This window comes from Myotis yumanensis, unplaced genomic scaffold, assembly GCF_028538775.1.
Source record: "Myotis yumanensis isolate MYYU_CA2020_CCGP unplaced genomic scaffold, mMyoYum1.0.hap1 SCAF_11, whole genome shotgun sequence".
Classification (NCBI taxonomy): domain Eukaryota; kingdom Metazoa; phylum Chordata; class Mammalia; order Chiroptera; family Vespertilionidae; genus Myotis; species Myotis yumanensis.
In genome coordinates, this window is record NW_027223762.1 from 1,462,738 (window position 1) to 1,700,399 (window position 237,662).

Genomic DNA, 237,662 nt, shown 5'->3' on the forward strand with positions numbered 1-237,662 from the left:
AGAGACTTTCCACAGTCACGTCCCTTCCATTCAGGCCGTTGGCGTGTCTTTGAAATGTGTCCTGAATGACAAAGTGTCAGACATATGCCTGTCACCCAGTAACGTAACAACAGCCAAGGAGGCCTACAGACGGGGGGTGCAGGCCTCACTCCACGGTCCTGCTTCCAGAGACGCCCCGAGGGGATTTGCTCGAGGGTCCAGGCACCGAGCCGGTCCTCGGGGCAGCGGCCCGGGTGCCCAGCCTCGGGCTCAGGGTGGGGGGCAGTTCTCCTCGCCACCTGCCGTGGATGTAGCCTGGGGGCCCAGCTCAGGCCAGAGCCATCCCTGGAGTTAAAGGTGGCTCCCAGCCGAGCCCGGAGTGTGTGGCCAGAGCCCTGGGCGAGGCCGCAGCTGTGGGGATCAAGGGAGGGCTCTGCCAGGGGGGCAGAGGCTGGGCCTGTGAGAACCAGCCTGACTCACGCTCACACCCACAGGAAGCAGGGTGAGCGCCCATGATCGATGTGCTGTTCAAACAAGACGCGGCGCCAAGGGCACCGGCGCTTCCTTCCACGGCAAACATTCGCCCGCGCAGGCAAGCGACCCCGGAGCCGGCTTCCAATCAGACCTGCTGGCCACCTCGGGGGAGGGGGACAGGGGCTGACTTAGCCGTGCCCACAGCGGGGCGGGCGCTGGGGGGAGGACCCGGCTGGGCACTGTCGGCGCCATGGGCACCGTCCCCGCCATGAGCGACACCCTGAGCCCCTTCCCCCTGTTCCCAGGGGACCTCCCTCCTCGGAAACAGGCTCACGTTGGAGGTGGCCTCGCGGTGCGCCTGGTGTCGGGGAGGAGTGTGGGAGAGCCGTTCCTTTCTCCTCCGCCTGGAATTAGTCTCACTCTTCACATGAGTTCTCTCCAACGCGGGGGGCTCAGAGGAGGCGAGGGGCCCGCTCAGCCAGGCCTGCCCAGAGGGCCGGTTTCCCCGCCTTCGAAGGGGGGGCGTGTCTGGAAGCACAGAGCCCGGAGGCGAAGCGGCCAGCCTCGGTGCCAGCCGCATCCACTCTGAGGTCCAGAGACCTGGAGGCCGAGACCCCGATGGCGACTCCCCCGGCGCCGGGTCCACCATGTGCTCACACAGGCGCGTCCATGGCGACAGCCGAGCCTCCTCCGTCCCAGGTGGTCCCAGCCCGCCCGGCGCTGAGCCCCCTCCTTCCTAGCAGGTCCCCTGTGACCCACACAGGGTCCACCCCGGGCAGCAGGCGGGGTCCCTTCCTCTGGGCCCCCTGCCCTCCTCCCTGCTCCTCCTGCCTCCGACCTTCCTGGCCCCTGGACACCACCCCAGTCCCTGGGGGCGGTGACCATTCTCTCCGCCGCATCCCCGGAGGACAGGCGGGTCTCCGGGCACCAGCACCCGTGCCTTTCCCTGCCTTTCTCTGCCCCGGAGGGCGGGGTCTCTGCCCCGGAGGGCGGGGTCTCTGCCCCGGAGGGCGGGGTCTCTGCGGCGCAGACCCCGCCCAGCGGGACCTTGGAGCAGAAGGAGGTCGTGGGATCAGAGAAAACCCCACGAGGCCACACGTCTCACGGATGCGTCCTGAGTGGCCGTGGGACAGGCGTGTTGCGATGGCCTGAGCCCTGAAGAAGTGGGGACACTGGGGTTCTCGTCCCGGCTCCGCCACCAACTCAGCAGGCGGCTTCGCCTCCGTCTCCCCGTCTGCAGAGTGGGGTTTGGGTAGAATCACCTCCGATCGCCCCGAGTCCTGTGCAGAGCATTTGTGAGCGTCACAGGCCGTAGGACATACACAGGGCATTCAGGGACCTGCACACAGAAGCTTCTCCCGCAGCGAGGCCTCCTGAGACGCAGGACGGTGTGTGCGTGGTGCTGGGGTCTGGACCCCTCCGTGGCTGTGCGCTCGGGCGCTCCCTGCGCATCACACGCCAGGTGAGGGGGGGCGGGCAGTGAGTGTAAGGGAGACTGACTGCTCTCCGTGATTCACTTTCTGGCTGTTGCGGGAAACCGTGTATCTACCTGCAGAATGTCCCCACGAGCTGTCCGTGTCCGCGAGCGCATCAGAGTGATCACTTGTCGCCGGGGTCATGCAGCCGCGCCGTGTTAAGCTCCTTCTGTTCGAGGCAACAGATTGAGAACCTGTAGGCTGAGCTGCCAGCTCAGTTTTCCATCTGCTTCTGATGGGGTCCCTTCTTTCCTGGCGCCCTCTGGCCGCCTTTGTCCTCCTCTGAGGAGGTCCTGGCCTGGGCCCATGGACATTAACACGTTCAGTGCCATGGCAGTCACCGGTGACTGACACTATACTTTCCATCCCGACCGGTCAGTCCCTGATGCCGCCAGCACACCAGTGACATTGGATATCGCAGGCTAAACAGAAAGGAAGACAAAACAGGCTTGGGGCCTAACGTGTTAAGAGGCTCACTACCTGGGCTCCGGGACCCCCAGCCTCCTGGGCTCCGGGACCCCCAGCGGCCTGGGCTCTAGGACCCCCAGCCTCCTGGGCTCCGGGACCCCCAGCGGCCTGGGCTCCGGGACCCCCAGCCTCCTGGGCTCCGGGACCCCCAGCGGCCTGGGCTCCGGGACCCCCAGCGGCCTGGGCTCCGGGACCCCCAGCGGCCTGGGCTCCGGGACCCCCAGCGGCCTGGGCTCTAGGACCCCCAGCCTCCTGGGCTCCGGGACCCCCAGCCTCCTGGGCTCCGGGACCCTCAGCGGCCTGGGCTCCGGGACCCCCAGCGGCCTGGGCTCCGGGACCCCCAGCGGCCTGGGCTCTGGGACCCTCAGCGGCCTGGGCTCCGGGACCCCCAGCCTCCTGGGCTCCGGGACCCTCAGCGGCCTCGTCTCTGTAAACGCACGTTGTTGCGAAGATGAAGCTGTGCCACCTCGTGATCATTGGGCAGCAGACCTCATGCTGCTCAGCGTGCGGGAACCGAGCTGCCTCACCGTGTGGCTCCCAGGCATCAGCACCCGGGACCTCACCTCCCGGGGGAGCCCAGCCCCGGCTCAGGTCAGCCACGGGGCCTCCAGGAGCTCCGCTGCTCCCCAGGAGCGGCTCCTTTGGGTCCCCAGCGTCCAGGGCTGCCCATGCAGACGGTGTCAGGGACCGAGGGCTCCCGGGCCGCCCACCGCCTCACCGCCTCCTTCCACCTTTGCACACAGCCACTTCCCCGTCCATGAGGCACCTATGGGTCCCCCGGTACTTCCTCCTCCACTTTCATTTCCCGTAACTTGTCCCGAGCACATTCTCCGCGCCAGCAGCTCCCACTTCTGCTAACCTGCACCACTTCCTCCACTCCCACCCCCACCCCCACCCCACCCCCGGGCCAGGAGCCTGGCCCCGCACCTCCAGCCGCCCCCGCCGACTGGAGCCAGCAAGGGGTGGGCTCCCCATCAAGCTGGCTGCGTGCTGGAGGCCAAGGGCCTGGCCTGCCCCCTGGGACCTGCTATTCCCACCTCCAGGCAAAGGCGACGGAACTCCCATGGGCGTTCCGGGGAAGCAGAGTTGGGGACAAGCTCGGGCCCCAGAAGTGCCTAAGCAGGTGCACTTCCCAGGGAAGTTCCTGAATCAGCCTCCACAGGCAGCACCTCCCAGCTGCCTGCACTGGCAGGACCCAGAACCCAGAACCCAGAACCCAGAACCCAGCGTTAAAAGATGGTTCTCCTATGGTTTCACACGCCACTGGCCAAGCAGGTCTCCTTGAATGATTGACAGTCTCCATGGCAACTGCTAAAGCCCAGCTCACCTGAAAGGCCCCGCTGGCAGACAGTCTGACCACGACTGGCTTTCAGATCCTGAACAAAGGTGGTTTTGAAACGGCTCATCGCGCGGGAGGTGAAGACATTGTTCCTGAAACCAGGTGCCGAGATGACACATGCTTCCCCGTGGCGGTTGGGCTTCAGCAAGCGGGGCCTGGGCCTGGGGAGCACTAGGTAGTGGGGGGAGGGGGGGTGTGAAATGGAGGCACCTCAGCCAGGCCGCCTGCTCCCACTTCCTGGAGGAACAGGAGCCAGGGGAGTGGCCCCAGGCCCCCCAGGTGGCCGCTGGTTGGGACAGCCCCACAGGAGCAGCCCTGAGAGCACGGCCGCCTGTTGTCGGGGCTCAAAACGCTCTCCCTACACCCTGGTCCGTTTGGCCCAGTGGATAGAGCGTGGCCCGAGCACTGAAGGTCCCGGGTTCGATTCCGGTCAAAGCACGTACCGTGGTTGCAGGTTCCCTGGCCCTGGTAGGGTACATGCCAGAGGCAAGCAATTGGTGTTTCTGTCTCTCCCTCTCCCTCCCACTCTCTCTAATAATCAAAGGAAAAATATCCTCCGGTGAGGATTAGCAACAACAAAAAGCACGTGCCTAAAATTAGGGCAGCACGGCCAGCTTCCCGCTGCCCCCCACCCCACCCCCACCCCCACCCCGCTCACTGCGGGGCCCTCGCGGGAACCCCTGTCCATGTTCAAAGGGTTGTTTCAAGTGCATTTAAGCAGGAAAGGGATTGAGGGAAGGTCACAGCCACGAGGAGAGCCCGGGGGTGGACCAAGCGTTCCCACTGCACGGCCCTGCCAGATGCACGACAGTGACCAGAAGGAATCGAAGAGAGAAGGGACACGGTGCCCTTTGTCCCCCCAGGCGGGTCCTTTCTGTTCGCGCAGCGCCGGCCAGGCCCTCCCCGGGGCCCTGGAGAAACGGCTCTAGCGAGGGGGCTCACCCTCGCTCATTGCGGGGACTAGAAATACACGGCGAAGAACCCCCAACATCCCGAGTGAGTGGCTGTGACCCGGGACAGGCCCGCTCTCCTCACAGCCCGCGCTGGGAGACTGTTACCTGCACACACGGGGGCTCCTGGCTGTGGGAATGGGTAACTCTGGGTCCGTGCCCTTTAGAGGAAACAGGACAGACGGACACGAGGCAAACAATGACCTTCCCTGGGACCAGCGGACAGCAGGGGCCGGAGCTGGTGGGGGAAACCAACTCCTCCTTCTGGGGCTCAAGGGCGGGGAGGTTTGCAGGATGGAGAGGGGGGTAGGAGGGGGTTAAGAAAAGATGTCACTAGTGCCCTGGCCAGTTTGGTTCAGTGGATAGTGTCAGCCTGCAGACTGAAGGGTCCCGGGTTCGATTCTAGGCAAAGGAACATGCCTAGGTTGTGAGCTCGAACCTCAGTGTAGGGTGTGCAGGAGGCAGCCAAATGATGATTCTCTCATCATTGATGTTTCTTTTTTTTTTTTAATATATTTTATTGATTTTTTACAGAGAGGAAGGGAGAGAGATAGATAGCCAGAAACATCGATGAGAGAGAAACATCGATCAGCTGCCTCCTGCACACCCCCCACTGGGGATATGCCCGCAACCAAGGTACATGCCCCCGACCGGAATCGAACCTGGGACCCCTCAGTCCGCAGGCCGACGCTCTATCCACTGAGCCAAACCGGTTTCGGCCATCATTGATGTTTCTATCTCTCTCTCCCTCTCCCTTCCTCTCTGAAATCAATAAAAATTAAAAAATAATCTATATATATAAAAGGCTAATGTGCTAAGTGTCTGACCATCCGGTCACTATGACACGCACTGACCACCAGGGGGCAGACGCTCAACGCAGGAGCTGCCGGGCTGCAGTGACTTGGCAGCAGTGGTTCTTGGGTGATGCACCCCGAAACCAGAGAGGAGGGAGCCCGATTCCTCACTGACCACAGGATTCCACCTTCGGCCATTGGTTATGTTGTTGCTGGGTCACTGTCAGCCCCTAATCTGGTCACTGCACACTTGCGTTTGCACTCCACACCCTGTATGACAGCAACTTTGCAGAGTGCCCTCTCGCACTCCGGGACCCCTCGGGGGAAGTCCGAGAGCTGGTTTCGGCCCGATCCCCACAGGCCAGGCTGAGGGACCCCACCTGCCAGAGGGACCCCGGTCACTCCGCAGACACCGGGGAGGGACCATGGGAGGTTGGCTCCAGGACATGTCCAGCCCCTCTCGCCCAGTCCCGCCCTGCTGGCCGCCTTCTAATTAACTTCCTTTCAATGTGCACAAATCCGTGCACCGGGTCACCAGCAATAATAATAAAAAGAAAAGGTGACACTGGAAGCCCAGAAAGGGGAGCTCCGGCCACATCTGGAGGCACACGCTGACCTCCGTGGTGCCCTGTTAGCAAGCCCGCCACCTCCATGCAGCCCAAGGCAGAGGGTCATGGGAAGGAAGGAGACACTGATCCGAGAATCTTCAGGAAAGACCCTAGAAGCAGGACGGCGGGCAGCTACCGCGTGCTCAGCCAGACTTTCGGGCCTCGGCAGCCGATTCCCCTGGCGCCGTTGTTGTCCCTGATGAAGACCCACCGCTGTTGTACAAAGGAGCCCCCGCTCCTCAGAGACCGTGGAACACATTTCTGTGGGAACCCGTCACGGCGTGTTTACTGAACACCTCCCCGCGCATATCCTGTCGGCGGCTATAAATACTCCAAGAAGCTGCGACTCAGCAGGAGCCGAGGGAGGCTCCACCTTCTGGTTTTCCTGTCCTCGGTCGGTTGGTGCTCAGTGAGAAGTGCACCTTCTTCTTCCAGGACAGGCGCAGCCGCGCGAGCTGCCTCGGGTTTAGTTTCTGCGCAGAGAGCCACACTGACACGAGGAGGGCGGACCATGGCGCTCGGCCAGTGTTCTCTGTGGGAGCTGGGGTCGCACCGTCCCACACGGAATCACACACCCAAGTCCAACATGAGCCACACGTCGCTGAGGTTTCCCGCTGGGACAGAGGGGAGGGCACCTGCTGGCCGGTGGCACCAACGGGAGGTCAGCAGCCCAGCCCTGGCCTGGTGGCTCGTGGGCGGGAGCGTCGTCCCGTCCACCAAAAGGTGTGGTTTGGTCCTCCGTCGGGCCACACGTGGGAGGCAACCGATCTATGTTTCTCTCTCTCTCTCTCTCTCTCTCTCTCTGCCTCCCTTCCTCTCTCTAAAAAATAAAAAATCAATTTTAAAAAGTCTCCTTGGCCCTGACCAGTGCGGCTCAGTGGCTGAGCGTCGACCTGGGAACCAGGAGGTCACAGTTCAATCCCCGGTCAGGACACAGGCCCGGGTGTGGGCTCCATCCCCAGTGTGGGGCGTGCAGGAGGCAGCCGATCCATGATTCTCTCTCATCATTGATGTTTCTATCTCCCTCTCCCTCTCCCTTCCTCTCTGAAATCAATAAAAATATTTTTTTTTTTAAATAAAGGTGCAGAGTCACATTCACAGAGAACACGAGAGCACACAGACCGGAAGGTCCAGTGTGGCTTTGAGCAAAGAGGCTAAAATCCACTCGGCAAACAGCTCAGCTCCGAGGCCTGCTCTGCGGCAGCGTCTCCTGGGCAGCAGCGTCCCCCGGGCAGCGCCGGACGGCTCGGAGCAGCGGTATCGGTGGCGGCAATAAAAGCGCACGAACTCGCTCTCTGCGGACGGGGAGCCTCCGGCACCAGCTGAGTCAGGCTGGTCCGAGTGTTTACAACAATGTGCACTTGGCCCTGTGTTCCGCTCTGCTTGCCCGCAACACCCCCGGGTGCCCGTGCGGGACGGTCTGGAACGGCACCTATCCCCGGCCTGGGAGGGCGCACGCCCTGTCGCAGCCTGTGGCTGGCAGAGAGCCGGGCCGTGTGCCCGCCCTCCCAGCGGCTCACCTGACAGCTACAGCGTGGCTTTGGGAAAGGGGTCCGGTCAGGTGGACAGAGGACAGTCCCACGGAGGGACCCCACGGCAGAGGCGGGTGCGGGCCCCACGGCTCAGCTTTCTGGTGACGCTGCCCTCATCCTCGTCCTTTCCTCGGGTTGGCATGGTGATGGCGACGGTGACGGTGAGGGCGACGGCGATGGGTCAGGCTCCCCTCACGTGCATCATCCCACATGGAGGGGCGTCTCGCCGTGGGAGACTCTGGCCCAGCTGTGTTTCTGGGAAGAGAGTGGACACCAAGAATTCTAAGGGGTGACCAGCAGCCCCCCCACTTCTCCGTGAGGGGAGACCACAATCCTGTCCCCACGGAGACGCTGAGCGTCCTTCCCGTGGCCCCGGCTCTTCTCAGTACAGCGACCTCTGCCCCCGCCTGGCGTGGGTCCCAGGGTCACACAGCTCTCTTCCTCCATGAGCCCCTCCAGAGCTGTAAGGAGAGTTAGAATGACCTTGACCCAGTGATCAGATGGAAAGCACACCCACACATGCATAACAGGACACATGCACACACATGCGCACACACATGCATGCTGTGTACATGTATGTTTTCACACTGTACCTACAGTGTTACAGGCAATCGTGTGCCCTGACATCACAGCATCGACACCTCTGTAGCATTCGCTCCTCGTCTAGGTGATTTTCAATGTGTTCTTGTTGCTCCCAGGAGCCTCTGCACCACGGCCCGCTGTGGGGAGGGGGGAGGGCGCCCCCTTCTCAGCCACTCTCCTCCGTGTCAGTGCCCTTGGCCGCAGGCCGGCGCCTCCTCAGAGCGGCAGCGTGAGGCCGAGACCACAGGAATTGAGAACTAGGTCGCTGTGGGGGGAGGTCGCTGCGGTTCCATCTCACGGGGCGGCTGGAAAGCCCCCGGCCCCCAGCACCCGTCACCAGTCCCAGGAGGCCGTGGGTGGTCAGGGTCGCAAGTGCATCCACATGGGAAACGGGCACCGTGCAGGGCAGGGCGCGGAGGGAGTCCACAGATCCCTTCGTTCAGCCACGGTTACCTGAGCCCCTTCCAGACCCCGGGGCCGCTCAGGCGCTCATCATCTGCCGAGCACAGGGCCGGGGGCTCAGAGCACAGAGCTGGGCCCCTCCCCGCCCCCCAGCCGGGTGGAGGTGGGGCGGGCGGCGGGCAGGGAGTGCCCGGGCCGTGCACCGGGCCAGCGGAGGCTGCAGAATGAGGAGGCTCTGGGAGCTGAAGGATTTGATCCGCTGGTAGGCAGCCCAGCCCCGCATTTGGTAGGAAAGTTGAGCCTCAGGGAGGGGAGGCCGGCCCAGGCCGCAGGCACGGGCTCCAGAACCTGTGGGCTGGGCAGCACTGAGTCCCCGCCGGGCCCAGGAGGTGACAGGCTGCGCTGGGGCCCGCAGGTTCCAGGTGACATCGGGGCACGAGGCCAAGGCCCTGGGTGGGTGCAGGCCCCGCCACGAGGGAGCGACACGCGGAGGAGAAAGGGTCTCCACGCAGCGCAGGGGAGGAAAGCAGCTCTCGCTCACTCCCACCAAACGGGAGAGGATGCCCAGGGGTCCGCGAGTCCACACCCCCAGGCTGCTCCCAGGAGGCAGGGAGCCAAGGGCCGGGACAGAGGCCCACAAGGCTGGGCAGGGGCAGGACGTGGGAGGCGGCCTCCCGCTGAGCTGACCAGGAAGGCTTCCTGGGAGAGGAGAACAGTGATTCTTTCTTATTGGTATTGATTTCAGGGAGGAAGGGAAAGGGAGAGAGAGAGAGAAACTTCAATGATGAGAGAGAATCGTAGAGCGGCTGCCTCCTGCACGCCCCACACTGGGGATCGAGTCCACAACCCGGGCCTGTTCCCTGACCGGGAATCCAACTGTGACCTCCTGGTTCATAGGTCGACGCTCAACCACTGAGCCACGCCGGCCAGGTAGAGCAGTAATTCTTAGGAGCCAAGCCCCACACGAGGCAGAGCTAAGCCACGGAAGGGGATCGCCCCCTTGGAATAACGTAAGAGGATTCTAAACGAGACGAAAGCGGGCGCTCCGTGTGTGAGCTGTCGGGGGTGGAATGGAAATGCCCACAGAGGGAGGGATGTCCTGAAAACGTGCCTGTCAGCGGTCCTCATGAGGTCATTGTTTTCACTGAATCGTGAGCTATGGAGAAGTTCCGTTTTTATATTAAAAAACAAGAAAACAACGCAAGAGATGACACAGAAATAGGCCACGTGACGTGTGTTCCTTCCCATCGGTGTCACCGGCCAGAGAGCAGGCGGCCTCTTGTTACCCGCGGGCTCAGCACCTCTTTGTGTCACCTACACGGGCCCGGGTTTATTTTGCTGCGTCTCTGCCGCCCTTTTAACCATTTCAGGGAACTGCTCCCGCAAGTCCAAGCCGAGTTTAAAGACATGAGACTTGGCCGGCCGGCGTGGCTCCATGAATGAGCGTCGCCCTATGAACCAGAAGGTCAGGGTTCGATTCCCGGTCAGGGCACGTGCCTGGGGTGTGGACTTGGTCCCCAGAGTGGGGCGTGCAGGAGGCAGCCGATCCATGACTCTCTCATCATTGATGTTTCTCTCTTTCTTTCTCTCTCTCTCTCTCTCCCCCTCTCCCCTCCTCCTGAAATCAATAAAAATAAGTTTAAAGAAAGAAAGGAGCCCTGGGCTCGGGGATGGAGTGTCATTGCCCTGATTCCACTGTTCCAAATCCAAGGCGTCACCTGGAGGAGGGAGCTTCCTTAGCCAGAGGCGGCCGCCGAGCCCCTTGACTGCAGAGTCCCCCACGATTTCTCTCACCTGCAAACTGCGGCCTCTCAGTACCGCCTCGCGTCTTAAAAGGGGGGACGTTGTTAAAATGGCTAATAACGTCATTACCGAGCTAACGGCTGATCGGGTGTCTGGTCAATGACACCCTAATTCGTGGACCCCCCCTGTTCTGAGTTTTGAACTTTGACAGTCATTTGTTAGGGAGACACTTTCTCTCCGAAACTGCGTTGATGTTTGGGAGGCGTTGGGTTGTTGTTGTTAATCCCATTCTGTTTCTTTTTCTTTCTTCTTTGTGAGGAGGAGGGAGAGAAGCAGCGTTTAGAAACCCGTCCTTTGCTGCATGAATGTCTTCACTTCCCAGAGAGCGAGAAAACCATTGTTTCCTGTAATTGGACAGTTTGATTGGACGCAGGTGGCGCCGAGCCGAGGCAGCCGGAGCCACGAAGCCAATTTTGGCGTCAAGCGCGTTTCCTCCCGTCCCCGACTCCAGCAGCACAACATGTAAATGGGCGCCGCAGAAGCCAGCGATAAATTTAGCTCCCGTTCCCCTAACGAGCACCTGGTCTGCCCTGAAGGGCCTTAGCCCGGGACGGCGTGCGGCGCTGGCGAAGCCGCCCTGAGATGCCCCGCACTCACTCCGCAGTGCTCCTGCGGCCACGGCGCGGGGACTTGTGAGCAACCTGGAAACATGTGCCATCCCTTTAAAATACCAGGAGAATGCCCTGGCCGGTGTGGCCCAGTGGTTGGGTGTCGACCTAGGAATCAGGAGGTCACGGTTCGATTCCCAGTCAGGGCACAGGCCCCGGTTGTGGGCTCCATCCCCGGTGTGGGGCGTGCAGGAGGCAGCCGGTCCATGATTCTCTCTCACCATGGATGTTTCTCTCTCACTCTCCCTCTCCCTTCCTCTCTGAAGTCAATGAAAATGTATTTAAATATGAATATGATTTTCTTTTTCCAGGTGAGGTGGCCTTCGCGTTGCTCACGGTGATCACCTCGAGCTAATACTGGCTTTCTTTCAATATTTGTGAGTCACAGGCCAAGTCAACGTGGCCCCACGGACGAGTCAGGGGTCCTGAGAAGGGACCAAAGGGGAGGTGGGCACGGCCGGGAGCCCCTGCTCCACCGCCTGCCCCTGAGCCCTTCCCCCGCTCCTTTCCCGGGCACTGGCTCTGGCGCAGTCGCCTCCGCATGGCCGCTGATGAGACGGAGGCCCAGAGAGGCCATTGCTCGGACCAAGGCCACACTGTGAGTCAGGAGCAGAGGAGCACAGGCCCAGCCGCACCTCCCCCACCGCCCAGCGCAGTCCCTGTGGTCCCTCCCTGCTCTGTCCAGGACTCCCAGCCGCCCCGGGGAGAAGCTGGAGGGGGCGGGGCGGGGGGAGGTGGGCTCAGCCATGGTGGGTCACTCGTGCAGACCACGCTGGGCTTGGACCCATCCGTCTCCTAAAAGCACAAGAGGGGCCTCCGGCACTGCACCGCCCACGGCACTGCACACGGGTGGGCGGGGGAGGGCACAGGATCACTTTGTCCTCTGCCCTCTGAGGTCGGCAGCCTTAGCCCATTTCACAGATGAGCTAATGAACGCCCAAAGGCCCCACAGCACCGAGCTGTCTGCACCTGAGCACAGAAGAGCTGCTGTGTCTGTTCTGGGAGGGAGGGCGCGGCTGCTGGGGACCCTCACACCCGCGAAACAGCGCCCCAGGGAGGGCAGGAGGACTCCGTGGAGCAACCTGTCAGTTCTCCACATCCCTGTGGGACAACCCAGCAAGAGCCACAAGCGACGCAAGAGAGAGAGAGAGAGAGAGAGAGAGAGAGAGGCCCTCATCGGCCTGAAGGCAGATGGTTTCCTCTTACGCTGCCCTCTGCTCTCAGGGCCGCACAAGGCGCAGCCGCTATATACTCCGTGAGATGGTGTCTCACCCGCCTCCCGGCGTGGAGGGCGGAGGGCGGAGGACGGAGGGCGGAGGGCGGCGCCCTTACCTTGCACACGTCTCAGGGACCCTCGGCCCAAGGGAGCTCTGGTGGGAGAGCCAGGTTTCCCAAGCGCCTTGGGGACAGTACTCAGGCCACCCTGCCTGCTCCTCCCCCTCATTCCTCCTCCTCCCCCTCCTCCTCCCCCTTCTCCCCCTTCTCCTCTCCCCCTGCTCCCCACCAGGGCACTTCCGGCCCCAGGTGGGCAGTGGCGCCCAGCAGAGCGGCTCTCGGTGAATGTTATCAGAGGAAACACTTGAGGGCCCAGAAGCAAACAGGCCCCCCTGCACCTGCCGGCACCCACCTCCGCGCCCGGCGCGTCCAGGTGTCCTGGGAAGAAAGGGCCCTTTCAGGACCCGCCGGCGGCTCCCGGGTCAGGTCCCTCCAACAGGCACAGGAAGGGAGACGCCCGGGACGGGAGCTTCCTGGGGCTCAGAGTGGGGCCGGCCCGCGCCCTGCAGCTGTGCCCGGCTCGGGGGCCAGCAGCTGGCGTGGCCTCAGGGGTGGCCTCAGCTAGGCCCGGGTCACCAGGAACCATGGCTCCTCGCGGGCCCGTGAGGGTGAACTGGGGCAGAGCCCGAAGCCGCACGCGTGGCTGGGCACTCCGCTCGCAGGGCTGCGGGCTGGGCCATCCCGGGACTCACCTCACACGTACACCTGCGCCCCGTTCCCCTCACAGCCAAGACCCTGAGCAGTAACGACCGTCCGTTCTCCTCTGCAGATGGGAGCCCAGGCTCAGGAGGCGAGGCACCTGCCCCGTCACAGCGGGGGGTGACCTGGCCCGCAGGCCCGCCCGGTTCAGTGCCCTCAGCATCCCCCCCCCAAGGCCCCGAGGACAGGGTGCAGGGTGCATGTCTCCCGGGTCAGGGGTGGGAGACGGGACGTCACGTGCGCTGACTCATCTCCAGGAAGAGCGTGTTGGGAACATTCATGCTTTCTGTCCAGGCCCAGGGTGCAGGGGCGTGCCCAGGTCACACGGCCCGGCCCCTGCGGTCACCTCTCCGGTGAAGAAGGGGGTTCACCAGGGGGTGGAGCGGTGGGCCGCCTGCACAGAGGTAACACAGCACTGCCGGTGTCAACGTCAGAGACAGGCACACCTGCAAAGAGCTGCTGTGCGCTTATTGAGCCCAACTGTCGACAATGGCCAGGAACAGGATCTCAACAGATTGGGAGAATGCTCCGGGGAATGGTGGTTTCGTGTCTTGTTCTGTACATGACAGTCCAGTCCAGGAGGGGCCGCAGGTGGGTTACCGGAGCTCCATGGATGACGGATTAGGGGGGCGGGAGAAAGCAAAGGCGGGGGGTGGCTCTGGGACTGGATAAGCCAGTGGTTCTCAACCTTGGCTGCACATTAGAATCCCCTGGGAATCATTTTAAAATCCTGATTTCTGGGCCCCATCCTCCGGAAATTCTGTTTCTTTGTTACTAATGTTGTGGCCCCACCCCATAACAAAGAAACAGAATTTCCAGAGGATGGGGCCCAGAAATCAGGATTTTAAAAAGATTCCCAGGTGACTCTAATGTGCAGCCAAGGTTGAGAACCGCTGGATAAGAAGGGAAATGATAGACACATGTTTCTTTTGCAGAGGTGGGTGCAGGTAGTTAACAGCCACAATGAACAACAACGAGACAACAGGAACAGATGACAATACCACTGAGGGAGTTTGCGGTCTCCGCCCTGAGGGTCCAGAAAAAGGGAAGTGACCCTGACATCTCACCATCGATGCACAAAGGCAACAGGCTCGGTTCAGATCAAAGCTGATCTGTCAGGGAGATGCCGGCCGGGACCGGCCTACCCACCATGAACTGCGGCTTTCATGACAGTTTCCATTTCAGACCCTCCTGTGGCCCCTGAGGCCCCTGGGTCTGCAAGGCCCCCGCAGGCCTCCCCTGAGAAGCCGGGTGAGCACGTGGCCCCTCTGTCTGATCACTGCAGCCAAGGTGAGGTCCGCCTCCCCACGTGCACTCGGTACTGGGGGGGGGAGGGGGGAGTCAGTGGTTAAACACCTCCCAGCATCCCCCTGGAGCCCACGAGGGATGGGCAGGGTGGCATCTCGTCCCAGGGCGCCACTGCCTCCCTGTCTCCTGCTGGGACTGAACTTTCCGGGGACGTGCCCTTTCCTGTGGCCGACTGAGTGTCTGGTCACAGGCCCCGGCCCCGGCCCGGTGCTCCTCCCCAGCCCACTGCACCCGTGGCCTCCCCAGCCCGCCGCTCCCGTGGCCTCCCCAGCCCGCCGCTCCCGTGGTCTCCCCAGCCCGCCGCTCCCGTGGCCTCCCCAGCCCGCCGCTCCCGTGGCCTCCCCAGCCCGCTGCACCCGTGGTCTCCCCAGCCTGCCGCTCCCGTGGCCTCCCCAGCCCGCCGCTCCCGTGGCCTCCCCAGCCCGCCGCTCCCGTGGCCTCCCCAGCGCCGCCCGGCCCATGGCAGAGCCGCCGCCGGGAAGAGCCAGCCCTAAGCACCGGACACGCTCCGTCCATCCACTGGGCAGCCGTCCACTGTGCTCGGGCTCCCCACATGCTTTCCGCCTCCTACTTCGCTTTGATCTTTGAGAGCCCTCAGAGCGCGCAGCCAAGGGCCCTCGAGGCCGGAAGCACCGGAGCAAAGGGCTGCTCACAGGAGTGTTGACACGGCCCCCGCTCCCACCCAGCCCGGGAACTGGACGGCGCCGGGAGGAGCGGCCCGCACCCCCTCGCTCCCCCCCCCCTCCCCCGGCAGCCGAGGCTCGTCGAAGGCCACACGCACACTGTGGTCGGAGGCCAGGGGACACTGGGACGCTCTCGCTTCCGGATTTTTTTTTTTTTTTAAGAGACAATGTGCCCGGCTGGCGTGGCTCAGTGGTTCTTATGAATTTGAAAAAAGACAGACATGGTAGAAAAGCTTATGAATGAATGAATGAATACAAGGCGTCTGGCACTAGCCAGTCCCGGTCCTCATCTTTGCACTTGGAGGTGATGCCGCATCTGCAGCAGCTCTCTGGGGACCAGGAGGAAGTGAACGTCAAGATGAAAACCAACCCAGTCCTTGGAGGTGGCATGGGAAACGGGGAGCCTGGGAGCCTGGGAGCCGTGGTCAGCAGCAGCTGCTTCTCATGAGAAAAACAAGCCACTGTTTTCACCAGTGACAGCCTTTTATTACTTCAGGAGACCACCCTAATGACACCACGTAACACGCATGCTTTGCCTGTTCACTTTTATCCGAAACATGTACTCTCTTCTGGGCTCTGCTCTCCCACTCAGCAGGGTGCAGCTTTCCAAATTCAATGTACATTTTATTTACACACACACACACACACACATACATGCATGCACATATATACACGCGCATACGCACACCTATACACACATATATATGCACATATACGCACATATACACACATACGTGTGCACACATGCATATATACATATATACATGCATGCACATATATACACACACATACACGCACCTATACACACATACACATATACACATATATACACGTGTGCACATATACATACATATATACACACATACATATATACACACATATATACACATATACACACACGCACACACATACATATATACACTAGAGGCCCGATGCACGAAAACTGTGCCAGGGGCTTGGGCCTTGCAGCCGTGGCGGCTTGCCCCGGCCCTCACAGCCCCGGCTTCGTCCAGGTTTTCTGGCTGTCCGGTCTAATTAGCATATTATGCTTTTATTATTGTAGATTATTGATTTCAGAGAGGGAAGGAGAAGGAAGAGAGAAAGAAACATCAATGATGAGAGAGAATCATTGACAGGCTGCCTCCTGCACGTGCCCCACTGGGGACCCAGCCCACAACCCAGGCATGTGCCTGACTGGGAATTGAACCGTGACCTCCTGGTTCATACCACTGAGCCACACTGGCTGGGTTTCATTCAATGTATTTAACCTGAACAAACACAAACAGCTCGCCCACATCTCCCACCCCTACCCAGCCACCACCCTGTCCCTGTACCATGTGCTCAGTCCGTGAGTCTGTCTATCTGCCCGATGTCCATAGCAGGTTCCCATGTCAGGGAGCTCAGAGCCCTTGTTTCTCTCTGACGTACTTCACGTCGCCTAACGCCTGGAGGTCGGCCGTGTGGTCATAACAGTGAGATGTCCTCCGTGGTTGTGGCTGCGTGCTGTTCTGTTGCACACAGCTCCCTTCTGCTCTGTCCATTCTTCTATCGGTGGACGCTGGAGTTTTCACACGTGGCTACTGTGATGACACAGCAGCGCACAGGGTGCAGTTAGCCTTCTGAGTGTTCTTCTTCAGATAAACACCCGGGAGTGGACTTGCTGGCCGCATGGCTGACCGGTTTTGATCATTTGAGAACCTCCATTCTGCTCCCCGCCGTGGCTGCACCAGTTTACGCCCTTTCCTCCACGTCCTCGCCAGCACTTGGTGTGTCCAGCCTTCCTGCTGCCAGCCGCTCCCACAGGTGTGAGGTGACGCCTCGCTGTGGTCTTGGCCGCATGTCCCTGGGGAGCGGGCTGAGCACCTGTGCCGGTACCTGCGGGCCACCCACATGTCTCTCCAGGAAATGCCTCCTCGGGTCTCCTGCCCGCCTGGTAACCAGGGGGCTCGTCTGCTGCTGAGTGTGGGAGCTATTTCTGTCTCGTGGACGCTCGCCCTATGGCTGTGCGGCTCTCTCCCCTCAGTTGCCTTTTCATTCTGTTGAGGCCTCCTTTGCTGGGCAGAAGCCTCACAGTGTGAAGCAGTGCTGCCTGTTTATTTTTGTTTTGTTGCGTTTGCTTAGTGTCAGATTAATGCAGCGTCCTCAGTCCGCACGGCCCGTCACAAGCAGCTGCTTCCACAGTCCGAGCAGCGGCACCCTTTTGCGCGCAGGGACTCACCTGGACGCGACTCATGCGGTGCGCAGGCCTGTCCCCTGGGACTCATCTTTGCTGCCTCTCACCCCCTGGACGGGCCCTCCGAGCCCCCTGGGCCTGCCAGGCCACCTTCCCAGGCCCACCTGGCGTCCCTTTTCCTTCACTCGCTCCCTGCCCAGCCCTGAACCCGGGGCCTCCACGGCCGGCACCAGCCTGGGCTCCCACTAACCGGGGGCTGGGTCTGCACCTGTGACTTCCTCCAGCCTCCGGCCTCGGGGACCCAGACCCATGGCTCTACGCGGGCCCTCCCTCCAGCCCACCCCACCCCACCCGCCCCCACCCCGCTGGAGGAGACGCGCTGTGGTCACCTGGCCGGCTCCCCCGCCCGCCCTCCCGCCGCCCCTTCCTGCCCTGGTGAGCGGCCACTCGGCTCCCACAGGAAGCGCAGCGAGAGGCCACACCCGCTGCAGCCAGGCCTGGCCCCCGGTTTCGGCACCTGTAACCAACCTCGGAAATGCACACCAGGCACCAACCTCATACCCCCACCCCAAGCCCGCGCTGACAGAGCAACAAACACCTCTGCTGGGCAGAGAGGGACAGACGGACGACCAGGGACCTAGGAACCTGGGACAGGCGCGAGCATCTGTGGACCAGGGAAGGCAAAGGGTTAACAACCCACCGGGTGGAACTGCGGGGGCTCCCGCCTGTGCCCGCCAGGCATGCTGGGAGCTGAACCCCCGGGGGGAGGGGGTCTCCCTCTTACCTGGCACATGACCACCACGCCCGGGACAAGAGTGAAACTGTGAAAACCGTGGGAGAGAGAGGAAGCGTGTTCACGGAAGGACAAGGAACGAATGGTTATTATTAACAACAAAGATGCAAGGAAGAGCCCAGCACAGAACCAGCAGGACCAGGCATCTGGTCCCCGGAAACCCATGGGGATGTGGCTACGGGACACGGGAGCAGCTCCAAAGCGCTCCTGGGGCCAGAGCTGATCAGTGTGAGCAACAAAACAAGCAATGCAAGCCTGGCTGGTGTGGCTCAGTGGTTGGGCGTCGACCTGTGAACCAGGAGGTCACAGTTCGATTCCCAGTCAGGGCACATGCCCGGCTTGCGGGCTCCGTCCCCAGTGTGGGGCGTGCAGGAGGCAGCCGATCCATAATCCTCTCTCATCATTGATGTTTCTCTCTCCCCCCAAGATCAATAAATATATATATAAACAAAATACAGCAAAGCACATTTAAAGAAAAATAGAGGCAGAGACGCCTGGCTCTCGGTCGGGCACTCGGCAGCCTGCTGGGAGATGCTGGTGTGTGGAGCCCACCTCCGGTCAGCGAAGGCGAAGGCCTGGGCGGGGCCTGAGCAGCGAACACTCCTGAGTTCCCACAATGCTCCGGGGCGGTGGGGGCCGAGGCCACGAGCCAGGTGCCACCTGAGTGAATCCACGGGCTTCCGGGAGTCCGCGGCCGTGCGCACACATTCCCGCTCTGACAGCATGAGTGCCAGCTGCGGGCTGACCTCCCAGCCACGTCTCTAAAGCTTTCATTGTCGGCGGGTCCCTGCCCTCCGGCTCTGGGAGGCGGGTGTAGCCAGGTGCTGGGGGTTCACGTTTCCTCGGGGTGTGAACATGCAAAGCGGCCTGGCCAGCTGGGAACGCAGGTGTCCACTCCCTCCAGCGGGGGTCACTGTGGCCTCAGGGCCAAGCCGGCCCTCCTGCCACCGCCGGCCTCCCAGCCGACAGGACACTGGGGAGGACTTCGCTGCATCCCAGGCGGCCGGTCCCCCCAGCCGCTCTGAGGCCACAGCGGGCCCAGGATGACCTGGCCTCCGGGCCGGACGGAGGGGAGGCGTTTCCGAGGGGCGGGCTGGCCCCCCGCCAGCGGTCCCCGGTCCCATGGGACACACACCTGCGCAGGTGAGGGAAGAGGTGTGTGTGACAGCGTGTGAAAGGGAAACTGGCTGCACCATAAACAAGCAGCTGCTAACAGGTGTTTACAGGCGGACTCACTTCCCGGCTGCTCCCTCCCGACCCGCTGTCCGTCTCCGGTGGCGCCCGCGGGACTTCCCTGTTGGCAGAGGCGCGGGAATGGCCCGTCGGGGTGCACTGCACGAAGCGGGGTCACAAGCGGCTTCAGGTGGCTCGCCCCCGGGTTCCCGGCTGGAGTCACGTTCATGTCTGTCACCTGCTCAGACGGCCCGGCTACTCGCGCTTCCTGCTCGGCTAAGGCTGCGCGTGGCCACCGGGGGCTTCCCAGCGGCACTGACCTTCTGGGCGGCCATTCTCTCCCTCCAGCTCCTCTCCCCTGGGAAGGTCACCATTCCCATGTGAGGGCCACTGGTCCAAAGTCACAGAACTTGTAGGTGGACGCCGGGGCGGGCAGCAAACCTGGGCGGGTCCAGAGCTGCCGCTGGAAGGGGCTGCAGACGGGCCCAGGGGACCCGGACACTCAGGGCCCCGTGCTCCCTGTGGGAGAGACACGCCCTGCAAACGGGCGCACGCGGTTTGTTCTGCCTCCTGGAGGGTGGCCCTGCCCGGCGGGCACAGGGGGCCGCGTGTGAAATGACAGAAGAGAAACTCGCCCTCCCGGAGCTGCACCCCTAAAGCACCGCCGGGCACCCGCCGGGCATTCCCGCAGCGTGAAGTCTTCAGGGGAGAGGGGCCTGGGCACACGCCACCCTGGGCGGGGACCTGCGGGGAGGAGGGGACTGGGTTGCGGCCACTGCGTCCGGGTGGGTAGCTGACGGCCTGCGCACCTGAGAGGACACGTCCTCGTCCTCAGGGACCTGCTCTCGGATCAGCCAGGACCCCCCAGGGTGAGGGGGAGCCGGAGGGGCAGGGACAGAGTGAGAAGGGGGTGGGGGGACCCTCGTTTGTGGGGAGAACAGCCCTGGCCACACGAGGGACAGGCGTAAGGAGACCAGAGGCCAGCACCGGACCCCGAGCACAGGCCAAAGCGATGGTAGCCTCTCCCGTGCCCTGTCATCGGCCTCGGCCAAGTCGGTGACCGTGGCAGCTTGGGGGACGCGGGGGCTCTGTCCCCCTGGATAGGGCAGGACTGAGCGAGCAGCCAGCAGACACTGACCAGCGGGCAGGGGCCACTAACGGGGAGGCCTAACGGCTGGGGCGGCGGGGTGAGCAGGAGGGGGCCCCTCACTCCCAGAATTCTCGGGGAAGCCTGGGAGGGGCTGAGCTGCCCGCAGGCACACAGACATGCTCGGAGGGAGCCGCTGGGCACCCAGGACGAGGGCCTGCCCGTGGCGAGTGAAGAACTTCGAGCATTTGCCTTTCGCAGCCTTGGGTGGCGCTCTCTCTACAGACCGGGGGAGACAGTCACTGTGTTCAGTGGCGATCCCCCCTCCTCCCCCCGCCCCGTCCAGCTGGGAGAATTCGGTTTCCAGACGGCAGTGGAGAAGCCACTGGTCTAGCCTTGCCGCCCTCTTTGCCTCACTCACCGACCAGCCCACTGCACAGATGAAGAAGCTGAGGGTCAGAGAGACCCTGGGACAGTCACGGGCGCGCCTGCATCGTGAAGGCCGTGCAGGGTGGAAGGTCAGGGGTCTTCCATCTCCTGGACACGCTCTCTGGGCGGGCGGGAGAGCCTCAGTGAGCCGGGGGGGCTGCCCCTCCCCCCCAATCCCTTCGCTCCTCGGGGCCGGCTCCACCGCTGCTGGCAGAGGGGCCACGGGCACGGACACCCACGGAGCTCCCCGCCGGGGCTGAAAGGTTTTCCGTTCGGATGTGACAGGGTCTGTGACGCGCCCCTGGAAGATGGATGGTGCCTAATTAGACATTACTTTATGTCGTTCCAACAAGATGACCTCATGTAATCACAGACCTGCTGCAGGATTGGAAATAACTGGGACGCGGGAGGTTCTCTCCGCCCCCCACGTTGGAAGCTCCGGGCTTCACGCTGACGACCTCCGCCTCGGGCGCATTTCCGAGGGACAGACAGCCCAGCCCAGGGACACGCGGCCTGTCCAGACGCGTCTCAGCCAGCGAGCGGGTGTTCACGGCCCCGTGCCCCCCGGGCGCCTCCAGCAAGGAAATGACCCTCCAGGGAGCGCACCAGCCCTTGGACTCTATCTGCTCAGGGACACACCGATGAGCAAACACCCACACTCACACACGCACACGCTCACGCACGCTCACACACACTGACACACACATGCTCACACACACAGACACACACGCGCTCACACTCACGCACGCTCACACACAACTCACACATGCTCACACACACACTGACATACTCTCACGTGCTCACACACACTGACATACTCTCACGTGCACGCACACAGACACACACATGCTCACACATACTGACACACATACTCATACATGCTCACACACTCACACACACTCACACAATCATACATGCTCATGCACACACTCACACATGCTCACACACACGTTCACACATACATACTCACACACACGACACATGCCCTTACACACACACATACGCATACACACTGACACACACACATATACACGCTTACACTCACTCACACTCTCATGCACACACTGACTTACACACAGGACAGGAAACTCACACACTCCCAGGGACGAGTGTGACATGAGCTGGTGTCTGGTGTTAAACTTAGACCTGCCCTCACGCCTGGCCGTACCCTCTGGCCGATGCTCCGTCCCGGTGCCAGCGGGAGGCCTGGCACCCCAGGTCCCTGCGGGCGTTTGGAAACAGATAAGACCTGAAGGCCCAGGCGCCTTCCGGGTGAGGGTGTGTGACCAGCTCGGACTCCGATGCTGAGGGTGTCTCACCTGAGCTCCCTCCTGAGCAAACACCTCCCTGCCCTGCGACCCTGAGACGCTCCCTGGGACCTGGGGCCGCAGCCCAGGCGCTGGACGCAGCTCAAGGGCCCAGGTCCTGGCCGCGCCCATCGATCCCCGGTTCGGTTCCGGGTCCCTGGGCAGCGAACTGCGCCCCAGGCTTTTTCTTTTCGTATCGCCGGGTGCTGACTTCTCACTCCGAGACGCGGTGGCTTTGGCGCCCACGAGTGACCCGGCAGTGCAGGGAGGTGGCTGATACGCGGCTTTGCCAGGGGAGGACAGCACCTTCAGGCCCAGGGCTGTGGCTGTCAGCTGGAGGCCAGGGCGAATGAGACCCATGGGCGGAGACGCCAGGAGCCCACACGCAGCTCCGCAGCTCCAGTGACTTCCAGCGGCCGCCCGCACATCTGGGCTCCGAGGGCCGGGCCGGGTCAGAGCTGTGGGCCTTCCCCCGCCTCCGAGCCTCTCCCAAATCCACCCTCAGCTGCTCTCAGAACCCACACGCTTCCCACCCAAAACGGCCACCATGTCGCCCGCGCCCTGCAGGACAAGGCCAGAGCCTCCGCTCCCCATTGGGCCCCAATTCCCGCTCCTGCCGCACCTGCAGCCCCGCCCACACAAGTGCACAGGCACGCGCGTCGTGCTCATGTACAGACACGCACACACACAGGTGCACAGGCATGCGCGTCGTGCTCATGTACAGACACGCACACACACAGGTGCACAGGCACGCGCATCGTGCTCATGTACAGACACGCACACGCACAGGTGCACAGGCACGAGTGTCGTGCTCATGTACAGACACGCACACGCACAGGTGCACAGGCATGCGCGTCGTGCTCATGTACAGACACGCACACACACAGGTGCACAGGCATGCGCGTCGTGCTCATGTACAGACACGCACACACACAGGTGCACAGGCATGCGCGTCGTGCTCATGTACAGACACGCACACACACAGGTGCACAGGCATGCGCGTCGTGCTCATGTACAGACACGCACACACACAGGTGCACAGGCACGCGCGTCGTGCTCATGTACAGACACGCACACACACAGGTGCACAGGCATGCGCGTCGTGCTCATGTACAGACACGCACACACACAGGTGCACAGGCATGCGCGTCGTGCTCATGTACAGACACGCACACGCACAGGTGCACAGGCACGAGTGTCGTGCTCATGTACAGACACGCACAGGTGCACACCTGTGTGCGTGGACACAGACACAGAGCGGGGAGCGCATCCCCTCCAGCCGTTCTGTTTGCAGCCACTGCTCAGCCCCCAACGGCCCTTCCTGGGCTCCCGTGGCCCTGCCCTGACTGCAAAACCCGCCACCAGTCACCGCGCCTTCTTCAGGTCTCGGTTTGCTCGTCTGTAAAATGGGACGATGCAATCCTACCCGTCGCCCCGGGAGTTACGGGCTCCACGTGGGAGGCTGTGGCTGGCGTCCCTGACAGTCTGGCGGTGGAGAGCTTTGCAAAAAGATAAACTGAGGCTGTTCTCTCTGCCATTTCCTTTTTGGGGAAAAATATCGTTCATTTGATAAAATATGTTACTTAAGGTAATATGTGATGGTTTTGTGAGCTTTATTTTTAATGAATTGATCAACATTTTAAAGTAAGTGCATTAAAGTAACATTTTAAAAACGGGTCAGTTGTAACTTCTAACGCCGTGAGAGCAATAGTCACAACCCTCCACACAAGGCTCTCGGGGCCTCAGTGACCTGCAGGCGCACAGAGGTGCCCGGACCGAACCTGGGGACACGCGGGTCCAGTCACTCACCACGCACGGCAGCCGGCGGGCCCCAACGCGCGTCAGGAACGCAGACCCTCAGGCCCCACCGCAGGCCCCGGGCCCACGGCTCGATCTCACGGCCTCGCTGCGGCTGGACTGGAGCCGGGCTCTCCCGTGGAGAGGGCGCTCGCCAACATGGACGCTGTCCGCTCTGGCGCCCGGGCCTGCGGGGCCGACACCCAGCGGGACGTCCGGTGAGGACGTCTCCTCCCACCACGCAGGCGCAAGAAGTACCGCAAAGCATCATGGGTCACGCCCCAAAGCAAAGCATCATAGGTAATGCTCCAAAGCAAAGCATCATGGGTAATGCCACAAAGCAAAGCATCATAGGTAATGCTCCAAAGCAAAGCATCATGGGTAATGCCACAAAGCAAAGCATCATGGGTAATGCTCCAAAGCAAAGCATCATGGGTCCAACCCCAGGGCAGGTCTGGGGAGCACAGGGCCCACGTGGTGGAAGCTCTGGGGGACAGAGGGCCTCCCAGCGGCGGGGTCTGTGTCAGGCCTGATCCCATAAACCGCTCCAGGTGAGAACCAGGACCCGTACACGGGGCCTGCTGCGGCCTCGTCCTGGGTGGTGGTCTTGCCGCGCCAACCCCGGCCCCGCCCCCGCCCCGCCCCTGCCACACTCTGCAGCGCCCCTGACCAACCGCATCGCATTGCGGCAGCCCCTGGGCTCGCAGCCTGGACAGTCTGCACCCTCCGCACCCTCGCTCCCTGCCTCCAGCTCAGCGCGGGGCCGGGCTACCAGGAGGCTGGTGAGACCGCGGAGGGTCCGGAGAGGGGCGGGTGGACACAGGGTGTGAGAGCTGGGCTGGAGCACCGGGCCCTGGCTGTCGCGCCAGGAGGCCCGGCGGACACGGGGCAGGTCGGCGCAGGGGCCGGAGGGGCCGCTGAGGTTGCTATTAAACTGACCCCCGCACATGAGGCGCGAGCTCGGGGTCCCCAGCCGCTGGGGACAGGCCTGGCGGACCCTCCCTCCCCGCCCTGCCCTGGCTCCAGCCTCCCGACGGGAGAGACTTGGTGAGGCCGCTGGTCCCTGGCATCTGTCCTGGCGGCGGAGCTGAGCAGCCCACCTGCCGGGAGACGCGCTGGCTCCTGGGCACGGGGAGGACCCGCGGGGCTGGGAGATGAGGAACTTGCCCGGCTGCGGGCCGGCCCTGTGGACAGCGGAGCCGGGCACCGCCCTGCATCGGGGTGGACCCGCGCACCCTGACCCCCTGACCCCCCTGAACTCCGGCCCAGTCACCTGTCCCTGGACCCCCGGGGCAGGAGGCATCCGGTCCAGACCGGCTGGGACTGCACTGACCCCTGGCCAGGCCCCCGCAGAAGGCGCTGAGTCAGGGGTGCGCTCTGTGGGGGGGGGGGGGGGGCCCCAGGCCAGGGGCCCCACGTCAGGGGAGAATCGGGAAGTGGCCCAGCTGCCGGCCTGTGCGATTTCTTAAACTGCTTCCACTTCTCCCTCTTCCCTCCTGTGGCCGCCTGCCCGGGGTGCTGGCAGCAAACCCCGCCCGGAGAGGGCGGCCCGGACCAGCGGAGGCAGCAGCTGCAGGAGGCTCCGTCCTCCGCCCTCCGTCCTCCATGGAGCCAGGGCCTGCAGAGAGGCTTGGGGGCGGGAGGCCCAGGCCAGGGGCCCTGCACCCGGGAGAGGAGTAAAGGCACCCTCCTCGGGCCGGGCGGTGCTGCTGAACCTGCAGCCTGGGCTGCTCCAAGGGCTCCCGGGGGAGCTGCCGGTGGAGGGGAGGCGGCTCAGAGCCGGTGCCGGTGCTGCTGCGCCGGTTGCTCTCCCCCTGCCCCTGCCTGCCTCACCCACTGAGTCCTCCTCCCAGGGGGACGGAGATCAGGAACCTGGAGGGATGTCACCGGCTCCCCTGTGCCGGATCCCGGATCCCGCAGTCTCACTGGGCCCGCTGGTCTCGCTCTGCCTGGGGAAGGGGCTGGAGAAGTGGGGAGCGTGGGAGAGGAGCGGAGCGCACCCAGCACCCAGCGGCCTCAGAGCAGGTGCGCTGTGTGTCCACGGGGCGGTGGCATTCACGCAGTATTTCTGAATGGACACAGGTTTACAGACATTATCCCCTCTGATCCTCCCTGCAACCCCACGAGGTAGAAACTGCATGAACGCACAGGCGGGGAGCTGACATGTAAACTGTCCCGGTGCCTGGCCCGCCTCGCCCGGCGGGTGAGCGTCGACCTAGGAACCAGGAGGTCACAGTTCAGTTCCAGGGCAGGGCACCCGCTGGCACTGCGGGCTCCATCCCCAGCGTGAGGTGTGCAGGAGGCAGACGATCAGATTCTAATCATTGATGTTTCTCTCTCCCTTCCTCTATGAGATCGATAAAAGATGCAACTACACACACACACACACACACACACACCCCAGCTCTCTCCATGCTGTGCTTTTAGTCTCGAGTCTCCTGCTCAGAAGCTGGACTTACAGTTTTCAGCGAACACTGCAGCCGCCCCTGGCACATGCTCCCCCCTCGTTCGTTCTTGCTCCGCCAGCCATTCCTCATTTCTCTCTTCCGCTCCCCCAACCCCTCCCTCTAGTTCTTGTCTCTCCTTCTCCGCCCGGAGCCAGCTCTGCATGTGCAGCCCCCTCCCCGCTCTCCAAATGAATGTCTCAACATAAAAGTTATTAACTTCACTCATTTGGGGGAACGGGTTCGTGCCGAGGTTAATTGTCTCTCCCTGACACGTTTTCCGAGCCCACGGGGTGACCACGTTAATTTCCTCATTAGCTATTTTTGAAAGTGGAACAAGCTCGGGGACATCGGGGCAGCGGCCGGTGCAGGGGAGCCGCTTGGTCCAGACACCCAGGCTCCACCCGGGTCCCCTCCCAGGGGTGACAGAGGCTCCAAGGTCAGAGGTCAGGGGTCAGAGGGCAGAGGGACTTTGGAGGGGAGACCAGAGGCCTGAGTTCCAGGGCAAAGACTGGTCCCCTCGGTCCCAGGAGCTGCAGGGGGGCCACGCCAGGGGGAGGCGCCCACCCCTCCCCGTGAAGGAGCGCTGCCTCCTCCTGGGACCCCCAAGTCGCAGCTCTTCGGGCACAATAAGAGCGGCAGGTAGAAACAGACACCTCTAGAGCCCGGACTCCCGGGCCTGTCCCGCGGGGCCGGGAGCCAGACACGTCGGCCCGAGGGACCACAAGGCCAGGTCCTTCCTCGGGGCCCCAGCAGCCAGGCCCACGTGTGTCTGTGATGGACGTTGGCCTCCAGCCGACACCCCAACTCGCGTGGCCCCAGAGTCCCTCGGAAGTCAGACTGCGGCGCTACCTAACGAGAGGCCACCCGTGGGGAGGCTGGTGCGTACGCAGCTCGGGGACCCGGGCCGGCTCGCCCCATCTGTGGCCTCGGGGACCTGGGCTGTGAGGCAACGCTGCCCCCCCCACCTCTACCCCCTTCCTTACACCAACTCCCTGGCTCCCAGGAGCCTCCAGCCAGCAGGCCCCGGCCACCCAGCCCCTCCCCCCACGGTGACCCTCCTCCTTCCAGGGCACCCTTCCCATCACCTAGGCCCATGCCACCATCAGTGCTGACCGCCCAGACAGAGCACCAGGCCTCGGAGACCGGGCGAGCCCCCTCCCAACCAGCTGCTTCCAGACTGGCAGGCGAGCGCTTTGGGCCTGGCTCTAGCAGAGACAGAACAGCTGCCCGGGGCCCAGGCCGGTCACTTCGGGAGCCCCTTCCTCCGGCCCAGCCCCACCCCCGGGCGGGCGGCCTTGAAAACGGAACACGCTCAGGGGGTCTGGGCGGAGGCCCCCCTGCAGCTCCTGGACCTCAGAGGCCAGCCTTCCCTCCCCCAACCCAGACCTCGCGTTTCCCCCGGCTCCCCCTCCCTGAAGGCCCCCCGACCCCTGACCTCTGACCTGGGACGGGAACCCAGGCGGGCGGAGCCTGGCACCTGGATGCCAGGACAGCTGTCAACCCCACCCGGCCAGGCCCCCTCCTTTCTAGGGAACGGCAGCGTGGGGCTGGGTGCTGACCCGAACCCCGAACTTCCTGTTTCTATAAACGGAGCTACCACACGGGGCGGGGCCCCCAAACCAGTTCTGACCTGGCCCCAGAACGGCCTTTCCAGGGGACTCCAGGGGCAGGAGAAACCAGGCCCAGGGCCGCGAGCGTCCCACCGGCCGTCAGCCCTCAGCCCCGGGCGGGATGGATGCGCTCGGCCGCCTCCCCTTTCTCACGCCCGCCCCTCCTGAAGGCGCCACTGGGCTGGGGCGCGGGATGGGGTCCCCTCTGGCTCTTCCCTAAACTGCGGCTCCGGCTACCAGCCTCCCGGGGCGTGTGCTGAAATGACGGAGCGGGCCTCCGGGGCACCGGCCTTCCCGGAGCAATGCCTGGGCTCCAGCACAACCAGGAGGTGGTCCCAGGCCGCCAGGAGCCCGTCACCTCCTTCAAGTGGGTCTCAGCCCAGCTCCAGCCCGCACCTGGCTCCAGTCCTGTGGCAGCGTCCCTCCCTCCCCGCCCCCGACTTCCTTGTGGGGGTAGGAATAGGGCAGCCGGGGGGGATGAGCCCTGAGGACACCTCATACCCCCCCTCCCACGCTGAGCCTGAGGATGAGGGGCTTCGGGGAGAACCACGGAGCTGGGTTCTGAAGGGTGAAGAGGAGTTTGCTGACGGGAGCAGGAGGACGTGCAGTGAGGCAGCAGCGTTTGCAGAGACTCCGTGCCTGGGAAGGAGCCCCGCCCGCCTGGGGCGCTTGAAGCTGCTGTGTGCACTGACACCCACACATGGGAGGGGGCAGGTGGGCGGGAGGGGGGGCCAGGCCGGCTCTGCGGGGTGACTGAGGGCAGTTAAACAGAAGAGCCTCAGAGCCTGAATGTGGGCTGGGAGGCCGTGCAGAGGCCGGGCCGGGGCCGGGAGCCGTGGGGACACTGTGGTCACCTTGAACCAGGGGCGCTGCAGCTCAGGGGGTCGCTTTCTCTGAGAAACCGAGTGCAGACCTCGTCGGAAGGGCTCTCAGAGCCCCCGGCGCCTGGTCCCCGGGCCCCAGGCAGGCCGGTCCCAGCCGGTGACGTGGTTGGCCTGTGCGTTTCTGTGAAACCAGAAAAGGTAGGCCTTGCCCGTGTGAGAGGTGGGGAGACCGAGATAGAGAGAGGCCGCGTATCACAGCGAGGCAGCGACGCGCCAGGAATAGCTCCGCGAGCGGCCTGGACTCCCACACAGGCCACACGCCTTTGATGTGGGCGCCACAGCTGCACGCGTTTCCTGCGAATGCACCTGGGCTGCTGCGGTGCCTCCCGCTGTGGGCGTCTGGTGCGAGGCGCCCCCCCAAAACGCGCCACCCGCCCTCCGAAGCCAGCAGACAGAGCCGTGCACAAAGGAAAGGGCCTGTGCAAAAGCTGAGGCCAGAAAGGAGGCGTCACAGGGAGTTGATTTCAGAGGGGAAGGGAGAGGGGAGAGAGAAAAACATCAATGATGAGAGCATCACTGACCGGCTGCCTCCTGCACGCCCCCCACTGGGGACCGAGCCCACAACCCGGGCCTGTGCCCTGACCGGGAATCCAACCCTGACCTCCTGGTTCCTAGGTCGACGCTCAGCCCCTGAGCCACAGCGGCTGGGCAGTCGGTGTGTCTTATGCTCAGCAAAGCGCCTGTACTGGCCAAATCTCCAGGAGTCTTTAGGGGTGATGACAGCGTCCGCTCCTGTCACTCAACCAGCCAAAAGGCCGTGAAACGCTGGCAGTTACGATTGCTGCCTGTGCTGAGTTCCCGGGCTCGCTGAGCGCTCTGCAGTGCTTTGCATGAACAGCGGACGCTTGACCAACTCCGGGGTTAAGGGTGCCCACTCCCCACCACTGTGTAGCAGGGGGCCCCTCATCCGTGGGTTCCCAGCTGGGAATCCAAATACAGTTGCCCCGTGAACAGCAGGGGTTTGAACTACCAGGTCCACTTATATGTGGATTTTTTTAAAATTGGCATTGTTCAAGGTCAACTGTATCACTTCATGTCCGTCCAAAAGGTTGCGGGTTTGATTCCCAGTTGGAGCGTGTGCAGGAGGCAACCAATCGATGTCTCTCTCTCCCTCCCTCTCTCTCTCTCTCTCTCTCTCTCTCAAAATCAATGGAAACCACCATTGTAAAAAGAAATGTCATTAAACCCATTACACAGATGAGAAAACTGAGGCTTAGGGAGGGGCAGGGACTTGTCTGAGCCAACTGTGCTACTAGTACACACGGTCAGAGCTGGGATGAACCCCAAACCTACTGAGGCCATTGCCAACTTTCTCCCTCGCCCTCACCTGATTACCATGGAGGATGCAAGAGTTCAGGTTTCACCAGCTGCTCCAGGGAGCCCCCTGCGCATCCCTGTGTCTCCTTAGGGGTCTTCTCCCAATTAGGCGGCACCCTGGTTGCCCATTTGGCCTGCTTCCCGCAGACGGGGACCCTGAGGACCGCTGTGGGCTCCGGGTGCCGGGTGGCCCCTCACTATGTCTAGCACAGAGCACGGTACCCACGGAGGGGGCAGCCGATAGGCGCGGAATGAATCATCCCGTTCCTCCCGGGGTGTCGTCTTTATTCCTCACAGACCACGCCTAACAAGAAAAGCCACCAGCCCTGACCGGTTTGGCTCAGTGGATAGAGCGTCAGCCTGCGGACTGAAGGGTCCCAGGTTCGATTCTGGTCAAGGGCATGTACCGTGGTTGCGGGCACATCCCCAGTGGGAGGTGTGCAGGAGGCAGCTGATCAGTGTTTCTCTTTCATCAATGTTTCTAACTCTCTATCCCTCTCCCTTCCTCTCTGTAAAAACTCAATAAAACATACTTTAAAATAAATAAATAAATAGCTCTTTTAAAAAAAAAAAAAAAAGTCAGGAAACCTGCCACTGAAATCCAACGTGTCCTTCTCACCTTGGTGCTGAGGCCGGACCACCTGGAGCGTCAGGTGAGCGCCAGCTGCTGGGCCCCGGCCAGGCCTCACCCTCCCAGGGGCCCCCGCTCTCCAGGCAGGGCCCCGTCCCCACAAGTGACAAGCTAGACAAAGACACTCAAACCTGACCGGCGTGGCTCAGCAGTGGAGTGTAGGTAACCTATGAACCAGGAGGTCGGGGTTCGATTCCCGGTCAGGGCACATGCAGGAGGCAGCTGTTTTGTCTCTAGCAGTGGTTCTCTCTCATCACTGATGTTTCTCTCTCCCTCTCCCCCTTCCTCTCTGAAATCAGTAAAAATATATTTTAAAATAATAATAATAAATAAAGACACTCACCTAACCCACTGCCTACCAACATTCTGGGCAACTTTGAACCTGGGCACAGGTCCTGCCCGTGGGAGATGCCATCCGAGGCGGCAGGGGCTCGCGGGCTTTTCCGTGCGCCTTTGGAAATGCCCCAGAACAACATTTCCATGCGACTCCCAGACCCCGGCCCGGGTCCCGCCAGCTCACCGCGGCTGCCCCCTCAGAGAGCCCCGGCCCCCCAGGCGGCCGCGCCAGCCGGTGCCACTGACTCAGGCTCTGGTGCCCCCAGAAAACTCCCTCGCCCCCAGGACGCGCACCAGCCGGGAGCTTCCGGTTCCCGGTGAGTGTGCGGGGTGTTCGGTGTCACCCGGGCGGGAGGCGGGGCCCTCGCAGACCGAGTCAGCACCGGCAGCCCAGCCGGCGGTGAATCACGCACCGCGTGGCCTTCCCAGTCCGTCCTGGGAGCCGCTGGAAACCAGCAGCAGCTGCAGGAAGTGCGAGCGCGGTGACCACAGAGACGCCGCGGGGCCGGTGCAGCGCGGAGGCCCGGGGACAGGAAGTGGCGCTTGGGGCCCGCTCCCGGCCACCCCCCGAGGCACCCACCCCAGGAGGCGCGGGGACCAGCTGTGGGTCAGGTGCCAGGAGCGCCCCGAAGGCACCCGCCCACAGCCCTGGCGGCCAGAAGTGTCCCGAGGGAGAAGGGGCCCGGAAACCCCTGCTGGGAGGTCCGGCTGCGTCACGGTCCTGGGAGGCTGTGGTCCCAGTGATCTGGCCCGTGGTGGAGTGACAGCCGCCGGGGCCACACCGACAGGCGGTTCGCGTTGGCCCGTGCACTTCCTAACCCTGCTCCCTGCCGGGGACATGACCAGCCCGGGGGTGGCGAAGGCACACGGAGCCGGTGAGGCGTGAGGTACAGCCTGCGCGGCTCGGACCCCCTCACAGCCCGAGGCCGCAGCGATGGAGAGAACAATAGCCGGGCGGCGGCACCAAACCCTCCCCACACGTTGTCCCTGCACCGCAGACTCCCTGGCATGAGGTCGGATCGGCCCATGTCCCAGATGAGCAGACCGAGGCTCAGGGCTGCTTACCCTGCCCGGGGCACAGGACGCATGGGGCGGGGCCGACTCTAGGTCATACACCCTCTCTGTGCACCCCGAGTCATACACCCTCTGTGCACCCCGAGTTATATACCCTCTCTGTGCACCCCAAGTCATATACCCTCTCTGTGCACCCCGAGTTATACACCCTCTGTGCACCCCGAGTCATACTCCCTCTCTGTGCACCCCGAGTCATATACCCTCACTGTGCACCCCGAGTCATACACCCTCACTGTGCACCCCGAGTTATACACCCTCTCTGTGCACCCCGAGTCATACTCCCTCTCTGTGCACCCCGAGTCATACACCCTCACTGTGCACCCCGAGTTATACACCCTCACTGTGCACCCCGAGTTATACACCCTCTCTGTGCACCCCAAGTCATACTCCCTCTCTGTGCACCCCAAGTCATACTCCCTCTCTGTGCACCCCGAGTCATACACCCTCTGTGCACCCCGAGTTATATACCCTCACTGTGCACCCCAAGTCATATACCCTCACTGTGCACCCCGAGTCATACACCCTCTCTGTGCACCCCGAGTTATACACCCTCTCTGTGCACCCCGAGTCATATACCCTCTCTGTGCACCCCAAGTCATACTCCCTCTCTGTGCACCCCGAGTCATACACCCTCTGTGCACCCCAAATCATATACCCTCTCTGTGCACCCTGAGTTATACACCCTCTCTGTGCACCCCGAGTTATACACCCCTCTGTGCACCCCGAGTCATACACCCTCTCTGTGCACCCCGAGTCATACACCCGCTCCATTTTGCTGGGGAGGAAAGAGGGCGGTGAGCAAAGCCAAGAGCTGAGCGTGTGGTCGGTGTTTAGTAACATCCTCCGTGGCCAGGGCGGATGCCAGCTCGAGCAGCCCCATGAAAGGGGAACCCCCTCTTTGCACCCCAAAGCAGGCCCAGGGATCTTCCAGGGGCAGCCAGAGCAGGTGGCCTGCTGGCGCTCACTCCTCTGTGACACACAGCATCTGCGCTTGAACCTGGCGCAGCCCCGGGGAGGAATGGCTGAGGGGCCCCAGCGGGCCTTCCCCGGGCTCTGCGCTGAGGGGGTCCCCCTCCCGCCTCGGAGAAGCCGGCGGTGCCCCTGCCCCAGGGCTGTGCTGGCTGCTGGCGGGCCACCTCGGGGGCAGCAGGAGGGGTTCGGCGGCGGCTGATTCACCCGGTTCCTGGAACTCGGGCGAGAGGATGCGGCGGGCAGGCCCTGACTGTATCATCGGGGCCGGGCCGCAGCAGATGGTCCCGTTTGAAAAAACACTTCCACGTGGGCTGGAAATAGCACAGCGCTCGCCATCAGCTGCACGGAGCGTCACGTGGGGGGCGCCGCGGCTGCAGGTCGGGACGTGGGGCCCAGGCAGCGGCCGCAGCGGCCCGGCTGGCAGGCAGAAAAGGGAAGCCTCCGGCACCCACTGTGCGCCCGGCCTCGGGCCAGGCAGGTGGCACCGCTGGCCCAGGAAAGCCCCGTGGCAGCCCCGGGCGCATGTGACCCCGCGCAGGGGGGCCGGCGCCCCAGACACGGCAGAGACGGGGCACAGGCGCGCGGCCTGGAGGCCTGGAACCTTCCCCGTCGGTCCTGCCGTCACTCAGCTCTGCTGCCATCGTGGGCGCCGGGCCTCAGGCCGGGCTGGGAGTGGGGTGGGCACAGCAGCCCAGGGTGGGGGGGGGGGCACCCCACACAGGCCGCCGCCCCAGGCAGGCCCCTCCCGCAGGCAGGACACAGCCCTGGCGTCTACGTGTAAAGCAGCTCCGTGTGGGCAAGTAGAGGCCGGCCCTGAGCGGCTGGGTCTGAAGTCACCGCGGGGGAAGCTGCAGGGGACGGTGACCACTGAGGTCCCGCCGGCCGGGGCACCGCCAGGCTCCAGCCAGCAGCCCCAGCTCCCTCCTGCCCCCCAGAGCTCAGCTAGTGGAGCCCAGGCCACGTGGCCTGAGCGGGGAGGACCGAGGGGGGCACAGCAGGGGAGTCAGGACACCTCGGTCACTCGGCCGCGACGAAGGTTTGTCTGGAACAGAGGCTTCTGCCCAGGGACCCCGTGTCCTCCGGGATGACCAGCGAGCTGTGCTGCAACCGTCAACCACCGGCTCTGCCGAGAGCCCAAACGCTCCGATTTGTGCCAGGCTGCGGGCGAACACCCCGCTGCGGCCCCTGTGCCAGGCTGCGGGCGGGAACACCCCGCTGCGGCCCCCGTGCCAGGCTGCGGGCGGACACCCCGCTGCGGCCCCCGTGCCAGGCTGCAGGCGGACATCCCGCTGCGGCCCCTGTGCCAGGCTGCGGGCGGGAACACCCCGCTGCGGCCCCCGTGCCAGGCTGCGTGGAGGGAACACCCCGCTGCGGCCCCCATGCCGTGTGATGGGCACGCGGAGCTGGGAGGAGCCCGCACGGTCCGCTGTCAGGAGCTCCAGCGCCCAGCGCCTCCCTGGTGATACCAGCCCAGCCCTCCCAGGGGGGACTCGCCCGGGGTGAGGGGGGCCCGAGCCAGGACAAGGCCCAGCTGAAAGGCGGCGGCCCCGGGGGGGGGACTCGGTCTTCAGTGGGACTGGTCAGCGTGCCTGCTCCCTACCCCGCTCTGCTCACGGCTGCGCGGCCCGGGACGCTGACGCCCCCTTTGAGCCTCCTGGGGAGGGAGGTCACCCCCACCCCTCTGACAGTGACCATGTGATTGGAATCATCCCTGGGCACATGAGTTTGTGTTTTTAGGTCAAACACATGACTCTCCTCGCCAGCACTCACTCCTGGCCCGCGAGGAGCCTGTCGGAGCCTGGCCCACCCACACTCAGACCAACGTGCCTGCCAGGCCCGCACCCGAAGGAGCACGTATCTCTCCCTTCCCACTTCCTCAGGGCTTGTCCGGCCGCCGCTTCCTCTCCTGCCCACGTCCACCCACCGCCGCCTCGGTGTCCAGCAGCTCACCACGGGCGCTGCCCACCCAGCTCGGCAACCGCGTGGCCGCCGCCTCTGTGACAGCTTGTCTCCCGCTGCCCCGCCCTCTCGCCCCTTTCTCCCCGCTCAGCCTGGGCCCCCTCCCGCCCTGGGTGCGGGGCCCCCTCCCTCCCTGGGTGCGGGGCCCCCTCCCGCCCTGGGTGCGGGGCCCCCTCCCGCCCTGGGTGCGGGGCCCCCTCCCTCCCTGGGTGCGGGGCCCCCTCCCGCCCTGGGTGCGGGGCCCCCTCCCGCCCTGGGTGCGGGGCCCCCTCCCTCCCTGGGTGCGGGGCCCCCTCCCGCCCTGGGTGCGGGGCCCCCTCCCGCCCTGGGTGCGGGGCCCCCTCCCTCCCTGGGTGCGGGACCCCCCCCCGCCCTGGGTGCGGGGCCCCCTCCCGCCCTGGGTGCGGGGTCCCCGCCTGGTGCCCCGAGTCTTGGGGGGCCGGTCCCCCTTGCTGAACTCCTGGAGGCGAGCTTACTCCCTGCTGTGTCTCCAGCACCCAAATCTGTCCGTTTCTCCCCAATCTGACCTCCACCCCGACTCCTGCTCCGCCTCCCACAGCGACACAGAGGAAACGCGTCGGAGGCCCCCAGGCTCGAGTTGTCCACAACCACTCCTGACCCTCACAGACCTGCTGCTTGGGAGCCTGCAGCCCTCTCTGTGACTGAGGACCGCGTGAGCCCTGTGCTCCCTGGCACCTGGAGAACCCGTCCCCCGTGCCCTTCACCCCCTCACAGAGCAGGACACCCCCCCCAGCCCGGGACCCAGGGCTGACTGGTGCTCCCCACCTCAGCCTCCCCTGGTCCCCTCCAAGTCCTCCCCATCCCAGGCGGGGGGAGTCCCCTCCAGCAATACTCTGGGGACACAAACAGCCTCCCACACGGCTCCTTAGGCCCGCGTGGCCAGCCGCGGCCTCCCTCTCCCGATTCCATTCTCTCTCTCTCTCTCTCTGGAGCAATGTTCTCGAATCTGCACCCCTCGCCACCCACCCCTGCACAGGTCTGCACACACCCCTTCAGCTCAAGCTGTCCTCCTTCCCTACCCTCCCACGACACCCCCCCCCCCCGGAAGATCCTGCATCACCCCCTCCCTCCTCCAGCTTCCCCACCACTGTCCTGAGTTAACCCTGTTTGTGCCCGTTCACGGTCATGTGGTTAACTGGTCGGCTCTTAGCTCTCCCGCTGGGCTGGTCGGTGGAGCGGGGGACAGCGAGCAGAGCAATGCTTCGCCCCGGCAGGGGCCTCATCTGGGCCACGGGGCCCGCCCACCTGCTGGACGCCCAAGGCCCAGCCACGTGACAGCGTCCAGGCCTCCTGCGTGTCCACACACCCTGGGGTGGGGCTCCAGCCCCCCAAGCCTCCTGTCCAGGACAGAGCGCCACCAGCCAGGGAAGCACGCCTGCCAGGCGTGTCCACCGTGGGCCTAGGAGGCCCCACGCAGAGGAAGCGCGGAACACACGTAGGGGATCCGGGCAGCTCCCGCCCTTGGTTCTGCAGAAGCTTTTTCTGACCACGAGGGCAGGCGAGCGAGGCGCTCGCAGCTGGGGGCCTGCCTGTCGGACGAGCCAGTGTCCTCGGCCGAGCTCCCGGGCAGGACTCGGAGTGGGTGCGCCCTCCTCTCGCTGAGTCTGTGAGGCTCGGGGTTAGGGTTAAGGGCGGGCGAGAAGGCGGAGCTCCCTGATCCTGCGCCAGGGAGGCGCTGCTGGGCCTCTCTCTGCTGCCAGCATCTCTCCCGCCCCCGCCAGCCTCCCCCTCAGGCTGCCGGGGAGCAGGCTGCCCGGAGACACCGCCTCCAGCCTCCGAGCCAGGACCTCAGGCCACAGAGTGGGGCTCCCGCTTCCAGCTCCCGCCTCTGGCCCAGCTTCTCTCCCAGCGGTGAGCCCGTCCCCATCATCCAATGCCAGCACTCTCTCCAAGGTCATCTCTCTCTCACACACACACGGGTGCGCACGCACGCACACACATGCACACGTGCGTACACGCATGCACGCACACAGAGGGATACACGCACGCACACACATGTACACGCGTGCACATATGCACACACATGTGCGTACACACACGCACATGCATGCACGCACACCGACGCTGCATTTGAACGCTGTTCCCCAGGAAACTCGAGTAGTGAGAGGAGGAAGATCACTGGAGACAAGAAGCAAAGCAGCGTAATTCCAGAACGCGCTGCAATGCTCGCCGCTCAGGAAAATGGCCGCAGGGGGACCTGGAGGCCGCTTCCCGGCAGACAGTTGCCGCATGGATGCCGTCCTTGGAGAGGCGGCTGGGCGGGGGGGGGGGGGGGGGGGGCGGGGGGGGGGGGGCTCGGCCTCACTCCTCTGCTTCTCACAGGAACAGGCTCAGCGGGGTGCGCTCACTCTCAGGTGTACTCATCCACCCGGAACCAGCCCCAGAGGAGCTAGATCCACGGCCCCCCAACTTTTAGCCATGCCCCCCACCCCACCCCTATCTGCCCCTCTGGTTTCCCTCTCCATTAGGGACTGCAAGGCAAGTGCAATCCCAGGGGCTCCCCCTATACCCGCTGCTCCAGCAGGTGGGGTCTGTGGTCTCCTTGGGCCCCTGGAACAGAAGGCCCCCGAGTCTGGGTGGGCCCCGAGCTGTGCGGGGCCGGGGCCTGCAGGCCTGGGAACCCGGTGGGGGCACTCGGGGCAGCTCAGCGCTCGGGCGGCCGACCGCATTCACGTCACAAAGTCATTGGCAGCTCAGCACGCGGCCGAGTGCTCGGCGACACCGCGCCTACCCGAAGCCCAGCCTTCCCTTCCCAGTCGGCACCTTTCACTGCGATGGACGCGAGGCTCTGGCAGCGGAAGAGCGCCGGCAGCTGAGCCTAACCCTTCACAGCCCACGGCGCGGCCAGAGGCCTGAAAGGAAGGAGGCAGGGTGCAGCGAAGCCACAGCCCAGCGGCTGAGCGGGTGATCGGCACTGTGTTGTCCCGCCCCTATCATTCCTCACCCCACTTAATACGTACATGTCGATGTCAGAGAGGAAGGGGGAGGGAGAGAGGAACATTAATGATGAGAATCGTGGATCGGCTGCCTCCTGCACGCCCCCCACTAGGGACCGAGCCTGCAGCCCAGGCCTGTGCCCCGACGGGGATTGAACTGTGACTTCCTGGTTTATAGGTCGACGCTCACCCACTGAGCCACACCAGCCGGGCTTTCACCCAACTTGTAATTCCTGCTGTAGTTCTCTATTCTATATGCTTAGCAGCCACCTGGGACCCTTTCCTGATGGGGAGGGACACAGGGAAACACATGAAGCAGATGATGAGAGGAGAGGAGAGGGGAGGGAAGGGAAGGGGAGGGGAGGGGAGGGGAGGGGAGGGGAGGGGAGGAGAGGAGAGGAGAGGAGAGGAGAGGAGAGGGGAGGGGAGGGGAGGGGAAGAGAGGAGAGGAGAGGAGAGGAGAGGAGAGGAGAGGAGAGGAGAGGAGAGGAGAGGAGAGGAGACGATGAGCTGAACAATGAGCTGGCGGGCGGTCCCCTGACTAAGGGGGAAATCTGACCCCACGCTGACGTCCCTGGGCGTGTGCCCGTGTGTGTGCCCGTGCGTGTGCCCTTACACATGTGCCCATGGGCGTGTCCCCAGCGGGCCAGCTAAGAGGCCGTTTGGACAGGGCCTCCTGGGCTCCCCAGAACCACAGTCTTAGGGATCTTACAGGGTCTCGGCTCCCGTGGCCCCAGCCCCGAGAGAAGTGTTTCTGCTCCGACGAGGGCCTGCAGCGCCAGGGTTCCTGGTGCTGAGGACACGCCCATCCCAGGCCCTGAGGAACCCCTGGTGGGAGGAGCGAGGCTCTGCTCCTACCCGGTCCCTGGCTCCGGACAGGCGCGAGGACGGTACCTGCAGACCTTGGGCACCTGGGCGGGTCCACGCGGCGGTCCGGGCCCACCCAGGCATCCTGCGTGAAGGCTCCCACATCCCCACGCCGGCTCCCACGGCTCCCTCCCTCTGAGTAATGCCTGCCCCCCCTCAGGCCGGCGCCCTCCTTTCTGACTCTCACCTGACACCCCCTCCCCACCTGACTCCCACCCGGCACGAGGGGCCCACTGGCTCCATGGGCCTCCCCACCAGCCCACCAGCACCCCTCCCCCAGCCTCACGTTGGCCTCAGAGAGGGTCCCTGGCAAGTCAATGTTTATGAACAAACAGGTAAACATTTATGACTTTCCCCTGGGAACTCGCTCGCCCCAAACACACGGCTTGTGACAAAGCAAAGCCAACCTGCCCTCTGGCTTGGTCAGAAGTTGGAGGCTGCGTGCATTTCCACGTGTCTGTCCAGCCCCCTTCCCACCCCCCCTCCCTGCCTCTCTCCCTGGGCAAGTGTGACTGACGCTCTGTCTAGCCTCAGCTTCAGCGCCACCTCCTCCAGGAAGGCGTCTTTGATTTCCTCGCTCATTTCATAAGCATTGCCTGAGTGTGCATCCTGCCTCGGGCACATGACAGGTGAGAACAGGCAGAAGCGGCAGGTAAAGGCACCAGGATCCACACATCTCTCACATGCACGCCACACGCGTGTGCACACGTGCAGCACACCCTCGGACCGACGGCGAGTGGGGCTGCTGGTCACCCCCACACTGAGGAGGAAAACTTCCTCTGGGAAGGTGTGTGGAGTAAGCAAAGCATGGAGAAAAGCCAGGCCCACGCAGCGGGGTCTGGGCAGAGCTCAGGATGAAACCAGCACCCACTCAAACCACGAAGAATCCCGGCCGGCGGGGCTCAGTGGCTGAGCGTCGACCTAGGAACCAGGAGGTCACGGTTCGACTCCCGGTCAGGGTACAGGCCTGGGTTGTGGGCCCCATGCCCAGTGTGGGGCGTGCAGGAGGCAGCCGATCTGTGATCCTCTCTCACCATGGATGTTTCTCCCTCTCTCCCTCTCCCTCTCCCTTCCTCTCTGAAATCAATAAAAGTACATTTAAAAATAAATAAATGAAGGCCTACCCCAGGCTCTGACCCAGGCTGCAGGCTGTGGGAGAGTGGCTACCCCCCAGCTCACACCCCTGGGAGCCCTGCACGCGCAGCTCCCTCTGATGCCAGCTGCACGGCAGCCAACCCCAAAGACAGGCATCGCGAGGGCGGCGGCGCCTGCCCCGGTCACGGTCCCTGTAACTGGGAGAAGCAGCGCTCAGGGCGGCCTGAGGGCCGTGCACTGCGGCCGGGCCTCGGCCACCCTGGGGCAGAGCACCTGCCTCGGCACTGATGGCCCCGACGCCGGGGGACCGACAGCCCTGACCACAGCTGTGTGTCCAACGACCGGAGCGAACTCCCGCCTCCGCAGGGCCGCCCGCGGCCGGAGGCACAGACAGGCGCGTGCGGGCGGTCAGGCCCGGAGCTGAGGCCGCTGCAGCTGCGGGCGGGGAGGCGGGGAGGCAGCCAGGCGCCCGCCCGCCCGGCTGTGAGCGCCGATGCCCCACCGCCCAGGTGGCCGCAGAGGACGGACGAGGAAGTGCGGGCGGCAGGCCGGACCCGGCCAAGGCCAGCCCAGACCAGCTGCACAGAGGCGGCCAGAGGCCTGCACCCCGGGCGGACACAGAGGCAGGTGGGAGCACCGTCCAGAGGCGCAACCACAGGGCGCCGGGCAGAAAGCCTGCGCCCGAGCACCCGGGGGCGTCCCTGCAGGGCGTGAGCGCGCAGGGGGTCCGGGGGAGCGGCCCTCGGCAGGCCCGATCTGGGTCAGCCTCGCGGCTCCTCAGCACGAGCGGCCCCTGGTGTGACTTGTCTCTGGGGCTTCCTTCCCTCGTTCCTCGTTCCCTCGTTCCCTCGTTCCCTCGTGGGTAAAAGGGAAGGACAGGGACGCCCGTGAGGTCCCCTGAGCTGAACGGAGCTCCAAGCCTCCATCGCACTCCGCCTGCCTCCCCTCCTCGTAGGAGGAGCAGAGGGGAGGGAGGCTGGGTGGCAGGCCGGTCCTCAAGTGCCCTCTGCCCTCCAGCCCTGCGCTCCACCCTCCACCCTCCTCCAGCGGCCCAGGCGAGGGGCCGGGGGCAAGGGGCCGGGGTCAGGCCACCTGGAAGCGAGAAGTCCTGACGACACCGGCGCTTTTAGCACAAACACGAAGCCGACCCGAGGACGTCCAGACACCCAAGGGGGTTAATAATAGGACACTCCCTGTTGTGCTAAAAATATGGCAATAAAACTATTGGACAGTGTGGTTTTTTTTTCTTTTTCAGGAAAATGCATAAAAGCCAAGAATGTAGAGACACGGCACCCCCAGGCTTGCGCAGGAGTGTTTAGTTAACCCCGGGGTGCTGGCGAAGGTAAGCGACTTGCCCGGTCACGGTGACCCGCCCCGGTTAGGAGCGAGGACTCCTGAGAACTCAGGTCCGAAAGGACGTGTGGACATGGAGTGACCCCAGGGCACAGGGGCCTCACCCATCTGTCCAGCTTAGTCACCAAAGGCGGACCAGCCCCCACCTCCCCGAGGGCCCCCCCCCTCACCTCCCTCCCACCCCCCACTCCCCCCACCCCACCCCCCGCAGGACCCTGGGAATCGATGACTTTAGCCAAAAGGCCCAGGTTCCTCATCTGTAAGGAAGCGGCTCTTCCTCTGGTTGGGGAGGATTCGATCAGATAATGTGATGAGCTAGGAGCTCCGCAAATGCTGAGGGTGGCTCCTGTCCCCGGTCCCTCGGGGCTGGGGCTGTTCCAGGGGCAGATGAGCCGTCTGTGAGATGGTGGGGGCTGTGAGGGGCCGGGCACATAGGCTGGAGTCGCTTACGGCCTGTGGTCACCTCCCAGGAGCAAGTGGGGTCACCAGCCAGGCAGAACCCCCCCCCCCGTGCTGGCAGGGCAGCTGCTAGAATCCTTCCCCGCCACTAAAGGGCCTGCCTCCACCTACCTCCACGCCTGGACCCGCTCCTGCGCGGCCGACCTGACGTCCAGGTGGGCCCCTTCCCTGCCCCCTCCCTGCCCCGGGAGCTGTGTCTCTCCTGTCCCGGGCCACCCAGGGAAGCAGCCTGGGGCCTCCCCCAGGAGGCATTCGAATAGCTCACGTGGCAGCTCCAGTGCCCACATGTCCTTCAACCCAGTGACCAGTGACCGTGCCTGCAAGTCTGCCCCACAGCGGACAGGACTGGGAGCCTGGCTTTGATCAGTGAGTCAGTGCCCCCTCATTCCAGGGCAGGTGACCTGGCCCCCAGCGGAGGGGCGAACGGATTCAGGCCTGGACTTTCACCTCTCTCTCACTCAGGAAAGAGCGGTGTCTCTAAGCCTCTCCCCACATCGCCCCAGGTGAGAGGGTTAACCATCCTTAACGTTGGGAGTAACTGCAAACAGTGGAACAGCCCGCGCTGACTCCTTATCTCCCGGGTCATGCTCCCTCCGTGCGGAGGGCGGCAATATTTTTAGACCCTATTCACGATCCCCACCCCAGTGGCAAAGGAAATATTAATTGAAGGTTATGCTCGCAGCTTCGGAAAATGATTACTCAAGATAGCAATTATATTTCCCTCCTCCTCGGGCAATAAACGGCACCTCGCTGTGCAGCAGGCACGGGCCATGCCAGCCCTGTTGGTAGGGAGGCAGCACCAACGCGGAAGCGAGGGCCTGCCCAAGACACACAGACACACCAGCCCCGCAGAGAAAGTGGTGACTCAAAATAGCAGGACTCTACACCCAGGGCGGGGGCCGCTCTCAAGGTCAGGGACTGCCCCGCCGACAGGAAAGAGGGGCCGATCGCGAAGCACGCGGAGACAGGAGCAAGGAGACTCGGGGTCGCTGAGCAGCGGTGCAGGCCCACAGCCTGCGTGCACCCAGAGCCTGTGGCACCCGGAGCCCATAGGCCAGCTCCCCGGGACCCTTCTGAGGGCTCAACCACTCAGGACAGCCCTCTGATCCAAGAGCCAGCTTCCCAGGCAACTTTCAGGGAAGCCACCGTGTCCCTGGAGAAAAAAGAGGACAGTGTATCCTGAAAAACAACAGTCCTGGCTGCCATTTATTGAGCACCTACTGTATGCCACACAAACTCCGTGAGGCAGGGATTCCCGCCTCCAGGTGACAGACAAGAGCGCTGAAGCCCGGCCATCTTAAACAGCTCGCCCAGGTCACACAGCAAAGGGCAGAGCGGGACTCAGCTCAACGGGCCAACTCTCCCGCGCGGGCCGGCTGTGTCCCCAGAGGCCCCCTCTCGCGGCGCTGGCCCCTAGGAGGTGCTCAGTCAACGGTACTAACTCCACACAAGGAGAGGCGTGAACTCCTGGAATGACCGTCCACGCAAGGAGGGCAGCGCTCCACCACTTCGCAGCCTTAAAAAAAAATAGCTGTGACTTGGACTGGAACGCAGATAAGCATCACTAATGGGCACAGACAGGAGGGGGTGAGGGCATGTGCTGGGGGGCAGGGAGAGGTCGATGGGGGAAAAGGGAGACATGGAATTCTTTCAACAATAAAGAATTTTAAAAACATCACGGTGACTGTGAATGAGTCTGGGCCTGGAGGGGAGCAGGACAGGAGGACAGGTGGGGGAGGGCAAGCCTCGGGCCAGCAGGTCAGGGTGGCTGGCCCCGCCCCCAGCCGGGCGCGCACTGCACGGTCTCCCCGAGAACATCTGTGCACTGACCTTGGCGGAACACGGTGGGTCTGGGACAATGGAGGCTTATTTTGTGCTGCGACCATGTGAGAATCAGGCCCTTCTCACCAGGCCGCCCTGGAGGGGAGTGACGAGGCGCTGGCCTCGAGGTAACTCCGGGGCAAAGGAGAAGAGCCGGGCGAGGCCTGGCTGCAGGGCGAGGCTGCAGGTTGCGACAGAGCAGAGCAGAGATTTGGCCGCTGTGACCCTGGCGCCTCCAGACCATGTGGCCTGGAGCCAAGGCCCAGCAGGACCGGGATCTGCTGACCCCCACGGGGTGGGAGGAGCTGCTGAGGAGGGAAGAACTGTGCCCCGGTCACAGGCGGGAGGCCTTCCCCTCGGGGCAGGGCCGCGGTGGCTTCCCCAGAGCCCAGCGAGTGGAGAGCAGGGTCCCAGGGGCAGCCCCAGTGAGGACTGGAAATTCCCAGGTGCAAGGACTGTTCTGGAAACTGGAGAATCTGGGGGAGGCGGGGACTTCCTGATCTGAAAACCAGGAGAAGCAGGAGGGAGCCCTTGGGGACCTCACTGGCCCTTGGAGCAGAGGTGGAGGCAGGTGGGTGTGTTCCCTGCAGCAGCAGACAGAATACAGCCGTGCAGTGAGGGTCAGAGCCGGCTGGGAGGGGCTGGCCGCGGCCATAGTGGGCAGAGGGCGCACAGGCCTGAGTGTGCAGTGTGTGTGGCGAGCTCGGTGCTGACACGTCACAGACCCAGCCCTGCCCTGGAGATCAATGCCTCTGGTGGGGCCCCGGGCACCCCATCCCCCACACCTGCCCCTCACTGATGTGCCCACGGACAGAGCCCAATGCCTCTCCTGTCCTTTGTGGACCTCCTGCAGGGGGCGCCGGTTCACCAAGGGCTCCGGTGGCCTGCACCGGTGAGGGGTGGCGGTGGCCAGAGTCAGCGCCAAGAGACTCATTTGCAGCTGGCAAGGCCCCAGGCCCAGAGTTCCTGGGAAGCCCTGGGGCCCTCGCTGGCCTCCTTTGGGGCTCCCTGAGGGGTCCAGGGATCTCAGGACACACGGGAGAGAGCGGGAGATCCACAGAGCGCGCTGGAAGGCAGTGCTGCCGCGGGCTGAACCCGGCAGGCTTCCTGCTGGAGGCGCCTTCCTGGTGGCGATCGCACAGCCCTGAGACCTCTCTCGGTGCAGAGGTGGGTGGCGAGGTGGGTGCTGAGGAGGTGGCAGTGAAGAGGAAGCAGGAATGTCCCTGGGAAGAGGAAGTGGAAATGTTCCAAGAACTGGATCCCCTCCTCCTCTTCCAGCAAATTGAGACCATTTCCCAGGAACGCTGATGAAATCAAAGCTGCTTCCATAGCCGTGGGACCCAGGGAGGAGGCTCTGCCCCCGCCCCCCGACCCCAGATTCCAGCCGGACTCGGCGGGCGGCGGGCGACCAGGCCAGGAACCCGGAGAGGCCGGGGCAGAGCTGCCTCGGGCCCAGGGAGCAGCAACCAGGTTCCCCCAGGACCAAAGCCTGTGGGCAGGAGCCATGTGCCTGCTTCTCCCGCCCCTGAGCCCCGCCCAGCACCTGAGCCCCGCCCAACATCTGGGCCCCGCCCAACATCTGGGCCCCGCCCAGCACTTGAGGCCCCGCCCAACATCTGAGCCCCGCCCAGCACTTGAGGCCCCGCCCAACATCTGGGCCCCGCCCAACATCTGGGCCCCGCCCAGCACTTGAGGCCCCGCCCAACATCTGAGCCCCGCCCAGCACTTGAGGCCCCGCCCAACATATGGGCCCCGCCCAGCACTTGAGGCCCCGCCCAACATCTGGGCCCCGCCCAGCACCTGAGGCCCCGCCCAGCACCTGAGGCCCCGCCCAGCACCTGAGGCCCGCCCAACATCTGAGCCCCGCCCAGCACTTGAGGCCCCGCCCAACATCTGGGCCCCGCCCAACATCTGGGCCCCGCCCAGCACTTGAGGCCCCGCCCAACATCTGAGCCCCGCCCAGCACTTGAGGCCCCGCCCAACATATGGGCCCCGCCCAGCACTTGAGGCCCCGCCCAACATCTGGGCCCCGCCCAACATCTGGGCCCCGCCCAGCACCTGAGGCCCCGCCCAGCACCTGAGGCCCGCCCAACATCTGGGCCCCGCCCAGCACCTGAGGCCCCGCCCAGCACCTGAGGCCCGCCCAACATCTGGGCCCCGCCCAGCACCTGAGGCCCCGCCCAGCACATGAGCCCCGCCCAGCACCTGAGCCCCGCCCAGCACCTGAGGCCCGCCCAGCACCTGAGGCCCGCCCAGCACCTGAGCCCCCGCCCAGCACCTGAGGCCCGCCCAGCACCTGAGGCCCGCCCAGCACCTGAGCCACGCCCAACATCTGAGCCCCGCCCAGAACCTGAGGCCCCGCCCAGCACCCGAGACCCCGCCCAGAACCTGAGGCCCCGCCCAGCACCTGAGCCCCGCCCAACATCTGAGCCCCGCCCAGCACCTGAGCCCCCGCCCAGAACCTGAGCCACGCCCAGCACCTGAGCCGCCGCCCAGCACCTGAGCCGCCCCCGGCACCTGAGCCCCCGCCCAGCACCTGAGCCGCCCCGGGCACCTGAGCCCCCGCCCAGCACCTGAGCCCCCGCCCAGAACCTGAGCCACGCCCAGCACCTGAGCCCCCGCCCAGAACCTGAGCCACGCCCAGCACCTGAGCCGCCGCCCAGCACCTGAGCCGCCCCCGGCACCTGAGCCCCCGCCCAGCACCTGAGCCCTGCCCAACATCTGAGCCCCGCCCAGCACCTGAGGCCCCGCCCAGCACCTGAGCCGCCGCCCAGCACCTGAGCCGCCCCCGGCACCTGAGCCCCCGCCCAGCACCTGAGCCGCCCCGGGCACCTGAGCCCCCGCCCAGCACCTGAGCCGCCCCCGGCACCTGAGTCACGCCCAGCACCTGAGCCCCCGCCCAGCACCTGAGGCCCCGCCCAGCACCTGAGCCGCCCCCGGCACCTGAGTCACGCCCAGCACCTGAGCCCCCGCCCAGCACCTGAGGCCCCGCCCAGCACCTGAGTCACGCCCAGCACCTGAGCCCCCGCCCAGCACCTGAGGCCCCGCCCAGCACCTGAGCCCCCGCCCAGCACCTGAGCCACCCCCGGCACCTGAGCCCCCGCCCAGCACCTGAGCCCCCGCCCAGCACCTGAGCCCCCGCCCAGCACCTGAGCCGCCCCCGGCACCTGAGTCACGCCCAGCACCTGAGCCCCCGCCCAGCACCTGAGGCCCCGCCCAGCACCTGAGCCGCCCCCGGCACCTGAGTCACGCCCAGCACCTGAGCCCCCGCCCAGCACCTGAGGCCCCGCCCAGCACCTGAGTCACGCCCAGCACCTGAGCCCCCGCCCAGCACCTGAGGCCCCGCCCAGCACCTGAGCCCCCGCCCAGCACCTGAGCCACCCCCGGCACCTGAGGCCCCGCCCAGCACCTGAGCCCCCGCCCAGCACCTGAGCCGCCCCCGGCACCTGAGGCCCCGCCCAGCACCTGAGGCCCCGCCCAGCACCTGAGCCGCCCCGGCACCCGGTGGGAAAAAGGACTCGGGAAGGACACCGGAGGGGAGAGAAGCAGCGAGGCCCCAGGTGGGAGGAGGCCGCCCTCCGGCCCTGACCGCCCGGCGCCGGCTCGGGCGGAGGGGCACCGGCCCACCGAGCGCATCCCTAACACTGAGGACCCGCGCTGTGCGCGACCATCCACCCGAGGCCGCAGCCTCCGCGGCCAGCGCAGACCTGGCGGTGCGGGTGACGGCAGTCCAGGTCGGGACAGGCCGTGCGGGGCAGGCAGAGGACACAGGACGGGGCGCGGCGGGGTGCGGGGCGCAGGGAGGGGTGCGCGGCCGCGGGACCGGCCGGCTGCACAGCCCCCTCCCGGAGCCTGGATGGAGGACGCTGGGGTCGGAGCCCACACCGGGGTCCCCTCCAGCATCGGGGCCCAAGAGGAACACACGCCAGCCCCGTGCTCAGTCCTCCCCGGAGTCAGGAAACACGCGCTTTTTCCTGGGCGGCCAGGTTCCCCTTCAGACCCCGCGCACGCCAGGTGGCTGTGGCCAAAGAAGGGGGTGATCCGAGGCTCCGCCCACCTCCCCGCCCCGAGCCTGACCACGCCCCCACCTCCCGGGTGCCTCCTTCCGGCTCACCTGTCCCGCCCCGGGGCTGGCACCTTCCTCTCCTGCGTCCAGGCGTCACTGTGCCTGTCGGCATCGCCTCTCTCTGCTCGAGCCCCTGCCATTGCTTACGGCCGCCTCGGGCGCAGCCTTTCGGGAATCACCCCTCTTTCCCGAACCAGCCACCCCAACCTCGCAGCTGGTGCTGCTCAGACAGGGAGGTGTGTGGGCCTCCCCGCCCCAGCGGACGCTCCTGCACCCAACAGGACTGTCCCAGCTGGCCTTCAGGGGGCGTGGCGGGGAGGCTGAGTTCTCAAGTGGGGGTTAAGGGCACAAGCTCTGACCCCTGATCACTCGTTTCAAACCTGCTCGGCCCGCGTTTGTGGTGTGACCTTGAGTGGCTTTCCTCACCTTTCCATGCGAAATGGGGATCCTGTCCCTAACAGCCACAGAGCTCTGTCGGGGGGAATGGAGACATTTCGGAAATGACGGGTGAGGGCTGCACACTGTCAGTGAAATTAGTGTCACTGGATGGCACACTAAAATAGTGAAGCGGGAATTTTGTCACGGATATTCTATTGCAATTCTGCAAAGGTAGTAATGTCACATACCAAGAAGCGGTGAACTGGACACTTTTAATGGGTAAACTGGATGATATGTGAATTGTACTTCAATAAAATTTATCTTTTTAAAGTCACAATAAATGGAGACAATAATGATGCCTACGGGACAGGGCTGCGGGCGTTGAATGAGCCCTTGAATGAGTGCTTGGAGGGCTCAGCACGGTGCCCAGCACCCGGTGAGCACTGAGCCGGCGCTGGCTGGCATATTAAATACACCTCACCAGTCATCTCATTCCATTTTATAAGAACCCTGCAGGGCTCAAAAGTATAGTCGCTCCTGTTATGGGTCAGAAGACGGACAACCAGAAAAAGCGGCAGAGCCAGGACTCACACCCAGGTGGATCAGGCAGGGAAGTCTGTGGCCGAAGTCTGGGGGGGAGAGGGGTGGGGGTGGCGGGTGGGGGTGGGGGGTTGTGTAGAGAAGGCACCTGAATGGGTCTGAGCCATGGGCCAGCCGATGGCCTGGGGCTGCACACCTATGAGGCAGTCTGTCCGGGCCACTCCATCCCCAGAAGGGAAGGAGGAAGGAAGCTGGGCAGCTGCTGATAAGGCCCCGCCTTCCCTGAGGGAAGGTGACCTTGCCTGCAGCAGCCCTTCCCTTTTCTAATAACCTTCCGGTCCTGCCCTGTCTGCCTCCGCCTTCCACACTGCTCAGCCTCAGCCCCTCGGGGCTCCTACCTGCCGGGTGGGTGCTGTCCCCTGTGGGAACCGCTCGCCAAGGCCAGAGGCTCTGCACATGGACTGGCTGGTTTCCGCTTTAGCACAGCAGGTAGCAGGGCTGTCTCAGACCAGAGGCAGCAGACCCCATGGTGAACAGGACAGACTTCTCTCTAAAGTACTGGGTCCTGCCGGCAGGCGTAGCTCAGTGGTTGAGCGTTGACCTAGGAACCAGAAGGTTCAATTCCCAGTCAGGGCACAGGCCCAGGTTTCGGGCCGATCCCCAGTGTAGGGTGTGCAGGAGGCAGCCAATCAATTATTCCCTCTCATCATTTATGTTTCTCTCTCTCTCTCCCTTCCTCTCTGAAATCAATACAAATATATTTTAAATGAAGTGTTGGGTCCTAATTTGCCTTTCTCTCTGATTAAACCCAGAACTGCTCCAGGCGAAGGCCCTGGGTCAGTCCCCGAGCCGTGGAGGTGACAGTGGGAAGTCCGAGGGCTGGAAGCTCTGAGACGGACAGAGGGACGAGCATGCAAGTCAGAGTCCAGCTTCCTGCCCTGCAAGGTCTGGCCCGGGAAGCGCTCCGGGCGGAGGGTCCTGCAGACCCTTGAGGACACCCCGTGTGGCCGTGGGCCCACTCGGCACCCCACAGGCAGCTCCCCCAGCTTCGGGGCGGTCTCCCCGGCCAGCTTCTCTCATGCTGGGCTCCAGCCCCCACAGAGCCCCCAGCCTGTTGCTCGAAGCAGCACGTGGACCGAGCCCCCCTAGTTCACAGACATCTCCTCCGGGCACGTGAACGCAGACGCCAAGCAGCACTGGGCGGCTGCTCTGGCACCAGGAGCTGAGGAAAACAGGGAGTGAGGCTAAGAGGTGCCACCCTCCAGCCCAGGTCCCCACCTCCCAGCCTGTGGCACTTGGGGCCACGTCTCGACGCCCACAAACAAAACACTGAGCCGGTCCTCACAGCCCTGCGAGGAGAACTGCCTTCGGAGACCCGCAAATCTCCCTCCTCTTTTTCTTTTTTAATATATTTTATTGATTTTTTACAGAGAGGAAGGGAGACAGAGAGTTAGAAACATCGATGAGAGAGAAACATCGATCAGCCGCCTCCTGCACACTCCCCCTGGGGATGTGCCTGCAACCAAGGTACATGCCCTTGACCAGAATCGAACCCGGGACCCTTCAGTCCGCAGGCCGACGCTCTACCCACTGAGCCAAACCGGCCACGGCCTCCCTCCTCTTTTGGTTTTGTTTTGAGAAATCCCCGGTTGGATGCTTCCAGGCTTGCAGACCTGACTGTGACCAGGGCAAGTGGCTAAACGCAGCGGTTCTCAACCTGTGGGTCGCGACCCCTTTGGCGGTCGAACGACCCTTTCACAGGGGTCGCCTAAGACCATCCTGCATATCAGATATTTACATGACGATTCATAACAGTAGCAACATGACAGTTATGAAGTAGCAACGAAAATAATTGTATGGTTTGGTCACAACATGAGGAACTGTATTTAAAGGGCCAGAAGGTTGAGAACTGCTGGGCTAAAGCTTCCTCATGGTTCCTCCCAGCGAGCAGGGCCCAGCACAGGCCGGGCATTGGGACCAGGGCTGTCCCCAGGGCCGTCCCCAGTAGCCGGTAGGGAGGCCGGTGGGTGACAGCCTTGAGGTGAGGGATGGAGCTGGAGTCGCACAGAAGCTCAGAGAGTCCTCCCCAGAGGCGGGGGTGAGCTGCCTAAGCACAGAGCAAGGCAGACGGACAGGAGGAACGCCCGCCCCGCGCCCCTAGGTTGGGTCAGCTGCGTCAGCCTGGACAAGCTCACCAGCTCAAGGGCACTGAGCCTGGTGCCCGGCAGCGACGATGGTTGCTGGGAGGAGGACGCCTGGGGTCTGAAGGCCAGAGCCAGTGCTGGGCCGCATTTAGCAGAAGGCCACCCGCCCTCCTCCTGGCCCCCTGGCCCCGTGGCCTCCTAGAGCCCTGCTCTGTTCCCCCACCCCCACCCCCCCTCAAAGCTCCTGGAAACAGCCTTCAGACGCAGGCGGCATTCACACCTCATGCTGGTCTTTCTTCCCAGACACGGATGTCAGCCTCACAGACACCCTGTGGGCTTGGTATTATTGTCCCCATTTCCCAAAGAAACTGAGGCTGAAGCAGGTGGATTCGCCTGCCTGAGACCAGCAGCGAGTGGGTGGCAGTGCCAGGCGTCCTGCAGTCCCCTCAGGGTTGCCCCCCCCGCCCTCCCCCCCCCCCCACCAGCCGCAGACCAGGGGAAACACTCCATTAGCCCCAGTGAGCAGGGCACCTAGAAAAGAGGTGAGGAGCCCTCCTTCTATTTTAAGTCTGTTTGAGCCCCCTGAGGGGGAGCTGATATTTTGGGAGCCTCACAGGGCAGAGCCACCCCTGATCCCTCCCCGACAAGGTCTCTCTCATAACCTTTTGTGACTCACAGACTGATCGATGGTCGCCCAAGGGCACCGGGCACCCTGGGTTGCCGCCCACTGTCCGCCCATCCTCCGCCCATTCGGTCACTCACTCATCCACTCACCATGGCCGTGGTGTGGCCTTGGCGTCCAGCTCAGGGGCAAACGGAAACCACCACGCGGCATCGAGAGGAGCCAGCGGTTTCGCAGACAGCTTTTCATCCAGTCCCCTCGGCGGCCCCGCGAGCTCGGCCGTGATCCTCATTTTCAATCAAAAACCAGGGGGAGGGTGAACACCTTGTCTGAGGCCGCCCACCTAGCCCGGTGGCGTGGCTCAGTGGTTGTTGACTAGGAATCAGGAGGGTCCTGGGTTGACTCCCGGTCAGGGCACAGGCCCGGGTTGTGGGCTTGATCCCCAGTAGGGGGCGTGCAGGAAGCAGCCGGTCCATGACTCTCTCTCATCATTGATGTCTCCATCTCTCCCTCCCTCTCCCTCCCTCTCCGGAGTCAATAAAAATATTTAACAAGTAAGTAAACAAAGTCGCTGGCTGGTTTCCGAGCGAGCGTCCGAGCTGGTATTCGGAATGCTGAGCCAGCGCTCTCTGCTGGACTCCATTTCCACCGGCCGCCCCTCCTCGCTTCCCCCTGCAAGTTACGGAGCCTCCATCCATAGATGAGGCTGCTGCCCGCTCCCTGCCACATCCACCCCCAGTTGGCACCTCCCCAGCAGGAGCCGTGACCTGGACACTGAAGGTCACATGCACTTGGAGCTTCCGTTCACCTGCCCTGGCTCCCGGGAAGGGACCCCGGCTGTGGGAAGGTCGGGGTACAAATCTCCTGACTTCCCCAGGCCCAGAATCCCCTCCCGATGGGCAACTTCGGGTGCAACCGGGAGAGAAAATTCTCCCAAGGAAGGAGGCACCTCTCCTCCCGACAGGGGCCCCTCGAGGCCACGGAGACCCACGCGCTCTCCCTGGGGGGTCCCAGGCAGCCTCCAGCCGGCCTCCAGCCGGCCTCGGTCAGCTCCCTGGGAGCCAGGGTTCTACGGGGTCCCGGTTCCCTGATGGCGGGACCACACGAGTCCCCGACCTCACAGATTTAAATGTGTCCCAAAGAGCACAGACAACTTGGCTTCTGTCAGCTCCGCCTCGGGTTTAATGCTGTTTTTTTTTTTTTTTTAAGGCAGCTTGTGGGGGGGGGGGGGTCTCAGTAACGGGGTCCAGAGAGAGCACCTCAGGGACGCCCCGCCTGTGCTGGAGCTGGAAGCCGCGCCCAGGCCTCGCTGGCCGCCCTGACCCACTCCGAGGGGTGCACCGCTGGGCTCGCGTGCCGAACAGAGAGGCTCCGGCGGGGACACGCGCTCGTGCGGGGCTGGAGGCCGGGCTCCTGCAGGACGGGAGTGGACACCTTCCCCTGAGAAGGCCCAGCCGCTTTCCTGCCCTTGGTTCGGGGTCAGACGCGCCCGCTGGGCCTCTGCAGGCTGCACAGCATTTCCCGGAGGACGTTCTGGCCCCCAGGAGCTGCCCTTACCGTCAGCCGTGACTGTCAGCCCCGGAGAAGGGTTTGGCCCGACAACACAGAGAGATAACGGCGTTTGTCATCAAATATTGAGAAACCTCAGACCCCTGGGCACTGGTGGCCTTGGGCGCTGCAGGCCTGTGCCTGAGCCGCGCACCGCCCTCTGCGATGCTGTCACAGGTCATCCCGGAGCGTGGAGGCCTAGGGACTCAGCGATCTAATCTGACCCTGTGCGGGCGATAAGGAAACTGGAATGGGGGGGGGGGGGGGCTCGCCCAAGGTCACCGAGGCTGGGCACGGGCTGAGGGCGCCCGGGCTCAGTCAGCGCCTGTGATGGGCTGAACTGTGCCCCCAATTCCGACCTTGAAGTCTTAACCCTCAGGACCTCCCAATGCAGCCGTGTCTGTACCAGCTCCTGGCGAGGAGCTCAGGCAGAATGAGGCCCTTAGAGTGCCTCCCCTCCCAGCACGACCTGTGTCCTCGTGAGAAGAGGTGCTGAGGACACAGAGGAGCCAGAGGGACGCCGCGTGAGGACACGGCGAGGCCGCCGCCTGCACACCACGCGGAGAGGCCGCCGGAGAGACCAGCTCCCCCCACACCTTGACCTCCGACCTCTGGCCTCCAGCACCAAGACGCTCAAGGTCTGTGGTCTCCACCGCCTGCTGCGGTGCTTTGTCACTAACCCGGGGCCTCTCTGCCTCCCCGCGACACCGCAGCCATTTGGAGAACGAAGTTGTAAAATACCTCCTCTGTGCAGGTCCTGAAACTGACGCTATGGCGGGCACAGCACTGAGTTAGGGAACGTGTATTTGTGGCTTGTGTTGACAGAGGCGGTATGAAGTCCTGTGTGAGCCGCCTGTGCCACCAGCTCCCCCGGGAGCCCCCCAAAAGGCTCCAGGCGGCGACGCTGCTCCTGGGGTGACCATGTGAGGGGGGCAGCAGTGCTCACGTCGATGGATGAGATCAAGTTCACCTGTTTGAACAAAGGAGAGCCAGCCTCTCATGACTGTGTTCTCTCACCTCTTCCGTGACGGACATGGGCCACGCGGCGAAGAGAGGGTCCTCAGGGAAGCAGGGCGGGTGCTCAGGTGACAGGGGCCTCCGGCACCTGCTGGCTGTGTGAGCTTGGCCCCGCTCCTCAACCTCTCTGTGCCTCCGGTGCCCAAATGCACAGTCACACCTCCCCCACGGGGCCGGGTGAGCATGCATACAGAACTGTTCCCGTGGCGACGGCTCCCAGGGCCCTGCTCACCCTCCGTCCAGCCGGCGAGGTCCGGCTCCCCGAAGAGAATGTAACCAGGGGCGTGCGACGGACCCTGGAGGCCACGGAGAGAGCCCGCGTCCCGGCCCCGCTGGGGTGTGCAGACGGGTCATCCAAGGCGACTGTGAGCGGGTCCCGGCACGCGGACGGAGATGGTTCTGGAAGGAGGGCGGCCGCAGGCAGCTAGAAGGCTGCGATGATACCGGGTGGGGGAACTGAGGGAGATGGTGTGGTGGAGAGAAGGCTGCTGGGAGGGGGTGGGGAGATGCCGGGCTCAGACCAGGGCGGGAGAAGAGTGACCGGCGGCGGGAGGAGGTGCCTCATGGAGGGGCACTTGGGGCAAAGCCACGGAGCGAGCGTGGCCGGGATGGAGACGGAACCAAGCCCCCGACCTGCCCAGGCAACCTCCTCCGGGGCCTTCGGATTCCCACGGTGGCAGCCGGCCGGGGTCGCTGTCCCGTGTCCCATGTCCCGTGTCCGTGCACCAGCGGCGGGTGCAGAGCGGCACTCAGCCCCGTAGTCTGGGGAGGGTGTCGGACCCCAGGCGGCGGCCCTTAGCTGAATGATAACCCCGTGGGGGGCCCTCGCTGGGCACGAGGGAGATAGCAGGTGGTGGTGACGGGTCACCCCAGAGGCCTGGGGATCCAGAGGAGATAAGGCCGCTCAGAAATAGCCCAGAGGAGGCAGGCGGAGTGAGGGCCCGAGAGGAGCCGATAGCCGCCCAGGAGGGTCCCCGCGAGAGTCCTTGCAGCTGGAGATTAGGGACAAGGCGCCGGAGGCAGGCCCGAGGGCTCCGGGCCCATGTGCGCCTGCCATCGCCACTCTGGGCCCTGGAGGCACGGTCTCTCCATCTTGCCTGCGCCCCCTTCTCGTTTTGTTTTGTTTTTTTAATATTTTTATTGATCTCAGAGAGGAAGGGAGCGGGAGAGAGAAAGAAACATCAATGATGAGAGAGAATCATGGGTCGGCTGCCTCCTGTACGCCCCCACACCGGGGATCAAGCCCACAACCTGGGCATGTGCCCTGACCAGGAATCGAACCGTGACCTCCTGGTTCATAGGTCAACACTCAACCACTGAGCCCCGCCGGCGGAACCCTTCTCGGGTTAATCAGCTGCCGCCGCCGCCGCCGCCACAGCGGACGTCCTCTCACTGACTCGCTCTCCTCCCTGGATTTCAGAGCCTCGAGAAGCAGCGGCAGTGGGAGCCTCCGGCCGTGGGCCTCCACGGGCACCTCCGGGGTTGCGGGCGCAGGTGCCTGAGCAGAGCCTGAATGGCGAGGGTCTGCACCTCCTGCAGGTGCCAGGCGGGTGAAGACCTCGGCGCCCGCTTTGCCACACACAGACCTGGCTCCTTACCTTAGCCTGTCCGGCTGCCGGCAGAGAACACCACCGACCGGGCGGCCTAAGCAACATCACTTATTCCCCCCCCACCCCGCTGGGAGCGGGGCGAGGTCAGGGTTCCCCGCGGCTGGGCTCAGTGGGAGCCGTCCCCCTGGCTGACAGACGCCGCCGTCTCCCGTGCCCACACACGAGCGTCACAGCCTCCCGAGTGCCTCCTCCTCTGAGGGCGCTGAGGGCGTTCTTAGGGCTTCTCGTTCATCATCTGATTAGTTTCCAAAGGCCTCACCTCCAAACACCATCCCATTGGGGGTTGGGATCCTGGGGGACAGGAGCCTTCAGAGCTGATCAGCGAGGAAAAGGCACCCGCGGGTGAGGCAGCCCGTCCCGCCGGCCACTTGGCAGGCATGTGGCCCGCTGTCCCTCCGCTGGGAAGTGATTATTGGAGCGGCACAAACAGGTTTCTTTCTCATTAGAGCGGAGGTCTGGTTCTCTCGGGCTCTGTGAGAACACACGCACGGAGTCCCAACCCACAGGGCTCAGGAGGCCTGCTCGGAGGTTTGGGAGTCGGGGAGGTCTGCCTGGCACGGTCTCGGGGACCCCTGAGCACCCCTGAGCTGGCAGGGGGCTGGTCCCCAAGGATGCAGCCCCCAGCACCCCTGACCTACAGGAGGCTGGGCCCCTGCAGATGGAGCTCCAAGCATCCCAGACCTGGGAGGGGGCTGGTTCCTGCAGGTGGAGCCAGCGGGCCCAGGACCCTGGAGTAGCCAGGAAAGGCGGCTGCAGCGAGGACACCGGCCTGGAGACAGGGGTCCCGAGTTCATCCTGTGACCAAAGCAGCGCCTTTCTTCCTCCCTCCTTGCTGAGGCCCTCACCTGTGACTGGAGGAGGGGGGGGGGGGGGGGGGGGCAGTGCCGAAGCCGCCTCCTTGCACACAGAGCCAACCACAGGCTCGTCCGGCTGGGCCACAGCCTCCTCTCCTTTGAACTCGCTGTTGCCGGGTTAGTTCTAAGATGTCTTTGAAGTAAGAGCTGTGAGAGATGCTGGGTCAGAGACGACAGGGGAACACACCCTTCAGCTCTACCCCCTCCTCGGTCCCTCGAGAACAGTTTTGCTTTACGCACGGAGCTGCGATCTAGAGGTGTAAGCTGCACTTACACTCTTTTTAAAAAATTGATTTCAGAGAGGGAGGGAGAGGGAGACAGAGAGAAACATCAATGATGAGAGAGAATCACGGATCGGCTGCCTCCTGCACGCCCCACCCTGGGGATCGAGCCCGCAACCCGGGCATGTGCCCTGACCAGGAATCGAACTGTGACCTCCTGGTTCCTAGGTCAATGCTCAACCCCTGAGCCAGGCCGGCCGGGCTAAAGTTACACTCTGGTTGAGTAAATCCCAAAATTCCGTTCCCAGGTCCCACGAGCCACATCTTCGGAGCTCACTGGCCACACGTGGCTTCGCTGGCACCGGAACAGCACAGGGAGGAACATTTTCATCGTCCCAGGACATTCGACTGGGCAGCCTGGCGCGGACCCCCGGGCAGCAGCGGGAGAGCACGGGGTGCCGGGGGCTGGGAAGGGCGGAGGACGGGCCGCTGAGCTGAATCGCATACCAGAGCTGGGGAGGGAAGAAGCCAGCTCCCCTCCCGAGGGCAAGGTCTCAGCAAGGGGCCCACGGAGCCACGTGCCCTGCGTCTGACACAGGCCTACAACCAGACAGTGAGCTTTCCGGGAGGACTAGAAGCAGACCCTCCTCCACCTGCCTCAGGGCGGCCAAGTGCCCGGGAGGCTCGGGGGGAGGCTCAGGGGGAGGCTCAGGGGGAGGCAGGCCGTGTCTCTGCAGCACCCACAGAGCCACGATGCTCCCCAATGCTTCCTTCTCTCTGGAGGAAAAGGCGGGGTGCCCGTGGGGCTGGCTGGGGATCAAGACGCGTGGGATCCGGCAGAACTAAGGGAGCCCTCCCTGCCCATCAGCCTGAAGAGTGGGTCTGAAGGAGCAGAAACATCACTTGGTCCTGAAGGCGCTTCCGCTCACGAGCTGCCTTACGCAGGGTCATGGGACTTGGTGGCGCTTTTCTGATGAGAGGCAACAATGACCCCATTCACATGTCTCCATTCCTTGAGACCCGAGTTAATTCCAAATCCGGTTTCAGAGCCAAGCTAAACGCAACACAGCCCACGGCTTTCTCCCCTTCCCTCCCCCGTGGATCCTTGCACATGGCTCACTTTCCATTTTTATACATTTTATTATAACTGATAAGAGAGCAAAGATCAATGAAATGATTAGATGGTCTCTCCACCGTCCAGTGGTTCTCAACCTTCTGGCCCTTAAAATACAGGTCCTCATGTTGTGACCCAACCGTAAAATGATTTTCCTTGCTACTTCATCACTGTCATGTTGCTACTGTTATGAATCGTCGTGTAAATATCTGATATGCAGGACGGTCTGAGGCGACCCCTGTGAAAGGGTCGTTGGACCGCCAAAGGGGTCGCGACCCACAGGTTGAGAACCGCTGCTCCACACCCTTTCTTGATCCCAAGGTTACTCATTTATCGTCTCACTACAGGTTCGGTTCTGAACGAAAGAACAAACGCTTGAAGAAATAGATGACTTCATCAGAGCCACCGACACGAAGCCCACTGACCGCCCTCGCTCTCCCCGCTCTCGCAGGGCCGCGGCGGGCGCCCAGGAGCGGAGCAGCCGCCCAGACGCGGGCATCAAAGGGCCAGAGGGAGAGGGACCCGGGACCCAACCACCAGATCCATCAGCCGCGAAACCTCAGGAGGGCTTTCTTCCTCGTAACGTTTTTATAATTAACCTACAAACCTAAATTCTGTGGAAAAGAGCCCAGCGCAGAATCCCCGAGCAGTCATAAAGCCCCACTTCCCAGGCCGCCTCGCAGCCCTGCGCTGAGGAGGAGGGGGACACACTCCATCTTCAAGCCGCGGCCTCAAATCTAATCCTGCTCTCCAGGGGCCTCGCGGCTTTCCTAGCCCGGCCTCCGAATGACACAGATAAGAAAAGCGATCTGCTCAAGGTCACACAAGGTCAGAGGTGCAGCTGGGACCACAGCGCCCCTGCTCCTGCCTCCGGGAGAGGTGAGGGTGTGCCCGGCATGTCTGCAGGTGCCTCCTCCATGCAGACAGACACCTGGCCCACCCCTGGGCCCCTGGTTCCGATCCTGCACAGCGGGGGGCAGCCAGGATGGGCCAGGCCTTGTCCCTGGGAGTCCAAGCCCGGCCGTGTACCTGGGGCCCTGGCTCCCTGACCTGCCCAGTGACCTGCAGGAACCCCCTATCACTCTGGGGAGACCCCGCAGGGAAAGTGCCCCTGGGCCAGCCCAGACTTGCTATTTCCCACCCTGGCCTCACGCCCTGACCAGCCAGCAGACCGCACTTTCTCAGCCCAGCGGCCCCTTCGATCCAGCTCCTCCTGTGGGGCCCAGGCCCACCTCTCCTCGATGCTGCAGCCCGTTAACCAGGCCACGGCCATGCAGCTGCCCAGCCCCAGCTCTCCCGTCACACTCACCGCCCCAGGAACCGGGGGTGGGGGTTGGGGTGGCCCCAGAAAGTGAGGAGCACAGGGGGCTGGACGGGTGGATGAGGTCCTGCCCGGAAGGATGGAGGACAGACGGTGGTCACAGGGGAGCCGGCTGGAGAAGAGTCCCGTGCGTCCGGGAAAGCATTCTGAAGAGGCAGGTCCCTCCCCTCCCGCAGCGCCCCCTCCCCACAAACCCCCAAACACAGCCCCCAGGCCCAGCCTCAGTCCCCAGCCCCTCCCTGCATCGGGGTGTGAACGGCCCTGCGGCCCTGGCCTATAGCCTTAGAGCCATTTGTGCCAAAGAAAATGCCTGAGGTGCTTTATGGACAAAAGAGAGAGGGAAGCTGGTGGGGCTGCAGGGAGAGGGGACCGGGCTGTGGGTCAGCGCCCACCCCGTCCAGCCGGCCGCTGCCCTCGCCAGGTGGCCCGGGCTCGCACACCGCACCTGGCACTCCACCCTGCACACCAGGGCTCCAGAGCGGACGGCCCAGCGCCAAGAGGCCGTGGCTCAGCCTGGAGCCGGGTTATAGGCCCAGCTGGGAGGAGGCAGCTAGAGACACAGGGACTGGAATAGATGAGTGTGTGAGTGTGAGTGTGTGTGTGTGTGAGTGTGTCTGAGTGTATATGTGAGTGTCTGTGTCTGTGAGTGTGTCTGAGTGTGTCTGAGTGTATATGTGAGTGTGTGTATGTGTGAGTGTGTGTATATGTGTGTGTGAGAATGTGTGTGAGCGTGGGTGTGTATGAGTGTGTCTGTGAGTGTATGTGTGCGTGCGTGCGTGTGCGCATGTGTCTGTGTGTGTGTATGTGTGTGTGTGTGTGTATCTGTATATGTGTGTGTGTGTATCTGTGAGTATGCATGTGTGTGTGGGGGGGGGATCTTGATTAATGTATAATTTAACTCTTCAGCTAAACACACAGGCTGTAAGTCACAGCCACTCCACCAATGGCCATAACCCAGAAGATGAATAAAGAGGAAACCGCTCGGTTGCGGGTCTGAGCAGGGGGCGCTGTGATAAACCGCTATCTGGCCTGCGGCGCGAGGGGGGGGGGGGCGCAGAGGAAGACCCGGCTCCCCAGCAGCTGCCCATCTAACACCCCAAGGCCGGAGCAGCTCCGGGCGAAGGGCACGGCCTCCCGCCCTCAGGGCCTCCGTGAGCCTCAGCCCGGCCCGAGTGGAGGGCCGCCGCCTCCCAGGTCGGCAGGTGTGGGAACAGCAGGCAGCCCGGTCCCAGGTCTACTGACAAGTCCGTGTGGCGAACTTTACAGTAAAAATGTGCCAGCTTCAAACGTCCCTCCCCTCTCTCCGGGCCCCAGCATCATGGCAGCGCGGCTGTGGGACCACGGGAACAGGTGGGAGTGGGCACGGGAACAAGGAGGCGGGCCACGGGAACAGGTGGGAGTGGGCACGGGAACAAGGAGGCGGGCCACGGGAACACAGACAGAGCACCGTGTAGGACACAATGATGGACCTGACTGTGTTCCAGTCCGACAGTAGGCAGCTGTCTCAGAGAACCAGGGGGTAAACCAGGCTTCCCCTGGAGAAACTCCTTCTGGGCGTTTCCAATGAAATGAGGAACACACGGGTTTCTACTTGACCTTTTTGCAAAGTCACGCTCGGCGTCTCTTCCCATCCACGAAGTCAGGAGGCGTTTGTTGACATTGGCCAACCACCGCGACCGGTTCTGTGTGCGCCCGTGTGAGCGGACGGCTCTGCCGTGCTGCATCGGAACAGCCCGGGCCAACCCGGCACTGCTCTCCCAGGCTCCTCACGCTCGGTGTTGCCACGTTCAAGTTGGAAACTTCTCCTTCTGGGTTGATAAGAGCCTGGGGTCTGAAGACTTTAATGCGAGTTTCTGGGCAGATAAGTTATAACATGAAGGCGTGACCGGGTGTCACACAGCAATGAGGTCCTCGGGGGAGGAGGGCGGCGTGTTCTCCCAGGGGGCGGACGCCTGGACACCACTGGGCTTCAGCACACCCCAGGGCGCCCCGAGGTGGGGGACGGGGACCTCTTAAGTCTCACTGTGGTCTGTCTATACTTACTATTGGGCACCAAGAAAATATACACCCTTACCCGCGCCCCCCCCCCACCCCCCCGCCCCGCAACCTAACTCAGCATTTTCTATTTGGTCGCTGCCCAATACAAATACATCTTCTAGCCCTGGCTGGTGTGACTCGGCCTGTGAACTGAAGGGCCCCGGGTTCGATTCCCTGTCAGGGCACGTGCCCGGGTTGTGAGCTCAGTCCCCAGTGTGGGGCGTGCAGGAGGCAGCTGATCCATGATTCTCTCTCATCGTTGATGTTTTGCATCTTCTGGGAAGGCTCTCACTCAGCCGTCCTCCAGGACGTTTCTAGAAGCAACGGCTCCTCATAGCCTGCAGGAGGAAGCTGTGCCCCAGGGGAGAGGCGCCTGCTGAGCGAGCTGCCCCGACGCCCTGGCTCATGTGTCCATGTGTCCAAACTGCCCCTTACAGTCCCCGTCCATCGTCCCGGCTCCGGGTCAGGAAAGGCGGCTCTGGCCTTCGCTTTGCTTCGCTCTGGGATGTGGTCCCAGCTCTGGAACCTTCTCACCGGGAGGCACGTCCCTCTCCTGGTCCAGAGGGAAGTCCATTCTCGGGGAGGACCCAGCCCGTCCTGTCCCCTGCACCCAACCCCGGGGCTGGCAGGACTGTCTGGGGGGAGGGAGCGGCGGGTTCTGCTTCACCTCCATGGCTCCCAACCTGCGCACCCCAAGGGGACCCCACGGGCAGGCGCAGGGGTGGACGCGTGAGGGCGGGTGCGGAGGGACGGCCTGTCCATCAGCGTCGCCGTGGTCAGATGTCAGGGCTCTTCCCGAGGAGGAAACAGCTACAGCTGCTCAAAAGGGACGTAAACTGCACAGAAATGAACAAAGGGAAGAAAGGCCTATATTGGCCAGAAAACGGTGACTATTTTTTAAAATATATATATTTTTTATTGACTTCAGAGAGGAAGGGAGAGAGAGAGAAACATCAATGATGGGAGTCATGGATCGCTGCCTCCTATACACCCCCGCCTGGGGATCGAGCCTGCAACCTGGGCCTGTGCCCTGAATGGGAACCGAACCCTGACCTCCTGGTTCATAGGCCAACGCTAACCACTGAGCAGCGCTGGCTGGGCTAAGATCCATTTTAAGGGCCCTGGGCTGCCCTTATCATGCATTCCAGGACCGTGACGGGTCCTCCCAGAATAATCGAGTCGGTACCGATGAGTGTGCCTCATAGGGGAGCCTCGAGGTTTATTCCCCAAATTATCTCCCTTTCAGTCCCTTCCAGTCTGCACCTGAGCCCTTCCACCAAACGACGTGTGCGCTGTTCAGAGCCTGCGGGTGCCGTGGCCCGAAGGTCCCCCAAACCGGTGAGAGCGAGGCTGGGACCGAGGCCACGTGGAGCGGTGTTTGAGCTGGACCCTCTGGCTCGGACTCCAGAGGGGAAAGATTTTCTCCAGGGCGGGGCGGCCTTTGCCCCATGGAGGCCACTGCTCGGCCTTGTTTATCTCCCGGGACCACTCACACCCTGCCATTGTTCCTCCGAGCCTGCCTCCCTTAAATATTAATTCCGTGTTTTCAAGCCGCACACAGCATGCCCGTCGCTGACCCAGGTGGGGGCGGGGGGCTTCTAAACCAGCTAACCCTCTGAGACGGGCCCTCCGTGCGGGGATGGGATGTGGACTCAGCATCTTCCAGGACCGAAACCGAGGTCACTCTTCGCTCACTCCGTGTTGTGGGACCCCGGGACAGGGAGAACAGAGGGACCACACACATAGCCGCCACAGCCCTGGCCACACGGGTCCGTGTCCCCCCAGAGTGCCCAGGAGAAAGAGAACCAGGAATCGGGGCCACACCACGGCGGTCATGCTGGGGGCCCCGGTTCCCCAAGCTTCCGCCGTCCACCCAGGCGCCCCTTCTGGGCCCTGGCCCTGCTCCCTGCCCCTCGGGGAGCTCCCAGCACCTGCAGGAGCCGCTCCCAGCCCAGGCTCCAGGCTAGCGGGACGGACAGGAAGCTCGCCTCTCCGAGCGGGGCATTGGCGGGGCCTGGCCACGCGGGGACATAGGCAAGAAGGTTCCAGGACCCGCCCGCTCCCCGATCCTCACTCCCAGACAGCCCCTCGGGGCTCTGCCACATGCCAGCTTTGTCCTCCGTGATCGACAGCCGCGCTGCACCCATGGCTCCTGTGCTGCGAAGGGACCGGCCCAGGGCCCGGGGGCCTGTGTTGAGCACAGACGGGCGGTGTCTTCTGCAGGAAGTCCTATCCAGGGGGCGGCATTCCTGCTCCTCGGGAGGGAAGGAGCTGCAAGGGCTGCGTTTGGAGAGTGGCCACAGCCCCCAGAAGGGAGAGCGTGTGGCAGCTCTGGCCATGGGCACCTTGCAGAGGAAGGACATCCCAGGGCCCTGGGGAGGGACTCGCCCCCGGGAGCACAGGAGGCGCTCTCTTTTTTAAACATATTTTTACTGATTTCAGAGAGGAAGGGAGAGGCAGAGAGAAACATCCATGATGAGAATCACGGATTGGCTGCCTCCTGCACGCCCCACACTGGGGATGGAGCCCACAACCCGGGCCTGTGCCCTGACCAGGAATCGAACCCTGACCTCCTGGTTCATAGGTCGATGTTCAGCCACTGAGCCACGCGGGTCGGGCCCGGGAGGGTCTCCCAGACCCAAGACCCTGTCAGGCTGACGGAGGAGCAGACCCTGCAGAGGGTGGCCGAGCAGGGCTGTGCCCCGCGCAAGCCACGTGGGGAGGCGCGGGGCTGGAGCAGGGCGCCTGAGGCCCAGAGCACAGCCAGCGTGCAGGGCGCTCAGGGCTGGGGGGTGACTTCCTGCCCAGGGCCGGCTCCATGGAACACAATGACCTTCTTTACCACTTCCAGCCTCCAGAAGCCTCAGCGTGGGACCCGTCCTGAACTGTCCTGCCCCCCGCCCCCCGAAAAGCACTGTCAGCGTCACAGAGGCCACTGGCCAGCAGGGCCCCGAGGCAGCGGTGGTGGTGTGGGCCCTGCACCCCTGCTCCTGCTTTCCCCCTAACCACCGGCGGAGCCGAGCCAGAGGCGGATCTGGGCCCCATCTCCTGCTGTGGCCTGTGAGCCTCCTCCCGGCTCCAGGAGCCCTGCGAACGCACTGCAGATGGGTGGGGGGCCCAGGCGGGGATGGGGGGACTGGGAGCCACCTCGCTGCACCCTCATTCCTGGCTCAGCCGCCCCTTCCAGCTCCTGAGCCTCCTGCCCACCACTTACCCTGGCTGAGCCTCAGTTTCCCCACTGGGCTACCCCCCACCCCCAGGGGCGTCCAGGCCTTGCCTGGGCCTCATCAGATGCCTGCCCCTCCCCTCCCGTCCCCTTTCTTCCCCTCCCACCCAGTCCGACTCCGCCAAATGGGTTTTCCTAATCAGACGCTCATTTCCTGCCGGCAGCGTCCGCATCTGACGTGCCCTGTTGATCAGGCCCTGCGGCCGGGCTTCCTGCTCTCCCGGGGGCCCCGCACCGACGGCGGTGGGTGAGGATGGGCGGCCGGGACGGTCAATGATTAACCCTCCCCAGCAGGCAGCACCCCCTCCCCCCTCAGGAGATGCTCACCCCTTGCTCGGTTCAACAAGCCTGGCCGCCATGACCAGGGTGCCGGGCCCGGCTCGGAGTCGCCACCAGCGACATGAATGCCCTCGCAGGGCTGATCGCCATCAGGGCCGCGCACACTCGCCACGCCCAAAGCCCGGCCGCTGACCTGCCCCGGCCCTTGGGCTGCCCTCTGCTCCCCGCTCCGGCTCCCCCTCCGGCTCCCCCTCCAGACCAGGCTTCCAGTCTCCCGTCCCCTCACTGAGGCCGGTCCCCGCACTCTCACAGGGCCTCCTCCCTCCGCGGCCCCTCGGCCTGCCTCCCTGAGACCTGACGGGAGTGAAACGGGAGGGACCAGGAGCCAGCGCCTCAATGAGCCGATGGGAACAGCAGCGAGCACTGGGCGTTCTTCTCTCGCTCACTCACTCGACATCACCCTGGTTCCCATCTTTTACGCTGGCTCGCTCCTGGTCCCCCTCAGAGTCCCGGGGGACGTCCCGGGGGCTGGGCTGTGTGGTTTGGTCAGCGATGCAGTTTGCTCCGTCTCGGACTATAGGTGGGAAGTAAACACGAACAAAGTAAAAGGCGACTCCCTCCCAGGAGCCCTGGAGAGCGGTTCTAGGGCAGGTTCTAGGGCTGGAGGGTGGGTTCTAGGGTGGGTTCTAGGGCGGGTTCTAGGGTGGGTTCTAGGGCTGGAGAGCGGTTCTAGGGCGGGTTCTAGGATGGGTTCTAGGGCAGGGGTTGGGGAACGCCGGTCTGGCCCTGCCACAGCATTAGGGTGACTTCATTAAATGTTTGACAAAACATAGCAGCTAATTTTTTAAGAATATATTTTCATTGATTTCAGAGAGGAAGGGAGAGGGAGAGAGAAACATCAATGATGAGAGAGAATCACCTGTGGACGAAAGGGGCCACAGGCTGACCTGACCAGCTCAGGGGAGGCCTGCATGGCGGCCTTGCAAACTCAGAGACCTGAAGTCACCACAAAGGATGGTCTGAAATTAAACTTTAACTAAAGCAGTGATGGTGGGTAGTTACCTCCTAGGCCAGTATCTTCACTGACAAGGTCAACCTTTATCTTATCTGTCTTTTTGCATCTAGGATAACATACCCTTGAAATGTCTGGGTAACTTGTAACTTCCCTTTTTCTGGAGCCCCTGGGGCACAACCAAATGTGCTGGGCGCCAGGACAGAGACCACAGATTCCTTCATTATCATGTGAATTGTTCCTGCACCCACCTAAGTATGTGTCCATCATTTCACTTTTTATCCAATCCCAGCCCCCCCCCTTGCTTTCTCCCGCCTCTCTAGTCTATCACCAATGGGTTTCATGTAACTCACCTACGTCCCTTCCTTTGATTGCAATGTATAAATACAGATGTAACCCGCCATTCTCCGAGCATTATCTCAATCCATGGAGGTTCTGCTTCCCGGCAACTATCAACAGTCTGGCTAAAAGAAACTCACAAAAATTCTTTATAGGTTTGAATGTTTTAATATTAACACATTGATCGGCTGCCTCCTGCACGCCTCACTAGGGATTGAGCCGGGCATGTGCCCTGACCGGGAATCGAACCGTGACCTCCCGGTTCCTAGGTCCACACTCAGCCACTGAGCCAGAGCGCTAACTTCAGTGGATACTGCTGTGTGGCCTGAGAAGGACGTTATAAACAGCCCAGTGGCCTTGGCAGAAGACAGGCTCCCCACCCCTGCTCTAGAGCAAGGTTGTCCCTGAGCGGGGGGCACCCCAGCCTGTGCCTGGAGGGGTCCTGTTCCCAAGAAGTCCGCAGCCACCGAGGTGACCCTGGAGCCCCCTAACACAGAAAGGCTTCCCCTCAGTGTGTGTGTGTGGAGGGAGGGGGGGGGGGTCCTGGGCCCGGATCCCAGCCTCGATGGAGGGTTCAGAGGCCAAGGCAGGTTCAGGCCACTCTCGACAGCTCACTCCGTGACCGTGAAATCACAGTGGCTGACTTTTAGCCCTGAATCCAGGACCCAAGAACCTGCAGGACAGTCTCAGGACCCATCCTGAAGGCGCACTCAGCCCCTCCCCACACCTGCAACTTCCCTGACCCTCCCCGCAAAACCTTGAGGGCCCCTCAACAATGCCGGCTTCCCAGGACTCCAGCAATCACGGGTGACGCCCCAAACCGCCCTGCCCCCCCCCCCCCCCCCCCGGAGCTCCTTCGCTCAGGCTCAGACCACACACCCTGCGCCTCCCCCAGGGGACGCCCAGGGGGGACACCTCTGCCGGCTCCAGGCTCCCCAGCCGCCTTTTCAAACCAGAAGCCAGAGGCGTAGGGAACCCAACACCCTCCGATAAGCTCAGCTGCCTTTTGCAGACACAATGCTGCTCCTTCCCTTTCACTCTGAGCCCCTCCCCTGGCGCCTCAGCCGGTCCTTTGTGGTCTGTTTCTAAGGTGTTTACAATGGAGCCTTTGGGGCTCCTCACTCGCCCCCCAGGAGGTGATCGCCCCCCAGGAGGTGGTGGCCCCCCAGGAGGTGATCGCCCCCCAGGAGGTGATCGCCCCCCAGGAGGTGGTGGCCCCCCAGGAGGTGATCGCCCCCCAGGAGGTGGTGGCCCCCCAGGAGGTGATCGCCCCCCAGGAGGTGATCGCCCCCCAGGAGGTGATCGCCCCCCAGGAGGTGGTGGCCCCCCAGGAGGTGAAATCGCAGCCCAGGAGACTCTGCTGCTTCAACCCCCAGCAGCCCCGGTTTAATGCCCGGGGGGGCCAAGTTGCTGGGAGCAGGAGGGTTAGCCCGTAGGGGAGGGTGGGGAGGTGGGTGGCGGGGAGAGATGCCAGGCCCTGGGCACTAACCGGGGCTGAGGCCTCGATCCAGGCCAGAAACGGGGCCCCCTGGCGCCTCACTCTCCCCTGGGCCTGACCCGCCCCCACCTTGCTGCAAGCTCACCCCGAAGTTAAAGACTCAAACGCAGAACGAACACCCTTGTCCCTCAGCAGCCGCCCTCGGGGAGCTGTCCCAGGAGCCGGCTGTCCCACAACCTCTGATCTCGTCCCTGGGCAGCTGGCCTCTCCCAGGATGACCCTGCGCTGGCCGAGCCCCAGGACCGGCTGTCCCGGGGGAGGGAGATACACCCCCGGGGCCCAGCCTGGGTTCCCATCCCCGGAGGGAGGAAGCGTGTGCGGGTGAGCTCCCAGCGGGGGGGGGGGGGGCGGGTGCTGTGCCTGCCGCCTCCGGTCCTCCCAGCTCTAAATTAGGAAGATCGGGGGTGTCCTCGTGTATGTTTAAAGCCAAACAGAAATTTCCCGTTTCCCGGCACAAAATTAAACTCGAGTTTATGAAAGGGCCTGTAAATGCTCGCAATCAAGCCCATTAGCCAAGCAGAAGGCGCCGCTTCGGTTCCGTGGCGCTCGGCGCTCGCCTCTCCCGGCGCTGCTAAGGCACGTGCCTCCTCAAGCTGCTGGAAAAGGAAACCCGGCCCTAGAGGAGAAAAGAGGAGAGAGAGGAGGAGAGGAGGCCCTCCCTTTTCGCATGGAGGCTGGGGCGGGGGAGAGAGGGAATAGCTCGGCCCCGGCCTGGGCTCTGGAAGGCGCTGGAACCCGCGCCTGCGTGTCCCTCCCTGTGGCCTCAGGGCCGTGGCCTCGCCTGTCCTCACAGGGTTCTGCTGGGATCAGAGCGTTTCCGCCCCACGAGCTCCGCAAACCCACACACACTGCGGACATTAGCGTTCCAAGGCGCCTCCCCTGCGAGGGCAGAGCCCCTCTCCCGGGGGAAACCCACGCTGTCCTCTCCTCTGACAGCTGCTCTCACCTTCCAGGCCAGAGAGGAGCCGGATCAGGCCGGGCTGGCCCTTCCCACAGGCCCGGCTCCCATCCCGCTCCGGCCCTGGGAGAGAATCCTAACTCAGCCAGAGCAGTGCCCGAGGTGTCATGCAAACTTCTCTGCTGCTTTTGTTGCTGCTGTTGTTCTGAATCCTCCCCCAGGATGTTTTTCCGTTGGTTTTTAACGAGAGTGGAAGGGAGAGGAGAGACAGAGAGAGAGAAACACATGTGAGAGAGACACATCCATCAGCCGCCTCCCGCACTGGCCCTGAATGGGGCTGGGGAGGAGCCTGCAGCCGAGGTACGTGCCCTCCCCTCCACCGGAATCAAACCCGGGACCCTTCAGTCCTTGCGCTGATGCTCTATCCACTGAGCCACACTGGCCAGGGTTCATCCAAACTTTTAATAGTCTTTTCCCTGATATCTTAATCACACTTTCAGTGACTTCTAAACCTCACAACACTGAGCATCCCAAGTCTAGTTTGGGGGGATTGTCAGTGTCTATGGCTGCATGCGCTCTTTCATCTCTAACCCCCGAAAGCGAAGTGGGTTTTTGTGGGATGAGGACCTGGAACAAATTCAGTGAGGATGAACAGGTGCACAGGGACAGAGGGGCCGGCCAGGGGCAGGACGCGGAGCAGCCGCCAGGGCGCCGCTGCCTCCCCTTGGGGGTCCCGGACGCTGGTCCCCCCAGAGCAAAGCCGGAGGCGATTCCAGCGGTTTCCATCCACTGTTTACTCAGGGCCCGTCTGCTCCCCATGGATCAGCCGCTGCTGTGTTCAGTCAGGGGCTCCTCCCAGGATCGAGGTGCAAACAGTGGCCCTAGGGATGCCATCCTCCCGCCCCCCCCCCCCCCCCCCCCCGCCTGATCGCGATCTCAGGAGGCCACAGCCTCTGTGTGCAGGGCGCCTGCCTTGGGAGCTGGGCCCTTTCCAGCGGCCATGCCACCCCCTGCCAGCTCATCCCCCGTGGGGCGGGCTCCCCAACCGCAGGCTCACCCCACCCTCTCCTCCCACAGCCTCGGGGCTCCCCGGGCTTCCCTCAGATGCCAAGGCCTGGACGTCGGGCGCTGGCCGTGTCTGTTTCACCGCGAGCAGGTGCTAAAGGCGGGCCGCGGAGCTAAGTGGCGTTCCTGAACTTGCTGTGCGAGAACCTTCCATGAGCCCAGCCGGGAACGCGGGTGAAAACAGGGAGCGTTCGCGAGTGAATTTGCTCAGACTCTGGCCAATGGCATCTGCTCAGCTACTAAGTGTGTGTGATTTTTGTTTAACCGCCGGGTCAGTCGGCTGCAGGGGAGCAGAGCCGTGGGGATGTGCCGGCGACGCCTGCAACGTGTACGCGCTCCGCCCGACGCGGGGATCTCACTTCACGTGATTGACACTGAAGAGCCCTTTTTGGACGGAAAATGACTGTTTCTCTAACCCACGTGCAACACCCTCACCTGACTCCGCACACAGCCAAGAATAAACGTCACGCTCATTGCAGACGGTGTGGGCTGCCGGGGGGGGGGGGGGGGGGGGGGGAGGGGGAAGGGGAGCAGCCGGCGGGACTCTCCCGGGCACAGCCAGGCCCCTGTAGCTCTGGGCTCAGGCCTGTCTCATTTGTTCCCCGTGTCCAGATTCAACGGTGGTTTGGATAGAATGTTCCGGGCCGGGTCTGAGATGGATCCTGGCTGCCAGCCGCGACGCACGGATCGCTCGGCTCGCTCACACCGGCGTCCAGGCAGCCGCGTGCCCCGATCCCTCGCAGGGCACTGAGGCGAGGCTGCGTGCCCCCGGTTCCTTGGGAGCGCCCCACTCTCTCCTTCAACGCCCTTGCCAAGCGCCTCCCGCAGCGCTCTCCTGCTCACCTCCAGGGCGTGGGCTCAGGGGGCCAATTGCAGCCCCTGGAGCCCTTGGTGATTAGATCATGAACGGTCCCGTCACGGGGGGGTGGGGGGTGCACATGGCCTAGGTCTGAATCACACCCTGAGCACCTGGGACCCAGGAAACCCCTGCCCCATGGGCCCGACCCGCTTCCAGGGCCCCAGCCAGCCTCTTCCCGGGTGGATCACCCAGGGGGAGCCGCGTCGCTGAGGGAACACCCCGAGGTCCGAGGGCCAGCTTCCTATGGGGTGTAGAAAGGAGCTTGGGTTCGAGGGCTCCGTGTCAGGCCACCACAGACCCTCACCAGGCTGTGGAAGCCGTGGGAAGAGAGGGGAGACTGTAAGAAGGGCCATCGCTGTCCCCTTGCGGGGTCCCCGTGACTCTCAGAAGGAGGCCTGTCCCCTCCCCCCGTGCACCCATCACAGTCACCCTCCTCCTCGTGCGGGAGCACAGGGGCTGTGGGGACCGGGCAGGGAAGTCCCCCCTCCTCCCAGCCGCAGAGGTGCTTCCCAGGGTGACAAGGGTGGACCCAGGACACCACCCTCATCCCTTCACGTGCCAGCACCTCTCCGTGGGTGTGACCTAATCGAGCCGTGTTTCCTGCCCCTTGGCCTGCCCCAGGCAGACAGGCTGCTGGTCGCAGTGTGAAGAGGCCACTGCCCCGCAGTGTGTGACACAGGCCAACGGGAGCCTGGGAGCCACCCCCCTCCGCAGAGTCTAAACACGCGCTGCTCCCTGGAGCCGCACCTCATGTCCAGGTGCCTCCCCACCTGCCCGGCTCTGTGGGCAGCAGGTCTGCGAGCTGAGAGCTGTCTCCTCACCTGGCACCCCCTCTGCCTGGATCCCACAGGGCAGGCCATGGACAGCCCACGAGCAGGCCACGCCCCAGGCCACGCCCCAGGCCACGCAGGCAGCTGGGCCTCCTCTGAGGTCAGGAGGAACACTGGGTTTCAGCCAACCTTCGACTCACTTGGGCTGGAACCCTGAACCCTCAAGTGGCCTTGCCTTCCATCCCAGAGGCCCCTCCTCTCTGCATCCCTGCACACACACTCACACACACACACTCACACTCACCCACACTCACGCACACATACTTGTGCACACTCACACATACTTACACACTCACATGCACATACCCACACTCACACACACACACTCATGCACACTTACACACACATGCATGCACACACACACGCACACACATGCACACACACTTGTGCACACACACACACACACACACACACATACACACCAGCCTCAGGACCCTCACAGGCGGCACTTTCTCTAGTGGAGGACGGGTCCCCTGAGCTCAAGCAGCCCACAGAGAAGCGCGGGAAGATGACCAGGCATCCACGGAGAGAGGCCACGCGGAGGGGAGCGAGCACCAGGTGGCTGGCACCGGGCCTCGGCGAGGCATCGGCACCGCCAGCCCCCGGCCTCGCCCAGGGACGCGGGTGACGCGGTGGCCGCGCTTCCTGTGGGGGCTTTACCGCCGTGGCCTCGGCAGAAGCCCAGCTTTCCACAGTCAGCAGCCTGCACTGTCTCCTCACCAAACCTGTTTGTCTCCCCGCACGTCCAGTCCCGGAGCAGAACTAAAAATACTCCCCGGGCGTTCTGGCCGGAGTCACCAGCAGCCTTTTCGCAGCGTTGAACTTCCTCGTTCCTTTGACCGGAGCTTAAAGGGAAACTACGGGCAGATCTCGCTCAAGGCCCACTTTTCTGGGGAAACGGCCTGTATTCACCACTTTCCTTCTTTGGGTGCCCCAAGATCCGCCTCCCATCTCTCTTTTTTTAAAAAAATATTTTTATTGATCTGAGAGGAAGGGAGAGGGAGAGAGAGAATCATGGATCGGCTGCCTCCTGCACGCCCCGCAACGGGGATGGAGCCCCCAACCCGGGCATGTGCCCTGACGGGAATCGAACCATGACCTCCTGGTTCATAGGTCGACGCTCAGCCACTGAGCCGCACCGGCCGGACGGGGACTCCCATCTCTTAGTCGAGCAAGTCTCCAGCTGGTCAGTGTGCAGCTGCCGTGGGAGCTCCACAGGGCGGCTGCCCGCCCGGAGACCTTCCAGCCCCATCCTCCGCCTCCCCGCCCGCCACAGACTTCCTGTTGTGAGGACATTCCTGGCTTCCAGGTAAACGCCTGCACTCCCAGGTGTGGCCACCTTCCCGCCCTGGCCCCACCCGAGGCTGCCAATCGCTGGACCGGACCGTGGAAGGTCTCAGGGTCACAGGAACACAGCAAAGGGCTCCCCCAGGGCCAGCTGCTTTCCCAACCTCACGGTTTATTAATACTCACAAAAACCACCTGAGTACCCACAATCCCCGTTCAACCATTCAGCAGGCACCAAGAACACCAGGCGAGACATAAATAAATCCAGTAAATGCAGCAGGCGCTGACCTTGAAGAGTCCCCATCCGGTGGGAAAGGCAGATGCTGTCAAGGGGAGCATTTGCCCGCGGGGAGACGGCTGGAGACGGCTAGAGCCCAGGGAGCCCCGTGAGCCCAGGTGCTGGAAGAGCGGGGGGAGGGGTTCCCCAGGGCGGGAGGACACATTGGAGGAGGCCACTGAAGGGTGAGGGATCTGGTCAGATTGAGAACGGAGAGGGTTCAGCCAGAGGGGTCGGGAGTCCTGAGTGAGTCCGTTCCGTGACCTCCATCAGGAGTCTGTGCTAAGGTGACCCCGATCGCTACGGCCCAGCGGGTCAGCCCCGGGACCCGGACCACAGTGAGGACGGGAGGCCTTGAGTGCGAGACGGAAGGGATGTCCAAAACTCTGTGACCGAGAGCGAGCCTGTTTGCATGCGGCGTTTAAGGCATCAGAATTAAGGAGATCCCTGGTGAACAAAATACTTCATTTTTATCTGAAGACGGGACCAGCATTGCTGATGCCACCTTTTGTGTCTGGCTTTTTCCCGTTGAAATGCAACTTTTTCTGTGTTCACCGCTGTGGGTGTGTGTACACGTGTGTGGGTTTGTTTCGCGTGTTCACCGCTGTGGGTGTGTGTACACGTGTGTGGGTTTGTTTCGCGTGTTCACCGCTGTGGGTGTGTGTACACACGGGCGGGTTTGTTTTTTACCAACAATTCCCCTTATTTCTGGGGGAAGGAGAGAAAGGTGACGACTCGGGAGAAACGGCTGAAGCTCAGCTCGTCCGGGCCTGTCCGGGCCTCCGGCAAACGGGCCAGAGTCCCTCCGCCTTTTAGAAAAACCAGGACATTTGTCACAAAACACGGCAGCTCCGGGGAACACCGCTCCCGCCCTTTCCTCTCTGCCCAGCGTCCAGGCCCGGCCCTGGGCTGGCTGCGGGCGGATGCGGTGCGGATGCGGGTGCATCCTGCTGGGAGCCCGAGGCGCAGGAAGCCGCAATCACAGCCCCAGGCAAGCGGCGGCCAGGACTCCGGCTTATCAGGAGGCGGTGCCTGGGGTGTGTCTGGGAATTAATCAGATCGCAGGTTTCAGAGGAAAAGGGAGGAAGCGACGCCCGCTTTGCTGGTGCCCAGCACTTTCCCCAAAGGCACGGGCAGAAGCAGGATGGGCGGCCCCTGGGCACGGCCAGGCCGCCCGGGGGTCACTCTGCACTGCGCCCTGGAGGCTCCCTCTGCGCCTTCCCCTCCGTCCTTCCCTCCGTCCCGTGTGTCTTCCCAGCGGGCCCTCCGTCCTTCCCGTGTGTCTTCCCAGCATGCCCTCCGCTCCGGCCACTGGGACTCCTCCCAGCGTCTCAAGGTCATTCCCACTTGTAGGTGGAGCTCCTCACGCTTGGATCCTGGCCAGGAAGTGAACTTGTTTCAAAGTTAAAGGGAGATTTCTCATTTCTCTTGAAGGTTCCGATTTCAACTCATTTTAAACCAAATGTGCCACAAGCAACTAAGGATGTAAAATGTGTGCTCGGGGAAAAGCGAAGGCACGTAGTCCTGAGGCCTCACCACACCACACGGGTCTCGGGTTCGAGGGGACCTGCACAGGGGAGACTAGGGTTCGCAGGGACCTGCGCTGCCGGAGATGCACCCAAGGCCCCGTCTGCTCTCCTGGGGTGCTCTCTGGGGACCCCGCAGCAGCCACTGTGCTGGCTGTGCTTCCAGAACCACGAGTGAGCCCTGTGAGCCAGGAGCCCGGCTCTCCGCTCAGCCCACAAGTGCCTGCTGACGCCGAACAGACGGGGACGGGCTCCAGGAAGGTTTCTCCTTCCCTCGACCCTGAAAGAGACCCGATTGTGGCCTGCAGGGCCAGATGGAAAGGTTTAGACAGAAATCACAGGACCGGGGGCGAAAGGGCTTCTGTGGGTGGTGGAAGCCTGCTCACCTGGGAGCAAGAAAGCATTAGAAACGCACAGCACACCTGCTGTGTCTCTGAGGTCCACTCTGAGCCTCGGTATCTTCATCGGAACACGGGCTGGAGCTGGTGGAGTGTCCTGACACGCCCTCCTTCCTTTCCACGGCAGCTTCCCTGACCTGTTTCTCCTCCTCCACCGCCTCCAGGGTGCCCTCCATGCAGACCCCGGGGCTCTCCGTGAGACCCACCTGCTTCCCAATCCCCACCAAACACCAGGTGTGCACCTGGGAGGGCCTGGCGGCCCTGGGACCAGCTCCCCACTCCCGAGGCTCAGGGTGTGGCCTGGCCTGAGGTCCCGCCTGTGGGAGCAGCACCGGGGCTCCCTCCCCTCCCCGCCCCCCCTCACAGCTCCCACAGCCAAAGGGGGAACAGCAGAGCCGCCTCCGGAGCAGGAGCCGTGGGACAGCCTCCCCGGCGGGGCAGCCCTTGGGTGGTGAGGATCCCGTCGCCTCAGGCCTCGTTGCCTTAGAAGCCCCTCCACACCCGCTGCCTTCTAAGCCCACCTCCCAGGAAGCCTGTCTCCGCGCCCCACGTTCCGCTGGGTGAGCCCCTGCTCCAGGCTCCCGGGCATCGCGGGCTCGCCTCGCCTCGCCCCCGGAACCTCCCATGTTGCATTCTCAGCTGCATTGTTCCTCATTGTCTCACCCACACCTGTGCCTCTCACTTTCCTCCCTCTGCTGCTGCTCAGCAGTCGCCTCAGCCCTGATCACAATAGGAGGGAGGGGGAGGAGGGAGGAAGATGTCCACCCCACAGCGGCCAGCAGATGCTCGCGTTGGTCTCAGCGCGGCTCCCCTGGCTCCCAGGCTCTGATTGCCTCCACAATGGCTATTTGTCCACCTGTGTCCCCTCGGCCGCAGCTCTCTCACCGCCTCCCCCCAGAGCCGAGGGTTCGGCTGGATGTGGGCACCAGCTCAGAGCTCCCTGTGACCCCTGACCCTGACTTTCCCACGCACCCTCGGCCGGGCAGAGGGCCCAGTTCGCTCTAGATCCGTCTGAGGTCTGCAGCCCCCAGGCAGGGGGCGGGGTCCGAGGGTCCGTGACTGGAGCCCTGGTTCCCTCCTGTCCGTCCAGGAGGAAGATGGACATGGGCTGACCTGTCCCATCAGGCCCTGCTCCCCCCACACCTCCTCTGGGGGGTGAGGCTGGGTGGTTTGTGCAGAGAAGCGAGAGCGATGAGCGGCAGGCTGACCCCCCTGTAACCCTGAGCACCCGCCGGCGCTCCCCCATCACCCCTGACCTCTCCCCAGTTGAGACGCCGCGATCCCTCCATCCTTCCCTAAAAGATCCCACTCAGCGGGAGGGAAGCCCACGCTTGGAGGGTGGAGGAGCCAGAGGGGACCCGCGCTGTCCTGACGGCCCAGGAGCCTGAGGCGCGGGCAGCGCAGTGTATAGGCGAGAGCGGAGCTGACTGTGAGACTCCCACTTCAGGGCCCCTGTCAGCGGCACGTCCCTCCTGGGCCGGCTCCCACCTTCCCGACCAATCGGACTCGCTCCGGACATGCCGCTGCCATGAGCGACGAGGGGAAGTGTGGGGGCAGCGTGGGCGTGCTCCCCGGGAATAGACTCTTCACGGTGCAGCCTCCGACGAGAAAGGAGACTAGTTTCCCCGCTTTGGGATGGGAGCAGTAACATTCAGATGAGGATTTCCGGAAGGGGAGCCCCTTTGGGTCCAGGAAGATGTTCTGCAGAAGCCGGGTCACCTGGCAGCCCCTGCACCTGCTGCCCTGCCCTGCCCGGCCCGGCCCTCCCCTGCCCGGCCCTGCCCTGCCCGGCCCTGCCCTGCCCGGCCCTGCCCTGCCCGGCCCTCCCCTGCCCGGCCCTGCCCTGCCCGGCCTGCCCTGCCCGGCCCTGCCCGGCCCGGCCCTACCCTGCCCTGCCCTGCCCTGCCCGGCCCTCCCCTGCCCGGCCCTGCCCTGCCCGGCCTGCCCTGCCCGGCCCTGCCCGGCCCGGCCCTACCCTGCCCTGCCCTGCCCGGCCCGGCCCTGCCCTGCCCGGCCTGCCCTGCCCGGCCCTGCCCGGCCCGGCCCTACCCTGCCCTGCCCTGCCCTGCCCGGCCCTGCCCTGCCCGGCCCTACCCTGCCCGGCCCTCCCCTGCCCGGCCCTGCCCTGCCCGGCCTGCCCTGCCCGGCCCTGCCCGGCCCGGCCCTACCCTGCCCTGCCCTGCCCTGCCCGGCCCTGCCCTGCCCGGCCCTGCCCGGCCCGGCCCTACCCTGCCCGGCCCTGCCCTGCCCGGCCCTGCCCTGCCCGGCCCTGCCCGGCCCGGCCCTACCCTGCCCTGCCCTGCCCGGCCCGGCCCTACCCTGCCCGGCCCTGCCCTGCCCGGCCCTGCCCTGCCCGGGCCGCCCCGGGGCTGCCTGGCTGGGGAAATGTGTGAGTCATGAGCATGATCACAGGCTGACCCTACCCGCTCCCATTGTAGACTCAGTGATTGGAGCCGTCAGATCCCAGCTGCCCATGCACTTCCCTCTCCCTCTGCGTTTCGAGAACCACAGTCCAGAGTGGCCACTTGGGTCCACCCCAGGCCCTCCGACTGCCCGAAGGCCCCGCACAGCCAGCAGCCCGGGGTCCACAGACTCTGCGGAGCCCAGGGCAGAGCCTTCGAGAGGCAGGAGGTGTGTGTCCGACAATCACTGAGAACGTGCCGTCCGTCTTCCCTCCAGAGAAGGGGCTCTGCGTCCAGGTCTCCTGGTTTCCTGTGACGTCAAGGACCCCGTGGACTGGTCACGGGTCCTTCACTCATGAGCCTCCTATGTTGGGGCGGAGGGAGGTGCGAGGGGCCCGCGTGTCTGTCCCCGAGTGGCCTTGTCTGTGAGCTCTCGGGGAGCGGGGGCTGGGCTCACTCTGGTCATCTCTCAGCACGGTGCTGGGCAAACAGGAGAGCGGGTCCCCTTTGCCAGAGAACTGGGCAAAAACCAGAGACGCAAACTCCAAGGGGCCGCTCTCAGCCACACGCTAGACAGCAGGATGGGACTCAGACCAGGAGTATCGGGGTTTTTAAAAAGCAACCACTGCTTTTCTCTCGACCCCTGCAGGTCAGACAACACCTGGTGTCGGCCCCGGCGGTCAAAACCCACCCGTACGTGCTCACGGGAGCCGGCGCCCAGCGTGGCTGCCTCGTGCCTTCGTGCAGGGGCCCCGTTCCCCATCGTCCTGGGGTACAGGGGTGCAGAGGGGAAGGAGGCCCTGACTCGGGGCTTATGGTAGGAGGACATCCCCGGTGTGAGGTGCTGAGAACTGAACAGGTTGGCAGCAGAGAGAGTGAACTGAGGGCCCCCGCACCCCTCAATGGGAGGAACCCTGAGCCCGAGACTGCGCCCTCGGGGCGCCGACCACCTGCAACCCCTCCACCTGCGAGGCTCAGGCTCATCCTTCTTCCCAGACCTTCACACACTCGGCACAAAGGCCAGACATCAAACCAAACAAAAAAATAGCCCCTCTGCCGCTTCCAGCTGCACCCGATGGCCTCACAGCCAACTCCGGGAGCAGGACAGGCTGTGGCTTCAGCTCTCACCGGCGAGGGACCCGCACGGGTGTTGTCACGTGATCCCCGAATCCGAGAAACCACCCGGGACCGGGGGCCAGACCGGCTGCTTCAAAGAGGCTGCTCCGTAACCGGAGGCCGAACACAGCGACCCCGGAAACTCGGACGGAGTCGGAGTGCAAGCTCTCGGGCCGGGTGCACAGGCCCCCGCGGGCTCCGGTACACCCCCACCTGGCGGCAGCGCGGCTGCGCTGTCCTCTGTAAACAGCCGTATGTCCTGCTTCTTAAACGCAGCTTAGGCGGCCGGCGTGGCTCAGCGGTTGAGTATCGACCTATGAACCAGGAGGTCACGGTTCGATTCCCGGTCAGGTCAGGGCACATGCCCAGGTTGCAGCTCGATCCCCAGTGTGGGGCGTGCGGGAGGCAGCTGATCCATGATTCTCTCTCATCATTGATGTTTCTATCTCCCTCTCCCTTCCTCTCTGAAGTCAATCAAACACATTTTTTTTTAAAGAAGCTTAGAATTTTGGATTAAACTGCACCTTCCCCCAATAAGTAAAGCTGACGCAGCTGTGGTAGCGATCCCATGCACCCCCTGGAGCTGCCACCTTCTTGGTTGGCTGTTTCAGTTCTCATCCCAGGAGGACAGGTGGCCGCAGCCCCTCCACCTGGAAGCTGCGTCATTGCGCCCTCATTCTCGTGCCACCCCCATCCCCCCCAGCAGCCCTTCCCTGGCCCCAGAGAGAGGGTGGCCTTGTCCACGTGCCCTCTGCACCCTTACTTGGGTCTCCCCAGTTTGGCTGTGAGCAAATCCAGGATTTTTTTTTCCTGGTGTGTTTCATTGGCAATGATTCTGCTAAACAGTGTGAATGTTCACCATATGTTGGTTGTGTGGCAAAATACCCTGGCTCCCCTCACACGGCAGCTTGCTGAGTCATGCTGAGTCAGGCTCCCAGAGAAATGGCCACCTGGGGTGGTCATCAAACCAGCAGACGCCAAACAAAACAAAACAACCAGCAGACGCCAGGCCACGGCCTGCCCCTCGGAGGGACGGAGGGTGACGCGGACGGAAGAGTCGGCCGAGACTCCACAGACGACGGCACCACCACGGCTCTCACCGGACACGTCGCCCACTTGTACTGACCTGACCTTTCCCCGCGGAGGGGGCTGAGACGAAGCCAGGACGACGCCCGGGACTAAAGACCCAGGACTCAGCCAACACGCAAAGCTGACCTCCATCCCCCTCCAACCACGGAGCGCTGAGACCTGTGGTTTCAGAATTTTCCCCTGGTGTCTCCACTATGGGGCTCCCATTCGAAAGGGAACGAACTCACTCATTCTGATGATAAATCATCATGTTTTTAAAAGGAACGTGGGTCACGTGTGAGTGGCTCATTCCTGGGGTTCCTCCCACGCCCTCAGAGTCAGAACCTCCGTGGCCCGAGGAAACGGTCACGTGGCCGCAGGAGTCACCTGCCAGGTCTTGTCTGCAGGGCAGGCTCCAGCCACACGTCCACTCCTCTGAGATGCTGGGGGCTCGGAGCTTCTGAATGACCCCAGGACTGCCCAGGAGTCCCTCCCCCGGCTGTCAGGAGGCCCCCTGTCTCAGCCGCCCTCTAGGGTAAGATGATCTCAGAGAAGGCAGAGAGGGGAGCAGAGGCATTCACTGGGGGGTGAGCCCCTTCAACAGCATTGGGGAGACCCCAGGGCCGTGGTCGGCAAACTGTGGCTTGAGAGCCACCTTCGGCTCTTTGGCCCCTTGAGTGTGGCTCTTCCATAAAATACCACGTGCGGGTGCGCACGCACAGTGCAATTGAAACTTTGTGGCCCATGTACAGAAGTCAGTATTTTGTGAAAGAGCCGGTATTTTGTGGAAGAGCCACACTCAAGGGGCCAAAGAGCCACATGTGGCTCGCGAGCCGAAGTTTGCCAAGCCGCAGTTTGCCGACCACTGCCCCAGGGGGTCCTGGATCTCTGCCCTCACCAGTGGCACTGCCTCCCTCCCCCACTGGTGGTCTCAGGGAGGGCTGGGTGAGAAGCCGGGACACTCCCCGCCCCCCAGCATCTGTGACGGCCACGTGGGGAGGGTAAGGAGCCACCTGTCCCGTCTCAGCAGGGGGTCATCAGAGGCCAGCTCTGATAGAAGATCCAGAGGAGACCCAGATTCTCCTCACTGAGCGCTCGGCGGCCCAGGTCTCTGCAAAAACCCCTTGTCATGCCCAGCAAGAGCCAGGAAGCGCTCAACCTGGGCGAGAAAGGACGACCGGCAGCTGCCAACGCGGAGCTGACATAAAGTGTTGGCGTTGACGGATAAGGGTTTTATAGCAGCTGTCAAAGCAGTCTTCCCATGAGCAATTACGAACGTGATCAAACAGCAACAGGAAATCTCAGCGGAGAAAAAGAAGACGCAAGGAAAAGGCAAGTGGAGATTTCAGACCGGAAACACAATAGCCAATAAAAACTCGCTGGACGGGCTCAACCGGCAAATGGAGAGGACAGAGGAGAGAACCGGTGAACCTGAAGATAGGACAACAGGAATGACCCAATCTGAACAACAGAAAGTAAACGTAAAAAAAAGTGTTTTCTGTGAGACTCTCACAAAAGGTCTAGCATTCCTCGCCACCAGGGTCCTGGGATGAAGAGAGTGGGGCTGAAAAAATATTTGGAGAAATAATGGCTGAAATTTTTGCAAATTTGGCAAAAGACCCGAACAGCATTGGAGCGTCAAGAAACTGAGAGAACCTGAAACTGGAAAAAGACAAAGAAATCCGAGCCCCAGTAGCTCCAGGGCAAAGTTCCGGAAACTGAAGGTCAAGGAAGCCAAAAGAAGGGGCCGCTCATCCGGAGGGACACGCAGCTGGAAGGACCACTGGCTTCTCCTCGGAAGCCGCGTGGCCAGAGGAAACGGCATGTGCCTCACGTGCTGAAGGGAAGGAAGGGCCAACCCAGAATTCCAGACCCAGCAAAGGTAGCTGCAGGAACCAAGGGAACACAAGACTCCCTCAGAGGCAGGAGCCAAGAGGACTTGCCAACAGCCCACCTATCCTAAAGGAGTGTCCAGAGCAGTGGTTCTCAACCTTCTGGCCCATTAAATACAGATCCTCATGTTGTGACCCAACCATAACATTATTTTCGTTGCTACTTCATAACTGTAATGTTGCTACTGTTATGAATCATAATGTAAATATCTGATACGCAGGATGGTCTCAGGTGACCCCTGTGAAAGGGTCGTTCGACCGCCAAAGGGGTCGCGACCCACAGGTTGAGAACCGCTGGTCTAAAGGATACGCTTGAGCCCGGCCAGCATGGCTCTGTGGTTGAGCATCAACCTATGGACCAGGAGCTCACGGTTCGATTCCCAGTCAAGGGCACAGGCCCAGGTTGTGGGCTCCATCCCCAGTGTGGGGCGTGCAGGAGGCAGCCGATCCATGATTCTCTCTCATCACTGATGCTTCTCTCTTTCCCTCTCTCTTCCTCTCTGAAATCAATATAAATATATATACATATATATATATTAAAATAAATAAAATAAAGGATGCTCTTGAAACAGAAAAAAAATTCATCAAATAAAGTGCTAGAATGGCAAGAAGGAAAAGGGAAAATGGGGGTAAATATAATCAACTGGCTTTGGATGTTTGAATTTTCTGAAAACAAATGCCTGGGTCCTCAAGGGTCCCAAGATGGCCCACGGTCCCCGGTGGGCAGCCTGGCCATGGCAGGCGCACTGAAGGGACAGCCGTGCACCGGAGCGTCTCAGTGTGGCGGGTCCCTGCACCAGCGCGTCAGCCTGGCCGCCGGAGGCTGTCCCTGAGTCAGAGCGTCTGGAGGGCCAGGGCCCTGTGTGGGGAGGGGTCCTCTTTTCTTTGCTTTTTAGTGAAAGCCGCGTTTACTGCGAGAGGCCAGGCCTGGAAAGGGGGCAGCTGGGTCTCAAGCACAGGCTGGTGACCAGAGCGTCCGCTCCACGTGGCAGTCGGTATAGTTCAGCGTCCAAGCTAATCAACGTCCAGTTGTCCACGTGCAACTCCCACACGGCCAGCAGCCCCGTGGGCACAGGGGAGCACATCTCCTGGAATCCAGCTCGCGCCAGAGAGGAAGAGGAGAGAGAGTGGGAGAGAGAGGGGAAGGGAAGGGAGAGGGAGAGGGAGAGGGAGAGAGAGACAGAGAGATAGAGAGAGAGAGAAAGAGATTCTCATATTCACTAAGGTCCACAAAGTCCTCTGATCTCCGTTGACCTTCTGTTAATAAAGGCCGAGCTCAGTCACTCGATGTGAACTTGGAGAAGGTGAGAACACGGTGTTTTGAGAGTTCCTGGCTCTGGCCATCCAGCCTGCAGGCCCGGGCAGGTTTCAAAATAAAAAGTCATCATCCCCACCAGGGGTGAAGGTCGCACAGTCTGCCCCTTCCCAGGGGCGCGTGGGCCCAGAGGGACCTGGCACTCACCTGCGCCTCCCTCTCCCTCTCTGAGGACAGCTCTCCCCCTCTCTGAGACAGACCTGCCCGGTGAGCTATTCTCACCCAGTGTGAATGTTTAACCTCCCTGCAAGAGGGCCACAGTGTTGCTCTTTTTTCCTGGAAATGGAATGTTTCTGTGTCCCTCGCACAGACTCTGGGAAAAACAGGCGCTTTTGAAAGAAAGGGCATGACCATTCACACGGCCTTTCCTCCCGGGCCCGCAGATGGTCAGCCCAGGCAGGGAGCAGGCCCCTGGCTTCAGAAGGTCAGCAGTACCCCCCCAGAGCGACCACAGGTGCCCCTGCCCCCCCAGAGCTGACCACAGGTGCCCCTGCCCCCCCAGAGCTGACCACAGGCGCCCCCTGCCCCCCCAGAGCTGACCACAGGCGCCCCCTGCCCCCCAGAGCTGACCACAGGCGCCCCCTGCCCCCCAGAGCTGACCACAGGCGCCCCTGCCCCCCAGAGCTGACCACAGGCGCCCCCTGCCCCCCCAGAGCTGACCACAGGTGCCCCTGCCCCCCAGAGCTGACCACAGGCGCCCCTGCCCCCCAGAGCGACCACAGGCGCCCCCTGCCCCCCCAGAGCTGACCACAGGTGCCCCCTGCCCCCCCAGAGCTGACCACAGGCACCCCTGCCCCCCAGAGCTGACCACAGGTGCCCCTGCCCCCCAGAGCTGACCACAGGCGCCCCCTGCCCCCCAGAGCTGACCACAGGCGCCCCCTGCCCCCCAGAGCGACCACAGGCGCCCAGGGACTGCCTTCCGCCCTCTCCCTGCAGACAGGGTAGCAGCAGTGACATGTGACAGGCGTGTGGCTGGGGCTGCAGGACCCTCAGGGACTTCTAACTGGGAAGGCGGGGTCTGGGAATAGTGTGCATATGTGCGCGTGCGCGTGCGTGTGCGTGTGCGTGGGGGGGGGCAGAATCTGGGAGTGAAAGCCTGGAAGAATGGGGTAGGGCCATGGTCGGCAAACTGCGGCTTGCGAGCTACATGCGGCTCTTTAGCCCCTTGAGTGTGGCTCTTCCACAAAATACCACGTGCAGGCGCGCACGTAAAGTGCGATTGAAACTTCGTGGCCCATGGGCAGAAGTCGGTATTTTGTGGAAGAGCCACACTGAAGGGGCCAAAGAGCCACATGTGGCTCTCGAGCCGCAGTTTGCCGACCACTGGTAGGGGAAAGCGGAGGGTATCAAAGTGTTTTACTTGTTTTTAAAATATATTTGTATTGATTTCAGAGAAGAAAGGAGAGGGAGAGACAGAAATATCAATGATGAGAGAGATTCATGGGTCCGCTGCCTTCTGCGCCCCCCCCCCCCCCCCAGGGGATGGAGCCCACAACCTGGGCATGCGCCCTGACCGGGAATGGAACCATGACCTCCTGGTTCATAGGTGGACGCTCAGCCACTGAGCCACACCCCCAGGGCAAGGGTGTCAAACGATTTTAAAAACAAAAGTCTCTCCCCAGCCCACCTGAGAGGGCTTGAAGGGGCACAGGACATGTGTCCACGGAGTGTCCACGGAGCGCCCCACCCCCCTGCCCTAGCCCCTGATCTGGGTGTGGGACGCGCAGTGGGGCGCACAGGGTAGCCTGGGAGGGGGGAGGGGCGCACACATGGCGTGGGGCGGGAGGGCGCCTCCCCACTGAAGTCATGGATTTGGCTCCCAGCATCCGCAAGGCCGGGGCGCAAACGGGGTTTGGGCCAAACAGCACAATGTGTTTCTTGTTAGGGACTCAAAGCCAGGCCTGGGGTTTTGCTTTCGGGGCTGCGTTAGAACATGAGGCGGCAGCCTGACTCCGGACAGCCGGCCCTTGTGGCCGCAGGTTCCCACAGGGCCATGGGGTCTGGGGGCAGGCGGGGGGGGGAGGGGGGTGTCTGCAGCTGGGGTTCCCCCCTTCCCGTGACCGGGGCACCCCGTGGGGGGCAGACCCCAGCCGCGCCCACCCGGGTGGTGCAGACTCAGCGACGCCAGCCCGCGCCCGCCAGCTCGCAGGCGGCCAGGATTGTTTTCCAAGACGTTATCTCTCGCCCGAGTTAATGTTCTTCTTCTGTTGGCGGCCGGAACACCAGTCCCAGGAAAGCCCTTGGTGGGAGCCCGAAGCGGCCAGGACGGGCGCTTGACAGCGTCTGTAACCGAGCGTTGGCCGCGGTCTAACCGGCCCCTCCGCCCCTTCCCCGACCGGCCGCCTGCGCGCGGGGAGCTGAAGGCCGTCATCCAGCTCAGCTTCCCGGTGCTCGTGCAGCTCCGGGCGGGCAGGACCCGGGGAATCCGGGACGGAACCGGGCCGGACCGGGGAGCAGGACTGCTGAGCCCGGGAGGTGGCTGAGGCTCTGTGGGTGCAGTGAGCTGTGCGCGCCCAGACGCAGGGAGGGCCAGGCGGGTCTTCAGAAGCACCCCGAGGGGAGAAGTAAGCACCCCGTTTGCTTTCGGTGGCTTCGCCCCCTTTCTCTCCCCTCCGTGCCCCCATCTGAGGCTGCTCTCGGTCCAGATCCGCTTATCTGGCTCCAGGGCCAGGGCTCCCTCCTGCCAAGGAGTTAAATAAACACGGAAAGCGAGAGCTCGCGTCCTCCTGTAATCCAGATGCTGTTTCCTCGAAACCACAACACGCTCAGCTCCGGCAGATAACAGGCCCGGGACGTGCCTCCGCCCCCTCGGGCCAGCGGAGGACAGCCCCACCGGGACGCCTCGCCGGACCGGGACCAGTCCTCCCGCCAACGCTCTGGCTGCGGGGAGCCCCGGAGGGCACGAGCGGCCGGGAGTGCCGGCATCTGGCCCCGGGCTTGGGCCTCTCTCCGTCCCCCGCCCCCTCCCTCGCCCCCCGAGGCCGGGCGGAGGCGGCTGCATCGCCTTCTGCCCTGGGAGCCTCTGATGCGCTCAGCGGAAAGGCAGCTTAGAAAGGGCTCGGACGCCTCTGTGCTTTGGAGCGGCCAGGAGGGCGCGGGCTGGTCCCGGCCAGCAGGTGGGGGCACATCCTCCCGCCCCCGCCTCCCCCGGGCCGGGGAACGGTGCCGTTCTGGGAAAATCTGGTGTCTTCAGTGCAACCTCCAAGGACTGCCAGGAGGAAGGCCGGGCGGGGGTGTGGGAGGGTGTCCTGAGAAGGCATTTTTAGGAGCCCCGTGTCCGCCATGCCCTCCAGGACCCAAAGCAATAAATACATCCCGCCACCCCCCAGGACAGCCACCTTCGGCCCATCCGCCCAGCCCCGCCAGCCCCGCCCCAAGACCTCGGCTGCAAACAAATACAGCGAACTCTTGGGCTTTGGCACCTTCCCAGCCACATCTCCTCCTGCGGCCAGAAGACGAGGTCTTTCTCCTCCCTCTCCCGGCTTTTTCTGCCCCACCCCCCCCCTTCCTCCGCGTCCTCCTTCCTTCCCCAAATCGCTGGAAACTTAAGACGCGCGGCGGCTGCAGGTGCGCGCGGGCGGGCGGCGGGGCCGGGGCGAGCCTGGGACCGCGTGCCTCGCGGGCCTTGATCAGCTGGGCGCGCGCGCTGAGTGACGGCGCCGTTGCCATGGCAGCCGCCTGAGCGGCGCCGCGAGGACAAGGCTGCCGGGCGGCGTGAATGGGCGGCGTCACGCGCCTGGCGCCAGCGAGTCTGCTCCCGGCCCCGGCTCCGGCCCCGCCGCGGCCTGGCCCGCGCCCGCCGCCGCCGCCAATTCATCACCTGTCAGGGATCACTCGGGGGGTCACGGGCGGAATGGACACAGCTGTGAGAACAAAACCGGGGGGTGAAAGCCAGCGCTCCCCGTCGGGCCAGATGTGCAGGGAGGACCTGGAGGCGCCCCCTCCCCCGCAGGCTCCCCCGCCCCCATTCACCCCCCCCACCCCCCGTGCATCGCGCGCGCCCTGCCGGGGCTGCTTCTGATTAACGCGCGGGGTTGGACACGCTGGATCGGCCTGGGCTGGACCCCGAGGGCCGTGGAGGGCCCCGGAGCCGGTCAGGGGGACTTCCAGGGCCGGCATGTTGCTTTAAATGGGGGGGCGCTGTCCCCACCCCCCACCGGAAGCCCTTCACACCTCCCCGCCACCCACGGATCTCGCCCATGCGGGTGCTCTCTGCAGCTGGGACCATCTGAACTGTAGAGGCCTCAGGTGCAAAGCCGCGGAGCGCCCCACTGACAGCCTTTCTCTGCTGGTAACCCACCCGGAAATGCCCAGGGCCGCTTCCCCCCACGAAATGTGATTTTTGAGTTTATTCCGCATGGGGCTTGCGAGACAGACCCACCCGAAGCCCGGGTCGTCTTAAATCACTAACTCACACAGCCGCGGAACCCCTCAAAGGATCGTAACTGAGTGTAGAACCGGGCAGCGTGCCCACGGGGTCGGTTTAACACAGTCAGGCTGGCTGGACTCGGACATGGCAACTAGAGAAAGACACAACCAGAAAGCTGTCCCCATATTTAGCCATTTTACTACCTCCGGGTACAAGCACGATCCTGGGAGAAGGCCCTGCCTTAACCCACCGCCGGTGTGTGAAGGCACAGGCCCGGCTCTCGCATCCGCGCAGCCCAAGAGAGCCGCGCTGTTGCGGGGAGAAGGAGGCTGGCCCGGAGGTCCGCAGACACACGGCGTCCTTGGGAAAAGCTAGGAATGCGTCAGTGCCCCAGAGCTGCCATGTCCAAGAATCACAAGTAATGATGTGAGGATCTCAAAGATGTTTGTTGACGTTGGCTATTCTTGTAAAATAGTCCAAGTATCACATCATCAGGCACCAAAATAGTGTCAAAACAAAATCTGTTCCACTGTGGCACGTATGTGACAGGAACACATGCGCACAGAGTCCCTCAAAAGGCTGGAGCTGCGGCGGGGGGCTCGGGGGTTCGATCGTTTCCAGGCGTCATCCCGGAGGAGAGATTGTTCATGCAAAGCCGCCAGGAGCCGGGATGCAGGCGGCCTTCGCAGGGCCCGGCCCTCCGCAGATTCCCTGGCGGGTCGGGAAACCAGCCGCCTTCATCCATCCTGCAGAAGGAAGCGGCTGGGTTTTCGGAAAGTGCACCCCCTCAGCACCACCCACTCGGCCTCCCCGAAGAGAAGGCCAGGGGCAGGCCCTTGGCCGGCCTACCAGCCCAGGAATTAATTATTAATGGGAGGAAAAAATAGCTCCCTCCTTATGAAGCTTTGCTCTTTCTCCAGTCCTGCCCCCTTCCTCTTTTTAAATGCAAAGGAGGTGGCAATCAAGACCAAAAAAAAATAAATAAGGTTCTTAGAAATAGGATGTGCTCTCGGTTTTCCAGTTGATTGTATTCTGGAGAAGTCTGATTTTCAAAACACACCACTGATTTACCGTGGTCTTTGGTTAAGCTGGAACTATGAGTGCATTAACTGAAAAGTATGTTAGTAAAGAGCCACACACTTTTTAAAGATTTAGACCACATGAAGGAGTTTTTAAAGATTTACAGGAGAGAAAAAAAAAGGAAAAATCGGTACTAGTGTTGAAAGATTCCAAGCCTCACACAGGACAGAATTTTTAAAAACTACAATGTGAAGATGACGGCCATTGGCTAGAGCCACCTACCTGTCACACAGCTTTAAAAATACCGTAGGTCCTGGAATGTGACACCAGAAATCACTCTTTGTGCATAATTAATTACATTCCTCTGCCACCTACGCTGCAGGGCACAACAGACCCGCTGCCTCAAGGGCGGTGTATGTAAATACAGCTTCAATATGCAGATTATCCTAATGATTTCCGATTAGGAGGGTCATTATAATAGTTCTGCCCAGTTCTAGAAAAGGCCCCCCCGGGAGCCGCCTCCTACTCAGAGCTCCCGAGATCAGCACGGTTTCCAGTCTGCAGGCGCACGCCTTTCACCGAGTCTGCAGGAACGCCTCCCGCGTCGCTGGGGTGCAGGATCCCGCACCAAAGCTGAGTGCCCGCGGAGTGTTTATTTTTCCCACAGCTTTTCCTTGTCTGAAGAGCGGAAACTCACTCTAGAGACGCCCCTTGTCCGTGGCAAACTTAGGTGCGTTTTCCCTTTGTGCAGAAATGCTGTCTCTCTGAAGGACCATCCCTGGATCGCAGGGAGCTGCGTCTCCCCCTCTGCTGCGCAGGACTTGCCCCGGGCGCGGGGAGCCCAGGGCTGCGGGGGGCTCCGAGGCGCCGGGCACACCCTAGGGGCCAGGGTCCTGCCTCGCCGTGGGAATTAGAATTAAGATGCGCATTTAGATTCCTGGGGGGCCCCCTCCCCCACCGTCCTTCGCTGCTCCCCTCCTCTCCCCTCCTTCCCTCTCCCCCTCCCCAGCCCTCCCGCCCGGCGCCTACTGTACTCTATTTACCACCCCAGCTGGGCTCGCGCCCGCCCCGCCCACTCCGCGCGGATTGGCTGCAAACGCGGAAGAATCGAGCCCTCGCCCCGCGCGCTGGCTCGCCAATGGAGGCGCCCGCTCGGCCTGATGGACGTGACGCCTCCCACCAATGGGGACGCAGGGAAGCTGGACCGCGGAGCCCCGGCGAAGGCAGATAAAAGCCGCCCCGCCGCGCTCGCAGCTTCATTCTGAGCGGATCCGGGTGCCGAGCGCTGGCACCTTGGCAGGCGGCGGCGGCCTGAGCTCCAGGGCAGCCCGCTCCCTCCCGGTGTCTTCTTCCTCCCCCGCGATCAGCATGAAAGCCTTCAGTCCCGTGAGGTCCGTTAGGAAAAACAGCCTCTCGGACCACAGCCTGGGCATCTCCCGCAGCAAGACGCCGGTGGACGACCCGATGAGCCTGCTGTACAACATGAACGACTGCTATTCCAAGCTCAAGGAGCTGGTGCCCAGCATCCCTCAGAACAAGAAGGTGAGCAAGATGGAAATCCTGCAGCACGTCATCGACTACATCCTGGACCTGCAGATCGCCCTGGACTCGCACCCCACCATCGTCAGCCTGCACCACCCGCGGCCCGGGCAGAGCCAGGCGTCCCGGACGCCGCTGACCACGCTGAACACGGACATCAGCATCCTGTCCCTGCAGGTAGGGCTAACCCCCGGCGCCGCCGCCGCGCACGCGGGCGATCGCCTGGGCTGCCGCGGGCAGACCCGCTGGCCAGCGGCTGGAGTCGGTGACTTAGAGATGAGCTAATTAACTTTATTTTCTTACAAATGCGCTGTCGATTGAGCCGTGTGTGCAGTCGCCGTTAAGTTCTGACATGTTAATGCATCTGTCTTTGATCTGGATTATAGCAAAAACGTGTTTCAGGGAACTTGCTGTTCTAGGAACTACTTTAGAGAGAGAGAGAGAGAGAGAGAGAGAGAGAGAGGCCTTTCTCCTCGATTGTCTAACGCCGTGCCTTTCGTCCCCTTTCTCTCGCAGGCTTCTGAATTCCCTTCCGAGTTCATGTCAAATGACAGCAAGGCGCTCTGTGGCTGATTATGGTGAGTGTTAGCGTGTGGCTCCCGCGGGTTCAACTGCCTCTTGGAGTTTTTTTCACGCGTATGTGCGACGTACTTGTGTGTCTGTAAAAAAAATGTGAATGTGTACTTCGATGTAGGTAGGAAGCTGCTAGTGCTGGTGACTCAAGATCACAGGACATTTTCCTTAAAAAAAAAACACTAAAATTAAAAATGAAATGACTTCCTCTGAAGGCGGTCGGGGAGCGTGTGTGTGGCGTCTGCCCGGAGTGGAATGCCCAGGCGGCCTCCTGGGCGGCCCGGTGCTACGAGGTACTAACCTCCGTGTAATTAATCTTATCGCCACAAATTCCGCAGGGATCCTCCTTCCCGAACCCAGGCCTGTGGGATCGGCCGGCAGCCTCGCTGCCCGGCGCCAGCAGCCAGCCCTGTGATGTGGGATCCGACTTCCCTATCTGTTCACAAGGGCTGTTTCCAATCAAATAATTGTTACAAGAAGCAGACAGGCGCCTGCGAGCGGCCGCTGGAGATCCCAATAGGCGATTGCGGCGGGACTTGTCCCCGGAGCCTCTGCTGTTTCAATGTTTAATTTGCGCTGTCGGGGCTGCATCTGGACGCCAGGGTTTGCCCAATCCCCAGTGTTTGGTTAAATGTTCAAACGGCGGCTTCCTCCTGGCGCCAGGGGCGGCCTCTGCCCCGGGCGGCCTTCTGCTAACCCGCCTTCCTCTGCCATCTTTTGCAGGTGGCCAGGACTTCTCCCCTTCGCTTTGCACAACAACAAATCCACAGGAACTTATTTTTCAGCCTCTCGCGAGGAGGACCGCGCGTCGAATGGGCCTTTTTAAACCGTGGAGGCAAGACTCGGGGGGGATCAGCCCTCTGCCCCAGGGTGTGTGTCTGGCCTGGCCTGTGAGAGCGTTATTTATGAAAAAGACTTTTCAATGCCCTTTCTGAAGTCGGAAGGTTTCTTCGTATACTCTCCCCTCCATGGGGAGCGAACACTTTAAAATCACAAGGAGTTGCCCAATTTCAGCAGACTTTGCCTTTTTTCTCAAAGGTGGAGCGTGAACCAGAAGGATCCAGTATTCAGTTACTTAAAAGGAAGTCTTTTGGTCAGAAATTTACCTTTTTGACACAAGCCTACTGAATGCTGTGTATATATTTATACATAAATATATATATACATATATATATTGAGTGAAGCCTGGCGAACTCTTTCACGAGTTTGCTTGTACAGCGGCAGAGATGCCCATTTCTGCAGGCTGCGTGTAATGATGTACTCGTTCACGCTAAACTTTTTATAAAAGTTTAGTTGTACACTTAACCCTTTTATACAAAGAAAATAAATCAAGTGTGTTTATTGAATGGTGATTGCCTGCTTTATTTCAGGGGACCAGTGCTATGATTTTTACTCTGCTATGTTATAACTGAACCCGAATCCATGCAAGCTCACGTGTATGTAGACTGTGTAACGATGATAATAAACCTTGTCTGGAGTCAACCCCTGGATTCTGGGTGGTTTTTCAGAGCTGGCTCTCCCTCTCTCTGGCTCTCCCTCCATTTGATGTAAGCCTCTCTGTCCCCCTCCCACCGTCCTCAGCCTTGGAGTTGGTGTGCTAAGAATCTTACGCAGCGGTTCTCAACCTGTGGGTGGCGACCCCTTTGGGGGTCAAACGGCCCTTTCACAGGGGTCGCCTAAGACCATCGGAAAACACATATATAATTACATATTGTTTTTGTGATGAATCGCTATGCTTTCATCATGTTCAATTTGTAACAATGAAATTGGGGGTCACCACAACATGAGGAACTGTATTAAAGGGTCGCGGCGTTAGGAAGGTTGAGAACCACTGAATTCTTACGGGATGTGTGGTCGGGGCTGAGAAGGTTACACACACGGAGAATTCCTCCGGCGCCTGGGCTGAGTTTCGCACCGAGACGGAGTTGCTGTAGGGGGTGCCCAGGCCGGGGGTGCACAGGAGTCCGAGCGCAGGAGATGGGGGGGCAGGAAGGCCCCTCCGGGTCCCGTTGCTCCCGGTGACCGTCCCGGGAATCAGGCTGTGCCCGGGCCCAGAGCCCGCCTGGCTCCCTGCACTTCCTCCACCTGCCGCCCAGCTCGGGAGGAGGGGCTGGCCTGCCCTCGGCGCAGGTGGCTGGGAGCTCGCCCTTCACCCTTGACTGCACCGGGCCGGCCGGCCGGACAGACAGACGCCCGAGAAGGAGAGAGGGAGGGGGATGAAGGAGGGGGAGAGGGAGGGGGGGAAATGCCCGCAGCTGTGGCCCAGCCCTCACGGCCGGTTTGGGGCTGTGACGCGCAGTCAGCGCACAGGTGGCTCTGGCATCCCCAGGCCTTCAGCAGACTCTCAGGTTGGGAGGCGCTGCCCTGGGGGGCGGGGAGGCTCTGGAAGGCCTGTCCGAGGTGGGGGGACCTGGAGGAGGAAGAGGGGCGCCTTGCAGGGACAGGAGTCTCACCTGGGACACTCCCCAGCCCAGCCCAGCAGGTGTCTGGGTCCCCCAGGCCGGCGCCCCGCAGGTGAGCCCGCGCTTAGACCGGGCGCGTACCAGGCCGTCGTCGTTGTTGATAATCGTACCGAGAAGCAAACTCTGGCGCCCCCGGACGGGGCGGTCACCCCCACCGGCCGCCTGTGCTGCGGGGCTGGGCCCCCGGGGCGAGGGCGGACGCGAGCGGAGAGGACGGTCGCTGCCCCCAGCCCCGACCTTCCTCCGGGACCAGCCCCGACCTTCCTCCGGGACCGGGGACACGCGCGGCCGCCGCCTCGTCGCTCCCTTCGGCCTCTGACCGCGCACCGCGGGGGGGACGGGCGAGCGGGGGGCCGGCGGAGGTCTGCCAGGCCCTGGCCTCCCCGGGGCGCACGCGGCGAGCACCTACCTGCACGGCCCCGGGAGCCCGGCCGGGGGCCACGCGGACGGGACGGGACGGGACCGGAGCGGCGGCTGCGGCCGGGAGAGCGGCGCCTGTCGAGGGACGTTCCGGCGGAGCGGCGCCCGGGTCCGGCGGGTGGAGGCCGCGCGCCCCCTGCTGGCCGCGAGGAGGGGCGGGCGGGCGGCGTCAGAGGCGGGGCCTCGGCGCGTGGGGCGGACACGCGGGCAGGGTCTCCGGGATGGCCCGGGCGTCCCTCCCCGCAGCGCGCCCGTCGCTTCGTGGGCGACCCTCGCTGCCTCCCTCCTCCGCCTCCTCTGCAACCGGACTCCACACCTGCGCTGGGGGGCGCCCCGGATTCGGTACCTGCACCTGCGCCCCCTGCGCCCCCTGCGCCCCAACTGGATTGAGGAGCCGAAGGAAAGCCAGGCCGCCCCCCTCTTTTCCCCGCACTTTCTGTGTAACTTCATGTTTCCTGAACCGTTTGGCCACGCCAACCAGGACCCCCCAGGCGAGGCTACAGGGTCAGAGGGTGGGGGGGGGGGGGCGCCCTTGGCTTGTCCCCGGGGGAAGGGCAGGGCCCTCCCTGCAGGATGGCTCGGCTGCGGGCGGAGGCGCAGGGAGAGCCCTGCGTGGTGAGGCGGGGGCTCGGCGGCTTGTTGGGAATTTTACTGCCTCACCTGGAGGTGAGCGTCTGCCAGCCGGTGTGCTCTGCGCCCACCTGCGCAGGATGCCAGGCCCTGCTGGCTAATGTTTCACTTGACCCGGAGCCGCCTTCCTTATCTGGGTTGGAGTCAAGGTCACAGCAACCTGAGCGGGTGCTCGGGCAGGTCAGTTTACACTGCATCCCAGTTCCCGACACCGGCCCGGCCTGGGAGGCGGGCAGCCAGGTGCTCCTCTGCAGAGCGGCCAGCGGGCGGGCTGCCCACCGAGCAGGGGCTGCTGGGCGGAGCCGGGCATGTAGGGTTCCTGAGGGCCCCAGGAGCACCCGCCTGAGCCTGCAACATCATCAGGACGGTGGAGAGAAGTCACCTGAAATTTAAGTTAATTATTAAATAATAAGCAATTTACCTTACTATTTTTAAAATGTCAATACCATCCGAAGCAATCTACAGACCCAATGCAATCCCCGTCAAAATCCCAATGATTTTTTAATTTTTGCCAAAACAGAAAAATCCAAGAGTGACTGGGAACCCTGGGGGCTGGATGGGAGGGAGCTGGGCGCTGGTCCCTTGGGAGCTGCGCGGAGGTTTGCAACCGCGTGAAGCAGGACATCGGGGTGAGACCGCCGTGCGGGGTGGCAGTCCCCACCACAGGGCAGACGAGATGCGATCGCTCGCCAGCCCAGGAACAGCCAGGCAGCCTGTCGGCTGAACTCAGGATGGGAGAATCCCTGGAAAGTGCACAGGCACAGGTCTGCCCTCCTGGGAACGGGGGTGCCACTCGCCTAGGAAATCCGAATGCCGACACATTAGCATAAACACCCCAAGGGCTTGGCCAACCCAGAACCTCCTGCGAGAGAACCCTCCGTACAGAGCACACACAATCCTCACACCAGGTAGCCTGTGAAAACGTACATTTTTAATCCACTGTGAACCAACTTGCCATGGGAGACTCGGTAGGGACAATGAAGAGCAGGATCGGAAATGAAAGAACTATAAAGGCTATAAACAAGGAAGACTAAAATAATTTTTTGAAAAATCAAAGAACTAATTGAAAACATAAGAACAAGATATAGTGGCTGAAATGGAAAACTGAATGCAGGGGTTAAAACCCAGCTTAAAAAGGACTGGAGCCTTTTCATACACCAACAATGAACCAATGGAAGAGGACATTGAGGAAACAATTCCATTCACAACAGCATCAGCGAGAATACAGTACCGAGGGTGAACCAAGGAGGTGAAAACAACAAAAGGCTCTCAAAGAAATGAAAGCAGCACAAATGGAAAGACCTTCCCCCTCAGCGGCGGCCTCATGCTCCCAACTCCTTCCCGGTCCGTCCTTCCCTCCACCCCAGGGGTGTCGCCCGCTTTGCTGCGAGTAAGCCCCCAACCTGACCCGCCAGCGGGGCCCAGATGTGCCCCCTCCTTGGTCTCCGCCCCCCGTCACCGCAGGAGAGGCCAGCACCGAGTCCCCACCGGTAGTGCGATGATCCGCCCTTTTAGAATAAGGTCTTAGTTTTAAGCACTTTTCTACCTGCAGCCAATGCCATGACTTTTACAGATAAAAGTCTTCTACGTACGTTTCCCCGGTTCTGGGAGAAAGTTCTTAAAAACTCACACGTCCCTTTGAAGTTCTTACGTCTCATAAAAGAAAAGAAACCCCACAGACACCGCGCCAGCGGGCACGGGAAAGGCCACTCTTAAGGTCCTGATTTTACCAGATTTCGCCAAAGCCTACGGGGAAAAGGGCTCATCAAAAATGCCAACTGGAACTGGAGTCCCCAGAGTAAAATGCTGAAAGGAGTGAGACATTTCAAATGTAAGTCCAGCCCAAAGCGGCCGAGAGGACCCGATGTGAAACCCTTTGCTGGGAGGGTTGTCTGGCCAGGCGTGTCGAGCCTGGCCGTGCCCCGACCTCGGCTGGTGGGGGTCGTCCCCAGGGAGCTCCTGCACCTGCTGGCAGTCATTCTCGCTGTGGGAGCTCCCTTCTCTGGAGGAAGAACTCACAGGCTCAGAGTCTCGGATTTAAATAGAATTGCAGCCGCGTGCTCGCTCTACATCGCTGTGTGACAAAGTTCCCCAAAGCGCAGCCGCTCCAGACGACGAATGGTGACCACCTGGCAGCTGCTGCAGGTCGGGAACCAGAGTGGCTTCGTGGGGAGGTCTGGGCTCACCCCCTCCAGAGGTGCTGGGGGGCCGTGGCCGAGGTCTCACTTCCCTTGACTCGCAGCCTCTCCACGGGCTGCTCCCAGGGCAGCTGCTCCCCAGAGGGAGGCGGGAGAACGCCCAAGACAGAAGCTGGAGTCACTTTAGACACCACCCCAGAGAGTGACGTACCAGCACTGTGGGTCCCAGAGACCAGCCCTGGGACACTGGGAGGGACCCCAAGGGTGTAGCGTGTGAACAGGAGGGGGGCCACAGGGGTCTTCCCATCAAGAACTTGGGGTCCTGGGGAGGGTGAGATCAGAGCCCGCCCAGGTGTCCTGACCGCCCCCCCCCCCCCCCCCCCCCCCGCTTCTGGTGAAAGGCAGGAGGCCCCCCTCTGAGCAGGAGCTAAAATCCACGACCCAGTTGGAAGTGGCCGACTTCCTGCCGCGGCCCTTGGAGAAGCTGGGGGACCGGGATGGAAATGCAGGGTAACGGCTGTGTGACTCCTCCGGGCGCGTCCTGCTCCGTCTCGGACGCGCTCAGCATTCCTCAGGTGCCGAGTCCTCGGTGTCGAGGGATTACACGCGTCCTCGTCAGTCACGGCCGAGTTCCTGCACAGTGCCCACCAGGCCGCGTTCACTTGCTTTTCTTGACCCAAGGAAAGGACAGCCTGTTCAGGGACCGCCCGTCACAGGACATCATCGCTCACCAGACGGTTTTATTTTTCCCAAATCTCACTCCCGGCTGATTCAGTGTCTGGCTGTCAGTGGAGCCCTGAACTAAGGTGAATAGGATTTCCAGGCCTAAGATGTCAGGGGTAATTTGGGCACAGATTAGAGAGAAGGTATAGATAGAGATACAGACAGCAAACCATCTTATTACAAGTTTTGGATTTGGGATCATTATTCTAGTAATAAATGGAGTAACAAAGTGTGGTCGCCAAGGATAAAATTCAGGCCCTCTTCTCCTCCCCACCCTCCCATCCCCAGCTGTGACATGCACACCGCTCGTCGGGGGACATATTTTAATTCTTGGGAACTTGCTCAACACAATCGCTAGTGCTCTTACTCTCTCATGGAAGCCATGCCCTCCCAGCCCACCGGCTGGTGGAATAGACACAAGGGGCCGTTTCCACAGTTTACAGGAGGGAACAGTCACCCTGAAGGTTTTTTGTTTGTTTCTAAATATATTTTTATTGGTTTCAGAGAGGAAGGGAGAGAGGGAGTAACATCAGTGATGAGAGAGAACCATTGATCGGCTGCCTCCTGCACGCCCCCTACTGGGGACCGAGCCTGCAACCTGGGCATGTGCCCTGACTGGGAATCAAACCAGGGACTCTTCAGTCTGCAGGCCGGTGTTCTATTCACTGAGCCAAACTGGCTAGGGCTCTTTTTAAAAAAAAAAAAAAAAAAAAGTTTTTATTGATTTTTAGAGAGAGAGGAAGGGAGAGGGAGCGGGAGATAGAAACATCAATGAAAGAGGATCATCATCCATGCGCTGCCTCCTGCACGCCCCCTGCTGGGGATCAGCAACCCTGGCTCACCTGCTGAGCCACGCCGGCCCAGCTGGAACATTTCAATCACCTGGAATGCCGTGTGGCGTTGCTCCATCTTAGTTTGATTCTGCAGTTACGATCCTTTATGGGCCAGGCATCTCCAAACGGGGCCAAGCAGAGGATGTGAAGTGACCAGAGAGTTCCCAGCCGTCCTGCGGGGCACGCAGCCTCGAACCTCGATGCCCGCCTGCACCAGGGGCTGGGGGGGCCCCTCTGGAGCCTGCACACAGGTGATGTCTGGGAAGATCCCCAGGTCACAACAGAAAAGCCTTCAGGGGCCACACAGGCGAAGGGTGAGGAGGCGGGACTGGGCCGGCCGGGAGGACCTGCACACCCAGGTGAGCCTACTGGTCAGTGCGGTTTGGGGCGGACCCTGGGGTGGGCCACTGTGCCTGCGTCCCCGCCCCTGACAGGTGCTGCCCGAGCGCCCGCTGGCCCTCACCAGGGCCGGCCTAGACGCTCCTGCCCTGCACTGCTCCAGGCAGGTCCATGTAAACAGGAGGGATGCAGGACAACGTAACAACAACTAAAGACACAGAAAGAGTGAAGAGAACCCAGGTACAAGCGAGAGGAAGGAAAGCAAAACTCAAAAAGAAAGTGGTTTCTTTAAAAATAAAAACAGTTTAATTTGCATTAACTATAACAACGGGCAGCCTATACTAGCACATTCTCAGAAACACAGCTTAGGCGATGCAAGAGCCAGGAACTGAAATTCCGACATTAAGCCCCCAGCGTTTCATTCAACATTTGCCCCAGCAGCCCCTCTAGGAGAGGGAATCTCAGGTCAGGTACTTACTTACATGCTTTTCGCTCTACGTGTGGGCTTCTACCTAAAATTCTCTAAAAGGAACATTTCACCAAAAACAACTCAAATTTAACAACTAAGAACCAAGAGCCTGTGGGGCGCGTGGCCCCTTCTCCCGCCGCCCACAGGCCGCTGACTGGCGCAGTCTCTTCTCCTCCCCGGCGTCTGGCGAGGAGCCAGTGTCGGAAGCTCAGCCGCGGTCGGAGGGCCAGGCTGCGGGCAGGCGCTGAGATCCAGAGCCTGTTGCCTTGAAAGGAAATGAGGTAAATGAGCATAAAGTTGGTTAAAGCTAGAAAATGGTAGTAAGCAAGGGGGTCTTAATGATTTCAAACAGTGTCTTCACTCAAACATGGAGCATGGAGCTCTACATTCTTTTTTAAAGTAAAATTTCACTTATTCACGTTCTGACCAGTGTTTGATATATTATCTCACGCTTTGTTAAGATCCGGGAAAAACTAAGTCCTAATAGCCCTGACCGGGTGGCTCAGTGGTTGAGCACCGGCCTGTGAACCAGGTGGAGGTTCGATTCCCGGTCAGGGCACATGACCAGTTTGCAGACTCGACCCCCAGTGTGGGGCGTGCAGGAGGCAGCAGATCCATGGTTCTCTCTCATCATTGATGTTTCTCTCTCTCCCTTCCTCTCTCTGAAACGAATAAAAACATTTACAAAAAGGTTTTTTAAAGAATCATCTTATTAGTCTGCAAACAGTTGCTCTTCCTTCTCTACTGACCCTTTATTCTTGTCAATTCTTTCCTCTCTTCACGCCACTCAGTGACTGGGAATTCAGGATGGAGCTCATCCTGCTGCCACCCAGGCCCCATTCAGCTGGTGTTGTGCTCCCAGCGCCAAGCACAGGATGCCCTGGCCATGAGGCTGCTGGCCTCCCAGGCCCCGGGCAGCGGAGCCGAGTTAACCAGGCCCCGGGCAGCGGAGCTGAGCTGAGTTAACCAGCACTGGGCTTCGCTAGTAATGCTCCCTGCACACTTAGGCTTTGTGGTGTCAGGGGTGGATTTCTAGCCATTACTCTAGAGCAGTGGTTCTCAACCTTCTGGCCCTTTAAATACAGTTCCTCATGTTGTGACCCAACCATAAAACTATGTTCGTTGCTACTTCATGACTGTCATGTTGCTACTGTTATGAATCGTCATGTAAATATCTGATATGCAGGATGGTCTTAGGACACCCCTGTGAAAGGGTCATTCGACCGCCGAAGGGGTCGAGACCCACAGGTTGAGAACCGCTGCTCTAGCTGTTTCTGGTGTAACTATTAAAATGGCGCGAATGTAAATTCTCTCGTGGCGACAGCTGTTTCCAACGCCGGCTTCCGCGTGCTGTGAGGGGATGCCCGCCTACCTGCGCTCACACCGGACCCTCTGCAGCGGCGTCTCCCAGGGGCGGCAGGTGTGCCTAGGCAGGAGAGCGTTCAGTTACACAGGATGTACATCCACCTCTCGTTCATCGGCCTCAGCCAAGGGCTCTCAACCTTTCGAAGTGACGAGCCATCAGAAGTCCATCAGTGCCGCCCACGTTACATAGAAATTTCTTTCTAGTTTTCCATACATTTGTGTGATGAAGGTCCCTCCTGACAAGGCTGAGGAATTAAAGAGGCAACCATTTCATTTAGCCTCTCCCACCCGGAGCAAACAGGCCTCTCCCCTGCTGACCGCAGCCTGAGCCTGGACGGGCAGGAGGGACCGAGCCTTTGCCAGGAGTGGATCTGATTGCACGGTCCCAGTTCCGGGCTTATTCCCTCAAAGCCACGGATCCCTGCGGTGACGGAACAGCGCCCCCTAGTCCTGGCTGTTCCCGGTAGTGACATAGATTTAGTCAGTTATCCAGGAATTCGGGGGTTTTCACCTCGGGGAAACTTCTAAATAGGCTGAGAATGCCTGGTATTACCAACAATTATGTAGTCTTAAAACTATTTAAATTTAGCCTTTTAGCCAAAAGAAAAAAATAACTTCATTCAAAAACTATTTTCTAACGGTTAGTGTTTGCAAGAAAAAGACAATTAAAATAGATTTGACTGCAGCGCTGTCCACGCCGTCTAAAGAGTAGCCCACGTACTAGTGAGGTGAGGACTTTAGCAACAAGGTTCTGAACGTATCAGGCCAGGCAATTCCATTACTCTCACCACCAGATGAAGCTCAGGTAACACACACCACAAACACACGTTCCCCTCGTGAGCGAGACGCGCAGCTCCGGGAAGGCGCCAGGCAAGAGCCACCGCAGCTTCGGTCCCTTCTGGTCCCTCCGGGCGCCACCCCACACGCCCCAGGGAAGGGCCTGGCTCAACTGGTACCACGTGAACAGACCGTCTGGCTTCCAGCGAAGGTCAAGTGGTTTATCAAACATGTAAGACTGACGCTGCGGACGGCAGGGCTACGAGATCAGGGCACCGGTGTTCTTTCCTAGCGTGTTCCACCGGCCGAACACAGCTCTGCACGTGTGGGAACCAGGCCGAGCTACACATTATAAATACACACACACACACACACACACACACACACACACCCCGACTCGCAGATAAAATGGGATGATGGTGTGGCTCTGGTTTGTTGATTTCTGTAAGAGATGGAGAAGCAAACTTCTCCAGATCGTTCATCGAATAATCGATAGCCCCCAGGATCTGGACAACCTACTTCTTGCAGCAACAGACGTGCACGGCTCAGAGCTGCCGCCGGCACCGCTGCTGAGAGCTCCGCGTGCACTGGACGGACCGAGAGCCGAGCTCTCCGGGGGACTGTGGGCAGCTCAGAGCTGCCGGCGCCTGGCTGCGCCCTGAGCCTGGACGCCCCTAACAGACTCCAGACACATGAAAAAACAACACAAAACGAGCCCGTTACCCCCGCAGTGAATAAACACTCGGAGCCAGACTAGCATGCGATTCTTTATTTTTCTAGTTTTTCGTGCACTGAATACCACAGTGGGAGCATCACAAGCAGCATAACCCCAACGAGAAAAAGTTAGACACTTGAGCCTCGGGCGGTGAGACCCCAAACAGCAACTAGTCGCACAATGACTGGTCAAGCTAAGAATTTATTCGGCACATGAATGAAGATCGTGAAGTGAAACCATCACAGTGTGACACTAGATCTAGGTAATCACACACCTACAATCACATCTACCTTCTCGCAACCAGCGACCTGCAAGAATTCATCTACGTGAGTGAGAAACCCCCTCGCTGGCGGGGGGTGGGGGGAGGGGCGAGGAGGGGGGGACGGGGGAGGCTCCCGCCATGGAAACTCCAATGCCCTCCTCCTCCTCTGCCCATGGCCGTGCCCGGCCACAGCCTCACCAGCTTCGCCCTCTTGTCACCCTTGCTTTGTATGTTGTTCAACTTTTTAAAACATTCTTCCTTCTAGGATCCCCCAGCATTAACATGCGGATTTAGAAGATGAAGTTTCTCAGCTCCGCCCTGGAACGGGAGGCCAGGCTGAGTTCTGCCTAATCGTCATGCCCTGACGCACCACTTCCTCCTCCTCTCAGCCCTGAGCACTGCTGAGCTCCCATTCCCCCGAGAAGAAGTCAGGTTCCTCCTCACTGCTAGGGGCAGAGGGACACTGGGCTCACGATTTAAGGTTACAGGGCAGGCTGGAGGGTCCCGGGCCGGTGGCCGTGCTGGAAGCCGGTCTGAGACTGGAGAAGAGCGTCCAGGTCGGGGGAGGTCACGCCCCGCCCTCCAGGCCACACTGTAGCTCCTGAGGCGACTCTGGGGCTCTGGACCCACTTTACCAGTTCTGAAGTCCTTCTGTCATGCATTTTCCACATAAAGTTAAAAAGCCTTTGATAAGCAACCTGACCACTCAGGTGGTGTCGCTGCGCGAGTTCTCCATCTGCCATCAGGCTCTGGGCTCCTCCGTGCCCCTCAATCCTTATCTTTTCCCCTAAAAGCGAACTGGGCTCTGGTTCATCTGACAGCGAGCTCCCCTCCAATACCTGGGAGTGGATGTTCTACGGGAGCGGCCCGAGGGGGCCATTTTCTCTGCAAATGACAGCCTTTGCATGCAGTTAAGATACCCAACCCATCTTTATACTCAGATCGTCTCAAACATTTTTATGGGGTTTGTGCCAATGGAAGTTATAACAACAGTGAGTCTGAAAGCTTCTATTACTAAGGCCACGAGGCAGACTGACCGGCAGCAGCCCCTCCTGTGGTGCGAAGTGTGTCCTTCCCCCACGGCCGCGCGTCACGGATGCAAATGGGAGGGTGCCCTCGCCCTACAACCCGGTCAGCTGTCACGCCTCGTGGTGCCATCCTGCGGGGGGGCCCCCTAAAGGATGCTTTCCCTCTCCTCCCCGAAGCCGGTGCTGTCCGCAGCGGCCACGGCCAGGAGCTCGGAGGACTCCTTGGAGAGCCGCGCGTAACTCGCCCGCGGGCCCCGCTTGGGCGCCAGGCTCCTCAGGTTTTCGTTCTGCAGGGCCGTGGAGCTGGGGCTGGGCCGCAGGAGGACCGGGGCCGTGTCCCGGGGCCCCTCCCTCTCGTCCAGGCTCTGGCTGGCCCGGCCGGCCGGGGTGCTGTTGTTGTTGAGGGTCACGGTGCTGGGCGTGCGGTTGAGATTGAAGGCCTTCGGGCAGGCGGGCCAGCCCTCCTCGGGGCTGCTGGCCATCAGGCTGCACTCGGACGGGCTCTGCTTGTCCTCGGAGCAGATGGACATGCGGGCGAGGCCGGGGTCCGGCAGGCCGCTCAGGCTGCGCGGCAGCCCCCGCCGGCCCGGGCCATCCTCCTCCAGCTCGATGAGGTTGGCCTTCTCCAGCCGGGCGTCGCCCGCCTCGTTGTGCAGCGAGTGGTTGGGGGAGCTCTCGCTGGAGCGCACGCCCGAGTCGGACGAGTCCTTCTTGTCGAGCAGGGCGTCCGACAGGTACTCCTTGGCCTTGATGAAGGTGCGGATGGGCTCAGCGCTGCGCTCCGGGGACCGGGGCGCCCTCTCCGCCCGGGCCTCGGCCTTCCTGTCCTTGTCGTCACGGAGCAGGGGCGTGTGGTCGGACTCTTCCGGGCCAGACTCGTCCTCGTCGCTGGGCAGCTTCTGGTAGCGCAGGCCCCCGCCCTTGAGCTTCAGGTCCGTCGGGAAGAGGCTGGGCCTCTCTGAGGACTTCCTGCCCGGGAGGAGCTTGCTGGCGGACTGGTCGGACTTCTCGTCCTCTTCGGTGATGGGGTCCAGGGGGGAGGCGTCGTTGGTGGAGACCCCGGACGAGGAGTAATCGAGCACGTCGGCCCTCTTCAGCAGGAACGGCTTCCTCCCGTCCTCCGGCTTCGGGTCGCCGTCCTTGTTCTTCTCCGGCTCCAGGGCGGAGTGGATGGAGCCCCCCGAGGAGCTGGGCCCCAGGTAGCATGTGCTGTGGGGGGAGGACCTGCCACTGACGGCCGTGGAGCCCGGCCCCCCTTCTAACTGCGACATCTGCGCAATGTACTCCCTATAGGCGTCTCGGTACTCGGCCTGCACCTTGTCCGTCAGCTTGGAGATCTCAATGCTGGAGTCCTGGGAGTTGAGGCTCGAGAGACTGGGGGTTCTGCGCGTTTGCGACTGTGAAGACAGAGAAAATAACTAAGGATTCAGGTAAGCAAAAAAGGGGGGTGGGGGCAGCCCAGGAGTGACTCAGGGGCTGAGCGGCGACCTATGAACCAGGAGGTCAGGGTTCGATTCCCAGTCGGGACACATGGGGCGAGCAGGAGGCAGCTGATCCATGATTCTCTCTCTCCCTCCCCCTTCCTCTCTGAAATTAATAAAAAAATATATATTTTAAAAACCACAAAACTCTCCACCTTTAAAAAAGGGAGGGGCATAATAAACACCAGCTTAGGAAATACATGTGTACACTAAGAATTTTTAAAGTGCTCACTTTTAAAAAGAATTCTGCATGATAGTTTAACAAAAGCTGTGAACTATGGATAATTTTCCTGTTAATAGAAAACTTTATATAAATTTTAATAAAATTAGTTTAATATTTTAAAGTATAAATTAAAGGTTGTGTTAACAAATAATCTTAACACTTGTTTTCAAAACTTCAAATTTTTAACTTTTCTTTTAAAAAAGCCAACTTCATTGATAAAATGTAAAAATTCCCCTTTGAAAAGAGAAAGAAGATTAAAGATATATCTCAAAAACAAAATACTCATATCTTCAATGTATGTTTAAAAAAACAAAACACCTTTCTCAACTTGTAAGATATAATGTTTCTGTCAAATTTCAATTCAGAGTAAGAAAATATACTCAAAACGCAAAAAAGAAAAAAAAAGAAAAAGAACAAAGCCGTTAAAGGGCCCAGAGCTTGGAGGCGGGAGAGGAGATAAACACGGAGCCACCACGGCAGGAGGGGGAGCCGTGAGCCAACAGGCAGGTCTTGTAAACAGAGAAATAAAATATTTTTAGAAGATCGGCTCCCAGTGTGAAGGTTTATTTATTTGTCTATTCTATTTTTTTAAGTCCTCACCCAAGAACATGCTTTCATTGATTTCAGAGAGAGAAAGGGAGAGGGAGAGAGAGAAACAGCAATGATGAGGGAGAATCATGGATCGGCTGCCTCCTGCGCGCCCCCCACTGGGGACCGAGGCCACCACCCGGGCCTGTGCCCTGATCGGGAACTGAACCCATGACCTCTCGGTCCACAGGACAGCGCCCAACCAACTGAGCCACACGGGCCAGGGCTCCAACGTAAGTGTCAGGGTTAGACTTGCTGTTGATCCCAGAGACGCTAGTAAACGAGGAGCAGAAAGAACAGACGGAGAAGAGGAGAGACGTGAAGAATCAAGGACGCAGGTGGAGCCTGAGCTCTCTGACCCGGAACCCCAGCCGCCAGTCCCCTGCCCTCACCAGCCCGGCTTCCTGTCTGCGCGGCTCTCACTGGTCCCAGCCCCCGAGCTTTCCCTGTGCTCCTCCCTCGGGTGGGGAGTGGCTTCCGAGTGACGACCTCATGCCCCCGCAGAGCCGATGAGCTGACATGGCCCTCCCCCTCGGGCACGTGAAGGATGGTGACCCTACCTGCCAGCTCAGGTTGCTGGGCCGAGGGGCGCCCTCATCCAGGCCCAGCGTGTTCAGCTCCTCGAAGCTGAAGTTGAGGGTGTAGGGGGCCTGGCCCGAGAGCTCGGTGTGCGGCAGCTCGTGGGGGGGCCTCCGCGCCGCCTCCCCCTGGGGGGCGGGGCCGCTGTTGCTCTCGTTGAGGAGGCGGAGGTCCTCGGCGGCCACCTGGTGCTCCGCGCTCCTCATGTCCAGCACCTGCAAGGAGAGGGCCACTTAGAGCCACAGTCCACGTCCAGAACCTTCACAGGAAAAGTATCACTCACATCCGCACTGACAAGTCACAGGTTAGAAGCATCAGAAATTATTTTAAAAATAAAACATAACGTTATTCTACTGGAAACGAGAAGCACACGTCCTGCCAGTAAGTGGATTTCCAGGGAGCGTGTCCGTACCCGCTCACCCTTCACCTGAACACCGAGAGGAGGGAAGGTCAGGGTCCTATGTATGTGATGTGACTAGTTCAGTTTCCGGTTCACTGAAGAGCCAAACAAAAGGCAGCTGGGGCGTGCGGGAGCCGGGCTGGGCGCTGCTCCCGGAGAAAGCAGTTGTGATCAGGAACCACTGCGGGGGCGGGACGGGGGGGCCGGACCCCAGGGTGCGTGGGGCCCAGTCCAGCCTCAGGAGCAGGGGGGCCAGCGGCTGGGAAACGGCTGAGGGAGCAGCAAGGCCGGGGGCTCTGCTGAGCCTGCCGCATGGGGTCCTGGTCGAGGCAGGCGGGGCAGGCGGCCCAGGGGACGCTGGGAGTGAGGAGCAAATGGCCGAGGGCGATCAGACACTGAAGAGACATAAGGACTCTCGCTGTGAGGGGCCACAGGCCTGACCAGGACAGACCCCAGGACAGACGCGAGGCCACGGCCTGAGGCTTCAGGGGCCTGACCAGAGGCAGGCCAAGGGGAAGCGGGAGCAGGAGGGGCCCCGCGTGCTGTGTCCTGCCTCAGAGCACACAGGCGGCCGACGGGCCAAACGCATTTTCCTGCTTTTTAAGAAGCCACAGATATATCGTCTAGTCGAGACCACACTCCCTGGCACTTGCTTGATGCCGTGCGGTGAATATCAAGTATCTTACTGTGCTTCTAAAGAGATGCCAGTCTCCGAAGTTCATGTTCATCTCCTTCTTCAGCTCGTCCATGTTGCACTGCGCCAGCACGCGCCCGTTGATGTTGGCCTGAGGACAAGGACGGAGGGAAGAGGGGTCACTGGGGGGGAAGCGCACTCACACCAGCACAGACAGGCCCGGGGACCGGGAGGCATGGCCACCTGACTGCAGGGAGCAGGCGGCCGAACACCACGGCCGTGAGCGCGTCCTCACTCTCAAGCAAAACCACCTCTTCGGGGACAGGCCAGGGGCGGCCCCCCAGCTCTGTCCACACCACCTCCCGCCAGGAGCAGCCCCAAAGCTCGTCTCTCCTCCAACCCTGTCACATCCCAGCGGGCGCAGCAGCTGCAGGAGGGACACGGCCGGTCAGTGCCTCCCGAGCTCTGTGCGAAGAAAGAGCCGCGAGGCCCCCTCACACCTTTCTCAGCCACAGCGGGCGGCTCAGACACAGCTCCAGCCCCACGTGGGAAAGGGCGGACCGTCCCGTCACAGGCAGGTCTGACGCCCCACAGCCCTGACCCACGGCGGGAACGGCGGGAGGCCGCATCGGGAACTGACGCTGCCCGGTCTCCGGTGTCCAAGCGAACAAGGCGGGAAGGTGCACGGGAGCTGGGGCTGGGGCCGGGGACCCGCCTCGGGAGGACGGCAGCCGGGCAGGGACCAGCAGCTGCCGGGGTGGGGTGGGGGGGGGGCTTCGAGAGCCAGGCCTTCGGGTATGTGCTGAGTGGGGAGAAAGCCCCGCCCGTGGGAGCATGTCAGCACTCGGGGTCCCGAGCTGCCCCGCGCTGAGAGGACACCAGCCGGGCCCCGGCCGGGCCTGCCGCCGCTGCCACAGCCCGGACCAGCCCGCGGCCGGCACAGGGGGGGCAGCGGCACCGCGTTGCTCAGTCCCTGCAGGACGGGCTCCTGAGCCGCACGCCTGAGGCTGGCTGGGCCTCTGTCCGCTTCTCGCGGTGGAAATGCCTCCGCAGCGGCTGCGGACGGAGCCCCGGGAACCGCAGTGCACGGACAAGCTGCGGGGAGAGGAGCCGCCTCCTGTGCCGGCCTGGCACACCCAGACCCGGGAGCTCTGTCCAACGGGACAGGACCCCAAGTCCTGCAGGACGTGGAAATGCAAATTCGGGGGAACCGAGAGCATGGCTGCCTTTCTCATCTGTTAAGTCACAAATAAACATGCAGAAGGGACAGGTGGCATCACAGGCCTCCCGGGTTCCGGGCCGCGTGAGAAGCAGGAGCTACTGTGCAGCCAAACGCGACCCTTTCGCCCCCGATCGGCCATTGAAAGCGACCCTGCCACGCAGCTCCTGCCCGGTCCGTGCCCCCCACCCCCGGGGGGCAGGGGCCTCACCTTGCGGATGGTGGCGCAGTACTGCGGCAGCATGCTCGGCTCCAGCCCCTCGATCTGCTTCAGCCGCTCGCACACGGCGTCCACGGTCATGGTGCTCAGCGACCCTGCGCCGGGGGCGGGGCCCGGCCCCTGGAACAGCGCGGAGAACACGTGTGAACGGAAGGCCCGTGAGGCTACACGGTGAAGCACCCGATGAAGTCAAGTGTTTTCAATGCAGGACGAGCTGGGAGGCGTGTGGCTGGGGGCAGGACCCGAGGCTGCCCTTCCCCACAAGCGGCGTTTACAGCGCAGACACGCCTGCTCACACCCTAAGGGGAGGTCCTTCGAACCAGCCCAGGCCTGCCCTGCAGAAGGCGGGCGCTAAGGGAGCTTGGGGGCAGTGACTGAGCCCAGATACAACCCAGGGAAGCCCGGGGGTGGTTTCAGAGGCAGCCAGGGCCTCCCCGTCTCAAAGACGAGCTCAGCAGTTTCAGATCCTGGCCGTCCCTGGGATCTAGACTTCCCCCCAAGAAGCTGTTCGATACCAGGTAGCTATAAGGCAGGTTCCTCTTTACACACGTGAAAGTAGACACAACCCATTAAAACTCGGTCTCCTTTCAAAGAAAAGTCAAAATAACAGTCATTCTGCAATTTACTTAGAACATTTTCTGAATGTGCGACAGACTACAGAGGATCTGCCTGGGGTTGACTACACAGGAGCCTCCATGTTACAGGCATGGGCGCTGAGGCCCGGAGTCACGGGATGAACAGCTAGCTCGTGGTAGACTGGACCAGAACCCCAGCATATCGGGTCTTACAACTTCGACCTTCCCTGCTCTAGTTCTGACGCGTTTAAAGAAACGGTAAGCACCACAGAGAGAAGACAAACCCACCAGCATGGGGGTTAATGTTCCAAATGACCTGTCCTGCTTAGCCTTCGGCCTCCTCTTACAATGACGACACGGCCTCTCCTCGGGAGAGGGAAGCTGACACTTCCTCTGCCTCCTCCATCACGACCAGGACAAAAGCAGATGTGCACAGCCCACTCCCTGCATCAGTGTCCAGCCAGTGTGAGGCACTTCCTGTAACCTCAGAGCACAACCTTATTCTGTTATGAACTGACGAATAAAGCTGCACACACACAGCGCCTCGCTGTTCCCTGTGCAGCTAGGGGACGAGACACGTGGCGCGGAGAGTGGGGAGTGACTGCTCGAGCCAGGGCGTCTCCGCACAGTGACAGGCAGGAGGCAGGCCCGTAAACGTGTGGATACGGATGACCTGGAATACACTGCACCAAGCACATCTATTCAGAGTTTATTAAGTTTACACTGAAAATATGCCACACAGTATATAGCCTGAGGTTCAACTGCTTCAAAAATACTAACAGCAAAACACTACTGTTTGGGTCATTTAGTCTTTACTTCCCCAGACAGCCCTCAGCGCGGAGGCACACAGCCGGGGCAGTGGCAGCCCCACCTCCGAGGGGACTGAACGCCTCCGGTAAGCTCATCGCCTGCTGCGGTTCCACTGGTGAGCAGCATCACAGAAGCCCAGATGCGTAACTGGACAGTAAGACATCGTCTACTCTCCGCGTGCTCGGCCCGTAGCCCGGGCCCCTCGCCACAGGCCCTGGACCCCTGCCTCTCTGTCCTCCCCAGCCCCTCCCCGCTGGTGACCACCCTTCTCTCTGTGTCTGCTCGCTGCTTGTGTTATGTGTATATGTTGCTTGTTTGACATCCACGTGAGTAAAACCATAGGTTCTTGTCTTTTTCCATCTGACACATTTCACTTCGCATGATACTCTCAAGATCCACAAAATGGATCAAAGACTAAATGATAAGACCTGAAACAATAAAACACACAGAAAAAACATAGGCACTAAACTTATGGACCTTGGTCTGAGAGAGGCTTCTGTGAACTTGACCCCAGAGGCAAGGGAAGTAAAAGGAAATAAATGAATGGGACTAGTTCAAACTAAAAAGCATCCGCACAGCAAAAAACAAAAAACATCAACAAAACAAAAAGGCAACCCACCAAGGGTAGGAGATATTCACAAACAGGTCCAATAAGGGCTAATGCCCAAACTACATCAAGAGCTCAGACAACGCAGTGACAACCGTGAAATCCGGTCACTGGCCGAGGACTAAATAGATACTTCTCCAAGGAAGACACACAGATGGCCAGCGGACATATGAAAGCACCCCAACACCACTAGTCATGAGGGAAACGCTCAGGAAAGCAGAGACCCCGCCACGTGTGAGAACGCTGCTGGCAGTAAGGGAGAAGAGGAAGGTGCTGGGAGGGCGAGGAGCAAAGGGCCCTCCCACTGCGGGGGGGCGGGGGGGGGAGGGGAACAGCACGGAGGCTCCTCAAAGAAGGAAGAGCAGAGCTGCCACCTGGCCCAGCACCCCCTCTGGGCATCTACCTGAAACAGCTGAATACACTGATTTTTAAAGTTCTATGTGCCCCTCTGTTCCCTGCAGCATTACGGACAGTAGCCACGACACCATTTCCTGAAGAGACTTTCCTTTCTCTAGTGTATGTTTTTTGCTTCTTTGGTGAAAATTAGTTGCCCTGTAACTCCCTCAAAGCTCTAGTCTGACGCAGTTATGTGTCAGCCGAGCGCTATCGGGAGCGAGGCAAGCTGTCAGTGAATGAAACGGTAGAGCGCGCTTCGAGAATCGAGGAGGAGGCATCACTGCAGGTCTTTCCTATCAGGCTCACAGGTAATAACATTAGTTTGGTGCCCAATGAATCTCATAAAAGGAAGGAGGAAGAGAACAAACATGACAAGGAAAAAGCAAACGCAATGACTTATCAGGTAAATAATAAGAAACTGACTCGGTTCCTGGGACACAGAATGGCAACACTCAGTTTATCATGCGTTCTTACTTGAAAATCGCCTGTTATAAGTCAAGAACAGATAATTTCAGCACACATCACAATTTCTTTTTTAAAAACTTTCTAACACAAAAAACTGAATGCAAAGGATGTTAGTGTGTTTAAACTGTTACGTATCAATGTCAAGGTGCACACAAACTGAGGTTTCTCCAGGCCAAAGTCATGTTAACAGAACAGACTGCAATTGCCTTGATGAGCACTAGAGCGTCAGCGTGTAAGAGTTAGGGCCACACCGACACAGCCTGGGTGAAGGTGGGAGGCAGCGGACAGCGCTCAGCCAGGGGGGTGCGTGCAGAGGCTGCGAGCAGCTGGTTAGTAAGAGGCCCCTGCGGAGCGGCCGGGCAGCGCACAGCCCAGCAGGGAGGCGCCAGGTCGCGTCTAGCGGGCTAATGAGAAGGAAGAGCTCACTGAAAGTGTCGGTACCTGTCTCTGCGTGTTAAACCCACAGTCACACAGCTTCAGGGAAGGAATGAAAAGGAATGAAGGACACGAGTGTAAAGCAAACATCGGATACAAGTATATATAACACAATAAACACAGGCAGCACCCTGTCCTCTCCCCCGTCACTCTCACAACCCTCCTCCACGCAGCACCAGCGAGAAGCACCCACCCCCACCCACACCTGCAGTTCCGTTTCATTAACACGGCCTGGCAGCTTTTAAATTGCACTCTCATTAGAATTTATATTCTATGAAAAGAAGAAGTCATTGGCCATACATTCAACATAAAAACCAGGTAAATCAAATTTGTTATGAAAAGTCAATAATCCTACTACCTCCAAGTTTAAAGTTAATTGTTAAATATTCTGATTAAAAAATGCAATGATTTATTGCAGACCAATTTAACAAGATCTAAATACTTGGAATTCACATGATCACGTCATAAAATGAAATATTCTCTAGCTACACTATAGTTAATATTCAAAACCATACTTTTCAAATTTGTGTTTTGTTTCATTAGGCATGAAGCACATATATGCACTAAAAAAATACCATTTAAAAAGAAAGGCCTTAATAGCCTCGCAGCTCAGGCAATCACCATCGGAGGGTGAAAACCCTGCAAACTATGATTAGCATAACTATTCTGGTGATGGAGAGGTTTTTGCTCTGTTGTTATTTTCTTAAAATATGTTTTTATTGATTTGTGAGAGAAACATCGGTGAGAGAGGAACATCAACTGGCTGCCTCCTGCACGCCCCCTACTGGGGATCGAGCCCACAGCCTGGGCATGTGCCCTGACCAGGAAACGAACCTGTGGCCTCTGGTGCACTGGACAATGCTCAACTCAGTGAGCCACACGGGCCACGGCAATGATGGAGGTTTGAAAACTCTCATTCAGATCAGACACACTGCCATGAGCTGTTTTTCTGTACCGATGAGGCTGATGGTCACAATAGTCCAGAGCTGACAGCCCTGACTCCCAGGTGATGGCAGCAGGCGCAGTGAAGTCTCCCTCTCACGTCTTGTTTTTAGCTTAGCATCGACCTTATGATCAGGAGGCTCTTTTCAAAGTGACTACGTGTATCTGTGGAGACTAGAAAAACTACCAAAAGCGGTGCTGAGGGAGTACGTTTACCACAAAGACCCAAACCAAAGAAAGCTATTGTTAGCTCCCCTGGCTGGAAAATGTCACTTCCTCTCGCACAGTGAGAAACTTTTAGGTCAGAGTGACAGGCGGGCTCAGCGCCGCATTTTAAGGACAAGGTTTTAAAAACAGAGTGATGAACACCTGCCATGGCGTGACTTTGTTATTTTTTACTTTAACTGCGCTCTAACATCTCCACGATGTCACTACGACACCCTCCTGCTCCCGTGACACTATCTCAGTCACGTCAGCCGAGGCGCTGTGTCCGCCTTACCCACGGCATCTGCGACTGTCCCGTCCAAGGCTGCGCCTGGCAACGAGAGACAACTTCATTGGGACATGATTCGCTCGACACGTGGCCAGGTCTAAGCCAGTGGTGGAAACAAAGCCGTCTACGGCTGAGCCCCCTCTTTTTTCCTTTTCACCTGGGCACTGATTGGACTGTTCATGACCCTTTATTAACGAAGGGATGCACTGGCCATTCCGGAGTTCCTCACGCCCACACTGTGCTGTCCCTCAAGCTGACCGGTTACCCCCAGGCCTCTCAACGAGGTGGAGGGGTGACCCCGAGGAAGCTGGCGGAGGCTGGCAGAGGGACTCGTGGCCCTGAGAGCCACTCCCTGCGGCCTCCACCCCGGCTCAGAGCTGCTCCCTGCCCCGAGAGGGCCTGGCAGGGGCCCGGCCGCAGTGTACGCGATGCTGAAGCGAGGGGATGACAGGCAGGGTCTGGAAATGCTGTCAGCCTTCCCGTGGGCAAGGCTGCTCCGGGAGACCCAGCTGCCCGCAAAGCAGAGACCTGAGTAAAACCGACCACAGTCCTCACACAGCAGCGCTGAGACCCCAACACGTGCCCGAGGAGCCCCGGGGGAGGCAGAGCCACGGGGGCCCGGGAGGCAGGTGTGCGTGGCCCAGACGGAGGCCGAGCATCTGAGAGGCTGATGGTCTGTCCTGCGCTCACCGGCAGGGCCTGTTCCATTACAGACCTGACCACGGCAGACAGGCCCAGAGCCGCAGGAGCAGCGAAGGCAGCTGGCATGGGGGTCGGGCCGCGTGGACCCCCCGCCCCCGGGCGCTCCCCGCCTGCACTGCTGGGGTGAGCCTCAGAGTCCCGGGTGGTCCTCGAACCACGGGGCAGGACTGGCCGTGGGCACGAGTTCTGAGGACCCTCGAGAGGAAAGGCGGGTCCCGGGGGCCAGGCTCCCAGCTTTCCTGGTTTTGTAAACTGGAGTCTGGTTTTTAATGAAGCTCTCAGGCCTAAAGGGCTCCTCTGCTTCCGCGGGGGGAGAAACGGGCCCTCCCAGCTGCGACCCGGGTGTCTTGGTCCAGGGTTACTTCCCGGACGTCAGATCCGGCGGATGTTTGCTCTCCTATGAAAGTGGGGGAGCTAGCACGGAGGCCTGTACGTACACCCCACCCCTGGCCTGTCTGCAGTTCACCTGACAAGTCAGTGGTGGCCTCACAAGATACGCCCACGACCGTGACCCTGGCTGAGAACCACGGTCCTCCTGAGGGCCTGCTTGTGAGCGCATGAGCTCGTCAGGTGGCGGGTCAGGCCGGGCTGCCTCTGCTGCACAGGCTGTGGCTGGCTAGCTCCTGACCGTCTGCTCTCCTGGTGCCTGTTTTAAACTCATCGCTCTGTGTCTGTAATGAATATCTGTCAAAAACTGTGTGGCGCTCCTGATGCATCCGCCAGTAGCTCTCGTCACCCAGTGCTCTGCTTGAGGGACAGCTGAGCGAGCAGAGGGGCTCCATCAGAGGCACAGGGTCCCCCCAGGACCGGAAGCCCCGGGGCCACGAGGCTAAACCTCAGGTCCACTGCGTCTGCACTGGCTCAGCGGTGCCGGCTGACAGTCCGCAGACGGCTGCCCCCTGCCCCCATTTCCACCACTGCTTTTAGGTCGGCTTTGAACGAGTGTCTACTGCGACTAGGCTACAAAACACATTCTACAGCTACTGTCGTTGTTAATGTCTTAAGAGCAAAGCAGCTCGGTGAGTATCTGTTATTCACTACGCGGGTCACAAAGGGACCTTTCACGTGAGGAGAGCAGCAGACAGCGGGCATCCCTGCACACAGGCCCCGCCGCCGGGACGCCCGGCCCTGTCCCGGGCTCCTTTCTGGACGAGCTCAGGAACTTCCCCGGAGCTCAGCGCACTCGCTGCCGCCTCCCCGGCCCTGAGGACCTGCAGGCACTGATCCGCCTCTGTGCCCATCGTCAGCTCGGGACAGCTGTGTCCGCAGGGCTGCACGGCCGCCGAAGGCCTCAGTGTCTGACTTCCATCGGGTCGGGGAGGGCTTTGCCCAGAGAACGGCCCTGCGTGCGTGGTCCTCGCACTGAAGGCCCTGGCGGAACTGACAGCCATTCCTGCAACGTGCAGTGACCACGGCCACAGGCTCCTCCAGCACCAAGTGGATGATGATGGCTCCTGTGCCTGTCACTCCTGGGTAACTGAAGTCACGCAGACGCTTCAGCTAAACGTCAATGATTTTAAAAGAATCAACCCCTCAATGAAAACACCAAAGTGGTTCCCTTTCTCCCTCCCACTAACGTTAACTCAAAAGTAAAGTAAAAAGCTACTGTCTTCCCAAATGCACGTTTCAAGTTGAAACACTCTGGATGAGCTCGGATGGTACCTGATCCCAGTGAGCCCGGCGCTATGGACCGTTCAGGCAGCCTGAGGCTAACGGGATCTTCTCTACATGGCACACCGTTCTGTACATAAATCCAAGTGAAGGAAGAGGCTAAGGCTCACACAGTAAACGTGTTTTTGTAAGTATGAGGCCTTGAATGATAAAGACACAAAGCGACTTCCAGTCGTTTGTTTGCCTGTGCTGGTTGGAGCTCTGTAATGGGGAGTGGGGGTACCCCAGGCTGAGCAGCTCTGTGGGCGTCTGGAAGCTGCTCTGACAAGTACCGGTTAAGAGCAGGGCTCCGCGTACACGAGGCTCCCACAGGGCGGACACCCAGGCGGGAGTGAGCCACAAAGACACGCCTGGCCTTCGCCCTCTCGCTCGGCATGGCTTTCTGCAGCCTCGGGGGGATGTGGACTATTTTCAAAAATATTCTCCACGTGGAGACTCAGGAGAGCCAGCAGAGGGAACGGAGCTCCGCCCCGGAGGCCCTTCCTCCCACCGTCACTAACCCTCCCGGCTCGGCCAGGGGAGCGGGGACACGGCACAGCGGCTGCTCAGTCACTCCACGCGCACGGTCATTAGCAGCAGCTGCTGCCACACGCGGGTGCTGTTAGTGCCGCGGCCGAGCGAGGCGGTGCCACGCCACACACACGCATTACCCTCGGGGGGGCGGTGGGCGAGGCGAGCCCCTCCGCAGCGTCCTCCTTGATAACCTCCTGGCAACACAGAACAGAGCGTGTGAGGGGCAAACTGGGAGATGAACGAACGTGGCGTTAAAACCACAAAACACCGAGACCCGGGGGGACCCGATGTTTCCTTCAGTGACGCCATTTCACGTTTACATAGAAGGTCAAGTCCTACCTCTTTTGCCTCCCAGTTTATAACAATATACTCACAGGGACTTCCTTTTTTAAATTATTTAAATTATTTAACAAACTTTATCATCAGGAACACCTAATATGTTAGCCATAAATATACTGCTTTGGATTAGATTCAAAAGTAACCGCATTTGAATAATTTCCTTATCCTACTTAATTCCTGCATTTGCTTACCATGTTCTTTCCATGTCACCTGATTTTTATACAAAAGGGCTGACATATACACAGACACCATACGTGCATGTCCTTTAAACAGACATTAGCAATCAGCAGAAGTAAAGGCCTTGTGTTGCGTTTGGTGACAAACGCTGCATTCTAACAGGCACGCTGGCTGCCAGCATCTCAGCATTTACCCACGAGGCTGCCGGTCGGCCCTTCCACAGTCAACAGAATGAAAACAAATGCGTTTTATGTTAGTAATAGCTTACGTTTCCTAAACTATTCACAAAACAAGTTCATTCTCTTTCTACAGAAAGGCAATAACCCACCTCTAATGTTCTAGATGGTTCTCATTAGATTGATACTGTAGTTACCCCTTTATACTTACTAGGCCATTGCTCTGATCTCTGGACAAATTCGATTTTACTGTTGGACGTGAGATGAGATGTTGGGAACCGCCAGGGTAATACCGTGGCGTGTAAAGGTATGGGGCAAAGAATGGCTACGGAAAAAACACGTAACAAAAGAACGGGATGAACAATCACGGAAATCAAAGGTAATGAGACTTATCAAATGAAACTAAACAATAACATACAGACTTTAATGCAAGTGACAAAACAAAAGAAAAAAGTCTTTCTCATATTCTGTCAGATACCAAACCCCAAACTTGACATATCACTTAAATTGTTACACTGTTGATTTACTAAAAGCTTTTTTTTTGAGCAACTACAGTTTTACAACTTATAATTTGACACACGAGTTTCTCTTTATATTAATAATTTTATGGGCTAATTACCAACTGTCTGGTTCTAAATGATTTATAAGTATTAACACAATCTCTTATAAAAAAGCAGAATGGAATCTTAATAGAAAACTATTCTTTACCGGGAAAAAAAAAAAAAAAAAAAAGGTTAGCCTTAAGTAAGACCAAAATAGTCTGGACGATGTGAAAACAGCCTCCGTGGCCCCCAGGAATACCTGCTAGCCCAAGTTCCTGGGGTTTCGCTAGCTCTACGTAAGCAGGCGTATCTTCAATGGGGAAGCCACTGTTCAGGCGAGTTGTAGCTACAGCTTTTATTTGTAACAAGTTTCTTGTTAACAGGAGCTGTCAGATTCTATGGGCTAAAGGCAAAGATTAGAGTTCTCCAAGCTTCATACACTAAAATAACTGTTTTCACTCCTACCATTATTCTGCTTTTACTTTCTGATTAACCCTCAAATAACTAGAAAAAAAAGTAACTAAAACCATGAGAGAATTTTAAATGTTTTAAAAGTAATAAAATGTTATTAAAGTATCACATGATTGTTATTCACATGAAATCAGTGAACATGAGGTCTCAGCCTAAATGGTTTGGTAATTTTTTAAAAAATAGCTTCATGGTCCCAAAGTTCAAGTGTCCTCTCCTGACCCACGGAGCTGTTTAATCCCATCTCGGCAGCTTTGGGGCCGGGGAAGTAACCCGGCACCGCGTGCCGAGTGCGCCGCCGAAGCGTTCGGCCGGCACCCCTCGGCCAGGCGAACAGCGGCCGGCGTTCCGAGCACCGAGGGTGTGCGGCTAACGACTCACGTGGCCAACGCTTTTAACCAACGGAAAATGTAACTGGAATTCTGGCTCTAACCCCTCCCCTGGCTCACGTGGACTTCGTGTGCCATGCACTTGGTTTCGGGAGACGAGCCCGTGTTTTCTTGCCGTAGACTGAAGAGGGAGACGACAGACCTGAACTGGGCAGGGTCCGGACCCGGGCACTCGACGGTGCTCCCATCTCTCCCAGCAGGACTCACGTGCTCCCCCTGAGTCGCAGTCACGTGCCGAGGCGACGTGAACCAGACGGGAATGGCTGTGGCGCTCTTACGCGGCCACGTCGTCTGACCCCACACACAGTGTTTCCCATCAGCGTCTCCATGTAACAGCTGCACCACATACTGAGTACAGGGTTCCTGCTCCTGCAGAAACTGCTGTTTACCTTGTTCCAACGCCCACGTGAATGACACGCAAAATGCAAAAGTCCACAGGGCAGGCCCTGCAGCAGCCTCAGGGCTCGCTCTCCTTCGAGGCTGGGAAAGCGAAGAGCGACAGCGTCCCAACACTCAGACTCAACTGACACTGAGACCCATTAAAGTGTAACCTTCTTCTAAGTTTAAAACATCGTATATGTTACATTTAAACTTAACTTTTCCCCAATTTTAAAGCTAAAGTACAGTTTCAAAATAATCACAGAACCCTCAGCAGAAAACTTCTGCTATTTCCCCGGCCCAGTTCTGAGACGAGACTGGCCTCCTGCTCACCCTGTTGTAGAAGGGGTGCTGGGGCCCCGTCATCCCGCTGTAGTAGCTGCTGTGCGGCTGTGGGGACACCACCCCCCCTGCGAAGGGGCCGTTGAAGGAGGTGGACGAGGAGCAGACGGACGGGGCCTGGCTGTAGCCAGACGCGGGCCTGGGGGCAGCTTCGTGTAAGGGCAGCGGGGGATACGCCAGGCCTCCGATGTTAATCTGCTCTCTGGCGGCACGGACGTCTGAAAGGTGAAGTGGTCCCGAAGGAAGAGAAAGAGGGACATTAGTCGTCAGAGCAGCTAGCACCTGCTCCTTCACTGGCTCAGTGGAGAGAGTGTCGGCCTGCGGACCGACGGGTCCCGGGTTCGATTCCGGGCAAGAGCACGTACCTTGTTTGCAGGCTCTTCCCCAGCCTGGGCCCCGGTCAGGGCTCGTACAAGAGGCAACCAATCCATGTGTCTCTCACATGATGTTTCTCTCTGTCCCCCTCTCTCCCACTCTCCCTACAAACATCCTCGGTGAGGGTTAAAAAAGGAAGGAAGCGGGTTCCGCCTGCGGGGGAGGCAGCCACTCCGGGAGCTCAGCCCGCGAGAGGAGCCCCGCGCCCCCGCACGCAGCTTCTTGCTCCACCCGACCTCTCTCACGAGTCACCAGGACACATTTCCTCTGCCTCGCCCAGCTGCTGGCTGTGCTGCCCTGACATCCTACGGCTCAGCGTGGGCGCGGACGCCCTCACCCTCGCCCAGGGACTGGGCACAGGGCCAGCAGAGACCACTGGGAAGCGCACAGCACACCCACCTTGAACAACACGGCCCTCCGCCCCAGAGCAGAACGTGGGGGGCCCGGGCTCTCTCCCCACCATTCCTGGAAACCTGGGCTGGGCCGTGAGGGCCCAGTCATACGAAGGCCGTGCGTTTCCGGAGGCTGTGTCTGCGCCTCTGTGCACAGTGGTGCCTCAGGACGACTTAAATCATCCCCACAACTTCCTGTCACTGCCCTCCCCACCCCCCACCCCCCCCCCCGCCGTTATGCCGGTCCCCAGGCTCAGGACGAAGGCTCCATGCCCTCCGGGTGAGAGCCACTAGGGACAGAAGAGAGGAGAAAGGAGAGTCCAGTGACGACAGCCACGGTGGGGCCCGACGTGGACGGGAATGGTTCCAAAGCAAGGAGCGGGCTGGGTGGGGAGTTAACCAACAGCCCTTTCTTCCCGCCGCCCCAGGACCCCACGCCGGGCACTGTCCTCCAGCGGAGACGGGCTCAGCGTTTCTGGGTTTCACGGCGCAGGAGGAACTTACAGAGCTGTTAAAAATGGGAAACATTTGAGGGCTTCCGAGAAGGAAAACTAACGTTCCGCTGGCACCCACCGGCGATGATCTCCCGCAGCTTGGGGTCCAGGTTCACGGTGCAGGGCAGGAAGGTCTTCACGTCTCGAGCCACCAGCACGGGCGTCCGCGAAGCCAAGAACACTTCGAAGTTCCTGATGTCCCCGTCTATCTCCAGCAGCGGCTCCACGTCCTTAGTCGTCGGAATGTTCTTGGAGATTCTTCAGACGAGAAAGAAATGAAAAAGATCATTAATGTCACCATGAGAAAGGCAAATTCTACATAAAAATAAATCACACGTTACATACTTTGCTGCCATCAAGATCTTTTTAAAGAAAAAAACAGGCGGCACGGTTACAAAGTAGCGAAGAAATGAGTGGGTGCGATCGGACTGCCTTTGACGACGCAGGACGCCGTGGGCCAGGAAAACAGGTCGGAAGGAACGCGCAGCTCACGAGGACGGCACCTCCCGGGGACAGTGAAGGGGCAGCTAACCGGCCGCCTGGAGCCACAGGACCGGGAAAGCGAATCTGACTGGCTCTCAGGCCTGCGCCTGCACAGGGGACCATGGGTCTTGCCTTTGCAAAGAGAAGACATAAAGAATAATGTCTGAATAAATTACACAAACTGGAACGTTAGCACAGATTTTGTTTTAGGAAAGGCTTTGTTTTCTGTTGAAAAGGAAATATGTACTTACTACTGCACATATTTAAAAGGCAGAGGAATAGAGGGAAACAGAGGGACAAGCATCATCTCACCAAAGGACATAGTGAGTACTGACCCAGCGTGTCACCGAGCATTTAAATAGCATAATAATGCTTATTATGCAGAATTTTTACACAGTTGAGTTCATATAGGTAAACACTTTTGTATCAGGCAGAGGTCTTGCATGTAAAAAGCAATATTCATTAAAAAATAGCAAACACTTTTTGTCAAACTATATAGAAGCGCCATTTATATAGGCCTCATGGTCACCGCCATCCCGGCGAAGCCCACCACCGCCTGTGGAAAGACAACCGGGAACTCGAGGCGGGAGCGGGCTGCCCTCCGTCCTAACGCTGTGGCCTGCACACCCTCTGCAGCCCGGCGCCACCCGCGGGGTCCTCCCGGGACCGGGGCTCCCCTAGGACAAGCCTCCCAGCACAGACGCGCCCTTCACACCACACCTCACAGGGGTGCCAGCCGTTCGTGGGGTCACGGCATTGTCCCGCCCTCAGACTGCAGGTGCCGGCAGTCAGTGAAGCCGGGACAGGCGTGGTCTGCTCGCCATCGTACCTGCGGGCCTGGCACGAATGCCCGCTTTCTACTCCTGCCTGATACACATTTGTAGAGTCAATAAACTACACAAGAAAATATGTTGCTCCCAGTGAGCTCTAGCCTTTTAAAATAATTTTCACTTCAATGGTCCTTTCTTAGATAGAAAAAACCTTGTACCTGGGAAAGCGTACGACAATTCATTTCGAGTTCATTTTTGTACATGATTTGAATTTTTAAATTTCCTCTTCTTTTTCCTCAAAGGCTCTTAAGGTATTTCCTCTTCCCTGTGTAGGTATTTACGGTCGGAAATGCCCGAGCCCTGCCTGTGCAGCAGCCTCCCCTCAGCTGTGATCACTCCGAGGATCCACACAGCGACACCTCGCTAGCGATCCCACGAGGCGCCCCGTATGCAGGACAGAACGTGAGCCGGGCCCGGCCGCTGAGGAGGAGGAAGCGGTGACGCTACACCTGCCGCGGGAGGAGCCGCGGGCACCGAGCAGCTCCCAGGCTCAGGCAGGAGAGGAAGCAGCGAGGCTGCTGCGCGTGGGGCAGAGCTGCCTCATCCTCACTGCTGCCCACGCCCCGAGCCCACGAGCTGCTGCATCAAGACCCTGGGCCACAGCCCCGCACTGCGCACAGGGCACAACACCGCCCTCGCCTTCGGGCGTGTTTCTGATTTCAGGCGTGTAACGTGTTTGACGCGTGTTCACAGACGTCTACCCAGGGTTAAATAAGCCAACATGAAAGCACTTGTCTAAGCTGCCACAGCAATCACTGGCGGAGCTCACCGGCTCCACGACAGCCAGAGGCATGGGGACTGCAGCCTGGGGAACAGTCAGTGACGTCACAGGAACCACGGCCGGGGCCAGGGGGGCACTAGACGCACGAAGGGGCCATTCTGTAAACTTGTAACTGCCTAACCACCGCGCTGTGCGCCTGGAACCAATATAAAACAATACTGAGTGTCAACTGTAATTGGAAAATAAAAAATACGCATGTAATAAAATAGACTGTCGCACACTAGAGGCGAAGGCGCTGAGGGGACTAACACATGGACCCGTGTTACCAGGTGGCCTGGTTTTTACCGCCTTTTTTTTTGTACAGGCGCAGAGAAGTTTCCTCTCCGCCCTCGTGGGCACATGTAAAGTCCTTCCTCGTTTTTCTTCAATCCAGACGGACACTTTTTCGTTCACAAAATTATACAAGCAAGTGCCCCGCCCTCTAGGTGCCAGAGCGCAGACTGAGAACCAGTGAGAAACGCACGATGAGGGCCAGGGACCGGCCGTGGGGACGCGGGCCCAGCACCCCAACCAGGAATTCAGCGGAGCACCTCCACGGCTTACTGGTGATTCGCCCGTGAAGCCAAACCCCCATTCATCTTTCCAGCGCCTGGATCGGACGAACTGAAAACACCGGCCACAGCAGAGCAGTTCATACCTGCCGCTCAGGCTCAGGTCTCCTGGGTGCCACGCCACCAGGCCCACGCGGGGCACAGGTGGATGTCCCGCCCACGAGGATCGCAACTCACACACACATAAGCTTCAGCGTGATCCTCTCCAGAAGAGCTCCTTTTTCTCGCTAACTGAATTTATTAGGACGTGTTATAACTCGCATCGATTAATTTATATTCATTCTGCTTTCTTTGTTGGGATTCTGCAGATTTGATTTGAAAAGGTCCCCAGTGGGGAGCCACAGCCTGAGGCAGCCCTCGCCACTGGCAAGTGACTGATGCGAACAACCACATCGCTCCAGGCCGAGGTGACAGGGAGACCAGCAGAGGCCGAGAGGCCGACTTCGGAGCCCCTCCCTGAAAGCAGTGCTCTCAGCACAGCCAGGCTCAGGCTATGGCCTTAGAGACGCCCCCACGCAAGAGGCCAGACCCAGTTTCCATGGCGGCTGGGGAGGTGCTGCCAAGCGGAAGGGTGTTCATGGTGCTGCTGCCTTTAAGAAACCTCGGAGAGTTTTACGTTAGTCAGACAGAGAAAGCAAATGTTTGCAATACAACGCTGAGTAACGGGTAGAGAATGAGGCACGGACCAAGCTGCCTGGGAACATCTCAGGCTAAAGCAAAACCCCCATTACCCGGGTCACCTTAAAGACTTAATGTCGAGTAAGTACAGGACCCAAAGTCTACAATGTTTAGGGTTTAACATGTTTAAACATAAACACAAATTTGTAAGACCAATAAAAACTCCTTTTTTCATCTCCATCCCTTTCCCAAACGTTAACTGAAAAGGGTTCAGAAGAAAGGGGCACATCAGGCTTTAAAACGTACAGGGTCAGGCGACGTTCATTTGCCTGCAGCCATGAATCTCAGTGCTTACCATCTGAAAAGGAGCTAGAAGTGGAAGCTGAACTCGAGAGTTTGAAATACTCATTACACTCAGGGTTCCCTTGTCTTTCTGCTGCCAAAGGGAGAGCAAATGCACGAGGCCTGGCTGTGTCTGGTGGAACACTGCCGCCTTGTGGATTCCGTGGATATTGCTCCCGGGCCACTCAGCGCGGCTTTACATCAGCACCTCACCTTGCCTTTCATCAGCTGGCATTTTTGTTTCTTTTGTTTACTCTCATATGTGAACAATATAAACACACTTTTGCTTGAAATTCCGAGATCACAAGCCTCTGCTGAAAAACATCAGTTCAGGGGAAATTGGCCTCTACTTGATCTCTAAGGCACATTTCATGTTTTGGTGAATTTGAATCCTTCAATAATCAGATTTATTTTTAAAATGTAAACATGCATAATAAATATTATTATAAGATATAAAATATTACAAATATTATAAGTTATAAAATATGTATTATAAGATAAACTCTAAATCTGCAAGGGTAATGACTTTTTACATATTAAAATATATATGTGAGAGAAACTGATTTTGCTATTTCTGCTTTCAAATAGCCTTAATGAATGTACTTGCATTTTCCATGCTGAAGTTAGAAACACACACTTTGGAACATTGAAAATCCTTCCTCTGTTCTACATTAGCATTAGATACTAAAAATGGCGTCATGACAAGTTTAATGAGGACGTATTTTAAAAACCAATTTTTACCCACAGAAAGGAAAGCAAGGGACTGAGAAGCCACCTAGGAGAGGATGGCAGGCACTCGGCACCCATAACGGCGCGAAGGCTGAAGCTGGCAGATGTGCCAGCTGTTCCAGTGGAGCTGTCACAGCTGAGTGTTTCACGCTCTCCAACCAAAACCTCCTGCAGCTCCAGGACACACTCATGATTTTGCAAAGATCAGGCCATCTTTATAAAAGATAAGGTATTGATAAAACATGGAACCTGGAATAAAGTATCTGCATTATAAACACGTTACAGGCAAGTGTGTTTTCGGAGTAAAGATGGAGCCAGTAATTACACACAAGACAGCCATTTAATGATCTGAGTGAGCACCTACAGGGAAGTCACACCGCCGTGAGGAGACAGAACTGCCTTAACGTTCTAAACTACACACAAAAACACCAACGGCACGCGGGAACAGTGTTTGGAATAACTATTTACAGTATCTCAAACCTAAATGAAAGGGAAAAATCGTCAGTACAAGGATATACTTTGTACTAAAAGGAAAGAACTTTTTCACAAATCTAAACAACTAGTGTCCACTGTTTCATACTGTTCCAATTCATACTTTTTAAAAATATTTTATTGATTTTTTACAGAGAGGAAGGGAGAGGGATAGAGAATTAGAAACATCGATGAGAGAGAAACATCGATCAGCTGCCTCCTGCACACCCCCACCGGGGTATGCCCGCAACCAAGGTACATGCCCCTGACCGGAATCGAACCTGGGACCCTTCAGTCTACAGGCCGACGCTCTACCCACTGAGCCAAACTGGTCCGGGCTCAAATTCACACTTTAGGTCCACGTGCAGAGAAACAAACTCGTGCATAATCGGGGCCACATTCGGGGGCTGGAGGTCAACTAACCAGCCCGGAACACGAAGAGAACAGGAGGTGGTGGGTGAGAGCTGAGAGGCGTGAGAGGCGTGAGATGCCGAGAAGCGATAAAGTTAAGCTTATGGAAACTCTGCTGAGTATCAGGCAGAAATATCATGATGTGCTGTTTTGTTGTATAAATATCTTCAAGTATAGAAATAGCACTACTTGAATAATTTAAAAATACCAAACTCCTGGCTGGCGTTGCTCAGTGGTTGGAGCCCAGCCTGAGCACCAAAGGGTTGTAGGTTCGATTCCCGGCCCTAGTTGGGCTATGTGGGAGGCAACTGATTCATTCTCTCTCTCTCTCTCTCTCTCTCTCTCTCTCTCTCTCTCTCTCTCTCCACCTCCCCCCCCTCCCTCCTTCCCTTCCACTCTCCCTGAAAAGTCAATGGAAAAAATATCTCCAGGTGAAGATTAACAAATAAATAAATAAATAAATAAATAAATAAAGATACTGAATTTAATATAAAGGCATCTATAATGCCTGTTCAACAAATAGCTGTTTCAATGAAATGAAAGATGGCTGCCATTCTCAGGCTCTCAAAATGCATTTGATCATTTTTAAAAATGAATATGCAGAATCAAAATAAAGGTTGGCATTATCCTTATCACAAAACTATTCTGACCATAGCATCCTGAGTAAGACTTCTTAAGCAGTGTCAAAACAAAAATTTTAAACATTATCTTCACAAAAATTCTTAAAATTGATCTTTTCAAAACCTCTATCATTGCTTAAAATGCTTTCTAGAAAATATGAGAAATAAAGTTTTATAACTAAAATATTTCAGTGGCTATGTAAAATACTATAATAAAAAGTCGACAGAAGATCTTAATCTACAGTTTTAATTTTACTCCCTTTCTTCTTACTAAATATATGTTAACAAAAAAACACCCCTCAAATGATCGAGACAAAAGCTTTTAGCTCAACACATAATTGCAAGGAAATTACAATAATTGTACCAATTAAAATAATCTTGAATGAACAGTATGTCATCTTAATGTTCCAATGGTTTATAGAGGGATCTACTTAATTAGCTGAAATTGCTTTTCAGTGTTATATCAAATGTCATTTGTTAAAAGTTGAACAATTTAGAAAATAATTTAACAAAGCAATTTTACCAAACACTAAGAGCCAACATTTTCTTTTTCAGCGAATAAAGCAAGCAGCTGTGTCATCAAATTGCTATAAAAGTAAATGAGGCTTTTTATGGATTAAAAAAATTTTACTACTAGCGTTAAAAACACTATTTTCTGATTGTTTTTACCAAGTCAGAATTCTTTAATAAAATAAATGAATACCAATTATATACTGCTGCTTTTTGTCTGCTGTAAATAAAACTTTTTATTTAAAGGACAAACAATGGCATCAAAGAACTCAACTACAGTTAACTAGAAACAGTCATCGATATTATTCTAACATATTCCAACATGATTTTTCAATATGTTGATCAAATTCTCTTCCCACAGTTTTTCATTCAAATCATCTTAAATTTAGTTCTTTTGAGTCAAGTTCTTCATGAATTCTCCAAGACTCACTACACTGTATTTTCTCTTCCTTAAAGCATCTACAAAGCATTTGTAAGTATTTGTAGGTGTATAAGACATATCTATTTCTTGAAAGAAAAAAAGGGGGGGCACCTCAAAATCACCCTGAACCCAACCCGCTCACAGATGGCAGCCCCCGCAGGCTGAGGTCTGAAGGACAGGAAGCAAGTGGCAGACAGAGTCTCCCCATCTCATGACACCTCCAGCATAAACATTCTACATTTACTTGAACAAAATCCCCTATAAAAACTCACGCTACACTATTTTACTTGTATAATAAAAATACTCCCTCAAAACATTTCTTTGGCAAGTGTTCTATTTCACAGAATGAAAAAAGTACTATTCTCTTTAAACTATAGGTGATACATTGTCTTTTGTCCTTGAACATCAGGAAGTCATACAGCTTGAAGCGCTCAAATGAAAATCAGGGTGAACGCTTCCAGCGGGCAAGCAATCCTCTATCGGCAAAGAACAGCACTTTCAGCCGGAAAGCTTTCCACCCCCAAAGAACCGGTAGCCCGATCCTGACAACACTTCCTGATTGGCTGGCTGAACCCCAGGTGGCTGCTCCTCCAGTCCTTTCTAAAGTGAACTGTGTGCTTTACCTCCCGTCAGAACACAAACTCCTGGACGCTCACAGGATAAGAACAAAGGACGTGAGTGGAAGTGACCCTCTAGTGGTCTAGGAGAGGGTCTCTATATAGTCCACTCCCAGGGCGTCAGGTGCCGTCTACTTCTGTCCCTCACCCCACGCACCCACCTCCTGGCCCCCAACACACAGAGGCAAAAAGGACAACCACTTAAGCTCAGTTCAAACTCACCCTACACCCACATCAAGTGAAGAAAGCGACTGAATATAAGCGAACAGTAAGTTCCTTTATTATTGAATGCAAAGAATCTGCTCCAGTCAGTATTCAGTTTCTAAAACCCTTCAGATATAAAGCTGAGAAACACTTGTACCAATGATTTGGAAAATGTAACCTCCTTAATAGTCCATGAAGACACTTAGAATAAAAAATAAACGGGAAATAAATAATAATGTCTTAGGCACTGCATTTCGTAGATATAAGTACATAAAGCCGCGAGGACTGGTAATTACACATTTTATCACATTAGGTCGCACTGAAAAAGGAAGCTGTAAATGTCATACGATGGGAATTACACTTGTGCTGATACAGCTCCCAAAGTAAATGAATTAGTGAGAATCCTCCATTGAATTTGGAAGCGCCCATTTTATACATAATGTTTTGTATTCACTTTGCTTTACATGCATTAACTTTCTTCTGAAAAGTCAATTCTATGTAAAACCAAGTTAAACATGAAGAGATTCAGTACCTTTCATAGATGGTTTTCAGCGTCATCTGGTCCGGAATCCCTTCCGTCTCCTCCAGGTACAGGATGAGCCAGGACGTGCGGTACGGCCACTGCTCTGTGAGGTTGATCCAGCTGGCAAGGCGGTCCCAGTTAAAACTAATCTGATTGGCTCTCAGCAGCCGCCCTTTAAGGAGCGCAAGAACATTTGTGAATTAATAGACGTGTGATGTTATGCTAAGCAAAACATTGAGCATAGTCACAAATCATTTAATGTCCCTAAATCTTTAAAATTTGCCATTTAATTTACACAACATATTCTAACTAACTAAATGTAAATCTCTCTATATAAAAGCCTAAGCGACTGTCTGACCGTTTGACTGGTCGCTATGACGCACACTGACCACCAGGAGGCAGACGTTCAATGCAGGAGCTGCCGAGCTGCAGTGACTTGGCAGCTGCAGTGAGTTGGCAGCTGCGGTTCTCAGGTGACGTACCGGGAACCAGAGAGGAGGGAGCCCGATTCCAGGGTGTCACCTGAGAACCGCCCTCTCACAATCCAGGACCCCTCAGGGGACCTTGGAGAGCTGGTTTCAGCCCGATCCCCGCAGGTCAGGCCAAGGGCCTCTGGTGTGTGTCTATATAGAAATATATATATATATATATACAAAGAGCTCTACTGGAGAGCTCCTAGAATTACACCCAACTCTGTCGAATTCTAAGGTGATCTCTGTGATTTCCCACTGCTGCTGCCCTGACCACACCCACGCAGCCACAGTCTTTCAGAACCGTGTGTCAGAGAGGACAGTGTGGACACTGCCCCCACCACACAGCAGAGCAGTTGCTGCTCCTGTGACAGCCCACCCTCCAAGCAGTGCAAGAGCCCGCTGCTGGCCTTGAGCAAACCAGCCGTGCGGCCACTCTCGCTCTCGTGTGGGTGAATGTGCGAGCCCCACTTTCATTTCTAGGGCTGAGGTGCCTCTGGGAACGACCAACCAGGTGGTTACGATGTGCTCCCAGGACTCGCTCTTCTCCCTAACCCTGCCCACCCGGTTCTCTGGGAACCCGCTCACATTCGGCGCGGGGAGCGCTTCCAGGTGGGCAGCTGCAACCCTCACCCTTTCAGAACTCATGCCTTGTTTCGTTGCCTCATCATTTTATCCCCGATTTTGTTGGGATTCTGAACCGCAGATATTTTTGCTTTTTAATTTTGAACATTATCCATTTTACTTGATCATTATCAGTTTATAGCCAGTTGTTCTGGCTCAGATGAATTCTCCCTCCCCTACAACTACTATACAGACCCCCACCCAACTCTTCCTGCCTCACCCCTCGGCCTGTCTGCCCGGCCACGCGACACTGCAGCACCGGGGCTGGGCCCCTCTTCCTTGGAAAGGGGTTCTGGTCGCTGGACCAGGGACAGGGCCTTTGCCTTCCACTCAATTAAACGTGAGAGGAAACCAGAGACCTCTTTAAATGGTCACATCCTGAAATAACAGTGCACACTGATGGCTGACTTTTGTTGTCAAAACTCACTTTGGTTTTACTAAACACCCTTAAAGCAAATACTATGCCTTCAGCAATGCAAACACCCAAGCACAGGACGTCCCTCTGCTCCTGAAACTGAGCTGCTCCCTGCGCGTGAAGGCTTGTCTGCGTGAGACAGGAGACAAGTCACCTGTCACGGAAACAATGTTGAGGAGCCTCCGCATGGTCTGAGGACTAATGTCACTGAACCAGTCCTCCGTCACCAGCAGCTTCGTCAGGTCGAAGGACATCTGCCGCGTGATGGTCCGCTGCATCTGCCTCCTGCGGTAAGTGTCCTGAGGAGCAGAGCGCGGGAGTCACCTGCACGCCGGGGGCTCGGCTCCTGCGACGCTAACACCGGTTTATGATGCAACAGCAACAAACCTCACCCTGCAGGCCAAGGGCAGAATCGCACCCGCCAGGAGCCACCTTACTCCGAGGAGGGCTCAGGCCTTAGAAAACACGGCCGCAGGCGTCCCGGGCCCTGGCACGCCGAGGGAATGAGCGTCCTAGTTGTGCGGTCCGAGCGAGCTCGGTGCCTGGGAAATCACACGCAAGCAGGACTCCGCACGGAGAATTCAGCTCGGAGTCCAGGAGCTCAGGCTCACAGGAGCCCTGAGATGACGAAGCCATAGCTCCTTGCGGGGCTTTAAGGTTCAGCATTTCCCAGGGCAGATACTCGGCACGGGAGGTCACACCCTGCTCCTGACTTAGCGTCAGCGGCCACTCATCACATTAATTTGCATCCATATTTGCACAGGGTAGAGGCATAAAGTCAGAATGTCAAAATGTCACTGAAGACATTTTTAAATGCCAAAGATCCAAATTTAATGGTAACAATCTTACAACCAAACAAAAAACCACCTAAAACAGTGCCAATCGGCGCCAGCCCACCTAGCCGTCCTCAGCGCTCTGCGGCCACGGCGGCCTGCTCCGGGCCGCTTCCTGGCCTGGTGCGCTCCCTGCTCCACATGGAGAGAGGTCTGGGAGTGGGCAGGACTGGGAAAGCAGAGGGTCGGGAGACCCACGGTGGGCACAGCACCCTGGGGAGGAGGAAGGCCTGCCTCCCCTCACAGCTGCAGTGGCCACGGGCACTGGGCGACACCGTCGCGCTCACTGGGTCTGGGTCCGGAGCGGCGTGTGGCCTGAGGACCGGCTGGGAGGGACGGGGCTCCTGCGTTAGTCACTGTGACTGTAGGGTCAGACACGCCCGCAAAGCCACTGACGCGGGAAGGAGTCCATTGAGAACATGCATTGGCCGAGCTTGGTGCACTGTTTACAAAAGGTGATTTAGTGCCAACAGCTCAGCTTTATTTGAGTAACAGCAACACAAACACGGGGCTCGGAAGAGACGGCGTCTTACCCGTCTGTTGAGGGCTGTCCTGCTGCCAAGCTTTGTCATGTCTCCAAGGCTGATCTGTGAGACTCTTCTGTCGGCGTCGTCCTGTGTCCCTTCGAGAGTTTACCGAGAGCACCATGAGCACAGCCTTCTGCTGCGGGACAGCTCAAGGGAAGAAGCCCGCCTGCAGCCTTCAAGGTGAAGGTGAGCCACACACACAGGACTGCACCCACGCGCCCACCGCCCTGCCAGGTGAAGGCGAGCCACACGCACAGGACTGCGCCCATGCGCCCTGCCAGGTGAAGGCGAGCCACACACACAGACTGCGCCCACGCGCCCACGCGCCCTGCCAGGTGAAGGCGAGCCACACACACAGGACTGCGCCCACGCGCCCACACGCCCTGCCAGGTGAAGGCGAGCCACACACACAGACTGCGCCCACGCGCCCACGCGCCCTGCCAGGTGAAGGCGAGCCACACACACAGGACTGTGCCCACACGCCCACCGCCCTGCCAGGTGAAGGCGAGCCACACACACAGACTGCGCCCACGCCCAGGGCTGGCCGGCACCTGCGGCGTCCGGGCAGGGGACGTCCCCGTTGGTGGTGGAAGTGACGAGGTACTTCTTGGCGCTGCTCAGCCCGCGGCTGTTGAGGAACACGGGCAGGTGCACGATGTTGCGCATGTAGTCGTGGCCGTTGATGTTGGAGTCGCGCAGCACGCTGCTGAGGTTCTGGTTGATGGCCTTGATGATGATGTGCGGGTCGCTGGCGAAGATGGCGATGAACGGCCCTTTGGAAAACAGCACTCGGACCTGCGGGCGAGACGTGCGTTCGCGGTGCAGCTTTAAACTGCCCAGCCTCAGAAACTCCCTCCCAGACCCGTGCATCCTTTGGTTTCTGGGTATTTTATAAAACTGTTTTTCATCCAGTATTATTCTATCTGAACACAGCTGCTACTGAAGCCTCCATCTGGTTCTGCACCATCTGACACTGCACAGGTGACGGTGACGGGTCGACAGGAGAGGGGCGGCCAGCCCGCGGAGAGGCCCTCGGGAACACGCGAGAGGCACGGGCACACCGGTCTCTGCCATCACGCTGCTGCTCAGCCACACCTCACGGAGAGGCACGCATGTGCGGCTTTTACAAATCACGGCGAACCGCGCGCCCTGCTGCTCAGCCTCACCAGACCGTCCGCACAGACGCTGGGCCACGCGGGACCGCGAGCCTCCCCTCACTTCCTCTCACTCCGCCAGCACGTGCACGTTCTCTACACCTGTCTACGAACGCTCACTCTCGCTACGTTTCTGCATAAAGATGGTTACTTTTACGAAAGAAAAGTGCAATTCCAATGCTCTGTGAGCTGTGCCCGCGGCCACCCCCAGCGTGACGAGCCCCGGGGCGGCGGGCACACCGTGTCCAGCATCTGCAGCACTTTGTCCTGCTCGCAGGCGTCCAGCCCGTCGATGATGACCACCAGCCGCGTCTGGTTCTGCGTGAAGCTGTCGATGGTCTTGGCCATCCTGGCCATCAGCTCCACCTCGCACTTGAGAACCTGCGCGCGAGAGAGAGACAGACACACTGAGGGCAGCGCTTTCTGAGCCTCACAGAAGCCACCGACGAGGACACTCCTGGCCTTCCTGCCGCCACGGTCCCGCCCAACCCCAAGGGAGGGCTCCATGGGGGACAGCGGCTTCACACCGACAGCAGTTCCCCCCACAAGGAGGGACACCCCGTCACGGCCTTTGAAAAAGTTACTCAATTGGGCTGAGCGACTTCTCTCCAAGATCATTCTCAAGGTCACAAGTCTGAGACCTGAATGGAAATCTAAGTGACCCAACCCCTGCGGCTCCCGACGGGACGTGACCTTTAATTCAAGGACGTTGTCCTCGGTCCCTCTGCTCTGCCGGGTCCAGGCCCCGAGGACCCAGGCCACTAGGCAGGAATCACACCGTGAAGGACCCCTTTCGCTAGCGCCTTTGCGTCTCTTAGAAAAGTCTCTTCTATGAAAAGATGCTCTTGTTCTCACTTTCCCCTCATGTGCATCTCCACAGGGAGACCTGGGCTGAAACTGAAGCCACCGCGGCGCTGCACCCTGAGAGAGTACGCGCCCCACAGCCCCGCGGGCAGGGCCCCGGGCGCCCCACTAGCGCTGTCCTCCTGCCCCGAGCGAGCGAGCAGCGCGCACCTTCATGAAGCCTTCGCTCTTCAGCTTGTGCAGCCTGGAGGCCGCGCTGTGCAGGCGCTTCCGCTGGGAGTTGAGGAGCGAGTCGAGCACCTGCCACCAGGTGCGGCAGTTGAGCACCACGGCCAGCCCCACGACCGCCGCGATGGCGATGAGGACGGCGTTCACGGTCAGGTGCTTCGGGTCCACCCGGAAGATGGCCAGGAGCGTGACGCCCGCAACCACGCAGCCCAGCACGAACAGGAAGATGACGAAGGACGGGAGGCAGCACGTCTTCTTCCACTTCCTCTTCCCTGCAGGACGACGGACGCACTGACGCTCATGCCAAGATGCAGAGCATCCCCTCAGCACGGGAGGCCGAGGCCGACCCGATGTCCCCTCGTCACATCGCGTGCTGGCCACACACACACACACACACACACACTCACATACACACTCACATACACACACACAGATACACACACAGCACCAGCACACACACACACACACACATGCACACACACACAGCACACACGCACACTCACAGCACACACACATACACACACAGCACCAGCACACACACACACACACACACTCACATGCACACACACACAGCACACACGCACACTCACAGCACACACACATACACACTTACATACACACACTCACACACATGCACACACACACACACAGCACACACACAGCACACACTCACACACACATACACACACTCACATACACACACATACACTCACACACACACAGCACACACACACTCACATACACACACACTCACATACACACACACAGCACACACACATACACACACTCACACACTCTCTCACATACACACACACATACACACATACTCACACACACATACACACACTCACACACACACTCACATACACACACAGCACCAGCACACACACATACACACATACATACACACATATACACACAGCACACACTCACATACACACACACATACACAGCACACACACTCTCACACACACATACACACACTCACATACACACACACTCACATACACACACAGCACCAGCACACACACATACACACATACATACACACATATACACACAGCACACACTCACATACACACACACACATACACAGCACACACACTCTCACACACACATACACACACTCACATACACACACAGCACCAGCAGGGAGCAGGCCCTACCCTGCGAGTCTTCCGTCTTGAACACTCGGAAGAGCCTGGTGGCCAAGAAGCCAAACTCGCGCTCGCAGGCGTCCGAGAGGGTGGCGATCATCTCGGCCATGGACGTCTCCCCGCCCACGCTGGACAGGCGGTTGTAATCCGTGAACAGGAACCTGCCGGGAGGAAACGGCCTCAGCTCTCTCAGCAGCCCCTGCGCATCGCCCGTGTCAGGCCCCTGCCTGTCTGTGTCTCTTTCAGAAGATTGCTTTTAAAGTGAAGGAGGGAAAAGAGCTCGAAGTCAGGCATCTTCTGCTTCGAACTCCTACGCACGTCTCTGTGGAAAGACCATTAACAAGCCACGCGCAGCCAAGGGGCAGCAGCAGCTCCGACTGAAGGCGGAGAGGAGGGCCGTGAGGGCCCAGCGGGCCGCCCGCCTGTGGCAGGTCTCACGAGGCGACGAGAAGGCGGCACCCCATGAGGGTGCAGAGCGGCACTTCGGGAAGGTTCCTAAGCACCAACGGGGCGATCAGAACCAGAGGACACGTCCTAGTCACTGAGAATTTAATGCCATTTAAAAACTCAGGCTCTAGCCCTAGCTGGTTTGGCTCAGTGGATAGAGCATTGGCCTGTGGACTAAAGGGTCCCAGGTTCGATTCCCGGCCAGGGCACAGGCCCGGGTTGCGGGCTCGATTCCCAGTGGGGGGCGTGCAGGAGGCAGCCAATCCATGATTCTCTCTCATCATTGATGTTTCTATCTCCCCTCTCCCTTTCTCTCTGAAATCAATAAAAATATATATTAAAAAAATAAATAAATAAACTCAGGCTCTAGACCAGCGGTTCTCAACCTGTGGGTCGCGACTCCTTTGGCGGTCAAACGACCCTTTCACAGGGGTCGCCTAAGACCGTCCTGCATATCAGATATTTACATGACGATTCATAACAGTAGCAACATGACAGTTATGAAGTAGCAACGAAAATAATTTTATGGTTGGGTCACAACATGAGGAACTGTATTTAAAGGGCCAGAAGGTTGAGAACCACTGCTCTAGACTGTTTCATTTATAGCTTAAACCTCGACCAGAGACTTAAAAATAAGTCATAAAATATTCTATTCGAGTTGCTCTTTGAAGTAACGGAATTGCTTACATTTGAATTCCCTGGGTGAACAGTATGTCCGCATGTTCCCCTCCCTCCCTCACTGAATGAGCTCTCCTCCGTCAGCAGACAAGCCCGGCTTTCACGCCGCCTGGGGCCCCACTGCCCCGCACTGCACTCTGCTCTCCACTGAGGCTGTGTGAAGTGATCGCTCTTTTTAAAGTGATACCATCTTGTTAGTTTAAAATGTGTCCTTTCCTGTAAAAATATTTCCCCCAATTACTTTATTCTACTCTCTAAGTTTTCTTTTCAACTTTTAAGTTTAAATCCTTTCCTTAACACTGACTCTCTTACCTGCAGGCTTATGTCTTCCTTCTTCTCATGTTACAGCTGGGACAGTTTGTGTGGTTTGGCCTGTTTTCATCTACAATTGCCCATGTTTTACCTTAGTCACTGTGACTTCTTCCCTTCAGCGCATGTGGAATTCTCGTGCTCATTTCCATTGACTTCCTCCTGCTTCAGCTATTTCCACTGCTCCCCCCGCAGCCCCGCCCCATGCCTGTGCCCCCTCGCACCTGTTCCCTCACACCTGTTCTCACCCCCCTGCATGTCTCCCCAGGCGTTTCCCACGTGACATTACTGATGACGTCAGGCAGGCAGGTAGCACGTGCCCACAGGTGCGGACGAGCAGCAGAGCACAGGGAGCTGCCCAGTCACAGCCGGCACAGGAGGTGCCAGGACCCAGCCCAGGGCCACGCTCTGTCCACAAGTGTCGCACGGATGGCAGGTGTCACAGGGGAGGGGGCAGGCACATAAATAAAACCTGCAAATCCAAGTTAAACGGATTCTTCATGGGCAGGTTCTCTGACCTCTGATGTGCAGGGGGAGTGGGGCACGGAGTGCTTCCAGTGCCCTTGGCCAGGCCGGCTGTTGGTTTTCTTTCCGTAAAAGCTTCTGAAGCGGCACTGAGAATGCGCATGACAAACTGGACTGTGCCTCGTCGTGTTAAGTCACTGTCGCAGGGACCGACTCACCTCACGGGCAAAGCCTTCGTGGTCTGCTCGGGCAGCTCGGGCGGGTTCACAAACATCAGCTTGAGGAGCAGCTCCAAGTACCCGATGTGCCTGGCCAGCCTGGTGCTCAGCACCCAGGCCCAGTTCCAGCTCTCTCCTTCCCTCCGGCCACCGAAGTAAATGACGGCTGAAACACAGAGTTAAAATAATGACCACACCCCCAGGGCCAGGCAGCCCCTCCTCCCAGCAGCCAGACAGCAAGTCCGAGGGCAGGCCCACGCAGCTCTTCCTGGTCCTGCCACTTTCTACCACCCCACCCCCCCACCCCACCCCGCCCCGGCTCCTCCATGCCTGAGCCTCCGCCACACACAGGAGGCATGAGCAGGGAACGTTAACAGCTGAAACACGACGTAAGCAAGACGATGCCTTCCACAGAAGCATGATCAGAGCCCAGAGCAAATAACGTGGGGTTGCCACTGTTTCCTTTCTTACAACTGCAGACACCCCAAGGACATGGCTTTTATATTTTTTCTTTGCTTTTATATAAAAGTTACAACCATGATCAAAACACTCAAGAACATGCCAGTGATACTATGAAGACTTATTTTCAAAACGAGATTTAAATACAAAGCGCTAACAAACATACACGTGGGTGAGTGCAGTAAACTAGGGTTCTGCTTCACTACTGACAAGCAGACCCTCGTTTTCAAAGCTGCTCCTGCCAGGCTGTGGGCATGGGCCTCTAGGCCAGCGGTTCTCAACCTGTGGGTCGCGACCCCTTTGGCGGTCGAACAACCCTTTCACAGGGGTCACCTAAGACCATCCTGCATATCAGACATTTACATGACGATTCATAACAGTAGGAACATGACAGTTATGAAGCAGCAACGAAAATAATTTTATGGTTTGGTCACAACATGAGGAACTGTATTTAAAGGACCAGAAGGTTGAGAACCACTGGGGTAGTCCACTTTACAAAGCAGCAAAAAGACCCATTTTCTAAGTGATTTATGAAATTCACTTAAACGTCTTAAGAGAGAGGTGTAGACGATGTTTTAGGTACGAGAGTCTTGACATTCTCCACGTCTTTGCAAACAGCAGCAGCGAAGACTTACTGAAGAATATGTACAGGAGCGCCAGGCAGCTCAGCGACACGGCTACTCCGAGGGTCAGGTCAACTGTGAAGGCGACCAGCAGGCCCAGACCCCCGCAAAGCAGCAGCGTCAGGAACACGACCAGCCAGGAGAACTGGAAGAGAGGCTCGGTCTGCTGCCCCGCGAAGGTCTTCATTTCATCTGGGGAGTGAGCAGAAAGCTTTACTTCTGCTTTAAGAACCAACTCCTAACTTCACATCTATATATACAAAAACCTAAGCGACCAGTGAGGCAGAAGAACTGGTTGCTATGATGCGCACTGACCACCAGGGGGCAGATGCTCAGTGCAAGAGCTGCCCCCAGCCCACAGGCCCCAATTGCCAATGGAGCCTGCAGGCCAACCTTCTGGTCCCTCCCTCTGCCAGGCCCCTGGGCTGGGATGGGGAGCCGGGGGTGGGTGGCAGCAGATGCAGCCCCTTTCCCAGGGGGGCCGATGGCCTGCTCTCTCCTCAGGGCCGGCAGCCAACTTCCCAGTCCCTCCCCCTGATCAGGCCATCACCCGCCCGCCGAGGTGGTGGTCGGCCCCTACCACCGGCCAGCAGGCCCCAATCGCCCCATCGGGGCTGGGCCCCAGGCTGGGATGGGGAACGGGCAGTGGGTGGCGGTGGACACGGGCAGAGGAGGGGGGGAGGCGGGGAACCTGATCGGCCCTGATCGCCGGCCAGGCCTAGGGACCCCAGCCATGCACGAATGTCGTGCACCGGGCCTCTAGTTGAATATAAACATTATGGGGCACTTACTAAGGCCCTAGATAAAATGTTGCTACTTAGCCACTTCACCAATGTTCTCTTTGGATCAACATAAAAGTCCCATTCCCAGGCTCCAGCCAGCACCCCCCGCTTCCTGTGGCGATGCACCAGTCCCTGTCAGGCACTTCCTCTGTCAAGGTGGTGTTGATGGTTGTTTTTTGTGGTTTGTATTATACAAGCAACAAGGTGTTGCCGTAGGTGAATGGAAAACCACTCATACTTCGCTACGTGTCTTCACTAGTGACGCCTCCATTCACTCCTCTCTGAAACTGCTCCTCACCCCTCCTTCCAATCACATCTGAGAAGCGCAATTCTCAAAGGTGTGCTGAGCCCAAATGAGCTTAAATAACTCATTTTTTCTACCAAACTCCACATGGATCCCCAAGTAAAACTCGGTTTTTCTTTTCTTCGCAAAAACGAAAACCACCAGCAAAACCCTGGCTGTGTACGGACCCTCCAGCTTCTTGAGGAGGAAGGACTTGCCGCTGCCCCACTGCGCGTACAGCCCCACGCAGATGGGCGGCTGCATGGTCGGCTCGCTGAGGATGTCCGCCAGGGCGCTGCTGTACAGGTCGTAGCCCAGCATGTCGCCGTCCGTTTCCGTGGGCGACAAGTGTCCTGTAATTAGAAACGCACCAGGGCCGTATGTGAGAGAGAGACACTAGAAGGAAACATCCATTCGTATCTATTGTTTATTGAACTAGAAAAAACTTAAATGTATAAAACAGGTTCTGGTCCTAAGTTAATACCACATTTTATAGACCTCAAGACCCCGACTGAGTGTAGGGCGCACCATGACCACGTACAACCAAGAGAGAAAAATGCTGCCATTGCGGCGTGATGCTTTCTGCCCTCCAATGGAGGCGTGTTCTGATCTGCGATGCTGAATGCGGAGTGGGGTGCATTCGGGAACAATGTGATGTGTGACAGCTACACACAGAAAGCGACACAGCACTCCCGAAGACCACACCGACTCGGAGAAAAGAGACACTCGATGGTTCCAGGCAGAAAGGCTCAATGACTCACACACATCAATTCTCCCCAAATCAATCTATCACTTTAAGGCAATTCCAATCAAAATCCATGAGAAGATTTTAAAAACTGAAAAGCAAAAACATGTGAAAGTAGCTAAGAAACAATTTAAAGACACCAAAAGCAGGTGTCCATAAAGCTACAACTAAAACATCACAGAACTCACCCAGGAACTAACATAAACACTTCAAATCAGAGGGAAAGAATGATTTGGTGAGTGGTGGTAAGAAGTTAGACATCCATTTTAAAAAATAGAATTATAGCTCCGTATACCTCATACCTTGTATAACAAAAATAAATTTCTGAAACATAAATAAATGTAAAAAGTAAAACCATAAAAATACTAGAGGAGTCTGGTGGGCATGGCTCAGTGGTTGAGCATCAACCTATGAACCAGGAGGTCATGGTTTGATTCCTGGTCAGAGCACATGCCCGGGTTGTGGGCTCGATCCCTGGCCCTGGTCGGGGCAACCAATGGGTGTGTCTGTCTCCCTCCCTCCCTTCCACTCTCTCTAAAAATCAATAAAATAGCCTCGAGTGAGGATTAACAACAACAACAACCAAGAAAATATAAACACAAATGCTCGAGTATTTAAATGAGGCGAAACTGGTATGTGTTTAGGTAAAGTGTCACTGAGAAGGTGGCGGCTGGCCCGAGCCTTGGAGAGAGAATTTTAACAAACAGAGGCAGCCGTGGGGATGGCGCGGGCAGACCTGGGTGGGCACAACACCAGCCGAGGCAGGGAAGTGTGGGTGCTCGTGCCACCCTCGGAAAACTGTGCGTTTTGATTAGCAGCACAAGGTACGCCTGGGGGAATGGTGGCGGGGAGATTTTTAGAAAAGGAGGCGAGATGTTCAGGCCTCACAGGCTGACTGATCGGCCTGAATGCGCGTCATTAGAAAGCTGCCCTGCGGTGCAGAAGAGCTGTGCAGGCCAGCTGCCGGCCCCTCCCCAACGCCTGCCCCGGTTCACCCTTGTCCACTTTATCGTCTCCATGAAGTGGCGGCCGCTAACTGCTGCGGCCTCTTCGCTCCCCAGGGCGGAGCAGGCGCAGTACTCACTGGCTCCGAATATCTGAGTCAAGATGCTCTTCTGGTGGCTGCAGTCGATGTTGTAGGGCGTCTCGCCCGCCTTGTTGGGCCGGTACAGCAGCCGGCCGTCCTTGGGGTTCCTCAGGAGCAGCTCCGCCAGCTTCCGGCTCCTCCCGCGGATGGCGATGTGCAGAGGGGTGTCTCCTTTCTGCGGAAGGCGCAGGGGAGGGGGCGGCGTGTCGTCACAGGGGTGCACACGGGAATACCCTCCCGCTGCTGTAAACGACTGCCAATCTGAGCTCTTCCTGTGTCAGACACCAGACCCAAGCCACGGGCACTTCTCTCTCACGCCCTCGGCAATGTCTTCCCTCGGTCCCTTCCTCGCCTCCCTCCGGACTGGCTTCTCCCGCGGCCTCTGAAAGAGGCCCTTGTCCTCCGCCCCCGAGTCACTAGGGAAAGCAGCAGCTCCTCCTGCCGCGCCCCCCGCCCCCAGGGACCACTCCCGCCCAGGTGAGGGACCGCCCTCCCACCAGCATTTGTATCCAGATGTCAGGGTCTCCCTCAGCCTGTGCACACCTGCTCCTGCCTCCTCCCCACAACCGCCCCGCTGCTGCCGCGTCCACCATGAGGAGTAGGGAGCAGGCGAGGTGCAGGGCCCCCCCGCCCCCCCCAGGGGACACCATGCCGTCTTCTCCGAGCTGTCCTCCTCTGGTCCCTTTGGAGTCTGCCCTGCTGGGCACCTGCAACAGCTCCCCGCACCGGGAAGCTGGCAGGGCATGGGGCTCCCACCCAGGTGTCCCAGCAGGTGACCTCCCTGCACACACCCAACCAGCCCCCGAAGCCCAGGGCACAGGCCAGCTGCCGGCCCTCCCCACCGCCTGCCCCGCTCACCCTGTCCACGGCAGACACTTTCGCCCCTTTGTCCAGCAGCAGCTCCACCACCTCGATGTTCCGCATCTTGGTCGCCTTTATCAGCGGCGTCTCGCCGTCCTGCGGGCACAGAAGGAAGTGTGTCACCTTGTCAGCTTCCCTCTGACATGCTAAGGTCACATGAACACATCTCTAAGAATTCAGGCATCGGCCTCCGGACCAGTCTATGTTCAATGTTCTCCAGGACACACAGCCGTAAAAACTAACATGCTTTTCCTTTCACAACCCATCTTCTGTATCAGAATCAATGTGCTATCACTCAGCCGAGCATGAGACGTGGCCCATGACCCCAGCAGGTGTGTCTGGCCGCAGCTCCCTGCCCACACTGCGGCCGCCACCCCCATCTCCCCCACGACCTCAGGCAGCGCCTCCACACTGCCCCAACTTTCCCTTCCTCCCTGAAATCAATAAAAATGGTGTTGTTTTTTTTTAAAGAAAGATGATCAGGGAACCTTCCTGCCCTGTGCACTGAGGTTGGCATCACTGTCTTAGAAAGATGCTTGTCCCCGTCCTTGGAGATGAAATGGGCTTGTTTCATGGGTGACTCCACACCACTGTGTTATTCATGAAGAATTATCACCATTTCACTCAAAAATTCCCAATACATCTTCCCCACGGAAAACTACTGCACACAGGCTGGATGCAGGTACTGAAGTCGCATCCAGGGGACAGTCCTCAGGGTTTGAGTCAAGCAGATGCAGGGCTGCTTTGGGCACCAACGCCCACTCGCGGGGTCTTCGTAAGGAAGGGGTCTGCGTCCCACACGACGCGGGCAGGAGCAAATTCTGGGGGCGACCCGTCCACGGCTGGTCAACAGCGGACACTGCATTTTCTGAACGCATTTAACTAACGTAATAAATGACACACTATGTTTCCCTGTGAGTTCACAGCTCCTGAAAGGACACAATGCCCTCAATGTCACATGGACATTACTAGTAACATCGGTGTCATCCAGTGTCCAGCACGCAGGACTGGCACTGGCTGGCGAGGGGACGGAGGGTCGGCCTACCTTTGTGCATATTTCCGTGTCGGGGTTGCACTGTAAGATGTCTCTCACCATGGTCGCGTTCCCTTTCTCAACAGCCCAGTACAGAGCAGTTTTATTGTCCTGTCAATAAAAACCAGCGATGGCTGCATGTGGGACGCATGCTTTAACATGCTCTTATACATACTAAGGGTCCTCAGGAACCTCCTGCCGACAGCAACGGGAGGGCTCACCCACAGCTGCGTGGCGGGAACACCAGGAACCCTCACCGCACCCTAGACCGACCTGTGGGGTTTGTTATGAAGGGAGCCTGGGGAGCTTCTATTACTTGGCGTAGAAAGAACAAGCTCACGTGGTCGACAGGTCACGTGCATTTCTGTGCTGTGACCAGGCTTCGGGACCACGCGCTGGGCTCCAAGTCTTCAGGACCTGAGCTCCCCCCGTGGACAAGGGCCAGTCTCTTCAAAGGGATGCATGAGGGTGCACTACACCAGCCTCTGGCGACTGCTTCCGCCACGTTTAGCTTTCTTAACCCGCCCCCCGCCCCCCACCACCACAGGCCAATCTTGATCACATCCTTTAAAATCCCATCTAGCTCAAAACCCAAAAATACATCAACGTAGACCTTGAAGTGGAGCTAGAGATTTACTAGTTTGATTCAAAAATGGATTTGGATACAAGTGAATAAAGCAAAAACTGAGCGGAAACCAGAGTGTCCAACAACAAAATGAGCTAAAGCTCTGAAATATTGGATAAACCCACAAATTTAGGGATGTTTTACCTAAATTAATAACCTTTGGGTGAAGGCTGCTTTGGCAAAGCCCAGAGGCACTACCAGTGCCCAGGAGAGGCAGGCGGACGGGGGGAGGAGAGGAGCGATGCAGCGGCGGGAAGGGGCGAAGACGACAGACAGAGGGAAACATAAAGGAAGTAAAGACACTGCCATTTGCACAACACACTTCAGCGGCGCCCAGTCTCAGTGCTCTCGGCTGCTCACTGCAGGACTGAGTATATTTCTCCATCAGTAACGGGTGCACTCAAACCCCGGGCTATTTTAACTCACTTCTCTCTAAAGCTAACCTGCATCCACACAGGAATTCCCTAACAACGCCGTGGACGTGAGAGGCATTGTGAAGTATATCGGGGCTTCCAGCTGGCAGATGGCACGGTGATCAGCCAACCTGACAGCCCATCACACTCCGAGCCCACCACCCGCAGCCACACGTACCTGCCCTCGAATGTCGATGTCCGCGTACTTCTGGAGCAGCGCGCGGACGATTTCCACGTGGCCGCCTCTTACGGCGCCGATCAGCACGGTGTCCCCACTCTGCACAGACAGACCACAGGGGAATGAGCGGCAGACGAGCACGCTCTGCAGCAGGTCAGTACGTATAATGCAACCGCTTTTCCTGAAAATCCCGCGGCACAGAGGCCTCTCCCTGCAGGGAGGACTTTGAGGAACTAACCACCCTGAGAGAAGGCCCGCGTGCAGGAAGAACCTAGGGAGGTGGTGGGACACTGAGGTCGTCTCCCATCGACGTCACTAGAAGACCCCCAGGCACCCACCCTGTCGGGGATGTTCACGTAGGTGCCGGCATCCAGCAGATCCTGCACGATCTCCGTGTGCCCCTCCTTGGACGCAATCATCAGCGCTGTGTTGCCATCCTTGTCTGTCAAGTTCACATTTGGATTCCTCTTCAAGATTTCTTTTACTGACTGTGTGTAGCCTCCTTTTACAGCCACGATAAGTGCAGTCATTGAATTCTAAGCACAGAAACCAGCCCAAGAAATTAATATATTCTAGAAAATATGATTTATGCCATAATAATACAATGATGTTTTCAAGAAGGTGGCCTATCAGTTGTTTCTGACAATAAAGTGTCAACATAAATAACCAAAAACACACAAGTGCCAGGAGGCGGGTTTTCTATCTTTGAAAATCCATTCATCCCCGAGTCCACAGTAAACAACCTCCTCACACAGGGAATGGAGTATAAAACAGTGGGTAGGGTGATTCAAATCAAACACATTCTAAACTCAACGATCCAAAGTAAGGCCTTTCGACTTCAAACGAAGAATTGTTTATAACAAAATCTACGGGGGAAACCGAAAACAATGACTTAATAACTACAGAAAATTTCACTAAAAGTATATTCTTCTTTTTTACAGTGATCTAGAAACCCCATTTTCAAAAACTCTTATTTTAGAGGTTCTTAAAAAAACTGCACATCCAGTTTATAACAATAAATCACCTAGCACACACTTTATGTGCATTAGCTATAGATCCTTAAGAGCAAAACTTGATGCACGTGACATCTGCAATGTAACACACTGTCAGCATCACAGAAAGAGAACGCTTGTCTCCAAGTATCTCTGAGACCCCCAGGTGCCGACAGGAGAATATCCTCTGAAAACGACAAGCACGTGCACCAGCGGTGAGAACAGGGACGGTACGTACAGCGCCTTCTTGGTCCACGTCGGCGCCCATGGCCAGGAGGTGCCTCACACAGTCCAGGTGACCCTTTCGCGCCGCCCACACCAGAGGGGTGGTTCCGTACTGTGAAAGCAGCACACATTACAACCGTATCAGCAGGCGCGAAAGGAGCCCGCGCTCGCTGCAACGTGGATAAACATCATGCTGAGTATTCTTAGATTACTGCCTACACCCTCATAACTCTAATTGTAGCTAAATCACATTTCCCCTTTTATTTCTCCAGGTTAGGTGATTAGCTGCTGCATGAAATACCTTTTAACCAACTTCATCTTTTCTCATCAGCGACTGAATTTCCCATCATGAAGTCACACACTGATTTCCACAAGCCCCGCTGCTTCCATGCGTGTGAAGCACAAGGTCAAGTGCAGCAGTGTGACTACAGGGGAAAACGGCAACAATCAAGTGCCAACCACGGTTCTAGCGACTTCATGTGTAGCCCATGGAATCCTATCACGAGTGAGGACACGTGGCCATGTCGCATTTTCCCTGAGAAGCAGTGATGGGCTCACAGTCACAAAGCTAGTGATCAGGAAGTGGAGTTGGACCCTCAACCCACAGCCTGGCTCAGTCCGTGCTCTGACCCACACCCCGCCTCAGCTCTGCCCAGGAAGGTGAGCTGCAGCCTCGGACGGCACTCAACAGCACCTCCTGCTGGAACTCGATGCAAAAGGCATCAGACACAACTCGTGCAGAACCAGCCCTGCTCTGCCTTGGGGGGCGCGGCGGCCAGAGCCAGGGCCGCCACAAGGACCGTGAGCTCGAGGAGCCCGCAGGCGCATGAGCCTCTGCCGACGGCGTCCCAGAGGATGCTGTGCCGTGGAAATGCCATCGTTCTCCACAGCCCACCGCAGCGCCAGGCACCTACGGCTACTGGGTGCCTGAGCTGGGGCCAGTGTGACGATTTCATCTTATTTTAGTTGATCTGAGTCTAGGCAGCTATGTGGCCGGTGGCCACTGTGTGGACGGCACCTCTCTGGGTCCCATCAGACACCCCAGGAACCACAGCTACAAGCTGCAGCCCGGCTCTCCCTGGGGACAGGGCCTCTGAGGGCAGCCTGGGCACCAGCCCGAGGTGGGAGCCTGCAGAGGCAGCGCAGTGGTCCAGGCCACCCCGTGGAGCAACCTTAGGGGAGGGAGAAGGAATACTGGAGGCACTTCCCCAGCTCACTCTTACATCTCTATTCGCCCAGAATTAAATTCCTTCTAGCTTCTCCTTTACGGAGAACATTTTCTTCTGGCTAAGACGCCTTCCTAAGTCTACAAATGAACAATCTTCGACATCTTCAGAGACGCTATAACTGAGGGCTCCTCCTCTGAGCACTCTCTCCTTCCAGAGCGGACTATCCCAGACCACATGCTCCAAACCACCCTCCCCCCCAGCCAGGCCCTCACCCTCCTCAGCAGGGAACTCTCATTGGGAGGGTCCCTGACATGTGGCAACGTCCCTGCAGCGGGTACTCGGACCGCCTCAGCAAGTCTCAAAGCCGGGCCCTCTCCCCAGGAAACCTAACCACTCCACGCGCACTATGGGCCCCATTTCCCTCGTTTCATCTAGAAATGTACGCAGTGACCTCCTCCCGAGTCCGCGCAGCCTCAGGAGACGGTGTGAAAACTTGTAACTTACACTGAGTGACAGCACGTGGACGGGAGCCTGAGGGGCCTGCTGACCTACCTTGTCGGAGCAGTTGACCTTGGCGCCATTCTGCAGCAGCAGCTGCACTATGTCTGCGTGGCCTCTGCCTGCTGCCCAGATGATGGGGTAGACACTGTACTGCTGGCGCACAGGCAGGCGGGCAGGTGGTGGACAGAGAGGGGAGGGAGGGAGAGAGGCAGGGAGAGAGGGAAGGAAAACCTTTAGGCAGATGCTACAGCACACATTTGCTAAGAAGAGTAAGTAATAAACGGAATAATATGAAGTAATATTTTTAACATCAAATTACAGACCCTTCTCCACTTTAAAAACACACAGCACTCTAGCCTAATTGGCAGCTGAGAAGTACTCCACCTTAAATACACCCCCTGGACGCATTTATCTTAGTTTCAGCTCATTCAATCGGGTTATCAGGCCAACAGGCAGGACTGACAGCAGGCGTGTGAAACTTTTCTTACATAACCCTTCCACGAACTGGAATAAAAGTTCTTTGTTTCAACCTTATTGAGATGTAGTGGACACAACTGTGAGAGAGCTAAAGTGTACATTACATGATATACCATCAATAAAAGTTTCTTAATCTGCAATCTGAGATCAAGTCTCACACAAGGTAGTAACGAATATATCGCCATCTGTAAGACACAGAAAAATGTCTCTTTTCTTTAAAAAAAAAAAAAATTGAGATTGAGATACAGGCCCACAGAACACCGGCCAGAGGACTCGGGGTTTCCGAACTCCTTCCGACATGTAGACGGTTGTAATTGACAGGGAAGCTCTAGGAGTCACCTTTTGTTGATACGAACTGAGAAGTAAGCTGAGCCTGAGAATGAGGTGCTCCTGCGCTGAGTCCCCCTCCATTCTTATCTTTAAGATCTGGGTCATCTGGGTCGCTCTGAAGCCTACAGTGCCCTCAGCTGCGGTCTTCCCCTGAGAACTGGCCACCCACCCTGCAGGTGGGCTTGAGCGCATGCTTACCAGACCAGTGACGTTGGGATTGGCTCCATGCGAGAGCAGCAACTCGACCACGTCAGTCCGGCCTTTATAACAGGCCCACATCAGAGCTGTCCATCCTCCCTAAAAAGGGGTGGGGATAAAATTGTGGGTAGTCTCCACGCACAAACAGGCCAGTAATTATAGAGCTGAACATTCAGTCAAGTCTTACATACACCAATATTTAATCTGTAAAATGCCTGCTCAGAATTGTTTTAATATCATGCCCCACTTTAATTTATATAACGTCACCCTATGCCAGACTCTATGAGATAAAAATTTTATCTTGAGAAAACTATGTAATAAATTATCACTCTTACATCTCTATTACATCTCAAATTTGCCAAGTGAGAAGACTGGAACCGACCGCCTTCAGCAAGAGCTGCGGGTGGGCTACCATTGGAGGTGCTCTAGAGAAAGAACCCTCACTAGACTTCCTGACATCAGACCCTGGAGGACTCCACCCGCAGGGAACGCCTCTCCTCAGCAAGTGCCAGGACCACGCCTTCCCTCACGGGCAGCGCGACTCCCACCGCCAGTCCATCCCAATACCAAGGGAGACACAGTCCTGTTTCCCCGATTTGTGGTGCTTTACACAAAGACCCTTTACATGTTAAAAGCTGTGATAGTTACTTGGGGGATGAGAAGTATGGAGAACCTACAGGGCTTAAGAAATCACTTGTTACAGGTCTTACTAAACCCTGCACATTTGCGATGTGTGCTCACACTTCCTGACGCCCTTGCAGACATGGGCTCAGAACAGCCTGACTGCTTCACTGCTGGGGGAGCGGGGCCCGGCCCGCCTTCAGTCTCATTCCCAAGCCACGTGCACTGAGCACAGTGACCCTCGGCCCACAGGACTGTTCCCGGAACAACGAACAACACAGCAGAAGTGCACGGTGGTGGGAGGCGGCAGATTCTTAAAAACTCAGACCACCTACACCCTGAAGCATCATCAGCAAAGTAATGCCTGTTTCATAGATCAGGACAGATCACCTCCTTTTTTTCTTCCATTGTTAAAATGAACTTTCCAAAAGACTAAAAATTTTGCAGAATAAATAAGCCAAAAATGATCCCTTTCTTAACCTTTATGCTTTAAGCAGCTGCCAAGAGCAAATAAGAGCTAAGATAATTAAGAATCATACCTTGTTAAGCTTATCATGCTTAGATGGCATGTCCGAACACAATTACATGTTAAAAATAAGTTTATAAATGTCATTCTGAAAATTATGACTAAACAACTGAAACTATGTCCCTCTTAAAATTCCTCTTAAAGGAAACATTCTCTCATAAGTTCTAAAACACTGACATACTAAACGGTGGTGAGTACTTTTAACAATAGATCAGAATTTTAAACTCTAAAATAAACTGGAGATGGTGACTAAGGATATTCTAAAAGAGGCAGATATTATACCGCCTGGGTTTAAACATCCCGAGGGTCATTTCAATGACATCCTCAAAACAGCGTTGTGTCACCGCGCCCAAGCTCCCCGGGGTCTGTCACCGGTAACAGCGCCCGCCCGTACCATGTCGCGGTGCTCCAGGTTCCCCCCGCACTTCAGCAGCTCCTCCACCACGTGCAGGTGCCCTTCTTTGGAGGCCGATATAAGCGCTGTCCAGTTATCCTTGAACACAAGACACTACGTTACCGTTTCAAAACCAAAAATAACATTCAAAACGAGGAAAAAGCAGCCTGAAGACATGTGACTGTGCGACCAAAGGATCACGCCCGACTGCCATTTACCGCTCGGCTCTAACGTAACCCTGACCCTCAGCCGGGGGGAGGATCTGTCTGCCTGTATTACTACCATGCGCAAAAGTGGTTCCACAGCTGCTTGGTCAGTCTTTGCCCCAGACGTCTAATCACACCCCAGGCTTTCTAAAAAGGAGAGAAGATGACCAGCAAAACCTCAGAGCTAATCCTGTGCTGGCAGCCATCGCGCTAAATGAAATTAAAGACCGTAATGAGACTTAAGAACACACTCGCAGGCAGGCAAACTAAAGCGATCCCATGATGAGTTTAGAAACGATATGATAAAGAAATCACTTATTCTCCTTTATTTTCTTAAGTAAAGGCTACAAGTATCCTATCCTAACTTTTATTCATGAGTGTAATTTAATTCAAATGACCACTCAATAAAAACCATCAATTGAAAATAATCCATTAAAAAACAACAACACAGAGATGTAACCCTATCCGGTTTTGCTCAGTGGATAGAGCGTCAGCCTGCGGACTGAAAGGTCCTGGGTTTGATTCCGGTCAAGGGCACATGCTCAGGTTGTAGGCTCGATCCCCAGTAGGGGGTGTGCAGGAGGCAGTCAATCCATGATTCTCTCTCATCATTGATGTTTCTCTCTCTCTCTCCCAATCCCTTCTTCTCTGGAATCAATAAAAATATAAAATAAAATGAAAAAAAACAGATGTAGGTGTGTAAGTAACCCTAAACAATAATTCCTGGGAAACCGCAAGAGAAATGAGAGCCTCCTGGAACAGTGATAGACCGCTCAAAGTGGAGTCAGAAGGCACTGCATCTTCCTGGCTGTGGCCATGTAATGACACTGATAACAACAGACAGCATTAGGCGGCGTAAGTGGTAACATGACTCATACATGGGTATGTTCTAGGCAGGCATTTGATTTCATGTGTGTGCTCCCTATTCACAGTGCCATCTACATAGATCAACATGAAGAGCTGAGACCTTTCATTCAAAGTAAAAACTTCTCTCCCTTTTTAAAAATTAACTTAGCATATTACTAGGCAAAGTTGATATGTAACTGATAGTATAATTGGTCACCCATTAGTTTAGAATCATTTCACCAAACAAACAGCCAAGTTAAGGAAAAGAAAGAGAAGCCCATGAGCGCCTTCTTTCAGGAGGTACCAAGTCTTCCAGGTTGCAGTTGGCTCCATTCTTGATCAACTCCTTCACGATCTCCAGGTTTCCCTGCTCGGCGGCTATCATCAGCGGGGTCTGGCCGCACTGGGGACAGAAAGGACACGATCACGGTCGAGCGCCGTGCTTGACCGAGATGCCGTTAGCACCACGCTCTCCTTTTCACAGCGAGACGGCAAGCACTGCTTACAGGGTTTCTTTAATTTAGAAACACCTTTGAAGTCTTAAGTTTTCAATTTACTAACAATGTAAAAGTCAAAGAGAGAACAAAACCTTTTTTTACCACAGCATGACTAACCTGTTATCAGCACTGCAATTTCACTCAAAATCTATCAATACCATTAGCAGCAGGCTCTGAAAGTAATCACCACAATGTAACAACAACCTTAGGGTACCAATGGGAACCGAATTCTCTCTACAATACAGTTACATTATGATACATGTACTATCAGGACTAAAGGGAGAAAGGTTCGCACATATACACATACATGTATATGTGAAAACTAAACTAACTTCTGATCTTATCCACTGGCAAAAAAAATTATACTACATGAAAAATGCAGTTTCAAGAAACAAAATTATTTTTATCATTATGTTTTATAAAACAAGTACATACTTTGCTTAAAAAAATTCATACAAAAAATCTATTAGCCCATAAAATGTTGCAGCTGTTCATGATGAAATAAGATCAACATTTTATTTATATACCCCAGTCTATTGTTGACTAGAAATATCTACTATAATGAAATGGTAAATGTATACTTCCCTGTCTTATTAAACAGAACAAATGACTATTTAACTCTCTCTTAAAGATACAGGGTCTTTAAAATCCCAAGGTGTGTGGCATGGACACCTCAGAAAGGTAATTGGGGCTCCATTAAAGGAAATATTTCAAAGTCCTAATTTTGTTTGGCTAATCTATTTATAGAAGCTCTCTGGAGCGTCCTAGAAGCACATTAGATTTTAGTAATCAAACTTCCTGAATACTGATTATTCCATCTGCAAAAAAGGCAATCATAAATCTAAATTCAATACATAATAATTTATGTAAGTTCAAATGCATTCCAAAAATATGGAATTGGAAGTACATTAACTATAAGAAATTGTCCTTATTTTAAGTCAGTATCACCAAGGGAGTGATACTTTCTTACTCACTCGCCTCGACCCGTGCACACTGCCTGCACACGGGGCAGCACACACGCTGCCTGCACACGGGGCACCACGCATCCCTATGAGGAGGAGCAGCGCCGCCCGGTCTCACCTCGTTTCTCTCGTCCACGTCTTTGCATTTCTCCAGAAGCGCCTTCAGGGCCGGGATGTTTTCCTCCTCCACATAATTGATCACACTCTGTGATATCAGAACCGACATGTTTGCAGAGGCTGCGGTTACCTTTATCCCAATACCTGCGGAAAGCAGAGATAAAATACACAGGGTTGCCCTAGCTGGTTTGGCTCAGTGGATAGAGCGTCGACCTGCAGACTAAAGAGTCCCAGGTTTGATTCCGGTCAAGGGCACATGCCCGGGTTGTGGGCTCGATCCCCAGTGGAGGCCGTGCAGGAGGCAGCCAATCCATGATTCTCTCTCATCAATGATGTTTCTCTCTCTCTCTCCCTCTTCCTTCCTGACATTAATAAAAATAAAATAAATAAATAAAATATACAGGGTTTGTGATTAGAAAAACAGCGCCCCTTAGCTCGTACAGATCACCTCCACTGGGCAGGACTGAAGGCAAAGCGCCCCAGCTCAGCGGGTGAAACGCCCGCTCCTGTCTTTCCCGGGCTCACGCTCCCCTCACCCTAACTCATCCAACTCCCACCCCATCTTCCCCATAAAAGAGTGCTCCCTTGCTCCCCCGCTGTCTTTCCGCCTCAGTAAAGGCAGCTCCAGCTCCTCCTTCTAAGGCCAAAGCCTCCCTACAACTCACCTCACCCTCTCACTCTGCAGCCCATCTCTGAGCAACCCTCTGGGCTCTGCCTAGCAATCAGATTCACCTGATTACGCCTCACCACCCCCCCACCCCGCCTGTCCCGCTGCCAGCACCTCCACCCACATCCCAGGCTCTTCCTACTTCCGTTCTGCCTTCCCACAGCCTATCTCACAGGCAACCAGGGGATGGAGAGCGAAGCTGCCCAGAGCTCCTGAAGGAAGCCATCGCTGCACCAGGACCGCCGAGGCCTTGTGAAGCAGAGACCTGGCCCTTCGCTCAGAGACTCTGCGCAGGTCTGGGCGAGGCCCCTGGGTCGGTACCAGCTCCCTGCGACGCTGCTGCGGAGCCGCTGCCTGCAGAACCACCTTCAGCAGCACCGAGTCAGACGACACCTTCCTTGCTCCCCGCCCCCCAGCGGCTCCTCCGAGCAACAAGGCGGACTGGCATGTGTACTCCGGCCAAGTGGCATGGAGGTCCACCTCTGACCTCATCCCCTACCACCCCTCGCCCATCTCACTTGAGCGGACGGCACTGCGCCCCTCAGGGCCTCTGCACTAACCAGGCCCCCACGGCCGCCCCTCAGCCTCCAGTCACCTCACCAGGACCGGCTGCCCATGTCACTTACCCACAGCGCCCCGGCCCCCGGCCCCCGCTCTGTTCTCCGTGGCACTTACCACCATCACAGATACAGCACGTGCGCGCTTACTGTCCACCCACCACAACCCGAATGTCAGTCCCAAAGTGTAGGAACTTGGTTTTATTCAACTGGACATTCAAATACAAATAAATAAACAAACCTCAGCTCATTCATACTGTGCACCAAATACACACACTAACACAAAGCTGACCTCAATGTCATATCAAAAGCACAAACTTCCAGAAGAAAACAGATTATTTTGGATTAAGCAAAGATGTTTTTCGATATAACACTAAAAGCGTGTTTTTTTAAAAAAGAAAACTGATAAATCGGAGTTCACCAAAATTAAAACCTTTGCTCTGCTAAGAGGATAAAATTGTTCGGGCCTGGCGACGACATCTGTCCTCCCACGCCCACTCCTGGACGCGTATCTGCGCCTGGCTCCCGGCCTGGCCCTGCACCGCCCCGCACAGCACACGGCTTCTTTCCTGAGGTTCTCAGGTTCACAGGTGGACAGGAATCACGCCCACAGGACAGACGACAGACCCGGAGCCTCACTCACACCTGATTTAGATGATGGGAACTAGAACTTTTAAGCTGAAGAAAGGATTTGGGGCGCTGAGTTGATCCTGCAATGCGCTGAGACTGTGGGGGGCCTTGGGATGGGGTGAATGTGGTGTGCGTGTGGGACGGGAGCCTAACTTTGGGGCCAGAGGACAGAAACTGCTGACTGCATGATTCCATCTAATGACATTCTAGAAAGGGAACATGAGACAGACAAAAACAGATCAGAAGCCGTCAGGCTTAAAGGTGGGGAAGGCAATGACTACAAGTGGGTCTAAGAGAATTTGGGGAGTAGATTGTCGTATATCCTCACTGTGGTGGTAATTACACAATTATATGGCTTTGCCAAAATTCAAAGCTTCACACTAAAAAGTGAATTATATTACATTATATGTAAAGTATACCTGAATGATACCTTACTTTTAAATAATCATCAAAAAAGGTTGTTATTTGATCCTGTAACTTTATTCTAAGAATCAATTCTAGAAACACAAGAAACATGGAGAAAGATTTTAAATACAACACAATTTTAGTCAGGAGTACAGAAAAACTTAGAGATGGGGATTCCACAAATTATGCTACATCCACACAGTGGAAAAATATACAGTCATCAAATGGTTCCAAAATATGTACTGACAGAAAAATGCTTGTGATGTATATTAACTGGGAGAAAACATAACCTAGAAAACTATCTACACAGCATCTCAACTATATAAATTTACCTTTTCAAAAATTACATTTTTTAAATACAGAAATGACGTCAATGTAATTTTTATTTTCTTAGAACCTTTAACTCCTAATTTTCTAGACTGTGGTCCTTTTATAATTGGAACCCAGTAAGAGATTTTGTTAACAGTCATCACCAACACCCAACACCTTCATTTATCCCCACTTCTTCCAGGATCGAGTCTAACCTCAGGCAGGCATCCAGGGTCTGGCTCCACCTGCCCCTCCCTTTTACCACCTCCCCCCACCCCCGCTGCCCCCTCCTCTGCGTGGCCAGGTGTGCTCCCCTCCCGTGAACACCACGCTCGCACCCACTCCACACAGACCTCCGCTCTCCAGGACCCAGCAGTTGCCATTTCTCTCCAATTTACCTCCCGTGCCCGACATCAGCCGACCAGACTCGGTGCCTTAGTGCTGGGTCTTCCATCTACAGAGTTAAGGCTCCTAACAGTACAAGACGCGAACTTCAACCGGCTTAAGCGAAACGAAGCGCGCAGGGCACTGGTTTATTTCCTAACCACGCTGTGGGAAAGGCGGGGCCCTGGACCTCAAATGCCAGCAGAATTCCCATTCTCTACTGGCTTAACCTACTTTCATTACAGACCAATGTCTGCCAACAGCTACCTAGCCCCAAGCCAACAGTCTCTAAAAGCAGAGAAAGTGCGGATTTGCTCCCAAATCCAAAAGCCCCAGAAAAGGGCTCTGACTGCTCCGATGGAGTCAGGTGCCAGCTCGGGACTAACCCACTGCAGTCACAGGCACAGGCACAGGCACAGGCTGGGAGGCATCGCAGGTCAGTGTGGGCACTGCTTCCGGGAAAGAGGAACGGCTGTGGCCTAGGCACCTGTCCCAAGTGTCTCCCAGCTGTGCCTCCTCCCTCCGTCCTTCCCCTCCAATGCAGCTGCCACGCCGAAGCCGGAGGAATCTTCAAACCTTCCGCTAGCCCCAGGGTTCATGCTGGGAGCACAGAGATGGCTGCATTGCTCACAAGGAATTCAAGGGACCGAACCCTTGCGAGCCTCCCAAGCCCCTGTACAGACTTCACGACTCCTAGGAAAGGCCCCGCTCCTGAGCTCAGGTCTTGATGAATGTGGGGGGCACGCAGCTCCCTCACAGTCATCTCATCTTCCATCTCCCCGCCCTTTCTTCTGTCCAGGCCTTTGCCAACTGGCCCTCCTCCTAGGTGCCCGCCCCCAATACAGGCTGGACAGCAGGACCCCGAGGCCACTCCACCCGCACCTGCTCCCGGAGCCTGCGGTGACGCGCTCACTCTACACCCGGGGGCCAGCGCCCTGCTCGGGGCCCCCCACGCCGTGCACACCTCCGCTCACCCACACCCTCCCTCCATCCTCCTCACCCTCGTCCACATCTCCCCTCGACGACACCGCCCCGAGGCAGGAGCCACCTCACATCTGGCGCGATGCCCACCACCAGGGGCCGAGGAGGAGAAAAGCGGCCCCGACTTAGGGACGGACAGTCCGAACGACCCAGCGTGAGCATGACCCCCCAGAGCCCCAGCATCAGAGGAGGCCGCTCGGACCGCGACGTCGGGACAAACACGAGCCACTTGGAAACGCCACCTGAACACAGACAAGGAGCCCTGGCCAAGCTGCACCTCAACGCTCTCCTTCAAAGGCCTCCTCGCCCCGCACAGAGCACAGACCCCCACCCCGGGGCAGCCTGGTCCGACCCCTGACCTCACCCCTTCCCGATGGGCCACTGGGGCTGGATTCTCGCCGCTGTCCACGGCTCAGCGTCTTTAAATAACTGCACGGTCAGGTGAAAGGGGGTTGAAACTGCCCAACACACAGGCCCCCGGGCCGCTGTCCGCTCCGGGGCAGGACAGCAGGGTCCTCACCCCCCACCCCCGCCCCCGGCCCCCCGGCGGCCCTGTCCTGGGTCCCCGCCCTTCCCAACCCCGTCATTTGCAGCCACCGCGGCCCGTGGCCTCTCCCCCGGGATGTCCTTCTAGGAGAGCAGGGACTCCTGCCTTTTGTTCTGGACCAAATGCCCAGCTCGGGGGACCGCCCGCCGGTGCCGGGAGAACAAAGGACACACCGGCCGGCGCTGCTCCCGGCTCGGCCCGGCCCGGCGGCGCTTGGACCACAGAGCCGGGCGCCCCGCCCCGACGTGGAGGTGCGAGCGCGGACACAGGGCGCCCGGACCGCGGCCGGAGGGGCGAGGCCGGCCACACCCGGGGACCGCGGGCCGGGGAGCAGCCGGGAGCCAGCGCCCCTGGCGGCCGCAGGGGGGGCTGCACGGGCCCCGGGAGGGCGGCGGCGGCTTCAGCGTTTCTGAGTCCCCGCGACCCACCGGCCGCAGGAGAAACCGGCGGGAGCAGCGGCCACGACCGCGTCTCTAGAATAAGTCGCGCCCGCGTCCGAGTCGGCGGCGGAGGTGCTGTGCCTGCGGCTCCTGCACCGTCTGGCCCCCTCCCCCCCCAGCCCCACCCCCTCTCCCTCACCCCCACCCCCTGCCCCCAGCCCCATCCCTCCCGCCTCCGCCCCAGCCCTCCCCCCTCCCCCCAACCCACCTCCCCTTCCCCCCAGCCCCATCCCTCCCGCCTCCCCTCCCTCCAACTCCATCCCTCCCTCCCCGTCCCCCACCCCTCCCCCTCCCCCCAGCCCTATCTCCCCTCCTCCCCCTCCCCCTCCCCTCCCCCTCCCCCTTCCTCCCATCCCTCTCCCCCCTCCCCCCATCCCTCCCGCCTCCGCCCCAGCCCTCCCCCCTCCCCCCAACCCACCTCCCCTTCCCCCCAGCCCCATCCCTCCCGCCTCCCCTCCCTCCAACTCCATCCCTCCCTCCCCGTCCCCCACCCCTCCCCCTCCCCCCAGCCCTATCTCCCCCTCCTCCCCCCTCCCCCTCCCCCTCCCCCTTCCTCCCATCCCTCTCCCCCCTCCCCCCATCCCTCCCGCCTCCGCCCCACCGGCGTCCCCGCTCGCAGCCCCACGAACCTCCGCGAAGCGGGGAGCCCGGCCCCAGAGGCGCGCGCAGCGGCCCCGCTCCGCACCCGGGAAGTCACCGGCTCAGCCCCCCTCCCCGCCCCGAGGCGCCCGTCGGCCCCAGAGAGACGCGCCTGAGACCCCGAGTCCCAGACCGGCCGGCGCTGCAGCCGCGCGGACGCGCGGGCCCGACCCCGGGCTCCCGGCCGCGCCCGCCCCGCCCGCCCGCACCCGAGGCCGCCGCCTCACTGACCGCCTCGCCGCCGCCCAGCAGCTCCGGGTCAGCAGCCGGGACGCGGAGAGAGCGCGGCGCCCGCCTCACGCCCGGCGGCCATTTTCCTGCGTCTCCCCAACTGACAGGTCACGTGACGGCGGGCGAGGGGCGGGGCTGCCGATGGCCACGCCCCGGGGGCGGGGCGAGTCCGAGGTGGAGACGGTGGCGGGCGGTGCGGGAGCCAGTGCGGCCTGGGCGTGACCTTGTGCCGCGGGCGATTGTCTCCCCGCTGTGGATGCCTGTCTTCTTGCTGTGGTTACTTTATTATTATTTTAATGTGTTTAATGGATTTCAGAGAGGAAGGGAGAGGGACAGAGGCAGAAACATCAGTGATGGGGGGGGGGGGGGCAGCCCCGCCCTGGGGATTCGCACAGTGACCTCCGGGTCCAGAGGTCAGCACTCGACCACTGAGCCACCCTGGCCGGGCGCTGTGGTTACCCTATAATTCAGCATCACACTCAAAGCTTGTGCAGAGCCCTAAACACAATGGTGAGTCCCCGAAATACAGCAAAGGAAGGCCAGCGCCAATCCCTTCCTCGGAACCCACAAGCAGGGTCCCTGCCTGCCCCCAACGCAGGTGGGAGCCCCACTCCTGGCCCTGAGGGCCCACCAGCTCCCCGCTCCCTCACTCCCCGCTCCGCAGCCCCCCAAGGCTGGCTCCCACCCCATCTCTGCAGAGGGGGCCTCTGACTTGCCCCACCTGCAGGGCCGAGCTCCTCTCCGTTCTCCCGCCCGGCACACCTGCCAGTCAGTGATTCTCTCTCATCATTGATGTTTCTCTCTCTCTCCCTCCCCCTTCCTCTCTGAAATCAATAAAAATATGTTTTGAAAATTTTATTAACCAAGCTCCTTATTGAAAGGGGGCGGGGGGCCCCAGAATGCTCCTAGAACAGTGATGGCGAACCTATGACACGCGTGTCAGAGGTGACACGCGAACTCATTTTTTTGGTTGATTTTTCTTTGTTGAATGGCATTTAAATATATAAAATAAATATCAAAAATATAAATCTTTGTTTTACTATGGTTGCAAATATCAAAAAATTTCTATATGTGACACGGCACCAGAGTTAAGTGAGGGTTTTTCAAAATGCTGACACGCCGAGCTCAAAAGGTTCGCCATCGCTGCCTAGAACGTCCTTTCTCTTTGCTTTAGTTGATGATGGTTGTCCCTGTCACTTCTCGTGATGCCTGTGCCAGTCTCGTCCCTGCCCTGTGTGGTCAGCGTATTCCTTCTACATAAAACACACGTAGAGGGACGCTTCCTTGTCCCCGGGTGGCGGCAGGAAAAGGAGGAGCACACGGCAGCACAGGAACAGACGGGAGAGGCACCAGGAGAAGGAAATGTGACACCCTGTGTTCAAGTGGGGCAGGGGGTGGAGAGAGAAACAGGGAGGGTTGGGAGAAAGAGAGTTATAGCGACTTCACACCAGTTCATATGAAAAGGACGTCAGGTTTCGGGCGGCCGCACGCTCCGCGGAAGTCACCCACGGCTGCAGGAGGGAGATGCCTTTCGTGTGCCGAAGCGCCACGCCGCTGTGGACCAAGGACACCGTGACACTGCGGCTCGCGGCCCCAGTCCCTGGGAGTCACATGTCAGGAGCACAGGATCGTTGATGTGAAATCCCCTCGTTCTTCCTTCTGAGTCAGCTTCTCCCGACAAGTGATTCAGAGTCAGGTGCTGGTCACCGGGGCCTCCTACGGGCTGTGTCTCACTCAGGTCACGGTCTGCTTATTCTCGGTGAACGTTAAGAACATTTCCATTAACTTTATCTGTCGATGGCCTACCTGCGCCCTGAAAGGAGGTCACCGTCCGGGAAATACCGGGCCCAGCAGGGAGGAGGAGGCAGGAGAGGAGAGTTTCCCAGATGCCGAGGAAGGACCCCCAGCGAGAGAGTGGGCGGCGCGGCCAAATGCCGCCCAAGTCCAGGGAGAGAAGCCAGGCCAGCCCGCCAGCGGTCAGCAGCAGGGCCCACAGAAGGGCCTGCAGGAGGCTCCATGGAGTCGGGGACGGGCAAGGCAGCAGAGGGGCTGCCCTGACTACTTTTCAACAAGCGTCACTGTCCATGCTGAGGGGTGGCTGCAGGTGGGTGTCCGTTACTAGTTACTCTTTATTTTTTTAATTGATTTCAGAGAGGAAGGGCCAGGGGGCACCCTTCCCTCAGCAAGTTGATTTCCTGTTTGTCACTGCACACTTTTTAAGGCATGAGTCCTTAGCCTCAAGAAGAGTGTTATATGTACATTTCCTTAGGGCCCAGGCTCTACCATCAAAAAAAGAAAGAAAAAAAGAAAGAAAGAGCCCAGCCAGTATGGCTCAGTGGTTGAGTGTCAACCTATGAACCAGGAGGTCACGGTTTGATGCCTGGTCAGGGCACATGCCTCTGTCGCAGACTCACTCCCCAGTAGGGGGCGTGCAGGAGGCAGGCGATCCATGGTTCTCTCTCATCATTGATGTTTCTGTCTCTCTCTCCCTCTCCCTTCCTCTAGAACAGTGGTTCCCAACCTTCCTAATGCCGCAACCCTTTAATACAGTTCCTCATGTTGTGGTGACCCCCAGCCATAACATTATTTTCGTTGCTACTTCATAACTGTAACTTTGCTACTGTTATGAATCATAATGTAAATATCTGATATGCAGGATGTATTTTCATTGTTACAAATTGAACATAATTAAAGCATAGTGATTAATCACAAAAACAATATGTAATTATATATGTGTTTTCCGATGGTCTTAGGTGACCCCTGTGAAAGGGTCATTCGACCACCAAAGGGGTCTCGACCCACAGGTTGAGAACCGCTGCCTTGGAACACCGTCCTCAGGTGAGGAAGCTGCAGTATCAGGCCTGCTGCCTCTCACACAGGCCTGGTGTTCAGCTCTCCGCACGGAGCTGAAAGCACACACACACACACACACACACACAGACACAGACATTTTTAAACTACTGTTTAATCCATTTCAAAGACACACACATTAGAAAAGAACATTCACATGTAAGTTACAAACATGGTTGAGACCCAGCCGGAAGCCAGGAGCAGCTCTGAGGACACAGACCAGAAAGGAGTGGTACCAGAACCGCCACGATACAGGGCACCCGACCCAGCGGCACACGAGAGCTACGTATGGAGCTGTTGACAAGTAGCACTTCTTTAAAAACATGTTCTGGAATCGTAAAAACAGAAAGCACAGAACACCACGCCCCGGGCTCACGCAGGGAAGGCACAGGAGTCCTGCCCAGCCCGGCTGCTGGCGCTGGAGCCTCCTGTCCCAGGAGCAAAGGTCAAGGTCAAGCACGCCTGGCGAAGGTCACGTTGGCTCGTGAAGGCAGGAATGAAGTCGCACGCCTCCCTCTGTGCCCCGGGGCCGCTCCTGTTCCACCGGAACCGCGTTCACGCTCCTTCCCGTGGCCTGTGTCTGTCCCTCTGGTTCCGAGAGGCCGACGCACACAGGTGGCGAGTAGAGAAGCCTCGTCCGGGTCGCGTCCATGTCGGATGCTCGGTTCCTTTCCCCACGGGACCAAGTCAGGAGCAAATGCACATCGCTGACAAGTCCGTATGTACAGAACCAGAAACACAGAAAATGGGGACAGAGGCATATTGCAAAGGCCTGGGAGACTCTTTACATGTTTGTCCTCTAACGGGCAGGGACAAAAAGGAACATCAACCCGTCAATTTCTCAAAGAAGTGAGCCCAGAACGGAGAGCGGCGGCAGGTCACGGGGCCTCCGGGAGAAGGCGGCCGGCGCCGTTTCCACCCCCAGCGCCCCACTCCGGAGCCTGAGTCATCCTGCTGCCGCCACTCTGTAGCGTTCGGTCTTTCATTACACGTCCCTGTCTCCCCACAGCAGCAGCATCTGACAAAACACGCCTGCGGGTGGCCGTGCGTCACGGCGTGAGCTGAGACCGTGGTTTTGCCTGGGTCTTCTCACCAGTATTTATAGAACACAGGCCAGGGGCGTGTTTGGGTTGCTCCTCTGCTGTATAAAAGGTGTATGAACAGAAGACAGTGCTACAGGCGAGACAGACAGTCAGCATGAACCGGTGTCTCAGGCTCTGGGTGAGGAAGGCTGCCCAGTGCGTGGCCGAGAGCGCCTCAGCTCGTCACTGCGGTCTGCGTGACGTTAAAACCGACTAAAATCAGTGGCGCTTTAAAGCAGGTGGAAACCTTGTCGAGCGGGCCCGGCCGTCACAATGGAGCCGGCTGCCTCCTCCTACGGGGGCCGCGCAGCTTCCTGCCTCGCTGATGGCAGGGCCTTCCCGCAGAGCCAACAGGGGAATTGCTCTCTGCCTCCCCTTCCCTAACAGCGACTGCAGGGAGATTGAGAGCAGGCGCTGCAGACAAACGCTGGGGACACTCCCTACAGTCTCAGTTTTCAAATGCACATCTGAGTGGGATTCCTCCTTTCAGAGGCAACCCTTTCCCTTCAGCTTCAGGACCCTGCATTTCGAGGCGAGGCTGCAGAGCAGACCCCCCAGCACCTCAGCTCAGGGTGCAGCCGGCCGGCCGCTGGGCACAGAGGGCTGGGAAGACCCCATTTCACGGTGACACTGAGGATGCTGCACCTACGCTAAGTCTCTTCCCCTTAGGACGGGCGAATCGCGGCTGCTGAAACTCCGCAGCACGCTGGCCTACACCTAAAGCTCTGGACAGGGCCCTGGCTGACAACGGCGGGCACCGTTCGGAAGCAGGTATTCCCTCAAGTGACGGTTTTCTCCCGATTAAAACGTGGAACTCTCACAACCAATGAACGAATCCGTTTGAAAGGTTTGTGATAAGAAACACACAACAACGTATAAATACCCAGAGTTGTTCACGAATATTCAAAATTTTAAATAGGGAAAATGTATGTCCTACGGGGCAAGCCAGCCCTCGAATTAAAGTATAGATTCTGCAATTATTTTAATGGCAAACATTCTAATTTCTCCGTCGTTTAAAATAAGGTAGAACCCAAATTACATGTTTTAAATCTCTTTGAACGAAATGATATTTGAGAGGCTGCAGAGCGGTACACCCAGTGAGGTGGGTAATGCGCATAAAATGGTTTCAGCATCTCTCTTCAACAGCACAAACAGAAACAAAACCACGAAAGGCAGAGACAGCGAAAGGGAACGTGCTCTTCGGAGAGACTGTCCCATCTGAAGGCTCCTTGTAGGCCGGCTCCGAACGGGCTGAGCGGCTTCCCTCCGCTGCCCCTGACGGCCTCTGGAGAGCCGGGCCTCCGAGCACCGTAACCCAAGTGCGTGGCCAGGAGAGCCCGCCCTCGCCCGTGACTGACGGATCTGCTCAGGCCGCCATTCTTACACACACACTGGCCGCAGCTCACGGGCTCGTTCACACTGAGCCCCGGAAGGCCCAGGTCTCCCCAAGGCCATCAGGGCTTCAGTGGGAACCACCTTCGCCTCCAGAACCACCCTTCTCACTTCAGATTCTTCTCAAAACTAGCCCGTATGTGACCACCACGCGTGGCGGGGATCAGCCACAACAACGCTTTCCACCCCGAAGCGTGGCGCTGGCCAGGTGGTGGCCGTGCGGGTGGGAACCACATAAACCTCTACCGTGCGGGACATTTTAGGAGTGAAAGGAATCTCCCCAACGACCCCACGTTCCGATGAAAATGCTTCTGTTAAACACCGAGAGGAAGCCGCTCGTAAAGCGGAGAGACATCGAGTGAAGATGACTAACTGTCCAAGAAAATGAAAGAGAGAATTACTTCTGCTCATTTTTCCCTGAGTCGCATAATCACCAACCAAAAGCACAAATACAACACTGAGGGGTCACCTCTGGAGTGGTCTCGAGTCAACGGAAGGTGGAGAGAGCGTGAATACGCACTGACTCCGAGTCTGTGGTTCCTAAGGAAGCCGGCCCGCACGGCGCATCGCTCCCACGCCCGCGGCGGAGACGCCGGAAGGAGCGGGCGGGTCCCCGCACACTCCCCGCGGGCACTGCGCCTTACAGAGCGCAGGGGGTCCCTCCTGGGGGAGAAGTCACCTGGAGAATCCCAATTTTTTCTCCCGTGGTTCTTTGGGATTACATATTTGTGATGGTAATTTCTCCAAAATTAACTCCGATCAATTTAATGGGAAAAGAATAAAATCAATACATGGCTCCGAAATGAGAGAAAAGCTACCCACCGAGCCATTTCACACCAAAGAACAACAACCAGTGGGCCTTGGGGCGTGGAAATCAGTCTGTTTATCTCCAACGGGACGGGAAAATCCATCGACCACCTTGCTGCCCCGGGGGTGGCGCTGTGATTACACTCAGAGAGGAGTAACAGGGCTCGAGGCTCATGGCCAAATATAAAGCAGTCCGGCGACAGGAACACACGGTGACTGTCTGGAAAGGGCTGGGCAGGCTGAACAAAAGGAGTTTTTTTCTCGGGCATGCCTACACTTGTCTCCTAAACTCCAGACTTGTTTACTTTCTCTCCCTCGAGGCCAGGCTCCCGGCAGCATTAACTTAGACCACGGGAGAGAGTTGGGGGCAGGTGCTGCCCGTGATGATTCTCGCCTCTCCTCTCACATTGCACAGCCGGCTCGATGCCACGCAGGGGAAACGGAGAGAAGGTATTCCGCCACCTACTCTTTCCTGGGAGGCGACAGCGCAGGGCTAACCTCATCAGGGGGGGAACATTTACCTTCAGAAAAATGAACACATTTCACACAAACACTCGGATATTTCCGAAGTTCTGAAAAGACACAGTGGTATTCTTGCTGATTAAGACCTCAAAGGTCCCAAGTGCATTGCTTTCCCTGTCTTCTTTCAATGAAATACTATGTCGCTGAAGCCACATGGCTGTTCTGTTCTTAACATCATTTGAAAAGTTACTAATGACAAAAATAAAAAAGAGAGACCCGCTATAGATAACTTGCATTTCATTAAATAACTTAAGGCAAAAAGAAAATAAATTCCACAAGAGATTGGTCAGAGGTGCCGTGCGAAGGCCCCCCTGCCCGCCTGGCGCCCAGCCCTGTGAGGGGTCCATGGCCCAGGCCCTGAGCCAGGCTGACACCTTGTTCCCCCCCACCCCCAGCCCCCCTTTCGAAGCACAAGGCTGGGATTCGGGGAGAGACTCGGGGCCCAGGAGCTAAAAGCACACCTTTCCACTTACAGAATGGAAAACTCATTAACAAGCATTACAGCAACATTTTAATATGAGAAGTTAGGGATTTGGAAAAGACTTTATATTATTCTCTGAAAATGTGGCTCAGACCCAATGGCATTAAGTTTTCATTTCCCTAAAACTCTCCCAAATATGAATTAAACAGTCACAGGGGAGGGAGCGCATGGCCAGAGAGCAGCCTCAGTGATCTCTCTTTCAAACCCTTGGAGCAATCTACCACGATTATTTCCATAATCCTTCTATAGACCTTCTAGAGGCCCAGCACACGATTCAATTGTGCGCGTGTAGGGTCCCCAGGCCTAGCCTGCCATCAGGGCCGTGTCCGCTGCCCCGAGACGCTCCTCGGACTGCTGGAGCCCCGGGGTGGGGGTGGGGGTGGGGGTGAAGGGGGTGGGGTGGGGGAGGGGGATGGCCCGAGAGGTGCTCCAGGCACCTCCTTGTCACCAGTCGTTTGGGCATCACGGCGTTGCGGCCACAGGCCTTCTATACTATAGATAAGAGTTTATGCTTGGTAAATTTCTTCTAAGAGTCCAACGCACTAAAAAGGGATTAAATGTTTACGTACAGCAGAAGCTCAGATGGGTAAGGAAAAAGCACTTCTGCTGAGCACCTGGAACCTGCCGAGCACCTGGGCCTCCTGCCTTCCCCCGTCATCTCCTCTCTCTTTTGCCAGAAGATACGCTTAAACTATCGCGTTGCCGGTCTTTAATTATGTCTAAGAAATTCCTCCTTGAAAGGCTCGCTGGCTGACACGAGGTAATGGAACTCCCCAGAGAAATGAGCTTCCTATAGTTTGGCATCTGAGCTGCACACAGTCACTGTGCACTGTAGTCACTGGAGATGCGCTAAGAAAACCCTTCAAATACTGAGGAGTTTATTGCATTTTTAAAATATCCACAATCTTAAATATCCTGTTTCCAATTTCCCCAGAATTCCTTCACAGCTCATTTCACATCTCACAATGTTACAGTTGAAAAGACCATTTAGGAACAACATTTGAGGGAAGAGAGGGTTTAAGGCAAGACATTCATTTGGAAAAGCTAATTTCCCTCCATCGGCCAGACGGACACCGTTATTTCCCCGTCTCGCCGCTGCCTCGGGGTGCACAGCGTACATTCAGCAACAGGGCACCCGGGGGACCCTGCGGCCAGACGCCAAGGTCCTGAGTGTCCACGGAGACCGTGGAAATACTTTCTGTAAGGCGTGGCCCACGGGAACATGGCGAGGGAGGGGGAGTATCACTCGTTTCCCATCCAGTACACAGGGACTTCCTTATCAGCAACTGTCCGATACTGCCCCCCGCCCCCCAACTTACTCTCTTTTCCAAGGAACCCCACCTCCTGGAGAAGGTGCTAAGATCAGTGGCTGTTAACATACAGAACACAGCCCTCGGTGCCCGTCACTCCGTTCCCGATGGGTGTCTGGCGGCTCCTGCTGGACCCTGATTGCACACATTGTTTGTTGTGGGAAAACTATTCTGTCCCCAAGAATTTTCGTCAGACTTTTTGGATCGAGACAGCCGCCTGTGTTCGTGTGGGTCCTGTCCTCTTTGAGTCTTTTTCACGGGTAAGAACAACAATACTAAGAGGGCGGCAATGTGAAGGCAGTAACTCCAGGAGCTAAAAGAAAAAGGGAAGCGGTGATGAAACATGTGATCATAAGCCGTCTGTCATAACTGGGCATTTGTCCAAATGCCACCTGCCCCCTCATGTGTTTACCGACCGCGCTGTCCTCTTACGCTCCCCGCCCCCACCGTGAGTGACACCCCACAGCGCGTGCGGGGGTATTTATAAAGCTCCGCAGAAAGCCACGCGGCTGTAAGCATGAGCCTAGTCACCCTGTTACATTCCTTTGTGAGGGTCGGAGGCCATGGCTAAATAGATCCAGGAATCTCAGGCCCACAGGACCCAGTGCTCAGCGGGCAGAGGAGGCAGGGCCTCTCCCGCTAGTTACTGTCCCCAATCGAGCCACGTGTATTCTAATGACGTGAGTAATACACCCAACATGGACGTTGCTGTCACAAAATACAGAAATGCCACGTGATCAAAACTATTAGAAACCTCATTCCCCGAATGAAATATAAGCCAAAATGGGGCCCAACCTCCTCCTACAGCTATAAGTTCACAGGATTGTGAACCAAAGAACTAGGCGAAAATTCAAACAGCTCCACCCCATTCAAAAATATGCAGCAAGTTGTTACGATGGAACTTTAGCAGCAGGAGTTTCTTAATGTTTCCTGGATGGTTTTCATCACATCCAATTCAACCATTTTTGACCCTGGATTCTGTGCTGTCATTCTAAATGCCAAGATAATGGAGAATTTATGAAAGAATAAAGGTTTTGATCTCAAAGATATCACTAATGGGGAAGGGAGAGGAGGAAGGGGAGGAGTTAGAGAAATAAAACATGAAATTCAAGACAGTAATCTCTACATTTACAGCGATGACCAAGGGCCGATGAAACATGCCCGAGTGAAACCAAAGCAGGTGAGTGGAACAGGACTACTTTATGTCATTCTGATGAAAGGAAACACGAGAAGGAAAGATTCCTTGCAAAGAACAGCGACACTTTCTGGTTAGCCCTTTGAGAGCCCGGAGGTTACCCGGCTGGTCGTTCTCCAATCAGAGCCTCGTCTGAGGGCTGAGTGGGGAAACCGCGTGCTTTTAGACCAGCGGTTCTCAACCTGTGGGTCGCAACCCCCTTGGGGGTGGAACAACCCTTTCACAGGGGTCGCCGAAGACCATCGGAAAACACATCTATAATTACATATTGTTTTTGTGATTCATCACTATGCTTTAATTATGTTCCATTTGTAACAATGAAATTGGGGGTCACCACAACATGAGGAGCTGTATTAAAGGGTCGCGGCATCAGGAAGGTTGAGAACCACTCTTTTAGACTAAAGTCACTGACGGTGCGTTTAGCCGCAGGAAATGAGGCGACCGTGCCATTTCCCCGTCGTGGCCCAGAGCGAGGCGCTGTCTTTCACAAGCGGAGCCACCCCCGGGGACAGGGCTGCCATGGCTGTCGAGCAGCACTCACCTGTAGAACGCGAAGGACGGCTTGAGGGAGAGCAGCACGAAGGGCACCACGGTGTAACTCACGGCCACCTGGGTGGCTCCCCAGGTGACGACGTCGTACAGCAGCTTCAGCTGCGGGGACTTGAGGAAGTAATGTCGGAAGTTACTCCTCATCTGAAACAAAGGAGCGAGAGGATGGCTTCGCTTTTAACGCCGCTCGTCCGTCGGAGCGCCCGGCCTCCCTCTGCAGCCGCTTCGGGATGTGGGTCTGGGGGGGGGGGGGGGGGGGCGGCGCCACGGGAAAGCGGGCTCAGGAACACGGTCCACGCACGAGGAAAACGCGGGGGCGGGTGGGGAAGCTCACGGCAGATGTGTGAGTCTGGGCAAAGGGCATAATAGAGGAGAGGAGTTCTCTGCAACGTTTCTGTAGATTTTAGTTGTATTAAAGCTTAATAAAATTTTCTTAAGTTAAAAATAACATTGCCCAGCCCAGCCGGTGTGTTTCAGGGGTTGAGCATCGACCTATGAACCAGGAGGCTCGATCCCTAGGTGTGGGGGGCGTGCAGGAGGCAGCCGATCCATGATTCTCTCTCATCACTGATGTTTCTATCTCTCTCTACCTCTGAAATCAATAAAAATATATTTGAAACACACACACACACACAACCACTGCCTAGAGCTCCTTAAGTCACCTTTGGTAGACGACAGCATATAAATGAAGTGGAATCTATTTTCCATCTTTTCATCGTGTAACGCTGTCACCATGGTAACCCTGACCCGAGACAGCCTCTTCTTGCCCCTCGGCCTGTGTGCAGGACACAGAGCGCTCCCGGAGAGAATGACGGCTCGGGCGCTGTCTGTTTGCTAATGGAGCTGGAAGAGCTGCTCACAAAGGCAGCTTCTGCCCTGGCTGGCGCTCGCTCAGTCGGAGCGACGTCCTGTACACCCAATGGTTTCGGGTTCGATTCCCAGTCAGGATGCAGGAGGCCACCAATCAATGTTTCTCTTTCACAGCGATGTTTCTCTCTCTCTCCCTTCCTTTCTCTCGAAAATCAATTTAAAAAAACAAAAACACATACCCTTGGGTGAGGATTAAAAAAAATCCCATGGGAAAAAAATCCCATGGGAAACAAAGCAGTTTTCGAAGAACCCCTGTTTTAATGGTTTTAGCTTCTCGGACATTTCAGGTTTGAAATGTGAAACCTTAAACACCCTTTTTTCTTTCACGCTCCCGCTCTTCCCATCGGCTGTCACAGGCGTCGGCACCAGAACGGCGCAAAATCAGGCCCGTCCGCGCCCCGCTCTCCAGCCCGACCAGGCTCCAAGGCGGCAGCTCCCGGGAACCTGGCTAAAAGGAGCCCACCCACCTGGCCTTACTGAACGTTCCCGCTCCTTTAGAAAGTTCGGTAACGACCATGCCCACTGGTGGGTGCCTCCCGTGTGCTGGCTTCTCAGCCGCACCAGGCGGAGCCCCCACCCGCCGCTGGGCCAGCCCCAGGGCTGCCGTGGGCAGGGAAGGAACCCCTGGCACTTACGGCTCGCGCTGCCAGCGTCATCACCACCCCGGTCAGGAAGGTCAGGTAGTAGCCGGGGTACACCCCGTGCCAGATGGCGGAGAGCAGGAAGGTCTGGGCGGTGGGGCTCCGGGTGGTCCGTTCGTAACACACCCTAGGGACCCGCAGAGCGAGGTTAGCCTTGTCAAGCCCTCAGCAGTCCTTCTTGTGTTACCTGGGGCGAGGGGGGGTTCAGGGGGCCCGGGAAACAACCACGCGTCACCTTAGGCCACAGCGTGGTCATCTGTGACCTCAGGTTTAGGGAGAGAAATGCAATTGCGTCTCTTGCTGGTCCAGCCAAGCTCAGAGGCCCTTCCTGGTGTCTGGGAGGAAGGAAAGCGACACAGGAAACTGCAGCCCTGATCAGAGTGAGGGTACTTGGCGCTGTTTGTCCTTCTCGTGAGCAGCACCAGACCTTCCTATTGAGTCGGGAGAGCTAGTCTTCCTGGGAGCGGGCGGTGCTGCGTCTAGAACAGCGGTTCTCAACCTTCTGGCCCTTTAAATACAGTTCCTCATGTTGTGACCCAACCTCAAAATTATTTTCGTTGCTACTTCATAACTGTAACGTTGCTACTGTTATGAATCGTCATGTAGATATCTGATATGCAGGATGGTCTGAGGCGACCCCTGTGAAAGGGTCGTTCGACCGCCAAAGGGGTCGCGACCCACAGGTTGAGAACCGCTGGCCTAGAAGTTTCTTGTAACAGCCTGGAGAACTCAACTCGAGTGAAAACAAGACGCTCCTAAGGCAGCAAGCTCAACACTTAACAGAAGCAGCAGCAGATCCGCTGGCGACCTGCGCGGCCCCGGGAGACAGCAAGGCAGGGGGGAGCGGTGCCGATACCCGGGGCACCTCGGGGAGAGGGACGCGCGGCCCGTCCGAAAGTCAAGGCGCGGATGCCGGGGCGGCTCGGGCGGCGCATCGGGGAAGTCCAGCGCAGGGCGCTGTCCCCCAGGTATCTGAGCATCTTCCTGACGTCATCTACCGGGACTGTCCCTCCGCCTGAGCTGCCTAGGCCTCCCCGTCCGCCTGACGACCTCCTGCTGGTCATCAAGGTCAGCGGGAGCCCTGCCTCCCGCTCTGGGCCTCTCCGCCCCAGTCCCTGCCCCCTCTCTCCTCGCTGCCGGGAGCAGCAGGTGTGGACGGCTCTGCAGTGTCTCTAACAAGACTGTGAGCCCTGCCCCAGTCGTTAGAGCGTCGGCCCATGGACCGAAGGGTCACGGGTTCGATTCCAGCCAAGGGCACGTACCTGGGTTGCAAGTTCAATCCCTGGGCCCCGGTGGGGTGAGTGGGAGAGTCAACCAACCAATTGATGTGTCTCTCTCTCTTCTCTCTTCCCTTCCCTTCCACTCTCTCTAAAACCAACGGAGCCCAGTTGGCGTGGCTCATTGCCTGAGCATTGACCTATGTTCAGGGAGGTCACGGTTCAATTCCCAGTCAGGGCACAGGCCAGGCTGCGGGCTTGATCCCCAGTGGGGGACATGCAGGAGGCAGCGATCCATGATTCTCTCTCATCATTCATGTTTCTCTCTCCCTCTCCCTTCCTCTCTGAAATCAATAATAAAAAGATATTCTCTTTTAAAAAAAAAATCAATGGAAAAAAAAAATCCTCCAGTGAGGCTTTAACCAAAAAACAAACAAACCAACGAAACAACCGTGAGGCCTGCAGGGCTGCATCCTGGGCCCGACGTGGGAAGACCCCGAGCCGGTGCTGGGGAGTCTAGGGTGCACACACGGCGCCTGTACTGCCACGTGTTCCGTTTGGCCACTCTCACTGAATGAGCAGGAGGATGTGTGGCCTGGCCTTGGCAGGGGCCCTCACGGGCGGAGGGGCGGTCAGGGCCAGCAGGAGGGTAACAGCGTTTCCGGTGTCACCAGGCTGCGTGTCCCTCGCACGCCGCTCACTAACCCGGGATCCCGGCTCGGCGAAGCCCGACCGCACGGCGCGGAGGCTGCTTGGGAAGGAACGTACCTTTTGAGCCACAGCGCCGTCTGGATGTTCCAGTTATCGAGAAACATCTTGAAGCTGGTGGACCCCTGAAAAACAGAGCGACGTTTCTCTTGGCCCAGTGAAAGGATGGCGTTTGGAAGGTGGGTAGCAAGGCCTTCTTGTGCTGAAGATAAGGGGGCTTGGCAGGGACGTGGTGTTGTTCCTGCGCACACTCTTCTGACTCAGTGACGGGGGCTCAAGGGAGCACGTGTGGCGTGGGGCACCCCCCCAGCTCAGCGGGCTCTCACCCTCTTCTCCTGTCTGTGAGCATTCGGGGGGGCGGCGGGGGGGGGGGGGCAGGCATTATCCCCCAGAAAGTCCCGATGCTCAAGCAAAGGGCTCGGGCTCTCTCCCAAGGATGGAGGTGCTCTATGCCCCCCGGCTGGGCTCCCCGGTGCCATGCCTGCAGCCACCCCTCCCGGCTCCTGGAACGTTGGCCCCGCCGGGCACCCCCGCAGGAGTGGGCTGCCACCATCCTCCCGCCTCCAGCCCCTCGCGGAGCGTCTCCCAGGAGCTTCCCTCACGTCGGAGGGAGCCTCGGTCCTGGCTCGATGAGAGAAGGTGTGTTATTATTAAAAATCCTCTACCATGCCCTGGCCGGTGTGGCTCAGTGGACAGAGCATCAGCCTGGGGACTGAAGGATCCCGGGTTCGATTCCGGTCAAGGGCACATGCCCGGGTTGCGAGTTCAACCCCCAGTAGGGGGCGTGCAGGAGGCAGTCAATGAATGCGTCTGTCTCATCATGGATGTTTCTCTCTCTCTCTCCCTTTCCCTTCCTTTCTGAAGTCAATAAAAATATATTTAAAACACAAAACGCTTCGACACCACTCTTAGCCATCACATCATAACTCTATGACAGCAAACTATGGTTCTTCGAGTGTCACATGGCAACTAATGTCTCCGTGAGGCACCAACCTCTATTTGCTGAATCCTCAAGTTGGAAATCAAGTCCCAGCGAGCTTCCCCATGTCTGTCGTAGCCTCTGAACCCGAAGCCCGCAGCGTTGTTAATCGCGTCGGCTGCGGAGAATAAGCAAAGGGGGGATGAAGAACCTGTGTCCCCATCCACCGGGTCCCCCAGAAGCGCATGCCCTCGGACGTGTCATCTCTTATTCTCAACCAGGAAAAGCAGGGCCATGCCCACTTCCGTCTAACACGACGGGCCTTGGTCCCGTTTTTAGGGTCTCCGCACCGTTTCTGGGGCACATCCTCACCGTGTGGGTATGAGCCATAGGGCTCCTGTCTTCTACACGAGCCACCCTCCTGTTCTCCTCGGTCTTCCCCTCTCTGCCCTCCAGGGGGCACTCCCCCGGCTGCGTAAGGTGTAAGACACACGTCCGCACACTAACAGGAAAGCCCGTCCACATGCTACTCACCTAACGTCCATGCAAAATAGTATTTGGGTCTGGCAGCCAAGAGAGAGACATACAGATAGAGAACCTTTGCCGGCCACGAGGCTGTCGCTTGAAAATGCGCATCGATGTTGTGCTCCACGGGGAATGCGTTCGAGACGGTCAGGTGGACCAGTAAGGAGAGCCCACAGACCACCAGCTTCTGCACCACGGCCGCCTGCAAGGAGAGACGGGCGTCATCGCTGACCCCCCCCCCTCCGTGGGGCGTCACCCCCTAACCCACCCCCTCTGTGGGGCGTCACCCCCTAACCCACCCCTCTGTCCCCTGCTCACTGTCTCCTATGCAGTGAGGCTGGAGAGGCTGAGAGGCCGCCTGGAGACACAAAACGGTCCATGGGAGAGGCCTGGACCGATGTCCAGTCTGACACTCAACCCAGTTCGATCCAGAATTTCTCAGCAAAAAAGCCACTAACAGAAAGTATGGAGACTGAAGCCCCTTTTTGGTCTAAAATACAATGAGCTGCACTGTGGGCCACTTATTCTGCATTCAATGGTTGATTCCTGTATACAGCCTACCTGGCAGTGGTGAACCCACACCTTGACGAATCAGGACGATGCTCTAACCAACTGAGCTGCCTGGCCAGGGATAGCAACATATTGTTAAAGAAACAGATGGGTCCATTCAAAACTTGAAAACGTTCGGCCCTAACCAGTTTGGCTCAGTGGACAGAGCGTCGGCCTGCGGACTGAAGGGTCCCAGGTTCGATTTCGATCAAGGGGCACAGGCCCAGGTTGCAGGCTCGATCCCCAGTGGGGGGCGTGGAGGAGGCAGCCGATCCATGATTCTCTCTCATCATGGATGTTTCTATCTCCCTCTCCCTCTCCCTTCCTCTCTGAAGTAAAAAAAAAATGTATTTAAAAAAACCCAAACTTGAAAACATTCGCATCTTTAAACGAACAGGACCCCTCAGCACGCGCGACGCGGCCCGGAGACCCGGCTCTCACATTTGGGGACGGCTCCGCTCCTCCGCGGGGGGGTGCTTCTCGGCCATCCTCGCCCGACCGCGCCACGTGGTATGACCTGCCTTCGATGAAGGTGATGTAGTCCTTGTAGGAGCAGAGGGGCCCGGCCAGGATGCCCATGAAGTTGCAGTTGTAACTCAGATACTCCAGGAGGCTGGGCATGCGCCTGCAAGTCAGAGACAGCGGCTGTGAGACGGACAGGCGCGAGCAGGAGACTCGGCGAGAACCCCCGTCCCGCACCCGCCACCTCCAGCCCGGAGCAGGCTTCCCACGCCACGCGCTCCGCGGCGAGAGCCGAGAGGTCAGGGTGCGGTCATGCTCAGCAGTTTCCAACAGAAGAGTTTGCATACAGATCGTTACGGGCAACCACGCAGGGTCCCTACGTGATTCTTCACAAGAAAACACACCTGAGTGGACGAGACCCGGCAGAGAGCACCGTCTCCTACCGGTCAGTCATTCGCTCACGGAAGACGTCTGTGTGGCCCGGCCGGTGTAGCTCAGTGGTTGAGCATCGACCTATGGACCAGGAGGTCACAGTTCGATTTCCGGTCAGGGCACAGGCCCGGGTTGCAGGCTCGATCCCCAGTGGGGGGCGTGCAGGAGGCAGCCGATCCATGATTCTCTCTCATTGATGCTTTTCTCTCTCCCTCTCCCTTCCTGTCTGAAATCAATAGAAACGTATTAAAAAAACAACAACAAGCAGAGAGAAAACAGCGGTCCCTGCCCACCTGCCACCTGCCGGGCCACCGCTTAACCGGAACCCCGGTCAGGTCTCTTAAATCGTCTACATTGCAAAGTGCTTTTAGGGATTTTCTCTTGAGAGCTCACAGCTGCCGGGAGCACACAGCTCTCAGCAGGCTTCCCCCCGCAGCTCCCTCTGCTGCGTGCGGAGGCAGCCTGCTCCCGGCCTCCCTCCCCGCGGCCGCGCTCACAAAGGGGCGCCTTGTGCGTCCACAACAGAGCCCCATTGTCGCCGCCAATTATTTCAAGACCCGAAGCAATGCCAGCTTGTCCGAGCGCAGCTCCGTCTCACCCGTCACGCTATGTATCGCTGTGCGCGAGGACGGGAGAGAACGCTGAGCCGTGAAATCCGCTGGAATGATTTCTGGCTCAACTGTCATTTTAAACGAGCCGTTGCAGGGCTGCGGTGGGGCACCATTATTCGCTGCTGGAATGAGCACCACGTGTGATCATGTTCTGTTCACTGACGATGTTAAACGAGTCCGTCCTTCATTCCGTCGGCATTTCCCTGACAGGAACATGTGGCCCCAGCCTGGGCTCCTCCATCTCCGCATTCCTGAGATTGGTGACAGTAATTCTCTGTTGTCGGGGACTGTCCTGAGCCCATAGGATGTTCAGCAGGATCTGGGCCTGTCCCGTTCCATGCCAGCAGCACCCCCCCCCCCCCACCACGTGTGACAAAAATGTCTCCAGGCATCGTGACGCGTCTTCTGGGGGCATAATCGCCCCCAGGGGTGGCCTGCTAAGCCGGAGACGAGGACCGAACGATGAACAAGACCAAGTTCTTCCCCATGGAGCTCACGTTCGGGTCGGGAGGGGAACAATCAAAATAAACATGACCCTCAGACAGTAACACAGCCGGTGAGAGAAACGAGGCGGCCAGGGCTCAGTGTGATGCAGGGAGGGGAGGCGCGATCCTGATGGAGGGCGGGGCCTGCTGAGCTGAGCGAGGGAGAGCGGTGGCTACTGGCGCTTTCCGGGCCTCACGCGCGGGGGTCAGAAGTTTCCTAGTTTATTCTCAATTCTCAATTCGCTGGAGGATGTGTGTCAGGGGAGGGATGACAGAATTCAAAACACATTAAAAGGATCTCTGGCACCTGGCCAGTGCGGCTCAGTGGTTGGGTGTCGACCTATGAACCAGGGGGTCTGGGTTCGGGGCACATGCCTAGATTTTGGCTCAATCCCCAGTAGGGAGTGTGCAGGAGGCAGCCGATCAGTGAGTCTCTCTCATCATTGATCATTGGTGTTTCTATCTCTCTCTCTCCCTCTCCCTTCCTCTCTGAAATCAATAAAAATAAACATAAAAATTTAAACAAGGATCTCCGCCTACGGGGTGAAAAGGACGGCCCAGGGCAGGAGAGAGCCTGGAGCCCAGCGGGGGAGCGATTACAGCAGACACCGCTGGGCTGGGGGGCCTCAGTGGGAAAGGTGAAGGGTCAGTCAGGTCAGAGAGGGTAAAATTCAAGGTCCGCCTAGAGGTAGATTTCACAGAAATCGTTCACTGGACTTGCTGACGTGCATCTGCGATAGGAAAAAGGGGGTCTGTCTGCGTGTTTGCCCCGAGTCACCAGTGATAAAGGGCGCCGTGATTTTTAATTTGGGGTGACCAATTCAACATGCGTCCAATCAGCAAGACGGGGTGTCTTTCCACTCCGCTTCCTCCCACAGTTCAGAGTGGAGAGCGGAGTCTACCCGGGGCTGGGTGTCGGCCAGGCGGCGGTGGGAGACAGGTGGGTGGGAGCTGGGAATCCTCTGCTCAGCGGCTCCCGAGACAGACCAGGCCTCGCAGAGACCCCGGGACCCGGGTCAGTGAGCCTTGCGTCCGCGGAGTTCACTCAGGCGCACATCTACTGACTGTAAGTCTAACTCCAGTGACTGTGAAGGCAGGACATTTTAAAGGCGGGAGATGCAAGGAGACATCACCCAGGACGGAAGGCGAGCACCGGGGCGGGTCTGCCTGCTCTCAACCGTCGTCTCGTTCTCGGGCAGGAGTGCGCCTGTTCGTTCCAGATTTTCAGGACACACGCGCCTCAGATGCAAAACACGCATCTGATCTCTAACTGGATTATTTTAAGGACGATCCTTCCAAAGGGGGAGCTATTCCTTAAGCTCGTCAACAGAGCGCCTACAACAAGTGATGCAGAAGTCGACCCAGCGAATTCCTCGGGTAAGGATGAGAATGCCTTACGGGGTCGCCATTGTCTGAAAACATGGCCTCCTCGCGCCCTGTTAGCGAAGTACATTTTACCCAGCACCTGCGTCAAGCTATCCGCCTGCACAGGGCCGCTGCGATGATTGCTCATCACCACTACAGGGCAGGCTCGGGGGCCAACGCTCTCCCTGGCTTCAGGGGTCTCATGGGAGAGATGGAGGATTTGGCAGATGGCCTCATGGTACCGGGAGGTGCATGCTGGGTGGCGATCCTGTCAAGGGATGCCTGTACACAGGAGGGAGGCCGGCAGGACGTGGCGGAGGGGTGTGCAGAGGGAGGAAGCTGGGTTTTCGTGAAGGAAGTACCTCCAGCATGACAAGTCGGCCGTGGCCAGGTGAGTAGTGTGTGTCCCGGGCAGAGACAGCGGAAGCGGGCAGGACACAATTAAGAGGCACGCACCTTACAGCCAGGTCTCTCTGTGACGGAGTCAGGTCCTCGTCCTTCCGGAACATCCCTGGGAAACAGAAACAGGCTCTCTCATATGCACGTTACAATCCCAGCCGCGGTATAATCGGCTCCTTCCTCGCCCATGGCAACACACGCTCCAGCCTGCCAAAGGCCCATGGCGGAACCCTGCGTGTCTAGGGCTGTATGAGGAGAACGCACACATCAGGGAACTAACCTGACTCTTCTTTAGAGAAGATCATTACTAAGTGAAGAAATCCCCCAGAGCTAACATGTTTCCTAGCAAGTGCGATGACCTGTCAGAAGGGGCGTGAAAATGTTTCTGTCGTTGGATGGCTTACACGGCCGACGTCAGCACTACGGGAGGAATGCCCTCCTCGCCTCCACACGACTCTGACGAATGAGATGACTCTCTACCATCGTCTCCCGCCTACCTCCCCCTCAAACAGAAGGATGTTGTTATGATTACACGTCAACCTACCAGATCCTAAACCCAATTTAAAGGCCAAAGGAGGACTAAATTAAGAGGCAAACAACACATTTAAAAAGTATTTGTAGCCCGGCAGGTGTGGCTCAGTGTTTGAGCGTTGACCTATGAACCAGGAGGTCACGGTTCGATTCCTGGTCGGGGCACAGGCCCGGGTTGCAGGCTCCATCCCAGTGTGGGGCATGCAGGAGGCAGCCGATCCAGGATTCTCTCTCATCATTGATGTTTCTCTCTCTCTCCCTCTCCCTTCCTCTCTGAAATCAATAAAAATGTATTTTAAAAAAAACACATATTGATAGGTCTTCCCCAGCAGGGGGCGCAGGATAGGTGACACACACAGTGGGGCTGACACCCACCTGTGAACTTATAAGTTCTTATACTGAGAACACGTGTGTGTGAGTATTTTGGAGAGAGGGCAGGGGGAAAACATTCTAATTTTAATACAAATGTAGCACAGAGGGGAAGCAGAAATGAATAAAACTTTATTTAAATCAAATACTAGTATCTATTTGCTTTATATTCTAAATTTCCCCTAATGTGGGTCATATGACGGAATCACACTATTTTGCTTTGCTTTTGTCACTGAACTGAAGGCAAAATTAAGATAAAATACTGAAGGAGAACACGCCCGACTTTAATAACCGTAGGCAGAGCTCAGGATTTGTTTTCCCTGCCTTACCGCCAGCCCTTTCTAATCAAGAGCAGAAAGTGATGGTCGTATCTCAAGCAAGAGACGAACTGAATATGACGTCTTCCAGGGATAGAAAGTGAATTTCTAAATTCTTACCGTCATGAATCTCATAAACCAAGCTCGTGATCTTCTGGGTCATTATCATCATCGGGCTGCGACAAAATAAAGAATAAATACGTTAAAAGGGCATATTTAAGATAATAGTTACGATATAGGAAAAGGAGTTTATTTTGCTTATACGGCTATGAAATCGTGATTATTTTTTAACATCAATAAAGACCTTCGGGAAGAGAAGTGGGGGCTGCTGTGTTTGGGGAGGTGCCTCGATTTACAGAGCGAACAGGACAAGCTGGTCCACGGAACCAGGTCACGTGGGAGCAGGGCTGCAGGCTCGATCACGTGGGAGTCACGGGGAGCAGGGCCACTGTGCCTGAGGACGGGAGGCCAGCGGGAGAGGACCGCACAGGCTTGAGACCGCCCGCCACCTGGCCTTGACCGAGCCCTTTCTCAGAATCCCAGCTGCCTGTCGCCTCGGGGGTATGCCTCCAGGTGGAAAGGGGGTTGCTGGGAGAAGGGGAGTGGGCACCATATTGAAGAAGTTTGGGGAAGAAACGCAGAATGAAACAGGACGGAAACAGGGGAGAGAGAAGGATGCTGCCCACCTCCCCGTCCTGGGAGCCAGGCCCCAGGGGTGGCCCGTCAAAGACGCCCCAGAGACAGCGTGGGGCCCGGGCGTCCCCGCAGGGAAGGAAGACTTGAACATCACGCTGCCAGTAGGACAACGGCTCTATTTCCCCCATTTCCCCGTCTCTAACGGAATGGAGGGACTTGGGAAGGACTAATAAGTCTACATGGGAAAGCCAGCAGGATCCGTTTGGCCCTGCAGCTGTCACACTGGCAGCCAGGCGGAAGACCCGAGAACAAGTCGCCACGGCTTGTGTATTCATCGTTTTGGGATTTCAGTCACACCAGGAAGCCCTGTGGGCTGCAGGTAGGACGCGGGCCGCCCCCTGCAGGTCCCGGGAAGGACCCCCGCCCGGCGGGTCCCGCCCTGTCCTCCTCTACCTGCCCCCTGCTCAGACCGGAGACTGGTCAGCGGCCACTGTCCACCGGGACACCTGGTCCCTGCCAGCAGGTCCTGGAAACCTGGCTCCTGATGTTTGGTTCTGCCCAAAACGTCCATGAAGATGTGGTCCACGCTGACCCGACTCCCTGGCCCACCTCCCTAACGCCGAGCCATGGCCGCCAGGCGGAGGGGAGGCTGATGGCGGCAATGCAGCCACACACAGCTGCTGGGCCAGTGACATGACGGGACTCTGTTATGTGTCAACCCTGTGCGCCACAAAGTAGAAATAAACACCACGGCTGTCTGAACCCAGCAATGCTTTCCAAGAATGGACGTTTCGGACAGGATCAACGATCCACTAACCCAGGGGTCCTCAAACTACGGCCCGCGGGCCACATGCAAATACAAATACTGTATTTGTTCCTGTTTTGTTTTTTTACTTCAAAATAAGATATGTGCAGTGTGCATAGGAATTTGTTCATAGTTGTTTTTTTTTTAAACTATAGTCCGGCCCTCCAGCGGTCTGAGGGACAGTGAACTGGCCCCCTGTTTACAAAGTTTGAGGACCCCTGCACTAACCCTTTAAACAAGGGGAGAAGCCCGGCGCCTGTGGCTCAGCAGCTGAGCGTTTACCCAGGAGCCAAGAGGTCACCGGTTCGATTCCCGGTCGGGGCACAGGCCCGGGTTGTGGGCTCCATCCCCCAGTGGGGGGGCGTGCAGGAGGCAGCCCATCCATGCTTCTCTCTCTTCATTGATGTTTCTCTCTCCCTCTCCCTTCCTCACTGAAATCAATAAAAAATGTAAAAATAACTAACTAAATAAAATATCCTTCAGTTCTAACTTCTAATTCCCATGTCACCTTAACACACAATAAAAAGGACTGATAAAACAGCATTCCATTTATTTTATCCGCTGAGTGACATACTTCCCTGCTAGGTGCCACGTGCAGGACGGGCAAAAGGAGGGTTAGAGCTGCTTCTAAGAAAATAATACAAGACTTTCTAGATAGCAACACAGGAATCGACTCTGTGCCTCTCGCACTCACAGCTGTAACCCTCCTGCTCCTCCCTCGCCCGGGCCAGAGGTTCCGACACGCGGCCTGTGCTCCGAGCGCACGCCCTCTGCCCGCGGGCACCGCCCCGTGTCTCATCTCATCCGTCCAAGGACTCGCACGGCCACCGTCTTTTCATTTCTCAAAAGACTGCACCAGCATTTCACTTACGCCTCTACCGACACTCGCACGCGCGCACACACACACACACACACCATGCACACGCACATGTGCACACGTGCACACACACCACGCACACAGAGTGAATCTCCCTCGCCGCGTGTACGTGAGCCGCCCCACAAAGAGCTGCCCGGCGATCCCTCCGCAGGGCCTGGCCTCACCCCTGGGCTCTCGTGCCTGGACGACAGGCCCCCTACACGAAGGGGCACTTGCCCAGTTCCACCGGCTGCAGCCCACACTGGGGGGCTATCCACTGACCCTCATAAGCATCGAGCCAGGATCCTCTGCTACAGCACACTCAGCGCTTCTAGATGCCTACAGATTCCGGAGGGGGCCTGCCTCTAGGGGGCTTTTCTCTCCTGTGCCCGAGAGAGAAGGGGGGCGGGGGGGAGAGAGAGAGAGAGAGAGAGAGAGAGAGAGAGAGAGAGAGGCCTTCAACTCAGTTCTGCCAGAATGGTCCCCTTCAGCCAATCTGTCCGTCTAATACATATCAGCTCACTGATCATGGGCAAATGTTTTTCCTAATGGATAAAAATTACACACTGTACTCAAAGTTTTATATCAGGTTTGCCATTTTTAAGATGCTATGTTGTTTTTTTCCTACATACTCACCTCTCTCTCTCTCTCTCTCTCTCTCTCTCTCCCTCCCTCCCTCCCTCTCTCTTCATCCCTCTCTTTCACTCTCTGAAAAGCAATGGGAAATTTATCTCAGGTGAGGATTTTTAAAAAATGCCTAATTTAGCTCTCATTTATCATAACACAAGTGCGTATTCCAAGCGACGAATTTGCCGCTGCGAGCACAGCTCTGCCCACGGTGTCAGGGCTCCCAGGCTGCGTTTACGTTCCGTGTGGGTTCCTTTGCTGGAGTGTCACTGCCGATTCAAGAAGTGGTAATTCAACGCCTCTCCGTGCTCTGCTTCAAGGATACCGTGGTGAGCAAGACCAGTGGCCACTGTTCTCAGGAAAATGACATTCCCTACGCGGTTTTGATTCTTTTAAAGAGACACACATCATCCTTCCACTGAGGTACGATGACCTGTGACTGTCTCTTCTTCAAGGTCACTGAGATGCTGGGGCCCAGTCTACCCAGGGTCCTGCTCCCGTTCATTTCCTCGGAGACCTGGGACCGTGCGCCAGGGGGCAGCACTGAGCCGCCTCCTCTGAACCCCAGGGGCACCTCTCCTTCTATCCCACACGCTGCCAATCACCCAGCGCATCTGATCAGGTTTGCTTTGGCCTGGCTCTGTTTGTTCTTCTGAATGCAATCCCCTCTCATCCGAGCCTATTTTTAAAACCTGTTTAATAAAAGCAAAATCCCTTTTAATCTCGACAAGGAGAAGAGAACGTTCCCCTTCTCAAGCTCCCCGTTTCCCTCGGGGGCTTCCCGCGGCGTCACACGCTCCGGTCCGTTTCTGCTGCCGGACAATGTTTCCCTGGACGCCGCGACTTGTTTTGTTTCATTTTTGTTTGCACTTTGGTCGTCCTCAAATGGGGTTTCTGGCCATTACTTTCCTGCCAGAGGACTCGGGCTGACTTAAAGGCAGGTCTTCGTGTCCCGTCGGGTAGAGAGAGCTGGCCGGCTGGACAGAGAACCGGGAGGCTCACCGGCAGCTTCCCGCCCTCGAATGGTGCCCGTGGGCGTCCCTTCATAGAGACGCGCGCAGTCAGCTCTTTGGGGCTTGGCCTGCGCTCATCTCTCAACAGCGAAGAGGACCACAGAGGGACGAGGCCCCCGTGGAAGGAGCAAGCCGAGTTCGTCCCACCCCTCAGCGGGCCCGGGCAGAAGGATGGAGAACGCTGCTGGAGAGTGAAATGCAAGGAAGCGAGATACACGCTCCAGGGTGTTCTCTGGGAGACCCGGGCGGAATGCGTTCGCCCAGGACCCTGGTCCAAGTAAAGCCTCGAGGATGCTGAGAGGCAAGACAGGCCATCAGAGCGCATGCAGAAGCTGCTGAGGGACCCAGAGAGCAGAGAGAGAGAGAGAAAGGGGGGGGGGGGGGGCGAGGATGTGGGCTCAGGGGGGCTGGTTGGCAACAGCTGGAAAGGGCTGCAGGGATTTCTATCGGAACTGGGAAACGCTTTCAATGTCAGATGCCACGTGACAAGTGTAACTGTTAGACTAGCTTACGCCAGTGAGGGGAGAGGTGGTGTGATGGCTTTGTGACGCTACGGAAGACGGCTTTACAAGGGCATTTCTACATTCATAACGGACTTTTCAACTAAAATGTTCAGTAATAGCTTTTCATGTGAATCACTAAATGCAACTATATTTTGTCCTGTTACCAACATGTTAGAATAGAAAAGAAAAGAAAAAAACAGGCTACTAAATCAAAGTTTTCATCTTACCCTGAAAAATCAGCAGAATATTGTCCATAATCAAAGATATAGACTCTAGTAATTTGGCACACTATGAGGTATCCCAAAGCAAACACAAAACAATATCTGGAAAACAAAAATAAGCTAGATTAGTGAAAATAAAGGGTTCATTTGGTTCAAGAACACATTTCAGTAATTTGTTAACTATGTGACAGGGTTCGAAACTTCAGTGTCACTAGATCCGCTCCCCGAGAGCTTCCTTCAATAAGTTCGAAAAACTCCGCTAGTTCCCGCTCCCGTGCGCTGGGACGCGGGGCCCCGTCAATGGCTAATGCATGCGATGGCTGCCTCCGTCCGCTTCTTCCTTCTGAAACACCTCCGGGCACCGAATTCTGCATCTGAAAGTCATGCTCTCGGGCATAAAACTGTGATTCGCTCTACTTACTCCTCCTTCTTTCTAGGAAAGGATATTTAGCACAAAAACATCTGGCTGAAATGTACATTCAACAAACTCTTTGTGGGATTTGTACACACGTGGTCTCTGAGCACACATCCTGCGTGGCCATCAGACGTGCAGTTCCTCCCTGTTAGGCTTGGGAACTTGTGATACTTAGACATGGTGCGGGCAGGGAATTTACATGTCATAGGAGAGGACACAGACCCAGAAGCAGATCTGGGACTATATACATGGCACGGCACGGAGTGAAGGCTGCGGGCACACAGAAGCTGTGGGTAAAGATTCAAATGTGCTCAAATGAGGGAAGGACTTTCTCGTTATTTCTAATATTAAATACTAGTAGCCCAGTGCGCAAAATTCGTGCACATTAAAAGGGAATTAATTGCCCTAACCGGTTTGGCTCAGTGGATAGAGCATCGGCTTGCGGACTGAAGGGTCCCAGGTTCGATTCCTGTCAAGGGCATGTACCTTGGTTGCGGGCACATCCCCAGTGGGGAGTGTGCAGGAGGCAGCTGATCGATGTTTTTCTCTCATCGATGCTTCTAACTCTCTATCCCTCTCCCTTCCTCTCTGTAAAAAATCAATAAAATATATATATTTTTAAAAGTGAATTAGCGGAGATATTTTAATATTGCTATTTGCCCTTTCTCTATAATAGAAGTGTGAGAGATGAAAGGAAATTAGTAAAATGTATATGAAAATATATAAATTAATAAATAAGCAGTAACAAAAGGATATAACAGAGGCATGATATAAAAACGACAAAAACATGATATGAAAACAACAAAAACATGATATAAAACAGTGATGCAAACAATGACTGATAAAGTGATTAAACTTATTCTAATATCTCCCCATACACCACATTAAGAGAGAAAACACTTTCAGAGTGCTTGACTAATTTCCCTTGTGATGAAGTATTTAGAACTTTAACTGTAACATCACATGCTCTTCGAACTCGAGAGAAGCAACATATAATTGACCATGTGCAAAAACGGGTTCAGGTAGGAATATGCCTTCTCTGTCTAGAGTTTGTCTTTGTGATTTATTAACAGTCATCACAAATGTTGGCATCACGGGAAACCGTCGTCAAATCAATTTAAATGGGAGGCCAGTGTCAGATGGGGACAAATTAATTCTTGGAAACAGAACAACCTCTCCCTCTGCAGATCCTGTTAATACTTCAGCTTTGATAATGTTAGATCGTAATCTTTGATAATAAATCTGGTACCATTACAAAGACCCCATTTACTATTGAGATTTCTCAATAACATGATGATTGCACCCACTTTCAATTTTAATTTATGACACGGCATTCCCAAAGCAGGAATACTATTAAGAAATTTGATGGGAAAATTTTCCTTTTCAGCATCACCTGTGGAATCAATGGAATCACTCAAATATCTGTGAAAATCTCCATCAAGTCTATCCAAATTTTCTTCATTTAATTTTTGAACACGCTCATTTTTTGGACAAAGAATTGCACATTTAGATATATTTTTAATATGCCTATAGCAGTGATTCTCAACCTTGGCTGCACATTAGAATCTCCTGGGAATCTTTTTAAAATCCTGATTCCTGGGCCTCATCTTCTGGAAATTCTGTTTCTTTGTTATGGGGTGAGGCCACAACATTAGTAACAAAGAAACTGAATTTCCGGAGGATAAGGCCCAGAAATCAGGGTTTTAAAAAGATTCCCAGGTGATTCTAATGTGCAGCCAAGGTTGAGAACCACTGATCTATATAGTATTTCCAAAGGTAGCTTCAATAATAGATCCATTACAAATCATTTCACTTCCATGCTGGGCTCCGAGGGCGGGTTCCTGCCTGAAACCTCGCCCTCCAGGAAACAGCTGGGGGAGGGCACAGCTGTTTCCAAGAGGAGCCCTGCAGGACTGACTTCCTTCCGATTGGTCGCCCTTCTGGCCGTGATGTTACACCCAGGGTTTTTATATAAGTAGATATCCTATATAATAAAAGGGTAATATGTAAATTGACCCTAACAGCAGAACAACCAGAACGACCACTCGATCAGTCAATAGGAGGTGCACTGACCACCTCTTAGTCCCTTTCCCCGGCAGACAGGCTCTGTTCGCCCGATGGCCAACAGGGAACTGGGGATGGGTGGCAAGGGATGTGGGCAGCCCCAGGCCAAGGCCCCAGTCCCACTGGTCACCCCACACAGAGGGTGACCCATGGTGGGGGTGGGACTGGCACGTGAGTGGGAATAGCCATCCTCTTGGTCCTTTCCCCCAACCGTCAGGCTCCAATTGCCCGATGGCAAACAGGAAACTGGGGGTGGGTGGAAGCTGGGGGACAGGGTTAGCAAGTGGGCGGAACGGCCAACCTCTTGGTTCCTCCCCCTGGCCAGCAGGCTCCGATCACCTGATGGTGAATGGGGAACCGAGGGTAGGTGGTGGCAGGGGGTGGGGCCGGCTGCCGGCAGCCAAGGAAGATGGCCCTGATCACAGGCCAGGCCTAGGGACCATACCCGGGCCTCTAGTGTGTGTGTGTGTGTGTGTGTGTGTGTGTATACCATATGTTTGGCTAGGTTAAAATCTTAAATTTTTCATGTAAGCAATTCAGGTGGTTTATGAAAGAGTTCTTTAGAACTTTAGACAAATAGGCAATTCCAATCTAGTTGAACCTCCCGAGCAAGGAAGAGGGGGACCGCGCCCCAACTGAAACGCTCTCCACAGGGAGCACGCTCCTGCAGCGACCTGATGGAGCAGCCACACGCACACTCACACGGTGTGGACACGTCAACACAAAACAACTTCCACAGCTCAGGCGGCAGCTGCATTTCCCAAAGCTGCTTCAGCACCTCCCAGTTCACATGCTCTCCCGCAGCCTGGCCGGCGCCCCGTCAAGAGAAGCCGACTGCTCTACCCGCTTTGAGCCCCGCCCGAGTGTGCTGGCCAGTGGATGATGGCGGGAGTGACTGTTCCCAGGCGCAGCCCATCATGAGCCAGGCAGTTCCTCCTTCCCGCCGTGTGGAAGTTGGTTGCCAGGAAAGTGTGACTGTCCTGAGGCCCCCACACACGGAAGCCCTGGAGGATGAGGTGGAAACGGAAAGAGGGCCCCAGTGCCCACCAGTAGACGAGGGGATAAAAAAGCTGTGGGACATTTACACCGTGGAGTTCTATGCAGCTGTGAAAAAGAGGGATCTCTTACGTCTGGGACAGCATGGGTGGACCTGGGAAATACTATGCTAAGTGAAATAAGCTAATCCAAGCAGGACAAATATCACATGATCTCACTTATCTGTGGAATCTAATGAACAAAATGAATTGACCAACCAAATAAGAACCGAAGCAGGGAGGCATGCAATAGACTGACATACCTCTCTGTAAAAAAAATAAAATATATTTTTAAAAAAAAAACAAGAAGGAAAGAGGAAGGAGTGTGAGAGAGGCGCCAAACAGGGCCACGTCCTAAGATACATGAGTGAAGAGGCTGATGCCACGTGAAAAAGAGGGACCCGTCCAATTGAACTGTCCCTGAATTCCGGACCCACAAAATCATAAGCAAAATAATGTACCAGCCAGTTTCAGGCCACTGCCTGCTGGTGGACCAGTCCTTCATCCCTTTTTAAAAAAATATATATTTTTATTGATTTCGGAGAGGAAGGGAGAGAGGGAGAGCGATACAATCATCAACGATGAGAGAGAATCATTGATTGGCCTCCTACATGCCCCCAACTGGGGATGGAGCCTGCAACCTGGGCATGTGCCCTTGACCGGTTTCAAACCTGGGACCCTTCAGTCCACAGGCCGACACTCTATCCACTGAGCCAAACCGGCCAGGGACATTCGTTTATAAAAAATATTTTTTATTTATTTCAGAGAGAGAAAGGGGGAGGGAGAGAGAGGTAGAAACATCAATGAGAAGAGAGAATCATGGATCAGCTGCCTCCTGCACGCCCCCTACTGGGATCAAGGGTGTAACCCAGGCATGTGCCCTGGACCGGGAATCAAACCGTGACCTCCTGGTTCATAGGTTGATGCTCAACCACTGAGCCATGCCAGCCGGGCTTCTTCGATATATTTTATGTCTGTTCTACAGACTGGCTATTGATCCACCCTGAGTTCATTGATTGATTCTTCGGCCATCACAAACCACTCCATAGCGCATTGGTCAATTTCTCATTTGGGTTATCTGCTCTAGGACTTCCATTTGGTCCTCTTTAGTAGCTTCTATGCCTTTACTGACATTCCCTATTTGTTGAGTCATGGTCATCATATCTTCTTCTAATTCTTTGAACATCTGCATAACAGCTGCTTTGCAGTTTCGGGGTCCATTTAGAGCCAGTTCTGATTGGCTGCTTTCCCCTTCTCCACACACAAAAACAATGACCGGCTACTTTTAAATAATATGCAATTTTCAAATCAAGAAAGATGCATCATCTAGTGCAGAGGTTCTCAACCTGTGGGTCGAGACCCCTTTGGCGGTCGAACGACCCTTTCACAGGGGTGTCCTAAGACCATCCTGCATATCAGATATTTACATGACGATTCGTAACAGTAGCAACATGATAGTTATGAAGTAGCAACGAAAATAATTTTATGGTTGGGTCACAACATGAGGAACTGTATTTAAAGGGCCAGAAGGTTGAGAACCACTGATCTAGTGGGTTACCATCTTCAAACTCCTTTTAACGGGTCCATGTGGGGAGTCAGCCATGCAGACGGGTGTCGGGCGTATAGACCGCACCTGGCGGAGCCCCCTGCGTGAGGGAGCCGTTCGAGCTCCCTCCACGTGGAGGGATGCGTTCAGACAGAACAGCCGCAGCCGCCAGACGCCTTCGTTTACCCCCGGGTGTCCGTCTTGTTCCCCCCATTAATGAGCCCCCACGTCCTGGGTCACCTGCGTCCCAGGGGAAAACCTCCCTTGCGTGCGAGGAAGATGGAGCCTCCTCACAGGGACCCAGTTCAGGACTGGAGGGAAAGTGAGACCCCGAAGGCCACCTGGGCCACACCCTCACCTGGGGGGGGTATCGGGGGACGCCCTGCAGATCTTTCAGACACCCCACGGGGCCGGACATCCTGTTACCAGGTCACAGGGCCCCTCCTGTGGGAACTGGGAGCACTTACAGCCCCCAATTCCCAACCACCACCCGGGCATGTGCCCCCACCAGGGATTGAACCGTGACCTCCTGGTTCATAGGGCGACGCTCGACCCCTGAGCCACGGCGGGCGGTTAGGGGTGGTATTTCTCTCTAATGACGCATTCTCAGCATCACCCTGCTTCCTGCTCAGGAGGAGCCCAGTGTAGAGGGAGCCGGCTGGGCCGGGTGCGACCAGACACGCCCGCTCCGACCCCTGCCTCCTCAGGCACCTGTCTCCCGGCGAGCAGGGCTGCCACGCCCACGGCAAGACTGAGCCAGGAGGAAGCCACAGGGTGCCCGAGCGGCTGCTCGGCGTTACCACCAGGAAAGGAGGCTGAGGAAAGTGCTCTGCAGTATTTCCCAACTTTTACAACTACACTTCAGCGCAAGTACGTAACGCCAACATCTGTCCTGCCCCTCCTGACCCTGCAGCACATGGCCAATGGGGGACAGGCCGGGTTTTCCCACTTCCAAGCCAGTCTCTCCCTCCTTCCTGCCTCCTCGGCCCCAGGCCCAGTTCCCTCCAGCGGGGACCGCAGTGCGCCTGCCCCGGTGACCGGGAGAGAGAGAAACATCAATGATGAGAGAGAATCCCCTGGGGATCGAGCCCGCAACCCACACATGTGGCCTGACCAGGAATCGAACCGTGACCTCCTGGTTCGTAGGTCGATGCTCAGCCACTGAGCCACGCCGGCCGGGCAAGTGAGCGGTGAGTTTTGGAGGGCGAGGACCCACAAGTCCACCACCTCTGGGATCCTAGACACACCACAGCACACTGACATGTCTGCTCAAGGTGGTGGAAGCTGAGCCACGGCTGGTTGGCTTACAGGCATGTCCTGCAGCTCTTACAACACAACCCACACGCAGCTTGGCGACCCGTGGGGCGTGGGAGCGTCGCTCTATGTCTCTTCATCGTACGTGTCTTCAGGTCAGCCTCTGGGTGACCGGTACATGTCCTAAGACAACCTGAAGCCTAACCTCTCGGGCAACGGGGCCCCTCCCCACTGTCACACATCCCCTCCCCCATCTCACCCCCCAACCCCCGATCCAGCCGCTCACAGCTGAGCACTGGCGTTCCTGGCACTGTGTTCCAGTCTGGCGCCTTCGGAACTCATGACAAGTTTCCCACAGAAAAGTCACAAGAGGGTGCTTAGTGCCCACGCCCATCTACAGAAGCGCACACAGCCCAGCGGGTACCACAGGAGCCGGCCCCCGGCCACCTCTCCGGGCAATGCCTTCACACTTCCCGGTGGGGATGCCTGCCTAGGCGTCCTGAAGGAGGAAGCAGGGGGCGGCCTGAAGGCAGGTCTCGGAGGCCAGGGAAAGGGCTGCTGTTCTGCAGGAGCCGTGCTATCACTCATCCATTCATTCACTCATTCATCCACTCATTCATCCATTCATTCACTCGTCCATTCATTCATCTGTTCATTCACTCATTCATCCATTCATTCATTCACTCATTCATCCATTCATTCATCATTCATCCATTCATTCATTCACTCATTCATCCATTCCTTCATCATTCATCCATTCATTCATTCATCATTCATCCATTCATTCATCATTCATCCATTCATTCACTCATCCATCCATTCATTCGTTCATTCACCATTCATCCATTCATTCTCTCATTCATCCATTCCACTTGTTCATTCATTCATTCACTCATTCATCCATTTGTTCATTCATCATTCGATAGACATGCATTGAGAACACAGTCTCCTGGGACCTGTGCCCCACTCAGGAAACAAAAGCAGGCGTGGTCAGGTGGTGGCCACAGAGCCCGCTGAGTGGAAAGGCAGGACACGTTACTCAATAACCCTTGATACATTCAGCATTTAAAATCGAGAAGTCTCCAAAGGGGGTACAACTCCATGACAGCGCGTGACGGATAACCCGTCCCAGGTCAGGGCACCCAGACAAGCTCCTGGAGGGGAAAGGTGACCTGGAATCTGCAGGGTCCAGAGGAGGAAGGAGAGAGAAGAGAGGAGGAGGGAGGAAGAAGGGAGGAGAGAGGAGGGAGGAAGTAGGGAGAAGGGAGGAGAAGGGGGAAGGAGGGAAGAGAGAGGAGGGAAGATGGGAGGAGGAAAGAGGGAAGAGGGAGGACAATAAACGGGAAGAGTGAGGAGGAGGGAAGAGAGTGCTCCAGGCAGAGGGAGCGGGGTGGGCAGCGCCTGAGGTGGGAGAAGACAATATTCGAGGAAGAGGAGAACATTCCCAGAGTTATGTTCTTGGAGAACAAGGTGAAGGGCTGATTGGAGGGTGTGGGGAGAAAAACAGGCTGTGCCCCTGACTCATTCTTCAGTCCACATGCCCTTGAGGTTGCCAAGCAGGCACTGCACCCCCACTTGCCAGCAGCCTGGGCTGAGTGAGCCGCACCCCCATGCTCCCCCTGCCTCAATGCCCAGCCCCCCACCCTCTAGCCGCACCCCCATGCTCCCCCTGCCTCAATGCCCAGCCCCCCACCCTCTAGCCGCACCCCCATGCTCCCCCTGCCTCAATGCTCAGCCCTCCACCCTCTAGCTGCTCCCCCTGCCTCAATGCCTGGCCCCCACCCCCAGGGAATTCCTCCTGCACTCTCCCCTCCGAGGCCTGAGCCCGTGTCACATCCGCTCCATGTCCTCCAGGGAGGCCACCCTGAGCGTCGTGCCTGTGGTCCCTCCCGCGGGACAGGGAGCCCCGGGCCTCCCCCCCCCCCCCCCTTTTCTGCAGCAGAGCTGACCTCCGGCCCTGGAGGCAGGCATCCTGTGAGCGGGCACCCAGCATCCAGGCCAAGGAAACCGGCAGGACAGGGAGACGTCGCCCAGGAAAGGTGCCCGGGGACACGGCGGGGAAGGCAGGCCCAGCACAGGGGACCGGGCTGGGCAAACTCAGGACCAGAAGCGGGTGAGCTCCAGGTCGCTCCGCCCAGAGAGCCCTGCAAGACAGTCGCCTTCCCTCTCCTGAAAGCGCCCCAAACGGGCCTCCGGCAGCAGCTCCCCAGGCCTCGTGGTCTCTGGGCACAGGGAGGGCATCTCAGGTAAGAAAGACGAATCAGCCCTGACCGGTTTGGCTCAGTGGATGGAGCGTCGGCCTGTGGACTGAAAGGTCCCAGGTTCGGTTCCGGTCGGGGGCATGTGCCTTGGTTGCAGGCACATCCCCAGTGGGAGGTGTGCAGGAGGCAGCTGATTGATGTTTCTCTCTCATCGATGTTTCTAGCTCTCTGTCCCTCTCCCTTCCTCTCTGTAAAAAATCAATAAAATATATTAAAAAAAAAAAAAAAGAAAGACGAATCACCAATGATTTTCCCACGAGCGATCTGAACCCAAACACGCCGCACAGAGGACCCGGGAGGCAGCGCCTCTTCCTCCCTCGTCTGCCTCTGGGGATGCTGCCTGGAACCCAGGCCCCGCATTAAGCCAGGGGTTCTAACCAGAGGCAGCTCTGCGCCCCAAGGGGCCCTGGGAACTATCTGGAAACTTTCACGGCCGGCACAGCCTGTGGGAGGAGCTCCTGGCATGTAGTGGGCGGGGCCAGGGCAGCAGCCGCACCTCCCACAGAGCCGGGGAAGCCACACACCAATGAATTACCCGCCTCCCTCGTCCCCCCCCCCGCCCCCCACCTCAGTGACAACAGGGAGAGGCCGAGAGCCCAGGCACAGGTACACGGACGCACACCTATGATCTTATGACAGTTCTTGGAAAAGCCATCACAGTGTAGGGGCATTTTAGTGCAGTAAGATTCTATCTGATCCAGCTGTATTAGCGTGAAACACGTGTGTGTGTGTGTGTGTGAGTGTGTGTGAGTGTGAGTGTGTGTGTGTGTGTGTGAGTGTGCAAAGCGAACACTTACTTGTGCATGTGCTTCATTCCGATTATCATGATGCAGTAGGAAACGCCACTTTGTACGAGGAAATGTAAGGCATACCTACAAAAAGGAGAGCACGGTTAGGCGGGGACGGCACTGCTCACCGACATCCAGTTCCCACAGTCTGGGCCTAAAAGTGCTAAGTTCAGCCCGGCCGGCGTGGCTCAGGGGTTGAGCGTCGACCTAAGACCCAGGAGGTCACGGTTCAATTCCCGGTCAGGGCACAGGCCCCAGGTGCAGGCTCCGTCCCCGGTGGGGGGGCGTGCAGGAGGCAGCCGATCCATGATTCTCTCTCATCATTGATGTTACTATCTCTCTCTCCCCCTCCCTTCCTCTCTGGAATCAATAAAAACATATTTTTAAAAAAACAGCCAAAAAAAACTATAAAACGTTATAAGTAAATATAAGCCCAAAACCTCCGAGAGTGTATCTTTCTACAGGACATCAGCGTCTCCGTTTACATAGGATCAACATACTTACCATCCAAAGCAAAAAACTGCAAGATAAAGGCCCAAGAGAGTAGCGACGACATGTCTTATGAAAGAGCTGGTTTTGCTTGAATGAAGGTACGTTCGAAACCAAACGGCTGCGAGCAAGGCGAAGAGCTGGCACACGACGAAGTTGACCTGAGGAGAAAGCACAGGTCACGTTAGCAACACGGAGGGCACTCTTCCCCGGACGGCTTCCTTCCGTGCTCAGGGCAAACGCACCACGTGACGTGAGGTCTCCCATTTCACCACAGACACACCGCTCAGGGCCGTCCCGGGAGGAGAGCCCGCGGCCCAGGGCGATGGGCCCACAGGCTGTGCCCACGCGGCAGGGACAGGGCCTCGGGGTGAAGGCCGGGAGGGCCGCGTAGGAACCTGGAGGAGCCGGGCTCAGGCACAGAACGCCCGGGCAGCCTGGGGGACAGGGAGGGACCCTGACGCCTTAGGCGACCCTGTAACTGGGAGAAGCAAGAGCTCACAGTTCCCCCAAAATCTCCTGGGTCCAGCTCTGGTCCTGATCCCCGAGGGCCTGGGGGCGCACCTCTTCGCTTGGGGTTTGCACCCGCCTCCGGCAAGGAGTCGAGGGGATGCCGCTGGTCCCAGCCGCAGCTGGGGGTCAGGGCTCAGGAGAAGGGAGGGGGGATGACAGGGGAGGGAGCCCCGTGGCGGTGAGCCCGCCAGGTGATCTTCCTTCCTCCTAACGCGCCACCGCGGCCACGGCGTCCCACACTCGCAGCGAGGACATGCGTGCGTGCCGTGTCTTCCCTCTCCCGCAACACTTCCTCCTCCCTAGGAAAGTATTAAGCGAAAGGCTACGAAGAATACCACACTTTCGTGGTATCTAAAGACTTGTTTCTCTCCTTTGTTCTCATAATAGTTTAAGGAAAACATGGCTAAAAATCTACAAATAAAAGAAAGCCTCCATCTGGCGTGAGGAACTTGCTAACAGCACATCACAGCCAGACACAGGTGGTTTCAGGAGCCGAGACTGGAGCAAGTGGCGGTGTCTGCAGGTGGGAGCTGCCACGGACCCGCGGACAGGCCTGCGTGGGGTCCCTCCGCGAGGGACACAGCTGCCCGCTGCTGCCCGTGCCTGAGAGCCACGGGTCCCGGGAACACGCGAGGCGAGGCCGGCACGCCTCCCAGCCGGTGGGGCCCGGTCCCCGCCCCGAGGCCCAGCGGGCGTTCTGCTTCAGCACCAAGCGCCCCTGATCTTCGTGACTCACCGCTGCCCGGCTGCGCAGTTATAACTTCCGCCTTATCTCTGAGCCAGCAAAACGTACGGAGCACCTCATAGCAAAGCCTAGGAAACGAGACAGCGCCCGAGTCCCGGGCCAGCCCGGTGGCTCAGAGTCCACTGAGAGCAGCAAACACGCACACAAGGAGCTTCGACTCGATCCCTAACGTGTCTCCTCACGGGCTACACAGACGGAGGGTCAGAACATCACCGCCCGGCCGGTCAGGGTTCGATTCCTGCTCAGGGCACAGGCCAGGGTTGCAGGCCCGATCCCCAGTGTGGGGCATGCAGGAGGCGGCCGATCCATGATTCTCTCTCATCACTAATGTTTCTCTCTCTCCCCCTCCCTTCCTCTCTAAAACCAGTAAATATATATATATATATATATATGTATAAGAACATGACAAAGGAAAAGCATAAGGGGTGAATGTCGCAGATAACATCCTCCCCCCCCCCTTTCTCTCTTTCTCTTTCTCTCTCTCTCTCTCTCTCTCTCTCTCTCCTCTCATTACTGAAAGTCTCACTTGGCCGTGCTCCTGTTTCCCAGTCCGCTACGTGCAATGGGACAGGTGAGCCATTCCTCACGCTGCAGGACAGACTTCCCCAAAGATGTCACTGCCGACGCTGCCACCAGACTCACCGAAACCTCAGCCAACACAACTGCCACACCCGGGAAAGGGCGCCCTGGCAGCCGCGGCGGCCGTCCGGTCAGCCCTGTGCGGCCTCCTGCTGGGGAGGAGCTTCAGAGGCGAGGACTCCACGGCCTTTCTCCAAAACCTCCCCCTGAGAACATACCCCCCTCTGCACCAGGCCTGGTGCATGTCCAAAGAACCGCCCCCTGTCATTGGGGGTGCGGGGGGGGGGGGGGCTGCCCCGAGGGAGGGAGGGAGGCGCCAGGAGGACCAGCTCAGCTACTTCAGGCCTGAGTTGGCCGGTCCCGGGAGCGGGCTGTCGCTGGGTTTCCCTGGGGGGGCCTCTGGCAGGACCCCCAGGAACCTGGGAGGGGTTGCCCTTTCGGACAGAGGACGGGATGAAAGGAGCCCTTTCCTGTACACCTTCTCCCTCGTCATTCTGCACCTGGGCACCCAGTACCTCCCTCAGGAGTGATGCTCGCTGTGTTCAAGTTTCCGAACCAGCCACCGAGCGCCAGGATCTAACATGGTAACTACCTCCCGTTTCTGAGTCCGCGCTGCCGGCTCCGTCCCCCCGAGGCCACGGCAGGCCCGCCGGGTCCTGAAGGAGAGGAACCTTTCACACGGGAGCAGCCCACGGCCACAGAGAAACAGCTCTTTCCAGCACAGCCGGACAGAGGGACAAGGCAGGCGGGGCACGAAGGCTCGCAGGCACTTAGGTCAGCGCCGCCCGCCCGCCCGCCCGCCAGGTCAGCGAGCGCATCTCCTGTCTCCGCCGGCCTGAGCCAGCGGTGGGAAGGCCTCCGACCCGAGAAGGAAGCGCTGAGGGTTCGCCGCGGGGGTGGAAGGTCCCAGGCTAACCGCAGCCACACGGCCACGTGATGAAGCCCAGGGAAAGGCAAGCTGCTGGGACTCAGGAGTGAGCCATGCCCGGCTGTCCCTCCCCGGCTGTCCCTCCCCGGCTGTTCCTCTGAGCACGACGGAGGCTGGTCTGCTTCCCATCTCCACGCTCGGCTAACACACTCGACACATGACTGGCAGCGAGCTCATCCCAAACAGGATAAAGGGGGATAAACATAGGAACAAAGAATAGAGCCCCATTTTATCAACAGGGGTTGGAGCTCGAGGCTGTTCACGTGAGTGTGCATGTGTGTGTGTGTGTGTGTATGTGTGTGTGTGACTCAACATCTGTCTCTCCCGTGGTTACAATAGTCAAGCGGAAGGCCTGCAGAGGGAAAGAAAGAGTGAAGGGTCTAATTCGCGGCGACTGGATAAACAAACCCTCCATCGCGCCAGGGCGACGCTGAGCAGCACAAAGGGACGAACGACTGGGTCGCACACAACACAGAGGCTCTCAGAGTCACCACGCTGTGAGGAAGGGTTCGGAAAAGAGACGGGTGCCGACTACACATCTCTCTCCCTGTGAACTGCTAGACATGCAAGCTCGTCTCTGCCGACAAAAAGCAGATCCGGGGTTACCTGGGGAGGCAGGAAGGGAGAGGCAGAATCTAAAACAATCTTACAAATCTGTTTACTTATTAAAACTGCTGCCAAAATTTCATTCATTCATCCATTTCTACTATGACTATCAGAAGCATTAGCCCGAGTAAGTACGGTGTTCCTGTCCTAATTAACTTGAGAGCATCCATATCCAGGGGCCCCATATGTGATACTGGGGAAAAGGCACCTGCCCTTAAAAAACAACAACACCCACAAAAGTCTATTTCGATCCTCCTGCTAATTTCAAGGGGCTTCAAGTTACGCAAAAAACGCATTTCTCCGGGGCTGCCTCCTTATCATCCGATTTCAGTTCAATACAATATCCACTTACAAACATGGTGATTTGATTTTGAAACTCACTGCCTCCCACCCGAAATAGTCCGCTCTTCACCAAAGATCATGTCTATATAAAACACATTAATTTTTAGTGATTCACTGGGACGTGAGAGCCCCTGCCTCTGAAATACTGACCATCAAGTACTTAGAGAGCACACGACCCAGATGAGCCAATGGGAGCATTTAACTTCTCACTTCCTGCAGAATTCGTAAAGGTTCCAGACGCTGCTCCCAAAAGAAAATCACAACTGAATTTTATGCCTCCTGATGCTGCACACTGTAAATTATCCTACAACAAATCTTTGAAAACCATTACTAGAATGCTCATTTCATGAGAACAGAGATTTTGATCTATCTTGTTTGTTCAATTCCTTAGCACCTGTTCCTGGTTAAATGCAAATGTGTGCTGTGCTCTACTTGTAAGCTCACACTGTTTTACCTTTCAGATCAGCACAGTTCCCCTGAATTGATGTGTAACCTCTCCTTCCCATGGCCTGACGAAACTTTCCTACTAAGCATGAGCATAAGAAAAGGAGTTCTGTGATGGGAATCACAGGTGCCTGCGTCACACTGCACAGGGACATGTGGTGAGTCCATCACCGGAGACGGGCGGAGACCCAGTCACGTGGGCTGTGCCGAGGAGCAGGCTCCACACGGCGGGGATACGGTGGCTCCGGGGAAACTCTGAGCAGTTTCCACGCCCGGGTCTGGAGGAAGCCGCAGCCGGAAGGCCATCTGCACGTCCACCAGCTCCGAGGTGACCGTCAGATCGCCCCACACTGCTGGTGAAGTCACCATCGTTAAAGGCTCTAACAGTTGTTCAGAAACCAGTGATTTTAAGTCCGTGTCCATCTATGGACCAGGGGGTCACAGTTTGACTCCCGGTCAGGGCACAGGCCGGGGTGGCGGGCTCGATCCTCAGTGTGGGGCGTGCAGGAGGCAGCCCATCGGTGGTTCTCTCTCACTGATGTTTCTCTCTCCCTTCCTCCCTCTGAAATCAATAAAAATATATTTTTTAAAAGCCCAGTGATTTCATATATTGTTTCAGACTCAAGAAACCTCTCCTTCTAAGGAAATAAACAGGTATATGTGCCAAGTGTGCATGTGGGAAAATTCATTGGGAAATCATGGTAGCAAAACATTTCCCACGATTAAGGAATAATTAAACAACCATACGTCCCAATGGTGGGCCACTGCGTAGGTTTTGGAAGCAACGTAATAGAATTGGAAATGAGTCTCCAAAGGTAAAGGCAAAAGGTTACAAAAATTTTACATTCAGTGTGAGCCTAATTAACACACACACACACATGCACACACACACAGAGACACACAGACACCCCACACATGTACACACACCACACACACATGCACAGACTCCAAACACACCACACACACAGAGAGACACACAGACACTATACACACACCATGCATACACCCAAACACACCACACACACACACACAGAGACACACAGACACTATACATACACCATGCATACACCCAAACACACCACATACACGTACAACCACACACACACACCACTCACACAACACACACACACTATACACACACTATGCATACACCCAAACACACCACTCACACGTACAACCACACACACACAACACACACACACTATACACACACCATGCATACACCCAAACACACCACTCACACACACACACACACACACACACACTCACACCACAAAAAAGAGGACTCGAACTCGAACGCGTGGCTCCGGGACGGCAGGCCCGTGGGGGACCTCACACACTCGCTCTCCGCATCTCACAGCTCCCAGCCTCTCCCGAGCGCTCGCCCCCGCGTGGGAAGCCCTGGCAGCTCCTGCGCTTCGTCCACACGTGCGCTCTTCTTCAGGCGGATGAGTTTCTCACGGTTACTGCTCTTCTCAGCGTTACGCAATACACTGGCATTTTGAGGGTGAGAAATAAGAGTAAAACATGCTGAGGGAACCCCTCCTGTCACCCCTTTCCAAGGTGCAGGCGGACGTGAATTTGGCTGCATTCGCCCTGTTGTTCAGTCCTAAGCCGCTATTTTGCTTTGGGTTTTAGGTCTTGGCCTGTAAACAGACAGAGAGCCGAACAGCTGTTCCCCAGTCATTTCTAACACCCGGGGACGTGTGGGGACCAGGGATCTTGTGAGAGAGCTGATCTACCATTCCTGATGAGCAAAATAACACCAATAATACAACCATGCTTTCATTCATAACTATTGTTCATATGTGACTGTTAACTTGCAAGTATACATAGAAAAGCATTCTACATGTAACTCAGAGTGAAATCACCTTAAATGCTTTATATAATTATCAGGCAAAATATAAATATGTGGTTGTTATTGCAAGAGTAAAATGAGACTAAAATTCACGAGCATGAAAACTCTAGGTAGGAAAAGAGACAAGTTACGATGAGCACTGAGAAAGGGGTTCGTTCATATGACAACTTCAGGAAGAACGTTATAGCCCTGGAGCCAACTGTTCACCAATATTTTTAAGGTCTAAAAAGAGATTAGATTATTTTATAATTCTATTACTTGTAAAGTGGTTTATTGCACTAACTTAACCTTTAAGAATTCTTAACCTTTAAGAACTGTATTTGACTTTTATTGAGTTCCAGGTAAGTCATAAAAAATGACCTTTTTCATGAAAAGGCTCTGCTTGGGAATTCTATGCGTCTTTAATTAGCTCTGCGTCTCAGTGTCACAAGGAGCAGCACCCTGACCTCACCCATGATAGTAACACAATGAGGCACACGTCTTATATAATAAAGAGCTAATATGCTAATTGGAGGGAACGACCTTCCGGAAAGACCGGTGGGTGGGGGGCTGGGCTGTGAAGCAGCCAGGGCCACGAGGGCCGAGCCCCTTGCACAGATTTCGTGCACCGGGCCTCTAGTTCATAATAAAAATACAGAAGAAATAGAAAGAGGACACAGAGGACTGAAGAGATCGGGGCATCCCAACCACATTCGCTCTCACTCAGTCACCTGAGCCACCGTCTTCATAGGTTTAAGAGGAGAGTTTCTTGTGCTTTGAATCTCCATAGGGAAACGATGCATGAGGACGGTGCGAGGACTCTGTCAACCATCGCTGAGATTTGCTGGAGGACACTCAGCTCTAACTCAATGCTGATTTCAACACCCCCTGGTTTGGGAGACCCCTATTTCCACACCTCAGGTCACACCTCTCCAGCGCTCCGTGAGCTCAGACACGCTCTCGCTCACTGACACACAAGCAGCCAGCTGGGGACGACGAGTCCCCGGAGCCTACAGACATGGCATTGGGGCCTGCCTGCAGATCCTATCACCATTGATGACTATTCTTTATGAGAGAATGCTTAATGCGACATCCGCACTTCCTTATTTTTAGTTCATATGAGGACATGATGGAGGCGAAAGCAGTCCCCCTCAGACCAGTACGCCAACCCTGCAGTGGCCTGAAGAGGGCGAACGCGCACACCAACGCTCAGGTGCGGCCACCATCCCGGGGGAGCCGGGAGCGCTCACGCACAGCCCGAGACCCACATCAGGAGGCGCGGGGGTACGGAGACCCAACTTACTACAGGGCCGTTGTTCAGAAGCCAACCACGTGGAAAAAGAAAGGGGTGGCCCAGCCGGCGGGGGCTCAGTGGTCGGGCATCAACCCATGAACCCGGAGGTCATGGTTCAACTCATGATCAGGGCACATGCCCGGGTTGCGGGCTCCATCCCAGGAGGCAGCTCATCAATGGTTCTCTCTCATCGCTGATGTTTCTCCACTCCCTCCCTCTCCCTTCCTCTGAGACCAATAAGAAATAAAAGAAAAAGAAGGGGGACACGTGTCTAATGACCTCAGAGGTGGCCACGGAGAAGTGGGGGCGCAGGGGAGTGGCACGCACCCAGGCTGGGCCCACTGGTCACCCCCCTGTGAACACACAGGTGCCCCAAACAAGGCAAGGCAGCTCCTGCAGGGCGGGAGCGCAGCATGAAAAGGGGGGAATGCGTAATGGAAACTATCAAAGGAGAAAATAGGTAACAATTTAAGAGCAAAAGGAAAAGCTCGCATCGTTGTTCAAAAACCAGTGCTTTTTACATGACCCAGACCACTTCTGGGCTGTTCCAGAAACTGTGTGAGCCCCGAGATGACAAACCAGCAGCCACGGCCGTCCAGGAGCGGACCCGGCTGCCCCGGGAAGGAGCAGCCTGCCCATCACAGAGGCGTCCAGGCAGAAGCCACACGACCCCCCACCGGGTTCCCAGAGCAGAGCGGGTGCAAGGGCAGCGCCCACTGGGGTGCAGACGGAGCCAGGCTCTCCGGCCCACACAGCCCGGAAGGGACACTCAGTGGCAGGGGCCCAGCCTGCGCCCACGCTGGGTCCTGGGGCCACCATCTCCCCACCAGAACCTCCGTGGGAAGCTCGTCTGCAGTGCCATCAGTGCCAGCATCAGCCCCGCCCAGCTGCCCTCTGACCCATGATGGGCCCTGGCCTGGCCCAGGGCCTGCACCTGCTTTACCAGGGGCTCCCTCACCTGGAAGCTGCACTTCGGCTCCGAGTCACAGACACAGTTACCCTCCCGGCCCGGCCGGCCCAGGCCCGAGTCCCCGCTGCTTCTCCCTGATGATCCAGGTCCTGCGGGCGGCCCTGCCCCCTCACCCCCCTACCCCCCACAGAACTGGAGCTGGCACGGCCCCAGATGGGGGGCGTGTGCTTGCCACCCCACCACCTCCTTGCTGTGAGGGCGGCCATGTGCCAACGCTCCGGGAAAAGAGTGTGAGCTGAAGAGCTACGGGGGTGACACCTCCTGCCAACAACGGGGACCCCAGCAGGGACGTCACCTGAGAGCCAGTCACACTGGACGATCCGGCCCCAGACGGACCCACCGCAGCGGAGACTCTGGCCGCGGGGCCCAGCAATCTGAGTTTCCGCAGGTGCTGCGGGAGCTCGCACGCAACCTCAGGCTTCAGGCCCAGCCCAGCCCTCGCACCGGCCAGCCTCAGCCCCGCTGGCGGGAAGGGCCCCCCTACTGAGCTTAGCAATGTGTTGGGAGGAACACAGGTCTCCGCAGGCCGAGGAGCAGGACTATCCAGCAATCTGGACCACTTACATCAACACTGTGATGGGAGGAAAATAAACTGTCATCTTTTAAAAATATATATATATTTTTTTGATTTCAGAGAGGAAGGGAGAGAGAGATAGAAACATCAATGATGAGAGAGAATCATTGACAGGCTGCCTCCTGCACGCCCCCCACTGGGGATCAAGCCCCCAACCCAGGCATGTGCCCTGACCGGGAATCAAACCGTGACCTCCTGGTTCATAGGTCGACCCTCAACCACGGAGCCACGGCGGCCGGGCTCAACTCTTACCGTTAGGCCACGTGGCGGGGACTCTGTAGCCTCATCCAAGTGAATTCCCACACAGCTCTCTGCAGCCCTCATTCACATGCTGCTGACAGCGTCAGCCGAAACGAGGAGCTCCAGGCCAGGCCTGCTCTCCCTCCCCTTCGCATCTGAGGACCTAGTAAGACCGCTGGCTGCCCGCAGGCCCCACACACAGCGCCCGCTTCTCCCTTCCCCCTTCGCTACCAACACCTAAAGTGCCATCAACTTCCTTTGTTAACAATGTTCCCCGAGTACCAACACTCACTGCGGACGGAAGCTTCCCAGCCCGCGATGATTCTCAGAAAGATGCCCACTGGTCCAAGGTTTGTCCTTGCCCACCTCCACCTCTCTCCTCGGCCCCCCGCTTCAGGGAGGGTGCTGGCCCTGATCATGCCATCCCCCCTCCCCATGTAAGTTACAGGGACGCACAGGACACGGGGTTCCTCTATGGAACCTCACCTGCTGTCGCTCAACAGGCAGATGCGGGAACCCGCAACACCCACCGGGCGGAGCCCCGGCCTCCACGGCCCCTCCCTTCATTTTACGGGAGCCAAACCCCAATGCCATGCGTTTATCTAATCGGGAGTCAGGGGCGAACTAGGGAAACGCCGTTTACCATCTTCGCTCCTTCCCAGGGGCCTCTGCTTTCCACAGAAGCCACGCAGAAAGCAGAGCAGGTCCAGACCGGCCTGGGCCTTGCTCCATCCCCTCCTCTCTGCTGCAGTGGCCCCCGCCGCCCGCCTCCCCTACCCCCCGCGGGACTTTCAAAAGCACCTGCAAGTGTTTCCTACCGAATGGCAGGTCCCTAACGAAGTTATTTCACAAATCACTTTCCAGTCCTCTGGGGAAAGCTCCTGAGCTTACGCCAAAAGCCTTGTTGGAACAGCACACCCATCCATCAGTGCGCGTGTCCGAGACCTTAAAGAGGAACCTGGCTCTTCAGAACGCCCGCTCCCCGTGCACATCACAGCCTCCGACAGGCACGCGGGGCGGCAGCGCCCACGCCCGCCCCGACTCCGGCTGGACCGCAGGGGCGGCGCTCGAGCCCAGCGGAAGGCTGACGCCGTGTTGGGAAGCCAGTTTCCCAACATTTCCCGGGGAAAATGCAGCTTTAAAGATGTTTTCCAAGAACAAAAGGAGAAGACGTAAACTAGTCCCATACTATGGGGACATGTCCAGGGACCAGGATCAAAATCTTAGAGTCAGGCCCGGCCGGGTGGCTCAGTGGCTGAGCGTTGACCTATGAACCAGGAGGTCAGAGATCCATTCCCGGTCAGGGCACAGGCCCAGGTTGTGGGCTCGATCCCCAGTGTGGGGCGTGCAGGAGGCAGCCGATCCATGATTCTCTCTCATCATTGATGTTTCTATCTCTCTTCCTCTCCCTTCCTCTCTGGAATCAATAAAAACATATATTTTTTTAAAATCTTGGAGTCAGGACCCCTGAACCTTACCTATGGCCAAAGCTCCAGTCCCAACTGAGGGTAGCGCCGGGCCCTGCCCCCTCACCCCTCCGCTCTGCTCACACCCGTCGCGTCCCCTCCTGGCGTGTGGCGGGAGCGGCGGTGCGGGGAGCAGCGGTGCGGGTCCCAGGGTCAGGAAGGCGCTGACACTCACAGGGGAGCACATGCAGATTAACCGTGAACGCTACAGCCCGGCGGGTTATCACAGGGCACAGCCTGCTGGCCCACATCCAAGATGTACTCTCCACCAACGAGAAAGCTGATAGGGGCTTAGGAGGCTGTCCAGACCTGGCCCGACACGACTTTCTTCCCAACTAGACTTGCTTTCTAAAATGCCACACACCCGCCCTGGCCGGTTTGGCTCAGTGGATAGAACGTTGGCCTGTGGACTGAAGGGTCCCAGGTTCGATTCCGGCCAAGGGCATGTACCTTGGTTGCAGGCACATCCCCAGTAGGAGGTGTGCAGGAGGCAGCTGATCGATGTTTCTCTCTCATCAATGTTTCTAACTCTCTACCCCTCTCCCTTCCTCTCTGTAAAAAAATCAATGAAGCCGAAACCGGTTTGGCTCAGTGGATAGAGCGTCGGCCTGCGGATTGAAGGGTCCCAGGTTCGATTCCGGTCAAGGGCGTGTACCTGGGTTGCGAGCACATCCCCAGTAGGAGATGTGCAGGAGGCGGCTGATCGATGTTTCTCTCTCATCGATGTTTCTAGCTCTCTATCTCTCTCCCTTCCTCTCTGTAAAAAATCAATAAAATATATTTTTTTAAAAAAATCAATGAAATATTTAAAAAATAAAATAAAATAAAACGCCACACCCCATCAGAGAGCCGTCCCGACTCGGACCCGAGAACGCCAGCCCAGAGGCCCGCAGGAGGAACGGACGGAGGAGGGAAGGGCGAAACGCCGGCCTTCCCACGTGAATGGGGTATTAACTTTCCAGACTCTTTCGAGAGGTGGCCCTCTCGGAGTGGAAGAACTAGTCAGATCAAATTTGAAATGCTGTTGGCCAATGCCAGCGTGAAATTACCAAGTGATGAAATACAAGAATCACATCATCAGCGCCAGGACGGCCTGGTCTCCACGCCTCCCGGCGCCCTCTCCGCCCGGCGAGGACCGTGCCCTGGTCTGTGGGTTCCTCCGACGTCTCGGACAGCGCGCTCCGGACGGGACTGGCCACCACCAACCATCACAGGAGCCGCGCCTAACTCCTCTCTTACATACACACGCAATTCCGCCCCAACCACGACACCCAGAAGTCCTATCCCCCACCTTCTCCTTCGAAAATACACGGGCAGCCCGGATCTAGAACAACGCTCTACCGCAACTATTTGCCACACATTAAGACTAAATTAAAATTGACCTTTTACTCAAGGTCAAATATATACATATATAATTTTCCCTGAAGCTAAGTACTTCAAGCCTTGAATTTTATCTGATTTCAGAAGGTGCTGTGAGGATTCAATTAGATGATAAAATGCAAGTGAAAGAAATGTGTAAACTGTAAGGAGTTACCCATTAGAATCACTGCCTGATTCTGCAGACTTTGCAACATTCAGCAGGTTGTCCCTCCCCCCTTCTCCCTCCTCCGAAACTTTCAGAATGCCCGAGTCTCCCTCTTCCCACCCAAAAAGTAGAGCATGTCATCCCTAACACAATGACCCTGCCCCCCAACAGGGCTGTTCAACCAGCCCAGCATCATCCCCAACTGGCCCTCTGCCAGGTACGTCATGCTGACGTCATGTCACTGGGGAAGTGGACTCCGGTGTCGCAGTGAGTCCAGCATCATGGGAAACGAGGGAACAACATGGTTAAAAGAGAAAGAAACAATGTTTCTTGACAGATGCGACTTCATGGGGGTTCCCCAGACTGAGTGTGTCATCATTTCACAACATATACAAATAACGAGTCTATATTATATATATATATATCTCCCACGTTCAAAGGCCGTTAAATCGCGTTGTTTACCCATATCTTCGGGAAAAAATCACTTCTACTGTCGTGGTCAACACTCCGCTTCCCTGTTTATAATGGTCTGGCCCTCTAGCAACCTGAGCGCGAAATTATAGCTAATTTGCCTGCAAACGTCAGGTGATCATCATAATCTGGCCCCTCGGTGTGATGTCAGATTGTCCACCATAACCCCATGTGTTCAGGCCACCCCCATGCACGCTGGGTCAGCCTGCGGATGAGTCAAGAGCATGTTCTCGAATGGAGAAAGCCTGCCCTCTCCGGAGTGGTCCTCACCTGGGGTGTCCGCATTGCTGGTTTTGCAATAGGAAAAGAGCTAATAAATCACACCTTTCAGAACCCTCCCCCTCCCCCGAAAAAAGGAAAGAAAGAGAGGGAGAGAGGGAGGGAGGGAGGAGAGGGCTGGAGAGCAGGCTCAGTAACTCGGAGACGTGGGTCAATCAAGTGCAATAGAAGCAATACGTGAAAACACTATCAAAACCAGGCTGATCCGGGACGTGCAGTGATCCTCCTCCGCTAATGCCCCGCCCTTGGGGGTCTGTTGAAAATTCGCCGCATCAGCAACGGATGAAGGAAGTTGGCCGGTGCCGGATGTCCTCAGGGCCCCTTCTTTGCCTCAGACAGGCTCTCCCTTAGCCCAAGCCCGCCAAGCCACCCTCCACCCAGCCCCTCAGCGCTGACCGCCCTAGAAAGGAAGCCCTCGGGAACGCAAGGCCTCGAGGGCAGAAACATCTAGACGTGTCCTATTTTAAAGCATCATAGACCCTCCCTTGATACCAGCTTTTTATTTAAACTCAAGGCCGGCTGAACAAGTACTGCGGCTGCCCCAAGGACACCTGGAGTTCCAGGAAAGATTACCAATGCAGGGGTCTAAGTCGAGATCTCTTGCGCCTTGCTCCTTGCCCGGCCTTCTTGTTAAACATTATTTCCTCCTCTCCCTCCCGTATCTGTTCTTACACAGGGTGGGGCATACGTAAGTTGACAGTTGTGAGTAGGCAACCCACAGAGCTTACGCCTGTATGATTACTACTTAATTACTGCATTCTTTTACAAATGAGCCACTGTTAGCCTACTTTTGCCCCACCCTGTATTCCATAGGTTCCATTAATTTTATCATTTCATAAATTCTACACTCTAGTAAAAAAAAAATTAAACTATTTTTCTGGCCCAACGGTCCTTTCTCTTTCTCTGGGATCAAACAACTACTCTTATAACCTCCTAAATTTTCAAGACACTGCTAATTAGTTCATACCAAATTCACATACTGACAAGTTATATTTTTACACTTTGCATTTCCTGACTTAGTCCTTTCCCTGTTAAATCACATGATTTGATTACAACCAATTCTTAAGCTTTCTCTAACGTGGACTCAATTATTCACATATTACAAAAGTTACTTTCTATTTTGCTCAATTTTAAAATAATGGCTAAATGACTATTTATTAATGCAATTTTACAATAAGAGTTTTTAGTTATTCCAAGAGCTTTATTTTTTTTAAAATATATTTTATTGATTTTTTTACAGAGAGGAAGGGAAACGGATAGAGAGTTAGAAACATTGATCAGCTGCCTCCTGCGCATCCCCCACTGGGGATGTGCCCGCAACCAAGGTACATGCCCTTGACCGGAATCGAACCTGGGACCCTTCAGTCCGAAGGCCGACGCTCCATCCACTGAGCCAAACCGGTCAGGGCATAGAGCTTTATTTTTAAAAAGTCAACTCTTCAGTGCTGGAAACGATTTATTATCACTATGTAAAAAGTTAAGGCTTTTGTTCACATTAATTCAAGATTACTAAGACTTGCTTTAAAAAAAAAAATTTTTTTTTAATGGGCAGAGGACCTAAATACACACTTCTCCAAAGAGGATATACAGATGGCCAATAGACTTATGAAAAGATACTAAACATCACTAATCATCAGAGAAATGCAAATTAAAACCACAATGAGATACCGCCTCACAGAAGGGCTACCATCAGTACGTCAACAAACAACAAGTGCTGAGGAGGACGTGGAGGAAAGAGAAGCCTCATGCACTGTTGGTGGGAACGCAGATTGGTGCAACCACTGTGTAAACAGTATGAATCTCATCAGAAATTAAAAATGGAACTGCCTTATGCCCCAGCAACCCCACTCATTCAAAAAGAATACATGTGCCCCGCTGTTCGTTGCAGCATTATTTACAATGACCCACGTGCCCATCAGTAGGTGAGGGGGTGCAAGAGCCGTGGTGCATGTATACCATGGCATACTACTTGGCCACCAGAAGAACGAAATCTTACCATTTGAAACAGGATGGGTGGACCTAGAGCAGCCGTGGGCAAACTACGGCCCGCGGGCCGGATCCGGCCCGTTTGAAATGAATAAAACTCAAAAAAAAAAGACCGTACCCTTTTATGTAATGATGTTTACTTTGAATTTATATTAGTTCACACAAACACTCCATCCATGCTTTTGTTCCGGCCCTCCGGTCCAGTTTAAGAACCCATTGTGGCCCTCGAGTCAAAAAGTTTGCCCACCCCTGACCTAGAGAGTATTCTGCTGAGTGAAGTAAGTCAGTTAGAGAAAGACACATGCCATATGATTTCACATATATGTGAAACCTAAAAAATAAAATAAAGCAACAAAACAGAAACAGACTCATGGATACAGAGAACAGACTGATAGTTGCCAGAGGGGAGGGACTTGGGGGTCTGGGGGAAGGGATTTAGAAGTACCATTTGGTAGCTACAGAATAGTCATGGGGATGTAAAGTACAGCATAGGGAATATATATATATATATATATATATATATATATATGCCTAAGCGACCATTCAACCGTTCCACCGGTAGCTATGACGCGCACTGGCCACCAGAGAGCAGATGCTCAATGCACAGGCATGTAAACATGGAGCAGACTGACGAATCTCAGAGGGAAGAGGGGAGGGGGGAGGATGGGAAGAGATTAACCAAAGATCTTATATACATACTAGAGGCCTGGTGCATGGGTGCGTGCACCGGGTGGGGTCCCTCAGCCTGGCCTTCGGAGATCGGGCCAAAACCAGCAGTCCGACATCCCCTGAGAGGGAGCAGGCCAGGCCGAGGGTCCCCACCAGTGCATGAATCTGTGCACGGGGTCCCCATTGTAATAACTATCTATGGTGCCAGGTGGGTGCTGGAAAAAGCAGGGGGTCACTGGGTACCTAACCACGATGCTGCACCCCTGAAACTAATACAAAATGATATTAGGGGGGAAAGACTTGCATAGGAGAATCAACTCAAAATCCTACACAAATGGCTCCACACATTCAGAAGACTGTCCAGATAATGAAGAAGGAAAGTCAGATTCTAAGTCCGTCCGCCTCCCCGGCTCCCGCTGCTTCTCTCAGGGCTGAAGGAACTCTGGGTTGCTGAGATGGTTAAAGGTGCTCATTAATATTAAATCGCCTTTCAAAGATAAGCTTCATATAAATTTAAAGGTGTTAGCCCAGTAAGGAAAAATTTCATCATGTCATGGGGAGAGAGAGACAGAGACAGAGAGAATGTGAACATACCTTTCTCCCTAAAATAAACCTTGCGCCTCATCAGCAAAAAAAAAAAAAATGTTTGACCTGGTATCGCCCTGTGCTTGCCGGTGCACCAGCAGCAACCTACTTAGGCCGGCGCTATACCGAACGCACGGAAAGGTCACCGCCGGTTCCGCTCAGAGCGCGGGACTCCTCCACGGGAAACCTCAGCGTGTTAACAAACAGAGACGTGACTGTGTCACGGCACAAGGTTACTTTCACTTCTGGCACTTTAATCTACCGGCACGACACACGCTGTAACCGTCCAGGACGCGTGAGGGTCAGGCAGTTCACGAGGAACCCAAAGTTATGGCTCAAACGCAAGAATTCAGATGTGACTGAAATTTAAGTAAAGAATTCAGATGTGAGCATAAAAGGTAGGAATGTTTTACACTCAGACACACTGAGTATATTTTTTAAAAAACACACACAGCCCCGGCCAGTGTGGCTCACTGGATAGAGTGTCAGTCTGCAGACCAAAGGGCCCCGGGTTAGATTCCGGTCAAGGGCACATACCTCGGTTGCAGGCTCCTCCCCGGCCCTGGCCCTGGTTTGAGCTCGTGCAGGAGGCAACCAAGCCAAGTGTTTCTCTCACATCGATATTTCTCTCTGTCTTTCCCTCTCTCTTCCCCTCTCCCCAAAAATCAATGGAAAAATATCCTCGGGTGAAGATTACACACACACACACACACACACACACACACACACACACACACGAGAGCAGAAGCCTCAGTGTCATAACGCCAGGCACAGGAGTGGCCCCCATCCCGCTGCTATGAAACGGATCGGGGTACAGAGGAACCCTGTATCGTGAGACCCCCAATGACATCCGTGACAGCCACATGCTCAAGAGGACAGTGGACCAGGCTGCCGGGGAAAGCGCAAGCACTTAGAGCTAGTCCATTTGAAATAACTTTCAGCAGAATTTTCGGCTTCTTACCTTGAGCTCGGGGCTGGCCCACCTCATCCTCTGTCCCCATCAGCCACCTCCCTGAGTGTCACCCGGACAAAACGCCTCCCCGCTTGCTCCCCGGAGTGATCGCTGCTGCGCCCACCCCAGGGACCCTCAGGCCTCTCCTGCCAGCTGGAGGGGTTGCGGTTCAATGCCACCCTCCCCTCGAGGCTGCTCGAGGGCAGGAGAGAGGAATGGGGGGCTGGCTCCGGCCAGCTACAAGGTTGCAACTTTCTCACCTAGAAACCCGGGATGATGAACTCGCCGTGACTCTCCTCCATCACCTCTGCCTTCCCCCTCGCGGCTGCCTGTCTCCTACACTGGCCACCCTCCAACGCACACTGTGCCCTGCTCCCCTGGTCACCGCCACGGCACGGGCGCCCAGTCCAGCCCGCTCTCCACCGCGGCACAGCCATCCTGCTTCCCCGTGGGGCAGCGAGTGCCACGCGCTCGGGCACAGACACCCGGTTTTCCGCCCCGCCTACACCCGTGCCCACTCGCCCTGGAAGTGGCTTCAGGGCTCCGGATCGCCGGCCGCTGGGCTCGCACGCCCCGGTCTGGGTGCCGCTGGGGCAGGGCGCAGGGCGCAGGGCCAAGCAGGCACGCGCGCCCGTCGGTGCCCCCCCCCCCCGCCCGCTCCCCGGGCGGCCCCGGCACGGGCACGGGCCGGTTGGGGGCTGGGTGGGCACGCCGGGGAGGGGCGGCCGGTGCCAGGCGGCCGGCGGACAATCCCAGGCGAGTCGCCCCCTCCCTGCAGGGCAGCCCCCGCCCCAGCAGGCGCCCTGGGTCCCGGCCCGGAGGGGGCGGCGATGGCGCGGTGGACAGGCCCGGTACCTGGTCGATGGGCAGCTGCACGGCGTCGCTGAGGGGCTGCAGGAGGGTGGAGCCCGTGGTGCTGGTGCTGGCGGTGGCCATGCCGACCCGGCCCCGCGCCCGAAGCGTTCGGCCGCCCGCACTCTGCCCCGCGACGCCGAGGATGGGGATGCAGCCGGCGAGCCTGCCCTCTTGTCGCCCGCGGTCCGGGCGGCGCGGGGCGGCGCGGGGCGGCGCGGGGCGGGGCCGGGGCGGGGCCGGGGGCGGGGACCGGCTGGGCCCTCCCCCCCGCCGAGCCCGCGGCCCTGTCGGCCCGCGCGCCCCGCCCCCGACTCCCCGCCGCCGCCGCGCCCCCTCCCCACCTCGCGCGCCCTCGCGCCAGACAGCCCCGCGGCCCAATCGCGGCGCAGCACCCCGACATCGGCGGCCAATCAGAGGGCGCCGGCCCGCCGCGCTCGCTCCCGCCGCCCGGGCCGAGGGGCAGGGGGCGGAACAGCTGGGGCGGGAGGGCCGCTCTCGGGGCCGCTGCCCGGGAGGGGCGCCTGCGGCTCTCCCCCACCCCACCCCCGAGTCTCCTCCCCGGGGGTCCGCGCACCCTAACCTCTCCCGGAGGGACAGGGCGGACAAAGGGAGCGGGTGGCCGCCAGACAAAGGGCCGACGAGCGGGGCGCCATCTACCAGCCCTGGGGGGGGGGGGGGGTTAGGGCTGAAGGGGCTGGGGCGCTGTCTACCAGCCCTGGGGGCGCTGGGGGCAACCTGGGGCGCAGTCTACCAGCCCTGGGGGCGCTGGAGGCAGCCTGGGGCGCCGGCTACCAGCCCTGGGGGGCCTGGAAGGGCTGGGGCGCCGTCTACCAGCCCTGGGGGGCTGGGGGCAGCCTGGGGCGCCGTCTACCGGCTCTGGGGGGATGGGGCAGCCTGGGGCGCGGTCTACCGGCCCTGGGGGGCTGGGGGCAGCCTGGGGCGCCGTCTACCGGCTCTGGGGGGCTGGGGGCAGGCCCCTTTGCGGACGCGGTGCAGGAGCCCACACTTGGGCCCGCTCAGCCGCGTGCGCCTCCCACTCACCTTCCCGCCCCCAAGGCTCCAGGGGCGGGCGGCTCAGGTGGGGCACCCCCTCACCTGTCCTGGCAGGACCCGCTGCCCGCGTGCGGACGGCCTTCCGCACGAAGGAGCGAGGTGCCTCAGCATCCGTTCACCCCAGCGTCCATCCCCGGTCCCCGACGTGGGCTGCGTTTGCGCACCCCTACCTGAGGGCGGCCATGTGTTGTAATGTACCCCACAATCACACAAGGACGCCTCAAGAAGTCGAATTAAAGAGTCACATTTATTGCAATCCGGGACTATGAGGGGCCATTCCCCAAATCTCATAGTAATAAGATGGCCGAAAAACCAGACTTATAATATAGGCAAAGATCACAAAGGTATTGATTACATCCCAGGGTTTGGAATGAGGAACCTGGTTCGCAAAAAAGCAGTTTACAGAAGCAGAAGCAGCATGTTATCTAAATTACAGTTTTGGGGTCTCCGGATCACTGAGTCAACAGAGACACGTTAACTGGAGCCCTCTGACCTTGGGATAACTGTGCTGTCCTTCCCAGGTGAAGGACAACGTGCTTTCTAAGACCAGTGTGACCACAACCCATGGGAAATTCACATTACAATCAATAGGGTATTTAATCGAATGGGGTGATTTATATAATTCAGAAAATCAAAATAACTTTTCTATTATTTTAGCAAGCAAATAAGTACAGAAACCAAACAGCAGGGTTAAAGTTAAACTATACTTTCCACCTGAGATGATTGCAACCATACTTCACGTGTGCACCCCTGTCTGCAGGCTTCCGTATCTGACCTCCCTGCCCAGACGTAAGCCTTTGGCATCCTGGAAAATGCAAGTGCCCACTTCTGTTTGGAAGATTTCTGAGGAGGAGGGAGCTGCGGGGGGGGGTGGGGGGGGGCGGGTGGAGGGGGGGCTTGGGGAGAGCTGGACACTCGGGTTAACAGTCTGAACTTTTTGTAGGAATCAGTAATGAGTGGGAGTTTAACCACTAGCTTTAGTGCTTCCAGGCTGTTTCAAAGGCATATTAACACGTAACACCCCCCTACACACACACACCACCACCCGGCAGATAGGTCTACCGAGTGTTTCCACCCTGACCTAGCAAAGCGATGGAGGCACCGAAACATCTAGTAACTTGCCCGAGAGAGCCCAGCTAAAAAACAGCAGAGAGGGGACCACAGCCCGAGGACTCTGCCTGCAGTTTACGCTCCTTCCTCAAACCTAAGCCCAGTCCGAAATCCTCATCAGCGGCCAGGTGCCCAGCCGGTCAATTGGTCCCGCGCAGGCCCGGGTGGAGCCACAGCACAGGTGGGAAGACCGGAGCTTCAGCGGCTCGTCTTGGGCCTTGGTGGCCTCTGAAGAGGAGGCAGTGAGTTTGTCAGTCCAGCCTCTTCCTGCCTGACATCCTTTGGTCCGTTGGTTAACTTACGGCCTCTACTGGACCCTCGCAGGGTAAAGGGTAGGAGGCAAATCTGCAAACCAGAGCCTCAGTCTCCGGGGGCCGTGCTCCAGTAAGAGCTGCAGTTGATTTTACTATTTGAGCATAATAATAGCACAAATTATATATTTCATAAATTACAATTCAGAGGAGAGCTCAGAACCGTGCATGGTAAGACTTAAAATCTATTAATTACCACCCAAGAAATATAATGTGATTCTGAAAACGGGAACTACTTTTCTCAGATTAAAAATACTACATCGGGTCGTTTTCGATGAAGAAATGGAGACCCATATTTTAAGCTAATAACTCAGGGGTGATAGCATCAGTGTGACGCAGGCCTTCGGTCTAGTATCTGCTAATTAGACCAGAAGCTCTTAAACTGTGATGAAGGGAGAAAGAATTGAACTAATTATACACAATGCCTGCCTGTGCTATTTCAGATGACATCCACCCTATAAAAGTGATTCTCACATTCTGAGTTCTTTAAAAAGCAAACATGAGTACTTGGTATACTCAAGGACTGAGGGGTTCTATAAAGAATTAATGATGTTTATCATCAAAAGAAGAAACAGTCACACAAACAAGACAGAGAAGGCAAAGTGTTATCAGACTAGTCCAGGGGTGGGCAAACTTTTTGACTCGAGGGCCACAATGGGTTCTTAAACTGGACCGGAGGCCGGAACAAAAGCATGGATGGAGTGTTTGTTGAACTAATATAAATTCAAAGTAAACATCATTACATAAAAGGGTACGGTCTTTTTTTTTTTTTTAGTTTTATTCATTTCAAATGGGCTGGATCCGGCCCGCGGGCCGTAGTTTGCCCACGGCTGGACTAGTATCTATCAGGCCTGTCCAGTATGGCTCAGTGGTTGAGCATCAACTTATAAACCAGGAGGTCATGGTTCGATTCCTGGTTGTGCCCAGGTTGTGGGCTCGATCCCCAGTAGGGGGCATGCAGAAGCCAGCCAATTGATTCTCTTTCTTTTTTTTTTTTTTTTTAATATATTTTATTGATTTTTTACAGAGAGGAAGGGAGAGGGATAGAGAGTTAGAAACATCGATGAGAGAGAAGCATTGATCAGCTGCCTCCTGCACGCCCCCCACTGGGGATGTGCCCGCAACCAGGGTACATGCCCTTGACCGGAATCGAACCCGGGACCCTTGAGTCCACAGGCTGACGCTCTATCCACTGAGCCAAACCGGTTTGGCTCTCTTTCATCATTGATGTTTCTATCTCTCCCTTCCTCTCTAAAGTCAATAAAAATATTTTTTAAAGAAAAATACCGCGGGACGCGCGCACGTGGCCCCGGCGGCCGCCATGGCGGACAGCGGCCCTGCGGGGGGCGCGGCGTTGGCCGCCCTGGCTCCCCGGGCCGGGAGGTGGTGGCCCCGGGCCCTGCTGTCTACTTTCAGAGCCCGCCGGGTGCCGCAGGCAAGGGCGATGGCCCCGTGAGGCGCCAAGGGAAGGTCACGGTCAAGTACGACCGCAAGGACTTACGGAAGCGCCTCAACCTGGAGGAGTGGATCCTGGAGCAGCTCACCCGCCTCTACGACTGCCAGGAAGAGGAGATCCCCGAGCTGGAGATTGATGTGGATGAACTCCTGGACATGGAGAGTGATGATACCCGGGCTGCCAGGGTCAAGGAGCTGCTGGTTCACTGTTACAAACCCACTGAGGCCTTCATCTCTGGCCTGCTGGACAAGATCCGGGCATGCAGAAGCTGAGCACACCCCAGAAGAAGTAAGGGTCCTCAACCCAGGTGAACGGTGGCTCCCACAGGACAATCGCTGCCCCCTGACCTCGTAGCAACAGCAATACCAAGGGGCCCTGCGGCCAGGCCTGGTGCCATGAGCAGGGCTCCCTGTGCCCCTTACTTAGGGGCCTCTTCCCTGCCCCTTGTTTTCCATTTTGGGGTTTTTTTATTATTATTAAACTGATGGGACTTTTAAAAAAAAGAAAAATACCGCCAGAACCGGTTTGGCTGAGTGGATAGAGCGTCAGCCTGTGGACTGAAAGGTCCCAGGTTCGATTCCAGTCAAGGGCATATACCTTGGTTGCCGGCACATTCCCAGTGGGAGATGTGCAGGAGGCAGCTGATTGATGTTTCTCTCTCATCAATGTTTCTAACTCTCTATCTCTCTCCCTTCCTCTCTGTAAAAAATCAATAAAATATATTAAAAAAAAAAAGAAAAATACCTATTGGGGTGATCACTTTATCTACACTAATAAAAGAGAAAGATGCAAATTGGCCATACCTTCGTGACTCCCACCAGCCAATCAGGAGTGAGTATGCAAATTAACCCAACAAAGCTGGCAGGTTAATTTGCATACACAGGCACTGAGTGGCGGGGGGTGGGGCAGACACTTGCGTTGTCCCAAGACGACAGGCGTTCTGGGCCTCTGGGCAGTGTGGGAAGGTGGAAAGGCGGCTCTGGGCTAGAACAAAGGTGGTGCCGGCAGCCAGGGAAAGGAAGGCCAATTCTTGCACGAATCTTTGTGCATCAGGCCCCTAGTAAGGTATATAAACATCTAATCACTGTGTTGTACACCCGAGACTAATATGATATTGTATGTTGCCGGAAGCCAGTCCATCCTTGCTGCTTGACACAGTTGCTGCAGGGAAGAAACATCTGCACAGCATATGTCTCAAGGGACCTGGCGTATATGGCATACTGTTCTTAATATGTTTGCTCCCCTTAGCACTGTGTTTTAACCAAGGTCACCTCTCCGAGAAAGGTTGTTTCCCCAGGTGGGGATTTTTCCCTGAAGTTAGGGAGGGAATAAAGCCCCTTAACTAAGTGCCAGGCGGGTAGTTAATCACTTTAACTATGAACAATCTCGCTTAAGCTACATAATCTTTACTCCCTGGAATGGAGATAAGAAACGCCCTAACCTTTGGAATAGAAATTGACAGGATTAAAATCAACTGGTATAAATACAGATGTAACAAGACAATAAAACACAGAACCTGGCTGGTGAACCTGGCTGGAGAACCTGGCTAGACCTGGCTAGAACCTGACTAGGCTGCTAATCAACTGAACGCTGTCGCTGTGTCATTCCTTCTTCGCCAACTCCATCCACACCTTTGGGAACCCCTGGACCTGCTGGGGTTGGACCCCAACAACTGGTGCCTCTCGTCTGCTCCAAAAGCCTCGTGAGGCTTGGGGCAGCGTTCTTGGTGAGGGCGTCGCTGGGGCCAGGTGCTGGGGTCCGGGTGCCAGGGATGGCGTCCAGAGCGGCTCGCTGCCTGGTATTGGCATCTGTTCGATATGGGGCTCTCCAGAGAGGACCGAGCTTGAAGAAAGATGGGGATATCTCTGCCGGAAGAGGCGGCTCAGGTCGGAGCCTGGTGCCATCGAGGTCAGTCATCGTTACTCGCAGCGGCGCCATTTTGCCCAAACCGGTGAAAATGTCCTTCGGCCTCCTCCGTGTGTTCTCCACTGTGATCCCCTTCCTCTATGTCGGGACGCTCATTAGCAAGAACGTTGCCGCTCTCCTTGAGGAGCATGACATTTTTGTCCCAGAGGACGAAGATGATGATGACTACCAGGTCATGAAGTTCAGGAAAGAGAAAGCCATCCCTGAATCAAGACATGGCGATGATCACAGCCTCTCCTCCTTGCCTATCAGCAGAAGGGACTAGGGAAAGCCCTCAGCCTCCCAACTCCAGTGAAGCCTCCTGCAAAGCCCATGCCCACAGCCCTGTGTCCCAGGCTCTGGGAAGTTCCCCGAGATGTGCAATCCACTGAGCATAACCAGATGATGAATAGACATGACAAATATCAACTATGAAAAAAAAAATTCTTCCGAGTCTGATACAACTGTGTGACAAACCCAATTAGTTCATTTCTCTCTGCTTCAGTTTTCCACCCATAAAATGGGAAAATGGTACTACTGCCTCAGAAGGATCATGTTATGAACTACTTTTTATAATCAGGGCAAAAAAATGTAGCTGCCCGTACAACAGCAAGATGCCTTTCACCTGCGTGAAAAGTACGGTCACTGGTGCATGCAGCGTCCGGATTGCGAGAGGGATGTTCGACTGCCGGTTTAGGCCCGACATCCCCCGACGGGTCCCGGATTGCGAGAGGGCGCAGGCCGGGATGAGGGACCCCCATCCCTATGCACAAATCTCATGCACCAGCCTCTAGTCCACATAATAAAAGCCCCAGGTGGCTGACTGTCATCCTTGAGCACTTACAGGCTAACTCTAACCTGGGATCAGACACTGAAATTCAGAAAGTCGCCCTTTCGGGCCTGACACAGCTCCGCGGGGGCATCCCAAAGCAGTCAGAATAAGAGCGAGAACGCAGGAGGCAGCAGCAGACCCGCTCGGAAGCCCTGCCTCTGCTCCTCCACGGCACCAGCACAGCGGTTTATCTTCCTTGTCCATACATCAGGAAACTCGAAATAAATTCAGTGGTCTCGTCTTCCTAAAATTTTGATTCCCCCAAATTTCTAGAACTTTCCTCTCTTCCTGAACCCACATTCGGTCTGGGTTTATTTGTCAAAGATGCAAACGAAACTCATGCTGACTCATCGGTTCGAGAACCGCATTGTCTTCCGATTGCTGCGCTGGCTTCTGGGCTGCCTCTAACTTGCTGCCTCTCTCCTCGTCCTTTCCTCTTGAAAACGCCTGTCACTCTCAGGGGCCGGGGATGACGCCTGTGTTCTGTCTTGGGGACACACTGCCTTTCCTCGAGGGTCTATTTGGCTTTTTCCACCTTAATAGGAGCGGGTCTAGTCTCAATGAGAAGGACACCCGTCCGCTGAGCGCTCACATATTCTGAGGGAGCCACACGCACCCCTCTGGCCTCTCGGTATAGAAAACAAAGTGCAGCCCGGCCGGCGTGGCTCAGTGGGTGAGCATCGACCTATGAACCAGGAGGTCAGGGTTCGAGCCTGGGTTGCGGGCTTGATCCCCAGTGTGGGGCATGCAGGAGGCAGCCGATCCATGATTCTGTCTCATCATGGATGTTCCTCTCTCTCCCTCCCTCTCCCTTCCTCTCTGAAATCAATAAAAATATATTTAAAAAAAGAAAAACGAAGGACCAACTCCCATGCGCCCACACGGCTGCGTCATGGCATTTGTGTGCAAGTCAGGAAGCATCTGGAAGGTAAGTCGCAGCACCCACCCAGGCTCCTCATCATCGCCGCCCACTCAGCTCCCTGGGCCTCGCCTCCTCTGTCCCGCCTCGAAGCTCAGGCCGGGCTGCTCCCCTGTAATTACCAGATCAGCTCCCTCCCTTCAGCAGGCTGACTACGCGCTGCTCAACAGTCCAGTCTGGCGAGCTGGGCAGTCACCCCCTTCTGAGGCCGGCTCAACGCAGAGAGAACTGGGGACTCCCGGCCCCCAGAGCCCTGTGTGGTCCCCAGAGCCCGTGCTGTCCGCGCATTTCCTGTCCGCAGGGAAATGTTCTGGGCAGGTGTTTTCTGCGTGAGCCCGGCCTCCTGGCTGCCTGGTTCCAGGGCGGGGCTTGTGCCAAGTCAGGTGAAGCCAAGGCCAGAGCCCGAGGCAGCAGAACGGGGAGTGAGGACCCTTCTCCCTCAGTGTCAGGCCCGGGGCGACCACATCTAACCCAGATCCCTCACCAAAACCTGCTGTCCCGGACCGGCGGCTCTTGTGGTTACACGGGAGGGACCTGCCAAGTAATGGCCTTATCATCAGATAATGGCTTGGTTTCGATTTCATCAAATTATCTTTTAATTGCTTCCACTTGAAAGCAGATAGCTCTTCTCTTGGCCGTGGGTTTCTGTCTGTGGATCCTGATCGAGGCTTAGGTACTGCCTAGCACAACCCAGTCTGTATTGAAATCACAGCACATTAACAATAAAAGTCTCTGGTGAAAGAGATAGCAAAGGTCCCCACAGCAGCTCCAACCTATTGCATCACTGGATTCGTAAATAATGGGTTGCTGCTCCCAAAATGAGGCGGAAATAACCACCAATAGGAGCCCCTTTCTTCGGTTCTTCATTTGAACGACTACCCCTGACTTTGTTGAGGCGTTCGGGTTGGGGTTGGGGTCGGGGGGTGGGGGAGGGTCATAAAATGGACCAGGTAAGGCCGGCCAGCGTGGCTCAGTGATTGAGCATCAACCTATGAACCAGGAGGTCACGGTTCGATTGTCAGTCAGGACACACGCCCAGGTTGCGGGCTCCATGCCCAGTGTGGGGCGTGCAGTAAGGCAATTCTCGCTCATCATTGATTTTTATCTCTCCCCCCTCTCCCTTCCTCTCTGACATCAATAAACATACATATTTTTAAAGCATCAGGTGAAGAGTTGGGCACTGGGACAAGGTTGCCTGAGTTTGAAGCTAGTTACTATTTATTTGAGTTTGGACACGTTATTTAACCTCTTTGGGCCTCCGTCTTCTCACCTATAAAATGGGAATAATAATGGTTTGTGCCACTCCTATCACAGTATCCATGGCGAAGTGTAAGCTCTCGGTGAATGTTAGCCACCATCGCCGCCACCGCCCTCCTCCTCCTCCTCACCCTTGTTTCTAGAGAAAGGGCGGGTCTCAAAGTCTGTTTCTTTGTGATGGGGTGGGGCCACAACATGAGTAACAAAGAAACAGAATTTCCGGAGGATGAGGCCCAGAAATCAGGATTTTAAAAAGATTCCCAGGTGATTCTCACTTGCAGCCAAGATTGAGAACCACACACTGCGCTACAGGAATGGACGGCAACTCCTCTTAGACCTTTTCTTCTTAAACGTGGCGCACACTGTGCTGGGTCAGGCACCTTGGTTTTTAACTGTCCGTGTCTACTGTGAGCCTTCACAACCTACTCAGGAGAAAAGAGGAGGAAGGAGGGACAGACAGTGATTTAGAGAAGGCTATGATGGGTGAGGACCAAGCGGATGGATGCGTAATTTATAACCTGGAGTATTACTTTGTGACCCATTTGAGAATTGTCACTCTGACTGGTGATTTTGGGAATTCCAGGTACCCTCAGCCTTCCTCCTTCTGTGTAGTATTTCTTTAAATACCTTCTCTGAATCCACACATATTGGTCTCTATCTCTTTTTTTTTTTTTTTTTTTGGTTCGTGTCCAGCTGGAAACCAATGAATTGAGTTCATGTTATTCCAGGACAGCAGCCAGGAACTTGATCTTATTGCGTAAGCTACGCCACTCCTCCCGTGTAGCGCACATCCAGCTACTGACCCTGCACGCTTCTCCGAGCACGGGCAACGCTGTTCCCTCTGGAGCTGCCTGCATGTCATTGAGAAATACATTAAAGGGAAAAGCCAATGAGCTCAGGTCTGTCTGATGCGAGCCAGCCAGCCAGTGTGTCGGTGGCTCCCGCAGGTCCCTCTGGATGACACGTCTCTCCCAGGACACGTGCTTACAACCCAGATTCCTGGGCAACACCAAACACAAAAAGAAGCAGGATTTAGCCCAGCTGGCATGGCTCAGTGGTTGAGCGTCAACCTATGAACCAGGAGGTCACGGTTCGATTCCCGGCCAGGGCACAGGCCCAGCTTGCAGGCTCAACCCCCAGTCGGGGGCGTGCAGGAGGCAGCCTATCAGTGATTCTCTCTCATCATTGATGTTTCTGTCTCTCTCCCTCCCTCTTCCTCTCTGAGATCAGTGAAAATATTTTTTTTTAAAAGAATCAGAATTTGAATAATAAGAAAAAGGAACTTGGGCATTGTCTACAGTAATTTTTCTTATCCCTGCTCAAACTACCTCAAAATCCTAAAAAGAAAGAAAGAAAGAAAGAAAGAAAGAAAGGAAGGAAGGAAGAAAGAAAGAGGATTACTAGGCCAGGCCCAGGAATCTGCATTTCCCCCATGGCCTCGAGGAATTCCTAGGCACACACAGAAGCTCGGGAACCCATACTCTGGGCTCTCACTTTGTTAAGAACGTCGTTTTAATGAAGCAAATACGGAAGTGAATTCACAGGTGCCGACTCCTATACCAGAGCCGGTCATTTAGCCAGGTTTTACTAAGTGTCTTTCCAATTTACAACTAATAAATCTGTAACCCTTTTCCTATGTCAACACGCTAACCAAACCCACTAATGCTAAATGCGTGCTAATCACATGACAACTAACATCGCTAGACCCCTTTTGTTATTGAAATGCAATCAAACTTAAATGCTCAGAGTACAGCCGAAAACCGGTTTGGCTCAGTGGATGGAGCGTCGGCCTGCGGACTGAAGGGTCCCGGGTTCGATTCCGGTCAAGGGCATGTACCTGGGTTGCGGGCACATCCCCAGTGGGAGATGTGCAGGAGGCGGCTGATCGATGTTTCTTTCTCATCGATGTTTCTAACTCTCTATCTCTCTCCCTTCCTCTCTGTAAAAAATCAATAAAATATATTTAAAAAAAAAATGCTCAGAGTACATTCTTGTTGATTGCAGTGTGTAAGAAAGGTAAAGGTAGTAATATTCCCTTATATTTCCGACAATCGTGGTTTCTTACAAACATCAGAAAACATCATTGAGCTCCCAGCCCAGGTCCTGTGCTGGCCAACGCACCGTTCAAGTGGCAGCGCATTTGGCCCAGGAAGGGAACTCGGGAAACACAGGAAACGAGTTGGCCACGGGGCTCGATGTTAAGGAGCATCTAGGTCAGCACCTCCGCGTGACACACATGTCTCCGGTCCTTGCCGAGGGGCGGCATAGTGGGGTCTTCTTGAAGGAACAGTCAGCATAGACGAAAACTAGCAAGATCACCGGGGGGAGTGTTTAAAATGCAACAAAGAGGCCCTAGAGCAGTGGTTCTCAACCTTCTGGCCCTTTAAAACAGTTCCTCATGTTGTGACCCAACCATGACATTATTTTCGTTGCTCCTTCATAACTGTCATGTTGCTACTGTGATGAATCGTCATGTAAATATCTGATATGCAGGATGGTCTTAGGCGACCCCTGTGAAAGGGTCGTGCGACCGCCAAAGGGTCGCGACCCACAGGTTGAGAACCGCTGCCCTAGAGCAGTGCGAGCATTTCTCTCTCTCGCTTTTCCTTTTTGAATTTCATTTTATTTTTATTTCTCATACAGTAATACATGTACAGTTTGAACAAAATCAACTCGCACAGACTATCAGCAGAAGGAAAGTGTCCTGTCCGACTTCTCCTCACTCCGGAGTTTCCTTCCCAGCATTTTCCGTTCGTTTTCCAATCTCACAACTGTTTCTATCGGAATTGTCCGCCATGTCGACTTTTACAAAAAATGCTTCCGCTACTCTCACGACCTTTTCGTTTTAAACATTGTGCAGTGACCGCCTCACTGTGGGAGCCGATCCATGATTCTCTCTTATCCCATCCTGCCTGCAACCCCATCCTCCCCACACAATTGCGCCACCACTGTAGGTTCAATATGCAGCATTCCCATGATGACGCCATAAATGTTGTGCAGAGGTGAGTCACACAGTCCACCGTAATATGTTTCCTCCACTACTTTCTATTTTTCCCGGAGTTACCACTTGCCTTTCTTTTCCTTCATTCAGTTTTCTATGTAACCGTCACCAACACATCTCCAAGTCCTACCACAAACTCTAAAACTCCAGTCACCATGGGCACGGGCAGGGGGTGACCTCTCCACTCCGTGTTTTCCTAGGGCTCCTGCGTCCTGCTGTTCCAGGCGGGCGTGGCTGCCCTCTAAACCCTGAAGCCAGCCCTCAGACGACAGTTTCCCTTTGGGTCATGGAAGGGTTCCTTCCATCCCCTCCGACCTGGAACCCCTGGATGCGACACAGCCAGGAACAGCACTCAGGCGCACCACTGGACGGTCCCAATAGCAGTCCCGTGGCCACTGCCACCTGCTGTGGTCCTTCCGGTCCTAGGGGCCATCTCAGGGGGGCACTGTGGCCCCAGGTGGACAAACAACTGTCTGGGGGATGGAGAGTCCAAAACACCACACTCTTGCCCACGGGTGGGGCTCAGTGGTTGAGCGTCGACCTATGAACCAGGAGGTCAGGGTTGGATTCCCGGTCAGGGCACATGCCTGGGTTGTGGGCTCAGCCCCCAGTGGGGGGCGTGCAGGAGGCAGCCGATCCATGATTCTCTCTTATCATTGATGTTTCTCTCTCTCTCCCTTCATCTCTGAAATCAACAAAAATATATTTTAAAAAATATCAAGACACCATACACTTTTAAGATATAGAACACACATATGATACATAAACAGACATATAACATATCTGTGGCATTAAAATTCCACGGGTAGGTTAGAGAAGAAACGTCTACAAAGGCTCCTCAGGAGAGCAATAAGGAGAAAGAAAAAAGGCCAAGAACCACTGAGATAGTCCAACCTTTGCCCCAGATGCCCCAGAATGTGTGATACCCTCGGTAGCGGCCCCTTCACACGTGTCCACCTTCCAGTCCCTCATGGGGGAGTTTGCCTGATGGCACCTCGGTCACGTTTAGAACCGTTGCTCAAGGGAGCCTGGGAAACACTGTTTCAGTCGTCTAGTGTTTAAAGCGGAGGAAGTGGCCATCTGTCACACCTGACAAAGCTGGTCTAGAATCTTAAGTTGAACCCCTTTTGCACTTAGAATTCTGAAGGCATTGTTCCATCCTATATAATAAAAGGCTAATATGCAAATCAACCAAACTGCAAAACGACCGGACGCTATGACGTGCACTGACCACCAGGGGCCAGATGCTCAGTGCAGGAGCTGCCCCCTGGTGGTCAGTGCGCTCCCACAGGGGGAGCGCTGCTCAGACAGAAGCTGGGCTCACAGCTGGCAAACGCAGCAGCAGTGCCGCCTCCCCAGCAGCGCTAAGGACCCCTCAGGGGATGTCCACCTGCCAGCAGGGAGCAGACCTAAGCCAGCAGTCGGACATCCTTCGAGGGCTCCTGGACTGTGAGAAGGCCGGGGTGGGCTGAGGGAGCCCCGCCACCCCCCCCACCCCCCCCACCCCCCGCCAGTGCACAAATGTCATGCACCGGGCCTCTAGTTTTCTTATAAATTCCAATGATGCTGTTAAGAAATGCTACTTTAATTCCTGATTCTTTGTACTGATCTATTGCAGTTTTTTCCTTCCTTCTCTGAAAGTGTCTGGGGTATTCTTTCTATCACTGACGTCCTGAAATTTTAATGATCTTTCTTGGGTGAGTCTTTTCGCTCACATTGCCGGGTATTCTGTGGCCCCTTTCATTCTAGAAGCACAGGGCCTTCCATTCAGGGGAATTGTCTTGTTTCTTTGATAGTTTTCTCACCTTCACGATGTCCGTTCTCTCTTTTTGGAATTCTTATTTATAAGACACTGGACTTCCTGGATTGAGCCTCTAGTTTAATTTTTTTTCTATGTTCCAGCTCTGAATTTTCCCAACTTTATCGTCCAACCTTCTCCTGATTTACTGATTTTTTTCCTTCAATTATTTTCCATCAAGTCATTCACGAAAATTACATTAATTTCCTCATTGAAAATAATTCTAATGACTAAAAGTAACAAAATAACAATGAAACGTGTCTCATCCATTTAAAAATGTACATGTTATGAACAAGGCAATTTGTGCCACCACAGAAACCAAGCACTCAGAGCACGCCCAAGTGGGTGTGTGTCGAGTGACACTCCCTCCACATTCTGCGTGGAGTAGGGTTCGGGATCTGAAAGAGGAGCCGCACAACAAATGAGAGAAAAAGACACGAGATAATTTTGCAATATTGGGGGACCAAGTGGGCAAGTCCCGTAGGACTTCCACTGATCTCAGGCCGCTCTAAGCTTTTATTTGATCTGGGGTAGCCCTAGGGTAAGGAGGTTTGAATGACACATGGATTAGCTCATTGGTAGACAATTTCCAGGAATAGGCAGAATATCTGATCAACAATAATCAACAAGGATCTACACAAGTGTCTAAGGAATTAAGGGAACTAAGGTGGGGATGCGTCAGCTGTTATTACCTAAATTAACTGGGTGGTAACTAGAGTAACTGGGTGGTGCACAGTTCTGACCTTTGCTAGGACTTCAAAGGTTACTAGCTTTTGGGGGTCTCTGTCTAAACTCAGCTAGTGAGGACAATGAATGGACCCCGGCAGGTGTGCAAAGACAATGCACCCATTAGCTGGCTTGTTGTGTGTCACTGTTTACATAATCACTCACTCGCCCGCTTATGAAATATACTCGAGAACATGAAGAAATACGAGATCCACCTTATGTTTCTCCTTTTCACAATCCCAGCGCTCGACTCATAACAGCAACTTCACCAACCCTGATAGTCAAACGTTTCCAAAGCAAAAAGGCGAGCCTTCCCCATAGCCTGCTGGGCAGGTTCTGCTGCCGTCGCGGAGTTAGCTGCCTGCTCTTACCAGGAGAGCCCGGCATCGCAGAGTGAAACAGCGTGAGTAATAATTATAGTAAAACAGCGTGAGTAATAATTATAGAAAACAGCACACGTCACAGAGAACACCAAGAGGAAAGCCTACACATAGGAAAGCCTTGATGTGAGCCGTGTTCTAATTGAGTTAAATGCCCATTAAATCATCCGACTTTCATACCTTAAGACGTAACACCGTATCTATGAATGCACATACCAGACGTTTTCAAATACCTAACATGCATCTTGACCGTGTAAAATACGTCATACGACACACGAACAACGTTCAGCTTTAAGTTCTGAGCCAAGTTTACGTTTTCCGAGGTTACTGTTGGTAGTATCACCAAGGCTCTCTTTCAAAGATTTTTCAAGGACATCAGGTCGCCAAACTTAGAGTAATGTTTCCAGGCCCCAATTTCTTCCTGTTCTTCTCTTTTTAAAAAAAAACAAAACAAAACTTCTTTTTTTTGTTAATATATTTTATTGATTTTTTACAGAGAGGAAGAGAGAGGGATAGAGAGCCAGAAACATCGATGAGAGAGAAACATCGATCAGCTGCCTCCTGCACGCCTCCTGTTGGGGATGTGCTCACAACCCAGCTACATGCCCTTGACTGGAATCGAACCCGGGACCCTTCAGTCTGCAGGCCGACGCTCTATCCGCTGAACCAAACCAGTCAGGGCCCAATTTCTTCCTATTGATGTAAATAAAGGTTTTTGTCAAGATGGGGTTGTAAACATTTTGTTGGGCAAACAATTTAGTAGGAAAAAAGTTGATATTTATTTAAAACTAGAGGCCCGGTGCACGGATTCGTGCACCGTTGGGGTCCCTCAGCATGGTCTGCGGGGATTGGGTCGAAACTGGCAGTGCAAGGCCACCTGCTGCCCCTGCCTGCCGCTCCCGCTCATCCTGGCCCCGCTGCAGCTGCTTCGGGCTCACGCCCAGTCAGTCCCGATCGGGAGAGGCTCGCGCTGCTGCAGTGGACCTGCCAGCCATGAGCCCTGCATCTGGCGCCTGACGGTCAGCTGAGTGGCGCTCCAGCTGTGGGAGTGCACTGATGGAGCGTCTGCCCCCTAGTGGTCAGTGCACATCTTAGCAACTGGTCGACCGGTCATTTGGTCATTCAGGTGATTAGGCTTTTATATATAGAGATGTATAGCATCTCCTAATAAGCCCCCTAGACTTTTGGGTTGAAATACATCTTGGGTTTCTGGAGAAGACACATGTTCTATTTGAAAGGAAGAGGGTGAGGCACAAACTCACTGGAGCAGTGGAAACCCAGGAGCGTTTTTTTTTTCTTTTTAAAATATATTTTATGATTTTTCACAGAGAGGAAGTGAAAGGGATAGAGAGTTAGAAACATCGATGAGAGAGAAACATTGATCAGCTGCCTCTTGCATACCCCCGACTGGGGATGTGCCCGCAACCAAGGTACATGCCCTTGGCCGGAATCGAACCCGGGACCGTTCAGCCTGCAGGGCGACGCTCTATCCACTGAGCCAAACCGGTCAGGGCCCAGGAGCGTCTTAAAAGCCAGCACTGCTCCTGCAGGTGTGGGCCTGTGTTACAACAGGGACATGAACTTCGCACGATGATACTTCCCTTTCACGGTGTTCCCGTAGAAGTGGGAATACGTCTTTGACCTTGGGCTGTGGTCTCATCTGGTGGCCCGTGCAAGATATTTGATGTTGCCTAAGATATCATTTTCACAAAGTCCAAAATTATATTTACAGAAGTAAGAGTGACATAGTCCAATAAGGTTTGCTGCTAACAAAGTGGAAATTCTAAACAATATTTGGTTCCGGTGAGAGCTGCGGCACAAGATACCCTTATCGTCGCCTTCCAAACATAGCAATGGAGCAGCGAGGTCAATCGTAGGAAGTGTTTCCCTGCAGAGGTGCCCCCTGTTTTGCGGGGGATCCGTGCCAAAACTACCGGTGGATGCCAGCAGCCTCGGCAGTACCAAGCCCTATCCGTACTGTGTTTTCTCCTAATTTATAAACTAGGCAGAGTAAGAGATGGATGATAATAGCGAATTATAAAATAGCCGATTATAACAATGTACTGAAATAACAGTTATGTGGCTGTGGTCTCTCTCTCTCTGATGACCAGTCTGATAACCGAGACAGCTCCTGAGGGACTCACGGGAGACGCTGAACAGAGTCCTATCCTGGGCGAGATGGAGGAGGACACTTGAAACTGATAAACTGTTTACTTCTGGAATTTTCCATGTAAATTTTCAGACCACAGTTGACCACAGTTATGTTAACTGAAACCACAGACAAGTGAAAGCACAGATAAGGGGGGTGGGTGCTGCTGTACCCCCAATATGAGGCTGCCGGAGTCCATTCATTGTCCTCACTAGCTGAGTTTAGACAGAGACCCCCAAAAGCTAGTAACCTTTGAAGTCCTAGCAAAGGTCAGAACTGCACCACCCAGTTAATCTAGGAACCACCCAGTTAATTTAGGTAATAACAGCTGAAGCATCCCCACCTTAGTTCCCTTAATTCCTTAGATACTTGTGTAGATCCTTGTTGATTATTGTTGATCAGATATTCTGCCCATTTCTGGAAATTGTCTACCAATGAGCTAATCCATGTGTCATTCAAACCTCCTTACCCTAGGGCTACCCCAGGTCAAATAAAAGCTTAGAGCGGCCTGAGGTCGGTGGAAGTCCTTCGTGACTTGCCCGCCTGGTTCCCCAATATTGCAAAATTATCTCGTGTCTTTTTCTCTCATTTGTTGTGCGGCTCCTCTTTCAGATCCCGAACCCTACTCCACGCAGAATGTGGAGGGAGTGTTACTGGACATGAGGCCAGTGATGCAATAGAGCAGAGGTTCTCAACTTGTGGGTCGCGACCCCTTTGGCGGTCGCACGACCCTTTCACAGGGGTCGCCTAAGACCATCCTGCAGATCAGATATTTACATGACGATGCATGACAGTAGCAACATGACAGTTATGAAGTAGCAACGAAAATAATGTTATGGTTGGGTCACAACATGAGGAACTGTATTTAAAGGGCCAGAAGGTTGAGAACCACTGCGATAGAGGAAGGCCGGCGCGCCCGGGTGACACAGAGGGCGCAGGAGAAGGCCGCCTCTGAGGTCACGACCGCCCCGCTTTACCACCCGTGCTCCCACCCGCAGAATCGAACATCCCGCGTCAGCCCAGAGGGAAGCACCACTGGTGTGACTGGTCCCAGTGTTAGACAGTCCAGGACTCCACTTCTGCCTTAAGACCTGCACAAGTGACAAAACCCGGCGGAAACCCACTCCCTGGTATGACCGGGCAGCGCGCCCAGTTGCTTTGAGAATATGAAACACTTCAGAAGATCCTGGCCCAGTCTCGGGGACCAGCACTTCCTTAGGCATCATTGTTCCTTTATTTGCTCCTTCACAATATGGTTGTGCTACTGGGGAGACAGGAGAAATGCATTTTAGACATCGCCTCACCCAGGCCCGGCTCCGGGCCCACTCTCTCGGGGACCAGCAGCTGGGCTGCGCTGACACGTTTCCATGACCTACAAACCTCCTTCCCTGAGCGCCTCAGCTGGGTGTACGAACCCCACTTTCTACTCGATTGCCGTGCACGGCACGGGAGCGCTGACCACTGGAAAGCACGGTGCTCCAGTTCACATAACCTCGTTAGCTGAAACTCTGTGTCTAGATGTAAATAAAACTTAAAGTCCTCTTTGTTACCACAGAAAAGCAGCGGACCCCTTTTCAGCGTGTAATGTAACGGCAGAGTTAGATTTAGAGAGACCTGACACGGGCAGAGATCAAATTAGAAGAGAGAAATTATTTCAATCAATGAAACCGGGGGCGTCAATGCTTTGATGCCGGCCTTTTCATCGTTCAGGAACAAAATGTGCATTTGATCGAGACCTCTGAGAGCTTGATCGGAAAGCTGAGCCATTTCGGGGGGAAGGAGGAAGCAGGCTGAAAGTCTCCGGGCCCTTCTTCAGAGTCATCAGCGTCAACAATGAGGAGAGGAACGGAGGTTATTAAATGGACGTCAAGCTGCTGAGGACGCCGGGCAAGCTTATCGCCTCAGCCACGTCTCCCGTGAGCGTGTCTCCTGAACCACAGGGAGGCCGGGGTGTGGTGTGGAGAGATTGATATAAAACCAACTGAACTGCTAAAAAGTGCCCTCCGGCGCCGGGGGGCGGGGCACCCGCTCTCAGCCACAGCCACGGCCGTGGTCTCGGGGCCAAGGAAAATGTCGCCAAATGAGACAAATACAGGGATCCACGTAGGGTTCAACAGCGTTGCTCAAAATGTCCCTGGTAAGATGTTTTGGGGCTCAAATCATCAAATTGTTCTTACGGCCTCGACACCCGCTCGTAAAGCGTCTTTGTCATGTCCTTTCTTTACAGAATAGCCCATCAGTAAGTTAAACGTGAAGCCATCCGGGAAAGAACCCACGTGGACATGATGTGCGTAGTGAGGCTGTGTCTTGTGCACCACATTTTAGGTGTTGCCTCACCCAGGCACGATCCTGGCCCAGTCTCGGCGACCAGCAGCTGGACTGCGCTGACATCCGTACAGGCAGTGAGCACTCTGACGGTCTACCTCTTCTCGAGATGCAATGTTGTCCACAAACCGGGATATTGTCAAACACCAAGCAGGCCACTTCCTCTCATATGTTTTATCCATTGAAGATGCTAGATCAGCGAGGTGAATCCACGTTTTCTCTCGCTGTTTTTTTTTCTCACCCGAAGATGTTTTTCCATTGATTTTAGAGAGACTGGAAGAGAGAGGGAAAGACGGAGAGAAACATCGATGTGAGAGAAACACATGGATCGGGTGCCTCCTGCACGTGCCTTGACCAGGGCCTGGGCCAGGGAGGAGCCTGCAACCGAGATACGTGTCCATGACCTGCATCGAACCCGGGACCCTTCGGTCTGCAGGCCGGCGCTCTATCCACTGAGCCACACCAGCCAGGGCTCCTCTTGCTTCTTATTTGTGGACGTCAAATAAGACTGCAGAAGGGAGACCTCGTTTACTGCCATGGGAGCTGAGGAAGGCACCTTGTGCTCCTAGATGTGGGGTTCCCATATGCATGTGTGTAATTAAATTCGGTTCATTTCTCTTGTTCATCTGCCTCATGTCGATTTAAGTAATTAGAGCAGCCTAAAGAACCGTAAAGGGTGGAGGAAAGCCCCCCCGCCCCACACACACACACAGTGTAGAACAGAAGATCTCTTTATTCTTTTAACATATGCTAAAACAGGGAATAATAAAACCCAAGAGACAGGTGACAAGTCCAGTAAAGGCTCCATCAATTTACAGTTTAAACCTGTCAAACTGAGAGAGACTTTTCCAAAGAGCACCTTGTTTGTATTCGGAAACGCTCCAGACTCCTCCGTACCTAACCTGTGCAGTTTGTCACCAGGTTTTAGAAATACGTTCTCATCCGTGAACCACAATGACCATTTTTTGGGTCTCTCAACGGGCCAGGTATTTGAATGCCTTTTCTGTAAACGAGTCTGCAGAGGAGCTATTGTCCCATTTTAGAGACGAAGACACCGAGGCTCAGAGAGATCAATCTACCTAACCCCTCCCATGAGTGAACTCAATCTAGGGTTCCAGTCAAGGCCCATCTGATTCAAAAGCCCGTGTTCTTTCGCGCTGAATGTCTTTGGTGTAAAATGAATCTAATGTCCAGAAACCCTTGATGCCTTGATCAATTCCCCGGGCACTTAGGGCTCAGAACTCCCCGCTAAGGTAGGAGGTAGTTTCTAAGCCATGCAGCCGGGTCTCCCACTGTAGGTTTAGACTCAGCTGCCCAGGGTCACCATGGCAACAAAGCGTCCCCGGCGAGGCCTGCAGGGCCGCTGGGTTCATTCATTTCCTGATGGCCTGCTCGGTGGGCGCCTCGCCGTGCAGGGCCAGCTCCGGGCAGCAGAACACAAATGCATCTCCCTGACCCTGCGCCTGAGCAGCTCAGGGCTCACTGCACAAGTGCCCCTCCCTTGCGGGACATGTGTCACTAGGACTCTGAATCCCTCCCGGGAACCCTCGAAAGCAATTGCTGTTCTAAACTTAAAATAATAGGATTGTATAGGGTGTCCCAAAATTCACGCAAGAAGTAATTTTGATAGGAAACACAGGTTTATAATTAGAAATTGTAAATTTTTTATTGATTCATAAAGTATATAGTATAGGGTTATGTATGGAATAGCACATCGGGTCAATGGCTGCCGGAAGCCGGTCCATCCTTGCTGCTTGACACAGTCGCTGCAGGAAAGAAACATCTGCACAGCATATGTTTCAAGGGACCTGGCATATATAGCATATTGTTCTTAATATGTTTGCTCTCCTTAGCGCCATGTGTTTTAACCAAGGTCACCTCTCCGAGAAAGGTTGTTTCCCCAGGTGGGGATTTTTCCCTGAGGTTAGGGATGGGATACAACCCTTAAGCTACATAATCTTAACTCCCTGGAATGGAGATAAGAAACGCCCTAACCTTTGTAATAGAAATTGACAGGATTAACATCGGCTGGTATAAATACAGATGTAACAAGACAATAAACATCAGATCCTCATCAGATCCTGATCAGATCCTAACCAGAGCTTGACTAGAGTTCCTAACCAGAACTTTGGCTGGAGATCCTGGCTAGAGGTCCTGACTAGGCTGCTGATCAACTGAAGGCTGTCTCCGTGTCATTCCTTCTTTGCCGACTCCGTCCGCGCCTTTGGGGACCCCTGGACCTGCTGGGGTTGGACTCCAGCAAATGGCCTCCACGGCTTTGCTGGCACGTACGCAAAGCCCTGGTCTTCATTGGTCTTCATTGTCCCTGCTCCTGGGCCATCACTGGTACTTGGTCATGCTTATCAAATTGAAGGGATTGAAATCAAAGGACAACAGATACTAGAATCTGATTCAATAAACCAAGTAAAATTAGGCTTTTATTTTGTTGTTGTTGTTGTTAATGCTCACGCAGAATTCAAATCTTGCGTGAATTTTGGGAGACCCGATATAACCAGCTAGGACTCCAGAGGTCATCTTGTTCAACCCCTCACGTCAGAGACAGAGAAGTCGGGGCTCAGGGCCGTCCTGACAGTCACAGAGGACTCGGCAGCCCAACTCCGCGCCACTCGAGGCCCGATCCCGAGTCGGGCGCGGGCACCCTCCCTGGGCCAGGAGGCGCCCTGGCGAGGAACCCAGCGTGGGTACCATTCCCCCCGCAGGGCGCTCACAGAGCTCCTCATGGGAGCAGGTAGGGTGGCATGAGAAGCTCCTGGAACCTCAAGTAAAAGGCGCAGCAGCAGTGGTATTTGTGCAACATTGTCACACAACTGGGAATTCCTCCGTGGGCTGTTACCTGAGCTTCTCCCTGGAACTACTGGCCATTCTTTCGACCCCCTGAAGCCCCCTCCCATGCATTGGACCAGGTGAGACAAGAAAGCTTTTTGCAGCCAAAGAAGGAGGAGAAGGAGGAAGAGGAGGAGGAGGAGGAGGAGGAGGAGGAGGAGGAGGAGGAGGAAGAAATACGAATGCCAACAAGCACATGAAGAGATGCTCACGCAATAGTCATTAGGAAAATGCCAATCACAGCCGCCATGACATGCCACTCCACGCCCACTAGGGTTTCTAAACCAAAAGAAAAGGCAGACAAGGGCCTCTGGGTGGAGCTGAGGGCCGTGCTCTCGCCGAAGTCCTCTCTGCAGACAAGGGCTGGCGAGGACGTGGAGAAAGTGGAACCTCGCTCATTGCTGGTGGGAATGGGACAGGACGCCGCGGCGTTGGTTACGGTAACTACAAAGTGTCATTGACGAGAAACGCCGTCCCTTCCGGCCTCCGCACGCTGTGTTCCCTGCAAAGCCACCGAGGAGACTGATTGTACCGAGCCAGGAAGAGGGGGGTGGGCGAGCGGCCAGCCTCGGGGAGGACACCTGGGAGGTGGGTCAGGCGACATCTGTCCGTAGAGGTTGGTGTTCAGTAGTCCTTGCCCCTTCTGGCCCCTCTAATTCAGGCCCAGCCTCTTGTTTTGCCTTTAAAAGCAGAGCCGGGGGCGGGGGGGGGGGGGGGGGGGGGGGGGGGACGCTACCTGCATTCGCCAGATACGCATCTTATCTCTCCGCTCCTGTTGGCCCCGGAGAGCACGGGCTGGCTTCTCCGGTCAGCAGAAACCTGGGACCTTTTTTCTAGAAGCGGCCGCTGGGTCCAGGGCCGATCTCTTGTACGATCTATGCCAGCGAGTTGCAGCCCTTTTCATCTCATGGCTCATTACTCGAGGGCTGTGGCACACCGAGAATATATTTGTGTGTGTCAATCTGACAAAAAAAAAATAGGTCTGATTTTTGATGAATTCACACCGAATGGCTGTCACTGTGCTGGCTGCTGTCATGGTTCCCCTGACAATCTCCGGGAGGTCAGCGCCCCGGACTAGATAGCCAGGGATCACACGTTTTAAACATTCCTGCGGCACCTGGGCATATTGGGAATATGCCCTCAGAACAAAATGATCCATCAGAATAACTAGCACCCGTGGGGTTCAGTGCCACCGGGGAGGGCAGAGCAGCGTGCCAAGTGCATGGTCCTGTGTCAGAGGACACGCCCCCTGACGTCACTGTGCCTGCCATGCTCGCTCCAGGAGGAAGTGGAGACAAGCCCGGGAGGCCTTTGGACTCCGTGATTTCAAACACATCTGCCATCAACCTTCCCCCACTTCCCGGCTCCGCCCAGACTCTGCGACCTGCCGGCTGTAAGGTGTGCTTTCCGCAAACACCTGCCCTTCACCTTCACTCATCTATGCACCCTCCTCTTTGCACTAAATTATTGCTTTTCTATCTTTATGACCAGAGGGGAAAATTGTTCGTTTAACCAGAAGGTTAGTTACACACCCCTAGCTGGTATGACTCAGTGGATAGAGCATCGGCCTGTGGACTGAAGGGTCCGGGTTCGATTCCAGTCAAGGGCACATGCCCCGTTGCGGGCTGGATCCCCAGTGTGGGGCGTGCAGGAGGCAGCCGATCAATGGTTCTCTCTCGTCATGGATGTTTCTGTCCCTCTCTCCCTCCCCCTTCCTCTCTGAAATCAATTAAAAAAATAAAAGCATCTAACATAATCCACTTGAGCTGGTGTAAAGGGCACTGGGGTGTTTAGAGAAGGTGGCTACCTTGCCCGTGGTGATTACAGTACCTTTTCTGTTGTCGTAGGGAACTGACATTTCAGAATAGTGGTCCTTGAAGAAGGAGGGGAAGAGGAGGAGAAAAAGAGGGCGCTGTCAGGTCGGTGTGATCTCTGAGCTCAGTGAGAGAGGAGTGAGTCATTCTGATAGCGTTGTCATGAGCCCAGTTGTTCACTCATTAGCAGGAAGGGGCAAAGGTGAGGCAGATAATGCAGGCGTGCCAGGACTCCGTCCACCTCCCCAGGCTGCTCCCCGCAGGTGGATGGGGGCGGGGACCGAGCACAGGCCCCGTCCAGTAAGGTCTGGGTGCTCTCCCGCCCACCGCACCCTGGAGAGAGCCCCAGCCGGGGAGGCGCGGCCAGGCCAGCGAGGGAGGGTTTCACGTTTAAGCTCCTGAGCAAAGGGCGTGTGCTCTGTGGAGCCCGCACCCCTGGCTCTCCGGGCTGGGGATGCTCCCCGCATTCACCCAGGGGCCCCCGGCCATGGACCCCACACCGCGAACTCAGGGGCTGGGACGGCCGGGCGCTCTGCCGACTCAGCTCCGCCCGGAGGGCACCCTGACACCGCTTGGCTTTCCGCTCTGCTGACCCCGCAGCTGGTTTAGGGGACACGGGGCTTTGGAAACCGAGGATTATGACACACAAATGACCATCCCTCGTCCTCCCGTAGGAGCCTGAGAGCATTCTCTTCCTCAAGGTCTCCTGAGAACCCCGCTCCCACCAGCAGCAAAGACACCCCACCCCCACCCCCCGCAATTCCCTGATCATTCTAATCCACCCGGAGGCGGGGCTCAGGGGCTGAGTGTCGACCTATGAGCCAGGGGGTTACAGTTCAATTCCTGGTCAGGGCACAGGCCCAGGTTGCGGACTCCAGCCCCAGTGTGGGGCGTGCAGGAGGCAGCCGAGCCATGATTCTCTTTCATCATGGATGTCTCTCTCTCTCTCCCTCTCCCTCTCTGCAATCAATAAGAATATTTTTTAAATAAATAAATAAATATCAATGGAAAAATATCCTCGAATGAGGATAGGAAAAAAGATACAGGGGAAGAGCAGCTCGCCGTCCAGGGCCAGTCCGCGTTCCCGCGTGCGCTTCCTCCAGTGGCGTCTCCGCCTTATCTCGTTCTGAGCATTAACGCTGAGGGCAAACTCCACGCGGCCTGCTCGTGCTCGAGTCAGAAACAGCAGCCGTGAGAGCACGAATTGTTCTAAAGGCTGTGAGTGGAGGTCAGACAACACCACCATGACCTCGTTCAAAGAAGATTTATTAAAAATCAAAAGACACATTGAGGTCAGAGGGGAAAGCAGTCTGGGAAATGTGAGTGAGTGAATTTTCCCATTTCCTTTTTTTTCCTTTTAAAGAACACAGTTTCTAACTTGTGTGACTTCATAGAAGGAAACACTCGCTGTAACGTGGAAGTGCCATGACCCTGATTTCCGTCTCATGCCCATTTTGTTATTTAGAATCTTCGTCGACAACTGCAAACTCTGCCTTGTTATACACAAGGCCACCCACTGTGCTGGGTTCTTTTCTGTTTGTTCTTTTATCTAAACACGTCTGTGAAGGACCTCGGGGAGCCCACCTGTCATTTTCATGTCCCTGAGGCGTCTGTCCTGCCCACGTGACCCCTGGGTGCGTGGGAGCTGAGCGTGAGTGAGGGGCTTAATGGTGTCACGGCGTTTCTCCACCGGGCGTGTGGGCTCTCGTAAAGGAAGAGCGAGGAGAGCCCGTAGGTGAGGGATTTCGCCGCGACTGTTGTTTTCAGGAGTGAGTTCTTCTCAGTAACTTCCGTTTGTTTGTTTGTTTGTATCATATCTGAGGGGGACATTACAAAGTAAAGAACTACCCTTAGGTCAGGAAGTGTGAGTGAGTGTGAGTGTGAGAGTGAATGAGTGTGAGTGTGTGAGAGTGTGAGTGTGTGTGAGTGTGAGTGTGAGTGAGTGTGAGAGTGAATGAGTGTGAGTGTGTGTTGTGTGTGAATGAGTGTGAGTGTGAGTGTGAGTGTATGTTGTGTGTGTGAGTGCGAGTGTGAGTGTGTTGTGTGTGAATGAGTGTGTGTGTGTGAGTGAGTGTGAGTGAGTGTTGTGAGTGAGTGTGAGTGTTGTGTGTGAATGAGTGTGAGTGTGTGTGTGAGTGAGTGTTGTGTGAGTGAGTGTGAGTGTGAGAGTGAATGAGTGTGAGTGAGTGTGAGTGAGTGTGAGTGAGTGTGAGTAAGTGTTGTGTGTGCGCACTCCCGCCCTCTCCCTGGCCTCTCCCACTTGTCCTCGTCCTTTGTCGCGGAGTCTCGGTGGGTAAGGAGGAGGCTGAGCTTCTCTGCTATGAGGCTCGTGGGTAACGGGTCTCCTGTCGCCGGGATTCCGGTGTTTTCTGGAGGGACCTGGAGAACAGGAGTCGAATGCCCGTCCGTCTCATGTGAGGACGACTCCACCACAGACACCATCGCTGATTCCACCTCCGGGCTCCCGGTGTCCCGACCCGCGAGGCCGAGTGGGCCCCCAGGGCGATGGGTAAGACAAGGCCCGGGAGCCAGGCTGGCCGGCGCGGACTCTTCCCGCCTCCACGGCCGTGCTCTGCCCCGGTTCTCACGCCGAACCTGTTTCCATGGCCAAGACGGTCATGGTCAGAGGCTCCCTTCAAGCCGCGTGGGCAGAGCACACAACACCCTCAGGCAGGCGAGCACCACGCACGGAGCGAGTGTGACCTATCGGTGCTGTGATGTTTACAGGCTCCTTAGAAACAGCGGGACAGCTAAGCCACGGGGCGTGGCTGCTCTTAGCGACCGCCGGCCTGGGCTGAGTCAGCAGCTCCTCCTCCAGCAGCGCTGGCCTGAGACCCCGGACCGGACCGGACAGCAGGTGAGGCCAGCTCAGGATCTCACCTTTCTCTAGGCCAGTGGTTCTCAACCTTCCTAGTGTCGCGACCCTTTAACACAGCTCCTCATGTGGTGGTGACCCCCAACCATAACATTATTCTCGTTGCTACTTCATCACTGTAATGTTGCTACTGTGATGAATCGTCATGGAAATATCTGATATGCAGGGTGTATTTTCATTGTTACAAATTGAACATAATTAAAGCATCGTGATTAATCACAAAAACAATATGTAATTATATATGTGTTTTCCGATGGTCTTAGGCAACCCCTGTGAAAGGGTCGTTCGACCCCCAAAGGGGTCGCGACCCACAGGTTGAGAACCACTGCTCTAGGGCCTCGTGCTGCACCCCAACTCCACCGGGAAGCTCTTGGGGGGGGGCCCTTGAGGGGACCTGGGCTCTGAACGTCACCACATTCGCCCAGTGTCCGACCGCCAGGACGCCCGCTCTGCTCTGGGCAGGGCCTTCCCTTCAGCGCAGGGGATTCGCGGACACCGCGCTGGAAACGTACAAAAGTGTCCCCTCGACTGGGCCCTCCTCCCTCAGAATCACAGCCTGCTTCCCTCTGTCCCTTTTAATATTCTTACATTTTTTAAAATAGATATTTATTGATTTCAGAGAGGAAAGGAGAGGGGGAGAGAGAGAGAGAAACGTCAATGATGAGAGAGACTCATGGAGCGGCTGCCTCCTGCACACCCCCTGCTGAGGATGGAGCCCGCAACCCAGGCCTGTGCCCTGACCTCCTGGCTCATAGGTGGACGCTCAGCTGCTGAGCCACGCTGGCCGGGCTGCCGCTGTCCCCTTTTAGAAAGACACCTCTCCGTGTCCATAAATAGCCCGTCTTTCATCTCAGGAATACCTTCCTAATCATCTTCTTAATTGCAGTGTCGGGTTTCTTTATATAACAACAAAGTCAATATTGTTCCCAGCCTGGATCTGATTCAGGCGGCGGGGGTGGCTCTCTTTCCTGGCAGCCTCGCCATCTGTTGGCAGAATTTGGCTCTAATTGGGGCTTTTCTCTGCGGCGGACTCTCAGCCCCGCGCGGGCTGCGGCCACGGTCTCTCCGCGCTCCCTCCGATGTCGGAGCTTCTCGAGAACGTCGGCCGGCAGCGCGGTCTCGCCCAGGCGCAGAGCATCCGTTATAACGGCCTTTCCGTCCCTTTTATAAAAGCCTCCGTGTCTGCCTCCTTTCAGCAATGCTGGTGCCTCTGTGGCCGTAGGGGTGCAGTCAGGGCTCATTCCACCGGTCTGAGCGCCCCCCGCTTCCCCCAGGGGTGCGCGCGGGCGCCGGAGCCGGGGCGCCCCACAAAAAGAAGGCGAGGAACCCGGGGACGCCTGCATTGCGTGTCCCACCGCTGAAAGACCTCCGGCCCATCAGCGCTCTCAAGGGTCCAAAAACAACCACGAAAGCCCCCCAGGAGGGAGCGACAACATGGCTTTCCCCAGCGTTTCCCAGGCGACGGGGCCGGGAGACGGTTCCATAAACTCCCGAGGGCTGAGAGTGCGCAGACCGGGCCGGGCAGGGCTGTTACGCTCCAGGGTTACACGCAGGTGACCCTGCCACACGCTGACGTGGCGAGGGACTCCAGGCCCCGCCAT

At 57.2% G+C, this 237,662-nt stretch overlaps 3 protein-coding genes, 1 long non-coding RNA gene and 2 pseudogenes across 9 annotated transcripts; 3 read left to right on the forward strand and 3 right to left on the reverse strand.

The window, feature by feature from the left end:
• Positions 1–2,009: 2,009 nt before the first annotated feature.
• On the reverse strand, positions 2,010–41,895 carry LOC139019346 (uncharacterized). Its single transcript, XR_011473090.1, has 4 exons — positions 41,811–41,895; positions 7,608–7,874; positions 3,724–3,906; positions 2,010–2,097 (listed from the first exon to the last, which is right to left on the reverse strand). It is a non-coding gene; the product is annotated as an uncharacterized lncRNA (long non-coding RNA).
• Positions 41,896–88,911: 47,016 nt separating this feature from the next.
• On the forward strand, positions 88,912–90,626 carry ID2 (inhibitor of DNA binding 2). Its single transcript, XM_070428643.1, has 3 exons — positions 88,912–89,384; positions 89,724–89,785; positions 90,504–90,626. The coding sequence occupies exons 1-2, from the start codon at positions 89,037–89,039 to the stop codon at positions 89,778–89,780; spliced, it is 405 nt and encodes a 134-aa protein (XP_070284744.1). The 5' UTR covers positions 88,912–89,036; the 3' UTR covers positions 89,781–89,785; positions 90,504–90,626.
• A 10,064-nt stretch (positions 90,627–100,690) lies between these two features.
• On the reverse strand, positions 100,691–156,452 carry KIDINS220 (kinase D interacting substrate 220). 4 transcript variants are annotated; one of them, XM_070428648.1, is made up of 31 exons: positions 156,347–156,452; positions 150,558–150,700; positions 149,285–149,383; positions 147,929–148,027; positions 146,388–146,486; positions 145,434–145,532; positions 143,726–143,824; positions 142,834–143,031; positions 142,496–142,594; positions 141,292–141,390; positions 140,244–140,342; positions 139,383–139,560; positions 137,742–137,906; positions 136,501–136,680; positions 135,407–135,572; positions 133,299–133,450; positions 132,115–132,404; positions 131,341–131,481; positions 130,498–130,741; positions 129,953–130,041; positions 128,741–128,885; positions 127,087–127,249; positions 119,046–119,224; positions 117,697–117,923; positions 115,798–115,911; positions 115,032–115,088; positions 110,580–110,612; positions 107,277–107,405; positions 105,899–105,997; positions 104,794–105,027; positions 100,691–103,338 (listed from the first exon to the last, which is right to left on the reverse strand). In XM_070428648.1, the coding sequence occupies exons 2-31, from the start codon at positions 150,663–150,665 to the stop codon at positions 102,088–102,090; spliced, it is 5,334 nt and encodes a 1,777-aa protein (XP_070284749.1). In that variant the 5' UTR covers positions 150,666–150,700; positions 156,347–156,452; the 3' UTR covers positions 100,691–102,087. The 4 variants fall into 4 exon arrangements, with proteins under 4 accessions (XP_070284749.1, XP_070284745.1, XP_070284746.1 ...); XM_070428644.1 differs by lacking the exon at positions 110,580–110,612 and adding an exon at positions 112,015–112,050; XM_070428645.1 differs by lacking the exons at positions 110,580–110,612; positions 115,032–115,088.
• A 7,884-nt stretch (positions 156,453–164,336) lies between these two features.
• Positions 164,337–209,456, reverse strand: MBOAT2 (membrane bound O-acyltransferase domain containing 2). Of its 3 annotated transcripts, none has more exons than XM_070428649.1 (13): positions 209,307–209,456; positions 191,462–191,607; positions 190,967–191,041; positions 181,602–181,697; positions 177,055–177,110; positions 175,775–175,829; positions 172,405–172,588; positions 171,424–171,616; positions 170,964–171,067; positions 170,031–170,095; positions 168,040–168,172; positions 166,527–166,678; positions 164,337–165,103 (listed from the first exon to the last, which is right to left on the reverse strand). In XM_070428649.1, exons 1-13 carry the CDS (start codon positions 209,385–209,387, stop codon positions 164,884–164,886), a joined length of 1,560 nt encoding a protein of 519 aa, XP_070284750.1. In that variant the 5' UTR covers positions 209,388–209,456; the 3' UTR covers positions 164,337–164,883. The 3 variants fall into 3 exon arrangements, with proteins under 3 accessions (XP_070284750.1, XP_070284752.1, XP_070284751.1); XM_070428651.1 differs by lacking the exon at positions 209,307–209,456 and adding an exon at positions 191,692–191,705; XM_070428650.1 differs by lacking the exon at positions 181,602–181,697 and having other exon boundaries at positions 209,307–209,451.
• A 3,645-nt stretch (positions 209,457–213,101) lies between these two features.
• LOC139019347 (protein phosphatase 1 regulatory subunit 14B pseudogene) lies at positions 213,102–213,745 on the forward strand (annotated as a pseudogene).
• Positions 213,746–215,007: 1,262 nt separating this feature from the next.
• On the forward strand, positions 215,008–215,427 carry LOC139019597 (essential MCU regulator, mitochondrial pseudogene; annotated as a pseudogene).
• Positions 215,428–237,662: the final 22,235 nt, after the last annotated feature.

Bases quoted from the DNA above. Each gene is read 5' to 3' on its own strand.
- ID2 (XM_070428643.1), top strand. From the start codon at position 89,037: ATGAAAGCCTTCAGTCCCGTGAGGTCCGTTAGGAAAAACAGCCTCTCG. The intron at 89,385-89,723 runs GTAGGGCTAACC...TTTCTCTCGCAG, and splicing joins TCAGCATCCTGTCCCTGCAG to GCTTCTGAATTCCCTTCCGA.
- KIDINS220 (XM_070428644.1), bottom strand. From the start codon at position 150,665: ATGTCGGTTCTGATATCACAGAGTGTGATCAATTATGTGGAGGAGGAA. The intron at 136,681-137,741 runs GTCCGTACACAG...CTCACTCCCCAG, and splicing joins CCTCCTCAAGAAGCTGGAGG to ATGAAATGAAGACCTTCGCG. The intron at 131,482-132,114 runs GTGCGCGCTGCT...TCTCGCGCGCAG, and splicing joins AGAGCGAAGGCTTCATGAAG to GTTCTCAAGTGCGAGGTGGA.
- MBOAT2 (XM_070428649.1), bottom strand. From the start codon at position 209,387: ATGGCCACCGCCAGCACCAGCACCACGGGCTCCACCCTCCTGCAGCCC. The intron at 181,698-190,966 runs GTAAGTGTTCGC...TTTGTTTTCCAG, and splicing joins GGAATGAAGCACATGCACAA to ATATTGTTTTGTGTTTGCTT. The intron at 171,617-172,404 runs GTGAGAGCCGGG...CTCTCCTTGCAG, and splicing joins GAGCGGAGCCGTCCCCAAAT to GCGGCCGTGGTGCAGAAGCT.